Below are 270,771 nucleotides of genomic sequence, written 5' to 3' on the forward strand. Positions count from 1 at the left end.
GAGATGTACGTCACATCAGTCATTGGAACACAAGTGGATGTTTGATGGTTTGGTTTGATGGATGGTTTGAATTCCTTAAAACAATTAATGTCGCCATGGCTCACCTGCTTCTTGTGGTGATTAAGGATTACCATCCAAAACTCTGTTATGGTTGTCAAGTGGATCACCTGAGCCAGAAACATGAGTGTCTAGAGGAACCCTCCGAATACTTCTGCATGGGACACTTTGACCAGCTGATGAAAAACCTTTGGACTGCACGCTTCATTCCTGCTGTTTTGAAGTTGTTTGCAAACCGGTTTCTTCATCCTTCACCACTGAGAGTGGAGGGTGTTGCTGAAAGCATCCTCAGTGTGCTGAAATACTGTGATAATTTTGCTAAAAAGCTGAACGAAATCTACACCTGCTTCTCGGAGAATTTTGAAGCTCTCTCCTCCTACTCCTCCTCCTCCTACTCAAGCTGTTCAGCGATGCGTGCCTCTACTGGAGCTGAAATCTGCTTACGCGACTCGCTTTCTCCCTTTTGATCAGTCTTAAATTGTGCTGCAGCAAAGTCTAATACTTTTTTTTTTTTCATACGGGCTGTGAACATCTTCATCCAGCACGGTCCACATTTGTGAGTCTAAGCCGTTTGCAGCAGACTGTCTGATGTTATTACTGCCTGATGGCTGGTAGATGGATTGGCTGTGCTGCTGAAGCTGCTGCAGAGTCACTAGAAACATCTTTTGCACGGGTTTGAATGCCATTATCCTCCAGGCACTATAACGCTCATTATAGGAGCAGCTGCTAGCAAAGGCAGGAGAAAGCCTCCCGTCTGAATTAGAGCCCCGCATTTACATTTGAAGCTGGTTTTTCTGTCTGCAAGAAGACGTAAAACTCTCTATGTGCTGCTGCTGCTTTGCTCCGGCTTTGAGTAGAGTTTTAAGCGTGGGTGCGTTCCTTTTTAAAAGAAAGCTCATATCCGTTTGTTTTCTCAAATAAACCACATGCCACTCATGCGGAAGTAAGTGCGACCTCAGTCTGAACTGATTTGGACATCCCTGCATACAATCCAGTAATAAATACCCGTAAGGCGCTGTTGCATCATCCAGAGCCTCCAAAAAATATTGTTTTCTGGTGGGAAACATTTGCTGACCCACAGCATTCATCTGAAGCTTATCTCTGTTTTTTTTTAAACAGCACTATATAATTACAGTTCAAGCTGATGGTTCGACTGCATTTTCCTTTATGAAATACATTTTGTGTGATTATTATAACACTCATATTCTGATGACGTCTGTATTGGGTAAAAATTCTTACAACTTCAGGATGATCCACGCCTTGAAAGATGAGGTTGTCCAAAATAATCAGATGACTCTGGCCTTCAGGAAAAAGACTTTCATCTTCAAAGGAATCAGGCAAACCCTGTAAAATGTAATATTTTTATTCTTCACCCTCAGTTCAGAATACAGGGGTTGAAATGAGGTATAATAAATCCACACTATATTTTCAGGAACATATCTCATGACGTGATTACAATTTTTCAGTAATGTTTTCACAAACAGTTTTTCCTGAACTACTCGGTCCAACAATGAGGCAGGGAAAGGAGCTTGAAGTCTGGGGTCAAACTCAACTGAGGCGGAAGAGTGACACATGTTTTAATATCTGAAGGGCTCAGTTTCCCCATACTTTAAAAGGCGTAATTTTTCACACACCACTTTGAAAGTTTTTTGAAATGACTCATTTGTCAGAGTGAAACCACTTTTATGGCGTTTTATTCCCTGCTGCAGTGCTTTGATAGATGCACCGTGGGTGGGGTCTTTTATATAACCCTCGACCAGATCTTTGATGTTGTCAAAGTTTATTTTTTGACAGCTGTCATGTGCTTGAGTGATCCCCTTCACACACATTATGATTTTACCGCTCACGGTTTTATAGCCATAACTTTTGGGTCCCGCTGCGATGAATTCCACAGTGGTGTCACCATCTAACTCATCAGTGAGCTCACCCAAAGAATTACCGGTAGGCAGCGGGGTTTCATCTTCATCTACAGACGTAGATCAGACCGTCCATGTCATAATACAGAATCCTGTCTGGGGCCACCACCGCCTCCATAAAACCATACAAAGTCAGGCTGGGAGCTGGATACCTTTGCAGGAAGAATTTAAATAATCTCGTTTGATTATTCCATAAAATGAGTCATCCGATACTTAGGTTTTTCGGGGGTCTGCTTTGGAGGAAAGGTGACTCAGCCAATGTTTAACATACGTGTTGTGGTCGGGTCCTGTGGGCTGGTTTTTGGGACTTTGTTCTGAGGCTTTTCCTCTCGTTGTCTGTGGGTGCGTGTGTGAGAGAATGTGGATGTGTGTCAGCGTGCATGTGTTTCCTGGTGCCTGTCTCCCGTAGGTGCGTGTGGGAGAGAATGTGGATGTATGCATTTCCTGGTGCCTGGTTTTCGTAGGTGCGAGTGTGCATGAGTCTGCCGTCCCTCCGTTTGTACCCCTTTCTCTGTGCATGCTGGCGCAGGTGTGATGAACGCACGTGCCGTCTGTGTGGTGGAGGTATGAGTAAAAGTGTGTGTGTCGTCTCCGCCGTGACCTTCAGCCAGCCGATGAGCCATTCTCCGTTTGCAGTGATAGAACCTTGCCGGCTGAGGAGTAGCTCTCCTGCTTCACCGTGGAACTTCAACCGGTCCTCCCATCCTCCAGTGTTCCCCAGCCGCCGAGTACTGGCTCCCGGCTTGTGCAGAGATTGGCTTGTAGACCTTGGGCTTCTCCTGTATTGGTCCAGTCGGGTTTACGGGCATTTACACCCTGGTTGGGGGAGCATTTCCTCCTTGTTTCCAGCCCCCGCCTCTCGCCCGGTGGGCGTGTTTTTGTGTTTGGGCTTTGCTTTGTGTTCTTTGTTTGGTTCTCCCGTGGTTGTCCCTTGTCCCTGGTTTCTTTTGTTCTAGTCTGGTCATTTTGGGGGGGTTGTTTTTTGAGCTGTTGGGAGCCAGCTCTTGGTTGGGGGGGTTTTGTTGTGGTCAGGTCCTGTGGGCTGGTTTTTGGGACTTCGTTCTAAGGCTTTTCCTCTCGTTGTCTGTGGGTGCATGTGTGAGAGAATGTGGATGTGTGTGAGCTGTGCTTGTATCCGATGGGTATATGTGTGAGAGAATGTGGACATGTGTGAGCGTGCGTGTGTTTCCCGGTGCCTGTCTCCCATAGGTGCGTGTGTGAGAGAATGTGGATGCATGCGTTTCCTGGTGCCTGGCTTTCGTAGGTGCGAGTGTGCATGAGTCTGCCATCCCTCCATTTGTACCCCTTTCTTTGTGCATACTGGCGTAGGTGTGATGAACGCAGATCCCGTCTGTGTGGTGGAGGTATGAGTAAATGTGTGTGTGTGTGTGTATATGTTGCGCCACTCCTCCGGGAGCCCCTCCTTTCTTGTCTCTGCGTGTGTGCAAGTGAGTGGTGAGACTCCTGCCCTTCCGTCTCCTTTTCTCCCACTGTTTACGGTTGCCATGGTGTCCAGCCAGTTGTGCGCAACACCTGTCATGTTCTGATCTTTCTTATGTTCGTCTGTGATGTGGGTTGTTTGTTGGCTAAACTTTCTCTTGTTGCTTCTGGTGTAGCCACACTTGGTTATCTGCAGAGCGGTATTTAACAGCTGTCATGCGAGGGGCCCCGCCCCCTCCTTCATTTTGTGTTTAAGTCTTCCTGGGTTTTCATGTTGTTTATTTCTCCTTACAGTGATTGGATTTTGTTCTCTACCATGTTAGTTTATTCATGTTCAGGTTTTATTTTCCCAGACTGTGTCGATTGTTTCTTATGCACTCATTGGTTTCCTTCCACGTACGCCCTTGGTTCCAATCATTATTCTCAGCTGTGTGTAATTTGGTTTTGGCTTTATAAGCTACGCCCTTGTGTGTGTGTTAGTTGCCGGTCAATTAGATGTTTCATCCAGGTTCTCCTCCACACGTCCTGTTTCAGCTGTTAGTAAGTAATTCACACTGTCCTTTTTGACAGTTGATTCTAGTTATTTGGTTGTCACTTTGTTAGTCTTTTCAGCCACTTGCAGTTTGGCTTTCAGAAGAGTTTTGTTTTCATCCTCACTGTCTCCCTTTTTGACAGTAGTCTTGAGTTGCTTATTATCCTCCAGTTTGCTTTTTGATCTCAGTCACATTGGGTTTGAGATTTTTGGTGAACATTTTTGTCTTTTGAAGTCTGTCCTGTTTTTTCGAGTTTTTGGATGTTTCTTGGATTTGATGTTCACTATTATTCTGGAGTTCAATAAATAACTGTATATTTGCCATCATCTCTTGTGTCTTTTGGCTACCTGCATTTGGGGTCCAAACCTGCCTTCTTTGGGGACTCCATTAGTACGTTAGTACGTTAGTATCAGTACGTTGTTTTTTAATCCATTACAGAAATTAAAGATTCTCTTTTTTAAATAGACTTTGTTTTAAATAATCACATTTAATTATTCCATAAAAAGAGTCATCTGATGCTTGCGGTTTTTTTTAATTCAACATAATTCAGAAATTGTAAAACACTTTTTCTTTGATTACTTTGACTGACTTTATCTTAAAAAATCGCGTTTATTATTCCATAACAAAAATCATTCAATAATTGTTTTTTAATTTAACGTAATTCAGATATTATAAAACACTATTTTTTAATTACTCCATTTAAGAAATCACCCTATAATTACAATAAAGAGATGATTATTTTTTAATTATTCTTTAGTTCAAAAATTAAAATTATAAAAAGCTATTAATATTTAAACACATGTGGGAGGGGCTGGAGTAGGGGTGGGTCTGGGGGAGGAGTCTGGAAGCGGGGCTTGGGGTTTGGATGTGGGGCTTAGGGAGAGGGGGAGGGGGGTTGATGATTTATGACCTCTTTGACAGAAAGTGTCTTAGTTTTCTCTCTAGTGGCAACCCTACTATGGACTCAAAATTTGGCATTTCCGGTTTCAGCGTTGACTTTCCACTGAAGTCCCGTGAGATCTGCTCTATTGTTGATCCAGGAAGTGTTCAACATTTGACATCTCTTGTTTCACTGTGAACTCAAACTTTGGCATTTCCTGTTTGGGCCTTCTTGTACCATGGGCAAGCTTGCGTCTTGCTTCACTCATCTTATTGTTGCTTTTGTTGTTGTTGACACAATGGTGACACTCCCATTGTTTTCACATTGTGGGTTGGCTGAAAAGGTTTGCCTACACTGCAGTTATTTTCAGTTACAAGCAAGATGCTGTCTATGGCTATTCCTGTTTGGATATCAGTACAGTTGGGAGGTATGCAAGGAGTTTGAACAGAAAAAAATCCAACCACGAAGAGGCTGCATGACCAGACCCTTCGCATGTACCACAAAACAGCCAAAGATACACAACATCAAGTGCAAATATGATGGCATAGGCCTCACAGAACAACTCAGACTGATATGTGAGTACACTCTAAAATCGGAAATGCTGTTTCCATGAGAAAAAAATTATGTCACAATTTGCATAGATTTTTTAGTTATTTCCAATTTGTTATTTCAACTTTCAACTGAGTTAATGCCACAACGCTTCCCTAATAAAGAAGAAATAACTTTAAAAAATCTATGCGAATTATTACATCAGTTTTTCTCATTAAGACAGCGGCTTGTTTTTCAGAGTGTACTTTGAAAATGCTGCACGCACACATCCTGGTATTCTTCATCTTGACAATGCTTGTCCATGAGTCGAAAAACACAGGATGCATTGCAGCATCTCAAATGTTGCCACATCTGCTGTACTGTCTGGATCTCGCTACCTCCTACTTTTCCTTTTTTCCCAACCTGAAACAACATCTGAAGGGGCACATTACACTAATGATGCAGGATATGTGTATATATTACGGTTTTTACGCTTACAAGGTGGGTTTTAAAATAGCCATATATTGTACAACCCCAATTCCAATGAAGTTGTGTAAAATGTAAATAAAAACAGAATACAATGATTTGCAAATTCTCTTCAACCTATATTCAGTTGAATACACCACAAAGACAAGATATTTTACGTTCAAACTGATAGACTTTTTTGTTTTTATGCAAATATTTGCTTGTTTTGAAATGGATGCCTGCAACACGTTTCAAAAAAGTTGGGACAGGACAACAAAAGACCGGGAAAGTTGATGAATGCTCTAAGAACACATAACTGGAAACAAGTGAGTGTCATGATTGGGTATAAAAGGCTCAGCCATTCACAAGCAAAGATGGGGCGAGAATCACCACTTTGGAATAATTCTGTGAAAAAATAGTCCAACAGTTTAAGAACAATGTTTCTCAACGTTCAATTGCAAGGACTTTAGGGATTCCATCATCTACAGTCCATAATACAATCAGAAGATTCAGAGAATCTGGAGAAATTTCTACACATAAGTGGCAAGGCCGAAAACCAACATTGAATACCCGTGACCTTCAACCCCTCAGGCAGCACTGCATTAAAAACCGACATCATTGTGTAAAGATTCTTACCGCGTGGGCTCAACACTTCAGAAAACCATTGTCAGTTAACACAGTTTGTCGCTACATCTACAAGTGCAAGTTAAAACTCTACCATGCAAAGCGAAAGCCATACATCAACAACATCCAGAAACATAGCCGCCTTATCTGGGCCCAAGCTCATTTGAAATGGACAGACGCAAAGTGGAAAAGTGTGCTGTGGTCTGATGAGTCCACATTTCATATTGTTTCTGGAAATCATGGACATCGTGTCCTCCGGACAAAAGAGGAAAAAGACCATCCAGATTGTTACCAACGCAAAGTTCAAAAGCCAGCATCTGTAATGTATGGGAGTGTGTTAGTGCCCATGGCATGGGCAACTTACACATCTGTGATGGCACATCAATGCTGAAAGGTACATCCAGGTTTTGGAGCAACATATGCTGCCATCCAAGCAACGTCTTTTTCAGGGGCTTATTTCAGCAAGACAATGACAAGGCACATTCTGCACGTGTTACAACAGCGTGGCTTCATAGTAAAAGAGTTCGGGTACTAGACTGGCCTGCCTGCAGTCCAAACCTGTCGCCCATTGAAAATGTGTGGCACATTATGAAGCGCAAAATATGACAATGGACACCCCAGACTGTTTGAACAACTGAAGTTCAAACATCAAGCAAGAATGGGAAAGAATTTCACCTACAAAGCTTCAACAGTTAGTGTCCTCAGTTCCCAAACACTTATTGAGTGTTGTTAGAAGGAAAGGTGATGTAACATAACAGTAAACATACCACTGTCCCAGCTTTTTTGAAATGTGTTGTATTTATTGTATTCTGTTTTTATTTACATTTTACACAATGTCCCAACTTCATTGGAATTGAGGTTATATTTACACACAAACGAAAAGAGTTCCCACCTAGCTAGCAGCATGTGACATCACGACAGTAACGTCCATGAGATCTTTCCATTTACATTTTACACAATGTCCCAACTTCTTTGGAATTGGGGTTTTAAAACTTTTCCTGTTATTATAGTTCCACATTACATACAGAAACAGTCACAAGACATGGAGACAAGTAACAGATGGAGGTCTTGTTAAAAATTATAAAAGATGATTGCTACAGCATACTGGATTTGAAAAAACAACAAAATACAAATATTTAGCAGAACTTACTCTTCTGTCACTGTTGGAATTACAGCTCTCGTGAGAGCCTTGCTGGATTGACAGTTATCATGAGAGAACAAAACCCAGCACTCAACCCTACTTTCAGCTTCTTCACCCCCAAGTTCACCCCTGTTACCTTTCATTGGAATATGCTGGTATAGAAATTGAATGACTCAATTAATTATAATGGAAACCCATATAGTCCCTAAAAGTGAGTGCGAGGACTGATCTGCAAATATTTTACCCACTTTATAACAGTAGGACTGCATTTGTGACTGTGTTTTCTTGATACATTGTAGTGCATCTGATCAGTTCAAATGGAGCCTCCAGTTAATCAAGAGAGGATGGTCATCGAAGATGACACAAGTCAGAATCATCCAGCACCAAAGCTAAAGGAGAGAGGACAGTGGGCCACCAAAAGCGAATATTTTTTTTCAGTAGTTGGAGAAATTGTAGGTGTTGGCAATGTTTGGCGGTTTCCCTACCTGTGCTTCAAAAATGGAGGAGGTAAGAACAAGAAATACCTCACTGTACAACAAAATAAATACTCTAAGGGCCCCTTCACACATAACACAATTGAAGCTGACTAGCGCACAAAGGAGGAATTGCATGCCGTTCATGAAAAATCAGAGCCCCTCCAATGCCTCGTACACCTGTCGCTACAACTATTCCTGCAGAGCAGCGGCTGAAAGACAGAGAGTGCCCTGTGAGAGCCCATTCTATTCCTCTTGCGGCACGTGTTGGCCAAATTCCAGGTGTCACACAGGAATATCCAACACCACTCACTGGTCACTTAGAAAATGTGGTGCCTTTTACACTGTCAGCACTTTTGACCTGGTAGTGAAATTTGTCTAAGTGCCCCCACAAGTGTGGCAACACACGTGGCGTCCATGTATATCGCATGTGTACGCGTGTGTCATGGCTCCCTCACATGTGGCGTGTGTGTGTGTTTCACACACCCCGCACTCCCCCCAATGCATGCGTGAAGGGGGCAAGCACTGGTTCCTTTGTGTTTGATAACAATCTTCTCCTGTGACGTCTTATCCTTCATATGTCTTATTACTTATTATATTATATATACCTTTTTCTTGAGCTGCTTGGGTGGGTAGGGAGAGTTCCCATGGGATTAGAAAAGCTTTTTAACCTACCATCCCTGGTTCTCAAGACCAGGCACCTAAGTGGCTCTACTCTACTCTTTTCTACTCTCCTATTTTACTCTTGCTTTTTAGATATTTAGATATACCTTTGTATACTGACATAGTTCCACCTTAGAACTGGAATATAATATATAAGATATACCTTACTGAATTTTCATGCTGATATATATTTACAGACATGATTACATAGGGGCCGGACAGCCACATCTGAGCGCACACAGCTGGGCTGCAGTAGCTGCACACAGTGCACCTCTGCAGGCTGCTTCATGTGAAACAAACCGTCAGATCACGCAGCAGGCGCTCTGAATGTCACGCATGTCCGGCAGAACACATGCGCTGCAGGACTATGACAATATGACAAGCCAACAGTGCGAGAAATATGCCACTTTCAGTCATGTATCACCAAAAATATGCAGAAACAAATGCCGTTTTGTCAGTTATTATGGCGCTTTTTTCTCTTTTACAAAAAACAAACGTTTATCTCCTTGTTGATTTTAGGCATTTTACACTCCTGTTATAACACAGTGATTGTAGCGCAGTGGTAAATTTTCTGTCTGATATTCTGAGCTTTTGTAAATTGCAGGTTCGAATCCCATGAGTGGCATTCATTTTTTATTTAAAGAGTGTTATATAACCACAGGGTTCTGTATTGCCTCCACTTTTTTTTATTAATGATATCAACCCAGCGATTTTCACTAATTATACAGCTGGTTTTAATTTTGTTTTTCTCCACATCAGCGGCACGATGTGGTGCAACACATTCCAGCTGCTCGCAGTGTGTTCAAGCACGAGCATGCGTGAAACCGCCGCCGATGTGTCATGCATACCTGTGCAACCGTCTGTCCCTCACAACAGCAGGTGGTTGGTTCGTGGTTTCCCATTTCATGTTTGGTTCGTGGATTTTCTTCCGGTTTTTGCGTCTCATGTTATGTGTGAAGGGGCTCTAAGTATAGTCGTATGTTTATTATATTATATGTCATATGTATGTAACTGTAAATAGACTGAACGAGTTCTATTGTCGTTTTGATGGCCAGTTTAACAGCCCTCACACCTCCTCCAGTCCCAGCAACACATCCAGCATGGACATTCACTCTCCACCTCCCCCACCCACCACACTTTAGTGGAGCCTACCATATCAAGGACTTCCATACCAGAGCCCCCTTCCTCTCTCCCCACCCCCACAGCTCTGCATATTTATGAAGATGAGGTGCAAAAGCAGTTTAGGAACGTAAATGCTCCCACAGCTCCTGGGCCAGACTTTGTCTCACCTGCCACTCTGAGACACTGTGCTAATGAGCTTGCCCCAGTGTTTATAGACATATTCAACCCCTCACTGGAGGCTTGCCACATGCCTGACTGTTTCAAAACCTCCATCATTGTTCCTGTTCCCAAGAAACCGAGGATCACTGGACTCAATGACTACAGACCGGTGGCACTGACTTCTGTAGTCATGAAGTCATTTGAGCGTCTGGTTCTCTTCCACCTCATATCTCTCACGGCCTCCCTCTTGGACCCCTTGCAGTTTGCTTACAGAGCCAATAGGTCTGTGGATGACGCCATCAATCTGGCTTTGCACTTCGTTCTGCAGCATCTGGACTCCCCGGGAACCTATGCTGGGATCCTGTTTGTGGACTTCAGTTCTGCCTTCAATACCATCCTCCCAGTTCTTCTCCAAGATAAGTTTTCCCAGATGAATGTGCCTGATTCTACCTGCAGGTGAATTGCCAGCTTCCTGAAGGATAGGAAGCAGCACGTGAGGCTGGGGAAGAATGTCTCGGACTGCCGGACCACCAGTATCGGTACTCCTCAGGGCTGTGTCCTCTCTCTTCTGCTTTCTCCCTGTACACCAACTGCTGCACCTCTGATCACCAGTCTGTCAAGCTTATCAAGTTTGCAGATGACACCACCCTTATCTGACTCATCTCTGATGGGGATGACTCCGCCTATAGGCTGGAGGTCCAACGACTGGTGTCCTGATGCAGCTATAACAACTTGGTGCTGAACTCTGAGAAGACAGTGGAGATTATTGTGGACTTTAGGAAGAACACAGCCCTTCTCCCCTTAATTACCCTGGCAGACACCCCATCACCATAGTGGATACCTTCTGTTTCCTGGGAATCACTCTAACCTAGGACCTCAGGCGGGAGTCCACCATTACTTCTGTTGTCAAGAAGGCCCAGCAGAGGATGTACTTCCTGTGGCAGTTGAAGAAATTCAACCTGCCAGCAAGGATCATGGTGCAGTTTTACACTGCCATCATCGAGTCCATCTTCACCACCTCCATCACTGTGTGGTACGCTGGAGCCACCACCAGGGACATACAGAGACTACAGCGCATTGTACTGCATTGGCTGCAACTTTCCGTCTCTTAAGGACCTGTACATTTCCAGGACACTGGAGCGTTCAGATCGGATCAGAGCCGATCCTTCTCACCCTGGATATAGCCTTTTCGACATCCTCCCCTCAGGCAGGAGGCTACAGTCCCTTCGGACCACAACCTCCCGCCATAAGAACAGTTTTTTCCCCTCTGCTGTTAGCCTCCTCAACAAGAACCTTTAGAACTCTACATTGTTGCTATCACCACTAACGATCCTGTGTTATATATTCTGTCTGCACGGCTCACATATGGGTGTGTGTGTGTGTGTGTGTGTGTGTGTGTGTGTGTGTGTGTGTGTGTGTGTGTGTGTGTGTGTGTGTGTGTGTGTGTGTATATGTATATATATATATGTATATATATATATATATATATATATGAGGTCTGTTAGAAAAGTATCCGCCCTTTTTATTTTTTTCAAAAACCTGATGGATTTGAATCACGTGTGCTTGCATGAGCAAACCTTGAACCTTCGTGCGCATGCATGATTTTTTTCACGCCTGTTGGTTCCGTCATTTGCTTGTAAGCAGTCTTTGTGTGAGGATGGGTGTAGTCTCTCGTCGTTTTTTCTTTGCAAGGAAATGGCAGGACTGCATCAAATTTTGCCACAAACTGGGCAATAGCCAGGTGGAAACCACTCGGATTATTCAGACGGCTTTCGGTGATGATCCTATGGGCATCACACAGATTAAGGAGAGGTACAACCGGTTTAAAGATGGCCGCACAACGGTGGAGGTGTGCCGCGCTCCGATCGGCATCAACACGCTGAAACGACCGGATCATTTCCAAAGTGAATACTGTGATGATGTGGGACCGTCGTGTGATTATCCGAGAAATTGCGGAAGAGGTGGACATCAGCACTTTTTCGGCACATTCCACTGTGAAAGAAGATTTTGCCATGAAAAGAGTGGCGGCAAAATTCATCGGCACGAAGCTGATGGCGCAGCAACAGCGCCTCCGTGATGAAGCCTCACAGGACATGCCCTGACATGTCCAGCTTGTCCACAATTTCTCGGATAGTCACACGAATGAAAAGCCACCGAAAGCCATCTGAATCTTAGGAATGGTTGACGAGCTGGGCATGTTACAACATGTCCTGTGAGACTTCAACACGGAGGCGCTGTTGCTGCGCCATCAGCTTCGTGCCGATGAATTTCGCCGCCACTCTTTTCATGGCAAAATCTTCTTTCACAGTGGAATGAGCCAAAGGCTCAGCCATTGATCAGCTCCAGGATGATCAAAGACAGTCTGGAGTTACCTGTAAGTGCTGTGACAGTTAGAAGACGCTTGTGTGAAGCTAATTTATTTGCAAGAATCCCCCACAAAGTCCCTCTGTTAAATAAAAGACGTGCAGAAGAGGTTACAATTTGCCAAAGAACACATCAACTGGCCTAAAGAGAAATGGAGGAATATTTTGTGGACTGATGAGAGTAAAATTGTTCTTTTTGGGTCCAAGGGCCGCAGACAGTTTGTGAGATGACCCCCAAACTCTGAATTCAAGCCACAGTTCACAGTGAAGACAGTGAAGCATGGTGGTGCAAGCATCATGATATGGGCATGTTTCTCCTACTATGGTGTTGGGCCTATATATCGCATACCAGGTATCATGGATCAGTTTGGATATGGCAAAATGCTTGAAGAGGTCATGTTGCCTTATGCTGAAGAGGACATGCCCTTGAAATGGGCGTTTCAACAAGACAATGACCCCAAGCACACTAGTAAACAAGCAAATTCTTGGTTCCAAACCAACTAAATTAATGCCTCGCAGATGTGAAGAAAATATTAAAAACTGTGGTTATACAACTAAATACTAGATTAGCGATTCACAGGATTGCTAAAAAAGCAGTTTGAACATAATAGTTTTGAGTTTGTAGCATCAACAGCAGATGCTACTATTATTATGAACACCCCCTTTTCTACTTTTTTTTACTAATAGCCCAATTTCATAGCCTTAAGAGTGTGCATATCATGAATGCTTGGTCTTGTTGGATTTGTGAGAATCTACTGAATCTACTGGTACCTTGTTTCCCATGTAACAATAAGAAATATACTCAAAACCTGGATTAATCTTTTTAGTCACATAGCACTACTATTATTCTGAACAGTACTGTATATGTACACATATATACATCTTATATATTGTCTTAGCTCATACATTCTGTACATTTTGTAACATTGTATAGTGTAAAGGTTTATTATATATTACTTGTTTTATTGCTCTTTGTCTTTTATGTGAGCACCAAGTACCACAGCGAATTTCCTAATGTTGTGAACTTGTTCACTCATATGGCAAGAAACATTTTCTGATTCTTTTTCTGATGTTGCTTAATTTGATCTGTAACACTTTTGGTTTTCACACAATTCTTTCCATTAGGTGCTTTCTTGGTTCCATATGTTTTGTTCCTGTTTGCGTGTGGAATCCCGATGTTCTTTCTGGAATTGTCTCTGGGACAGTTAACTAGTCAAGGTGGAGTCAGAAGCTGGAGGAAAATATGTCCTCTAATGGAAGGTAATTCATTATATTGTTTTCTTTATCCATTATGGGTTTTTTTTCTAATGCAGGTGACTGACAATTTATACAGTTTACACATGCATGGACACACACTCACATACTGGTTTCCATGATTGAGGGGCCGCATGTTCTCATCATCACTTGCGGGTACCACCCTTTCTACAGGCTCTAGAGGAGTGAAAAAAATCAGGTGCACTAGCCAAAGCCTTGGTAGCTTCAGTGGTGTGCACAGCTAACCAAAAAGTTAGCTTCGATAACTGTTAATCCGCTAACTGAAAAGTTCATTTTAATTAGTTAATTGACGCTAAACCGATAAACCCCTAAAGTCAGGCTTCTCAATGTATTTTGATACAACTTGATATAAGTTAAATAAAAATACCAATGCAAAGATAATGAGTTGCACAAGTAATGGTCCCCTTTAGTATAACACACGCAAATCATTATTTTTGCTGCCAGTTTTCTTTAGACAAGTCAGGGATGGGTGCATGAACATTTCCAAGTCACTGAAAATGTCTTGGACTCCATCTACACAAATGATTAAGAATTACAAACAGTATGACACTCTGTGGTAAATCTGTGTGGAGTAGATAGTTCTCAAAAACTCAGTCACTATGCAAGGAGTGAGGAAAGCCACCTTGACACCACAGAAGACATTGTAGGCTTATGTGGCTGTGATTGGAGAAATTGTGCACAGTGCAAATTTTTCATCACTGCTCTTAGCTTCATAGTGGAGGAAAGTGGAAAAGGATTTTCTTTCACCAAAACATCAAATCTAGGCTTGCATGTCAGATGTACCTTCTGGCAAATTGTAGCTGAAGTTTTAGGTCTTCTTTTTAAGAAAATCCTCCTCTATGCCACTTCATCATGAAGCTGTATAACTGGGGATACATTTTTGGAGATTTTTACAGAGACACCTGAATTACTTTTTGCATTTGAAATGGCATAACCAAATTAAAATGTGTGAAATACCAAGGGGCTGAATACTTTTTCATCATTCATCATTTCATCAGAACTTTTGATATGTTGTTTAGGATGGGCTGGGGCACCATTAAGCTTTAGTTTGTATAGCATTATATAGCAGAAATTAGCAACATTTCAGTGCTATTGAGCTATTTTTAATTTTTTTTTCAATTTTCAATTTTATTTGCTAAGAGGGACAACCTACATTAATGAATATTTTCTTTTTAAAAGAAAAAAAATGTAAATGTACACAATTGCGGGGCAGCACGGTGGATTAGTGGTTAGCACTGTTGCCTCACAGCGAGAAGGTTGTGGGTTCAATTCCTGTGGCCTTTCTGTGTGGAGTTTGCATGTTCTCCCCGTGTTTGTATGGGTTTCCTCCGGGTGCTCCAGTTTCCTCCCACATCCAAAGACATGCGGGTTAGGTGGATTAGAATCTTTAAAAAAAAGAAAAAGAAATTGTGTGTGTGGGTGTGTCTGTGTTTGTTTGTCTATTTGTGGCCCTGCGACAGACTGGCGTCCTGTCCTGGGTGTACCCCACCTCGCGCTCTATGACTGCTGGGATAGGCTCCAGCCCCCCCGCGACCCTTAATTGGACTAAGCGGTAGAAGATGAATAAATGAATGTACACAATTGCAGCCATAGAGTGATTTCCATTGTCAGTCCCCCTGCCAGATGGTACAGGCAAATTCATAAAACAGTAAAACAAAAAACACATAATAAAATCATAAAAAAAAACACATAAAATCATATTAAACACAGTGTACTCAACAACGCTGCCACAACACAGATTGCATCACATTCCCAGCCCTTTACACAGTGTCCAAGTTTCTACTAACTGCGAGGGCAGATTTGGGTGGACATCAACCATCCCTTCAGATGTTTTTTAAAAATGATAAAAGCTACCTCTAAAAATTAATATATACAAAAAAATTTACACAGCATTTTTTTTTTTTCATCAAGTGGAACCTATTCAGGGGGTCAGAGTATTAACTTTCGAAACTTTGCAAAATAATGACTACCCTAATAGATGTTTTAAAGGCTTGAGAGGACTAAAAAAGATAAAGTGCATGAGCCAAAGCCTTGTCTGCTTATACATGACTTCAAACACCTGAACTGATGAAGTGATGTCCACATTCTTAGTGGGGACAAGTGAAAAAACAATGTGGTTGAAAGGAACTAAATTAGAATGTAAACCAAAAAAAAAATTCCCTACCAGAGAGATGTCATCTTTACACTATTGACACTGCACTTTCCTTTTGAAATCTGTAATGCGGTTATAAACGTAAAATTTCACGTTCTGTCAGTCTCGATTCTTCAGAGCTTCTGGTAGCCCTTAAACACTTCTCACAGTCGCTCTTGGCTGGTACAATACAGGATGTGATGAATCTGTTCAGGTGCCATTCAACCACCTGCACCTCTTTCTGTTGCCAGGGTGTTTTCTTCTTCCTCTTCTTCTGGGTAGTGTTACCTTGTAGTGGTCAGAAAATCAAATTTTTCTTTTTTTCTAAACCGATAAGTAAGTAAGTAAGTAAATTTTATTTATATAGCACCTTTCACAGACAAGAGCCACAAGGTGCTTCACAACATAAAAGCAGAGTACACCACACAAAACATCAGACAATGGCCGAGACATAAAAACATAAAACATAACACAGGATCACAGAGCAACCTAAAAGCTAAGCAAACGCTTGAGTAAAAAAGAAAGTCTTAAGTTGGCTTTTAAAAGTATCAACAGAGTCCAGTGAGCGCAGACCCTTACCAAAAAGTAGTATATGCAAGTATGTTTCAAGTATACTTCTAGTTTACTTTTTATATACTTATCAGTACTATTTTTTGGTAAGGGGAGAGAGCGGGAGACCATTCCAAAGCCTGGGAGCAACAGCCTGGAAGGATCGCTCTCCTCGATAAACCCCTAAAGTCAGGCTTCTCAAAGTAGTTTGATACAACTTGATATAAGTTAAATAAAAATACCAATGCAAAGATGATGGGTTGCATAAGTAATGGTCCCCTTTATTATAACACACACAAATCATTATTTTTGCTGCCATTTTTCTTTAGACAGGTCAGGGGATGGATGCATGAACATTTCCAGGTCACTGAAAATGTCTTGGACTTTATCTACACAAATTATTAAGAAATACAAACAGTATGACACTCTGTGGTAAGTCTGTGTGCAGTAGATACTTCTCAAAAACTCAGTCACTGTGCAAGTAGGAGTGAAGAAAGCCACCAAGACACTACAGAAGATGTTATAGGCTTATGTGGCTTTAGAAAGTAGCTGAAAGTGTGTTGTGGGGATATCGTAAGTGCCAGTGGTGGACACTGTTCAGCTAATCCAATAACCGATAATTGTCAAAGCTATTGATTTTGTTAGCCGATTAGCTTTTCAGATAAATTTTAAAGCCATCATCAGACGAATTATCTTCCGATAAATTTAGTTCTGATAACTTTCAGTCTGCTAACATTTTTTTGCTGGTAAAGTGAGCAAAGTTTAACAGTCAGAAACATTTGTAAACCCTAAAATCAAACATTTTAATCGGTGTTGTGTGTAGAATAGAATAGTGGTGTATGGCATGGAAATATAGACTGGAATGGACGTACGCGCCTCAATCTATTAGTGTCGCTCAGGACAGGAAGGCGCCATTACTAAGGGTGGAAATGTGCAGATCATCAATAATAAACTGACCGCTTTTTTTGCACTAGCGTCGCTATTTCTTAACGGATTTTAATAAATGTAGGCTTGTTTTAAAGCAATTTGAAAGCTCTTTCCAATGAACCTTTGCATGTGTGGGTGACAAAAAAAACTTTTATGTAAAATGCAGAAATTTGGGGAAATTATGACAAACTGTGCTGCTTTTCTCTCTCTATTGTTGCTATTTGTTAACAGATTTTAATAAAGGTAGGCTTGTTTTAAAGCCCTTTAATTACTTTTTCTAATGAACCATACATGTCTGGGTAGAAAAAAAATGTTTTATGTAAAGTGTGGAAATTTGGGGAAAATATGCCATTCTGTCCATTTACTGTGATGTTTTTTTCCTGTCATCATAATTCTCAATGGATTTTTATAAATGAAGCCTTGTAAGTTGTATTCAAGCTGATTAAAAGCTCTAATGAACCCATACATGTCTGGATAAACAATCCTTATGTATTAAAATATAAATCTGAAGTATGCCTTGCCATTGTGGTCATTTACCTTGCTGCTTTTTCCACTGTAATATTATTGCTAGTCACAACAACATATATATGATTTTTACTAGCATTTTATTACAAGTAGATATAAAGCCACTCAGAATTTATGACGTTTGACCCTCAGTCAGGGTAAAAAGTACCTCCTCCATCCCCTCCAACCACACTGTTAAAATTTAAATGCCGCCTGTGACCACCATGTACATATCATATTAAACAACATTGAAAATATATATACATAAATGTATTTAAACATTTTTGTTTCCATATTTGTATGCATAAACGCAGCTTAATGAAAATAACTTATGGCGTTGAGTTATAGTCTCAGTATATTGATATTAAATTGCGACATAACGACTTTAAAAAACACATTTGTTTTACATAATTACATTAAGGCTATTGTACAGTTCATTTTAGTATTGGAGAATTTGTTTTTGTCGTTGGTGCAGTTGATGGTGAAGCACTGGCTGCCTTTTCCCCTCATTTCACTTCTGTTTAACAGGCTCAAGGTGCTCTCTCCACCCTTAGGAATGGCCGCCGTGCAGCATGCCGCTAGTCACGTGACGTCCATTCCAGTCTATCCAGTTGTTAAGCGCTGACGTAACGCATCACGTGATAAAGCTAATAAACTAGTCTCTATTTCCATGGAAATACCATGGAGAGATATATATATATATATATATATATATATATATATATATATACACGAGGTCTGTTAGAAAAGTATCCGACCTTTTTATTTTGTCAAAAACCATGTGGATTTGAATCACGTGTGATTGCATCAGCCAAGCTTGAACCTTCGTGCGCATGCGTGATTTTTTCACGCCTGTCGGTTGCGTCATTCGCCTGTGAGCAGGCTTTGTGTGAGCAGTGGTCCACCCCTCTCATCGGATTTTTATTGTGAATAAATGAACAGTTTGGAGCTTTGCTGCATCAAATTTTTCCAGAAACTGTGAGAGACCTCCAGGTGGACACCATTCGGAAAATTCAGATGACTTTCAGGGATGATTTTATGGGGATTACACAGATTAAGGAGTGCTCCAGCTGGTTTAAAGACCGCCCACAGCGTCTGAGAGCGCGGCACACTCCGAGCGCCGATCGACAGGCTGAAACCCCGCTCAAACAACCAGATCATTTCCAAAGTGAAGGCTTTGTTGATCCGGGACGTCGTCTGACTTCCACAGAAATGGCAGAAGATGTGAACATCAGCACTTTTTCGGCACATTCCACTGTTACAGGAGTTTTTGTCATGGAAAGAGAAGTGGAGGGATGCGCCACGGAGCCGCTCATGGCCTGGGACAAAAGCATCTCCGTGTTGGTCTCACAGGACGGCTTTCAGATGGTTTTCAGACGGCTTTCGGTGGCTTTTCAGTCGTGTGACTATCCGAGAAATTGTGGATGAGCTGGACATGCCAGAACATGTCCTGTGAGGCTTCATCACGGCGTTGCTTTGCGCCATGCGGCTCCGTCCCGACGCGCAAATTTCTCCGCTCCTCTTTCCATGACAAAAACTCCTGTAACAGTGGAATGTGCCGTTCATTTCCAAACTGAACGCTGTGTTGATCCGGGACATCGTCTGACTACCACAGAAATTGCAGAAGACGTGGACATCAGCACTTTTTCGGCACATTGAGACAGACGGTATAGTTGGGGGGAAAAAATGTGTCCCTCTCTGTCATTAAACTTGCCCATCCCTGACCTAGATGTATGAAGAATTGTCAAGAATGGAAAATTTGAAGTAAATACTGAAAAATATATAGAAAATGTAGCTGAAAGTGTGTTGTGGGGACATCATAAGTACTTAGAATAAACTGATGATTGATTAATTAAGAAAAGCTCAGAGCAGGTTAAAATCTACTCTAAATATGCCCTGACCTCTGACCTCACAGATGCGTTACAGTTAACTGTTGAATGTATTGATTTAGAGAAAAGGTGTATGAAATTAAACATTTTACAAGAACTTTTAACTTGGTGCCTGGTTGGATGGCTTTTGCCTTTCAATATAAAGTGCCTTGGGGCAACTGTTGTGATTTGGCGCTATATAAATAAAATTGATTTGATTTGATTTGGAGACAGTGCACCTGCCGGTGAGTTTTTCTGCTGTGCTCATCCATCTGAACTTTAAACTGGAGGAACTGGCTCAAATGTTCCACATTTTAATACTTAGCTTGTTCTTCAGTCACCCATTAACATTTCCTATAAATAATTAGTCTTTTGATTGTTTTGTGGTTGAACTGACTTCATGTGGCTAGCATACTGGCATGGTCTGTTACTATTCTTTTTACTCTTTTTATTCATTTTTATTAGGAATTGTTTTTGTAATTTGTGTCAGTATTTTTGTTGGTAGCATCGCCCAAGCAGAGGGGCACCCCTTCAAGTCTGGTCTGCTTGAGGTTTCTTCCTCAGTGGGAGTTTTTCCTTACCACTGTGTCACCTGTGGGGGTTGGTAAGGTTAAATCAAATCAAATCAATTTTATTTATATTGTGCCAAATTACAACACACAGTTGCCCCAAGGCGCTTTATATTGTAAGGCAAAAGCCATACAATAATTACAGAAAAACCCCAATGGTCAAAACGACCCCCTATGAGCAAGCACTTGGCGACAGTGGGAAGGAAAAACTCCCTTTTAACAGGAAGAAACCTCCAGCAGAACCAGGCTCAGGGAGGGGCAGTCTTCTGCTGGGACTGGTTGGGGCTGAGGGGAGAGAATCAGGAAAAAGACATGCTGTGGAAGAGAGCAGAGATCAATCACTAATGATTAAATGCAGAGTGGTGCATACAGAGCAAAAAGAGGTGAATAAAAAGAAACACTCAGTGCATCATGGGAACCCCCCAGCAGTCTAAATCTATAGCAGCATAACTAAGGGATGGTTCAGGGTCACCTGATCCAGCCCTAACTATAAGCTTTAGCAAAAAGGAAAGTTTTAAGCTTAATCTTAAAATAGAGAGGGTGTCTGCCTGATCCGAATTGGGAGCTGGTTCCACAGGAGAGGAGCCTGAAAGCTGAAGGCTCTGCCTCCCATTCTACGCTTACAAACCCTAGGAACTACAAGTAAGCCTGTAGTCTGAGAGCGAAGGGCTCTATTGGGGTGAGATGGTACTATGAGGTCCCTAAGATAAGATGGGACCTGATTATTCAAAACCTTATAAGTAAGAAGAAGAATTTTAAATTATATTCTGGAATTAACAGGGAGCCAATGAAGAGAGGCTAATATGGGTGAAATATGCTCTCTCCTTCTAGTCCCTGTCAGTACTCTAGCTGCAGCATTTTGAATTAACTGAAGGCTTTTCAGGGAACTTTTAGGACAACCTGATAATAATGAATTACAATAGTCCAGCCTAGAGGAAATAAATGCATGAATTAGCTTTTCAGCATCACTCTGAGACAAGACCTTTCTAATTTTAGAGATATTGCGCAAATGCAAAAAAGCAGTCCTACATATTTGCTTAATATGCGCATTGAAGGACATATCCTGATCAAAAATGACTCCAAGATTTCTCACAGTATTACTGGAGGTCAGGGTAATGCCATCCAGAGTAAGGATCTGGTTAGACACCATGTTTCTAAGATTTGTGGGGCCAAGTACAATAACTTCAGTTTTATCTGAATTTAAAAGCAGGAAATTAGAGGTCATCCATGTCTTTATGTCTGAAAGACATTCCTGCAGTTTAACTAATTGGTGTGTGTCCTCTGGCTTCATGGATAGATAAAGCTGGGTATCATCTGCGTAACAATGAAAATTTAAGCAATGCTTTCTAATAATACTGCCTAAGGGAAGCATGTATAAAGTGAATAAAATCGGTCCTAGTCCATGAAGAAGACTCCCCATTTACATGAACAAATTGTAATCTATTAGATAAATATGATTCAAACCACTGCAGCGCAGTGCCTTTAATACCTATGGCATGCTCTAATCTCTAATAAAATTTTATAGTCAACAGTATCAAAAGCTGCACTGAGGTCTAACAGGACGAGCACAGAGATGAGTCCACTGTCTGAGGCCATAAGATCATTTGTAACCTTCACTAATGCTGTTTCTGTACTATGATGAATTCTGAAACCTGACTGAAACTCTTCAAATAGACCATTCCTCTGCAGATGATCAGTTAGCTGTTTTACAACTACCCTTTCAAGAATTTTTGAGAGAAAAGGAAGGTTGGAGATTGGCCTATAACTAGCTAAGATAGCTGGGTCAAGTGATGGATTTTTAAGTAATGCTTTAATTACTGCCACCTTAAAAGCCTATGGTACATAGCCAACTAATAAAGATAGATTGATCATATTTAAGATCGAAGCATTAATTAATGGTAGGGCTTCCTTGAGCAGCCTGGTTGGAATGGGGTCTAATACAACCCCTGGCAAAAATTATGGAATCACTGGCCTCGGAGGATGTCATCAATACATCATCAATACAATACATCATCAATAAATGCACAAGTTTACGTTGATATTTTGGACACTTTTCTTATCCCATCAATTGAAAGGATATTTGGGATGATGAAATCATTTTTCAAGATGATAATGCATCTTGCCATAGAGCAAAAACTGAAAACATTCCTTGCAAAAAGACACATAGGGTCAATGTCATGGCCTGCAAATAGTCCGGATCTTAATCCAATTGAAAATCTTTGGTGGAAGTTGAAGAAAATGGTCCATGACAAGGCTCCAACCTGCAAACCTGATCTGACTGTTGTGAAAGTGTAGTGACACGGACCCACAACAGGGGGCGCAAATGAACGGTCAATAGATGAGCCAAAAAGTAACAATTTAATGTTGTGAAATGTGCACAACGAATATACAGACAATCTCAGAATATGATTAAAGTCAAATTACAAAGGTGACGTGTGGGCAGGCTCGAGGATAGAAGACGTCTGTCCTGAGAAGGGCCGGAACCACACGATTTCTGCCACCACCGAACCTGGTGAATACTGGAGCCACCAAGTCCCGAATTCCCAGGTGATCACCGTCTCCGACTGTCGGATCTGGTACTGCTGGCGAGAACAAAGACAGTCAAGTGTGGGTGTGTGTACACCCAGTAACAACAACGGTGGGAATGCCACCTCCACCTCTCACTCAATATGTGATGAGTACCGCAGTGATTCCTCAGGGGAAAAGAGTGCCGTCCTGCACTCACTCAGCTTCCACAGATAGAGGAACCGGTACTCCTGCAAACACTCACAATATACAGATATATTGTAACACAAAACGGCTGAGGATATTACCTTCAATGAAGTACGATATCTCGGCGATGAGGTGGAGATGACGTCTGGGTTTTATGGAGTGAGGTGATGAAGAATGAGTGACAGCTGTCAGGAAGTAATGAGTAACAGCTGTCACTCCCGGCTGTGTCCGTGGCGGCAGCGCCCTCTCGTGCCTGAAGCCCGCACTTCAGGCAGGGCACCCTCTGCTGGTGGGCCAGCAGTACCTCCTCTTCTGGCGGCCCAGACAACACTGACAACAGCAATCAGAGAAAGTTGGAGCCAGATTGATGAAGAGTACTGTTTGTCACTCATTAAGTCCATGCCTCAGAGACTGCAAAAGCCAGAGGTGCTGCAACAAAATACTAGTGATGTGTTGGAGCATTCTTTTGTTTTTCATGATTCCATAATTTTTTCCTCAGAATTGAGTGAGTCCATATTTTTTTTCTCTCTGCTTGGTCTAAAAAAGTAACCGTTATTGACTGCCACAATTTTTTTTTCCTGATTTCTTATAGTGTTTCTTAAAGCAAGAAAGTTGCCATTTGAAGTGACTTTAGTTTTGTATCATGTCTGTGATCTGCTTTTTTTCTACAAAATTAACCAACTGAATGAACATCCTCTGAGGCCGGTGATTCCATAATTTTTGCCAGGGGTTGTAGACATGTTGATGGTTTGGAGGAAGTGACTAATGAAAATAACTCAGACAGAACAATCGGAGAGAAAGAGTCTAACCAAATACCAGCGTTACTGAAAGCAGTCGAACATAAAGATATGTCTTTGGGATGGTTATGAATAATTTTTTCTTTAATAGTTAAAATTTTATTTGCAAAGAAAATCATGAAGTCATTAATAGTTAAAGGAATACTCGGCTCAATAGAGCTCTGACTCTCAAGGTTAGACCTTGCTTGTGTGAAGCTCCTTGAGGCAACTTTGTTGTGATTTGGTGCTATATAAAATCAAATAAATTGAAAAAATCATATGTCTCACATGACATAAAAGATATCAATCTGAAGCTGTTTTTAGCCTACGGATTCAGATATATTCTGTAACATTAAGAGACATTGTGATTGCAACATACATGTGTTCTCCTTGGGCAGTCATTGCTTCCGTAATAATAGGTAATTTCTTCTCGTTCTGTAATGTCATTCAGCACAAACAAACAAAGGTGTGGCTTTCCATTCACCTCATTTTTTTTCATCTTACAGTTTGGATATCTCTGTTCATCACTGACTAGTCGACCAAATGATCCAGCTTCTCTCGATGCATCAATACTTTAAAAATGGAAAAATGAAACAAGGGACAAAGCAAATATCACAATATATCACCATAAAGTTAAAGCCTGACTTAGATAGTATGGTAAAGTATAGTGTAGGCTTAACACCATTTTTTCCCTCTCAACTTGAATGCGAACATAAATGCCCACATGATGGATGGTATAGTTTCCTTCTGTTCTGATATTGTGCATCAGTTATTAGATCTCTCCTATACTCAACTACAAAATCTCCTTTGGAAATTGGAGACTTTGCAAGTAAACCACGTCCTGACAAAGACAACAAAACAGAATCAACAGATTATCACCAAAACAGCAAAACCAGTGGTCATATTAGTTTAGACCTAAACACATAGAAGGTGATTTGAGATAAGCTGCAATCTGCAACTTCTTTAGTTTATCCTAACATTTTGCATTAGATGCTCATCAGATAATGAGTGTGTATATGCTAGAAATAAATAAATAAAACACATAGCCTTACCTTTCACTGCATTGTATTACTTTACTTCTAATTTGAATGTCTTGTCACATCCTGAGGCAACATGGTGACTGGCATCTTGAACTGGGCTGATCTGTCGTGGCATTTCAAACTGCAGGACAATTTGGAAATCTGCATTACATTCAATTTCACTTTGAGGTCTTTGAAGGTGATAACTCTATAACATGCACAGCAGCCATTTTTGAGATGAAGCTTACACACCACAGTTCAAATTTTAAATTTTGTTTTAGTTTTAATCGCTGACTGAAAATTTAGTTATAGTTGCATTTTAGTCTGAAGATAGTCACTTTTAATCTTTAATTTTTGCTCACAGTTTCTTGGTATTGTAAAGGAATTTGCTGAATGATAATTCTTCTGACTGTAAAAAAAAATCCAATGAAAAGTAAGCATACCTTGAACTATTATTAGTTATCAGACACTTATGTTTGAGTGATAAAACTAACTTTTTATGTATTACATTAAAGCTGACTTTTATTTATTTACACCACACACTAAAATATACAATATACAAAAAGTTTAAAAGAAGAAATATAAAATACATAGGTAGGATGTAAGGCTGTGGAGAAATAACTTAGAAGCTAATCTTGCTGGACAGCCAAGAATTGGTTATAAAATAAATAAATAAAATTTCCCTTTCCCGTGCCACATTGACCACCTCTGGGGGATCCCGAGGCATTCCCAGGCCAGTGTGGAGATATAATCTCTCCACCTAGTCCTGGGTCTTCCCCGTGTTCTCCTCCCAGATGGACATGCCTGGAACACCTCCCAAGGGAGGCACCCAGGAGGCATACCAGATACCCGAACCATCTCAGCTGGCTCCTTTCAATGCGAAGGAGCAGCGACTCTACTCCGAGCTCCCCACGTATGACCGAACTTCTCACCCTATGTCCAAGGGAGACACCAGCCACCCTCTTGAGGAAGCCCATTTCGGCGGCTTGTACCCGCGATCTAGGTCTTTCGGCCATGACCAAACCCTCATGACCATAGGTGAGAATAGGAACGAAGATGGAGAGCTTCGCCTTTTGGGTCAGCTCCCTTTTTGTCACAACAGTACAGTAGAGCGAATGCAATACAGCCCCTGCTGCGCCGATTCTCCGGCCAATCTTACGCTCCATTGTCCCCTCACTAATGAACAAGACCCCGAGGTACTTGAACTCCTTCACTTGGGGCAAGGCCATATTCACTACCTGGAGTAGGTAATCCATTGGTTTCCTGCTGAGAACCATGGCCTCAGATTTAGGGGTGCTGATCCTCATCCCAGCTGCTTCACACTCGGCTGTGAACCGATCCAGTGAGCATTGGAGGTCACCGACCGATGAAGCCAACATGACCACATCATCTGCAAAAACCAGTGATGAGACCCTGAGCCCGCCAAACCGGAAACCCTCCTCCTCCCGACTACACCTCGATATCCTGTCCATGAATATCACAAACAGGATTGGTGACAAGGCACAGCAAGGCCAACCTCCACCGGAAACGAGTCTGACTTACTGCTGAGCATCTGAATACAGCTCTCGCTTTGCGAGTACAGAGATTGGGTGGCCCTGAGAAGGAACCCCTCACTCCATACTCCCGCAGCACCTCCCACAGTATCACCCAGGGTACTCGATCATACGCCTTCTCCAAGTCCACAAAACACATGTAGACTGGCTATAGACTGGTGATAACCCCAATGGTCCATTTGTGAAATACAAAAAGGGGTTTTAAACTCATGTCATAAATATTCCCCCAAAACAAGTGCACAATATGTTAAATAAGGATAAATAAGCATCAAATAAAGCTGTATAAGTATTTTTCAAGTGACAAAGTGACTAAGCTTTGATGAAATCCTGAGGCAGCAGGAGAGTTTTTTGCAAAATTGGTTAATGTGTTCTTTCCAGTTAAGACAATGATCTATAACCACTCCAAGATATCTGATGTTATTTTTGTTTTGTTAGCTTATACTGTATTTTTATGTCAAGGGTTGTCATCAATCCCTTTTGAGGTGAATGGAAAAATCAATATTTAATTAGCCAATCAGAGTAGAGCTGTACCGTGATGTCAGTGGCTGGTTTCTTCAAAACCGCTTTGCTTTGTGTTTATATGCATGTCTCTCACATATGTAAAACCTAGCGAGAAATAAACACTTCTAAAACCGAAAACACAGTATTTACCCAAGGCTAGCATATGGCTATCGGGTATTGGGAAGACCTGGCATCCGTCTGTCTGTCTATCTGTCCATCTGTCTGTGTACAGCACAAGTCCAGTTCTATTACTGCCGCAGTGTTCAAATTCACAGGGAACATTCTTGGGACACAGACCTTGGACAAGTTCAAAGATGGCTAACCTTGACATATTTTAAGAGGTTAAAAGTCACATTCTGTACCTAATTTATGGAATTATCTCATGGATGTTACTGTCGTGATTTCACATGCTGCTAGCTAGGTGGGAACTCCGTTTCGTTTGTGTGTAAATATAACCTCTTTGTCATACAACCCCAATTCCAATGAAGTTGGGACATTGTGTAAAATGTAAATAAAAACAGAATACAATGACTTGCAAATCCTCTTCAACCTATATTCAATTGAATACACCACAAAGACAAGAAATTTAATGTTCAAACTGATAGACTTTATTGTTTTGTGCAAATATTTGCTCATTTTGAAATGGATGCCTGCAGCTCGTTTCAAAAAAGCTGTATGTTTACTACTGTGTTACATCACCTTTCCTTCTAACAACACTCTAAGCATTTGGGAACTGAGGACACTAATTGTTGAAGCTTTGTAGGTGGAATTCTTTCCCATTCTTTCTTGATGTACGATTCAGTTGTTCAACATTCCGGGGTCTCAGTTGTCGTATTTTTACACTTCATAATGTGCTACACATTTTCAATGGGCGACAGGTCTGGACTGCAGGCAGGCCAGTCTAGTACCCACACTCTTTTACTATGAAGCCATGCTGTTGTAACACGTGCAGAATGTGGCTTGGCATTGACTTGCTGAAATAAGCAGGGCCGTCCCTGAAAAAGACGTTGTTTCGATGGCAGCATGTGTTGCTCCAAAACCTGGATGTACCTTTCAGCATTGATGGTGCCATCACAGATGTGTAAGTTGCCCATGCCATGGGCACTGACACACCCCCATACCATCACAGATGCTGGCTTTTGAACTTTGCACTGGTAATAATCTGGATGGTCTTTTTCCTTTTTTGTCAGGAGGACACAAAGTCTATGATTTCCAAAAACAATTTGAAACATGGACTCATTAGACCACAGCACACTTTTCCACTTTGTGTCTGTCCATTTCAAATGAGCTCAGGCCCAGAGAAGGTGGTGGCGTTTCTGGATGTTGTTGATGTATGCCTTTCATTTTGCATGGTAGAGTTTTAAATTGCACTTGTAGATGTAGTGATTTCAATTTCAATTTATTTTCATTTATATAGCACCAAATCACAACAGAGTTGCCTCAAAGCACTTCACACAGGTAAGGTCTAACCTTACCAACCCCCAGAGCAACAGTGGTAAGGGAAAAACTCCCTCTGAGGAAGAAACCTCAAGCAGACCAGACTCAAAGGGGTGACCCTCAGCTTGGGCCATGCTACAAACATAAATTACAGAACAATTCACAGAACAATTCACGGATAATATACAAGAAATGCTATTGGCGCACAGGACAGGAGGATCGCCAACACGAATACAACTCCCATCTCTGGATGGAGCTGCACCTTAAACAGAGAGAAAAAACAGAATCAGGCATCAGAAAGACAAAAAAAATACTGTATAATTTGCCAGCATTAAACAACAAGAAAAACAGAAATACTAAGGTGATCGCCGGCCACTAGCCCTAAACTTCACTAAAAGACCCAGAATTTAGGTAAAGTTGAGGCCACGGCCCACTCCAATTACTAATAAATGAATTAAAAGAGTAAAAAGCGTAAAACAAAACTGTACCAGTATGCTAGCCATATGAAAGGGAAAATAAGTGTGTAGTGATGAACTGGGTTAACTGACAATGGTTTTCTGAAGTGTTCCTGAGCCCACGCGGTAAGATCCTTTACAGTGACATCATTGTGTAAAGTTTACACAATGATGTCAGTTTTTAATGCAGTGCTGCCTGAGGGATCAAAGGTCATGGGCATTCAATGTTGGTTTTCGGCCTTGCCGCTTACGTGTAGAAATTTCTCCAGATTCTCTGAATCTTCTGATTATATTATCAATCAATCAATCAATCAATCAATCAATTTTTTATATAGCGCCAAATCACAACAAACAGTTGCCCCAAGGCGCTTTATATTGTAAGGCAAGGCCATACAATAATTACACTCAACAAAAATATAAACGCAACACTTTTGGTTTTGCTCCCATTTTGTATGAGATGAATTCAAAGATCTAAAACTTCTTCCACATACACAATATCACCATTTCCCTCAAATATTGTTCACAAACCAGTCTAAATCTGTGATAGTGAGCACTTCTCCTTTGCTGAGATAATCCATCCCACCTCACAGGTGTGCCATATCAAGATGCTGATTAGACACCATGATTAGTGCACAGGTGTGCCTTAGACTGCCCACAATAAAAGGCCACTCTGAAAGGTGCAGTTTTATCACACAGCACAATGCCACAGATGTCGCAAGATTTGAGGGAGTGTGCAATTGGCATGCTGACAGCAGGAATGTCAACCAGAGCTGTTGCTCATGTATTGAATGTTCATTTCTCTACCATAAGCCGTCTCCAAAGGCGTTTCAGAGAATTTGGCAGTACATCCAACCAGCCTCACAACCGCAGACCACGTGTAACCACAGCAGCCCAGGACCTCCACATCCAGCATGTTCACCTCCAAGATCGTCTGAGACCAGCCACTTGGACAGCTGCTGAAACAATCGGTTTGCATAACCAAAGAATTTCTGCACAAACTGTCAGAAACTGTCTCAGGGAAGCTCATCTGCATGCTCGTCGTCCTCATCGGGGTCTCAACCTGACTCCAGTTCATCGTCGTAACCGACTTGAGTGGGCAAATGCTCACATTCACTGGCATTTGGCACGTTGGAGAGGTGTTCTCTTCACGGATGAATCCCGGTTCACACTGTTCAGGGCAGGTGGCAGACAGCATGTGTGGCATCATGTGGGTAAGCGGTTTTCTGATGTCAATGTTGAGGATCGAGTGGCCCATGGTGGCGGTGGGGTTATGGTATGGGCAGGCGTTTGTTATGGACGAAGAACACAGGTGCATTTTATTGATGGTATTTTGAATGCACAGAGATACCGTGACAAGATCCTGAGGCCCATTGTTGTGCCATACATCCAAGAACATCACCTCATGTTGCAGCAGGATAATGCACGGCCCCATGTTGCAAGGATCTGTACACAATTCTTGGAAGCTGAAAATGTCCCAGTTCTTGCATGGCCGGCATACTCACCGGACATGTCACCCATTGAGCATGTTTGGGATGCTCTGGACCGGCGTATACGACAGCGTGTACCAGTTCCTGCCAATATCCAGCAACTTTGCACAGCCATTGAAGAGGAGTGGACCAACATTCCACAGGCCACAATTGACAACCTGATCAACTCTATGCGAAGGAGATGTGTTGCACTGCATGAGGCAAATGGTGGTCACACCAGATACTGACTGGTATCCCCCCCCCCCCCCCCCCAATAAAACAAAACTGCACCTTTCAGAGTGGCCTTTTATTGTGGACAGTCTAAGGCACACCTGTACACTAATCATGGTGTCTAATCAGCATCTTGATATGGCACACCTGTGAGGTGGGATGGATTATCTCAGCAAAGGAAAAGTGCTCACTATCACAGATTTAGACTGGTTTGTGAACAATATTTGAGGGAAATGGTGATATTGTGTATGTGGAAAAAGCTTTAGATCTTTGAGTTCATCTCATACAAAATGGGAGCAAAACCAAAAGTGTTGCGTTTATATTTTTGTTGAGTATGTAAAACCCCAACGGTCAAAACGACCCCCTGTGAGCAAGCACTTGGCTACAGTGGGAAGGAAAAACTCCCTTTTAACAGGAAGAAACCTCCAGCAGAACCAGGCTCAGGGAGGGGCAGTCTTCTGCTGGGACTGGTTGGGGCTGAGGGAGAGAACCAGGAAAAAGACATGCTGTGGAGGGGAGCAGAGATCGATCACTAATGATTAAATGCAGAGTGGTGCATATAGAGCAAAAAGAGAAAGAAACAGTGCATCATGGGAACCCCCCAGCAGTCTACGTCTATAGCAGCATAGCTAAGGGATGGTTCAGGGTCACCTGATCCAGCCCTAACTATAAGCTTTAGCAAAAAGGAAAGTTTTAAGCCTAATCTTAAAAGTAGAGAGGGTGTCTGTCTCCCTGATCTGAATTGGGAGCTGGTTCCACAAGAGAGGAGCCTGAAAGCTGAAGGCTCTGCCTCCCATTCTACTCTTACAAACCCTAGGAACTACAAGTAAGCCTGCAGTCTGACAGCGAAGCGCTCTATTGGGGTGATATGGTACTACGAGGTCCCTAAGATAAGATGGGACCTGATTATTCAAAACCTTATAAGTAAGAAGAAGAATTTTAAATTCTATTCTAGAATTAACAGGAAGCCAATGAAGAGAGGCCTATATGGGTGAGATATGCTCTCTCCTTCTAGTCCCCGTCAGTACTCTAGCTGCAGCATTTTGAATTAACTGAAGGCTTTTCAGGGAACTTTTAGGACAACCTGATAATAATGAATTACAATAGTCCAGCCTAGAGGAAATAAATGCATGAATTAGTTTTTCAGCATCACTCTGAGACAAGACCTTTCTGATTTTAGAGATATTGCGTAAATGCAAAAAAGCAGTCCTACATATTTGTTTAATATGCGCTTTGAATGACATATCCTGATCAAAAATGACTCCAAGATTTCTCACAGTATTACTAGAGGTCAGGGTAATGCCATCCAGAGTAAGGATCTGGTTAGACACCATGTTTCTAAGACTTGTGGGGCCAAGTACAATAACTTCAGTTTTATCTGAGTTTAAAAGCAGGAAATTAGAGGTCATCCATGTCTTTATGTCTGTAAGACAATCCTGCAGTTTAGCTAATTGGTGTGTGTCCTCTGGCTTCATGGATAGATAAAGCTGGGTATCATCTGCGTAACAATGAAAATTTAAGCAATACCGTCTAATAATACTGCCTAAGGGAAGCATGTATAAAGTGAATAAAATTGGTCCTAGCACAGAACCTAGTGGAACTCCATAATTAACTTTAGTCTGTGAAGAAGATTCCCCATTTACATGAACAAATTGTAATCTATTAGACAAATATGATTCAAACCACCGCAGCGCAGGGCCTTTAATACCTATGGCATGCTCTAATCTCTGTAATAAAATTTTATGGTCAACAGTATCAAAAGCAGCACTGAGGTCTAACAGAACAAGCACAGAGATGAGTCCACTGTCCGAGGCCATAAGAAGATCATTTGTAACCTTCACTAATGCTGTTTCTGTACTATGATGAATTCTAAAACCTGACTGAAACTCTTCAAATAGACCATTCCTCTGCAGATGATCAGTTAGCTGTTTTACAACTACCCTTTCAAGAATTTTTGAGAGAAAAGGAAGGTTGGAGATTGGCCTATAATTAGCTAAGATAGCTGGGTCAAGTGATGGCTTTTTAAGTAATGGTTTAATTACTGCCACCTTAAAAGCCTGTGATACATAGCCAACTAACAAAGATAGATTGATCATATTTAAGATCGAAGCATTAAATAATGGTAGGGCTTCCTTGAGCAGCCTGGTAGGAATGGGGTCTAATAAACATGTTGATGGTTTGGATGAAGTAACTAATGAAAATAACTCAGACAGAACAATCGGAGAGAAAGAGTCTAACCAAATACCGGCATCACTGAAAGCAGCCAAAGATAACGATACGTCTTTGGGATGGTTATGAGTAATTTTTTCTCTAATAGTTAAAATTTTGTTAGCAAAGAAAGTCATGAAGTCATTACTAGTTAAAGTTAATGGAATACTCAGCTCAATAGAGCGCTGACTCTTTGTCAGCCTGGCTACAGTGCTGAAAAGAAACCTGGGGTTGTTCTTATTTTCTTCAATTAGTGATGAGTAGAAAGATGTCCTAGCTTTATGGAGGGCTTTTTTATAGAGCAACAGACTCTTTTTCCAGGCTAAGTGAAGATCTTCTAAATTAGTGAGACGCCATTTCCTCTCCAACTTACGGGTTATCTGCTTTAAGCTACGAGTTTGTGAGTTATACCACGGAGTCAGGCACTTCTGATTTAAAGCTCTCTTTTTTAGAGGAGCTACAGCATCCAAAGTTGTCTTCAATGAGGATGTAAAACTATTGACGAGATACTCTATCTCACTTACAGAGTTTAGGTAGCTACTCTGCACTGTGTTGGTATATGGCATTAGAGAACATAAAGAAGGAATCATATCCTTAAACCTAGTTATAGCGCTTTCTGAAAGACTTCTAGTGTAATGAAACTTATTCCCCACTGCTGGGTAGTCCATCAGAGTAAATGTAAATGTTATTAAGAAATGATCAGACAGAAGGGAGTTTTCAGGGAATACTGTTAAGTCTTCTATTTCTATACCATAAGTCAGAACAAGATCTAAGATATGATTAAAGTGGTGGGTGGACTCATTTACTTTTTGAGCAAAGCCAATAGAGTCTAATAATAGATTAAATGCAGTGTTGAGGCTGTCATTCTCAGCATCTGTGTGGATGTTAAAATCGCCCACTATAATTATCTTATCTGAGCTAAGCACTAAGTCAGACAAAAGGTCTGAAAATTCACAGAGAAACTCACAGTAACGACCAGGTGGACGATAGATAATAACAAATAAAACTGGTTTTTGGGACTTCCAATTTGGATGGACAAGACTAAGAGTCAAGCTTTCAAATGAATTAAAGCTCTGTCTGGGTTTTTGATTAATTAATAAGCTGGAATGGAAGATTGCTGCTAATCCTCCGCCCCAGCCCGTGCTACGAGCATTCTGACAGTTAGTGTGACTCGGGGGTGTTGACTCATTTAAACTAACATATTCATCCTGCTGTAACCAGGTTTCTGTAAGGCAGAATAAATCAATATGTTGATCAATTATTATATCATTTACCAACAGGGACTTAGAAGAGAGAGACCTAATGTTTAATAGACCACATTTAACTGTTTTAGTCTGTGGTGCAGTTGAAGGTGCTATATTATTTTTTCTTTTTGAATTTTTATGCTTAAATAGATTTTTGCTGGTTATTGATAGTCTGGGAGCAGGCACCATCTCTACGGGGATGGGGTAATGAGGGGATGGCAGGGGGAGAGAAGCTGCAGAGAGGTGTGTAAGACTACAACTCTGCTTCCTGGTCCCAACCCTGGATAGTCACGGTTTGGAGGATTTAAGAAAATTGGCCAGATTTCTAGAAATGAGAGCTGCTCCATCCAAAGTGGGATGGATGCCGTCTCTCCTAACAAGACCAGGTTTTCCCCAGAAGCTTTGCCAATTATCTATGAAGCCCACCTCATTTTTTGGACACCACTCAGACAGCCAGCAATTCAAGGAGAACATGCGGCTAAACATGTCACTCCCGGTCCGATTGGGGAGGGGCCCAGAGAAAACTACAGAGTCCGACATTGTGGACTGTAGATGATGGAATCCCTAAATGCCTTGCAATTGAACATTGAGAAACATTGTTCTTAAACTGTTGGACTATTTTTTCATGCAGTTCTTCACAAAGTGGTGATCCTCAACCAATCTTTGCTTGTGAAGGGCTGAGCCTTTTGGGGATGCTCCTTTTATACCCACTCATGACACTCACCTGTTTCCAAACAGGTGTTCTTTGAGCATTCATCAACTTTTCCAGTCTTTTGTTGCCAGTCCCAACTTTTTGAAACGTGTTGCAGGCATCCATTTCAAAATGAGCATATATTTGCACAAAAACAATAACGTTTATCAGTTTGAACATTAAATATCTTTGTGGTGTATTCAATTGAATATAGGTTGAAGAGGATTTGCAAATCATTGTATTCTCTTTTTATTTACATTTTACACAATGTCCCAACTTCATTGGAATTGGGGTTGTATATTATGTAAAAGCTAGCGAAAAATAAACACTTCTAAAACTGAAAGCGTTATTTTTAGAACCTAATAATACCTCTAAAGTGATTTAAAGACATTTGGCAGATGTTAGCATTCAGTTTAGTTTTTAAGTGGCAGGGGTGACAGCCAATCAGAGTAGAGCTGCACCGTGATGTCACAGTCTGGTTGCTAGCTGCAAACACAGTTTAGTTTGTAAATATATGCTCTTTGTCATATACAGTGGTGGGCACAGTTCCACTAATCTGCTAACCTCTAATTATTGAAGCGAAGCAGATTAGCTTTTCAGCTAACTTCAAAAACCATCAGCGGACCAATTAGCATCCGATAAATTTAGTTCGATAACTTTTAGACCACTAACGTTTTTTTTTTTGTTTTTTTTTTTACATAATTAGTAATGGTGAAAAACATTTATAAGCCCTGTTGGCTTCTGTCTGCTGTGTATTTTGCAGCAGTGAGGCAGGTAAGAGGAGCTGAGCTCAAGTCTACCCCAGCAGAAGGGGTCTGGCTGCCAGGCTGCCACACACACAAAAAAACTCAAGTCATTACCCTTTGCAGCACACAGTGGTGCAGCCGTGAGGCCGAAGTCCTCAAAAGGATAGCAGGTTTGACTTATGGTTTTGATTTATAAACCAAATCAATCCAGATAGTTTAACAACATTAATGTCAACTCTATCATTTGTACAAAGTGAAAATATAACACATATCTTTTAATTTTAAAATAATGCACTAATTCTGTCGTTTTGAACATATTAACACACTCACCGATGCCAAACTGCATTATGGGTAAACTGAACCTGCGATCACCAATTGGTTGATTCATTTAACCAACACAAAACTTAAAGTATGTGTTGGCTTTTACAAATAAATGTGTCTTTGTAAAATGTCTTTTTTTATTTGTTAACAAAAAGGCATTGGCAAAACTGAAAATTCTTTTCAAGTTGTGATTCAGCCAGGCAGCAACAATCATGTGATATAACCAGGCGTCATTTACACTGCCATCCTGTAGATGGCAGTGTTCTATGCATTTTGACTTATCTACTGGATGGTATATTATATACTGGCATATTATGTTTCTATGTTTTTTACGTTTTTACTCTTTTACTATGCTTTGTAATGTTTTAATTCATTTTATTTTGTTTTCTGAATTGTTTTGTGTGAAGCGCCTTGAGGCAACTCTGTTGTGATTTGGCGCTATATAAAGTGAATAAATTGAATTGAAACTGATGCTCAGTTTACCCATAATGCAGTTTGGCATCTGTTTTTGTTAATATATTGAACACCTCAGAATTAGTGCATTATTTTAAAATTAAAAGATATGTGTTATATTTTCACTTTGTACAAATGACAGACTTGACATTAATGCAGTTAAACTATCCGGATAAATTTGGTTTATAAATCAAAACCATAAGTCAAACCTACTTTCATTTTCAAGACATCTGCCTCACGGCTGGACCACTGTATGCTGTCAAGGTAAATGACGCTTCCCAACAGCAGTGTGCAGTGTGTAGTGTGTACAAAGACAGCAGTGCTGACTCATTGGCTGTGTTTGGGTTTGTGATAGCCTTTTATTCTATCAGAAGCATTGGCGGTGTTAAAACTCAAAATCAGCTTATTAGTAGCTGAGAGTGTACCGGAGACAATACTGAAAGCTATCGGTTAGCGGTTAGCTGTAGCTTCTGATAAATTTTTTTGTGGTTTATCGGTTAAGTGTTATAAAAGATAACTTTTCAGTTCGCTGATTAGCGGTTATTGAAACAAAAGTTTTGGTTCGCTGTGTCCACCACTGATCATCTATTATCAGCGAAGTGCTGCTGTGCGGCACGAAGCTCGCTCTTATGGTAGACAAAGGCACAAACTGGAAATGGCACAAAACGGAAATGGCACAAAAAAATCTGCCAAGTGGAGAAAAAGCCACAAACCGGACAACATTGTCACAAAAAAGGTAAAAAGCCACAAACTAATGGTAGACGAAGCCTCTAAACGGAAATGGCACAACAAATTTCGCCATGGGAGACGAAGCAACAAACCATACAACATTGTCGTTCAAAGCCACAAACCGATGGCAGGTTCTGCAACAATTATTCAGTTTTAAGTATTTATTATTGAATTATTTATTAATAATTTTTTGATGAAATATACACAGATAGTGAACAGCTTTGCACATTAATGTCAGCGACATCAAACATATAATGTGTGAAATGCCAAGTGTTCCAATACTTTTGGAGGGCACTGTATCTTAACCTTATGATGAGTGCAAAATGAGTGTGGTATTATTACTGTTTTGTCTAAGAATGTTTAATTTTCACTGTTGCTGCACTTTGTGTGAAATCATAGTCATATCGTATATCATATTGATATGACAATATTCCGATATGATATTTTGCCCTTATTTAGGCAAAAAAAAAGGGAAAAATGCTTAAAAAGGCAAGGGGGTCACTGAAAGGTTTTTGCCATGCTCATGCTCCACCGAAACATTTTCTCAAAAAAAAAAAAAAAGTCTGAAGGACCTAAATGACATGGTGCGATGCTGAAGAGCTTCACTTGTTCATGTCCGTGACATATACATATTATGTAAAAGCTAGCGAGAAATAAATCATTCTAAAACTGAAAATGCTGTTTTTAGAATACAGAATGTTTTTTGATAATACCTCTGAAGTCATTTAAAAGACATTTAGCAGACGTTAGCACTCAGTTTAGTTTTTGAGTGACGGGGGTGAAGGGCATTCAGAGAAGAGCTGTATCGTGACGTCACAATCTGGTTGCTAGCTGCAAACTCAGTTTTTGGAACCTAACAATTACTTAAACAACTGCAAATTATACAGAACACAATGCTCATACATCCGAGGATATTTTAGTATTGTGTTATTTTTGAAACCTAATAACGCCTGTGAACCTATTTCATGGATGTTAGCATGGTGACGTCACAGGCTGGTAGCTAGCTGCCAAACTCTGTTTCGTTTGTGTGTAAATATATCCTCTTTGTCATATATCATATGTCATATTTGATACAACAAAAGAGAAGAATTTTCTTTAAAAGATGATGTGAAATTTCAGCTACATTTTGCCAGAAGCTGCAGTTTGTCCCATGGCTGTCCCATGGGTGACAGTGAAAGTTGAGGGCCTCAGGAGACCAGACCTGGGTGGCAGGGGTTAGCTCTGGGGGTGTGGAACCTCGCTGTGGGGAAAGGAGCCAGAGCTTGTGCGGGAGGTGAAGTGATACCAGTTAGATCTGGTGGGCCTCACCTCCATGCACAGTCTCAGCTCCAGAACCACTCTCCTTTATAGGGGTTGGACCTTATTCTTCCTTGGAGTTGTCCAGGGTGTGAGATGCCAGGCGGGTGTGGGGATACTCACTAGTCCCCGGCTAAGCGCCGCTGTGATGGAGTTTACCCCGGTAGATGAGAGTCGCCTCCCTGCACCTTCGGGTAGTGGGGGAAACTCTGACTGTTGTTTGTGCGTATGCACCGAACAGCAGTTTGGTGTATTCGGCCTTCTTGGAGTCCCTGAATGGAGTCCTGTATGGGGCTCGGGTGGGGGCCTCCATTGTTCTGCTGGGGGACTTCAGTGCACACGTGGACCATGACATAGACACTTGGAAAGGCATGGCTGGGAAGAACGGCCTCCCCGATCTACAGTAAACCCGAATGGTCATTTGTTATTGCACTTCTGTGCTAGTCATGGACTGTCCATAATGAACACCATGCTCAAACATAAGGATGCTCATAAGTGTACATGGTACCAGAGTACCCTAGGCCGAAGATCGATGATCAATTTTGTGATTGTATCATCTGATCTGAGGCCTCATGTTTTGGATATTTGGGTGAAGAGAGGGGCAGAGCTGTCAACTGATCACCATCTAGTGGTAAGTTGGATCAGAGGGTGGGGAAGGACTTTGGACAGACCTGGTAAGCCCAAACAGATAGTGCACATGAACTGGGAACATATACAGGAGCCCACTGTCCAACAGATCTTCAACTCACACCTCCGGTGGAGCTTCTGTAGCATCCCTGTTGAGGTTGGGGGAATTGAGTAAAAATGGGCAATGTTCAAAGCTTCCGTTGCTGAAGCTGCAGCAGGGAGCTGTGCCCTGAAGGTCTTAGGTACCTCAAGAGGTGGCAACCCTTCAACATCGTGGTGGACACCGGTGGTCAGGGAAGCCGTCCAACTGAAGAAGGAGTCCTTCTGGGATATGTTATCTTGGACAACTCCGGAGGCAGTTGCAAGGTACTGACAGGGCCAAAGGGCAGTGGCCTCTGCTATGAGGGAGGCAAAGCGGCAGGTGTGGGAGGAGTTCGGAGCAACCATGGAGAAGGACTTTCGGTTGGCACCAAGTTGCTTCTGGCAGACCGTGAGACACCTCAGGAGGGGAAAACATGGAATCATCCAAACTATCTACAGTAAGGATGGGACTCCGTTGACCTCAACTGAGGATGTAATCCGGTGCTGGAAGGAAAACTTTTAGGAACTCCTGCATCAGACCAAATTGCCCTCTATAGCAGGGGCAGAGCTAGAAGTTGATGGAGGATTTTCATCAGTTTCCCTGGTGGAAGTCACTGAGATAGCCAAACAACTCCACAGTTGCAAGGCCCCGGGGGTTGATGCGATCCGTCCAGAAATGCTGAAAGCTCTAGGTGTCTCTAGGTGGCTCTGTCTTGGATGAGATGTCTCTTCAACATTACGTTGAGGTCTGGGACAGTGCCTAAGGAGTGGCAAACTGGGGTGGTGGTCCAAATATTTAAAAAGGGGGACCAGAGAGTGTGTGCCAGTTACAGGGGCATCACACTACTCAGCCTCCCTGGTAAAGTGTACTCCAGGGTGCTGGAAAGGAGGGCTTGGCCAATAGTCGAACCTCTGATTGAAGAGGAACAATGCGGGTTTCGTCCTGGTCGTAGTACAACCGACCAGCTCTTCACTCTCACAAGGATCCTGGAGGAGGCCTTGGAGTATGCCCATCCAGTCTACATATGTTTTGTGGACTTGGAGAAAGTGTATGATCGGGTACCCTGGGAAATACTGTGGGAGGTGCTGCGGGAGTATGGAGGGAGGGGTTCCTTCTCAGGGCCACCCAATCTCTGTACTCACAAAGCAAGAGCTGTGTTCGGGAGCTGAGCCAAAAGGTGAAGCTCTCGATCTACTGGTCGATCTTCGTTCCTACTCTCACCTATGGTCATGAGGGTTGGGTCATGGCCGAAAGAACTATATTGCGGGTACAAGCGGCCGAAATGGGCTTCCTTAGCTGGGTGGTTGGTGTCTCCCTTCGAGATAGGGTGAGAAGTTCAGTCATCCGTGAGGGTCTCGGAGTAGAGCCGCTGCTGCTTCGCATTGAAAGGAGCCAGCTGAGTTGGTTCAGGCATCTGATAAGGATGCCCCCTCTAGGCATCCCTAGGGAGGTGTTCCAGGTACAGCTAGCTGGGAGGAGACCCCGGGGAAGACTCAGGACTAGTTGGAGAGATTATATCTCCACACTGGCCTGGGTATGCCTCAGTGTCCCCCAGTCAGAGGTGGTCAATGTGGCTCAGGAAAGAGAAGTCTGGTGTCCCCTGCTGGAGCTGTTGCCACCGTGACCCAATCCCGGATAAGCGGTTGAAGATAAGTGAGTGATGATTTTGTCAGAAGGCACACAGAATAGAATGTGTCAGCACAGAGCTACAACTCCGTGAGGAAAAACTCACCTTGCAGCTGCTGTACTCAGCATCCAAACTACCTCCATTGTGCAGCATACCACATGCATACTGGCTGTAAAAATCACTCATGGTTGCCTCAGGGGGGACACTCACCCTGTACCATGGCTTCAACTTCTTGGCTTTATCGGCAGTCATCTTCTGTGTGGTTGTCAATGACAAGTTCCAGTGTCACAGACTGAATGGTTCCCCACTTCTGGTCGGTCCCCCTGCCTTCACTGTGCATGCGTCATTTTGGATCGTCAGCAGCAATTCACTGATGATCGCCTCGTTTCTGTTTAAAACTGCACTTCAGTCATCATCTATCTCAGTGGCAGATATCTAAAGCTTTTGTACAACAATCATTTCCACAGCAGCACATCTGAGATGGACTCTGTACCGATCAAAGAGAATAATGTTACATCAGATGACAAAGTAAAACCTCTTAAGTCATTTTAATGTCAGTTTTAAGCAGAAATGAGATGATAGTCTGTTAATCGCTGCTCACGCTCCGACATGACTCATTCCCAGTGAAGGCAGAGGGGCTGATCAGACTGTGACACCAGGTTTACGCATGCGCAGACTAGTGTTGAGGATCACTCAGCCTAGGGGAGTGCTGAGTCCTTGACACTATGTCCAGCTCAGTAAACTTCTCCCGTCTTTGGCTAAAGCATACTCGCCACCTAACGGACGTGCCGGGGCTTGCACCAGCTATATCGCCCTCAATGAAATTTGCCAAAATAAAAAAATTTTACAAATTGATACGGCCCAATTTTTGCATGCGGGTGGGGATGATAAACTAATAGTTTTTTATAGGGCCTAATAATATGAATAGAACATTGTTCTGGTAAACAATGACAAGACATACCTTCCTTGTAGTCCTTGCAGAGGGTTTAAGAGTTCTCTCTTGACATTTTCCATCAAATCATCAGCAGTATCTGCATCCATGCTTGGGGACCACGTTTTTACACCAGTATTTTTGCCAATCAAACCATCTGTCGGTTTCAGAGGGTTGGGTGTAACAATTCTGTCAACTCTCTGCCGTATGCTAATGCAATATGTCCATCTTTGCATTTCCCATGAACATGGAGACTGGGCACTTACAAAAAAATTTCAATTCATCAACTTTCCACCTTTTAAAGTCATCTAAACTGCACTGATTGCTCAAATTTATATTGCATTCTGTCATCTTTACCATGTTTTCACAGGTTTAGTTGGTAGTCCTTTCTTTTTTTTAAATCCCACAATACACTGAGCAGCCTGAGATGCGGCCAACTTGTTTCCTTAGGGCCCTGTCCCACTGGCGTTTAGGAGGATTTGTGCATGAAATGAGGAGACAAAAGCTGAGCGTCCGCAACAAAGGTGGGCGGAAATGACAAATGTCCCGGGGTGGATCAGCGAATACATGAGGAAGAAAAGCGGATATAACAGGGAACAGAAGTGAAGGCGACCATGGAGGCGCCCCCATGAGGGGCACAGCGGCCGTGATGCACTCGCTTCATCCGTGCCCACTCTGTCTGCATGCGCGACATACCATTTGCGACCGTGATGTGGCTGTGCTGAGCACGCGTCATATCTGTTTTGCACGCTGTCCCAGTCCACCGCCAAGCCGTGCCAACCCGTCGGTTGCGGATATCAGCGGATGACAGGGGATATGCGGCGCGTTGGTTGTGTATGTCCTGCGTATGTCTTCAGTATGTGTTCAGGCCGTGATGCGGATCTCAAATCCTCCTAAACGCCAGTGGGACGGGGCCCTTAGTGTTCGTGGATTAACTTGACCTAACATCCTGAAGCTACCAACACCTGCTAAAAATGTTAATGTTAAAATTGAATCATTTGATAACTTTACTCAACAGAAATACTGGAGCACAGACAACTTTGATGAACCATTGGAACAATTAACCACACAAAGACACATTATTGCAGATATCTGCAATAAAATGCTCAACAAATGAATGAACAAGAGCAGTCTGAGATTTCTGATGTCCGCCAATCCGGATAACCTTTTGGTGAGAATCCATGAAGTAGTTTTGCCATAATCCTTCAAAGCCTGTATAAAGTGAAATCTTGATTTAGAATCCTGATCGGGATCACCTCCAAAATTTAATGGAGTCTTCCATGGCCTAATATCTATCTGTGGTGAAAATTTCATCAAAATCAGTGTAGTAGTTTTGACATAATACTGCTGACAGACAAATAAATAAACGCCAGTGACTTTATTACATCCTTGGTGGACGTAAAGACGGGTCTTCACAGTAGTTCAGCCTCTGTCCGAAGGCAGTTTCAACATACAGGTGCCACTCAAAGCGGTCACACACCCAATGTGTTAGGATAACTGGGCTTTAGTGAATGTGATAATGAACATGATGACGATTATGATGTCTGAAAGACATCTACATGTTTGAGTTATATCACAGTTTTATCTCTGTGAGACTGGGGCTTAAGGAACATCTTGGGCTTTCTCATGTGCACCCCTGGCAAATAAGTGTAACACAGACCACTCAAGCAACAGTAACCAGTCTCCAGTATTATATAAAATGATTGCTTGTTCAAATTTAGACAGTTGAGCATTCTTCAACACTATAATAATCTAAGTTTTTCCTGCAGGTATAGGCTATGGTACTCAAATGATTGGGCTATACAAAGTAATTTATTACATCGTCATCCTGGCCTGGGCTTTTCTTTACCTCATATCTTCCTTCAGTGCTGAACTCCCCTGGGCTCACTGCAACAACACCTGGAACACAGGTACACACACATACTCTGTGTATTTGAATATACACAAATTATTAAGCTAGATATTATTTGCGCTTCATGAATTTTTTGAATTAATCATGAATTAGTTTGTCATTAAATACTCCCAAAACAGGTAAGTCTTGAAATCCCTCAAGAAACTCCATGCTTTGTCCAATCTAAAATTCTCTATGGGAAAGTTGAGGTATTCCTGATTGGACACAAAGTCCCCAATCCCGATGGTGGACGTAAAAACAGGCTGTGTAAATAGTGCAAATACATTTGGGGCATGTCCAGGTGCACATTGTGATGATATTTCCTCCCAGCTAAAATGGCAAATGAGGTTGTAAACTGCAAAAGGAGTGGTTTCATGGTCCGCATTTTCCAGGGGTGTTTAGATCATCATGTTGTCACCTGTTTTCCTCTTTACGGAAAGAGATGCACTGGACAAGGAAATGATTTCAGCACACAATGTGTGGACACATGGAATTAGTGGTCAGAAGAGACATGATGCTTTGCAGATCAACTCAGATCAGATGAAACATGAAGGCCGAAGATCTTGTGGCTGTCCACTTTCATTACTTCAATACCCTTGATGGTGAGGGGGTTCAGTTGAGGGACTTTCTTCTGAAGTCAGTGATGATTTCTGTTTTCTTTCCTACATTGAGGATGAGATCGTTTTCCTCTCCGTAGGCAAGTGTGCCGTTGACCACTGCCCTGTACCCAGTCTCATCCTCACCCTTGACGAAGTACGGGATGGTCGTGTTATCAGCGTATTTGATGATGATGACTCTGTTGTCCATGTTGGATACACAGTCGTGGGTGTATAGGGTGAAGAGTTTGGGGCTGAGGCAGCAGCCCTGAGGTCATCCGGTGCTGATTGTAAGCTCAGCGGAAACCTTCCCTCTCATCTGTACAACCTGCGGTCTGTCTGAGAGGAAATCCAGAACCCAGTTGCAGGTGGCGGTTGGGACCCCCAGGTCAGACAGTTTCCTAATCAGCTTTTTTGGATGGATGGTGTTGAAGGCAGAAGTGTAGTCAAGGAAGAGCATCCTGACCAGTGATGCCGGTAATGTATTACTTAGTAACTGATCGCACCATTAAAACCAGTGTCACTGGTCCGTGTGCAGGGGGAGGTTGGCGTTCAGTTGAACTGCCCACTTCGCCCACTATCAGTGAGCTGCGAGCTTTTCATCTGCGGTTTTGCACTGCAGATTTGAGTTGAAAAACAGTTGTCGTCTCTCAAAGCATGGCGACGGCTTACAAAGACATTTTTACACATTTTTTAAATTTTACTAAAACTCTATGTGACTGTCCTCGCTACAAACACCCATGACGCATTAACAACAAATTATATTAATGCTTTTTTCCCACCCAAATGCACCTATGTCTGTTTCTGAGGATGACATGATGTAAAGAATACTGATAAAACTTTCTTACCTGTCAGTATGGTCATGTTTCCTGCATAAATATGTCATGGAGAATTTAGGACCCTTCTCACCAGACAAGAATCTAAGTGTTTTAGCTGCTCATTGAGGCTTTTCAGCTTTCAAATCCCGCAAAACCTCAGAGAGGTCGCTGCACTGTGAGATCGCAGTAACATTGAGAACTACACTGAGACGCTCTGATCGGGCTGCACTTTAACCGCTGCACATGGATAACACCATTAACAACGCAACATAAAACTATTTTTATATTGTGCCTAAACCTCTCATGAATATATTCTCTGGGTTTTTAGACATCGTTATTGCATTTATTTTATGTAAACAAGCGAGAATCACAGGCTGTTTCTCCGTTATTTTCAATGGGAGCTGCTGTGAGCTACGCTCGCTTCCTGATCATGTTGTTCTGGGGGAAAGTGAAGTTTGCTCTTTAACGTCTTTATTATTGTTCTTTACAACACTGTTTGTTTGTCCTTTGTTCCAGACTAATATATATAATATGTCTGAAATTCGGTTTGCGCTTATTAAATTCCACGCAGATTAAACGTAGCAGGCACGGATTATTTGTTATAATTGTTTCAGGGTATCATGCATGCAGTCTCTTATTAACGTGATGAAAAGCTTAAAAACTTACATTTTTGTAGTATAATATTCATTTACAATTGTCATCATGTGGATTCTCTATGTTGTTTTGATTGCAGCGACTATCTGGCGCACAAGGGATTATGGGATACATGAAAACCCTGAATTCATAAAAAAAATTTCCTCAAAGGTGTCCAAAGAAGTCAGAGAGGAACAAAGTCTCAAAGCAACAGTTTTTATTTTTTCCAACAAAAAAAGGAAGCAAAATTCACAAAGTCTCCAAGAACACCAGAACAGCTTGAAAGAGACAAAGGCTAACAATGCATTTGTTGTCAGGGTTTGGATTTTGTTTTATTGTGTTTGCTCTGCTTAGTTAGGTTATGTTTTGTGATTTCTCTTGTGGGGTTTTTTCTGCTTGGCCTTGGTCTGTCCCTTTCTCTCTTATCTGTCTCTCCTGGTGGTGGGCAGGGCACACCTTTGGGCCACACCCCTATTCTGGTGGTTTCCACACACCTGCTTCTAATTGGTAGCTCATCACCAGGGTGTATATTAGCTTCACGGGTTGCATGGTTTACTCGCCAGTTTGTTGTGCTTTATGCCATTGCTTCATAGCCAGTCTCGTGTAAGTTTTTCTCGACCTGTTTTCTCGCTGTGTTTGGGACTGCCTGATTATTTATTGGACCATGCCCTAGCCTAATGTTTCTGACACTGTCGCTGATTTTTGACTGCCTTTCCATGTACCAGTCCCTGCTTATTGTTCCAGTAAAACCTTGTCACCAAATCCCATCTGAGTCTGAGCTCTGCATTTGTGTCCAGCCATCTGGTACCACTGGTTCTGACATTTGTACACACTTTAGGGGTCAGTAACTCCACCCAAAGTGGATGGCCTTTCTAAACTTAGCACTTCTTACACCAATAAAAACAGTTATTAATGACATCATTATACAAATGCAAATTAGTTCATTTCTTGGTGTCGTGGTTCGTGGTGGCTTGGCCCAGAAGGCTGTAGGAGGCATATGCAGACTCACAGACACAAGTGTAGGATTAAGAAAATGGCTTTATCTGGTAAGCTGGCAACAGGTTCGGTACACAGGATATGAGTCAATAGAGCAGAGGTAACAGGCAGGCAACAAGCTGAGGCGAAGTCCAAAAAAATAAGCAAGGTTCAAAATACATGGCGTCAGAGAGTTCACAGGGCTGAGGCAGAGGCAAAGTCAAAAACTGACCAGAGTTCAGGAATTAGAAGGGGCGGCAATCAGAACCCTCTGGGGTCAGCTCCGTTGTATACGATGGTGGAATACAAGTTTAATTTAATGATACACATCTTTTTAATGATATTAGATAGAAACTTACTTTTTTGCAGAAAAGTACACTCCACAGACTTTCAAACCAGCCCTCCTCCATGCTTTACGCATATGAATGGGGGGGGGGGGGGGGGGGGGGGGGGGGGGTTGGTGAGGAGAGTTTCAAAGTGTGAAGATAGGTTGTTTACAGTGCAAGAACACATTTCAAAAAGGACAGTCGACTCCATGGAAGTGCAAAGTTTGTGATGTGGCCCTTTGTATAATAGCAGACAGAAATTGCTTTGAGTTGTGGCATGAAGACCAACAAAACACACAGACCATTTTGTATATATTGTTCAAAATGTGCATTTGTGTTTATTGTTAGAACCTTTATTTTGTACAAGATTCCAAACTACCTTTATAAAGTGTCAAAATAGTTGTTTATTATAGTTTGGTGTGTGTTTTGAATAAATGTGTGTGAAAATTATTCCGCTTTATTTTTTCCTTTCTTATTTCTGATTGTAAATCTTTAGTACACTTATAAAACACCACTATAGCAATATATATTCTGAAAGTACAGGTTGTCCTGAAAAAAGGAGACATACTACTTGATTGCGGGATGCAAGGTGAGCTTTTAACAGCAATAATAAAACATTTATGCCAGGCGAGTGAACTGTCCAAAAAACGCCCTCGGACCCCAGAGGCAAGCAAGGTCAGAAATACAACAAGACAAAACAGGACTAAGGCGTGAGGCTGGAAGGTGAAAAAATTAAAGAATCTGTCAAGGGACTGTGAGTCTGTGAGGGCTTAAATACTAGTGGAATAATCAGGGTGTGAAATGAGGACCAGGTGTGCAGAAGGTGCTGGAAGGGGCATGACTGACGAACACAAAAGCAGGTGCAAGAGAATTAAGTGACACAAAAACCCAGTGTGGAAACTGAATGTGCCAAAAGGAAGGTGAGTCCCAAGACCAACTATTAAATGTGAACTAAACAAAAGGGGAAACTAGGCAATAAGGTGACAAATCTCAAAAGAAGACAACAAGAAAAATAAAAGTCTATAACCAAAACTGGAACGGAACAGACTATGGCTGAAGTATAAATGTACAAGGTCTGTTAAAAAAGTAACGGACCTTTTTATTTTTTGCAATAACCTTATGGATTTGAATCACGTGTGATTGCATCAGCCAAGCTTGAACCTTCGTGCGCATGCGTGAGTTTTTTCACACCTGTCGGTTGCGTCATTCGCCTGTGAGCAGGCTTTGAGTGACCACTGGTCCTTCCACCTTGTCACATTTTCATTATGAGGGAAATGTCTGAACGGCTGGAGCAGCGGTGCATCAAATTTTTCCAGAAACTGTGAGAGACAGCCAGGTGGACACCATTTGGAAAATTCAGATGACTTTCGGTGAAGATCTTATGGGGATCACACAGATTAAGGACCATTACAACCGGATTAAAGACGGCGCACAATGGCAGTGGTGCGCTGCGCTCCGAGCGGCGATCAACAGGCTGAAACGACCAGATCATTTCCAAACTGAATGCTGTGTTGATCCGGGACGTCATCTGACATGCAGAGAAATGGCAACAGAGGTGCACATACCACTTTTCCTGCACATTCCACTGTTAAAGGAGATTTTGTCGTGAAAACAGGAGCGGAGGAATTCGCCACGGAGCCACTAATGGCGCGGAATGAAAGCACCTCCGTGTTGGTCTCACAGGACATGCCCTGACATGCCCAGCTCTTCGACAATTTCTCGGATACTCACTCGACTGAAAAGCCACCCAAAGCCGTCTGAATATTCTGAATGGTGGAAGAGCTGGGCATGTCCCGTGAGACTTCCAACACGGAGGTGCTTTTGTTCCGTGCCATGAGCGGCTCCGTCCTGACGCGCGAATTCCGCCGCACGTCTTTCATTACAAAATCTCCTTTAATAGTGGAATGTGCAGGAAAAGTGCTATGTGCACCTCTCTTGCCATTTCTCTGCTAGTCAGACGACATCAACCCAGCATTCAGTTTGGAAATGATCTGGTCATTTCAACCTGTCGATCGCCGCTCGGAGCACGGCGCGCCATCCGCCATTGTGCGCCGTCTTTAATCCGGTTGTAATGGTCCTTAATCTGTGTGATCCCCATAAGATCTTCACCGAAAGCCATCTGAATTTTCCGAATCGTTTCCACCTGGCTGTCTCTCACAGTTTCTGAAAAAATTTTGATTTAGCAAAGCGGCAGTCGCTCCGCCATTTTCCTGACAATGAAAATCCGCCAAGGGTGCTGGACCACTTCTCCCATAAGGCGTGCTCACAGGCGAATGACGCAACCGACGCGTGAAAAAACTCACGCATGCGCACGAAGGTTCAAGCTTGGCTGATGCAACCGCACATGATTCAAATCCATAAGGTTATTGCAAAAAAAATAAAAAGGTCCGTTACTTTTCTAACAGACCTCGTAAATACAATAAACGATAACATGGCAACACAAACTCTTGACTGAATAGAAAATAAATGATCAACAGAAAACAAAACCAGGGACAACAGAATACAGGTAATGCAATGAATGACTAAACCACAAATAAATGATAAACAGAGAAATAAACCAGTAACCAGAGCATTGCATAAAGAAATAAAACAAGAACAGAACCAAACCAAACCAAAGACTTAAATGACAACGTATAATCATATGAAAAGTAAAACCATAAAATCCTCAACGGAAGCCTAGACATGAATAAGGGGTAAACCCAGACATGAACAACGGGCCGGGGCAGGACCTGACACTTGGAAATCCCCCAGCCAGTGAGTTCACTCTCAGTCAGCATACAGGTATTAAAAAAAACCTTTGTCATGGAAATTTACGAGGCTAGTGGGTTCATCTTTGGGTCAGCAGGCCCTGAGTCATGAAAATGTACTCCTCTTATAAACTCACATTTTTAATCCAATATTCATTTTCTTCACAGATTAAGTGTTTCACTCAAATTATACATTTAACTCCAAATTCTGGCCTTACAGTTTCCTTTGAAAGAAAACATACATTTTGCACGAAACAAATATTCTTTTAAACATCTGTTCACTGTCATCAGACATACACAACAAACCCCTTTTCTGGCAATAGATATTATCATGTTAAGTTTGTCATGAGCATATCATCTTTCTTTAACAAAAAATTACACTACAAACTCATGCTTCCTTCTCAGACAGCAAACCAGGGGTGAATCCAGACAGAAAGGGGGCATGGTGGAGCATTTTTCATGCTACTACTACTAATAATAATATTTTCAACAACTAAAATGTTTAGAAAGAATTTAAATGTTAGAAAAATGTTAGAAAGCATTTAATAGTTACATATTAGGCAGTCAAGAGAAACAACCAGCAAATAAAGGTTTGGTGCCTATATCTTATGTATTGGTCCACATTCATTCATAATCTGATCCCATACTAACATCCATCTATCAGTTTACTAAACCTACTCATTCCAATTAAAGGTCATGGGGTGGTTGGATAATCCAGAGATTCTGGAATCTTGAAAATTATGTCGTGCTCGGCCCTGGCCATTAACACAATGACCAAGCCATGCTACTGTTGTTAGAATTTGGATGGTGTGGTTGGTGTGGGTTGTCCACTCCAGTTTGCTGTCTAGCCACAGCCCAAGGTACTTGTAGGGATCTACAGCCTCCACCTCAGCTCTCACAATCAGAACTAGTCACGGACTTGGTCTGGATTTCCCAAAGTCAATGACTAGCTCCTTTGCCTTTGAGACTTGAGCTGTAGATAGTTTGTGTGGCACCAGGCAGCAAAGTCCTTCACTAGGCTCCTGTACTCCTCTCTGTCATCCCTGATGCATCCAACAATGGCTGTGTCATCTGCAAACATCTGGATGTGAAACAGCTAAGAGGTGTAGCAGAAGTCAGAGGTATATAGGGTGAAGAGAAGAGCAGCACTGTGCCCTGGGGTGCTCTGGTGCTGCTCCAGTGCTAGTGATCACAGTGTCAGATGTGGTGTCCCTCAGCCCAACATACCTGTAGGTGCCTGTCGGTGAGGTAGCTGGAGATCCAAGTGACCAGGCAGAGGTCCACTCACATCCTGTTCAGTTTGTCCTGGAGCACAAGGGGCTAGATGGTGTTCAAGGCACTCAAGAAGTCCAGGAAGAGAATATGCAGCTCTTGACCTCTGACCTCTGGATACAATTTATGAACTGTGAACAATTCCTGAACAGTAAAACATATTTCCTAAGAAGAGAACATTATTTCAAGACCTCCAAAGAATCCTGTGTTAAGTCTTCTATGAACTGTGACTGTTTGGAGGCTTCAGTGTTACGAGTGCATTCACTCACCCTGTGTGTCTTTATTCCTCATAGTTCCTGGTTTTGGAGGCGAGCGTTCCACCTGGTCCATGAACCTTTGTTATTAAGTCACCTTCAAGACTGGCTCGGGATACTGCAGCTCCCTATTTTCACCACCAGGAGGTGGGTCATCTCTCCATTCTGCAGGCACCCCCACCGCAGCACCTTTTCCTTTGTAATCCTTCCTCCATGTCCAGCTTCCTTTCATTTGGGTCCATTTCTTAACTAAAAGTAGAGCACTTGATGGTATGTCTTTGCAACACTGTATTGCAAATTTCTTGTTTGGTTATCGAAATATTCCACACGTGACAACTGGAAAAACACCAGCAGAACTCATTTTGAAAAGGCAGGTCAGCACCAGGTTATCTTTGCTGAAACCAAATTTTTCTCTATTTATCCAGGATTGACATGTTCAGAAACAGTCAAATGCGAAGGGAAGACTCAGGAGTTTCTCTGTGGGACAAGCAGTGCTTGTACAAAACTACAGGGGAGGAGATAAATGTGTGAATGTTGAAATTACACAAGTTCTGGGTCCTGTTACGTATTTGTTGTCAGTGAATGGAAATTGTATCAAACGGCATGTCACTCAATAATTGGAAGAAAAGAAAAAGAACGCAAGTCCTGACATTGTGGATGATGATCATTTTGCTTTTGACAATGAACTGAATGAGTCAAAGGACACTGCAGGTCAACAGATAACCACTTGTCCTCAAAACAAGGTTCCTCTGGTTTTGGTGGAAATGGACCAAGCTGTGGGAAATCCTGTGGGTACACAACATGTGGAGCGTCCAAGGAGAAATGTACATCCTCCACAATGCCTGGACTTGTAATGGAATGTTGCTAGAGAAGTGTAAATGATAATAATAATGTGTGTAAAATAAACTGCACATGTAATTGTGTCAAGAGAAATGAGACAGGTGCAGTTAAAGTCTATAGAAGAGGTCTGTGGTATCTGGAAAATTCTAAAGATGTAGTAACAAGGGTTACCTGCAGGGACGCTAAAGAGACACTAAGCACCAGTATATAAGGCTGTGACTACACACAGCCTGTCACAGAAGTAGGATGTGAAGAACAGTGGAGACCTGTTGGCTGTAAGCTTTGTAAATAATTGTTTGCTGTTCCTGTGCAAATCCGTCGGCTTCCTTGGCAAATATCCAAACAGCATCTGTGACACAACAACTGCCTTCTTCCAACAGCAGGATTCAAGTGTGGTATACCCCCACGCCATCAGTAAAGGGGACCAGCCCCAAAACATCTCATTTGTACAATTTTATTTATGTTCAAGTGGTTTTCCTCCTGGGTCTTAATGATAGAAATTAAGTGCAGGTTCTACCAGGAAGTCTCAGGTTTTAGCTGTCATCACATTCACTAATTAACATCACCTGCTAAGAAATCAAAAGCAGCTGTTCACAATTTTGGCATCAACAGCGACCTATCGGAAACACTTAAGCCAGTTATAGATGGTAATCCTGATTCACCTTTTGCCTTTTCTGGTTACTTCCAGATGTGCCTGTGTGTTCTGCTGCCTCTCACTGGTCCCTGTCTGCCTTATCTTAGTGTTGCCTTTCCTGGTTACTGCATCCTCCTTGGTCACCATCCTGCGATGTGCCCTCCTCCACCCCACCGCCACCAGTTGGTCCCCATCTGATGCCTGGGGGTAGACTCCGCCCCTGCCTTCTTCCGACAGCAGGATTCAAGTGTAATATACCCTACACCATCTCATTTGTACAATTTCATTTATGGAATAAATATTCAAGTAATTTTCCTCCTGGGTCTAAATGGTAGAACTGCTGCCTCTGGACAGATTTACTGTACTGTACCACACTATATTCATTATATATATTATTATATATTCACTTATAAATGTTCAGATATCCATCCCCTGACTTGTCTGAAGAAAACTGAAAGTAAAAGTGATGGTTTATATGTGTTATATTAAAGGGTGCACTTACTTGTGCACACCATCATTATGGCTTTTAGATTTTTATTTCTTTTAATTCATGATGTCAAGATTACTTTTCATTGAGTTTAAAGGGCATTGATTTTGAAATTTTCATATAAAAAGCCAGAATTTTTTTGTTTTGTTTTGTTTTTTGTTTGTTTGTTTGTTTTTTGATGTCCTAAAAAATTCAAACATGTCAACACTCAATGGTGGACTAACTTTTTTACATCACTGCACATACAAATGCTCCTGGATGGAAAATTTCCACAAGTCATTTGGGAAATTTCCATATGAATTTTCTGCCACTGCTGACGTGACTCATTGAGGGAATGCTGCCAACTCTCTTGAGCAGAGACAGACAAACGTCTCCTGACTTCTTGTGCACACAGATGCAGTCATTTTGTCTACCAGGTCTGTGAGTACTCCTGTCTTGGGTTTGAAAAACTTTTTTTCATTGAGTATTTGTGAGATTCTCAGTTATGTATTTTAATAGTAAGAATTTGATTACAATGATTTCAGTACTCATGTCTCTGTGAAGAATGGAAATTTGTTTCATTTGCAGACCTGTACAGAATAAACATATTATTTAATTGCACTAAGGCTTAAATAGAGTGGTACAAATATATGCATTTATGTATTTATATGTATTTACTGGCAGCAGCTACCCCAGAAAGGATGTTTTTGTTGAATGTGAATTTAAAATTGAGGTTGAGTGAGCTGTTGGTGCAGGCATCTTTGATCAACATATTTTTGCAATTAATGTGCACTGAGATTTTAAAGAAATTTACTTTGACTGTATTGGCATTTCTTCCTTGAGCTTCATCTGGACTGACAGTCCATAAAGTGCTGAAAATCCTTTTTCACTTTATTTATTTTTTTTATTTGGACAATTTGACCTAAATTTCTATAGGCATGAATTTTCTATATTTAGCAACCATGGCACTTAAAAAATGGTAGAGGGACAACTTTAGCTTGGACCATATTTACACAGAATAAACCTGTATTTGTATAATGCAAGCTTTGCTTTTTGTTACACAGCTTCATGATGACTTTTCCTTCTGGCACAGTCACTCAATTTTTGATACCTGTCTGCTCCACACAGATTTACGGTAGAGTTCCATACTCTTTGTATTTCTTCATAACCGATGTAAATAAAGTCCAAGACATATTCAGTGGCTTGGAAATGTTCATGTATCCATCCCAAAGCATTAGCAAGATCTGTGTGAAAAACAGACCAAGCAAGCGAGGTTAATAATTTGTTTATTATATGGCTATTATAAACACACAAACTTACAATATTGCTTGAATATGAAAGCTGCTGCTGGTGTTGGGCTCGTAGTCAGACCTGTTTGCCTCACTTCTGTGAATAACGTGCTAACAGATGGTCCGGTCGTTAGCTGGTAAGCTTTCAATCTGCTTTTTTTTTCCGATGCAGTTTAGATATTTATGGAGTATGTGTCATGGTCTGGCCCTTTTGGGGCCAGCTGTTATGATTTTTTGTTATGATTATTCTGTAGTCATCTGGTTTGTTTATTCTCTGTTTGTCAGTAGTTTATTTTTGCTCATCTCATTTGTGATTTCAATTATGCTTTAATGTCGGGTTTTGTTTTCAGTTCTCATGTTCATGTTCTGTTCCTGATCCTCGTTATAGTTGCATTTTATTCTGTCCATGGTTTCTGTTTTGACTGCCCCTGCACCAGCTCTTGTGTCTTTGTCTGTCACTATGACTCTTTTTGCTCTGTGTTTTCATCCACTTCCACTCTTGCACCTGCTCACGTGTCTTTGTCTCTTTCATCACACCACTCTGTGTTTTCCTGCCTTCACTTTCTTGCACTGTGCACAATCTTTGTCTTCCCCAGTCATGCCCCTTCCAGAACTTTCACTGACACCTGCATCCTGTTTCACTGATTACACCACCAGTTATTTAAGCCCTCACAGTCTCACAGCTCACTGCCAGATCATTGTCTTTGTACACTTTCCAGCCCAGTTCTTTGCTTTGTGTTTGCCTGCATGTGTTTTGACTCTGCCTCGTTTATTGACCTTGATTTTGCCTTGCCTCTGATAGCCCTTACACTGTGTTTTTTGACCTGTGCCTGTTTATTGTACCACGTCTCAGCCTCTCGCCCTTTGCTACCTTTGCCTCGCTGCTGGACCACCTGTGTACCGAATCCCTGCCTGTTTGACGATTAAATCTACTTCTAACAGTACCTGCAGTGACAGTTTGCATTTGTGTCCACCCAGTTTGTGCCACGCCCTGATAGTATGTTGATGAATGACTTGCTTTTTGTAATTGTGTTTTTAGCTTTCTGGATTGTAATGATTGTGATACACGTTCCGGACCGATTGTCATGGCAACTGGTGGGATATGGGAAAATATTGGACTGGAAATCAGCCAATCAGAGTGCATGTAGCGTTGCACCTATATAATAAAATTGATTATTTACAGGTATTATACCAAAGGGGCCCATTACTTATGCAACTCATCATCTTGGCTTTTATATTTTTAATTAATTTATAACAAACTGTAGTGCTTTCCTTTGAGTTTGAGTTTAAGGAAGATATTTTTCGAAATTTTTATATTGAGAAGCCTGACTGACTTTTTATATCTGAAATGCCATAAACAAATTAAAATGCGTGAAATACCAAGGGGCTGAGTACTTTTGCATGGCACTGTATAAATAATCATTATTATTAGAATCAAAGCTGTAGTCTCACATGAAATCTTCAAGATTAGCAGTTGCAACACTTACCTGAGTGGATCTGTGTGGTGACTCATTCCACATGTCGGGGGGCTCCCCACAGTCATTGAGGAGGCCATACACTGTATATAATACTCATCGAAAGTGTAGGAATTTTGTAACAGAGGCTTTGTATGGTCATGTGATCCCCTCTCCCTCCCCTTCACAAAGGTAAAAATGACACTGTGCAGGTGCATATAAAAACACATCATTGGAACAGTGCCATGGGAAAGTTATGGTTGTGTTTTTATTCATGTTTTTATTCGTGCCTGCTCTCACCTCTGTGGTAAAGACAAATAAACAGTTAGTAATCAAACATCAGGGACAAGCTGAAGAATGATTGCAGCAGAGGCCGGATTTATGACTCGTAAACATTCCTGACTATGCGAAGCCTCTATTTAAGTGGAATCACACACCCAATAGATCATTATGCTACCAAGTCAGCATGTCTTATCTTAGTATAAAGGTAAAATCTACAAGGTTAGGCTGAAAAGTTCTAAGGCTCACTATAAGTTCTAAGGCTCACTATAATGCAGTTAATGCATTACTCCTTCACTGGGAGCCTTAGAACTTTTCAGCCTACCCTCGTACACTGAAAAAATTCGGAGTGATATTTACTTGAAGAAAAAAAACAGTTTTTTTTTTTTTAACTCAGAAATTCCAAGTAAATTTTACAAGGAGAATTCTTAATTTAATTTTACTTGCATATATTAGTTTATCTAAAAGAATAACTCAAGTAACATTTACTAGCAATCATCAACTGAATATTTTCATTGAATTTTACTCTGTCTTTATTCACAAAAAGTAAAACTTTTCAGCTGTTCCCCTTGTTTTCACTCAAGGTTGTCACAACAGATCCATTTTGGATCTGCATGTTGATTTGGCACAAATTCTACACTGGATGCCCTTCCTGACACACCTCCACATTACATAGAGAAAAGTGGCAGGGGTGGGGTTTGAACCTGGAACCATCTGCACTGAAACCAAGTGCACTAACCACTTGGCCACCACCTCGCACAGAGTTTTAAGCGCCTTTGTCTGCCCTTGTTTTCACTCAGAATTGCCACAGCAGATCTTGGATCATTAGTTCATGAATGTGTTCATTATAAAACAACCACCTTGATGCATCTTTTTACTAAACAGAATTTCTTTTGTCTCACTGTCTGACAAATTTAAGTATTTTTAATAATCCATAGAAGGCAGAGGTGTCGCCAAGTGGTTAGTGGACTTGGTTTCAGTGCAAAAGGTTCCCAATTCAAGCCCCACCCCTGCAGCATTTCTCCATGTAATGTGGAGGCACATCAGAAAGGGGGTATAGTGTAGAATTTGTGCCAAATCAACATGCACATGCAAACTGGATCTGCTGTGAAAACAACAGGAACAGAATCGAATAAATAAAGAATAAAGAAAATTCATTCATTGAATAAAAAAATTCAATGAAAATATTCAGTTGATAATTGCTAGTAAATGTTACTTGAGTTATTTTTTTAGATAAACTAATATGTGCAAGTAAAATTTATTTAAGAATTCTCCTTGTAAAATTTATTTGGAATTTCTGAGTGAAAAAACTTGCATAGGTTTTTTTCAAGTAAATATCACTCCAACTTTTTTCAGTGTATATGGGTGTGTCCGCCTATGACTTGCCTGTTGCCTAGCAAAAGTAACTTGGCAACACATACACGTGCACACATTCACGCAGGTGCACGCGCTCACACACACAGTGTGGTGTTCCAAACACACAATATTGATCTGTGTATGTAGACAGATCAATGTGATTGATACTGATCAGGGTGGAGGCCGTCTACTGGTTGTTGTGAAAAGTACATAAGGCAGGATCACCACTAGAGCACTCTCTTGGTATGCCACTCTGCCCTGATCAGATATTCCTTGTAAGTACGGTGTGATAAGAATAAATACTCCAGTTTCTTTTCATAAGTCTGCTGCGTGTTGTTTCCAGTTGTCTGTCTAAACTATTTTTAAAAGTTTTTAGTAGTCAATACAAGACAGTTTTGGCAATGAGAATAAAGTTGGAAGGCACAGAGTTAGCATGTTAGAAGCTCCAGTGAAACAGCAGAAGAAGAGGAACCAGAGAGGCATATGGTGCATGAAAGGACCGTCAAACGACAGACGATGGTGATTGAAAGCCCGAAGATTTCCACTTATAGGACTATCTAAGATGACGGCGTGTGTAGACGTAACAATCCGGTGCGCTCTAGTTAGCACCTACACAGGGTTGCCAGTCTTGCTTTCAGCATCAGTCTCACACTGTCACACACCAGCAAGAAATGTCACGCCAAAATTAAAATATCTCCCGTTAAGTTTCTGTTGATGACTAGATTAGACCAGACCACAGCGCATTGTTTCTTAATGAAAGCAGAGGAGTTAAAGACACATACCTGAAACAGCTGTTAACATCTGCTGACAACATTCTCACTGCAGTATAGGTGGGTGATTCTTGGACTACGGGCACTTACGTCCTTTGATCATATTGTATGAAAAACAGAAAAAAGGGGAAATTTCACACTTTTATAGTTGTCTTTACAATGAAAGTGTGTTAAGAAATTTGTTCTAGTAGTCTATGATGACTTTTTCACCTTTTTTCAGCTTCATTATATGCAAATATTGCCGTTTTGTGCTTGTCCCACACCCAGACTTTTGATCTTCAATGATAAAAATGAATGGTAAAGATTTTTTTTTCTAATGTTTTAAAATATCTCTGAATAAAATATCAGTAAAATAATCAAAACATAATTGGGGTATTCAATGTCATACAACTGTTGTGATTTTTTTTTTTAAACAAAATGTAGTTGTCCCACACTATTGCCATAATTTCCACCACAACACTGTAATGTCCCTAAACAGTTTGTATGAAAGATTGTTTGGGTAGTTTCTATGGAGATAAACAGTGACATCAGAGCACATGTATATAGTGCCAAATCACAACAAACAGTTACCCCAAGGCGCTTTATATTGTAAGGCAATGGTGTGGTGGAAATTACATTTACAAGGCCAATAGTGCCCGTAGTTAAAGAATCACCCAGGTATGGTTGGACCTACGTCATGTCTGCTTAGGTCTGCACACAGAACACTGTTATAATAATGAATAAACACAGCAGAGAATATTACCTCTTCGGTAGTTGATTTCTCGGCGGGGAGGTGGAGTTGCAGTCCGGCTTATGTAGTGGTGTAAATGAGTGACAGCTGGTGTGATGAGTGACAGCTGTCACTTCTTCTGGGTCTGGCGCCCTCTCGTGCTTGGAGCCCGCACTCCAAGCAGGGCGCCCTCTGGTGGTGGTGGGCCAGCAGTACCTCCTCTTCAGCGGCCCACATAACAGAGCAGCTCTCATTTCTACAAATCTGGCCAATTTTCTTAAATCCTCCAAACCGTGACTATCCAGAGTTGGGACCAGGAAGCAGAGTTGTAGTCTTACACACCTCTCTGCAGCCTCTCTCCCCCTGCCATCCCCTCATTACCCCATCCCCGTAGAGACGGTGCCCGCTCCCAGACCACCAATAACCAGCATAAAAATTCAAAAAGAAAAAATAATATAGCACCTTCAACTGCACCACAGACTAAAACAGTTAAATGTGGTCTATTAAACATTAGGTCTCTCTCTTCTAAGTCCCTGTTAGTAAATGACATAAGAATTGATCAACATATTGATTTATTCTGCCTTACAGAAACCTGGTTACAGCAGGATGAATATGTTAGTTTAAATGAGTCAACACCCCCGAGTCACACTAACTGCCAGAATGCTCGTAGCATGGGCCGAGGCGGAGGATTAGCAGCAATCTTCCATTCCAGCTTATTAATTAATCAAAAACCCAGACAGAGCTTTAATTCATTTGAAAACTTGACTATTAGTCTTGTCCATCCAAATTGGAAGTCCCAAAAACCAGTTTTATTTGTTGTTATCTATCGTCCTCCTGGTCGTTACTGTGAGTTTCTCTGTGAATTTTCAGACCTTTTGTCTGACTTAGTACTTAGCTCAGATAAGATAATTATAGTGGGCGATTTTAACATCCACACAGATGCTGAGAATGACAGCCTCATCACTGCATTTAATCTATTATTAGACTCAATTGGCTTTGCTCAAAATGTAAATGAGTCCACCCACCACTTTAATCATATCTTAGATCTTGTTCTGACTTATGGTATGGAAATTGAAGACTTAACAGTATTCCCTGAAAACTCCCTTCTGTCTGATCATTTCTTAATAACATTTACATTTACTCTGATGGACTACCCAGCAGTGGGGAATAAGTTTCATTACACTAGAAGTCTTTCAGAAAGCGCTGTAACTAGGTTTAAGGATATGATTCCTTCTTTATGTTCTCTAATGCCATATACCAACACAGTGCAGAGTAGCTACCTAAACTCTGTAAGTGAGATAGAGTATCTCGTCAATAGTTTTACATCCTCATTGAAGACAACTTTGGATGCTGTAGCTCCTCTGAAAAACAGAGCTTTAAATCAGAAGTGCCTGACTCCGTGGTATAACTCACAAACTCGCAGCTTAAAGCAGATAACCCGTAAGTTGGAGAGGAAATGGCGTCTCACTAATTTAGAAGATCTTCACTTAGCCTGGAAAAAGAGTCTGTTGCTCTATAAAAAAGCCCTCCATAAAGCTAGGACATCTTACTACTCATCACTAATTGAAGAAAATAAGAACAACCCCAGGTTTCTTTTCAGCAGTGTAGCCAGGCTGACAAAGAGTCAGAGCTCTATTGAGCCGAGTATTCCTTTAACTTTAACTAGTAATGACTTCATGACTTTCTTTGCTAATAAAATTTTAACTATTAGAGAAAAAATTACTCATAACCATCCCAAAGACGTATCGTTATCTTTGGCTGCTTTCAGTGATGCCGGTATTTGGTTAGACCCTTTCTCTCAGATTGTTCTGTCTGAGTTATTTTCATTAGTTACTTCATCCAAACCATCAACATGTCTATTAGACCCCATTCCTACCAGGCTGCTCAAGGAAGCCCTACCATTATTTAATGCTTCGATCTTAAATATGATCAATCTATCTTTATTAGTTGGCTATGTACCACAGGCTTTTAAGGTGGCAGTAATTAAACCATTACTTAAAAAGCCATCACTTGACCCAGCTATCTTAGCTAATTATAGGCCAATCTCCAAACTTCCTTTTCTCTCAAAAATTCTTGAAGGATAGTTGTAAAACAGCTAACTGATCATCTGCAGAGGAATGGTCTATTTGAAGAGTCTCAGTCAGGTTTTAGAATTCATCATAGTACAGATACAGCATTAGTGAAGGTTACAAATGATCTTCTTATGGCCTCAGACAGTGGACTCATCTCTGTGCTTGTTCTGTTAGACCTCAGTGCTGCTTTTGATACTGTTGACCATAAAATTTTATTACAGAGATTAGAGCATGCCATAGGTATTAAAGGCACTGCACTGCGGTGGTTTGAATCATATTTATCTAATAGATTACAATTTGTTCATGTAAATGGGGAATCTTCTTCACAGACTAAGGTTAATTATGGAGTTCCACAAGGTTCTGTGCTAGGACCAATTTTATTCACTTTATACATGCTTCCCTTAGGCAGTATTATTATACGGCATTGCTTAAATTTTCATTGTTACGCAGATGATACCCAGCTTTATCTGTCCATGAAGCCAGAGGACACACACCAATTAGCTAAACTGCAGGATTGGCTTACAGACATAAAGACATGGATGACCTCTAATTTCCTGCTTTTAAACTCAGATAAAACTGAAGTTATTGTACTTGGCCCCACAAATCTTAGAAACATGGTGTCTAACCAGATCCTTACTCTGGATGGCATTACCCTGACCTCTAGTAATACTGTGAGAAATCTTGGAGTCATTTTTGATCAGGATATGTCATTCAAAGCGCATATTAAACTGCTTTTTTGCATTTACGCAATATCTCTAAAATTAGAAAGGTCTTGTCTCAGAGTGATGCTGAAAAACTAATTCATGCATTTATTTCCTCTAGGCTGGACTATTGTAATTCATTATTATCAGGTTGTCCTAAAAGTTCCCTGAAAAGCCTTCAGTTAATTCAAAATGCTGCAGCTAGAGTACTAACGGGGACTAGAAGGGGAGAGCATATCTCACCCATATTGGCCTCTCTTCATTGGTTTCCTGTTAATTCTAGAATAGAATTTAAAATTCTTCTTCTTACTTATAAGGTTTTGAATAATCAGGTCCCATCTTATCTTAGGGACCTCATAGTACCATATCACCCCAATAGAGTGCTTCGCTCTCAGACTGCAGGCTTACTTGTAGTTCCTAGGGTTTTTAAGAGTAGAATGGGAGGCAGAGCCTTCAGCTTTCAGGCTTCTCTCCTGTGGAACCAGCTCCCAATTTGGATCAGGGAGACAGACACCCTCTCTACTTTTAAGATTAGGCTTAAAACTTTCCTTTTTGCTAAAGCTTATAGTTAGGGATGGATAGGGATGGACAGGTGATCCTGAACCATCCTTTAGTTATGCTGCTATAGACTTAGACTGCTGGGGGGTTCCCATGATGCACTGAGTGTTTCTTTCTCTTTTTGCTCTGTATGCACCACTCTGCATTTAATCATTAGTGATTGATCTCTGCTCCCCTCCACAGCATGTCTTTTTCCTGGTTCTCTCCCTCAGCCCCAACCAGTCCCAGCAGAAGACTGCCCCTCCCTGAGCGTGGTTCTGCTGGAGGTTTCTTCCTGTTAAAAGGGAGTTTTTCCTTCCCACTGTCGCCAAGTGCTTGCTCACAGGGGGTCGTTTTGACCGTTGGGGTTTTTCCGTAATTATTGTATGGCCTTGCCTTACAATATAAAGCGCCTTGGGGCAACTGTTTGTTGTGATTTGGCGCTATATAAATAAAATTGATTGATTGATTGATTGATATTATGATTAACAGATAGGGCCAAAGATATCCAAACAAATGTCCAATCCAACCAGTCACCACTTCGAGACCTTCTTTAATGACTTCTCCGGTCTCTGCAGCGAAAGTGGTGATGATTCCTCCAGCTATTATTTGCGTTCTTTCCCACCAAGAACATTCATGCCGACCTCTTCCTTTTCCACAGCTCAACCAATGTTCTGCAGGCGATTCACATGTACCATTATTGTAAATCCGATTGGGTCCCAACCATTCGTAACCGACAATTTCTCATCCTTCGCATAGACTTTTCTTGAAGGCATATCCTTCCTCAAGCATTATCAAAGCATCACCAACAAATGGCACTATGTGGCCTAGGACCTGCTTCCTTTTCGACATTCCATGTCCCAGGACAGCCTTGGCACATCCAACGTTGGGTGGAAAAGCTCTTATCCATGCGCCAGCACTGTTCTTCTCCCAAACTGTTTGATGGCCGTAAGTGTCATACTCGCCATCATAGTAAGCGTCACAATATTCTTCCCAGCCAGGAACATTTCTACAATTTTGGCGGGCAAGGCTTATCGTGCATGTGGTATTACGTCTATTACAAATCATTTTCCAGGGCCATTGCGTAACATAAGGGTTTGGTCTCCAGAGTACACTGGACCAAGTAGCTCTGTCTCTGGAGTAGACCGTGGCGATGTATTGATATTTAACCCAATAATTATTACTTTGACAGGGGAATACCCAATCTTCAACTTCATATTTCTCCATTCCCCACCAGGTGACGTCCTTACTACGCCTAACTCCTTCCTGCCATGCTTGAAGGGTCCCCTTAATGGTTGGAATCTGTAACAACTGTGTACAGTTATATACCCATCTTAGCCAGTTCCCTGTCTTAATTTGGTCTATGGGCCATCGGGGGGATTTACCAGAACCTTCAGCCAAATTATTATGGTATTCTGTCTCATGTAAGCTTCCATAAATTCTATTCGCCACGCATTGATCAATTTTGCTAAAATCTTCCTGAGGTACTGACCTTAGCTCATGAGGCTTTGGTAGTTTTTGCACATAGAAGTTTGCTTTATGTGGACCCCGCAAACTATGCCCAGTCCACATGTATCCCTTTGGAAAATTCCCCTCAAAATGTATCAGTGGAACGCTCCAGACCCACGGAAAGGTGTCGTTAAGCCATTCATCATGTTTTGCCTCCTGTTTTTGTTTCCAAGTAATCCTGTTTATCAAATCGATGACTGGTGCAAGCACCATGTAATTTTGAGATTTACATCCAATAGGTCGATTCCAATAACATCTATCTAATTTTGCCACTTTTTCTTTTACACAATAATCATGAATCTTCTTCCATCTTTTTTTAGCCGCGTTATCAATACTTCTAACTTTTGGTTCTACTACTTGCTGAGTATCTTGTGTTGGCGATGTAGGGAGTGATTTGGTTTTTCCCTGTGTTGGTGATATCTTTGTGGATCCCACCAATGCTACTGGTGAGATGGCGGATGGTTTGGAATATGATATCCCTGCTACCATACCAGTAGTGTCGTTCAACGGAGGGACTATTGTAGATATTATATCCACTTTCGGCACTTTTCTGCGGGTGTTGTCACAGGTGAGGTTATAGTTACCCCAATGTTTCCAGGTAGGCATTATCATTCTGCAAACATCATGTCTTGGTAATGCTGGAAAAACAGCTTCTTTTTCCCAATATCCTGCTCGATAGCCCAGCAGTACTCTGCATCCCCATGAGCAATAGCAGGCTGGCTCGCCAGGTTCAGGTCTTATCCAAGTGCAACCTACTTCTCTTCGCTCTCTTTGTTTTAACCGTAAGATGGTTGCCACGATAATCTCTTGATCCCTCACTTGTAGGTTTTGAAGGATGTCTGCTCCGGTGGTCAGGTTGTAATTGGTTGTGACGGTTGGAAATTCCCCACTGTCTTTCAAGTATTGCAGCCACTTATTCTTTAGCATCTGCTGGGTTAGGTTCTTCATCTTTGCCCATTTCTCTGTAGAATTCTGGTCCCATATCATGTAGGTGTTTCTTGATTCAACTCCCCAACATGTCTGTTGGAAAGTTTTAGTTGTTGCGTACTGGACCCTGATATGGGTTAAGGTCCAGGGCGTACTACCATAGTGGTACAGGATAGCTAGAAGTACAGCAACGCCGACTAACAATGCTGTAATCCTGGCCATCCAACTCCAACATTGGAGGCACTTTTTCTTCCATGGCTGGCTTTGTTGCTGCTGCTTTCTTCCAACATTTTCATAGTAGAATTCACTTGGTACTGGTGGCAGCGGCTCCAGCTTTTGGGGTCGTTGCAGCAGTGGCATGTCTATGCCAAACTCCTCTTCTCTTGGTCTTTTGTTGATTCTTTGAGGTTGCGTGGTGATCACGCTGCCTTCCCGTGGTTCTTCCATCTCGGAGATAGATGATCTTAGGTGCTGTTGTTTGTCTCGTGCTCCCAACAGAGACGCTTGATGCTCGTTGCTGAAGAAGGGTGACTAACAAGGGAGATGGCCATGGGAGTCTAATATCTAGTCCTCGCCACGCCCATTTCCAAGTGACGAATGTCACCTCCTTCATTTCAGGCGGTGGTCCCTGGGGTGTGTAGAAACACTGTGAAGATGCAGGATTCAGTTCTCTACGTAGGTGCAAGATATCCTCATAGGCATCCCAATATGCCGTTCCACTGTAGACATACTGCACCATCACAGAGTACAGAGGAGTCGATCTCTGAAATAGTCCTCTTCCCAACTTTATGCTAAGTCGTATCAGTATAGCCCTTGGGGGTTGCCAAAGCCCCACTAGTACTCTGGTTCGCCATCCACTTCTAATAGGTGGGAGACTTCCGCCTCTCTCGATGTCAAGGTACTGTACTGTCGTGCATATTGGCAAAGTTTGGTTCTCAATCAAATAAAAAGTTGAACGGGCTTCTTGTAGTTGACGTCTTTTAAACATATAGGGACTGCTGGTCCAAATTTGGAAAGATCCAAGCCAAATATCCGCATACACTCCCTGTAATGGATCAACATAATTAGGTCCCCACCTTATTTTAAACCGGTAGCCCCTTTTCTGTACATGCACTACGTTCAAGATGCAGGGGTATGAGTCTGGACACCGGGGAATTGGGTAAAACTTCCATCCGACCCCAGGGCAACACCAGTGTTGTCCAACTTTGTTCACGATAGCTTCCAGAGGAGTGTATATTCCAGGCTCTGCAAGGTCAGCAGTTCTTTTATATGAATCATTATCTACAAAGTATCAGCAGGGGTGGTGGCTAAGTGGTTAATGCACTTGGTTTCAGTTCAGAAGGCTCCGGGTTCAAATCCCACCCCTGCCACATTTCTCCATGTAATGTGGAGTTGCATCAGGAAGGGCATCCGGCGTAAAACCTGTGCCAATTCAACATGCAGATCCAACTTGGATTTGCTGTGGCGACCCCGAGTGCAAAACAAGGGAGCAGCCGAAGGGACTTACTATTATCCACAAAGTATCCTCCTGTTCCCAGCAACCATCCTTTCTCTTTATAATCCTTTTGTGGCCAGTTTAAACATATTTTCTTGTAGGGTAATTCCAAGTATGGTGTAAGTCCTCCATGCCCGGATCGTAGACTATTTACATTATTTTCATCCAGTTTGAAGGTCCACTGCATGATTCAGAGTGAGTTGTCACTCCGCCATCGGTCTCCTTCTCTTTCTCCCAAGATGCACCACCATAGGGAATAGTCGTTGTCTCTTAAAGAGATGAGTGTAGATGGGAGATGGGTGCTTAAGTTCTGAATCCATTCCTTTCCACGCCCACTTCCACATCGTAACAATTATTCTGTCAGGTTTAGGGAGGGGTCCTTCAGGGATCCTCTGTACCTGATGTGGGGGTACATAGTTCCATAGATCCTGCCAATGCTGCCAAAACTGTCTTCCACAATACCTGGTCTGTGATAAGGCTAGATAAAGAGGAACTATAGGCTTCTCTTCTTGATCCTTGGGCTCAATTTGAAGCTGAATCTTCCTTGCTTGACAACAGTTCCAGACTCCTTTTTTGTACAGGTAGAAGAAGTCTTGATTTACAAAAATTGTTGGTATGGTTGGGGGTAGGCAGCTCATACAGGCCAGAGGTTGATCGATAACTCTCAAATTTAATGTTTGGTTATCTAAAACGTGATATCTTGGGTCTTGCTGTCGTCTGTACATTTGACGTTGCATGTTGGGGCTCGTTGTCCAGATCAAGCACTGGTTAAGGTATATTTCAACATAGACTCCTTGAAGTGGCTCAACGTAATTAATCCCCCATATCAATGTGAATCTCAGGCCGTTGAGTTGTAGGTAAACCACATTTAATATCCAGGGGTAGGTATCTGGACATCTTGGAACCGATTGGGGTATTCTTCGGCATCCTATTATGTACCAATGCCGCAGACTTTCCTCACTAAGCACTCGTTCAGCAAGTAATTTTTGTCCTGCTGTCTCTGTTAAGTCGGCATCTCTTTTATATTCATAATTTGAGACATAATATCCATTAGATGCTAGTTCCCAATCTTCTTCATCAAAATCTTTTTCTGGCCAATTTAAGTATAGTTTCTCAGCACCAAGGCCACATTGTATATAGGGTCCAAGTCTTCCTCGATTATTGATAATGGGTACTCTATTTACATCTGGTCCTTGCGACATTTTGCAAACAGCCGCTTCTTTTTACTTCTTCCTTATCCTGCGGAAAATGGAGGGAAACATCCAGCGACTCTGTGGCTTTCCTGATTTTTCCTCACCTTGAGTCGGTTGGTGTAACGACTGCTGCTGTTCCTCCAGGAGGTCAACATGTGCCCCGACAGAGTAAACCCCCACATAGGGGACCAACACCATCAGCACTGTGAGCCGCACCTTAATTGTTTGGTCCGGCCTACTGGGAGTGTCCGCTCTGCTAGCCACTCCCCCCATAGATTGTATCCTCCTCTTTCTCACCCATTCTTCAGGTGTCACGTGGTACTCGGCTGACTACTTCTTCGATTTTGCCGCTTTATTTCCCCAGGCGTCTAGTCCAGTGGTAAAATAATACATGAGGGTTTCTCTGCCCCCTTTTTCTTGTGGCACCTCTTCTGCATCTTCCAGTAGAACTTCTGGATTTTTTAGAACTTCTTCTATCAATTTGGCCCAAATTGTCAATCCCAAGGGCCGATCCATCCTTCTTCTTGGGCTTTTTGCTGTTGATCATCGGTCAGTCCTCCCATCATGTCTGTATATCCAGGTCGCTCCGGATCTCTATACACTCTGAACACCAGTGGAATTTGCACTGTGTCTATTGGAGGGTCATAAGTTTGCCCATACTCTGGACCATGGGACCAACTTTGATGTATAGCTTCATGCAACAAAGACGGCTTTCGCTCACCACCTCCTGCAGCTTGGTCACTTCCTCCTGCTCTAGTTGTTTCCAACATCAAATAGACACTTGGTGCCGTTGGACTCACGTCACCACTGCCTTGATTCCCTTCAGCTTGATCAAGTGCAACTGTTGCTGCAGGATTAGCCCAACAGGCTTCATCGGTGTGAAAGGTCCTCAGGGGGTCCAAAAACCTTCTCACTTGCCATCCTTCTGCTCTTGCCACATGCAGTAGTCTTCCCATATGAGTTCTTGCTTTACACACCAGGCAATACTCGATCGCATGTCCATTCCAATAGCATGAGCACACCTGCATATCCACATTGTCTCCACGCATGTCCCACTGGGTGTAAAAGACCATTCTTGGCAACTGGGTTAGTCGGCATAACCCACATACTAGTGCATCCAAAACCTTCACCGGCTTGTGAAGTATTTGCTTGAACTCATGTTTTGCCCCACTTGGAATTGGGGGTTTTCTAACCCCAGGTCCCGACCATTGGACCGTCAGCGGTACTTCTTCGCGGCAAATCACACAGTGATTCTCAACTTTTTTCCATTGTAATATCTCCTTTTCACAAGATAAAAATCCTTTCTTTGCATGATATAGTTTTCTCAGGGCTCTGCCTGCCCAGAGGTCAGTTCTTGTTCTTCTTAAGGCAACCACCCCATTGACAGTGGCCATTCTGACGAAGGGTGGAAGATCTTGGGTGTTTTTGGCCATGTTTAGCTCCTGGTTTCGTCTAGTTAGGAGTTGGCTTCAGCTGCTCTACTCCTTGGATTCCCTTCTTCTTCAACTCTACTGTGTTGCTGTCCAGTATCTTCACTACTGTATCTGTGGTCTCATACTTAGGTTTAACAGCAGTGTTGGTTAGGTGATCTCGAGCTCTCACCCACACCTTCTGCCCAACCTTAAATGGGATCTTTGGTTCTGGTTCTCCATCCTTTTTAGTCTGACTCCGCCCCACTTCCGGTGTCGAAAATGGGCGTTGGTTCAGTTCTTGCGAAGGGGTGGGCCTGCCGGCACGATGGCGGTCATTCAGGGCCTGTCCAATTTCCAGGGCCTTAGTACTCCATTCCCTCGTGTTAGCATTCTTCCCAATCCAGTTTTTCACCAGTCCAATTGCCCTTTCCACGACTCCATTTGCTTGAGGGGTGTATGGGGGTGAGTAAATTCTCATTACTCCATTTTTCTGGCACCACTGGTTGACCTGAGCATTACGGAAATGTGTCCCATTGTCCGTTCTCAGCTCCCTAGGTATCCCCAGATTTGTACACACTTGATCCAACATGCTGATCACACTGCTGCCGTTGGCTTTTCTCACAGGCTTAACAGTCACATAGCCCAACATAGAGTCCACAAGCACCAACAGATATTTTCTCCTTTCTTACCGGCAACATCCATGCATACTGATCCCCATGGAACAGTACTCTTTATGGTGAAACCATCCACCCTTTGTCCTCGTTGTCCTGCATTGTATCGACCACATACTTCACAGTCTTTGAGGACTCGGCAGACTTGGTTTCTCGGAATCCAAAGTTGCAGCTTCTCCAGCTCCTTCCGTGTGGGAATGGTGCCTACATGGCCAAGCGCTTCATGTACGGCCAGCACCACTTCTTTTACGGACTCTTTTGGAACTACCCTTCCCTTGGGTGTCTGTTCCCACTTCTCGATCCTGACAACGACGACTTTTCTCAGCTGCACATAGCGGTCCACTTCTTCGTTCCCGCTCCAATGTGCTCCTTCTTTTACATGGGCCTTCTGATGTACCACATCTAAGTCCATTGTTAGCCTCAACTCGGCTATTTTCTTCCACAAATCCATATGAGCTACAGGCTTCCCCTTAGCTCCCTCGAATCCATTTTCTTCCCAAATGGATAAGTCCTCTTTCAGGGCTTGTGCGCAGTAATGACTGTCTGTAACCACTTTAGCCCTTTTTACTCTCCTCTTGTTTAACTCCAAGAGTCCTTCCAGTATTGCTGTAACTTCTCCGGCTTGGGCACTCCCTGGCGTTTTACCTTTTTGACGATATTTCTCCTTATCTTGATACTTCAGAATATAGCCCCAATAAGCTATATTGTCTGTACCCTTCTTCGACCCATCAGTGTACATAGTCCAGTCGTATGGCTCCATAGGGAGTTGCCTCTCCTTCGGCAACTTCTTTGTCACCGACTGTTTTGGCCCAATTTCCAGCTCAGGGTCTAGCAGGATGTCCTCCCACCTTCCCCATCTGGCATTTGTGGCTTTAGTACTCTCAATAGTTCCTTTTCTTAGGAACCGGTGGACTTGGCTTTGAGTGATAACTTTTATTCCCTGACCTTGTGCAAGTTCTTTTAACGCACTCCAATATCTAGCCAGGACTGCCAGTTCTTTTTCTTCCGGTGGATATTTTCTCTCAATCGAAGACAGAGTATAGCTCCACAAAGTTACCATACCCCCTCCTTCGTTGCTCACTTTTACCACCGAATCCTCTTCTTCACAGCTTATTTCGGCTAGCAGACGAGTAGTCAGACTACGCGGCTCCAGCCTAACTGCGTCTTGAATTGCTTTCTTTAGCTTTTCCGAGCAATCCTGATCTGTAGCTGTCCAAATCCATTGCTTTTGCTCTTGTCCATTAGGTTTCTTCTTGAGACGAGCATAAAGGGGCTTTGCGTATCTCTGATAGTGTAGAACGTGATCTCTCACATAGTTACACAATCCCAATATTTTCTGTAGGTCATTCTCAGATTGCGGTGGTTTAATCTGACTCAATTTTTCTCGGTATACTTCTGAGAGTCCCAGGTCTGATGATACCTGGAATCCCAAATAGTTAACCTTGAATTGTCCAAACTGACATTTCTTCAGGTTGAGTTTTAATCCAGCTTCTGTGAGCTTCTGAATCACCTTTTGCAGCCGCATTAGGTGTTCATTTTCATCATCATCTGCAATAAACACATCATCGATGTAGACTGTTACTCCCAGATCTTTTAATATTTCCATTACTGCTGCTTGAAACACATTTGGTGAATTTCTGTATCCCTGCGGGAGTCGCTGCCACACATAACTTTTCCCTTTATGTGTGAATGCTGTTTTCCCTTGTGACTGTTTTGCTAATCGCAGGGAAAAGAATTCATTTGCCAGATCAATGCATGATTTGTATCTCTTAATTTGAAGAGTTTTCAGTGCTCCTTGGGGATTTATCAAACTCGCTCTATTGGCTATTGTTCGTCGATTGAGAGCCTTGAAGTTGATTACTGGTCTCCAGCCTCCTCCTGCCGACTCTGGCTTCTTAACTGCTTGGATGGGGCTGTTAGTGATCGGATTCAATTCCACTCGAATGATCCCCAAAGCTTCCAATTCTTTTACTATTTTATCCATTTCCTCAACCGCTCCAGGGTTCAAGGGATATTGTCGCACTGGTGGATGTAGTCCTCCTTCGATGACATGAATGTATTTAGCCCCCAAATCTCCACAATCATTTTTAAATTGTGCTACTTTAGCTTCGGAGATAATTTCCCTCAATTTTTCTTTCCCTGCTTCAGAGAAATTACTTTCTTCAATCTTTTCTTCTGTGACAGCTGGTACATCCACTTCTTTGTACCAGCTTACCGGACTCTTTCCAATTGGAGTCATATCCATTCGTACGACTTTTGCCTGTAATTTTTTCACTCGTCATCTTATTAGAGTTCGAAGCCTTTTGGGCCAATGCAATTCTCTCAAATCCTTGACTGTTATCAAATTAAAGGGGCCTTTTATCCAAACTACCCCTTTCCATATTCCAAATGGTCTTTTCTCTGTTGCCGCATTTGCATACTGGATCAGTAGGTATCCCTTGGTCTCGAGGCTTCTGTGGGTCATGGACACCTCTGCTCCCGTGTCCACCAGGTACGGTTCTCCATCCACATCAGTGTAGATATTGTCCCCCTCCCAGTAGGCATGGTCTAGCATGACTCGTGCCTTCAAAGCCATTACTTTTTCTGCCCTCCAGCCGCCACTGAGGCTTGGCGGACTTCCTGGAGGGCTTTCCTTTGTTCTGGAGTTAATTTGTTGTACTCCTCTTTAGGGAGATAGCCACCACTACAAGGTGCAGGTGTAGGTCGTGATTGTGGTGGTGGAGGTGGGGGACCTCTCGGCCGAGAGCTCCATTGTCCAGCTGGAGGCCTTTGATTATTCCTCTGTGGTGTTTGATGCGGCTGAGGAGGTGGTGGTTTAGGCTCTGAATTTCTTTTCTCCACTCCCACCGGTTTTTGTCCTGATCTCGGTGTGCTCTCCTTCTTTCTCTTTTCTTCATAGAACTGCTGCTCCAGATCCCAGCTCTTCACCACCGCGTCCATTTGTGGGACTGTAGTGCCATCTATGGGCATTTTCACAAAGGTTATCTCCCCTCTTCTTCCCTTAGTGACCTCTCTCAGTGCCCTAACATAGCGTTGTGGCAAAATCATCTGTTTTAGCCCATGCCACACTTGAACTAATGTTTGACCTTTGTCTAGTCCAGCTTTAGCATGAGCAATATGGGAATCTTCATCATTGGGATCTTCCATCACTAACCTGGCATAATGGTTTCGTGCTGGTTCACCCCGACTGATGGGTTGACTGGTAACTTGGGCCAGCCACATAGATTTACCCTCTTCGCTGTTAGAAGCTCTGTCAATAAGGGGCCACACTTCTTTCAAATAGTCCTTTAGGTCCTCATTTGGTTCTTTCTCTCTCACCAGCATCTTTAATTTCTTGAATTCCCGGAATTCCCTGCCGTCTGCTTGGATTTCAGCTTGAATTGCTGGCAGACTTTGCTCTCTAGATCCAGCAGGAAAGTCCTGATTTGGGAGGCTCGCTTGTAATCCTGACGATGGTGGAATTGTTTCTCCCTCATCATCCAGATTTTCTTCATTAGTTTCTCTCAACACTTGCCATGACCAGCGTAAAGCTGCTGTTTTTAGTTTTCTCAACATCACATCATGGACAACGCCTAAATAGGCGACTCTGAAGTTATTTGTTAACTCTTTACAGGCAGTCAGTGTAGGATAGAAGGGCCACATTAGTATATTAGCCCACTCTCCAACAGTAGCTGTTACCTCGAGAGTTTTCTTTTCATCTTGTTGCTCAATCCACTCTTCTGGGATGTCATACCCAGTTTGTCCAACTTCTGGAGCATAGGTTTGTCGCTTATCTCGGGTCTCCACTGGGTTGACCCTGACATCTCTTGCAATTCTCTCTGATGCTACACGCACATTATACACCCCAACTTCTTTCTTTCATCCTCTGTAGCGTCCAGTTCATAGTTCTGGGCATAAGACTTCTCTTTCCCCTACCACAGATAGCGGTTCGTCCTCTTCCGAGTCTTGTGGATTGATCTCCTCTTCAGACTCTCTTTCCTGGTCCTCATCCATATCAGATTCATGGGAAGGACGTGGGTCTTGTGGTTGTGGGTCCCTGTTTTGTTCTGACCTTCGGGGTGACCCGGTTGCTTCGGCATTTCCGACAGGTAGAGGAATGAATATAGGATCCTCTTCTCCATTATCCAGTGGAGGAGCCTGGAAAGGCTCTCTCATCCGAGATTGGGAGCTTGTGGGGTGTATGATAGTCTGGAGCCCACTTGTAACTCGCTTTAATGTTGGTTGTGGGGTTTTAATCCTTAATTGCTGCACTCCCACAGCATGAACTGATCTTTTATCACTTGTCGCCGTGGGGATGGACTGCATCACTAGCGGGGGACTAGTTGCCACTCCACTTGCTCCAACTGCACCCTTCCTTGGACCTGCTCTATTTGGTCCTAGGTTCACCGCTTCAAGTGCCCTTCTCACTCGATCTTGCTCCTGCTCATTGCTAGTGACCACCACAATTTCTCTCATTGATCCCCATGCTCCTGGGGTACGCATGTGTAGGTTCACGGCTGCCATGGCAACCTTTTCTGCCTCTTCCCATGTCATATGTCCAGATCGTAATCCATCCACACATATCACTACCGGCCGATGCTGGCGTTCTTTGGCCAAATCAATAGCTGAGTTTTCAGCATTTCCTCCATGTATTCGATCGAATTTTCTCTCCCTGTGTAGCTTTCAAAGGACACATGTATGAGTGCATGATAAGCCATTCGTGGTGCGCTTGTTATCACCATCGATCTTCCATCCAGATCTCTCCCCTTTATATTCTTAAGCTCTTCTTGGTATTCTCTGCCTGCCCGCTCCTTGAGCTTTGCTCGGAATTTTCGGTTGGCAATTTTCAGTCTGGGATTTGTGAAGACAATGAGACTATCTCCATCTATATCCCAAGGACTGCCAAAATAATGATATGCCCGTCTTCCGTCTTGGGCCACCATTTTTTTAGTTCCTTCGGGCATAGGGTCCAATTCCTCCATGTAGTCAGATTCAGTGTATACATGGTGGGTTTTTGTTTTAGATTTTCTAAAGATCTCCTGCGAACGCCCTTCCTCTTTAATATGGTAACTCGGTCCGGCAACACATTCTTCAGCTTTAAGCTGTCCCAAGCTTCTGGGCCCACATTCCGGCGATTGATGGAATATCTGAACAAACACTCCCTGAAGGCTTCTTCGTCTTTTATCTTGCTCAACCAGGCGTTCTGTCTGTTTTCTAACTGTTGAGGTTGTTCCTCTCACACTTCTTAGGGGCAATTTTGGCCACTCTGGGTCAAAGCTTGTGTGGACCTGGTCCGGGCTTTTATATTCTTGACCATTTCCCCCAGGATTAGGACCTCCCAGGGATATCGATTCATCTCCACTTCCCTCTGGCTTGTGTTCCTCATCACTTTGTTCGGATTCGGCCTAGGAGTCTATCTTGCCTTCGTCTTCATTATCGAGGATCTGACTTCCACTCATATCTTCCATTATAGGATATTGCTCCTTAAGCATTCTTCCTAACCCTTTTAGCCGTTCTGCCATGGACTTAAACTCAGCATATACGGACGCTGATTTTGCTTTAACATCAACCAGGACCGTCTCTACTTCCAACAACCCAGCTGTCATTTTTACTACGTAGTCATAACTTTTCTCAGGGCTTATTAAGGTAGTGATTTGTCCTCTTTTCCACTCTTCTCCGAGAAGTTTGCACCACCATTCAAGCCACTCTCTGGTCCCCATTTTGTCCTTTGGGACTGGTGGGCTCCCCAAAATGGCCAGGATCTGCCCCTCCTTATGCTTACCTGGATAATATATCCCTAATGTGTGTATAGTTCCTGCCATATCTTCTTTGAAACATTCTTCATCAGTTTTCACACTTTGATCTATGACATATTTTTGAACTGTTTCTGCCCAAGTATCATATCCTCGTCCATACAATACCACTCTGTGTGGCCGGAAATCCAATTCTTTTCCCCCTTCATGTTCGGATTCAGGGTTTGCTACGGGTCCTGGCTCTCCTTCAGCCATATTTTCACTGCTTGTTCTTAATACTAAACGTACTGTTTCGTAATGATTGTCCTCCCTTTATTCTCTCGGTTGCTGAGATTGTCGATTCCACCACTGTCGTCTCCTTGACTTCAGCTATGGTCCTTGTCGTCTCGAGTTGTCTGCCTCTCAAAGCCTCTCTTGGCGCCTTGAGTCAGGGATGAGTGACAGACTACTTGACTATTCAGCGCTAATTCCAGAGGTTAATTCCAAATCAGCTGCTCCTTTTCCCGCTTCTCCCCTCAGGAACCTCACGGGTTGATGATCCTATTCTCTCTTGTAGATCACCATTTTGCACGGTATACTCTCATACCTGCTTTCTTGACGATCCAATCCAGCAGGCTCCCTCACCTGCTTCCCTTCCTCGTCGTTTCGTGACGATCCAGCAGGCTATCCCCGTCTGCTTCTTGTCATTGATCCCAGCTCCCTGGGATAATTACTCCTGTTTCCTTTACTTCATCCTTCTGGTGGTCGCCTCCAAATTTTCACACCTCTGGAGGACAGATATGTTTCAAGCTGTTACTGGACCTATACAGGCCATCAGCCGACATTCTCCACAACACTGTCTCCTTTGGTGATCTACTCAGGGGCTTTCCACCTACCCAATGGCAAAGACTCTCCTTTGGCCAGGATTCTTCCTCGGAACCGACTACACTTCGTCAGGTCCCTGTTCGGGCGCCACGTGTCAGATCCCACTTTTTAGATACACGGCACACGCTCACCCTCCAATGAGTGTGTTTGTGTAAAACCAGCTCTCCGTCTCTGGAGTCCGACCTTCGTGCCTCCATGGGTATTACCCAGCGGGGCTGCACAAAGGCTGTGCAAGCTGGTGGTGAGGAGATTCATCTAGCTGCTCACTGCCTCCATCCGGACGTCCACCCCGCTGAAGCTGATCTCGCACCCCGGTCGAATAGCCTTCTCAGGAACCAGACTAACCTTTTAGAGCCTTTTGATGTTGTACACCCAATAAACTTTAACTTTTACACCTTAAGAAGCATCAATAATCCAATGTCCGAGCCTTAACACTTTAACTGCATGCTTGGAAATTTATTACAGGTTTTGCAAGTGCCAATAACATAATCAACATAGATTATATGGTGATAATTTCAACATAACCCCGTTTCCTGGTGTTTCAACAAGTTATATATGTTCTTGACTCCAGTCGTCCTCAGATGATCTTGGTTACCATGGGGACGCTGTTGACTCAAAACCTCCTCCCTTCTCCTTCTGCTTTACTGGAAATCTCCGCAGCCCCTACCAGTAACTTATTTCTCAAGTTCCTCTTTTCTGTTAACACTTCAGCTTTTCCGAGAATTCATTCTTTTAAATCATTTCTTCAAAATCACATCAATCATATTCAATCATTTCATTACAACTCTCTTTTACATAAAAACAATTCATATGATCATATACAAACATTCTCATTCCTTATTATTCATTTCATATTTTACCAACATCTTAATCATTTGATCAGTTGTTTAACATCAGCTTTTCTTGCCTCACTTGCGACATCTTCTTCACTTCCTCTTTTTCTCTGACTCTGCACTCTTTATGAAAAACAACTCATATAATCATTCATTTCACTTATTTGTAAAATACATCTTCTAATCGACTCTTAATTTTAACACATTAATACTTCATTTGATCATACTTGTCATGTTAGAATCATTCTTAGACATATTCCATCGTCTTCACCACCGAGTTCATTCCGTGGGCCTCCCCATTTACAATGGAAAAGTCCAGTATGACCTCACTTACTCCTGGAAGGTACCAAAAACTGTGCAGTTTAATCCAACAGCATGTATCAGGGGCGTAGGTTTGCATATGGACCATATGGACAAGTCACAACCAATATTTTGGGATGGCAAAATAGTCCCTACCAATATTTAGCATTTTTTTTATATATCAAAATCATTCACTATTTTTTTGCGAACTCGATACTATAATTTTAGTCGTCACGTTTTGTGTTTTCGATGTGCCAGAGTGACAGGGTTACCATGTTGCAATTTCATTAGCTCACGTTCTTCTCACATGGATGTAAACAAAGCGCATCTCGTGGCAGGCAGTGCTTAATTTGTAAAGTGGGAGGTCCCGGAGCGCAGAGGATGGGTGGCTCCGGTGCAGTGTTGCCAGATGTACGATAATTATCGTATTTGTAAGATAGTTTTGCCCTCTGTACGATCAATAATGGGAAAAAATCCAATGTGTACGATAATTTCAGTTGGTTGCCCAAACACGCATCTCTCTCTGACACCCAAGAATCATTTTGCAGGCGTTGCACTCAGGCGGCATAAAGACACACCACACACAGGGCTGCTGCTGGCTTTGGGCGACCGGGACAAAGTCATTTGAAAGCCCGCCCCCTCTCTATACAAGTTCCCATCCAATCTCTGCCGTGACAGGAAGATTCCCCAGCCAACATCTTTTTTTTTTTTCGAAACTTTATTTCAACACATGCAATAACAAACGAACAAAACACAAGAGCAAAGAGATATACAAGAAAAATAAAAAAAAAAAGGTTCAAGTTCCTTATGGAGGTGTCAACATTTTTTCTGTGTTCAACAAAATCTGCACAAGTGGCCATGGCATCGGATGACGACAGCGACCTCAAGGTTGAATTCGACTCTTTCTAGTCTGGTAATTAACACGTTTGTGTCCCTTCACAGAAAAAAAAATCTTTCTAGTCTGGTAGTGCATTTGCTTGTGCATTTGTGTTCTTTCTGTGCCATAGTTTCCCCATTACTATAATTACTGTTTAAAAATGTGACAAAATTCTTTGTAAATTAAAAAAAAAAAAAAAAACGCAAAATAGCTACGTTGTATGCGTTTTGTTTGTGTACGATAATTTCTCCCAAAATACGATAATTTTGCGGTTTTGGTACAATAGTTTCATATTTCATATCTGGCAACACTGCTCCGGTGCAGAAAAACAAGAAGGGCGGGGCTTGCGAACAATGCTGTGCGCCACACTTAAAATAAACTGCACACCCACACAAACACATCTTCACAAATGACACTAACACCCTGCCTTTTCCTCAAAAATTACTACATTTATGTTTGCTGTCTGTCTCTGTACTTTTCTGTCAGTTTTGTGCTCTTTTTCATACTTTTCCCTCGTTTCAAAAGTCACCGAACGCACTTTACCATAATATGTGCAACATATAGCATACTGTTGGAAAGCACGGGTTCTTGGCTTGCTGTCAGTGTTGAAATTTTTCAGAGTGAGGGCTTACATGAGAATTTACGGTAATGAGAATCAGCGGCGCACTAGTGTGAAACATCCGTGTTTTTCCTCTGCGTTATGACATCACAGGCTTACGTTTACCGTAATACACCATATATGTTATTGGAAATCCCTTTTTTTTTTTCTTTTTTTTTTTTTTTTGGCAAATTAGGTTGCCAGATACCTACAACTGCATTATTGATGAAGAGAATAGATTATACATCTTGGTTGCAAAAACTTTTTTTTTTTTTTTTTTTTAGCTCCACAAGTATATTTTTTGTTGTTGTCTTGTTCTCTCAGGTGTAGGCCTATAGAATAGATTCGTGATTTTGGGTGCAATTTTGTTATTTAAGCTATTTGTTTGTTTGCCTACACACTTAATATTGTAAATAAAGTGTTAAATTATTCAGCATTATGTCGTCATATGTTATGTATTATGCTGTACTTGTGCGTCTAATGGTATGAGTGGGTTAGGGGGTGGTGGTGGGCAGGGGGGCCGGGGGGGTGGGGGTGGTATTGTCCCTACCAAAGCTGAGACCAAACCTACGCCCTTGGCATGTATATTAATTCCATGACTTGTATTATATTCCAAGATGAAAACAAGCTGAAAGCAAGCTTAAAGTCATCTTTCCTGACAGAGCGGATCTGCTCACCAGGCCACCCCCGGGGGGGAGGGGCAGCTATCAGGGGCCAACCGAAAATCCACGGCGCTTCGGTATTGCTTCGTCTAGGCAGGATTCAGTCATAATCCCACAGATGGTAGCTTTGCACCACTGGCTCCTCAGCCAAGCACATACACCAAATGTCTGAATCTGTGGTTCCTCTCGTACTGAGCAGGATTACTATTGAAACAACACATCATCAGTAGGGTAAAACTAACCTGTCTCACGACGGTCTATGCGCACTCACAACCATTGTTGATAATTGTCTTTACCACTGTTTATTTGCAAAGGCCTGCCGATTTGGTCATGCCAAATGGTGTATGAGTATGTGGAGAGCTTTGATAGGTGTGCAAAAGTTGCTGCAGTTAAAGTTAAAGTTGCTGCAGTTAAAAAGCTCGTAGTTGGATCTCAGGTTCAAGCTGATGGTCCACCGCGAGGCGAGCTGCAGTTTGTCCCAGCCCCTGCCTGTTGGCGCCCCCTCGATGGTCTTCGCTGAGTGTCCTGTGGGGTCTGAAGCATTTAATATGAAAATATTACAGTGTTCAAAGCGGGCCCGGTCGCCTGAATACCCCAGCTAGGAATAATGGAATTGGATTCTGGTTCGATTTTGTGGGTTTTCTTTCTCTGAACTGGGGCCATGAATAAGAGGGACAGCCAGGGGCATTCGTATTGTGCTGCTAGAGGTGAAATTCTTGGATGGATGAAAGTGAAAGCATTTGTCAAGAATGTTTTCATTAATCAAGAACGAAAGTCGGAGGTTCAAAGACAATAGATATCGTCATAGTTGTGACCATAAACAATGCCAACTAGCGATCTAGCAGTGTTGTGCCCGTGACCATCCTCGTTTATTCGGTTGATGCCAGCCATTTATCCCTTCTGTCTGGACATTCATACATACATAAAACCCATAACAGTTAATAAAATAAAAATATACAGGATTTTATATTTTTTCTGAATATAAATAAATTCATGAATGTGTTTATCATACATGCGACACTGTATCAAGGCTGATGTGAGATGTTTTTGTATGCAAATCCAAATCTTTAGCCTGTCTGTATAAGAACTTTAATTTTGCATTTGACTTGCTGATCACTTTGACAGCTATAAAATTGCCAGATAAGGTCTGATCTCAGTCAAGATCAATATATTTTACACAGGATTTACTCATAATTTCATTACCAGCACGTTACATTTAATGTGTCATTCCCTAGGATGACACAATCAAGTGTTTAAAGACATTATTAATATACGAGGGCTGTCAATAAAGTAACGGTCCTTTTTATTTTTTTCAAAAACTATATGGATTTCATTCATATGTTTTTACGTCAGACACACTTGAACCCTCGTGCGCATGCGTGAGTTTTTCCACACCTGTCGGTGACGTCAAAAACACCTCTGTTGAAAGCCTTAAGGACAAGTTGGAACATGTCCTGCTGTTTAACAATTTCTCATATACTCACTCCACTGAAAGCCATCAAAAGCCACCTGGATTTTACAAATGGTTATCAACACGGAGGTGTTTTTCCTGTGTCCTGCGTCCCGACGCGCGGACCCGTCCGCACGTCTTTCATTAAAAAAATCTCCTTTAACAGTGGAATATCCGGATAAAATGCTGAAACCGACTTCTTCTGAAACTTCTCTGTTCTCTCACGATGTCCTGGATCAATAGAGCCTGAAATGTGGAGGTTTTCAGCTTGAAACAGGCTGACGACGGCGGCTGAGAGCGCTGAGCGACGTCTCGCACCGTGGGAAGTCCTTAAAGCGACAGAATCACCTCAAAATCTCTCATCAGCCGTTAAAATTTTCACTGAAAACCAGCTTAATTTTTCGAACCGTGTCCACTTCGATGTGTCTCACAGGTTTAGAAAAAATTTTGATCAAACAAAGCGCCTGTCTCTCAGCAACTTCTCAGACAAAGGAATTCCGACGAGGGGCTGGACGACTCCTCCCACAAGGAGTGCTCACAGGCGAATGACGTCACCGACAGGCGTGGAAAAACTCACACATGCGCACAAGGGTTCAAGCATGTCTGACGTAAAAACATATGAATGAAATCCATATAGTTTTTGAAAAAAATAAAAAGGACCGTTGCTTTATTGACAGACCTCGTACTTGTGTTATAATGTGATTGTGCCATCATAAAATACTGTATGTTTATAGAGATATAAATTGTGAAATGTTTGTTCAACTGGGGACTGTTATGACCATAATTGTACAAAATGAAGCGGATTTGGGGGCTTCAAAGGTTTTTACTTAAAAACAAGATCATTTCAGCGGAGTTAGGCTTGAGTCTGTTCCTCTTCTCACTATCAGGCTGGATGGTCAGGAATTGCAGGTCACAAATGCACAGTTCGTACAAACAGCTCTGGTTTTTAAAAGGCTTTACTGAGTTGGATAGCGGCGGTCAGTACACTTGTAAGCAGCCCAGAAAAAGCAGCAGTACAAAAAACATCAGACAAACGGCGTGGTCGAGGCAACAGGCTAGAGGTCAAGTACAAACTATGAGGAAGGCAGGAATATGAATGCAGGAACAGAGCTGTAGCCTAAATACTTGGCTAAGCATAGCTTCTGCTGTTTTATTGACTGAGGGAAGTTTAGGCAGGGGAATGAAATGTACCATCTTAGATAGTCTATCAACCACCATCAGAACAATTGTATTACCCTTAGAGGGCAGAAGACCTGTTACAAAATCCAGTGTTATATGGGACCAAGGATGTGTAGGTACAGGCAATGGCATTAACAACCCAGCAGGCAATTGGACGACTTATGCATTTCACACGTTTGACAGGCGCTAACATATTCAGAAACATTGTTCGATAACCCAGGCCACCAAAATTTCTGTTAAATTACAAAAATGGTTTTGTTTATACATGAGTGACAAGCGAAACGGCAGTCGTGTCTCCATCTGATTATGTCACCCCTGAGTGCGACTGGAACAAAAAGCTTGCAAGTAGGGCAACCGGGAGGCACCGGGACCCCATCAGCAGCAGACCGGACCTTGGATTTGATTTCTCAAGTCAGACCAGAGATGAAGCAGGATGCTGGCAGCATTGTTTCGGGATTGGATGGGGCATCGACCGATTCCCTCTGATGGGACAAAGCATCCAGTTTCCCATTTTTTGAACCTGGTCGGTATGACAGTACAAAGTTGAACTGACTGAAAAAGATTGCCCACCTCGCTTGTCAGGCATTAAGGCATTTTGCGGATCACAAATACTCTAAGTTCTTTTGATCGGTGTAAACCAAAAATGCCACTTGTGCCCCCTCCAACCAGTGGCGTCACTTCTCCAAGGCCACTTTCACCGCCAACAGGCAAATGGCACAGTCGTGGGAACAGGCTGCAGGTCAGGTACACACTATGACGCAGGCAGAAATACAAATGCAGGAATAGAGCTGGAATGAAGGCACAATGCACGACAAACTGGCAAGGGACAAACACACCCAGTGACCTTAAATAACCCCAGGTGGTAATCAGCAAATCAGGAACAGGTGTGCATGGAAAGCACTGGAACCAGGGCATGGCCAGAGAGAGAGAAAGAAACACTCATCACCAAGAACCAAGTCTGAGACAAGAGAAACAGAGACAGACACACCCAAGCAGAAAAACCCAGCAAGAGAATAAACAAACCAAAACCAATGAAATGCAAAAATAACTAACAGAAGAAAAGAACAGAAACTCAAACCCTGACATTCTCCAGTTTGGGAGAAGACTCACATGGGAACAGAAGTTGCTGGCATATCCTCCTGACTACCAGGACATATACATGTCCTGGTAGTCAGGAGGATATGAAGATAGATTTTGTCCAGCTTGTAAAGAGTTGGATAAACCGTTGCCTCCATCCTCTCTATCTTTCCTTGCAAATTCACTGCAGAAAATGGGTCTGGGGAACATTAGCATGGCTAAAACCCTTCAGCTTCTGGGGGCCTTTGCCCCTAAGCCCCCCAGTCACAGCCCTCTTCACCTCCAGCCATTTTAAGCATTTTTCTTTATTTACCTCTCACATGCCTGTTCATGAGTTTGCTGAAATATTTCTGAAAAAGGAAGGATCATGGACATGGAGAGAAGAAGAATCAAACACAGTTTCACTTCTATTATTATTTTTATTAGAAAATGAGGACTGTTTTTTTTTAATTAGGGTGAGGGTTACAAAAGATTTTTGGCCCCAAAGTTGGTAACCCTGGCTACACATTGAGAAGGACTTATACCTGGACTGAACTCATCAGCCAGAAACAACCAGCTGGACCCTGGAAGTGTTAGACTCGATCCCAGAGAGGATACACCGGGCAGAGAGGAGGTGACGGCGGCATTGCAAAAGATGCAAGAAAGTGGGGTAAACGAGCTGGCATCAGAGCTAGGCTAACTGCAACTTCGCATAAACCAGCAGTTCCAAGCATTTTTCTCACTGTCTGCTCCCTGGTTAACAAGATGGACGAGATTAAATTACAGGACATTAACAACCAGATAGACAGCTGTGTTGCAGTTCCCAGGAATGAAGGAACAGACAGATATTTTCCAAACAGGTGTAGCAATTTTTACTGTTGTCAGTAGCACCACAAAAGCACCAAACAATGCCATGTGACATCTGGTAACATCGTGAAAATGTGATAGATTGATTTTATTAAGAAACTGATAAATGATATTGATAATTTCGTAAGGCAGCAAAACAGTCATTAAAAGCAGTTTTAAAATACGTAATTAAAAATCAGTCAGTTAAAACAGTAAAACTGAGAGTTCATTTATGAACAAATGCCTGAAATGTAAACCTCTTTCATAATTAATAATTTTGAAATTCATTTTGAATTACATTAAAATTGTGAGAGGTTTTAAAATGTTAAGTGCTACGAAAGAGCTAAAAATGGTTTAAAACAAGGTTAAAACGGCCATAAATGTACCTCATGTACAGGCATTAACATTTTCTCACTTTTCTCTCTTTTTTTCTTCTGGGTGAGAAGGTTATAACAGACACACGCAGAACACAATGCGCGTGCTCTCCCTTCGCTCACTGCCTCCGGAGGTACGGATGCGGGACCCGCAAAGAATCCAAGTCATGGCCACAGAGCTCTGCGGCTGCGGTATACTGAGACCCTGCGGTGCTGTGGATTTTTTCCACAAGAAATCTATCCTTGTGGGCTGCCTCCACATCAAAACAGCGAGCGTAGTCTCTGGACTTGTTGCCAGAGTTGGTGCAGCTCCGCACAGCAGAGAGGGGGGTGGTGTGAGTGGCCCGCTGCGGCGTTTACTGAGCCCTCAGACTCAGTAAGCGCATTGGAGGCAGAGCAATTGCGGTGATGCCGACCGGTGCCGCGACCGGCCCGCCTGATAAGGATGCAGAACACAATGCACTGTTTAGATCCGCTTCTGTGGTGTCCGGTGGGTTGCGCGCGCCGCATACAAGTAGTTGCCGTACTCAAAAGACCAAGATTCCTTGCGGATAGGACATGCGCAGAACACAAAATAATGTTCCTTCCTATGGGGATATCCCGATGCGCATTTATATAACCTGATATTCGGGTTAGAAAAGGAGTAACCCAGGGGTCTTATTCGGATTTTTAAAAACTGGAATATGAGCATATTCAGGTTTTTGCAGGTGTTTACATGGCCGTGCGCAACTGGGTTATTGCTAATATTCTGGTTATGGAAGGGTTATGAAAGGGTTATTGGCTGCATGTAAACGTAGTCATTGTGTCTGAAAATCTTTATTGATATTTCCCCTTTTCAGGTATGTAAAGAGTGTTTATGCTCTCTGAGTCATTCTGTGTGTGTTTGTTGAAGATGTTGACCGCGTTTTGAGCATATTTTTATGTTTTAATCCTTAACTGGTGTACTATTGAGGCAGTTAGCTTAACTTTGTCCACTTAGTGGAGGACACGGAGCAGCACCTCCTTAAACACGTGACGCACATGGCGTGCATTTGGATTGTGTTTGTTTTATGGCATGCTGCTGTTAATGTGTGTGTGTGTGTGTGTGTGTGTGTGTGTGTGTGTGTGTGTGTGTGTGTGTGTGTGTGTGTGTGTGTGTGTGTGTGTGTGTGTGTGTGTGTGTGTGTGTGTGTGTGTGTGTGTGTGTTTTTATAGTTATGACAGCATTTGTTTTTTTTTTCACAGAGTGACTGTTTAAGGAATTTCATAAAGACACAAATGTTTAAAATATATTTTATTTATTTAGAACACATTTAATTTTGAATCCTTTAAGTTGATGTTTATTATTTTAAAGGACAATTTTATAGTTTTTTGGCAGGTTATATTTTGCCGGATACAGCAAACACACACCTAGCGATATTTTACCGGATCTCCTCGCTGATTGGCTAGTTCAAATGACATCATCATAGAGTTTATTTCAACATGATGGCGCCCTTGGCAAAGTTGAACTGGACGGTATTTCGCCATACGCTGCACCAGCAGAATGGCAGGTTGCGTTGTTTTGCCAACCGTCTAAATTTATTCACGACGGAACGGAACGGCCGCGGTCGGGGGGGAACTTAAAGGCGATTGGAGTTTAAGATCTCCTTATTTCATATTCATGATAGTAGCTCGATATTGGTGATTTTCATTATTGAAAATTGGCATATTTTACCATTCACTATTTTCAGGGGTGGACTGAGCGAAGGTTTTGCAGACATGACACTGACAGAGAAAAAACAGGATAAACACACGTGCTGACGTGGACTTCTGTATTTTCATTTTTATTCTGTCTTGAATTTGCAGGTTTTGTTTATCATCACCGCCCTATACAGAAAATTACCAAGACTGCAAAAATTATTTCCACTTTGCCCGAAATTATTTCCAATGCGTGGCGAAAAGCGCCAGTTGAAATAATTTTCGCCACACAGTGGAAATAATTTCGGGCACAGCTATGTCATGTTTTTGAGCTGCTTTTAGTGTCCTAGAATCCCTCGAGCTATTGCTATTTCCAACATGTGACAAAAAGCGCCGGTGGAAATAATTTTGGGTGTGGTGGTGGAAATAATTTCGGGCACAGTGGATATAATTTTCACCACACGGTGGAAATAATTTCGGGCATGTCTATGCCACGTTTGTGAGCTGCTTTTAGCATCCGAGAATCCCTCCGCCAGTAGGTGATTTTCTGTTCCAATTCAAACAACTTTATGGCACCCAAAACGGCATTTAAAGATGAAAAATTAGCACCAATACTTAATGCCGAGGGCGCCGCTACACTCAATGTGGAGGACTCTGCCATGTTGAAATACCCTCTAGGATGATGTCATTTGAACTAACCAATCAGCGAGGAGATCTGGTCAAATATCACTAGGTGCGTATTTGCCATATCCCGCAAAATATACACTTTGTAGTTTTTTCCTGTGGTATTTCAGTTAACCTGTTAAAAGGAAATTAGAAAACTTAAATTGCTTAACTGTTAAAGAAAAACACACTTACCTGTTAAAAGACAGAATGAATGTGGACATGAATAGGGAAATACATATTTTTGTATATTGCCATATTTGTGTTTAAAGGAACCTTTGCATATTTGTTAATATTGTTGAAACAAATGTTCATTCTCAAAGCTGCCAGAGAGGAAACATCATGTCCAAGTATCTTTATTGTTATTTATTTTATATCTTTATTTCCCATTTTCAGGGTGTAACAAAAACTACAAATAAACACAAAAATACAAATTAATTAAAACATATATAAAATACATTGGCTAATTTACCATGTGCTTACATGCACTTGACCTACATAAACAAATAAAATTGTAAAATATACAGAAATGTAATTTTAAATGTCCAGCAGCTACTTAAACAAAAAACACAAACTTCGCTCCGCTTTCCAGTAGACGAAAAGCGTCTACAAGCGCCGCATACAAGTAGCAACAGCAGCTGCTAGCTGAAATCTGTCCCATTCTCAACAAAAAGTCCAATGTAGGTGTTGCTCCTGCAGCCCGCCATATCCTAAAGACCGCATGTGCCGGAAATGAGTAAGAGCAAGGTGTAAAACACCCCCGGTTGACAACTAACATTTCTAAGCTGTACTGTGGTGATAAAGGAGACCTGGCTGCATGAGAACATTCCGGACCTACCTGTGGAGCTAGCAGAAGGTCAACAGTTGACAACATTTGATTTATCACAGGCTTATCAGCAAGTCCAATTAGAGGAAAACTCAACACGTTACCTCACTATCAACACACATAAAGGGTTGTATCACTACAGTAGGTTGCCCTATGGCATTGCTAGCACTCCTGTAATTTTCCAAAAGATTATGGATCAAATCCTTCAAGACATGGGTGGTGTCATATGCTATTTAGATGATATATTAATTACTGGAAGAGATACATAGAATCACCTGGTTAACTTGGAAGAGGTTCTTAAGAGACCAGAAACCTACAGTCTTGTGGTACAAATGTGAATTCATGAACAACAATGTGTCATACTTAGGACATGTCAGTGAAACTGTGGGCATACATCCAATGAAGGAAAAGACACTATACAGAGGGCTGCAGTTCCAAAAAACGGAACTGAACTCAGATCATTCTTGGAGCTGTTAAACTACGATGAGAAGTTCTGTCTATGTTGATTCAGCCAATGGCAGCCTGGTTACACAAACATGCCACCTTGTTATCCCTCATTTTACCATGTGATGTATCTCCTTATGGAGTAGGTGCTGTAATCAGCTATAAAATGAAAGATGGAAGTGAGAGAACCATCACATTTGCATCAAGAATGTTGACAAAAACAGAACTACTCTCAAATCAAAAAAAAGATTCACTGGGCCCTGTCCTTGGAGTTATGAAGGTGTCTTTTTTGTAGGAGATCCCTATTGTTGACAAACCATAAGCCATTGTTGAAACTTTTAGGGCTTAAGACAGGGGTGCCGACATTAGCCACTGCTAGATTACAGTATGTGAGGTCAGAGCAACATAGCAATGCTGATGCCTTATCCAGATTACCTGTGAAGCCTGAGGTAGATATGGTGTCAAAGCCAGTTTACAGAGCATCTTTCAGATTACAGATTCTGTGTTCAGAGTGGTTCAACAGTTCAACAACTGCTAGGGATGGGACCGATCTGATCCTGGATTGGTATCAGAACCCGATACTCAGTGGTGGGCACACTTCCAATAATCCGATAACAGATAATTATCGAAGATAATGTTTTCATTATCGGATGATCTTTTTAGATAAATTTAAAAACCATCATCGGACTAATTATCTTACGATGAATTACCGTCCGATAACTTTTAGACCGATAATGTACTAAACTAAGCTGACTAGTGAAAAACATTTTTAAAACTGTTAAAGCTGTTGAGACCTACCTGTTAAAAGTTTCCTACAACCCCTGGCAATAATTATGGAATCACCAGCCTCGGAGGATGTTCATTCAGTTGTTTAATTTTGTAGAAAAAAAGCAGATCACAGACATGACACAAAACTAAAGTCATTTCAAATGGCAACTTTCTGGCTTTAAGAAACACTATAAGAAATCAGGAAAAAAAATTGTGGCAGTCAGTAACGGTTACTTTTTTAGACCAAGCAGAGGGAAAAAAAAATATGGAATCACTCAATTCTGAGGAATAAATTATGGAATCACCCTGTAAATTTTCATCCCCAAAACTAACACCTGCATCAAATCAGATCTGCTCGTTAGTCTGCATCTAAAAAGGAGTGATCACACCTTGGAGAGCTGTTGCACCAAGTGGACTGACATGAATCATGGCTCCAACACGAGAGATGTCAGTTGAAACAAAGAAGAGGATTATCAAACTCTTAAGAGGGTAAATCATCACGCAATGTTGCAAAAGATGTTGGTTGTTCACAGTCAGCTGTGTCTAAACTCTGGACCAAATACAAACAACATGGGAAGGTTGTTAAAGGCAAACATACTGGTAGACCAAGGAAGACATCAAAGCATCAAGACATAAAACTTAAAGCAATATGTCTCAAAAATCGAAAATGCACAACAAATCAAATGAGGAACGAATGGGAGGAAACTGGAGTCAACGTATGTGAACGAACTGTAAGAAACCGCCTAAAGGAAATGGGATTTACATACAGAAAAGCTAAATGAAAGCCATCATTAACACCTAAACAGAAAAAAACAAGGTTACAATGGGCTAAGGAAAAGCAATCATGGACTGTGGATAACTGTATGAAAGTCATATTCAGTGATGAATCTCGAATCTGCATTGGGCAAGGTGATGATGCTGGAACTTTTGTTTGGTGCCGTTCCAATGAGATTTATAAAGATGACTGCCTGAAGAGAACATGTAAATTTCCACAGTCATTGATGATATGGGACTGCATGTCAGGTAAAGGCACTGGGGAGATGGCTGTCATTACATCATCAATAAATGCACAAGTTTACGTTGATATTTTGGACACTTTTCTTATTCCATCAATTGAAAGGATGTTTGGGGATGATGAAATCATTTTTCAAGATGATAATGCATCTTGCCATAGAGCAAAAACTGTGAAAACATTCCTTGCAAAAAGACACATAGGGTCAGTGTCATGGCCTGCAAATAGTCCGGATCTTAATCCAATTGAAAATCTTTGGTGGAAGTTGAAGAAAATGGTCCATGACAAGGCTCCAACCTGCAAAGCTGATCTGGCAACAGCAATCAGAGAAAGTTGGAGCCAGATTGATGAAGAGTACTGTTTGTCACTCATTAAGTCCAGACTGCAAGCTGTTATAAAAGCCAGAGATGGTGCAACAAAATACTAGTGATGTGTTGGAGCGTTCTTTTGTTTTTCATGATTCCATAATTTTTTCCTCAGAATTGAGTGATTCCATATTTTTTCTCTCTGCTTGGTCTAAAAAAGTAACCGTTACTGACTGCCACAATTAATTTTCCTGATTTCTTATAGTGTTTCTTACAGCCAGAAAGTTGCCATTTAAAATGACTTTAGTTTTGTGTCATGTCTGTGACCTGCTTTTTTTCTACAAAATTAAACAACTGAATGAACATTCTCAGAGACCTGTGATTCCATAATTTTTGCCAGGAGTTGTAATAAGTATGTTGTGCTACCCTCTGCAATCAGAAACCACTATATCTTCTGAAAGCAAAGGAGAATTGGCGACTAAAAGAAAAAAGGCATTTCCTTTCACACCATACTAATATAATCGCAATGTCACCAAGTCATCCAGAGGCATACATGTTTAACTTATGGTTCAAATTTTAACCACTCATTTTAGACAAGTTATTTAAAATTATTGTCATGTCTGAAGTTTATAAAGTGAAAATATCAGATATATGTTTTCGTTTTAAAGTAATGTGCTAATTTTTAAGGTTTTGTGAGCACATGCTGTGCCAGGCAGCAGTGCATTATGGGTAGCATAAGGTAATCTCAGACGTTCCCGACCGGACAAATGCATTTCAGACACTCTGTTCAGGGTACACAGATAACAGCATTAAACTCTAGTGCCTAAAACTCTCGTGAATATATTCTCTGGGTTTATAGACGTTAGTGTATTTGTGTTTGTTAAATTCCACGCATCTTAAATGTAGCAGACACGGTGCGATGACACTTCCAGGGCTCCGTAAAAATGCCTGTTTTTACAAATAAAAATGGAATATTTTACAAAAGCACATTTATCTTTAAACCAACACACGACACACGTCACATTAACGTGTTGGTTTACATAATGGATTACTGAACCGATCACTGTTTAGCACTTTTACCCAGAATGCTTTGCGGTCTGTGTTTGTTACAAAACCTCAGAATTAGTGCCTTATTCAACATTAAAAGATATATGTCATATTTTACCTTTGTACAAATGACAGAATTGACATTAATGGAGTTATTCTATCAGTATTTTCAAAAAACCATAAGTTAGTATGACTTTATTTTTCAAGACCCCCGCCTGACCAGAGTGTTGATACTGATGAGGAGCTGGCTTTATGGCTGCGCTTGTGGTGGAAGTGCTGTTGTAACAACAAGAGCTTCCAGCAGGAGTAGAATGTTAAAAGAAAATGATTATAATTAAAAAAGAATTAATTTCGTGGGTGCTCTCAGAATTTGCCTGTACTGCTTCCTGCAGGGGGCAGCATGCTCAAACATTCTTGCTTATTCTTTAGGTCTCTTACTGCTTTTGATGCTTTCAAAAGCGATCGTGTTAAAAATCAATTTCAGCTCTTTAGTAACTGCAAATGTTCTCTAGACAACACCGGAATTTATCAATTATCTGTAACTTCTGATACATTTTTGGGTGGTTTATCAGTTATCTTACTGCACCCCTGCCACATTTCTCCATGTAATGTGGAGTTGCGTCAGGAAGGGCATCCAGCGTAAAACCTGTGCCAAATCAACATGCAGATCCACCTTGGACAAGGGAGCAGCCGAAGGGACTTACTTACTTTATCAGTTATCTTATGTGTTATCGAAGTTAATTTTTTGGTTATCTGTGCCCACCACTGCCGATACTGACGTAATTCACAGGAGGACCACCTTACCACCCTGAACACTGGTATTAGTGCACTAGCTAAGCGACAAGACACCTTCATGGCCTCCGTGAGCTCTCTGATGGAGCAACTACTGTCAACCGTGAACCATCAGGCTATGACCGACACGGTTCCTGTCGCCTCACCATTTCTGGGACCGTCAGCAGCCCCGCCGGGTTCTGTACCCGTCTCTGATGTCTGTAATCAACTCTCCCGACCTGAGCGGTTCTCCAGAGAGTCAGGGGACGTAAAGCCCTTTATTACACAGTGTGAGTTACATTTCAAATTGATGTCACCAATGTTTCCGTCTGAAAGGGCGAAGATAGCATTTGTGATCACTCACCTGACCGGCCGGGCAGCAGCATGGGCTACGGCGGAGTGGAGCCGCAATTCACCATCTTGCTCCTCCCTCGCAGCCTTCACCAACTCTCTGCAGCAGGTATTCCAACACACCTCTCCGGGGCGCGAGGCGGCACGCTCGATGATGAAGCTAAAGCAAGGCAATCGCCGGGTGGCCGACTACGCCATAGACTTTCGTATTTTGGCCACAAAGAGTGAATGGAATCACGCAGCGCTCCACAATGTGTTTTTCCATGGTCTGAATGACAGCATCCAAAGTCTGCTCATAGAGGTGGATCTGCACGAAAATCTTTATGACCTCATCGCACTGGCGATCTGAACCGATCATCGCTTATTGGACCAACCTCACCGGGACTGCCATCATCCCGCTCCAAGGGCTGCCTCCATGGCCGACCGACCATCTACCTCCAGTTACACAGTAAGCCGCACCTCTTCCGGTGCTCCCCAAGAGCCCATGCAAGTGGGAAGAGCACGTCTTTCCATTGAAGAACAAGAGCAACGCCGTGTGGAGAGACTCTGTTATTACTGTGGTCAATCAGGTCATGTTCTCTCACTTTGTCCTGAAAGGGGTGCCCCCGTGCGGCCAAGATCAGTAGTGCGGGTGAGTCAGAGCCCGAGGAAAGTTGTTCTCTCTGTCTGCACCAGAGCGTCTAGCTATGAGCACCTATATTCAGGAGTCACTCGAGGCCGGGTTGATACATCCTTCGTCTTCACCCGCAGGGGCAGGATTCTTCTTCGTAGAGAAGAAAGATAAGACCCTCCGCCCTTGTTGTTGTGTGGGCCGCCAGAAGAGGAGGTACTGCTGGCCCACCACCAGAGGGCACCCTGCCTGAAGTGCGGGTTTCAGGCACGAGAGGGCGCTGCCGCCACGGACACAACCGGGAGTGACAGCTGTCACACATCAACTCATGATGGCTGTCACCCATCTTCATTTCATCACTCCATAAAAGCCGGATGTCATCTCCACCTCGCTGCCGGGATATCATCTACCTGTGAAGGTAATTCTCTGCTAAACTGAAAACACTGACTAATAGTCTGAACTTCTTTGCAGCCGTTTTCCTGTAAGTGTTTCCTTATCTGTGGGATTGGCGTTTGGTGTGATCAGCGACAGCTTCGCTTCACACCCCAACCAGATAAGTGGTTAGACAGGAGCTGCACGTGTGTGTGATTAGAGGTGGAGGTGACTTTCCACCTTCTGACTGTTTTTGTTACTGGGTGTGCACACACCCACATCTCACTGTTTGTGCTCCTCGCCAGCAGTACCAGATCCGACAGTCGGGAACGGTGATCACCTGGGAATTCGGGACTTGGCGGCTCCAGTATTCTCCGGGTTCTGTGGCGGTGGAAATCGTGTGGTTGCGGCTCTTCTCAGGACAGACGTCTTCTATCCTCGAGCCTGCCCACACGTCACCTTGGTGTATTGACTGCTGTCAGATTCTGTGATTGTCTGTATCATCGTTGTGCACATTCACAACATTAAATTGTTACCTTTTGGCTCATCTATTGACCGTTCATTTGCGCCCCCTGTTGTGGGTCTGTGTCACTACACTTTCCCCAACACTTGTATTGATTATCGAGGACTTAATGACATCACAATCAAAAAACGGTACCCTTTACCACTTATTTTCTCTGCTTTTGAACTGCTAGAAGGAGCCAAGGTTTTTACGAAGTTAGATTTATGGAACGCATATCACCTGGTACGCATCCGACTGGGGGATGAATGGAAGATCGCCTTTAATACAACCACAGGTCACTACGAATACCTTGTAAAGCCATTTGGTCTTACTAACGCTCCTGCTGTGTTCCAAAGTCTTGTAAATGATGAATGTTTATCTCAATGACATTCTCATTTACTCACCTGATCTGGAAACTCACACCCAGCAGGTCCGGACCATTCTTCAAACTCTTCTGCAAAAAGGTCTTTTTGTCAAAGCCGAAAAATGCGAATTCCACCATTCCACAGTATCATTCTTGGGATTTGTATTTTCTGAGGGGAAGATCCAGATGGATCCTGCTAAGGTTACAGCGGTTTGAGATTTGGTGGTTCCGAGTTGCCGTAAGGACGTCCAGAGGTTCCTTGGTTTCGCCATCTTCTATCGTAAGTTTATCCATAACTTCAGTACCATTGCAGCTCCTCTACATAATGCTACCTCCTTGCAACGGTCTTTTGTATGGACCCCAGAATGCGAGGAGGCACTCCAGAACCTAAAGCATCGTTTTACAACGGCTCCAGTGTTACTCCTTCCTGACCCTGCTCGGCAGTTCATGGTCGAAGTCGATGCATCTGACATTGGAATTGGGGCTGTTCTTGTTGTATGGCTGGGGGGGCCTGGCTGCCTTTTTGTTTCTGTCTTCTGTTTCTGTCTTTTGTTTTCCCTTCAGGTGGTACGCGTTTAGGACTGAGTGGCTGTGTGGCTGAGTTTTCAGGACCTCACCCTGATCACCTGAGGTTGATCAGGTGCAGCTCGTCAGGACTCACAGCTGTGGTGCATCTACACGGATTGGAACATGGTGGCATTTAAGTCTGGAGTACACAGTGTGTATTTGCCAGAGACTCGACCTTGTGACCAGACGGGTGAGATCGTCGTCTCGAGAGCCATCTCATCATCAGTGGATGCAGAGAACATCCAGGTTTGATGCATGGTCTGTGAAAGAGGAGAGGGTGAGGTCTCACGCTCGTCAGCACACTTCCTGAGGTACGTTAGGTTTTGTGACTAACATTTGTACAGTCAGTAAATGTGGTGTCCCTCACACCTTATTATATTGAGCTGTTATGTTAGTCGTTTTAATCAGCTTCCACTGCAGTGAGTTTGTGAACAGGATGTTCCATGCCTGCAGGGTGGGAAGCTGGTTAGTAATTAAGCCAGGAAGTGTTTGCTGTTTGTACACCTTTGAGCGGTCTCTCTGTGTGTTGAGTGTGGACTCATATGATGATTTCTTCATTCACAGACTCGGTTTGTCACGGCCACCTGGGGGGTGTCGGTGGGGTCCTTGGGTCCGAACTGGTTCTGGCTCCGGACCGTTAGCGCTGCTGGGAGCGCACCGCAATCCACCACGCCAGACCGCGCACTTTTATATTTATCACATCACTGTTATGTTTATTAAACTCTGTTATCCTTTGTACCGTGCTCTGCTTATTTCATACTGTGTCCTTCAAACGCTGGTCGGTTCTCCAGGCTGCGTCCGACTCATAACAGTTCTCTCTCAAACAAAGCCCAGTGACAATAAGTTGCATCCCTGTGCATTTCTGTCCAAAAAACTTACTGCTGCAGAAGGAAATTACAGCATCGGAGATTGCGAACTGCTGGCGGTCAAAGTGGCCTTGGAGGAGTGGCACCATTGGTTGGAGGGGGCACAGCTGCCTTTCCTAGTTTGGACCGACCATAAAAATTTAGCCTATCTCCGCACAGCAAAACGGCTTAACGCTCGACAGTCCAGGTGGGCCATATTCTTCAGCCGGTTCAATTTCGTGTTATCGTATCGTCCAGGGTCTATGAATGGGAAGCCAGATGCTCTTTCCTGTCATGGTGACTCTTCTGATGCCACGTCTAATCTGGAAACTATCCTTCCCGAAACCTGTTTTGTGTCAGCACTTACCTGGGATGCTGAAGCAAAAGTAAGGGCAGCGCTAGTTAATACTCCAGTTTCCTCGGACTGTCCCTCTGACAAATTATTTGTTCCAACCCCTCTTAGGGGTGAGGTAATCCGTTGGGGACATGATAGTGGATTCTCATGTCATCCAGGTATCCAGAGAACCATGTTTGTGTTAAAGCAGAGATTTTGGTGGCCACACATGTTAACTGATGTCCAAGAATATGTTAATGCCTGCTCTGTTTGTGGTATGCATAAATCCTCCACTCGCCCTCCTGCGGGTGCTCTGTTACCTCTGCCCATTCCTGTCCGACCAGGGACACATATCTCTGTTGACTTTGTGACTGGGTTGCTGGTTTCAAGAGGCAACTCAGTAATTATGACTGTTGTGGATCGTCTGTCCAAAATGGTGCATTTTGTACCTTTGCCAAGGCTCCCCTTGGCCAAGGAAACGGCTGAGGCTCTGTTAACTCATGTCTTTAGGCTTCACGGGTTGCCGCAGGATATTGTCTCTGATCAGGGTCCTCAGTTTGTTTCACAATTTTGGAGGGAGTTCTGCCGTCTTCTCGGGGTCACATCCAGCCTCACATCCGGTTACCATCCCCAAGCTAATAGTCAAACAGAACGCTTCAACCAGGAACTTGAAAAGGGTCTACGAATTCTAGCTTCAAAATGTCCTGCCTCTTGGTCCTCTCAGTTACCATGGATAGAACTAGCCCACAACAGCCTTCCTACATCTGCCTCTGGTTTTTCACCATTTCATGTGGTTTTTGGTCATCAACCATCCATGGTTAATTCCACAGATCTACGTTTGCCGGTACCTGCAGCTCTGGGACTCATCTTACGTTGACGACGAACCTGGGAGCGGGCTCAGAGAGCCCTGTTGCAGTCTTCACAAGCATACAAGGCCACAGCAGATCGCAAACGGTCGATCGCACCCTCCTACGCCCTGGAACAACGAGTTTGGCTTTCCACGCACCACCTGCCACTGCAAGGAGTGCCTCGGAAACTAGCTCCAAGGTTTGTTGGCCCATTCCCGATATCCAAATTCACTAACCCTGTCTCTGTCCGCCTCCGCCTTCCAAGGTCCATGAGGGTTCACCCTACTTTCCATGTCAGCCACCTGAAGCCTGTGCGGTCCAGCCCTTTGTGTCCGCTGGCCGATCCCCCACCACTCGCCCGCTTCGTGGATGGGGGGCCCGCTTTCACGGTGAGGTGCCTTCTGGATTCCCGACGGCGGGGTCGTGGTTTCCAGTATTTGGTGGATTGGGCGGGTTATGACCCTGAGGAGCGGTCCTGGATTCCCTCCCGGTTTGTGTTGGACCCCGCCCTTATTCATGAGTTTCATGGTTTTCACCCTTCTGCTCCTGGGCCTTCGGGGGTCGACTCTTGAGGGGGGGTACTGTCAGGTTCTTGGTTTTATGGATTGTGTTTGTGTTCTCTGTCTCTTGTTCTGTCTCTGTTCTGTCCTTCTGCTTGGATTTTCTCTGTCCTGTTGTTTCTTGCCTTTCTCTCCTGGCTCTTGGTGGTGGGTGAGCCTGGTTATGCTGGAGGTTTCTTCCTGTTAAAAGGGAGTTTTTCCTTCCCACTGTAGCCAAGTGCTTGCTCACAGGGGGTCGTTTTGACCGTTGGGGTTTTACATAATTATTGTATGGCCTTGCCTTACAATATAAAGCGCCTTGGGGCAACTGTTTGTTGTGATTTGGCGTTATATAAAAAAAAAATTGATTGATTGATTGATTGATTGGGTGTCTCCCTCTGCCTGGCCACACCCTGGTTCTGGGAGTTTCTCCACACACCTGTTCTGAGTTTGCAGTTAATCACCTGGGTGCTTTATAAGCCTCACAGTTTGTCTCTGTCCTTTGCCAGATCAATGTGCCTTGTGCCTCTTTCCAGCTCAGTTCCTTGTGTTTTTGCCTTGATTGCTTCATTGTGTTTTTTGATTACCTGCCTGTGTACCTCAACCACGCCTAAACCTGATGACTTTGTTACTGTTGCTTCTTTTGGACTGCTTATTTATGTACCAATGCCTGCTACCAAACCAAGTAAATGCTTTTACTCCACTGAGCTGTGTACTCCCATCCTGCATTTGTGTCCAGCCTGCTTCACCAGCCAACTCTGATATAAGTAAAACAGAAAAAAAACAAAACCGATGGCTACAGAGTAATGCAATAAATAAAACAAGATAACTGATAAACAGAGAATGCAATAAATAACTAAAGGAACATAACCAGATAAGAACACTGAAGATACATAATGACCAAAACCAGTCACTACAAACGACAACAGAAAATAAAACCCAAGAATAACAGAACAGAAGCTGACTGAAGATTAATAAAGCAAAACCAGAGTGTCACATTACTACAGAAATACATGATAGCCAGTGACAAAAGCATAACACAAAGAAAAGACATAAACAAAAGCAATCCGAGACTAAACTGACATGTTATAAACATAAGGGAAATAAAACCAGAAATCCGCAATGGAAATTAAACCAAGAATCCAGACCTAAACCCTGAGCCTGGGGAGAACCTGACAATAAAGCCTATGTGTCAGATTGTTTGGGTTGTCTGGTGCATACTATGGAATATAATCCTGGCAGCGCCCTCTTCTTCCCTTCTCCAATGCTACACGCTGCACGATCTCCACAAATAAATAAATAAATAAATAAATATAATGAGGAAAATAAGTATTTGAACACCCTGCGATTTTGCAAGTTCTCCCACTTAGAAATCATGGAGGGGTCTGAAATTTCCATCTTAGGTGCATGTCCACTGTGAGAGACATAATCTAAAAAAAAAAAAAAATCCGGAAATCACAATGTATGATTTATTTTTAATAATTTATTTGTATGTTACTGCTGCAAATAAGTATTTCAAACACCTGTGAAAATCAATGTTAATATTTGGTACAGTAGCCTTTGTTTGCAATTACAGAGGTCAAACAGTTCCTGTAGTTTTTTACCAGGTTTGCACACACTGCAGCAGGGATTTTGGTCCACTCCTCCATACAGATCTTCTCCAAATCTTTCAGGTTTGGAGTTTCAGCTCCCTCCAAAGATTTTCTATTGACTTCAGGTCTGGAGACTGGCCAGGCCACTCCAGGACCTTGAAATGCTTCTTATGAAGCCACTCCTTAGTTGCCCTGGCTGTGTGTTTGGGGGTCACATTCATGCTGGAAGACCCAGCCATGACCCATCTTCAATGCTCTTACTGAGGGAAGGAGGTTGTTTGCCAAAATCTCACAATACATGACCCCATCCATCCTCCCTTCAATACGGTGCAGTCGTCCTGTCCCCTTTGCAGAAGAGCACCCCCAGAGTATGATGTTTCCACCCCATGCTTCATGGTTGGGATGGTTTTCTTGGGGTTTTTCTCATCCTCTAAACATGGTAAGTGGAGTTGATTCCAAAAAGCTCTACTCTGGTCTCATCTGACCACATGACCTTCTTCCATGCCTCCTCTGGATCATCCAGATGGTCACTGGTGAACTTCAAACGGGCCTGGACATGTGCTGGCTTGAGCAGGGGGACCTTGCTGCCCTGCAGGATTTTTTTAAACCATGACAGCATCATGTGTTACTAATGTATCCTTTGTGACTGTGGTCCCAGCTCTCTTCAGGTCATTGACCAGGTCCTCCTGTGTAGTTCTGAGCTTTCTCAGAATCATCCTTACCCCACAAAGTGAGATCTGGCATGGAATCCCAGACCGAGGGAGATTGACAGTCATCTTGTGTTTCTTCCACTTTCTAATAAATAATCATAACAGTTGTTGTCTTCTACCAAGCTGCTTGCCTGTTGTCCTGTAGTCCATCCCAGCCTTGTGCAGATCGACAGTTTTGTCCCTGGTGTCCTTAGACAGCTCTTTGGTCTTGGCTATGGTGGACAGGTTGGAGTGTGATTGATTGAGTGTGTGAACAGGTGTCTTTTATACAGGTAACAAGTTCAAAGAGGTGCAATTAATACAGGTAAAGAATGCAGAATAAGAGGGCTTCTTAAAGAAAAATTAACAGGTCTGTGTGAGCCAGAATTCTTGCTGGTTGGTAGGGGGTCAAATACTTTGCAGCAGTAACATAAAAATAAATTATTAAAAATGATACATGTGATTTCCTGATTTTTATTTATTTATTTATTTTATTTTTTTAGATTATGTCTCTCACAGTGGACATGCACCTAAGATGAAAATTTCAGACCCCTCCATGATTTCAAAGTGGGAGAACTTGCAAAATAGCAGGGTGTTCAAATACTTATTTTCCTCACTATACATATATATATATATATATATATATATATATATATATATATATATATATATATATATATATATATATATATATATATATATATATATATATATATATACACACACACACACACACACACACATGGGAAACAAGGTACCTTTTCTACTTTTTTTACTAATAGCCCGATTTCATAGCCTTAAGAGTGTGCATATCATGAATGCTTAGTCTTGTTGGATTTGTGAGAATCTACTGAATTTACTGGTACCTTGTTTCCTATATAACAATAAGAAATAGACTCAAAACATGGATTAATCTTTTTAGTCACATAGCACTACTATTATTCTGAACACTACTGTACACAGATCACTGACTGGTGCTGAATAGGCTTGAGGCCCTCTATTGGTTGTTGTGAAAAGTATATAAGACAGAATCACCACTAGGGTGCTGCCTTGATGTGCTGCTCTGCCCTGATAAGATGCGCTCGGCGTGACCAGTTGTCTTCTGAAACAGCTTTCAGACTTTTATTAGTGTTCAATACAAGACACACAGCTCATTACACCTCATGGATGCACTGGGATGCATCATCAGTGATGTATCCTGGGGTCATCGGGTGTTTCGGGTCTTGCAACATCATACACCCTCACCCAGGCGACCCAGCCGGGGGTGATCAAGCCCCGACTTGCATCCCAGTAGCAGCCCACGGATCTGCCCTCTTCATTCAAAACCACCTGGTGGCCTTTTCGGCGGCTTCGCTTGCGGACTTGATAGCCCTCTTCTATATAAAGCTGTAGTAACAGACCTTATTCTCTGTGAAGCCCGTAAAATTTTCACTGAAAGCCAGATACATTTTTCGAATGGTTTCCAGGTGCCAGGCTCTAACAGCTTCTGAAAAAATTCTGATGGAAAAAAACCCCAAATCATTCCGCCATTCCCAGACAATGAAAATCCGACGACGGGGCGGGACCACTCCTTCCACAAGGCATGCTCACAGGCGAATGACGTCACCGACAGGCGTGGAAAAACTCACGCATGCGCACGAGGGTTCAAGCTTGGCTGACGTAAAAACATATGAATCAAATCCATATAGTTAAAAAAATAAATAAAAAGGTACGATACTTTATGGACAGACCTTGTATGTATATATATATATATATATATATATATATATATATATATATATATATATATATATATATATATATATATATATATATAATCAATTTTATTTATATAGCGCCAAATCACAACAAACAGTTGCCCCAAGACGCTTTATATTGTAAGGCAAAGCCATACAATAATTACGGAAAAACCCCAACGGTCAAAACGACCCCCTGTGAGCAAGCACTTGGTGACAGTGGGAAGGAAAAACTCCCTTTTAACAGGAAGAAACCTCCAGCAGAACCAGGCTCAGGGAGGGGCAGTCTTCTGCTGGGACTGGTTGGGGCTGAGGGAGAGAACCAGGAAAAAGACATGCTGTGGAGGGGAGCAGAGATCAATCACTAATGATTAAATGCAGAGTGGTGCATACAGAGCAAAAAGAGAAAGAAACACTCAGTGCATCATGGGAACCCCCCAGCAGTCTAAGTCTATAGCAGCATAACTAAGGGATGGTTCAGGGTCACCTGATCCAGCCCTAACTATAAGCTTTAGCAAAAAGGAAAGTTTTAAGCCTAATCTTAAAAGTAGAGAGGGTGTCTGTCTCCCTGATCTGAATTGGGAGCTGGTTCCACAGGAGAGGAGCCTGAAAGCTGAAGGCTCTGCCTCCCATTCTACTCTTACAAACCCTAGGAACTACAAGTAAGCCTGCAGTCTGAGAGCGAAGCGCTCTATTGGGGTGATATGGTACTATGAGGTCCCTAAGATAAGATGGGACCTGATTATTCAAAACCTTATAAGTAAGAAGAATTTTAAATTCTATTCTAGAATTAACAGGAAGCCAATGAAGAGAGGTCAATATGGGTGAGATATGCTCTCTCCTTCTAGTCCCTGTCAGTACTCTAGCTGCAGCATTTTGAATTAACTGAAGGCTTTTCAGGGAACTTTTAGGACAACCTGATAATAATGAATTACAATAGTCCAGCCTAGAGGAAATAAATGCATGAATTAGTTTTTCAGCATCACTCTGAGACAAGACCTTTCTAATTTTAGAGATATTGCACAAATGCAAAAAAGCAGTCCTACATATTTGTTTAATATGCGCATTGAATGACATATCCTGATCAAAAATGACTCCAAGATTTCTCACAGTATTACTAGAGGTCAGGGTAATGCCATCCAGAGTAAGGATCTGGTTAGACACCATGTTTCTAAGATTTGTGGGGCCAAGTACAATAACTTCAGTTTTATCTGAGTTTAAAAGCAGGAAATTAGAGGTCATCCATGTCTTTATGTCTGTAAGACAATCCTGCAGTTTAGCTAATTGGTGTGTGTCCTCTGGCTTCATGGACAGATAACGCTGGATATCATCTGCGTAACAATGAAAATTTAAGCAATGCTGTCTAATAATACTGCCTAAGGGAAACATACATATATATATATATATATACATATATATATATATATATATATATATATACATATATATATATATATATATATATATATATATATATATATATATATATATATACAGTTGTATGCAAAAGTTTGGGCACCCCTGATAATTTTTGTGATTTTCCTTTATAAATCATTGGTTGTCTGGATCATAAATTTCAGTTAAATATATCATATAGCAGACAAACACACTGATATTTGAGAAGTGAAAGGAAGTTTATAGGATTTACAGAAGGTGTGCAATAATTCTTTGGAATATTGAGGCAGTTGCATAAATGTGGGCACCCCAACAGAAAAAAAAAAAAAAAAAAAAAAAAAAATATATATATATATATATATATATATATATATATATATATATATATATATATATATATATATATATATATATATATATCTGAGTTATCTGACCATGGGTCCGAAGAAGGCACTGACGGCGGAGGAGGGAGACGATATCAAGAAGTCCCTGGACTTTTTGTCTGAGGAAATCTCTGTGGTTAAAATGCAGCAGAAATCCATTATGGAGCTGGTGGAAGAAGTGAAGGCTCTCCGGATCCAGAATGCCGAGAAAGACCGGCGTCTGGTGCACCTGGAGAACCGTGTTGCGGAGTTGGAACAGTACACAAGGATGAACGACGTTATTATTACAGGAATTCATATTAAACCTCGATCCTACGCACGGGCGGTGTCAAAAGACAGCGGAGGGGAGGCCAGTGAGCAGGAGGCCAGCTCAGTGGAACAACAGGTGGCTGACTTCCTGCAATCTAAAGGTATTCAAATGGACTGTAATAACATTGAAGTGTGCCACCCCCTGCCCAGGAGAGAGGATGGAGACAAGCGAGCAGTTATAATGAGGTTTGTCAACAGAAAACATAAAATGGCATTGTTAAAACAGGGACGGAAACTTAAAGGAACAAACGTATTCATCAATGAACATCTGACCAAAAGAAACGCAGACATCGCCAGGAAAGCTTGTTTCTTAAAAAAGCAGGGAAAAATTCAACAGACATGGACATCCAACTGCAAAACATTTATCAAATTGAATGGAACACCAGAACAAGCGAAGGTTATGGTAATCAGGAACATCGAGGAACTGGACAAATATGACCAATAAGGTATGAGGACACAAACACATCACAACACCATGACACAGACCAGAGGAACCTATTCATCTACTACCTATTCATCTACATCTGGAGACAAGAAGGATATAACTCAAAGGATTGCTGATCATGGAAAAGTAGAACTGAGAACATTTAAATACACAGACCACAATGTACTGGACTTGGAGCACGATATAGACCCGGACAATAATTTCTTCTCAAATATCAATGACAGTTGTTGCTATTATACAGATGAACAGTTTAATCGGATCATTAAAACGGATAACAAATTATCAATAATCCATTTCAACAGCAGAAGTCTATATGCAAACTTTAACAACATTAAAGAATATTTAAGTCAATTTAAAAAAATATTTAACATAATTGCTATATCAGAAACATGGATCAATGAAGATGAATGGATTTTGAACTGGATGGATATGAATTTAATTGTGTAAACAGAAAGAATAAGAGTGGAGGAGGAGTGGCTGTGTATGTGGATAAGAACATGGATTATAAAATAGTAGACAATATGACAACTGTGATTGATAATTTATTAGAATGTATAACTATTGAAATATGTGAAGAAAAAAGCAAAAATGTATTAGTCAGCTGTATATATAGAGCACCAGGATCTAGTATTGAAACATTCACTGACTGTATGGAAAAAACGTTCTCAAAAACTAATCAAAAAACTGTGTTCATTTGTGGTGACTTAAATATTGATCTGCTCAATCCAAATAAGCATAAAATAACAGATGAATTTATCAGTATAATGTACAATATGAGTTTATATCCAAAAATCACCAGGCCAAGCAGAATTACATCCCATAGTGCCACCTTAATTGATAATATATTCAGCAATGATATTGAGAATAACACTGTGAGTGGATTATTAATCAATGACATTAGTGATCATCTACCAGTTTTCATCGTTTATAATAGAAACCATCGGCGGAATCAGCCAGAGGAGAAAATAAAATACAGGCGAGTGCGGACAGAGGAAAACATGAACACACTAAAGAAGGATTTACAGGAGCAAAACTGGGAAAAGGTATACAGTGAAAGTGATGTTGATAGTGCATATGAAACTTTTTTTACAAATATTTACATCATTATATGATAAAAAATTGTCCAATTAAACAAGACTACAGAAAACAAAAAATCCAAGCTCGACCATGGATGACGAAGGGGTTACGAAATGCATGTAATAAGAAAAATACACTGTATAGAGAATTCATAAAACTAAAGACTAAAGAGGCAGAAAATAGATATAAGAAATACAAAAATAGATTAACTAATATTATACGGGTATGTAGGAAGGAATATTATAGTAACATATTATATAATAACAAAAACAATATTAAAGGAATATGGGATATATTAAATAGCATTATCAAAAATGGTAATAAAAAACAGAGTTACCCTCAGTATTTCATTGATAATAATATCAAGAAGGAAAATAAGGATGAGGTAGTCAACGGTTTTAATAATTTTTTTGTAAATATTGGACCAAGCTTGGCAGAAAAAATTCCTGATTCCCAACCTGAGGATTGGGATAATAATCTCATAGAAAGAAATCCCTGTTCAATGTTCCTCACAGCAGTGGATGGAAAAGAAATTATAGACATTGTGAATAATTGTAAATATAAAACATCTACCGATTTAAATGAAATTGATATGGTGGTGGTAAAACAGGTCATTGAATGGATTGTAGAACCATTAACATACATCTGTAACTTATCATTTCAAACCGGTAAATTTCACAATCAAATGAAAATAGCTAAGGTTGTGCCGCTGTATAAGACTGGGGATAGACACCACTTCACAAATTATAGACCTGTTTCTTTGCTTCCACAATTTTCCAAATTATTAGAAAAGTTATTCAATAATAGATTAGACAAATTTATAAATAAACATAAATTACTTACTGATAGTCAATATGGATTCAGAGCACATAGTTCAACATCACTTGCATTAATAGAATCAGTTGAGGAGATTACAAACGCCATAGACCACAAATTACATTCAGTTGGAATATTTATAGACCTTAAAAAGGCTTTTGATACAATCAATCATGACATATTAATGAGTAAACTTGAACAGTATGGGATTAGGGGGTTGGTGTTGCACTGGGTGAGAAGCTACTTAAGTAACAGAAAACAGTTTGTAAAGTTGGGGGAATATACATCATCATGCTTGGACAGTGCTTGTGGCGTCCCACAGGGGTCAGTATTGGGTCCAAAACTGTTTCTAATTTATATAAATGATATTGTCAATGTTTCCAAAATATTAAAATTAGTATTATTTGCAGATGACACAAGCATTTTTTGTTCAGGGGGGGATTTGCAGGAGTTACTGAGGAGGATCAGTATAGAAATGGGAAAATTGAAAATATGGTTTTACAGAAACAAATTATCATTAAACTTAAGTAAAACAAAATACATGTTATTTGGCTATTGTAATACAGACATACAGGTTCAGTTACAAGTCGAGGGGGTAGATATTGAAAGGGTACATGAAAATAAGTTTCTGGGGGTGATAATAGATGATAAGATAAACTGGAAGACTCATATAAAACATATACAAAGTAAACTGTCAAGAAGCATTTCAGTTCTAAACAAAGCGAAACATATTCTGGACCACAACTCACTCCGCATTCTTTACTGCTCACTGGTTTGACCATATTTACAGTACTGTGCAGAGGTATGGGGTAATACTTATAAAGGTACAACACAATCACTATCAGTAATGCAGAAAAGAGCTATAAGAATTATTCATAATACTGGCTATAGAGATCATACAAATCCACTATTTTTACAATCCAAATTCTTAAAATTCACAGACTTGGTTCATTTTCAAACAGTACAAATTGTGTATAAAGCAATAAACAATTTACTTCCAGCAAATATTAAAAATATGTTTTTTTAACAGATCAGGGGATTACAGTCTGAGGGGGAAATTTAATTTAAAGCATCAGTGGGCACGAACAACATTAAAAGGTTTCTGTATTTCTGTCTGTGGGGTGAGGATGTGGAACAGATTGGGAGTGGGGCTCAAGCAATGTCCAAGCATGAACCAGTTCAAACAGCGGTACAAAAATATGTTTTTTTCTAGGTATAGGGAGGAGGAAGGGTAATGAGGGTTAGGGTGTTTTTGTTTTTTTGCTTCGGCTTGTAAATATATAGTATTTTGTATGTAAGTAGGTATGTGTAGGTGTATATTTATGTTTGTGTATATGTATGTGTATATATATGTATATATGTATATGTGTATATGTGTATGTATGTTGATGTGTATATGTATGTATATATGTGTATGTATATATATGTATATATATATATATATATATATATATGTATGTATGTATATGTGTATGTGTATATATGTATGTGTGTGTGTATATATATATATATATATATATATATATATATATATATATATATATATATATATATATATATATATATATATATATATATCGGTTTAGGTGTGTAGGAATCTATGTGTATATGTGGCAAAGGGTATTACTGGTTGTGGGGAAGAAGGGGTAGGGATAAATAAGCTGATGCTTCACCCTACCCCTTTTCGGACATGTTGGGTACACAGTAGGAACTTTTTGTTGTTGTCTTTACTGATCTATCTTGTAATTGTTGTTGTATCAAATGTTCGAAATAAACAGTTTTCATTCATTCATTCATTCATTCATTCATTCATTCATATATATATATATATATATATATATATATATATATATATCAATATTTAGTTGATCCTCCTTTTGCAGAAATAACAGCCTCTAAATGCTTCCTATAGCTTCCAATGAGAGTCTGGATTCTGGTTGAAGGTATTTTGGACCACTCTTGTTTACAAAACATCTCAGGTTTGTTGGTTTCCGAGCATGGACAGCCCGCTTAAAATCACACCACAGATTTTCAATCATATTCAGGTCTGGGGACTGAGATGACCATTCCAGAATGTTGTACTTGTTCCTCTGCACGAATGCCTTAGTAGATTTTGAGCAGTGTTTAGAGTCGTTGTCTTGTTGAAAGATCCAACCCTGGCGCATCTTCAACTTTGTCACTGATTCATCAACAATGTTCTCAAGAATCTGCTGATATTTACTGGAATCCATGTGACCCTCAACTTTAACAAGATTCCCAGTACCTGCACTGGCCACACAGCCCTACAGCATGATGGAACCACCTTCAAATTTTACTGTATGTAGCAAGTGTTTTTCTTAGAATGCTGTGTTCTTTTTCAGCCATGGATACCGCCCCTTGTTATGTCCAAATAACTCAGTTTTAGTTTCATCAGTCTACAGCACCTTATTCCAAAATGAAGCTGGCTTGTCCAAATGTGCTTTAGCATACCTCAAGCAACTCTGTTTGTGGTGTGTATGCAGAAAAGGCTTCCACTGCATTGCAGCATCATACAGCATCTCCTTGTGCAAAGAGACACTATCTGCAGCAAGACCATGTTGTAGGTCTTTGGAGCAGGTCTGTGGGTTGACTATGACTGTTCTCACCATCCGTCCCTTCAGCTTATGAGATTTTTCTTGGCCTGCCACTTCGGGTCTTAACTAGTACTGTGCTTGCTGTCTTCCATTGTCTCTCTATGTTCCACACAGTGGAAACTGAAGGAAAAATTCTGCTTTAGAGCCTGAGTTGTTGCGGACTCTCTCCCCCTCCTCGTCCTGCTGTCTGCGGGTGCACGCGCCTATACCGGCAGGTGAGAACTCAACCACACAGGCTGAGTTAATACAGTCATTGCTTAATTATCCTCATGTCTCTCATTCAGGCACGGGGAACCACGGTGCGCGGAGCGCATGTTCGAGTCGCCACCCCCTATTAAAGGGCCATTGCTTTGTCCACATTTTCATTGGCCTTCAGCTGTGTGCATTGCTTCGCAGAGGGTGCCCTTTGCTGGTGCGGTTGATGCACTGCACTGGACTGACTTTATCTGATCTGATTAATATAGGTAAGGGTTTTATTCCCTTTTGACCGAGTTCCCTTGCCTTAATTTTATGCATGTTTTGCTTGTTCTTTTGTTGGTTTGTTGCTTATGTTGTTTGTGTTTTGGTTTGCAGTGTTTGTTTGTATTTAGTTTGTTTTTTTATTTGTGCCTGGGTTGGGCCCTTGCTCAGCCAACATTAATCAGGGTTAAAGGTGAACAATAGGGTGGTCCTCTACAGCATGCAAAAAAATTAAAATGTGAGTTTTTTAAGGTGCTTCCTGACAAAATTGTTCATCTTGGTAAGAAAATATTTTGTGCAAAATTTTACTTCAGTACAACAATTCTATCCACTGCCGCACGCGGGGTGAACATTAAGACTATTCTAGTATATTGTGCAAACAATAACAATGTGCCTCTTCAGATATGAAATACAAATTGAAAGAACAATCTTATTTTATTTAAATTAGCATACAGGATACATAAAAATACATGAAGTGTCAATGTTAACATATTTGATAGGAACAAACAGTCATTTGGTTACAGTTTTCTTTGCTTATGGGAACTGACGTCGATGCATCTCAACAACCTGCAGAAGGTATTGCCGCTGCTGCTCATCCTTTGTCAGGATTTGGTTGTAATCCTGAATAAGGGCCACTCCCCGCTCTGCAAAATCACTGACAGCAGCAATGCCATGCAGGACCTGCTGTGACGACTGGAATGATGGGTCATCCTCCCACTCTGCTGGGCCCTTGACGAGGAAGTCCATGTTAAGTTTGAAAGCCTCAAAAATGCGACTTGAGGCAGATCTAACAAAATCTGCCACAGTTTGGTAGCAATAGCTTCCTTTGCTTCTAGGTCCACTGTCGCACGTGGTTGAGGATCATCATCACCTTCCTCCCTGAGAGCAGCCACGATCTTACGCTTCACATCATGTGCAATGCTGCTGTCAAATACAGCAAGTCTGGCCAACTCTTCCCTCAGGTACCACAGATGTCTGGCAAACTTCTTGCTGGTGGCCTTGGCAATGGCAGAATCAGGATAGGGGACCATGCCCTTCAAGAATGACAGATCCCCAGCTGGAGCAGTGACTGCAGAGGGAGCACTGAACCAGGCCTTGACATACAGTGCTCCAGTGAAAGCTGTGAAGTGTTTCAGGCCAGAGAGTTCTTTAGCAGATAACTTAAACTGCTCTCGAAACAGAAAGATCTTGATCCCATAAATGACACGTGCCATCCACCTGGCACAATGAAGGGCACCTGGCTATTTTTGTGCGGTCCAGGGCTGCAGTCAGCTCCGATGTAACAATGTTCTGTGCACGCCAGCATGACCTTTTTGGAGGAGGTGGAGCCGCATTGTCCTCAGAATCCATGACATCAGTATTGCTCTCTGTTGAAGACATCAGTTCAACAGTCTCTTCTCGTGCAGCCTTCAGCGCCACTTCATGCTGCTCCCTTGCAGTTGACATCTCAGCCTGTTGAAGAGCCCGTTCTTCCCTTCCTTCCAGCACTTCGTCAACACCAACCATAAAGCCACGTCGCCCTGGCTCCCGTTGTGCTTTAAGGAATTTGCGATCCTCTGGTATCTTAATCAGCTGAAATGCTTGGACATGAGCAATGTCAAACAAGTCATTTAAATTTGCCTTGAACTCCTCCTCTTTCTTTATCTGAGATGCAGATTGCTTCGTCTTTCCCCTAGCTATTGATCGATACTGTTCCACTTTTCTCTCAAGCTTTTTAATAATGTTTCTTTCTTCAGCAGTTGGAATCCGTGCTTTCTCACAGATGCTTAACACCTCACTAACAACTTGAGTTGCCGCCCTCCTGATTTCTAGCTTCTCATCGCGGTGCAGCTTGAAGTATCTTTGAAGAACTTCAGCCCAAGATGGTAGCCGATATCCAGGTAGTTCATCTGAGGGGAAGCTAATCAGCCACACTACCTTCTTCTTTCTTGTAGCACATGCCATTTTAATTACATGAATACTGAATACGAGGTCTGTGAGAAAAGTATCAGACCTTTTTATTTTATGCAAAAAATATATGGATTTGATTCATATGTTTTTACGTCAGCCAAGCTTGAACCTTCGTGCGCATGCGTGAGTTTTCAACGCCTGTCGGTTGCGTCATTCACCTGTGGGCAGGCTTTGAGTGAGCACTGGTCCACCCCTCTCGTCGTTGTTTCATTGCGAGGAAATGGCGGAATGATTTGGGCTTTTTTTTCCATCAGAATTTTTTCAGAAACTGTTAGAGACAGGCAGCTGGAAACCATTCGAAAAATTTATCTGGCTTTCGGTGAAAATTTTATGGGCTTCACAGAGAATAAGGAGTGTTACTACAGCTTTAAGGACGGCCCACAATGGCGCGCCGCGCTCCGAGCCACCATCAAGAGGCAGAAACCACCACATAATTTCTAAACGGATGGCTGTGCGGAGCCGGGACCGTCGTGTGCAATTTCTCTGGTTATCACAAGAGCTGGACATCAGCCATTTTCCGGCAGACTTCACTTTTAACAAGAGATTTTGTCATGGAAAGCCGCGCGGACTCCGAAACGGAGGTGTTCTTTTGTCTCGCTTCATCAGTGAATTGGTCGTGACGCGCAAAGCCTCCGCGCAGCTTTCCATGACAAAATCTCTTGTTAAAAGTGAAATCTGCCGGAAAATGGCTGATGTCCAGCCAGACTCCACACAGCCATCCGTTTAGAAATGATGTGGTGGTTTCTAGACTCAAGTGCAGGACTAAATGGTGCTAACAATACTTATAATAACTGCTGAACTGTGTTTTGTCTTCCCATTGCTGTATCCATTCAAGAACTCAAAATTTTACTCGCCTGGTGCAAAAACAGGGGTCAAGCGGCAGTGGTTAATATTTTTCAATTCTTATGAAATTTCACTCAATATATTATTTCACCAAATGGAACAAAAAAATGAAGAAGCACCTTGAAAAAGTTGAAGTTTGTATTTTAGGACCACCCTAGTGAACAATTTAATTTTGTGCTAAGTGCAATATTAAAAACTGAATGATTTAAGTTTGTGCTAAGTGCAATATAAAAACTGAATAATTTTACTTTGTGCTAAGTGCAATATAAAAACTGAATAATTTTACTTTGTGCTAAGTGCAATATAAAAACTGAATAATTTTACTTTGTGCTAAGTGCAATATAAAAACTGAACAATTTAACTTTGTGCAAAGCGCCACAAAATGCCTGAAGGGAATGTGCATTATAAAGCTGTGAACAAGCAGTACAATGAAATGATAAATGTGTAATTTGTGATATGTTTTATATATTTTAAATCAATTGTGAAGAATAAATCTATGTTGTGATAAACACACCTCTCTGTTTCCCGTACCTAGCACAGCCTTTTTGATCAAATTGGGCTTTGAACCGTCCCAGGGCCATATCCCTGGGTGGCGTTGTCGATCCTTTCCTCTAAGATTAAAATTAAATTATAGTTCCTTTTTAATCAGAATAACAAACCCAAAATCAACTCCGCTTCGCCACACTTGGAATATGTGGGTATAGAAATTGAGTAATTCAATAAATGCAATGGAAGCCCAGCTAGTGCCTAAAAGTGAGTGCGACGACTGATCGGCAAATATTTTTCCCACTTTGTAATGAGCAGGAACACATTTGTGACCGTGTGTTTTCTTGATACTTTTTAGTGCATCTGATCAGTTCAAATGGAGCCTCCAATTAATCAAGAGAGGATGTTAATTGATGGTAAAACAACGGCACCAAAGCTGAAGGAGAGAGGACAGTGGTCTAGCAAGAGCGAATATTTTTTTGCAGTAGTTGGAGAAATCGTAGGTCTTGGCAATGTTTGGCGGTTTCCCTATCTGTGCTTTAAAAACGGAGGAGGTAAGAACAAGAAATATACAAAATACAACTAAATAAATACTCGAAGTAGAGACAGAATTGTCGTATGTTGCTTAATTTGACCTGTAACCATTTTGGTTTTTATAATTCTTTCCATTAGGTGCTTTCTTGGTTCCTTATGTTTTGTTCCTGTTTGCATGTGGAATCCCGATGTTCTTTCTGGAAGTGTCTCTGGGACAGTTAACTAGTCAAGGTGGAATCAGAAGTTGGAAGAAAATATGTCCTTTAATGGAAGGTAATTCATTATATTGATTTCTTCATATATTATGTATTTTTTTCTAATGCAGGTGACTGACAAGTTACACCATTTTGCACGTGCATGCGCACACACACACTATTATGGGGGTTTTGTTCTGGTTTGTTCCCCTTGTGGTCTGGTATTTTTTGTTATGTTGTTACTGTTTTTGGTCTCTGTTTATTTCTTATTTGTAGTCCACCTTCTTTATTGTTAGTTCTTCAGTTCTCTTGGTATTTGTTGTTCCACTTAGAGGTTTTCACATGTTCCAATCTGTTCTCTGCCACCACCTTGTGTGCTTTATTATTCTCATGTCCCAGTCACCCTGGATTGTGATATCTGTTCTCTGTTGCCTCCTTGCGTTCTCTTTTGGTTAATAATTGTGTTTGCTGTCTAATCAGTACACCGGCATCCAATTAACTCAGCTGGTTATTTAAGGTCACTTTCATGTAATGGCCCAGTCACATGGCACTTAACGAAGGGCAACGAAGCCCTGACGACACAAGAAATCTGGACTTTTGTTGACTTTCGTTGGCATTGTTTAACCTTCGCGCACCTTCGTTCCTGCAGCTGGCGCTTCGTCAGGATTTTTAAACTGTTGAAAATTTTGAACGAAGGGCAACGAAAACCTCAATTCATCCATGTTTCGCTTTGCTGCCGTACTTGAAGTTTTTTAATCGTTTGTTTAGTTTTTGTAACGTTATTGTTTAGTTTGACTTCGTTCGACCGGCTGAATGTTTTCACACAGTACAGAAGCCGGAAACAACAAAAAAGTTGTGTAATTTCCGACGGTACTTGAATGCAGTGGTAGTGAGAGCAGCAGCAGCTGCTGTGTGCGCTTATTATTTTTATTAAATATAACAATATGAGTGTAGGAATGACAATCCAGCTGTCATGTACATGTGGCAACAGCTAGATAATTCAAATGATTATATAAAGAGCTGTTCTGGAAGGCAGAATTCACGTTGTGGACCAGCCTGCAGCTGGTTGAAATAACCACACGAGTCAATGCCCGTTCACACGCACTGATCAATTTACTGCTCTGATATATTCAATCATCTTTACACTTATATTTATTCCCCCTTTTGACAGTTTTCTGTTATAAATCAATATATATGGCTTAGAACATAATACAGTGATACAGCAGTGACCACAGCACAGAGCGTTTTTTTTTTTTTTAATTGGAGCAAGATGGAGGATTTCAACGCCCACGTGGGCAGCGACAGTGAGACCTGGAGGGGGGTGATCGGGAAGCACGGCCTCCCTGATCTGAACCCGAGTGGTGTTCAGTTGTTGGACTTCTGTGCTAGTCACAGTATGTCCATCACGAACACCATGTTAGAGCACAAGAGTGTCCATAAGTGCACGTGGCACCAGGACACCCTGAGTCGGACTTTGTAGTCGTATCATCTGACCTTTGGCCACATGTCTCGGACACTCAAGTGAAGAGAGGGGCAGAGATGTCGACTGATCACCACCTGGTGGTGAGTTGGATCCGCTGGGAGGGTAGGAAGCCGGTAAGACCTGGCAGGCCCAAACGTATCATGAGGGTCTGCTGGGAACGACTGGCGGAACCCTCTGTCAGTGAGGTCTTCAACTCCCACCTTCGGGAGAGCTTCTCCCAGATCCCGGGGGAGGTTGGAGACATGGAGTCCGAGTGGACCATGTTCTCCACCTCCACTGTCGATGCGGCTGCTCTTAGCTGTGGTCGCAAGGTCTCTGGTGCCTGTCGCGGCGGCAATCCCCGAACCCGGTGGTGGACACCGGAAGTAAGGGATGCCATCAAGCTGAAGAAGGAGTCCTACTTATCTTTGTTGGTAGGTGGGACCCCACAGGCAGCTGACAGGTACCGGCAGGCCAAGCGTGCTGCAGCGGGTGCGGTCGCAGAGGCAAAAACACGGGTCTGGGAGGAGTTCGGGGAGGCTATGGAGGAGGACTATCGTCGGCCTCGAAGAGATTCTGGCAAACCGTCCGATGCCTCTCCACCAGCACTGTTTACGGTGCGGGTGGGAAGCTGTTGACCCTGACTGGGGATGTTGTCGGGCGGTGGAAGGAGTACTTCGAGGATCTCCTCAATCCCATCGTCACGTCTTCCGAAGAGGAAGCAGAGACTGGGGACTCAGAGGCGGACTCATCCATTACCCGGGCCGAAGTCACCGAGGTGGTTAGAAAGTTCCTTGGTGGCAAGGCTCCTGGGGTGGATGAAATCCGTCCTGAGTACCTTAAGTCTCTGGATGTTGTTGGGGCTGTCTTGGCTGACACGCCTCTGCAACATCGCGTGGCGATCGGGGACAGTGCCTCTGGATTGGCAGATGGGGGTGGTGGTCCCTCTGTTTAAGAAGGGGGACCGGAGGGTGTGTTCCAACTATAGGGGGATCACACTCCTCAGTCTCCCCAGTAAGGTCTATTCCAGAGTACTGGAGAGGAGACTTCGACCGATGGTCGAACCTCGGATTCAGGAGGAGCAGTGTGGTTTTCGTCCTGGTCGCGGCACACTGGACCAGCTCTACATGCTCCATCGGGTGCTCGAGGGTTCATGGGAGTTTGCCCAACCAGTCCACATGTGTTTTGTGGATCTGGAGAAGGCATTCGACCGTGTCCCTCGGCGCACCCTGTGGGGAGTGCTCCGGGAGTACAGGGTCCGGGGTCCTTTGCTAAGGGCTATCCGGTCCCTGTACAACCGCAGCAGGAGCTTGGTTCACATTGCCGGTAGTAAGTCAAACCTGTTTCCAGTGCACGTTGGCCTCCGCCAGGGCTGCCCTTTGTCACCGGTTCTGTTCATTATTTTTATGGACAGAATTTCTAGGCGCAGCTGGGGTGTAGAGGGGGTCTGGTTTGGGAACCACAGAATCTCGTCTCTGCCGTTTGCGGACGATGTGGTTCTGTTGGCTTCGTCAAATCAGGACCTTCAGCGTGCACTGGGGCGGTTTGCAGCCGAGTGTGAAGCGTCCCAGATGAAGATCAGCATCTCCAAATCCGAGGCCATGGTTCTCGACTGGAAAAAGGTGCTTTGCCCTCTTCAGGTCGGTGGAGTGTCCTTGCCTCAAGTGGAGGAGTTTAAGTATCTTGGGGTCTTGTTCACGAGTGAGGGACGGATGGAGCGTGAGATCGATAGAGGGATCGGTGCAGCATCTGCAGTGATGCGGTCACTGTATCGGACCGTCGTGGTGAAGAGAGAGCTGAGTAGGGGGGCAAAGCTCTCGATTTACCGATCGATCTACATTCCGATCCTCACCTATGGTCATGAGATTTGGCTCATGACCGAAAGAATGAGATCGCGAGTACAAGCGGCCGAGATGAGTTTCCTCCGCAGGGTGGCAGGGCGCTCCCTTAGAGATAGAGTGAGGAGCTCGGTCACTCAGGAAGAGCTCGGAGTCAAGCCGCTGCTCCTCCATGTCGAAAGGAGTCAGTTGAGGTGGCTTGGGCATCTTTTCCAGATGCCCCCTGGACGCCTTGCTGGAGAGGTGTTCCGAGCACGTCCCACTGGGAGGAGGCCCCGGGGAAGACCCAGGACACGCTGGAGGGACTACATCTCTCGGCTGGCTTGGGAACGCCTTGGGGTTCCCCCGGAGGAGCTGGAGGAGGTGTGTGTGGATCGGGAGGTCTGTGCAGCTTTGCTTGAGCTGCTGCCCCTGCGACCCGACTCCGGATAAAGCGGAAGAAAATGGATGGATGGATGGATGGATGGAAGATGGAGCGCGCAGCGTGTCATCAGACAGTGAGGATTCTGATGATGAAAGAGATGATCCCTCCTTTGTTCTGGACAAGGGACCAGAGCAGGTGGTCCACCGACGTGCACACAGATCTCCACAGCTTCTGTTTGCAGTTTCTCCAGGACTCAGGCACTATGAGCTCCATCCCAACACCGAGTCCTGGAACTCAGAGATGCAGACACACACTGCTCCAGCTGTGGCTCCAGGCACGTTTTGTTTAAGGTGTTGAGATCATTAGCTTTGGTTTTGTTAAGTTCCTCTTTTGTCCCTTTTGCGCTCTTGCTTTGCAGGCTGTTTGGTAATAAAGCTCTTTCGTCCACCTTTTCTCAACGAATTGTGACTTTTTTTACTTTTTCCCTTCGTTCAGGACTCGTCTGTGCCATGGGACTGGGCCATTATTTACTTTGGAGTCCATTATTTGTATCTTGTGTCATGCCTCATCAGTTTTCCAGTGTTCCAGTCGTAGGAAGTAGCCAGTGTGGCTTTCTTTTTATGCTGCGTTTACACGTGGGCAGGACGCGTTATGAATGTCATATTTGTATCATTCTTGGCACATTCCTGACATTCTTAACATGACTTAATGCATCTGAATAGGTTTCTTAATAGTGCGTGTTGGTTCATGATATTCATGATTTTCATGGAGCATGTTTTTGACTGTCAAAAAAAATCTTTCGCGAATCTCATGCACTACTCTCATTTCGCCTCATGTCGTGGAGGTTGCAACTGAGTGTGTTCATCTGTCTTGATTAGGTGTTGTTGGTCATTTGGCTGCTCCCAGTTTTGTTTTAGTTCGGGGTCATCACAGCAGACACAGCCAGATCCCCATTAGTAATTGGCACACGTTTTACGCCGGATGCCCTTCCTGACGCAACTCCAGTTTTTCCCTGGAGAAACACACATTGTCGCTGGTGTTCTAAAGAGGTCTCCCATCCAAGTACTAACCAGATCCTGCTCTGTTTAGCTTCTGAGATCTGACAGGATCAGGCTTACACAGAGCAGACCAGCTGCCATCCGTCTTGATTAGTGGTGATCCTTAATAGAGCGTGATAGCGTTCTTCTCTGACATGTCCACAATTAAACCCTGCTGCACCGCATTCAGTTTCATTGCTGCAGTATGCTGAAGAAGGACAGTGACAGCAAGTTGGCTAAAAGTTTCATTCCAATGCTCATCAACACGCTCCTGCAGGTGTTCCACCTGCTGCTGCTGCGCCTGATGTTTGGGAAAATGAGCGAGACGAGACCCGCGTGGAGCCACACATCTGGTTCTCTCCATCTCCTCCTCCTCTCTGCGCCACTCCATGGCACAGAGCCCAACTAAGCATGCAATCACAAAGTTCTTCTGCTGTAGATTTTGAGGAGCAAACTGGAGCGATCTGAATTGTTTAGCAGCTGATGGATGAATATGGGTGTGCGTGTGTGTGTGTGGAGACAATTCGCCTCATTCCCATTGACAGAACGTAATGATGTGCTGTTACGTGCAATAGCACGGAACAGTGTGGAACATTATTCTTGACTGTGCATAATGGTTCCTGATAATTCGCCAGCAACACGTGCCATTAATTAAAACGTGGTAACAGGTTGCAGCAGTTCCTGAGGACACCTGATGCCTCTGCCTCAGATCATCACATTCGTGATCAGCGGTCAAGAATGTATACTTAGAAACTTAGAAAATGTGTGGCCATTCGTACTATCGTCATGAAAACAGTCTGCAGACAATCACTGTCAAGCTGGATGTAAAATTTGTCTGAGTTCCCCATGAATGTGGCTTTGCAAACACACACAGTGACACGTTGGTGTGTGTGCTGAACTAACAGGTGTGTCCGCCAAAAGAAGCAGCTGTGGGGAGCTGTGGATCTGGATGTCCCAGCTGGACAATACGTACTGTTTGGACAGACATGAACTAACAACTGCCCACTGTGACATGCATGTCTGCTTGCTGTCCTTACGTGGACATAAATAAAAACATTTATCGCTGTGGCGACAGGCTGCAGAGAGCGAGCATACGCATAGCGCAGACACTGACAGGCTGCTCCCACGTTGAAACGGACCATCAGATCAGAACACGCAGCAGGCGATCTGACACTCACATCACCTACGTGAGCGCTTTTCCACATGACACTCTGTCAGTCCTGCGGCACGACGTCCACAAAACATGCATGTCTGGCAGAACATGCACACACGGCCGGCTGGACGCACAGGACCAGTAGATGTGGACATGAGAAGAGCGAACTGCTTCATCATTCATGTCATTTCATGACTGTTTGTCTGTAACCATGGGTCATCTACAGAGGAACAGATGGATCATATTTGTATTGATTGATAAGAGATAATCAATAAAATGCGGTGTTTTTATATGGTGTGGAATTTTTTTTTAATACGTCCAGGTCCTTCCTGATTTGAGGCAATTTCCTGCAGCTTTTACATTACAGTGATTACAGATTAGTAGTAACGTTTCTGACTAGCAATCAGAGCTTTTGGTGTGGGTGGCATGTAATTTCTTTTAATTTTATTTTCACAGCAGCTGCACAATGTGGTTACACATCACGCAGCTGCTGTGAAAAGCTGCTGTGTTCCTGCATGCACAAACCTGTCGCAGCATGATTTATTTTTTCTTCAACCATCACACCAGCATCGTGCACGCCTGCCCAACGGCGTGATGTTTCGTGGTTCGCTCATACGAGATGCCCCGATGGGTGTTGCTCTGACTTGTGTGATGAGGCCCTAAGCACATACTTAGATTCACACTTCTTGCAAAACATTACATGTAACAGTAACAGTTTTTGCCGATTGCTTACACACATTTTGCAAAAGTTGGTTTGCTGTGTCAAAACTCTACACATAACCAAGATAAGACACAATACGAGGTCTGTTAGAAAAGTATCGGACCTTTTTATTTTTTTCAAAAACCTGATGGATTTGAATCACGTGTGCTTGCATGAGCCAACCTTGAACCTTCGTGTGCATGTGTGAATTTTTTCACGCCTGTCGATTGCGTCATTTGCTTGTAAGCCTCCTTTGTGTGAGGATGGGTGTAGTCTTTTGTCGTTTTTTCATTCCAAGGAAAAAGACGGAACGACTGGAGCAGCGCCGCATCAAATTTTGCCAGAAACTGGGTGACAGCCAGGTGGAAACCATTCAGATTATTCAGACAGCTTTCGGTGACGATCCTATGGGCATCACACAGATTAAGGAGCGGTACAACCAGTTTAAAGACGTCCAGACAATGGTGGCGAGCGAGCCACGCTCTGGTCGGCCATCAACATGCTGAAATGACCGGATCATTTCCAAAAGCGCCTTCGTGTTGAAGTCTCACAGGACATGTTGTGACATGCCCACCTCTTCCACAATTTCTCAGATAGTTACACGACTGAAAAGCCACTGAAAGCCATCTGAATCGTCCGAATGGTGGAAGAGGTGGGCATGTCATAACATGTCCTGTGAGACTTCAACACAAAAGCACTTTTGCTCCGCCATCAGCTTCATGCCGAAGCCATCGGCATGAATTTCGCTGCAACTCTTTTCATAGCCAAATCTTCTTTCACAGTGGAATGTGCCGAAAAAGTGCTGATGTCCACCTCTTCCGCAATTTCTCGGGTAGTCACACGATGGTCCCACATCACCACAGCGTTCACTTTGGAAATGATCTGGTCATTTTAAAAGGTTGATGGCCGCCCGGAGCGCGGCGCGCTCTCCACCATTGTGCGGACGTCTTTAAACCGGTTGTACCGCTCCTTAATTTTTTTGATGCCCATAGGTTCGTCACCAAAAGCCGTCTGAATAATCCGAATGGTTTCCACCTGGCTGTCGCCCAGTTTCTGGCAAAATTTGATGCGGCGCTGCTCCACTCGTTCCGTCTTTTTCCTTGGAATGAAAAAAACGCAGAGCGCACGACACACACACATCACACAAAGGCTGCTTACAAGCAAATGATGCAATCGACAGGCGTGAAAAAATTCATGCATGCGCACGAAGGTTCAAGGTTTGCTCATGCAAGTACACGTGATTCAAATCCATCAGGTTTTTGAAAAAAATTAAAAGGTCCGATACTTTTCTAACAGACCTCGTACTTGTTGTAAAGCTTCTCACAGCTCTGTCAAAATGAAACCCTATAGTCAAAACGTAACAATTTCTTTTAAAAATGTCATCCTAGCAACAAAATGATACACACATGCACTATTTGGAAACACTTTCACATCAACAGCAACACACTGATGTGTTTTACGCAAAACACTGGAGGCAATATATTTTTATTCACTTTTTCTCAGGCAAGAGCTGAAAGCTCCAGTAGTTAGCAACAAAAATGTTATTTCTCTGTTTTGTTTTGTTTTTTTTTTTTTTTTACAAAGAAATATAAATTTCTTACAAATACCTAAAGAAAGACAGAGTATTGTACAGTTCAAATTCAAAACACAAAACAATGAAAACAAGTGTTTACAGTACTGTAGTTTACTTGGTACAGTAACATCAGAATGATACTGCACTTGACAGTAAAATCCACTGTGTAGTGGCTGAGGTTTGAGTTGACTCTTTGTCTAAAAATGAACCGCTGTCTCAATGAGAAAAAGTGATGTAACAAAGTTGCATAGATTTTCTTAAGTTATTTTACTGTAACTTCACTACTTAAAGTTATTTCAACTTACATAACTAGAGACGTCTTGTGGCATTATGAAATAACAAAAGAAAAAATATATGCAAATTGTTACATCAATTATTCTCATTGAGACAGCACCTTTCTTAGATTGCAGTTTCCCTCAGTGTGAAGCCGTGGTTGATCACATGGTCCACCAAAGTTGCTCGAATTTCATCTAAAACATTTCTCCTTCTTGGCCGTCTTTGTCTTTGTCCTTGTCCACATATCTCTCTTTGTCTTCCTTGTCTTCTTCCTCTTTCTCTGGGTCTTATCCCCTCCATGATTGCACATTTGGCTAAATGTCTTACCTGAGCTCTTTTTTTTAGTGCCAAATGTCAGACTGACTGGTGGTGAGTTTTCTGTGTGTTTTCATATGTATGAATAAGTATTTCCAATTGTCAGATGTGTTTTGCATTTTTATGAAGTGTTTTCCCAATGACAACAAGGTATTTTAGTAGTAGTATCTAATGCAGGAAACTGTGTGTAATGTACTGCAACAACAGTGTGGAAGAATTGCAAGCAAGCTCAAAGCAGAAAATGTGTTTAGGGTATTGTCACGTAGTGTTTTAGCTATTGTTCCAAGAAGTTTGGGATTTGACGTTTTAGTCTAAGCATTCGCTTTTTGGGTGTAAACAGTTGGCAAAAACTACAACCCCTGGCAATAATTATGGAATCGCCGGCCTCGGAGGATGTTCATTCAGTTGTTTAATTTTGTAGAAAAAAAGCAGATCACAGACATGACACAAAACTAAAGTTATTTCAAATGGTAACTTTCTGGCTTTAAGAAACACTATAAGAAATCAAGAAAAAAAGATTGTGGCAGTCAGTAACGGTTACTTTTTTAGACCAAGCAGAGGAAAAAAATATGGACTCACTCAATTCTGAGGAATAAATTATGGAATCACCCTGTAAATTTTCATCCCCAAAACTAACACCTGCATCAAATCACATCTGCTTGTTAGTCTGCCTCTAAAAAGGAGTGATCACACTTTGGAGAGCTATTGCACCAAGTGGACTGACATGAATCATGGCTCCAACACGAGAGATGTCAATTGAAACAAAGGAGAGGATTATCAAAGTCTTAAAAGAGGATAAATCATCACACAATGTTGCAAAAGATGTTGGTTGTTCACAGTCAGCTGTGTCTAAACTCTGGACCAAATACAAACAACATGGGAAGGTTGTTAAAGGCAAACATACTGGTAGACCAAGTAAGATGTCAAAGCGTCAAGACAGAAAACTTAAAGCAATATGTCTCAAAAATCGAAAATGCACAACAAAACAAATGAGGAACGAATGGGAGGAAACTGTAGTCAATGTCTGTGACCGAACTGTAAGAAACCGCCTAAAGGAAATGGGATTTACATACAGAAAAGCTAAACGAAAGCCATCATTAACACCTAAACAGAAAAAAACAAGGTTACAATGGGCTAAGGAAAAGCAATTGTGGACTGTGGATGACTGGATGAAAGTCATATTCAGTGATGAATCTCGAATCTGCATTGGGCAAGGTGATGATGTTGGAACTTTTGTTTGGTGCCGTTCCAATGAGATTTATAAAGATGACTGCCTGAAGAGAACATGTAAATTTCCACAGTCATTGATGATATGGGGCTGCATGTCAGGTAAAGGCACTGGGGAGATGGCTGTCATTACATCATCAATAAATGCACAAGTTTACGTTGATATTTTGGACACTTTTCTGATGTTTGGGGATGATGAAATCATTTTTCAAGATGATAATGTATCTTGCCATAGAGCAAAAACTGTGAAAACATTCCTTGCAAAAAGACACATAGGGTCAATTTCATGACATAGGGTCAATGTCAACGAGCAGATGTGATTTGATGCAGGTGTTAGTTTGGGGGATGGAAATTTACAGGGTGATTCCATAATTTATTCCTCAGAATTGAGTGAGTCCATATTTTTTTCCTCTGCTAGGTCTAAAAAAAGTAACCATTACTGACTGCCACAATCTTTTTTCTCGATTTCTTACAGTGTTTCTTAAAGCCAGAAAGTTGCCATTTGAAATGACTTTAGTTTTGTGTCATGTCTGTCATCTGCTTTTTTTCTACAAAATTAAACAACAGAATGAACATCCTCCGAGGCCAGTGATTCCATAATTATTGCCAGGGGTTGTATAATCACATCCACCAGGTGTGGAAGCACACATGCCTTTAGTTTTACATCAGAGTTGGTGTAAGTGTATCTACTTCATGTTGTAATTTTTATTTGTCTACACATTTTTATTTGTATAAACCTTACAGTAGTACAAAAAATTACTATTTTGTTCTGATTTTCATTGTTGATTGATGTGTTACTGTAACTGAGTATGGCAAGAAATTAATATTTTCAGTCTGTAGCTTCAGTGTTGTGCACTGCTTAGTAAGTTTATAGTATTTGTGTACTTTCTCATGAAGAATGTTGTCGGTTTGTCAGTATCATTTGTCATTTAAATGATCCCTTACATAAATATATCTGGCAAAAAAATCTAGCACATGCTATTGCCTAAATTAGGGGCAGTGGTGGGCACAGTTCCGATAATCCAATAACAGATAATTATCGAAGATAAAGTTTTCATTATCGGATTATTTTTTCAGTTAACTTTGAAAACCATTATCGGACTAGTTATCTTCCGATAAATGTTTGTCCAATAACTTTTAGACTGTTAACGGCATACATTTTTAACTTATGGTTCAAATTTTACCCAAACCTATTTCGAACAAGTTATTTAAATTAATGTCACTTCTGAAGTTTTATAAAGTGAAAATATCAGATATATGTTTTAGTTTTAAAGTAATGCACTAATTTTTAAGGTTTTAGTGTGGGGCATGCTGTGTCCTGATGCATTATGGGATAGGGTAATCTCAGTACGGTAATCTCAGTACGTTCATGACAGGAGAAATGCATTTCAGACACTCTGATCAGGACAACAGCATTAAAATCTAGTGTCTAAAACTCACATGAATATATTCTCTGGGTTTATAGACATTATTGTGTTTGTTTGCTTTTATTAAATTCCACACATCTAAACATAGCAAGTAGCAACACAGATTATCTGGAATTTTGTGTTTGCAAGTTGTTAAGGCCTCTACTACCATCTACTGGCCAGTAGTGTTCATGGCAGTATTCAAACTGAAGCTGGGCTGATATTTTCAAACCACACGTCAGACTCGTGTTTCCAGAAGCAAAACGTAAACAGAAGCTCTTTTTTTTCAAACTTAATTTACAAAAACTGCACTTTAACCACTGCACATGGACAACACAATTAACATCGCAACATAAAACTATTTTTATATTGTGCCTAAAACTCTCATGAATATATTCTCTGGGTTTATAGACGTTGTTATTGTGTTTGTTTTATGTAAACATGTGAGAATCTCTCTCTCCATCATTTTCAATGGGAGCTGCTGTGAGCTACGCTCGCTTCCTGATCATGTCGTTCTGGGGGAAAGTGAAGTTTGCTCTTTAACGTCTTGATTATTGTTCTTTACAAAACTGTTTGTCCTCTTTGTTCCAGACTAATATATATAAGATGTCTGAAATTCGGTTTGCGTTTATTAAATTCCAATCAGATTAAACGTAGCAGACACGGATTCTTTGTTATAATTGTTTTAGCAAGTTTTCAGGGTATCATGCATGCAGTTTCTTATTAACGTGATGAAAAGCATAAAAATACATTTTTGTAGTATAATATGAATTTACAATTGTCATCATGTGGATTCTCTATATGTTGTTTGACTGCAGCGACTCTCTGGAGCACAAGGGATTATGGGATACGTAAATAAGGCGAATGGCAGTGTTCTATTCACAACCCCTGGCAAAAATTATGGAATCACCGGCCTCAGAGGATGTTCATTCAGTTGTTTAATTTTGTAGAAAAAAAGCAGATCACAGACATGACACAAAACTAAAGACATTTCAAATGGCAACTTTCTGGCTTCAAGAAACACTATAAGAAATCAAGAAAAAAAGATTGTGGCAGTCAGTAACGGTTACTTTTTTAGACCAAGCAGAGGAAAAAAATATGGAATCACTCAATTCTGAGGAAAAAATTATGGAATCACCCTGTAAATTTTCATCCCCCAAATTAACACCTGCATCAAATCAGATCTGCTCATTGACACTGACCCTATGCCATGACATTGACCCTATGTGTCTTTTTGCAAGGAATGTTTTTGCAGTTTTTGCTCTATGGCAAGATGCATTATCATCTTGAAAAATGATTTCATCATCCCCAAACATCCTTTCAATTGTCCAAAATATCAACATAAACTTGTGCATTTATTGATGATGTAATGACAGCCATCTCCCCAGTGCCTTTACCTGACATGCAGCCCCATATCATCAATGACTATGGAAATTTACATGTTCTCTTCAGGAAGTCATCTTTATAAATCTCACTGGAACGGCACCAAACAAAAGTTCCAGCATCATTACCTTGCCCAATGCAGATTCGAGATTCATCACTGAATATGACTTTCATCCAGTCATCCACAGTCCACGATTGCTTTTCCTTAGCCCATTGTAACCTTGTTTTTTTTCTGTTTAGGTGTTAATGATGGCTTTCATTTAGCTTTTCTGTATGTAAATCCCATTTCCTTTAGGCGGTTTCTTACAGTTCGGTCACATACGTTGACTCCAGTTTCCTCCCATTCGTTCCTCATTTGTTTTGTTGTGCATTTTTGATTTTTGAGACATATTGCTTTAAGTTTTCTGTCTTGACGCTTTGATGTCTTCCTTGGTCTACCAGTATGTTTGCCTTTAACAACCTTCCCATGTTGTTTGTATTTGGTCCAGAGTTTAGACACAGCTGACTGTGAACAACCAACATCTTTTGCAACATTGCGTGATGATTTACTCTCTTTTAAGAGTTTGATAATCCTCTCCTTTGTTTCAATTGACATCTCTCGTGTTGGAGCCATGATTCATGTCAGTCCACTTGGTGCAACAGCTCTCCAAGGTGTGTTCAGACTAACGAGCAGATCTGATATGATGCAGGTGTTAATTTGGGGGATGAAAATTTACAGGGTGATTCCATAATTTTTTCCTCAGAATTGAGTGATTCCATATTTTTTTCCTCTGCTTGGTCTAAAAAAGTAACCGTTACTGACTGCCACAATCTTTTTTTCTTGATTTCTTATAGTGTTTCTTAAAGCCAGAAAGTTGCCATTTGAAATGACTTTAGTTTTGTGTCATGTCTGTGATCTGCTTTTTTTCTACAAAATTAAACAAATGAATGAACATCCTCTGAGGCCGGTGATTCCATAATTTTTGCCAGGGGTTGTATTTTGACACCGGTTATATCAGACAGTTATCTAATTACAACTTGGCTTTTTTTTTTTTTTTTTGAAAATGCCTTTTTTTACAAATAAAAAATGGCATATTTTACAAAAGCACATTTATCTGTAAACACCAGCACACGACACACCTCACATTAACGTGTTGGTTTACATAGAATGAATCATCCAATCAGTGTGAGCAGAGGCACATTTTATCCGGAATGCCATCTGTCTGTGTTTGTTACAAAACTTCAGAATTAGTGCATTATTCCACTTTAAAAGATATATGTTATATCTTAACTTTGCAGAAATGACAGAATTGACATTAGTGGAGTTATTCTATCAGTATTCATTTTATTTATACACCAAACCATAACTCAGCAGGGTTTTTATTTTCCAAGACCTTGACCTGATGGCAACACTATGATTGGATAGAGTTGAGCTTTCTTGCTCCTCTCAGTTATGTCTGTGCTGGAAGTCATGTAGTAAACCGAAGCTTCCAGCAGGGGGCAGGATGCTGAAAGACAAAAGTGCTGACTCATTGTTTGGGTCTGTTGTCATTTTTGATAATTCCAAAAGCGATTGCAGTGTTAAAACTCAAAATCAGCTTGTTAGTAGTTACAGCTATACTGGAGACAATGCTGGAAGTTATCGGTTATCTGTAACTTCCGATACATTTTTGGGTGGTTTATTGTTTTATCTTTATCGAAGATAACTTTTCAGTTATCTGATTATCTGTTATCGAAGTTAATTTTTTGGTTATCTGTGCCCACCACTGATTAGGGGCTTATATAAATGTCTTTTGTATTATCACAGCAGTGTGTAACTGACTGCAGTTGCGTCTGATCATGTGAAGACTGTGTTAGTGAGATGAAAACAAAACATTTTTATAAACATGTATGAGACATTCCAGAATTAGAGGACATTTGCTGTCCCCCACCTGATATTTAAAATACTTTAGTCCAAAATAACAAAATATATCACATAACCTGCCAATTACACTGTCATAAAGCAAAATATAATAATCTGCTGGAAAGAAATTGTGTCTTTACATAATTAAATATAGTGAATAGGTATCAAATACCTTTAAAAATGAGGTTTTTCTCTTGTCCCCACCTCCTGGTGACAAGCTTTTACATCATTTTTAATATCTAAAATAAGTCTTGAATTAATTGTCTTCTGTTGTATTTTCATTACATGAATCTATTGTACCTGTAAAAAACAACAACAACAAAAAATGAATAAAACATATTTTGAATACTATTTATTGTGCTATGAAGTTGTGTCCCTGAATATGCACACAACCCTGTTACCCATACCATTTTTGCCTGGCTGATGAAGGGTTAAAATATCATGTCATATTACAAACAGGAAATTACATCATCCAAACATTTTCAAAATCCATGGGTAGACCAAAGGTGAGTGCCCTCTTGCATCTTTGATAGATTTTCAAACTTTTCTGGGTTAACTGAATGCGTAAAGCTAAACCACTCAACCCTGTTACTCATAGTTTAAGACTAATGTTGAATAATTTCAATTTTTATTTTCTGTATTTGTAAAACTACATTGGTCCTTGACCTTGGTAAAATAGCTAAATTAAGCAGCTAGCTTTTGTTCATTAGGTAGATGCTGTATCAGCGTTGATTTGCAACCCTGTTACTAAAATTATATAACATGGTTATTATCATAGTTATCAGGGTGTTTATGGTTAAAGATGTTTAGTTAAATGATAAAAATGAATTTATTTGTGTACTTTAATGTATTTACATATGAATATCTTTCATATTATCAAAATATTTACATATTTTACATATTTAAAATAAATAGCCAGAATTTACACGTTTCTTCAGTTAGAACAGCGTCATTACTGCATAGTGTGCCACAATACATGTTAAGATCAAATAACATCTGAAAATAAATTAATTTTGATTAGATTGTTGTGATTATTTACAATTATTATTATTTGCAATAGATAGGCCTAATATGAGTATTTCTAATGGATTCCTACAGAGAATTGCACTGAGTGCTGCTGAGAAGCAGTGACTCTACCGTGCCAGACATGATGCAGATGAGAACAGGAGACAGGAATACCTACAAAAAGAGAGAAAAGTGGAGGAAAGATATAGAAACAGGAAAGAAGAAAAGGCAGAGAAATCACAGTGCAAAAGAGCAGCGTGCCCAAAGAAAAAAGTGGAGAGAGGCCCATAAGAGGAGCAAAGACAGGAAAAACACATCTTAGGGAATAAATACCTCTCAAGGATTAAACACCTTTCCACCTGGGACTTCTTCAAGGTCAGAGGAGATGTTAGGGTGCAATTTAGCGTAAGCATATAGTGAGGTCTTGAAGAATTGCAGTGAAGTAAACATAGACACAGCGTCTATTAAGCATGTGTTATATTTCATATGTACAATATCAACAGTCTTGCCTAAAATTATATGACTATTCAGGGTAAACGTACTTCCTTTATTGAATGAAATAGGTTTTACTGAAAAATATTTTAAAATATCCTTTTTCCAGGCCATATTGTATTTGTAACAGGGTTGCGCAGATACATACACAAAGCAAATAAAACATATGCGGTGGAAAAAGTACCGTTGATGGCTGAGCTTGACATATCACATAATTTAGTAGTTTATGACCCATATTTCTTAAATATACAACATAAGATGCTAAAACTGAAGATTTATTTTTAAGAAGTGTATATGCCAAAATGTCCTCTAATTATGGAATGTCCCGTATATGTTTTGCTTGAAGTGTGTCATTTTTCAAACAGTCTAGGAGCTATGCAAACTGAGTGCAGTGTTTGGATAATTGCGTGAATATTCTGAAAAAAGGAGCCCTGTTTTCAAAATTGTGTGTAAACAACTGAAAAAACCTGTCAGGCCCCGTTAAAAAATACATTAGTTTATCATCTTTGAGGGAGGACTGATGTTTTTTAGTGTTGTTTAGTTTTGTCTGATAGAACAAGAGAGAAGGATTTTCTTCAAAAGAAGTTGTGAAATTTCACTTAGTCTGTGTGCTAGAATGTGTCAGCACAGAGCTAGAACTCCGTGAGGAAAAACTCACCTTGCAGCCGTTGTACTCAGCATCTAAACTAGCATCTAAAGCATCCATTGTGCAGCATGCCACATGCATACTGGCTGTAAAAATCACTCATGGTCGCCTCAGGGGGGGACACCCACCCTGTACCATGGCGTCAGCTTCTTGGCTTTATTGACAATCATCTTCGTGTGTGTGGTTGTCAGTGACAACAAACAGCAGTCTGATTGGTTCCCCCTGCCTTCACTGCGCATGCGTCACTTTGGAGCGCAAGCAGCCATTCATTGATTATTGCCTTATTTCTACTTAAAACTGCACACCAGTCATCATCTATCTCAGCGACAGATATCTAAAGCTTTTGTACAACAATCATTTCCACATAAATTCAGCATGATTTCATGATAAAAGACGCTGATCAGAACATGATACCAGCGTGTCTGAGACTGACTCTGTGAGTCTGAGTCTCTGTCGATCAAAGGGAATAATGAAATACTGGAGCACAGACATCTTAGATGATCCATTAGGGAAAATAACCACACAAAGACACAGCGGGGGGCTTTGCTCCTGTAAAGCCCCCCCCCCCCCCCATATAATAACAATACAATAATATATAATAATAATTTATTCCAGATATTTGCAATAAAATGCTCAGGAAATAAATAAACAAGAGCAAGCTGAGATTTGTGATGCCCACCAATCCAGATCACCTCCAAAATTCAGTGGAGTCTTCCATGCCCTAATATCTATCTGTGGTGCAAATTTCGTTAAAATCAGTGTAGTAGTTTTGACATAATCCTTCAAAGCCTATATAAACAGTAGTTCAGACTCTGGCCAAAGGCAGTTTCAACATCAAATCACATCACAGTTTTATCTCTGTGAGACTGGGGCTTAAGGAACATCCTGTTGGGCTTCCTCATGTGCACCCCTGGCAAACAAGTGTACAGACCACTCAGACCACTCAGGCAACAGTAACCAGTCTCCAGTATTATATAAAATAATTGTTTGTTCAAATTTAGACAGTTTAGCATTCTTCAACACTTAAAGAAAAAATAATATGAGCAAGCAGCGCAAGGCTCGCTTATGGTACAGGGCGTCCTAAACAGGAAGTGCCAAATTTCAAATCCACAGTAAAGCAGGAAATGTTCAAATGTCAAACACTTCCTGGATTGACAGACGAGATCCCATGGAATCTCGTGCGAACTCAGTGGCAACCTCACACTCAAACAGGAAGTGTCAAATTTTCAGTCACAGTGAAACAGGAAATGTCAAATGTTGAACACTTCCTGGCATGGGTGGAGCTAGAGCAGATGCCAGGGTTTCACTGGACTCCCCTGAAATCTAATTAGACACAGATGATTGACATGTCACGGCACCACACGTCTGGGTGAAAGACCTGCATTTTGAAATTACTGAGTCACCTTGACTGCTAGGTTCCTCCTGTATAGTAGTTAGTGCTGTGTACCACAAAAAGTTCTAACCCACCTTAGTAGAAGAAAAAAAAATGTTTGCTTCAGATTTGAATTAAATTGGACTTCTAATCACACCAAACTTATATTTTTGAGTAAACGACTGTATTTTATGCCAGAAATGACGTCCAAGTTGTTAAAAGCAGCATTTCTCCTTTAATTCAGGTTGCCTTATATACACATGTTTAAGCTAACAGACAGCAGCTGGTTCATGCCCTCTTGGCTTATTAGTGCAGCAGATAACTGAAACAATCCTTCAAATGGTGATACAAGCATCAAACTCAGCACAAATACAGCTGGAGCAAAAATGGAGCAACTTTAACTTTTGACCTCTGTACAAACTGAAACTGACCTTTGTCACCATTCTTGCTGCTTTTACCTCATAACTCCATAACATTCAGTCACAGATTGTCCAAACTATACATAATAATAAAACTGATTATTATTTACAGGTTTTGGTTTTTGTTTTTTAAATTTTAGAGATTTGCTTTCAGTTTGAGTTTGAGGAAGATAATTTTATACATTTTTATTCTTTATTTTATTTTATTTGTTTGGGGATTTCTTGTATTTAAAATGACATAAACAAATTAAAACGTGTGAAATTCCAAGTGTTCCAATACTTTTGGAGGGCACCATATCCTAACCTTATGATGAGTGTAAAATGAGTGTGGTATTATTACTGTTTTGGTTAAGAATGTTTCATTTTCACTGTTGCTGCGCTTTGTGTCAAATCCTAGTAATATCATATATTGATATGAAAATTCAGTAAGGTATATCTTCTATTATACATTCCATATCTAAGGTGGATCTCTACTAGTGTTTACTAAGGTACACCTAAATATACAGTACATAAGATACATAAGATGGCGTCGCCCATACTGGCACCGGCTACTTTAGCTCCCGATAGCGATGTGCATTTTTTGTTAAATGTGTCGTCTGTTTCGTCTCAGTCTTGTACAAAAAGAGTCTACAACAGAAGCCTACTAAAAAAGAGAGAGAGTAGAGCCACTTAGGTACCTGGTCTTGAGAACCGGGGATGGTAGGTTTAAAAGCTTTTTTTAATCCCATGGGAACTCTCCCTACCCACCTAAGCAGCTCAAGAATATGGACAGCATGTATATAAGTGACATTTACATGACAATTTATATGACAATATTGAGATACAATAATTTTTCCATATTGTACAGCCCTACTGTCAACTCGCTGAAAACTTTGAATATTAATTTACATCTACATTTAAAAAATGCTTAAAGTGGCAGGGGGTTAAGAGAGCTGTAATTAGGGGGGGTCAGTTGAAAAGCAAAATAAGTAAAATGCTTAAAAAGGTGGGGGTATGGGAGGCAGTGCCCCCCAGAAGATGAAAGGCAAAATAAGGAAAATGCTTAAAAAGGTGGAGGGTCTGGGGGGCAGAGCCCCCCTGAAGCTGGAAGGTTTTTGCCATGCTAATGCTCCCCTGAAGCATTTACTCAAAATAAAGTCTGAAGGACCTAAATGACATGGTGAGATGCTGATGATTTTCGCTTGTTCATGTCCGCGACATATGCATATTAATCTAACTATGTTTTTCCACCAGGTTTAGGCTACGGCACTCAAATGATTGGGCTGTACCAAGTCATTTATTACATCGTCATCCTGGCCTGGGCTTTTCTTTACCTCATATCTTCCTTCAGTGCTGAACTCCCCTGGGCTCACTGCAACAACACCTGGAACACAGGTACACACATAGTCTGTGCATTTGAATATACACAGGTTATTAAGGTAGATATTATTTGCACTTCATAAATTTTTTTAATTAATCGTGAATTAGTTTGTCATTAAATACTCCCAAAACAGGTAAGTTTTGAAATCCCTCAAGAAACTCCATGCTTTGTCCAATCTAAAATTCTCTATGTGTAAGTTGAGGTATTCCTGATGAGACACAAAGTCCCCAATCCCGATGGTGGACGTAAAAACAGGCTGTGTAAATAGTGCAAATACATTTGGGGCATGTCCAGGTGCACATTGTGATGATATTTCCTCCCAGCTAAAGTGGCAAATGAGGATACAAGCTGCAAAGAGAGTGGTTTTATGGTCCACATTTTCCAAGGGTGTTTTGCATATAGATAATCATGTTGTCACTTGTTTATCTCTTTATTGAAAGAGATGCACTGGAACCTGGTGCATTGCTATTCAGAGAACAAATCCAGGAATGAGTGGTTTTACTGACAAGGAAATGATTTTAGCACACAATGTGTGGACACTAGAGGTGGGCGACACCGGGAATTTTGGTATTGATCCAATACCAAGTAAATGCAGGCCCAGTATCGCCTATAGCGATACCGATACCGATACTCTTTCATATTTAAGCTTCATAGATCCAAAGGATCCAAAAGACCTAGGATAGAATTTCGCCAAACATTGTACGTGACAACAAAATACTTTATCACAATCAACATTTTTGTTTAAAAAAAATATCACTCCACACAACTTAAAACAAAATCTCCTGAGTCAGAGGGCTGACAAACCACAATACAACAAAATTAACTCACCACAACAACATTGGCTGGCGCCGCTGAGCCACATGGCGGCACAACAACAAAAGACCAGAGGGGGGAGGGTGCGCTGCTCTGTGTTGTGTGACACAATGCAGTGCTGCTCTTACAGACAGAGAGTAGACTTTGATGAATCTGCGTGCGCAGCAGTCAGTGCATGCGGGAGAGAAAAAAAGCTTGAGTATCGATCTTTTTACACAAGGATCATTCAATATCAATACCAGCGTTGGTATCAATATTATCGATATTAGGATCGATCTGCCCACCTCTAGTGAACACATAGAATTAGCGGTCAGAAGGAACACAATGCTGGTGGTTATTGCCAGTGGCATCCACTGCTATAATACAACCTGGCTTTTGAACAGTTTCAGAACACATAAAAACATGTGTCTCCTTTGGGAATAATTATATGTTTCAAAGATGAATTGTGGGCATGTATTTGTGCAGTCTATTAGTGGTAAGCACTGTTGCCTCACAGCAAGAAGGTCATAGGATCAATTCCATCCTGTGGCCTTTCTGTGTGGAGTTTGCGTGTTCTCCCCGTGTTTGTGTGGGTTCTCTCCGGGTGCTCCGGCTTCCTCCCGCAACCAAAGGCATGCAAGTTAGGTGAAATGGAATGTTAAAGTTGCCCGTAGGTGTTCGTGCAGTTGTGAATGTGTTTGTCTGTATGTGGCCCTGCGACAGACTGGTGTCCTGTCCAGGGTGTACACTGGCTCACGCCCAGTAACTGTTGGGATGGGCTCCAGGCCCCCAGTGACCCTTAATTGGAGTAAGCGGTTGAAGATTAGTGAGTAAGATTGAGCATATTAACTATTTCTAAAATGTTGCAGTACTGTATACTACATATCATAAATCTCGCTTCATAGGTGAAATCTGTAACTTTTTAGCAAGACCTGGAACTTGGAAAGAGGATTTGCAGAGGTGATGTGGCATCCTTTCGTTCCTAACACATTACTCAGACCATATCAGGAAAGATATCAGCATGTTTGTTTGTTTTTTTACATTGAGATCTGATGTGTTTTCAAAGAGTTCCTTTAAATTTTTGAGCAGTGTGTATGTGTGTGTATACAACCCCTGGCAATAATTATGGAATCACCGGCCTCGGAGGATGTTCATTCAGTTGTTTAGTTTTGTAGAAAAAAAGCAGATCACAGATATGACACAAAACTAAAGTCATTTCAAATGGCAACTTTCTGGCTTTAAGAAACACTGTAAGAAATCAGGAAAAATAATTGTGGCAGTCAGTAACGGTTACTTTTTTTAGACCAAGCAGAGGGAAAAAAATATGGACTCACTCAATTCTGAGGAATAAATTATGGAATCACCCTGTAAATTTTCTTCCCCAAAACTAACACCTGCATCAAATCAGATCTGCTCGTTAGTCTGCATCTAAAAAGGAGTGATCACACCTTGGAGAGCTGTTGCACCAAGTGGACTGACATGAATCATGGCTCCAACATGAGAGATGTCAATTGAAACAAAGGAGAGGATTATCAAACTCTTAAAAGAAGGTAAATCATCACGCAATGTTTCAAAAGATGTTGGTTGTTCACAGTCAGCTGTGTCTAAACTCTGGACCAAATACAAACAACATGGGAAGGATGTTAAAGGCAAACATACTGGTAGACCAAGGAAGACATCAAAGCGTCAAGACAGAAAACTTAAAGCAATATGTCTCAAAAATCGAAAATGCACAACAAAACAAATGAGGAACGAATGGGAGGAAACTGGAGTCCACGTATGTGACCGAACTGTAAGAAACCGCCTAAAGGAAATGGGATTTACATACAGAAAAGCTAAATGAAAGCCATCATTAACACCTAAACAGAAAAAAAACAAGGTTACAATGGGCTAAGGAAAAGCAATCGTGGACTGTGGATGACTGGATGAAAGTCATATTCAGTGATGAATCTTGAATCTGCATTGGGCAAGGTAATGATGCTGGAACTTTTGTTTGGTGCCGTTCCAGTGAGATTTATAAAGATGACTTCCTGAAGAGAACATGTAAATTTCCACAGTCATTGATGATATGGGGCTGCATGTCAGGTAAAGGCACTGGGGAGATGGCTGTCATTACATCATCAATAAATGCACAAGTTTACATTGATATTTTGGACACTTTTCTTATCCCATCAATTGAAAGGATGTTTGGGGATGATGAAATCATTTTTCAAGATGATAATGCATCTTGCCATAGAGCAAAAACTGTGAAAACATTCCTTGCAAAAAGACACATAGGGTCAATGTCATGGCCTGCAATAGTCCGGATCTTAATCCAATTGAAAATCTTGGTGGAAGTTGAAGAAAATGATCCATGACAAGGCTCCAACCTGCAAAGCTGATCTGGCAACAGCAATCAGAGAAAGTTGGAGCCAGATTGATGAAGAGTACTGTTTGTCACTCATTAAGTCCATGCCTCAGAGACTGCAAGCTGTTATAAAAGCCAGAGGTGGTGCAACAAAATACTAGTGATGTGTTGGAGCGTTCTTTTGTTTTTCATGATTCCATCATTTTTTCCTCAGAATTGAGTGAGTCCATATTTTTTTCCCTCTGCTTGGTCTAAAAAAGTAACCATTACTGACTGCCACAATTTTTTTTCCTGATTTCTTATAGTGTTTCTTAAAGCCAGAAAGTTGCCATTTGAAATGACTTTAGTTTTGTGTCATGTCTGTGATCTGCTTTTTTTCTACAAAATTAAACAACTGAATGAACATCCTCTGAGGCCGGTGATTCCATAATTTTTGCCAGGAGTTGTATATACAAGGTCTGCGAGAAAAGAAACCGACAGTTTTATTTTTTAAAAAAACTATATGGATTTGAATCACGTGTGATTACATCAGCCAAGCTTGAACCCTCGTGCGCATGCGTGAGTTTTTTCACGCCTGTCGGTGACGTTGCCTGTGAGCACGCCTTGTGGAAGGAGTGGTCCAGCCCCCTCGTCGGAATTCCTTTGTCTGAGACGTTTTTGAGAGACTGGCGCTGTGCTTGATCAAAATTTTTTCAAAAACTGTGAGGCACATCCAAGTGGACACCATTCGAGAAATTCAGCTGGTTTTCGGTGAAAATTTTAACGGCTGATGAGAGATTTTGGATTGTTTCTATCGCTTTAAGGACTTCCCACGGAGCGGGACGTTGCGCAGCGCTCCGAGGCGACGTCGTCATCCTGTTTCAAGCTGAAAACCTCCAAATTTAAGCCTCTGTTGACCCAGGACGTCGTGAGAGAACAGAGAACTTTCAGAAGAGGTCGGAATCAACAGTTTATCTGGACATTCCACTGTTAAAGGAGATTTTTTTAATGAAAGACATGCGGACGCCCGCCACAGGAAAAACACCTCTGTGTTGATAACCATTTGTAAAATCCAGGTGGCTTTTGGTGGCTTTCAGTTGAGTGAGTATCTGAGAAATTGTTTAACAGCAGGGCATGTTCCAACTTGTCCTTAAGGCTTCCAACGGAGGTGCTTTTCCTGTGGCAGGCAAGCCGACGCACCAATCCGTCCGCACGTCTTTCATTAAAAAAATCTCCTTTAACAGTGGAATGTCCGGATAAACTGCTGATTCCGACCTCTTCTGAAAGTTCTCTGTTCTCTCACGACGTCCTGGGTCAACAGAGGCTTAAATTTGGAGGTTTTCAGCTTGAAACAGGATGACGACGTCGCCTCAGAGTGCTGCGCGACGTCCCACTCCGTGGGAAGTCCTTAAAGCGATAGAAACAATCCAAAATCTCTCATCAGCCATTAAAATTTTTACCGAAAACCAGCTGAATTTCTCGAATGGTGTCCACTCGGATGTGCCTCACAGTTTTTGAAAAAATTTTGATCAAGCACAGCGCCAGTCTCTCAGCAACTGCTCAGACAAAGGAATTCCGACAAGGGGGCTGGACCACTCCTTCCACAAGGCGTGCTCACAGGCGAATGACGTCACCGACAGGCGTGAAAAAACTCTTGCATGCCCACGAGGGTTCAAGCTTGGCTGATGTAATCACACGTGATTCAAATCCATATAGTTTTAAAAAAAATAATAAGGTAGGATACTTTTCTCACAGACCTCGTACATTCAATATCAAATTTGATCATGCAGTGTAATGTTAAGGTAACAGCATTGTTGATGTCACTGCAATGTTAATATTTGCTCATTTGCTATTGTGCTTAGCCTTTAAGGCAATACTGATGTCATTTCCACCATCCAGTGCCCACTGGCTAGACGGAAAGAGACTTTAAGACTTTATTTGCCATTTGTACTCACATGCAAGGTTGGGTACATTGGAATTCTTGTGCAGAGCTCATGTGAAAATAAAAGTATAACACTATACCAATATCAAATTGTTGTTTTTGGACACCACAAAAAGAATACTCGGTGCACCTAATATATAGAGAGAGAGAGAGAGAGAGAGAGAGAGAGAGAGAGAGAGAGAGAGAGAGAGAGAGAGAGAGAGAGAGAGAGAGAGAGAGAGAGAGAGAGAGAGAGAGAAAACAGCAGTTATTGCACACTTGTATTCCAACACAGTGGATATTGCACATGTAGATCAAACATATATTGCACCACTAACTCTTATTTCCAAAGGAATAAAATAAAATATTGCACATTAGGTTATAGTTGCGTGATAAATATTGCCCAGTGGATTTTGGTTGTGAACAGTCCTTTACTCTGAGTTCACGGATGGCATCAGTCTGACTGTGACCAAAAAAAAACACAACACAGGAATGGAGTGCTGGGTGTAATGATGCTGTTTGCTCTACTTTTCCTCAGGCTGTAAGCTGTGTTTTGGCCTGAGGAGAAAGTGGGCAGGGTGGTGAGGGTCCCTGATAATGTGCTGTGCCCTGTTTTTGTATCCTTGTCTGTAAATTGAGTCCATTGATGAAGTTCAGTCCTGATCATTTTTTCAGCTGTTTTTACAACTATCTGGAGAGCCTTCCTCTCTGCCTGAGTGCTGTTGCCATACCACACTGAGATGCCGTGGTGAGGATACCAGAGGTGTCAAATCCAACTTCAGAAAGTAAAAGTCCAGCCACATATTTGTTCCATCTTCCCAATAAACCAGCTGATTGTAATTGGTTCAGCTCTTCGGGCAGGTGGATGAGCTAATTATTGAGATCACCTGTTTTAGGTGCACAGGTAGAAGCAACACATGGGAGGGTTTTTACTTTCTGAAGCCGGATTTGACACCTCTGGAGGATATACCCTCCACCAGGCCTGTGTAGGCTCGTGTGAGGGGATGGCAGTTGAGCCCGGCCTTCCTGAGCAGTCTGATGAAATGCAGCCGCTTCTGAGCTTTTTCCACAGTGGCTGCAGTGTTTGCAGATCAGCTCAGATCAAATGACACATAAAGGCCGAAGATCTTGTGGCTGTCCACTTTCATTACTTCAGTACCCTTGATGCTGAGGGGGTTCAGTTGAGGGGCTTTCTTCCTGAAGTCAGTGATTTCTGTTTTCTTTCCAACATTGAGGATGAGATCGTTTTCCTCTCTGTAGTCAAGTGTGCTGTTGACCACCACCCTGTACCCAATCTCATCCCTACCCTTGATGAGGCCTGGGATGGTTGTGTCATCAGTGTATTTGATGAAGACTGTGTTGTCCATGTTGGATACACAGTTGTGGATGTATAGGGTGAAGAGTTTAGGGCTGAGGCAGCAGCCCTGAGGTGATCCGGTGCTGATTGTAAGCTCAGCGGAAACTTTCCCTCTCATCTATACAACCTACGGGTTGTCTGTGAGGAAATCCAGAACCCAGTTGCAGGTGGCGGTCGGAACCCCCAGGTCAGACAGTTTTCTAATCAGCTTTTTTGGGTGGATGATGTTGAAGGCAGAGGTGTAGTTGAGGAAGAGCATCCTGGCATATGTTCCACTGTGGTCCAGATGTTGGAGGGTGTGGTGGAGGGCTATGGTGTTGGGATGGTCCTTTTCACCAACTATCACACAAGTGTACACAATAAGACCTGAGACAACCAACCAGGAATATCACACAATTACCTATTAGATACCACCTCGCACGATCGTTGATGGAAGAAGGATGACCAGGACTCGCACCAGTTCTCAGCTGAAATCGCCTTTATTACAGAGAATGAGCCAAAGTAACAATAACAGAGAGTCTCTGGATTCACACTTAGTTTGCCCTAGCAATCAGACATCGTCTGAGGAGCTGTCAGGCGCTCTGAGCAGGAACCCCGTCTAACTAAACATGAACCCTTTCAGAATAAAAAATAAAACCCTACCCCAGACAATGCCAAAACTACTCTGTCTGTCTTCTTATTGGTCTACTTCCATTCCAAATGCAGTACAGTCTTGTTTTTTCTTGTGTCCAAATGCTGATCATGACCTAAAAAGGAAATATCATACACCGCCCCCACCATCCTGTCTATACTGCATGTGTCACCCCTGCCTCAATGAGAAAAACAACTTGACCTCGTCCCCTGATTGCCCACAAGAAAAACAACTTGGCCTCATCTCAGTTACATGAAACATCGGAAAAATCGAAAAACAGGTTTTCACATCCTGTCTCAATATTGGTTTATCAGCACTTTTTAGCACGCACAGGCACAGTGGTTATTTCAGGTCATAATTCAGGTCACACAGTAGGCAAATTCAGCAGACAACATTCAAACATAATCATATGAGCAGAAGAAAACCATCAGCCTTGTACCAGTCAATACAGAATGAGTACATTATTCATTAATTATGCTAACACTGGCAGTGCTGAAAATAAAATGTAGCTAAAAGACTATAAAGTAAACAATATTTCTACAATGGCTACCGCATCTTCCTCTGATCAGTTTGGACATTAGGCAAATTGAAGGGGGTCAATTGTTCCCATCACTATGGAGTTGAAATCATTAAGCACCAGCTTTTCCAGACTTTTCATGGAGACTGATGTGTGTGACACTGGCCTGAAGTCATTCAGGGTGGATGTCTCTGGTTTCTATGTGGGAATGATGGTGGAGGGACTGTTGACTGTTCAAGAGAGACAGTGACTATGTTTACATGCAGCCAATAACCCTTTCAGAACCGGAATATTAGCAATAACCCGGTTACACACAGGCATGTAAACACCCGCAAAACCCCGAATATGCTCATATTCCGGTTTTTAAAAAACCCGAATACGACCCCTGGGTTACTCCTTTTCTAACCCGAATATCAGGTCATATAAACGCACATCGGAATATCCCCATAGAAAGGAACATTATTTTGTGTTCTGCGCATGTTCTGTCCGCAAGGAATCTTGGTCTTTTGAGTACGGCAACTACTTGTATGCACCGTGTGCAACCCACCGGACACCACAGAAGCAGAGATAAACAAGCATGGGGAAATCCAGACGCGGCAGCACAGCACCACACTTTTGGAGCGAGGAAGAAACCGAGTACTTTATTAGTATCGTGAAAGACATGAATATAATGTCTTTTATTAACGGTAGAAAGTACTGAGATAGTAACATTTACAAGAAGGTGGCCGAAAAGTTATGCGAAGCAGGATTTGTACGAACGCCAGACCAAATCAGGCACCGGTGGAAGACGTGCATCGCTGTTTAGATGGAGATATTCCAAATGATACCAATGACCATGTATACAGGAGTAACTCTGGCTGCTTAAGCATGTAAGCGGGTTATTCCTAATGATTTAGAAACCGGAATATTGACCTTATCTCGAATATTAACGGCATGTAAATGTAGTGACTGAAGATGTCTGTGTACATACCTGCCATTTGTTCTACACAGGCCTTTAGAACTCTGAGACAACGTCTGGACCTGCTGCATTCCAGAGGTTCACCTGTTTCAAAGCCCTTAGAACTCGACTGTATAACACCTAAATGACAGTCGTCGGGGTTACGGGAGTTTGTGGGAGAGTCTGTGTTAAGTCTGTCAAATCTGGCATCATAAAAACTGTTGAGACAGTCTGGGAGGGTGTTGTCTCTGACCTCCGTGTCTGAGTTTCTCCTGTAGTTAGTGACTGATTGGATTCCCTGCCACATACTGTGCATGTTGTTGTCTAGACAGAAACCTTCAAGTTTTTGGGAATATGCCCTTTTAGCTGCTCTGAAGGTGTAACACAGCTCATAACAGGCCAACGTATTTATAGTATACACTGCTGCAAAAAGCACAGATAACATTTTTTAGAGCCAGACGTGTCTGTGTGTGTGCGCGCGCGCGTGCGTGCCTCCGCAAAAATAAAAAATAGACAGTATTAGATTGCAAAGAACAAATGATGACTTTGAGTTCCTATGCTCTGACATGTTTTTGTTTTCATACTACAAGAACATTGCATCGATCGTGGACAGAATCATTCATCAAAAGACCAAAATCTCATTTCTTCATCTGAAGAATTCTGGCAGTACGTATACACAAATCCTTTAATTTTGGTGCTTTTTTTTTTTTTTTTTTTTTTTTGCAAATGTAAAAGGAAACATTTTTAAACATTTATTATGTTCAGGAGAAGAATCTTGGGTTTGTCACGAGGAATTGAAGAGGTGGGTAGTCTCCGCTGGGACCTGGTAGGGTGTCTTCTGCTGAGCTGGATTGTTTGTTTCTTCTGTGTCTGGAAAGGAGTCAAGTCCTCAGGAAAGGTGAGTTCATTTTATGAATGAAACAGCATTGTCTGGACAATCCTGAATGACCTGCAAAATAAAATAAAATAATCAAAGATTACACCAAACCCTAATGAAATCTTGTGTGACAAAATCTCAGCAGGACTGTACTGTATATGATTTAGAACATAATGTTACTCGCATTGTGAGTGGACTTTATTGATTTTGTCATTGTGATTTTGTTTCTTCTGTCAGGTTGCCTACTTTACAGCAACCTTTCCTTATGTCATGATATTTGTCTTGCTGATCCGTGGTCTGACATTGCCCGGAGCTGTGGATGGTATTCGTTTTTATCTCTCTCCTGATCCAGCTCGACTGGCTGATTCTCAGGTGGGACACAAGTTTGCTGATTCAGTCACCATGGTACACTCAAAAACGAAATGGGTAAATCAGCCAGTATAGTGGTTGATATTAACGAACCCTATGTTAACCGTGTTGATTTGTGTCCAATCAAATTCATGTTCAAAACAGCTAATCCAGATGGTTCAGACTAAACTCAATGTGAAAGATACTGAGAAAAACATCATTTCCCAGAATCAGAAAAAAAAAATGTCCAACGTACTGGCGGAGTGTAGTGCAGCAGATAACTGAAACAATCGTGCAAATGGTGATACAAGCACCAAGGTTGGCACAAATACTCCATAGACATTGCTCTTTTGAACAAACCGACTGGCCACTTGAATTTTCAGTAGGTGGCCAGGTAGGGGTCAGTTGAAGAATTACACAGGGGTCAAAATTAAAAATGTTGAAATCATTTTGAAACTACACCACGTTATTTGTGTGATCGGAAAGATTCCAAAAAGGTATAGATTGGGCTATCTATGATTGAATGATTAGAAGTTATCGGGTAAAAACAGCAAAAATGGTGGCAAAGGTCAATTTCAGTTTGTACAGGGGTCAAAGTTAAAGTTGCTCCAATTTTGGTAAAAAAATGATGCAAATTATTAGTTGAGGTAACAGGGTTTTAAAAAGGAATAGTTTGCACCATGTATCATGCTTAATTATCATGTACAGGGTAACATATGTCACATGTCATAGAATCCAATGGACATTGACCTTGTTTGACCTTTACTTTGGAGACCAAACAGTCACACAATCAAAACTATTCCATTTATTAATCATATTAGCTCACCAATAATTTGTATCACTTTTTACCAAAATTGGAGCAGGCTTTAACTTTGACCCCTGTACAAACTGACACTGACCAGATCAGAATTTTATTGCATGGACAGGTGTTTTTAAAGATACTTTGACAATGTCTCCAGCATTTTCTATTGATGTGGATGATGTGGCAAATCTTTTAAGAAACTAAGGCTAAGAGCCCTGGACCTGATAATATCTGTGGTAAAGTATTAAAAAACGTGTGCGGATCAGCTGAGCAGCATTTTCCATTATATTTTTTCACGGTCTCTTGAGCTGCACAAAGTACCTAAGCTTTGGAAACATTCGGTTATTGTTCCAATAGCAAAGAGTGGCCCCCCAAAGTATTTAATGATTTCAGGCCTATAGCTTTGACTTCTTTAGTAATGAAGACTTTTGAGAAGATTATCAGATCAGAAATTTTGTTGCATGTTGAACAACAGCTTGACCCACTGCAGTTTGCATACCGAGCTGGCAGAGGTGTCGAGGATGCAGTGGTAACATTACTGCACTTTTTGTTTAGGCATTTGGAGGGGCAGAAGACACATGCCAGACTCTTATTTATAGACTTTTCCTCAGCATTCAATACCATCCAACCCTTTTTGCTTGCTGATAGGCTCTTCCATCATTTTAAACTTGATCCTCACCTGATTAGTTGGATAACTGACTTTTTAACTCATAGGTCACAGTGTGTGAGAGTCAATGGTGTTCTTTCTCGTGTGCTCCCCCTCTTCTACTGGCTCTCCTCAGGGTTGCTGCTTGTCACCCCTGCTCTTTATTTTGTACACTAATGAGTGCCGCAGCAGTGTCAGTAATAGACACATCTTAAAGTTTGCTGATGATACAGTTATTGTCAGTCTTCTTCAGGGAGATGAGCAGGACCACGGGCCTGCTGTTGATGACTTTGTCTCTTGGTGTGAGGAGTCTTTTCTGGAATTGAATGTGTCAAAAACTAAAGATATGATTATTGATTTTAGGAAGTCTACCTGTTTTCCATCACCAACTGTTCTTAAAAAATGTTGATGTTGAGATGGTGGAGAGCTATAAATATCTGGGTGTGGTCCTTGATAATAAACTTTGCTTTGAACCTCATGTTGATGTTATCTCTTAAAAAGGTTCAGCAAAGATTGTTCTTTTTGAGGAAGATGAGAACCTTCCAGGTTTCTTCTGAGATGATGACTCTTTTTTATAGAAGTTTTATTGAATCAGTTTTGACTTTTTGTATTGTTGCTTGGTTTGGAAATTTGAATTGTCCAAATAAGAGTCAATCAATCAATCAATCAATCAATTTATTTTTATATAGCGCCAAATCACAACAAACAGTTGCCCCAAGGCGCCTTATATTGTAAGGCAAGAGTCATCTTGGCAGTCTTGTCAAAACTGCTGGAAAAATCTCAGGCAGTCAGCAGGCCGGGGTAATGTCCATCTATAACAGACAGGTCCTGAGAAAGGCTAATGCTGTTTTGGATTGTTCTAATCATCCACTGAAAAAAGAGTTTGAGCTTCTGCCCTCAGGCCGTCGTTTTAGGGCTCCTATGAGGAGGACTAAAAGATTTCAGGTCTCGTTTATTCCTAGTGCAATTTTATTACTCAATGGCAATTAGCCTTTGATGTTCTTTATTTTGCACTACTATTGCTTATTTGCACATCCACATATTGCATTTTTGCAATACTTTTTGTTTTTGGCATGGACTCTGGATTGAATATTTGACATTGTATGGGTATTGTTTTTATTGTTTTTATTTATTTTATTATTATTATTATTATTAAGTTTTACTTTATTACTAAGTTTAGTGATAAAGGTTACTTAGTTAGTTATTATAATTAAGTTTATTCCTTTGTTTCCTTCCTTGTTTGATTTAGACTTTTAATTGGTCTTATTTTCACTGTTGATATTGTTATCTTTGTGTACCTTGTCCTTTGTGTGCTCCTGCTGCAACATTAATTTCCCTTTACGGGACAATAAAGCAATTCTGATTCTGATTCTGACCTTTTTTACCCCATAACTTCTGACCATTCAGGCATAGATAGTCAAAACTATACCTTTTTGCAATCTTTACGATCAGACAAATAATGTGGTGTAGTTTTCAAAATGATTTCAGCATTTTTAATTTCGGCCCCTGTGTAATTCTTCAATTGACCCCTACCTGGCCCCCTATTGAAAATTCAAGCGGCCAGTCGGTTTGTTCAAAAAAGTAATGTCTAAGGAGTATTTGTGCCAACTTTGGTGCTTGTATCACCATTTACACGATTTTGCTCTAAATATTCTCTTAGCCGCTGCACTAGTGGGTAATGGGCAAGACCAATGGACTTATCACAGGCTGACCCATTGTTTGAATTATGGGGAGATTGGGGGAGGGGGTCTTGAACCCTGTAATTAAGACTTGAAACCCCTCAATATATTCAAAAATAAAAGTTTGGTGGTGGGGGTGTTAAAATGTGTGTCTGTCCCTTTATACCAGCAATAACAACACATTTCCCATATTTATGCCTAGAAGAATCTCGTAATAAAGGATTATTAACTGACTGTGAGGTCTGTACAGGGAAATATCAGGCCGATATGTTGTCAGTACCAACTGAGCAACACAGAGGTCTACTTTTTAGCTTCTGGTTTGTAAAGAAAAGATGCGTTTCGGAGTGACTGTCATGGAAACCGGTCCGATATGGGAAAATATCCGACCGGTAATCAGCCAATCAGAGCACATGTAGTGTTGCAGCCATATAATAAAAGTGATTCTTACACACCTAACACGGATCGTTTCAATTTGTATACAAATCTTGCCTGCCTGCAATGATTCACGACACCCAGTGCCTGTGTCGCTCAAACCATTACAGAGTCACTTGGTAAATGTATCTGCCTACCTACGAGCTCGTAGTTAGCTTCAATATCAAGAATTGTATCCGACTTTTTATTGTCATTTTTTATTAGATTGTGAAATGCCTAGAGAGGACTTAGCTAGTATCTGCATTCATCCTTAAGTTAAGCTAATTTGTTTTAGCTAACACTAGCGAAGAGAAATGGCTGTGAGTTGTTTGTAAAACAGAAGTCGTCCCTGTAGTTTCCCCTTTTTGAGCCCACATTACGTTAAACATGCAAGACACTGTCGGCATTGTAAAGCTTCAGGTCACTGAATCATGCGTATGCAGCGGTTGTACTGAGTTCACTTTATGAGTAAAATTATGTATATGCAATATACAAATTTTGGTAAGTAACCAAGTCAAACATTCAAACATTCTGTCATTAAAATACATGATGAATTTGAAAAATAATGAATTTGTAAAAAGAATGCTGAATTATTAAAAAAAAAAAGACAAATAAGTAAAATAATCGTGAATTTGTAAAAGTGACTGAGAAGTGAAAAATACAGTTTTCTTTCTTGATTTCAAGGTGTGGTTGGATGCTGGCAGCCAGATATTTTACTCCAGTGCTATATGCATAACTTGTTTAATATCTCTGGGAAGCTACAACAAATACAACAACAACTGCTACAGGTAAAAGAAATTTTGCACATATCTACACTTCTGTTGAATGCATTGTTCAAATGTATATAAAATTTGTTGTTTAGGGTTTTTTTCTTTTCATTTGCAGAGATGCGTTCACCATGTGTATGTTAAACAGTTTAACCAGCTTCATTGCTGGTTTCACTGTATTCCCCGTTCTTGGGTTCATGGCACATGAGCTGGATGTTCACATCTCAGCAGTGGCTGAATCAGGTATGGAATGACTTATTTTGAATGCATATTTGAATTTTAGCTACAAATGTCAAAGAATAGTGGAATTACATATGATTTTTGGCTGCTCTCATGTGATTAGAATACAGGTATATCTGGAAAATATGGAAAAAGGAATGCGGCACACTTTCAGGTTTATTAATATAGCAATAAATAGAAATGTCATTCCCAGGATTTATAAATGACATGTACATAAGCCATGCAGCCCAGTCTGTTTTTTTTTTCGTCCTCCCTTCACAAGATGATTCAAATTTTTGTGACAGGGGTTTTTTTTAACTCACTATTACTAACCCTACTCCTAACCTTAACCACTCCCCACCCGCTGTACTTTTAATTATGTGCAGCCATCACGGAATGAATTAGAATGAATTTGTGCTCCCATGACGAAAAATTTGCAGTTTTTTGTGACAATATGACAAACCAATACATTAATGTATATTTTGTGCTGCTGAATCGTGACAGTCCATGATACTGGGTTGAAGCTATGTGTATACTTTCCTGTACTTGAATGGAATTTATAAAGGAACAACAGTGTCATGCTCCTGCCCCGAGGGGCTCCTGTTTGGTTGTGGGTTCTCATTGGCCTCCAGATTCTGAGTCATGTCTTCTTGGTCATGCTTTATTTATGATTAGTTCTGTTTCATTTATTGTCTGTGTCTCACCTTGGTTGCCATGTATTTAGTATTGTCCTCAGTTCTTGCCTTGCCTGTACTTTGATTTTCTTTGTTGCTTGTTGTATTATATTTGTATTCTTTCACTCGTGGTCCCTAAGTTACTTTAGTCTTAGTTTAGTTCTGTTTGTCACATTTATTCTATTATGCTTTAGTCACAGGTTTTGGTTGTTATTTATCTTCGGTGTTACTTATCTGATTATGTTTCGTTTGTTATTTATTGCATTCTCTGTTTATCATTTATTTTGTTTTATTTATTGCATTATTCTGTATTCTCTGGTTTTGTCATTCGGTTCATTTATTGTTGGTGTTGTTATAGTTTATGTTGTCATCTTATTATCGGTTATTGCATTTACTTTAATCGGTATCCATTCTGTTCTCATTTTGATTATAATCGATCTTGTTTCCTGCTTTTTAGATTATTCACGTTATTTCCTAGTTTTTCCCCTTTTGTCTTGTTCACGTTAATTTTTGTCTGTCGAGCAATTCACGTTTTGCACCATTGGTTTTTCCATCACTTATTCATCTTGCCCTAGTTCAGTTTGCTTTTGTGTCACTGCACTCTCTTGCACTTACCTTGGTCTTTCATGGTCACACCCCTTTCCAGAGCCTTCCACACACCAGCACCTCATTACACCTTGATTAACCCGCTCCCTATTTAAACCCTCACAGTTTTCACAGCTCACTGCCAGATGTTAATTTCATGTCACTCTCCAGCCTTTGTCCCAAGCTCTCCTTTGCACCATTTTTTTGCCTGCTGGATTTTTGACCTGCTTTGTCCTTGAGTTTGTCTTTGCCTCTGATTGCCTACTCGCTGTGTATTTTGACCTGTGCCTGTCTGTTGAACCTCACCTCAGCCTTATGCCTGTCTGTTACTGTTGCCTTGCTGCTGGACCACCTGTGTATCGACTCCCTAATGTGTTTTAGCAATTAAACCTTTCCTTACTCCGTCCCTGGTGAGAATTTGCATTTGTGTCCACCCATTTGACCAACTTACGCTATGCCTGACATACAGTGAGAGTGTGTGCACTGCATGCATTCTTCACAACAGGTGTACTCATTTTTAAATCAAGCCTGATTTCTGTTCTCACACACATATATACACATATGTAACTGAAATTACTGAATAACTGAAAATAACAAGAAGTTTCAATGCCTTGCTTCACCCTACGAAAAATCACGTGACTCCCCCAAATGAAGCTACTTTACGTCACACACATATTGGCGACGTCACACCGATTTGCATTCAGGAGTTATCAAACTCTCGTAGTGTCTTATAATGGCACAATTTGTCTGTACTTCATGTTTTGTTTGTTTTTTGTTTTTTTTGGTTTTTTGAGAGGAGGAGCGTTTTTGTCATGTGTTATTACTATAGGTTCATCAACTGACAACCAGAGAGAGCAAAATTTAGGTCAGATGAGCATTAGATTATATTGGCACATAGACATTCAGACACTATACGTACTGATATACACACTTACATGCTTATACCATTGGGCCTCATGTATCAATGTGCTCACTTGTAGCGTAATTTACGGTGTAACTTGAAATACACCAAAGTCGCCGTGACATGTATCAAGCAGTGCGCACCTGCCCATTTCTGGCGTACGCCTGACGTGATCTTGATAAATGCGGCGGGTGGAAATGATCGTAATTATAATAAACACGCCCATAAATTCAGACTCCGCTGCAGACACATCCTCATTTTATGACATGAAGCCAGGAAGATGGCAATGAAAAAGAACTTCACCAATCACGACGCATGCCAATAGAGCGTCAAAAGCGGCCGTCGTATCAATTGTTTTGTAGTATATAATCAATAAAGTGTTACAGTGGTCCTTCATTAATCGCTGGAGTTACGTTCTAAAAAATAGCCCGAATACGCGAAACCGCGACGTAGTCAGCTTATTTTTTACAATTATTATAGACGTTTCAAAGCTGTAAAACCCTCACTACACAGTTTATACACTTTCTCAATCAGGCATGAACATTTTCTCACTTTTCTCTCGTGTGTAAACACTCTCAAAGTTCAAACCTTAGTAGGAAAATAATACCAAACTGTTTCAGGCCCAAACATTTGTTTGAGAAATAAAAATAGAAGTTTTCCTATAAATATTATGATGGCATTTAGAAGTAACGAATTAATTTTAACGATCAACAAACGAGGTCGGACACATAAGAAATTATTAATAGTGACTGACCAGTATGTCACAGATCGGGCCTCTGCGTCCTGACGCCGTGCCTTTTCCACTCACACCTGGCTGTAGCAGGTGTTTGTTTCCGAGTAACAAACACATTTATGAGTAGTTGTTGGCGCTCTTTTTTCTTCTGGGAGACAAGATTCTTATAAACAGATACGCAGAACACAGAACACTGTAAAAAAAAAGGCATGCAAAATTGGACTAAATACTCCGCGAGACTCCGAGGCCACGACAGGTGAACGGCATTATAGCGAGGGACCACTGTATTCTCTTTTCACATGTCAATAATTCTTGACGTGGATATTTGCTCACTCAATTAATAAGACACGCCTAATCTGTCAGATTTCTTTATTTTTTAAATGTATTTCTGTATTTATTTTATTGTGACAACCGAATGGAGACGACAAAACCTGGTTGCAGCACGGGCGAATTAAGGGAATGACGAAACTACAGTTATTATCAATTTCATAGTCTAAAACGATCACACCACATGAAGTTAAGCTCAGCGCTGCTCTGGCTCCAGGCTCGAAGTCTGGAGAAAAAGGCGAGCAGCGCTTTCTTTGCAGTCAGCGCTGTAGCCACGGATCGTGCTCCATAACAATCCCGCAAAGGCGGGATTTGTATTGATTATTATGTAGTATAATCAGGAAAGTGTCATTTATGTAACATATACATTGATTTGTATAATGGCACTGTTTATCATGTTGCTCATCTTCATTTTTATGTGGATTCCAGCGCTGGTTCATTTTGGTGTATAATTTACGCCACCTCTCGACCTGGTGTATATTTTCAGCGCAGCGTACGCCAACGACCACATTGATAAATGCCAAGTAGCGCAGCCGTTTTGGCGTACACCCCATATACGCTCAAATATCGCCGTACGCAACGTTGATACATGAGGCCCATTAGGTGCACATACAGAGAAAGATTAAAAGGTTAGTTAGTAGATAAGTGTAAAGTGTGTGTGAGAACATTAGAAAGTGTTTGTGTGATAGTCTGTGTAGTAAGTGTTTGAGAGTGTGAGGAAAGGAGAGCTAGGGAGGATGGAGGCAGCTGTTTATCCACATCTGTACAAGCTGGACAAAATCTGTACTTCTGTGCTGTGTAAGAGGGTCATCTACAAAACTGGAGAGGTAGCAACAAAGAAGAGGAACAGACTCGAGCCTAACACCACTGAAATGATCTTGTTTTTAAATGAAAATCTTTGAACCCCCAAATCCCCATCATTTTTGTCATAACAGTCCCTAGTTTTAAAAGCATTTCCCAATATATCTCTCTGTTACATACAGTATTTTATGATGGCACAATCATATTATAACACAAGTATATTATTAATCTCTTTAAATGAAAATATAGTAAAAAATTTCAAGATGCACATCGAACCTTTATTATATTAGGATCATCATTACAGGACATGAAGAGGTTAGAAAACATCTTTGTCTTCTAATGTATTCATTAATCTAATGCTTGTTCTGCCTTCTGCTCTGGATTTCCCTCTTGTGTCAGGTCCTGGTCTGGTCTTCATTGTCTTTCCTCGAGCAGTAGCAATGATGCCTTTACCCCAACTCTGGGCTGCATTCTTCTTCATCATGATTGTCTTCCTTGGGTTGGACAGTGAGGTAATGTAAACCACATTTAACAAAAGACAATAAGATATGAAATCATAAATGTTTGGTGCTGAAGTTATTTGATTTATTTGAAGCAGCTGCTTAACCTCACCCTAACTTGAAATGTTCTTTTATACTTATATTCTTTCCTGACTGATCTGTGGTGTGGCCTTGTTTCTTTTTTCCCTCGTGTCTCCTTTGAAGAGGTTGTTTTTGAAGTGGTGCTGGGGGAGTGCTGGCATGGGCATCTCGAAATGGGGCCAGTGTGGCTTGTCTGCATCGCTGGGTTGCCATGCAGGTGTTTTTTTCTTTCTTCTTCAGGAACGTTGATTATTAATCAATTACCTGTTTCTTCACCATCTATCATTGCAGTCACCAGAATTATTGGGATTCCTGAATTTTCAGCACAGAATTTATAACACGTTAGTTATAAATTATAACAGTTATTGAATGAATGGACGAAGATCGCCAAGCCACTGAATGTTTTGAAATTTATTTACATCAGTCATTAAGAAATAGCACTGTTGCCTCACAGCAAGAAGGTCATGTGTTTGATTCCCACCTGTGGCCTTTCTGTGTGGAGTTTGTATATTCTCCCTGTGTTTGCGTGGGATTCCTCCGGTTGCTCTGTTTTCTTCCCACATTTAAAGACATGCAGGTTAGGTGAATTGGAAACTTTAGAATTGTCCAGGTCTCCCTTGCAAAACAGATCTTGATCTCAGTGGGACTAACCTGGGTAAATTAAATACTATAACCAGGCCTGGTATTTTTCCGGCCTGAGCCGGATTTCCGGCTTTTGGATCCGGATATATGCAGCGGAGGCGACAGGTTGCCATGTAATCCCTATGGAAGGACGCATTGTGGATATGTAGTGACATGGAGATGTTTGTCTGGAGTTTATACTTGATGTAGACATGTCCTGTCCCTGGCAATCAGCCTGTGAGCAGGACTTATGTCCCTTTTGTCTTTTATTTAACACAATTATGACAGAGTTTGGCATTTCGAAAACAAAATGCTTAGCTTAAGTTAATGTCAAGATTTCAAGATTTGGTTTATTGTCATTCCACCAAGTATACGCATACACTGAATGAAATGAAAAATCATTTCTCATCAGCTCCTTTCTTACAGTGTGTTAAAATAAAATAAATAAATAAAAGCTGCGCTTAAAAAAAGAAAAAACTTCTGATGTAAGTAATAAAATATTAGACAAAATAAGCAAGCATTCCAATCACACGTGCCGCGGTCACACGATCACTAACCACAATCACTGTTCAGTGTTATTTTTGTCCATAATAATCATAAAGTGCTTTAAGTGATTCTTAAGTGCTTTAAGTGATTTTTGACAGGTGAACAACTGTCAAACAGTGCTATGAGTTAGTTTGGTAAGTGGAAGGGGACACAATCTATTCACCAGCTGGACAGCTTGTGGAAAGAAGCTGTTTATCATTCTGCTGGTTTTGCAGCCAGTGCTCCTGTACCGCTTCCCAGATGGCAGGAGGGAGAACAGGCCATGAGAAGGATGATGAAGGTCCGTGATGATGGAGGTCGCCTTTCGAGCGCAGCGCTGCTCATAAAGCTCCATCAGGAATGGAAGAGGGGCATCAATGATCCTGCTGGCTGTCTTCACTATCCTGTTTAGCCGCTGTTGTTCATAGGCTCTGCAGCACCCGCACCAGGAAGTGAAGCTGTATGTTAGGATGCTTTCAATGGTGCCCCTGTAGAAGGTGATAAGATGAGGAGTCGGAAGACCCGCTTTTCTGAGTCTGCGGAGAGGGTGGAGCTGCTGTACTGCTCTCTTAGTGACTGCCGTGGTGTTGGTGGAGACAGACAGGTCATCAGATAGTTGGACTCCCAAGAACTTGATGCTGTTCACCCTCTCCACAGCAGCCCCATCAACATTCAGCGGCAAGTGATGTTTTTTTACAGACCTTCTGAAATCAATCACCATCTCCTTAGTTTAGTCCACATTTGAGAGCAAGGTTGTGAGTTCTGCACCATGTTGTCAGCTGCTCCACCTCCATCCTGTAAGCAGACGGATCATTATTATGGATGAGACCTGTTGTGTTGTCTGCAAATTTTATAATGTGGTTGGTGCTGAATCTAGCAGTGCAGTCATGGGTGAGCAGGCTGAACAACATGGGGCTCAGAACGCAGCCTTGAGGTGAGCCTGTGCTCACTGAGATGGATCTTGATATGGAGCTACCCACCCTGACTGTCTGTTGCCAATTTGTGAGGAAGTCCAGGATCCAGTTACAGGTTCCAGTGTCGACTTTCATCAGTCTCAGCTTTTCCACCAGCTGTTGTGGGATGATTGTGTTGAACGCCAAGCTGAAAAAGAGGATCCTGGCATAGCTGTTTTTCCTCTCCAGGTGTGACAACGTGAGGTGGAGTGTAGTCAACTTCAATCAATCAACTTTTTTCTTATATAGCGCCAAATCACAACAAACAGTTGCCCCAAGGCGCTCCATATTGTAAGGCAAGGCCATACAATAATTATGAAAAACCCCAACGGTCAAAACGACCCCCTATGAGCAAGCACTTGGCAACAGTGGGAAGGAAAAACTCCCTTTTAACAGGAAGAAACCTCCAGCAGAACCAGGCTCAGGGAGGGGCAGTCTTCTGCTGAGACTGGTTGGGGCTGAGGGAAAAAACCAGGAAAAAGACATGCCGTGAAGGGGGGCAGAGATCGATCACTAATGATTAAATGCAGAGTGATGCATACGGAGCAAAAGAGAAAGAAACAGTGCATCATGGGAACCCCCCCACAATCTACGTCTAAAGCAGCATAACCAAGGGATGGTCCAGGGTCACCCGATCCAGCCCTAACTATAAGCCTTAGCGAAAAGGAAAGTTTTAAGCCTAATCTTAAAAGTAGAGAGGGTATCTGTCTCCCTGATCTGAATTGGGAGCTGGTTCCACAGGAGAGGAGCCTGAAAGCTGAAGGCTCTGCCTCCCATTCTACTCTTACAAACCCTAGGAACTACAAGTAAGCCCGCAGTCTGAGAACGAAGCGCTCTAATGGGGTAATATGGTACTACGAGGTCCCTAAGATAAAATGGGACCTGATTATTCAAAACCTTATAAGTAAGAAGAAGAATTTTAAATTCTATTCTAGAATTAACAGGAAGCCAATGAAGAGAGGCCAACACGGGTGAGATATGCTCTCTCCTGCTAGTCCCCGTCAATACTCTAGCTGCAGCATTCTGAACCAACTGAAGGCTTTTTAGGGAACTTTTAGGACAACCTGATAATAATGAATTACAATAGTCCAGCCTAGAGGAAATAATGCATGAATTAGTTTTTCAGCATCACTCTGAGACAAGACCTTTCTGATTTTAGAGATATTGCGTAAATGCAAAAAGGCAGTCCTACATATTTGTTTGATATGCGCTTTGAATGACATATCCTGATCAAAAATGACTCCAAGATTTCTCACAGTATTACTAGAGATCAGGGAAATGCCATCCAGAGTAACGATCTGGTTAGACACCATGCTTCTAAGATTTGTGGGGCCAAGTACAATAACTTCAGTTTTATCTGAGTTTAAAAGCAGGAAATTAGAGGTCATCCATGTCTTTATGTCTGTAAGACAATCCTGCAGTTTAGCTAATTGGTGTGTATCCTCTGGCTTCATGGATAGATAAAGCTGGGTATCATCTGCGTAACAATGAAAATTTAAGCAATACCGTCTAATAATACTGCCTAAGGGAAGCATGTATAAAGTGAATAAAATTGGTCCTAGCACAGAACCTTGTGGAACTGCCATAATTAACTTTAGTCTGTGAAGAAGATTCCCCATTTACATGAACAAACTGTAATCTATTAGACAAATATGATTCAAACCACCGCAGCGCAGTGCCTTTAATACATATGACATGCTCTAATCTCTGTAATAAAATTTTATGGTCAACAGTATCAAAAGCAGCACTGAGGTCCAACAGAACAAGCACAGAGATAAGTCCACTGTCCGAAGCCATAAGAAGATCATTTGTAACCTTCACTAATGCTGTTTCTGTACTATGATGAATTCTAAAACCTGACTGAAACTCTTCAAATAGACCATTCCTCTGCAGGTGATCAGTTAACTGTTTTACAACTACCCTCTCAAGAATCTTTGAGAGAAAAGGAAGGTTGGAAATTGGCCTATAATTAGCTAAGATAGCTGGGTCAAGTGATGGCTTTTTAAGTAATGGTTTAATTACTGCCACCTTAAAGGCCTGTGGTACATAACCAACTAACAAAGATAGATTGATCATATTTAAGATTGAAGCATTAAATAATGGTAGGACTTCCTTGAGCAGCCTGGCAGGAATGGGGTCCAATAAACATGCCGATGGTTTGGACGAAGCAACCAATGAAAATAACTCAGACAGAACAACCGGAGAGAAAGAGTCTAACCAAATACCGGCATCACTGAAAGCAGCCAAAGATAACGATACATCTTTGGGATGGTTATGAGTAATTTTTTCTCTAATAGTCAAAATTTTGTTAGCAAAGAAAGTCATGAAGTCATTACTAGTTAAAGTTAATGGAATACTCAGCTCAATAGAGCTCTGACTCTTTGTCAGCCTAGCTACAGTGCTGAAAAGAAACCTGAGGTTATTCTTATTTTCTTCAATTAGTGATGAGTAGAAAGATGTCCTAGCTTTACGGAGGGCTTTTTTATAGAGCAACAAACTCTTTTCCAGGCTAAGTGAAGATCTTCTAATTAGTGAGACGCCATTTCCTCTCCAACTTACGGGTTATCTGCTTTAAGCTACGAGTTTGTGAGTTATACCACGGAGTCAGACACTTCTGATTTAAAGCTCTCTTTTTCAGAGGAGCTACAGCATCCAAAGTTGTCTTCAAAGAGGATGTAAAACTATTGACGAGATACTCTAACTCCCTTACAGAGTTTAGGTAGCTACTCTGCTCTGTGTTGGTATATGACATTAGAGAACATAACGAAGGAATCATATCCTTAAACCTAGTTACAGCGCTTTCTGAAAGACTTCTAGTGTAATGAAACTTATTCCCCACTGCAGGGTAGTCCATCAGGGTAAATGTAAATGTTATTAAAAAATTATCAGACAGAAGGGAGTTTTCAGGGAATACTGTTAAGTCTTCTATTTCCATACCATAAGTCAGAACAAGATCTAAGATATGATTAAAGTGGTGGGTGGACTCATTTACTTTTTGAGCAAAGCCGATAGAGTCTAATAATAGATTAAATGCAGTGTTGAGGCTGTCATTCTCAGCATCTGTGTGGATATTAAAATCGCCCACTATAATTATCTTATCTGAGCTAAGCACTAAGTCAGACAAAGGTCTGAAAATTCACAGAGAAACTCACAGTAACGACCAGGTGGACGATAGATAATAACAAATAAAACTGTTTTTTTGGGACTTCCAATTTGGATGGACAAGACTAAGAGACAAGCTTTCAAATGAATTAAAGCTCTGTCTAGGTTTTTGATTAATTAATAAACTGAAATGGAAGATTGCTGCTAATCCTCCGCCACGGCCCGTGCTACGAGCATTCTGACAGTTAGTGTGACTCGGGGGTGTTGACTCATTTAAACTAACATATTCATCCTGCTGTAACCAGGTTTCTGTTAGGCAGAATAAATCAATACGTTGATCAATTATTATATCATTTACCAACAGGGACTTAGAAGAGAGAGACCTAATGTTTAATAGACCACATTTAACTGTTTTGGTCTGTGGTGCAATTGAAGGTGCTATATTATTTTTTCTTTTTGAATTTTTATGCTTAAATAGATTTTTGCTGGTTATTGGTAGTCTGAGAGCAGGCACCGTCTCTACGGGGATGGGGTAATGAGGGGATGGCAGGGGGAGAGAAGCTGCAGAGAGGTGTGTAAGACCACAGCTCTGCCTCCTGGTCCCAACGCTGGACAGTCACAGTTTGGAGGATCCAAGAAAATTGGACAGATTTCTAGAAATGAGAGCTGCTCCATCTAAAGTGGGATGGATGCCGTCTCTCCTAACAAGACCAGGTTTTCCCCAGAAGCTTTGCCAATTATCAATGAAGCCCACCTCATTTTTTGGACACCACTCAGACAGCCAGCAATTCAAGGAGAACATGCGGCTAAACATGTCACTCCCGGTCTGATTGGGGAGGGGCCCAGAGAAAACTACAGAGTCCGACATTGTTTTGCAAAGTTACACAACCGATTTAATGTTAATTTTAGTGACCTCCGATTGGCGTAACCGAGTGTCATTACTGCCGACGTGAATTACAATCTTACCAAATTACGCTTAGCCTTAGCCAGCAATTTCAAATGTCCTTCGATGTCGCCTGCTCTGGCCCCCGGAAGACAATTGACAATGGTTGCTGGTGTCGCTAACTTCACATTTCTCAAAACAGAGTCGCCAATAACCAGAGTTTGATCCTTGGCGAGTGTATCGTCGAGTGGGGAAAAACGGTTAGAGATGTGAACGGGTTGACGGTGTACACGGGGCTTCTGTTTAGGGCTACGCTTCCTCCTCACAGTCACCCAGTCAGCCTGCTTTCCCGACTGCCCGGGATCTGCCAGGGGGGAACTAGCGGCGGCTAAGCTACCTTGGTCCGCACCGACTACAGGGGCCTGGCTAGCTGTAGAATTTCCACGGTGCGGAGCCGAGTCTCCAATTCGCCCAGCCTGGCCTCCAAAGCTACGAATAAGCTGCACTTATTACAAGTACCGTTACTGCTAAAGGAGGCCGAGGAATAACTAAACATTTCACACCCAGAGCAGAAAAGTACGGGAGAGACAGGAGAAGCCGCCATGCTAAATCGGCTAAGAGCTAGTAGCTACGCAACCTAGCGGATTCCTAAAAACACACAAAGTGAATAATGTGTAAATAATTTAAAGGTGATTCAGCAGAAGGAGTGCCCCAATCAAGGCACCAAACAGGCCATGAAGCAGCACAGTCAACGCACGACAACGGTGCTAAAATAAAATAAAAATCAACTAAACATGCTGTGGAGCAGCACAGATAATGCACGACAACAGTGCTAAAAGAGAAAAAAAAATAAATAAAAATAAAAATACAATAAAAAAAATAAATAAATAAAAAAAAAATAAAAAATAAAAAATAAATAAATAAAAACGAAAGCGTTAGCAAGCTAGTTAGCTTGCCAACGCTGATGAAAGTTAGCTGATAAAAGTGCTCCGTCGCGATGTTTTGACCGTTAGAGGTCTTCCTTAGGCGTTGGAGCACAGTAAAAAAGTAAAAAGGTAAAAAAGTAAAAAAGTCTTGAAAAAGACTGTTAATTCAAGTCCAAAGCAGCAGGTAGCAGTCTCTGTGTAAACAGTCCCAACAGAGAGCCAAAATTCTGATGCCAACACGTATCTGAACACGTATCAACTTCCTCTGTTCCTCTGTTGTAGTGGAAATAGCATCCTCTGTGGAGCGGTTGTGTCTGTATGCAAACTGTAGGTCCAGGTTTGTAGGGAGACAGGTCTTAATGTGCAGCATGACCAGCCGCTCCAGACATTTAATTAGGATAGATATGAGGGCCATAGGGCGGAACTCATTCAAGCAGACTGGGTTTGATTTCTTGAGAACAGGAATAATAATGGCACTTTTGAGGCAAGTGGGCACTCTGCCTTGCTGAGCGAGGTGTTAAAAATGTCTGTGAAAACATCTTGAGTTGCTCAGCAACTCCTTTTAGAACACAACCAGGGATGTTTTCCGGTTCTGCAGCTTTGCGTGGATTGACGATAGCGAAGACCTTTTTCACTTCAGCTGTAAAGACCTGAAGTACCTGTTCGCTGGGTGACTGCGGGAGCATCTGTGCATGAGTGGTGTTGTTAGCCTCAAAACGTGCGTAAAAATCATTCAGTTCATCTGGTAGAGAAGGATCATTGCGGCATGTTCACAGGGGAGGGGGCTTATAATCAGTGATGTTCTGGAAATCCCTGCCACAAGCGTTGTGAATCCCGGTCACTGGTGAAGTGACTGTTCAGTTTTTGTGCATATAGCCTCTTCGCCTCCCTGATCCCCTGGGACAAGTTTTTCCTTGCTACTCTGTATGCATCTGGATCTCTGGATTTAAATGCAGCATTACGAGCTCTCAACGATGTGCAAACCTCCCCAGTTAGCCACAGTTTCTGATTGGCGCGCCACTTAATGGTTCTGACCACTGTCACATCATCAATGCATTTGTTAATGTAACCAATGACAGACTCTGTGTATTCCGGCAGGTCAGTAACACTGTCATATGTTTCTGCCTCCCTAAAAATGTTCCACTGAGTGGTTTCAAAACAGTCCTGGAGTGCTGCAATAGAATCCTGAGGCCATATTCTAATATCTCTAACCAGTGGCTGATCCCGTTTCACCGTTGGTCTGTATGCTGGTGTAAGCATAACAGCCAGATGGTCTGAGTTTCCAACATGTGGGAGAGGGGCTGCTTTATATGAGTCTTTGATGTTTGTGTACACAAGGTCAAGTGTGTTCTCTCCTCTGGTTGCAATATTAAGATGTTAGTAGAATTTGGGCAATACAGATTTGAGACTTGCCTGGTTGAAATCTCCAGCTACAATGAAGAAGGCATCCGGATGGTCCCTCTGCTGCTCGCTGATGTTGCTGTAGAGTTCTGTCATGGCCTCCCTTACGTTGGCGCTTGGTGGTACATAGACAGCTGTTATAATGACTGCCGTCAGCTCTCTCGGGATGTACAATGGTCGGCACTTCACAGTCATTACCTCTACGTGTGATGAGCAGTGTGTAGAAACCACCACGGAATCGCGGCACCATGATCTGTTGATGTAAACAACCAGGCCACCTCCCCTTTGCTTGCCGGTTAGCAAGGCTACTCTATCCGCCCTGTGTAGCGTCAGCCCCTCCAGTTCCAACGCGACGTCCGTGATATTCTCATTTAACAAAGTTTCCGTGAAAACCGAGACACAGCAGTCCCTTACACTGTGTCGGGAAGCTCTCCACAGTCTGATGTAGTCCATCTTGTTGTCAAGGGAGCGTACATTTGCCAGCTTGAGTGTAGGTACTGCCGACTTGTGTGGATTAGCGGTTAGCCTAGCACGCACTCCTCCGTGCTTGCCCCGCTTCCGTGTCCTGTCACACCGCTTACGGTGTATCCTCCTCTGTGTCACTCCAGGCACAGCCGCAGATTTCCTCGGACCTATGTGGCGTAGAAGTCCAAGCTCGCCCAGTATGCGCAACAGATGTTCATCGCAACACTGAACCTTATTACGGACGTCCAACAAAAACTGTTGCTCATACACACACCTTACACTCACACAACTTCCACACACTCCATTAACACACGATTGCACTGCACTGTCTCTGAGAGAGGCTGCCGCAGACATGGGTCACGCCGCCACGTTCACCATACCGTCAGTAACCATTCATTTATTGAAATAATAATTATTTTTCACATATTTGAAACTCGGAGTGGATGCGAACCCAACCCTTTTTATTTCCTGCCATGCTTTTCTTTCCACACTGATGTTCGCTTGGACTGGTCTGTTGAATAAACTATAAAATAATTGCCCCGAAAATATGAGCCCAGCAGCAACAGTGTTCAGTGATGGTAGTACGTAGTCAAAACCTGCAGATGTTAGGGGAACCTATGCCCAATTTTTGTTTGTGGTTATTTTATTTTTGCTTTAGAAAACTGCATTGTAAACACAAACCACTTGACCTCAAAGGTGGTAATGATTGTTTAAAATCTTTAACATTGGGTGTTCCTGAGAGCTTTCCAAACAGGTTTGAAAATGCCTAAAATCGCAGCACCCAGCCTGGGGCTTTGCCCCTGGACCCCATTGGGGACCTAGGCAGCCCCCAAACCCCTCGACAAATTAGTTTCAGGCTTAACCATATTGCCTCAATGCCAGCCCTGTATAACACTCCAGATGAAGTGATGGCCCAGCCCAGAGGACAGATGGCTGAGTGAGATCAGATTTCTTTAATTACAACCATTTTGATGAAGAGTTCAAACAAAAGAGATGGGCTGTGGAACTGAGGCTGTGGACAGAACATCCAGGATATCAGCCCATGTGGCAACAGCATTCTGAAGGGATTAAGCAGAGTCAATGTTCAAAAGTCAAATATCTTATCTACTAATGATAAATCAAAATGGGAACAGTGTCCCAGTGGGTTAAGGTTGATTAAGGTTAAGCTCAGTCAGACTGGAAATGGTGTCCAGGGACAGAGGCAGTATCCAAAAAAACAGACCAGATCAATTCACAGAATTTGGCAGACAGACCACGTAAACACTTCATCAATGGCAGGTGAGAAAAACCAAGTCAACAGGACAAAACATGGCCGGCAACTAGGAATCACCAGGAGAATAATAGTAGCACTGGCAGGTTTGCCATTGGATGTACTGGCAATGGACAATGTGAGGGATGAACCTATATCCATGAGGGAATTAATCACCCAGATCGCCCACAGGTGAGCAGGAACATGGAAGAGAAACAGGCAGGGGGAAAACCTCCCACAGAAAGCAACTGTCAAAATAAAGCAGTAAGTGAGACACAGAGGTCAACTAAAGACTGAGACTGGTGGAATATGTCATATACAAACAGTGTGGTATTATATAGTGTCTCAAGTGCACAGTTTTGAAAAACTGAGTCACTGTGCAAGAAGGAGAAAAGTGAGGAAAGCCACCAAAAACACCCATAAACAACCTTGAAGGCTTCTGTGGAAAAGTTGAGCATAGTGCAACTTACATGCAGTTACTGAATTAGTGACAAATTCATGGTAGAATGGAACAGCGGAGTATTTACTTTATGGCCTCTTCACACATAGTGTGAAGTTTGGACGGCATTTGGAGGAAAACTTTTACATCCACTGAATGTAAAAGTCCAAAAAGAAGTTTGTCCCAATTAAAAGGGAACGGGGACTTCCAGTTATGGCGAGCAGCTGAACGGTCGTGTGGGCTTGAGCTCCGGCAAATTTGAAATAATTTTGAATACTATTCAGTACATATCGAGCGGTTTTTGACCAAAGACATCTATAAAGTCTATATGTCGTCAAGAAATCGCGGAAAAGGCCGACAACTTAAAGATAAAAAGGCAGACTTTGCAATGCCGCAGGAGGAACGCGAGGAGCTCACAGAGCCGGGAGAGATGCTAAGCTACGGTGAAGCTAGCAATGACGAAAACCAACTTTTATCAGCCATACAGTCGCTCAAGAATGACTTTTCCACACAACTAAGTGAAGTAGTCTCATCTAATTGTGAGATAAAAGAAGCTATAATGGCTTTCTCTGAAAGGCTCACAACAGCTGAAAATCGTCTTAGCGCAGCGGAGGACCAGATTACTTCATTAACGACAACGTCCAACACCACACAGAAGAAAGTCCAAAAGCTTATTTTACAGATGGAAGAGTTTGAAAATTGACAGCGCCGCTCCAACTTGAGACTGATTGGAGTCCCCGAGGGGGCAGAAAAAGGAGATGCGTGCACATTCCTAACAGCTTGGTTACCGAAAGCTCTCGATTTGTCTGCAGAGCAGCCCCTCATCATCGAGCAAGCCTACCGACTCGGTACCAACACGCAAAACCAGGCCCGAACGGGTGAGAAATGACCACGTATCCTTTTAGTGAAGTTCCTGACGTACCGAGACAGAGTGATGAAGGCAGCGCGCTTAAAGGAGAAGGTTTTCTTCGAGAACAGTCATGTTATGGTCTTCCCGGATCTGTCTGCAGAGACCCAAAAGCAGCGGAAACTTTTTGATGGCGTGAAACAAGATTACAACCTTTGCGTAAGGAGTATGGACTTGTGTTCCCAGCAAAACTGCGAATTCTCCACAAAGGCACTTGGCACTATTTTACCTCTCCTGGTAAGGTGGAGGAATTCGTTCGGAAGATGGAGAGCTCCACCCGTGAGGATAGCCTGGATCACCAAGGCAATGGAGAGTAAGCTGTAAACATTAAAGTCACCTTTAATCGAGGCATCGGAGTTGTAGCTTAAGTTTCAGCCGTGTAAAATGTCTGGCTATGTCCATTGAGCCAGGACATTGTGGACTCTGTTAATATTGAAAGTCAGAATTCATTAATTACTATGGTTAAGAACAAACCTTTTTTTTTTTTTTTTCCGAACTATTTTTGTTTACAAATGCTGGAAATTAAGCCCAAAAGCTTTTTTTTTTTTGAAGTGTTTGTTTTCTTTCTTTATTTAGTGGGGACTGTCAGCAACTCACTGCTCCTTTTAAAGGATCAGACTGGAGCCTAACTGAGGTCGTGGACATGGGGTGGAGGGGGGGAAGTGCACGTTCATTTGCACAGGGTTGACTTTTTGTCGTGTTTGGGAGAAGTTCCTGTTTGTTGCATTAGGTTTGTTAATGATGGTTAATTTTGGAGGCACTCTATTCAATATTTTATATGACATGGTTAAAAACTGGATGATAATATGTTTAGTAGTTTGCTTGTATCATGAGTGGTGATATGAGAATAAATATGATTTCTTGGAATGTTAGGGGTCTTAGGAAGATAGTGAAGCTAAAACAAGTAATATCCAGGCTGAAACAATTAAAAACACAGATTGCTTTTATTCAGGAAACTCATTTGCGCTCTGATGAATATATTTCGCTAAAAAGGAGATGGTCAGGTCAAATAATATCTGCTTCATATTCTTCACATTCAAGAGGCGTAGCAATACTGATACACTCCTCTGTTCCATTAAGAATTTATAACACCATACAAGACACACAGCAGATACGTCATTGTTCAGGGGTCATTACTGGATCAAGATATTATTCTGGTATGTATATATGGGCCTAATTATGATGATACACATTTCTTTGATAGCTTATTTCTGACTTTATCAACACTACATGGGTGCCTCTGTTTGGCAGGAGATTTTAATTGTACTCTTGATCCAACTCTGGATAAATCCTCAGGGGTAGACCCTTCACACATGCAGAGTAGGAAAATGATTCAACACTATATGTGGGAGCTAAATCTTTGTGATGTTTGGAGGTATAAGAACCCGACTAGACGGGAATATTCTTGCCACCCCGCTGTGCATAACTCATATTCCCGTATAGATTACTTTCTTATTTCTAAAAGCATGATAGATAGTGTGAATGATTTGGAATATAAAAGTATTGTTATATCAGATCATGCTCTGATTTTTCTTAGTTATACTATTAAAGCAGCTCCTAAGGGGTATTCGGTGTGGCGGTTAAGCCCACGATGGCTGCATGATAATACATTTTTGGAATTTCTGGGAACAAATATTGATATATATTTTAAAGTCAATACAGATCAAACATCAGCATCTATAAGGTGGGAGGCATTCAAAGCCTATATACGAGGGCAAATGATCAGTTATACATGTAGTATTTCCAATAAACACCTTAAACGTCTAGAGCTAGAAAGGGATATTAAAGAACTTGAAACTGAAATTAATATATTAGAGACAGTCGAGACCAAACAGAAACTAGCTACTCTTAGAGCACAGTATAATGAGTTATCTACGGACAAAGCTGTATCCAGTTTAATGAAACTAAAACAAACATTTTATGACCAAGGAGAGAAAGCGGGGAAGCTATTGGCGTGGCGTATAAAAACAGAACAAAATGAAAGAGCTGTTTTAGAACTTGAGTCAGAGGAAGGAACAACTATCACTAATTTGCAAGTTATTAATAATACCTTTCAGTCATTCTATTCTAAGTTGTACACATCAGAAAATTCTACAGTGTGTCGCTCAATGCATGATTTCCTAGATGGAATTGAAATACCTGCCCTAGGGAATGAAGCCAAGAAAGAACTCAACTCTCCAATTTTACTGAGTGAATTATCAGCAGCTATCGTCAGTATGAAGGGAGGTAAAGCACCAGGGCCTGATGGTATTCCTATTGATATTTATCAAAAGTTTAAGGGTATGCTGCTTGTTTCCTTTATTGAATATGTGTGAGGAATCATTAGAGAGTTGCCCTTATCACTTAGGAATGCACTTCTAACTTTAATTTTGAAGCCAGGAAAACTTTCTACAAAGTGTGAATCAAACCGCCCTATTTCCTTAATCAACAATGATGTTAAAATAATAGCAAAAGTTCTGGCCCGGAGGCTGGATAAACATCTGCCATCAATTATTGCTTCAGATCAAAATGGTTTTATAAAGGGAAGACAGGGTTTCCATAATGTCCGTAGATTGCTGAATATTATACATGCAAAGAATGAATCTTCTGATATGGCTGTAATAGGACTTGATGCAGAAAAGGCCTTTGACAGGGTTGAACACCCATATCTGTTTGAAGTGCTTAACCATTTTGGAATAGGCAGCTACTTCCTTAGATGGATAAAGGTCTTGTATCATGACTCTAAGGCTTCAGTTTTGACTAATTATATGGTATTGGGGCAATTTTCTCTACATAGAGGCACAAGACAGGGGTGCCCTCTGTCCCCTCTCCTTTTTGTATTGGCTATTGAGCCCTTAGCTATTGCAATTAGAAATAATAAAGAGACTGTCTGCATCAATATAACTAATATTGAGAATAAGATTGGACTATACGCTGATGACGACGTTCTCTTTTTGAGTAATCTTAAAAGATCTATACCCAACTTATTACAGGTAATAGGGACATTCGGCAGCTTTTCAGGATATAAAATCAATGCAACTAAATCTAACATTATGTTTTTGAAAAATTCAGAAAGATTAGTCCCACCTCTCTACACACCTTTCCAGAATGTTGTGGAAAGTTTTACATATCTGGGGTTTAAAATTACAACTACAATAGATGCTATGGTACCAGCTAATTATAACCCTGTGGTAAACTCTGAAGTAGAATCTATCAACAGATGGAAGTCACTACCATTATCCATGATTGGATGACTTAATATTTTGAAAATGAATATTCTTCCTAAGTTCCTTTACCTGTTTCAAACCATTCCACTCCTCCCCCCACCCCCCCTACTGATTTTTTCAGCAGAATGAAACAGATCTTTAGTCACTTTATTTGGAACAACAGACGCCCCAGACTGCGCCTGACCTTGTTGTATTTACCCTATGACGGGGGGGATTAGGATTGCCTTTCCTCCAGGGATACTATTGGGCAGCACAATTAAGAGCAGCCTCATATTGGTTTGGACCTAAAACAGCATTACAGTGGGTGAAGATAGAAGAAATCACAACCTCTAAAGTTCCCTTAAGTTTATATCTCTACTCAGCAAATGTCTCCATATTGAAAAACAATACTCAAAATCCCTTCGTTAGGAATACTGTAATAATTTGGCATGAGGTGTTAAACTACCTTATAGAAAATGCTCCTTTGTCCCAATTTACCCCTGTTTGGGGGAATAGGAATTTTACTCCAGGCACCAATGATCTTGGTTTTAAGTCATGGGTGGATAAAGGGATCAGTAAAGTATCAGATCTATATGACAATGATATCCTTTTAAGTTTTAATGAAATCAAGGACAAGTTTAATATCAACTCAAAACACTTTCAAACTCCTTCAGATAAGAAACTATATATCAAAGACTCAAAATTCCCTAGCTCTTCCCACTCAGAATTCGTTGGAATTGACTGCGGTGAACCATTATGGAGCAGCAAGGCTCATCTCCAGATTTTACCAAATCATTATAGCTGGAAGTAAAGAATCCTCAGAGGATAAAAGGCTTGCATGGTGTGCAGATCTTAACAAGGAAATTACGGTAGAAGAATGGAAGGAGATATGTTTACAGTGTCAGGTTCAAACAATAAATACACGGTTCAAGTTATTACAGTATAAATGGTTGATGAGAATGTATATTACCCCGGAGGTACTACATCGTATTCACCCAAATACACCTGACACATGTGTCAAATGTGGTACATATAAAGGTAGTTTATATCATTGTATTTGGGAATATTCCACCATTCTGTTATGTGGGCCGCTGAAGAGGAGGTACTGCTGGCCCACCACCACCAGAGGGCGCCCTGCTTGGAGTGCGGGCTCCAAGCACAAGAGGGCGCCAGACCCAGAAGAAGTGACAGCTGTCACTCATCGCACCAGCTGTCACTCATCTACACCACTACATAAGCCGGACTGTAACTCCACCTCCCCAACGAGAAATCGACTACCAAGAGGTAATTTCTCTGCTGACTGACACGTTGTGTAACAATCTAATCTCATTTGCAGCCGTTGTCCTGTGGTTGTTCCCTTATCTGGGATTTTGGCGTTTGGTGTGACTGCGACGACTGCGCCTCACACTCCAAACAGATAAGTGGTTAATCAGGAGCTGCACGAGTGTGTGATTTGGAGGTGGAGGTTCTCCCTCCTAACTGTGTACAGATCGTGGACCACTGAGTGTGCGGACTTACACTCATTCATCTTGTCTCTGCTTTCTGCCAGCAGTACCAGGGTCGACAGCCGAAGACAGAGGCCACCTGGGGATACGGGACTTGGCGGCTCCGGTGTTCTTCAGACAGTTGGTGGTGGAAGCCGTGTGGGACGCGGCTTCTCTCTCGTCGGGGGTCTTCTATCTTCGAGCCTGCCCACACGTCACCTGGTGTTAATTGACTTTACAAATTTTGTGTGTTTAGTTGTGTGTTGTCACAACATTAAATTGTTACCTTTTGGCTTACTCATTGTCCGTTCATTTGCGCCCCCTGTTGTGGGTCCGTGCTACGACACCTTCCCAACACATTCAAGAGTTTTGGAAAGAGATTATAACAGTCCTATCAAAAGTAGCTAATGAACCTCTTCCTCTGTGTCCTAAACTGTGTATATTTGGACTTTTTCCTGAAAACTGTGCACTTAGGAAGTTTCAGAAAAAGATGGTCATAATGTGTCTTCTTGAAGCCAAATATAAAATTGCACTGTCATGGAAATCAGTTCATAGGCCAAGTACGCAAAATTGGGTTGAGGGGCTATTGCAGAGTATTGCTATGGAAAAACTGACATATAGTTAAGGGGAAATATAAGACTTTTGTGAAGATTTGGAGATCATTTATGGAATTTCTGGAAGGGGATGATTTTACTGCAGCCCTGTAGTCTGCTATTTTTGTGAATACACATTATATGCCTGTCTGCCGCTTCTCTTCCAGCGTGTTTTTTTTTTTCTTTTTCTTCTTCTTCCAGTTTGGAATATTGTGTGCTTTAGAGTATCAATGGATGTACCTTCATGTTCTATTGTAAGTGTTGTTTCTGTTTGTAGTAATTGGAAAAGTTAATAAATATATTTGTCAAAAAAAAAAAAAAAGGGAACTTCAGACCCAGAATTTTTTCCATTTCAGAATGAATACAAATCCAAAAGCTACTGACCAGTGGACATGACCAAAACAAGTGGAAGTGTTTTGCACTTTGGGCTCCGCAGTTTCTCCAACAATTGGAGGAGCTTGAATAATATTTGGTTTGTGCTGGAGTGATAAAATATCTACACAAGCTTTTCCAACCAAAACATCTCCAAACATTAGAGCTGGATATTTTCCATTGAAATGCACAATATTTAGACCAAGTAACATCAGAAATCACCACCTTTGATTCCCTTTCCCATTTTTGTTTAATATATGATGTATTTAAATCCTTGGCTGCCTGTATGTCCTTGTATAATTTCGAGATTAGTTTAAAATTTGAGTCTGTGCGATATGCCTTAATAAAATTCTAAGTATCGGAGTTTCAAAAATATCTTTATTTCTAGGCAAAATTTTTTGTAGATGATGATGCATTTGGAGGAACCTGTAAAAATCTGAATTACTTAGTTGATATTGCTCCCTTATTGATTGAAATTCCCTCAGAATTTCCTTATCATACATCATACAATAAGCTCCTAAGCCTAGACCGGCCCAACTTTTATATGTTGCATCTAGTTTACTCGTATTAGGAGTGAAGTCCAAGTCATAAGCACACCATCTTCAAATCCTAGCTTTCTCATGCCAACCATTCTTATTAAGACAATTTAGCCAAAGTTTCAGCGGAAGATTAATCCATTGATTACCTTGTTCTATCTGCTCTTTTATCAGTCTTTCGTCACCTAACTTTGCCTGAATTGGATAGTTTTCGGACTCAGCCATCTCTAGCTCTTTCCATCTTGCTTTATAGTCTGGATTACACCAACACACTAACGTCCGGAGTTGTGCTGATAAATAATAGTCCCTCATGCACAGTAGAGCTAATCCCCCTTTGTCCTTTGCCAGCTGTAAATATTTGTATTTTAATCTTGGTCTTTTCCCCTGCCAGATAAATCTAGAGATTAATTTGTCCCATTCATTAAACTGTTTATCAGATATTCAATTGGGAGAGTTTGGAAACAGATAAAGCAGTCTGGGCAGAAAATTCATCTTAACTACATCAATACGTGACCTCAAAACTTAAAATTGGTAGCATGTTCCATCTTTAATATCTTCATTCATTTTTATGACTCAATGGCTTATAGTTCACATCATGTAAATTTATAAGTTTTTTAGGTATGTTCACGCCCAGGTACTTCATCTGCTCCAAATCCCATTTCAATTTAACACTTGTTCCTATTTCTTGACTGGGCTCGTAATTAAAGGTTAATATCTGTGTTTTTGGAATGTTAAGTTTATAGCCAGATATTGAACTGAAGTCCTCCAGGAAACATAGCAGTTTGGGGAAAGACAAGTTTGAATTTGTTAAGTAGATCAAAACGTCGTCTGTGAACAGGGAAATTTTGTGTTCTTGGCCCGCCACTTTGACTCCAGAAATACCATTGTCCTGCTTGATGCCTCGACTCAGGGCCTCAATGAAGAGAATGAAGAGTACTGGACTCAGCGGGCACCCCTGACGTGTCCCTCTTCTCAGGTCAAAAGATTTGAGAGTGCTCCGTTAATTTTAATTCTTGCTTTCGGACACCTGTATAATGCTTGGATGACTACAATAAACGACCGATGAAAACCAAATTGTCCCAAAATTTTATATAAAAATTCCCAGTTTACCCGATCAAAGGCTTTTTCAGCATCAAGACCAATGAGGATCATTTCAATATTTTCTTCCGTTACGTGATCAATTATATGTAGTGTTCATGGGATATTGTCCTTTGTCTGTCTCTGCTTAATAAAGCCCGTCTGGTGCAGGCTAATTATCTCAGTGAGAATATTCTCCATTCTTTTGGCAAGAATGTGTGTGAATATCTTGTAATCTTGATTAAGTACACTAATTGGACGATAATTTCCACAATCAAGCTTGTCCTTTCCCTCTTTGGCTATTAAGGAGATAGTAGCCTCGTTCCATGATGAGGGAGTTAAACCTGTCTGTAAAATAAAATTAAATGTGGTTTTCATTAAAGGCACCAAGAGGTCTTTCACCTCTTTGTACCACTCTGAGGGGAAACCATCTGGTCCCGGAGCTTTATTTGATTTCAAATTGGAAATGACCTTCTTAATTTCAAGTTCAGTTATTTCAGTCATCAAGTTTTTATTTTGATTTTCGCTCACTTTCAGTAGAATTAGTGTATTCAGGAAAGACGTTTTTTTTTTCATCTGTTTTTGATTGTGTGTATAGTTCTTTATAGAAAGTTTAAAAAGTATGTTGAATATCTTCCCATTTATAAATTAACTCGTTTGTTTGAGGATCTTTAATTTTATGAATTGTATTTTCTAATTGTTGTTTTTTCAATTTATAGGCTAACAGTTTTGCTGATTTACCCCCTACCTCGTAATATCTTTGTTGTAAAAATACCATATTTTTCTTTATTTCACTTGAGAGAATGTCATTAATTTCGTTTTTCTTTTTTTTTTTGTATTTCTAAGGATAAATTTTTATTCATAGTAATTTTATGGTCATTTTCCATTATTTTTAATTGTGATTGGAGTTTTTTCGATGTCTCATTTCTTGTCTTTTTTAGATTGGAGCTATAGCCTATAGGTTTCCCCTCAGGACAGCTTTTAAAGCATCCCATAAAATAACTGGTGAAACTTCCTCATTATCATTCTTCCCTGATCTGTTCTCTAAATGGGGGTAGAATACCTGTGTTTAATCTCCAAAGTGTGTCTCTTTTTCTATTCCCAAATGTTACTTCCAAATACACTGGGGTGTGGTCCGATAAGTCCATCACTCCCATCTCACAACTAACCACTCTATTAAAATCTTTTTGGAACATTAAGAAATAGTCCAGCCTAGAGTAGAAAGAGTGTAGGAGGGAGTAAAAAGTGTAATCTTTTCTAGTTGGGTTCAACTCCCTCCACACGTCCAGAAGGCCAATTCTTTAAGAATTAATTTAATAGACTTAGTTATTTTATTTGGCTCCGAGCAGTGAGGGTTAGACAAATCCAGCACTGGATTGAGTCGAATGTTTAAGTCCCCTCCCAAAATCAGAGTGCCCTGTACCTCTACTGTAATTAATTCAAAAATATTTTTATAAAATTTCTTTTAGAGCCCTGAGAACAAGCAGATGAGAACTGGTTAAATTTCCATTTTATGAGTTTTTCATGTTCTGGCTGTGACAAATGAGTTTCCTGCAAGAGAGCCACTTCTATTTCTTCTTTTTTCAACTTAGACATAATCTTACCCCTCTTAATAGGATTACCAAACCCGTTTACATTATAAGATACAATCTTAGTAGTTTTATTACTCTGCATCATATAGGCATTTAAATTTGAACCTCAATATCTTTGATAAAATAAAACGTACACCCCTGGTAAACAACAACCAAAAAAAAGAAGGTAGTATTTGATAGAAGTGGTTAAGGTGTTGGGCTTGAGTCCAGAAGATCATGGGTTCAAATCCCCGCCTGACTGGAAAATCACTAAGGGCCCTTGGGCAAGGCCTTTAATCCCCTATTGCTCCTGGTGTGTAGTGAGCGCCTTGTATGGCAGCACCCTGACATCGGGGTGAATGTGAGGCATAATTGTAAAGTGCTTTGAGCGTCTGATGCAGATGGAAAAGCGTTATATAAATGCAGTCCATTTTACTGAATTTTAATTTAATTTTTAATTCCCCCCCCCGAAAAAAAAATTCTACACACTGTACCCCATAATGACTATGTGAAAAAGCTTTCTTTTAGATTTTTGCTCATTTAAAAAAAATAAAAACTAAGAAATCACACATTCCTAAGTATTCACAGCGTTTACCATGAAGCTCAAAATTGAGCTCAGGTGCATCTGTTTCCACTGGTCATCCTTGAGATGTTTCAACAGCTTAACTGGAGTCTACCTAAGGTAACGTCAGTTGATTGGACATGATTTACAAAGGCACACACCTGTCCACATAAAAGGTCCTACAGTTGACTGACATCCTGTCCAGGTTGTATCCTGCCTCTTAACTGCTGCAATAGGCTCCACCCCCCCCAACTCTTAATTGGAGATAGAAATGGGATGGATGGATAGATAGAAGTTCACAATGATTTGTTTGTAGTTGAGGATATACGCTTGCCACAGAACAACTTGTTGCCAGCATAGAGGGAGGCCTCCACCACTTTTGTGTCATTGGAGATGGTGAGTGAACCCAGCTGCACAATGCAAAGACTGGGAACAAAACGTGGTTCATTTTTGTCTTGAGGTTCAGCCGACCTGTGTTGGGGAAGATGCTGTGTCATTAAAGTGATGCGTACATGGCATGCCATCCCATGGGCTCTTTAGAGTTGTGTCCATGGGTGCGGTTCAATGAAAAATCTCATTATATGAGGAAAAGACAACTAACAGGAAAATTATCTGCTGCTAACAGAGCCGTGGTTTGTATAAGAAGCTTGTAACCCAAACAGTCTGCCAAAGAGTAGCTGAAAAACCTGGGTTCAAATACAACAGACAGGTAAGCAGGTGTACAGCTGAAACGTAGCACAGATTGGAGGGAACACTGGATCCCACGCACACGTCACATACATACAAGCACACTGGAGTTCAACAATATCATCTGTAAAAAAACAGGTTTGGCCCTCAGGTACAGGTTGAGCTACTGTAAGATGAAGAAGAAAAAAAAAATCAGTCTATGAAAAGATTAAACAGGCCTCAAATATGTTTTAAGCTTTCTGCTGGGGATACAGCTGCAACTGTCATTTCTCTGTTCCCACTATTTGTTGTGGCTGGGGTGCCTGGCGTGCCTGGCTGGCTTTTGTTTCTGTCTTCTGTTTTCTGTCTTCTGTTTTTCCTTCCAGGTGGCATGCGTTCAGGACTGAGTGGCTGTGTGGCTGAGTTATTAGGACCTCACCCTGATCACCTGAGGCTGGTCATGTGCAGCTCGTCAGGACTCACAGCTGTGGTGCACCTATATGGATTGGGGCATGGTTGCATTTAAGTCTGGAGTACACAGTGTGTATTTGCCAGAGACTCGACCTTGTGACCAGACAGGTGAGATCGACGTTTAGAGAACCATCTCATCATCATGGACGCAGAGACCGTACCAGGTTTGATGCCATGGTCTGTGAAAGAGGAGGGGGTGAGGTCTCACGCTCGTCAGCACACTTCCTGAGGTACTTTAGGTTTTGTGACTAACATGAGTGCAGTCAGTAAATGTGGTGTCCCTCACACCTTATTATATTGAGCTGTTATGTTAGTCGTTTAATCAGCTTCCACTGCAGTGGAGAATTGAACCGGGTGTTCCATGCCTGCAGGGTGGGAAGCTGATTGGTGATTAAGCCAGGAAGTGTTTGCTGTTTATGTACACCTTTGAGTGGTCTCTCTGTGTGTGGAGTGGTGGACTCACATGATGGTTTCTTCTTTCACAGACTCGGTTGGTTGCGGCCACCTGGGGGGTGTCGGCGGGGTCCTTGGGTCCGAACTGTTCTGGCTCCGGACCGTTTGTGCTGCTGGGAGTGCACCGTTCTTCCACCTTGCCAGACCGCGCACTTATTTGTTATTAATTAAGCACTCACTGTTATGTTATTAAATTCTGTTATCCTTTGAACCGTGCTCTGTTTCCTTTATGCTGGGTCCTACTTCAAACGCTGGTCGGTACTCCGACTGCGTCCGACACATAACAGTAGTCTCTGGCCAGTACATCACGGACCCAGCGGTAGCAGAGGCGGTACTGTGCCGGGAAGGCAGCAGCAGACGTCAGAGGTTATCCGGATCAGTTGCGGGTGCTCTCCGCCCGGATGGTGCGTGTCGGAGAACCGATTATTGAATAGTGATTTGAGCTCTCTTGCAGCCGTGTTCCTGTGGTGTTGCCTTATCCGTGGGTTGTTGTGGAGTGTGAATAGCGACGGCTTCGCGTCACACTTCGACCGGATAAGAGGTAAAACGGGAGCTGCATGAGTGTGTCTTTAATGGGTGAACGCGCACGGTGGAGTTCTGTGGCACGGGTCGCTGTGCTTCCTGTTGTTACAGCTGTAGCCCCGTCTCCCCGGGTGAAGATAGCTACTGCGTCTGTTGTGTCAGCTTCGGTGTAATTTAGTTGAAGCACATTTTGGTTGTGTGTTTACACGTAGCTGCGCACAGGGAAAGCAGCGTGATTTGTTTTCTCGGTTACCAAAGGGGTTTTTTATTTTTAGCACTTTGGCTCCCCCTGTTGGTGACTGAGTCACATTACCGTTATAGCTCTTAAGGTGGAACAGGTGTGTTCCATTTGTTTGAGCTTAATGGTATAAGTCACTTATTAGTTTTGTGTTGGTTCATTTTTTGAGTTGGTTTTTGTGTGGGATTTTCTGCACTATTAGTGTTCTGGGGTCGTGACCGTGCAGGCTGTCTGGAGCATAGAAAGGACCCAGGTAACTTTATGTTAGTCTGTTAGTCTTTCTTTTTATTTCTTTTGGTTTCACCTCCCAGGGTTTGATGGGACGGTCCTCTGGGGGGTGATGGGGGGGGGGGGGTAATTGGTTTTTTTTCTTTTTTCTTTGTTTTTTTTTTGTTTTTGTTGTGCCCTCTCTTCTCCTCTGGCGCCAGGCGTGTGAGCCGTAGGTTGTCGGCGTTGCTGGAGTAGTGCAGTTTGGTTATGCTGGCCGTTTCCCAGGTAACCTCTGCACCCGGGAGGGGGGGGGGGGTTCGGGGTGTTGTTTTTTTTTGTTGATTCCCTGTTCCACCTCTGGCTTCAGCGCGCCTTTGAGCCGTATGCCATCGGCGTAGCTGAGGTTTGGGGCAGTGGAATATACCCGCAGCTGGCGGCTGGTTTGGAAGTCGGAGGGGTGGTGCCGTTTTGTGCCGTCTGCCATTACCGCTGTTCCACTCCTCCCGGTTGACTTCTGGGGTATAGTCGTGGTTGGTGACACTGGACGTACTTCCAGTTTCCACTGCGCCGAGGGGGTGGGGTTGGGGTTGTTTTGTTTGTATGTTTTTTTTTTCTTTTGTTTTTCCCCCCAGTTTCCGCCCTCAGGGTGTGACTGTGGTGTCCTCTGGGGGGGAAAGGGCTGTGGGTCCATCTAGCCATAGACGGCCGGGGCTGGGTCTGTTAGTCATGAGGGGGGGCGTCTCCTGGGGTTTGATGGAACGGTCCTCTGGGAGGCGCTGGGAGTCCCCGTGGGGGACTTTGGATCCCAGAGGGACCTCGGCTGTGGTTATTACTCCTGGAGCTGGCGGGATGTCCTCGGGGGGGTGTTGGTCCCTACATGTCGTCCGGGGGGGGGGGGTGTTAGCATTTTTCTTTTGTTTGCAAGCTTAAGTTTGGGTTGTGTTTTTCTTTTCTCCTCTTCCCGGGGTTTGATGGGACGGTCCTCTGGGGAGGGGGGGTGGTTTGGTTGTTTGTGTTTGTCTTTTTTGTTTTATGACTAAACAGACTTTAAACATGGTCGGACAAAGGCTGACCGCACAGGTTCAAGAACTCCTGACCACACCTGTGCAATTTGAAAGACAGAAACAAAGGCAAAGATGCAGTCAGAGGTGAAGATGTCAACAGTTCTGTTAAATGAAGATTCAGTTGGAAGATGAATGCAGATACTGTTTCCAGCCATGGTCCCTGGAGGGGGGTGTTTTTCCTGGGCCAGGTTTGTGTGGTCGCCGGGAGGCTTCCCATGAGGGTGGGGTGCTGTTGTGGCTGGGGTGCCTGGCTGGCTTTTGTTTCTGTCTTCTGTTTCTGTCTTCTGTTTTTCCTTCCAGGTGGCATGCGTTCAGGACTGAGTGGCTGTGTGGCTGAGTTATTAGGACCCCACCCTGATCACCTGAGGCTGGTCATGTGCAGCTCGTCAGGACTCACAGCTGTGGTGCATCTATATGGATTGGGGCATGGTTGCATTTAAGTCTGGAGTACATAGTGTGTATTTGCCAGAGACTCGACCTTGTGACCAGACGGGTGAGATCGACGTTTAGAGAACCATCTCATCATCATGGACGCAGAGACTGTACCAGGTTTGATGCCATGGTCTGTGAAAGAGGAGGGGGTGAGGTCTCACGCTCATCAGCACACTTCCTGAGGTACTTTAGGTTTTGTGACTAACATGAGTACAGTCAGTAAATGTGGTGTCCCTCACACCTTATTATATTGAGCTGTTATGTTAGTCGTTTAATCAGCTTCCACTGCAGTGGACAATTGAACCGGGTGTTCCATGCCTGCAGGGTGGGAAGCTGATTGGTGATTAAGCCAGGAAGTGTTTGCTGTTTATGTACACCTTTGAGTGGTCTCTCTGTGTGTGGAGTGGTGGACTCACATGATGGTTTCTTCTTTCACAGACTCGGTTGGTCGCGGCCACCTGGGGGGTGTCGGCGGGGTCCTTGGGTCCGAACTGTTCTGGCTCCGGACCGTTTGTGCTGCTGGGAGCGCACCATTCTTCCACCTCGCCAGACCGCGCACTTATTTGTTATTAATTAAGCACTCACTGTTATGTTATTAAATTCTGTTATCCTTTGAACCGTGCTCTGTTTCCTTTATGCTGGGTCCTACTTCAAACGCTGGTCGGTACTCCGACTGCGTCCGACACATAACACTATTATTCTATTCTATATGAAATAACTGGTGTCCTCTATTAAGTCATTTATCTTTCGGGTTGTCTTGCATCATGCCTTTGCTACTGAGGGGATTGTCTGGAGTACACAGTGTGTATTTGCCAGAGACTCGACCTTGTGACCAGACGGGTGAGATCGACGTTTAGAGAACCATCTCATCATCATGGACGCAGAGACTGTACCAGGTTTGATGCCATGGTCTGTGAAAGAGGAGGGGGTGAGGTCTCACGCTCGTCAGCACACTTCCTGAGGTACTTTAGGTTTTGTGACTAACATGAGTACAGTCAGTAAATGTGGTGTCCCTCACACCTTATTATATTGAGCTGTTATGTTAGTCGTTTAATCAGCTTCCACTGCAGTGGACAATTGAACCGGGTGTTCCATGCCTGCAGGGTGGGAAGCTGATTGGTGATTAAGCCAGGAAGTGTTTGCTGTTTATGTACACCTTTGAGTGGTCTCTCTGTGTGTGGAGTGGTGGACTCACATGATGGTTTCTTCTTTCACAGACTCGGTTGGTCGCGGCCACCTGGGGGGTGTCGGGCGGGGTCCTTGGGTCCGAACTGTTCTGGCTCCGGACCGTTTGTGCTGCTGGGAGCGCACCATTCTTCCACCTCACCAGACCGCGCACTTATTTGTTATAATTAAGCACTCACTGTTATGTTATTAAATTCTGTTATCCTTTGAACCGTGCTCTGTTTCCTTTATGCTGGGTCCTACTTCAAACGCTGGTCGGTACTCCGACTGCGTCCGACACATAACACTATTATTCTATTCTATATGAAATAAACTGGTGTCCTCTATTAAGTCATTTATCTTTCGGGTTGTCTTGCATCATGCCTTTGCTACTGAGAGGATTAATTTTTCATTTTCTGTTAAAATCAGTGAAGCATTAAATGTTGCTTTTCTTTCATCCACAGTTTGTACTTCTGGAGGGCGTGATCACAAGCATCTCAGATATGTTTCAGTCCTTCTTTTTAATTGGACATCGACGTAAACTGCTCCTGCTGGCCATCAGTGTTTTCTCCTTCCTTGTTGCTCTGTTTATGGTCACTGAGGTGAGAGTCTGTTTTTGTGCAAGTTCAACTGAAAATGAATCATTTCTTTTTGTCAAGGGTCTCTGTCAATCTTCTTCTTCTTCTTCTTCTTCTTATTATTATTATTATTATTATTATTGTTATTGTGTGAAAAATCATACAATGTGATTTTCTGGGGAAAAAAATGATTCTGTTTCTCACAGTTGAAGTGTACCTACAATAAAAATTACACACCTCTCCACTCTTTGTAGGTGGAAAACTTTGATCAAAATCGACAGTATATTAAATACATATTTGCCTCACTGTGTGTACGGTTTAAGCACAAATCTGTGTATACAAACATTGATAAATGAGGGCCCTGGACTATAACCAGTGAAGTAGATGATGCCTAGATGACTTTGAATCCTTGGATACCACTGGAATTACTTATCACTCAGCACTCATCTTCAACCCCTTATCTGGGATCAGGTCGTAGGGGAAAGAGCTCCATCTGGGGACCCCAACTTCTCTTCCCAGCCCACATTAATCACCTCTGACTAGGGGATACTGAGGCCTTCCCACGCTAGTGTGAAGATATAATCTCTCCACCTAGTCCTAGGTCTTCCCTGGGGTCTCCTAACACCCCCTTAGGGAGGTGATGGTCTAGTGATTAAGCGTTGAGCTTGAGACCACAGGATCCTTGGTACAAATTCCAGTCTAACCGGAAAATCACTAAGGGCCCTTGGGCAAGGTCCCTTAATCCCTTAGTTGCTCCCGGTGTGTAGTGTGCTTCTTGTATGGCAGCCCCTGACATCGGGGTGAATGTGAGGCATTATTATAAAGCACTTTGAGCATCTGATGCAGATGGAAACGCACTATATAAATGCAGTCATTCACCATTAGGGAGGCACCTAGAGGGCACCCTTACCAGATGCCCAAACCACCTCAGCTGGCTCCTTTCAATGTGAAGGAGCAGCAGCTCTACTCCAAGCTCCTCACGATGAATGAGCTTCTCACCCTATCTCTAAGGGAGATACCAGCCACCCTCCTAAGGAAGCCCATTTCGGCCCCTTGTACAGCGGCCGAAATGGGCTCTCAGTTCTTCAGTCATGTCTCAACCCTCATGACCATAGATGAGAGTTGGAATGAAGATTGACCAGTAGATCGAGAGTTTCCACTTTTCGCTCAGCTCCCTTTTCGTCACAACAGTACAGCAAAGTGAATGCGATACCGCCCCTGCCATGCACCAATTCTCTGGCCAATCTCACACTTCCATTGTCCCCTCACTCATGAACAGAACCAAGAAGTACTTGAAATCCTTCACTTGGGGCAAGACCTCATTCCCCACCCGCTGAGAACCTGCTGAGAACCATGGCCTCAGATTTAGAGGTGCTGATCCCAGTGGTGGGCACAGCTAACCAAAAAGTTAGCTTTGATAACCACTAATCTGCTAACTGAAAAGTTAACTTTTATAATGCTAAATTCCTAAAAAAAAAAAGTAGCAGAAGTTACAGCTCCTGCTACCTTTCAGTATTGACTTGGCACACTGTCAGCAACTTTTAGCAGTGCAGAGGCTTCTGAGTAAATTCAATGTAGCACTTCTGTCTTGCAGCACCCTGTCAGCTGCTGCAAAGATGTCTCACTTACCTTTCACTGGTGGCAGTGTAGATCAAACGCAAGGCAACTTTCACTCATGGTTTCATTTATAAACAGACTAATTATGGATTATCACACATTAACAGCAACTCTGTCATTTTTACGAAGTGAAAATATCGCGCTGTTAAAGTGATGAAGAAGAAAAAATAAAGAAGGTTTGAGCGTTAAACCAACACAAGCACCAAAAAGCATTATGGGAAATCAGACTCGTCTTATCACTCCCCCCCCCGCCACCTCTCCATCAAAATGCATAGAACACTGCCATCAACTGGATGGGAGTGTGAAAAGCAGCCAACATGCTGAGTCACACAACAGAATTTTCAATTTTGCAAATGCTTTTTTGTTTGTTTTTTACAAATGGAAAAAATTACATATTTACGAAATACACATATATTTGTAAAAAACCAACACACAAGTTACAAATCGGAATTTGTGTTTGTGGATCACAAAACACGTGAGCAAATCAAGGACTATTTGTAGATCACCCTCTGTGTATTTGCAGGTATTAATGAGACAAACTTTACTACATACGTAAGTGTCATTACACTTAAAAAAAAAAAGTAAATGGTAAATGGACTGCATTTATATAGCGATTTTTCCATCTGCGTCAGATGCTCAAAGCACTTTACGATGCCTCACATTTCCCCATTCACACAGACACACACACCAGTGTCAGGGTGCTGCCATGCAAGGTGCTCACTACACACCGGGAGCAACGTGGGGATTAAGAACCTTGCCTAAGGGCCCTTAGTGGTTTTCTGGTCAGGCTGGGGTTTGAACCAAGGATCCTCTGGTCTCATGCCCAACTCTTAATCACTAGATCATCACCTCCCATTTCCCCTTCCGCTTGGTTACACTACTGATGAGCACAACATCCGGCTTTCCTCAGCCCCAAACCTTGGCACATGGCCTGTAAAGAGCAGTGGATGAATATAGATGAACAAATGAGTCCAGTTCATCAGCATAATACAGTAAACCCGCATATAATGGATTCAGGTGGACCAACGAATTTTGTCTGTTATCATCTAAATCTGTTGTATGTATGTAACTGATTAATTACAGTCAGGAGGCACCAAACAATCTACGGGGAATCCCCAGCACCAATTTGATTAAAAGCCTGACCTGGAATCTGGACCTGCCTTTTAATGACCGGGGTCAAAACTTCCTCTGTAAAAAATAATCGCCTGCCTTTAAATAAGCAGGGGGCATTATGCGCATTAAAAAGATTACATTTGGTCAAGTCACTCTTTTTTCTAAGTCCGCTGCGGTAGTGGTACCTTAAAATCCTAAAGCTTGATTTATGCTTCTCCAGCTCCGTAACTCTGTAGCCGTACAATGGACATTTCAAACACTATTGTAAAGTTGGTCATATTTGCTGACTTTTCTGCCAAACGTATGTGATCCATGATTGAAATGTAATCGCTGTGCACACTGCAAAAAGTTTATAATATGACGGGACAGGAAGGAGTGAAACCGGGAAAAAGTGACAAATCACAGCCCTTTTGCGGTCTCCATTGTTAGGAGATGCGCCATCAAGGGGAGTTTTCACAGCCCCGCAGAGGCCTCTGATCTAAAGCTGATCTAAAGTAAAGGTTTGCATGTACATGCTGTCTTTTAAAGCGCACACACACTGTCAATCATTATGCATTGCAGCAATGCATTATGGGTTTTTATTATTATTATTGTAGTACATATTACTTTAAGGAGTGTTGTTAGTGTTATAGATTTGTTGTGTTTTTATAGTTCAAGTAATGTAGTTAGTTTGGTGAAGAGTTAGGTTGTGACCATGAGTGAAAACGACGTTCTGATTTACCTATTCTGTCACTGTCTGAGCTGCTGCTGCATGTTGACAGTAAATGGTGTTTTTTTTTCCCCAGCAGCAGTGATAGCCAGTCTGCGCCCTTCTGCTGGGGGCGGGCAGAGGGCTGAGTTTCTTACGGCAGCCTGGCAGTTGTGAAACACCCAACAGACAGGAATTAATGTTTGGTTTTAGGGTTTGCAAACATTTTTGACCATTCGGACTTACTCACTATGCCAACATAGAAATGTTAGTGGACTAAAAGTTAGCAGAAGCTAATTAATCCGCTGATGGTTTTCAAAATTAGCTGAAAAGATAATCTGCTAACGAAAAACTTAGCTTCGCTAATTAGTGGTTAGCAGAACTACTATCACTAGCTGATCCTCATCCCAGCTGCTTCACACTCGGCTGCGACCCGATCCAGTGAGTGTTGGAGGTCACAGGCCGATGAAGCCAACAGGACCACATCATATGCAAAAAGTAGTGATGAGACCCTGAGCCCACCAAACTAAAGACCCTTCTCCCCCCGACTACGCCTCAAATCCTGTCTATGAATATCACAAAAAGGATTAGTGACAAGGCGAAGCCTTGTCAGCAGCCGGCCCCCACTGGAAACGAGTCCAACTTACTGCCAAGAACCCGAACACAGTTCTTGCTTTGTGAGCACAGAGATTGGATAGCCCTGAGAAGGGACCCCCTCACTCCATATTCCCACAGCACCTCCCACAGTGTCTCCCGGGGTACCCGATCATGTTAGATTTTCACGACCAGGGCGGAACCACATTGTTCCTCTTCAATCAGAGGTTCGATTATCGGCCGAACCCTCCTTTCCAGCACCCTGGAGTAGACTTTACCAGGAGGCTGAGTAATGTGATGCCCCTGTAATTGGCACACACTCTCTGGACCCTTTTTTAAATATGTGCCCACCACCCCAGTTTGCCACTCCTTAGACCTCAACACAATTTGTTGAAAGACATCTCATCCAAGACAGTCCCTCCACGCCGAGTCTCAGCATTTCTGGACGGATCTCATCAACCCCCGGGCCTTGCCACTGCGGACATTGTTTGACTACCTCAGTGACTTCCACCAGGGAAATTGATGATGATGATGATCCCCCATCAGCTTCCAGCTCTACAGAGGGCGCTCTAGTCTGATGCAGGAGTTCCTCAAAGTGTTCCTTCTTTCAACCACTGGAATTGCTGTTGGTTAAGTGAGCCATTAAAAAGAGAAGCCTTGATGAAGCACAACATAATGATCTTCACACGTCATTTCATACAATTTGTTTGTTTTCGACTATCTACTTGTCCAAGTGGCTTTCCTGGAGGAACATGATCTGTGGTTGATACCACATACATATATTACATACTCTGAAATTGACCATGTTTCTTAGTTATCATTACTAGAATTATGTTATTTCCTGAGGTGTGTACTCTTGTATAGATGAGAAATGTTTTACACAGTTCCATCTGTCTTCATTTCATAATTTTCTTTCTCACTTTCTTGCAAAATATAGGGAGGCCTTTATGTATTTCTTCTGTTTGACTATTACGCTTGCAGTGGAATTCCAATAATCACTTTGGGCATTTTGGAGGCCGTCACTATGGGTGGATTATGGTGAGTTTTTGTTATTCCTTGTTCTAGTTTCAGCATTAATATTTGAAGCAGATTTAAATGTCTATTTTGCAATCTAAATATCTTCTGCAAGAATTTCATGTGCATTAGTAGTATATGAGAATTTAATTGGTCAAGTCTTCACTGTAAGCTTTTGTTCCTTGTCAGAAATCATTCTCAGTTCTAATCAGCATCCTTTCTTTGCAAAGATTGTGTCAGTATTGTTTAATATTGATGTAAAAAATATGAATATCTCTCCCAGGTGCTGATCGATATTACAGTAACGTGGTGGATATGATTGGTTTCCGCCATGGCCTTATATGAAATATTGTTGGCAGTACATAACACCATGTTTGTGCACAGTAAGTAAATCAGGTGTATTATTATTTCTCTTAGCCTGTAGTGCGAGAAAGTAATTATATATAATACTGTGGAAAGGTTTATACATACACTCAACAAAATATAAACGCAACACTTTTGGTTTTGCTCCCATTTTGTATGAGATGAACTCAAAGATCTAAAACTTTTTCCACATATACAATATCACCATTTCTCTCAAATACTGTGCACAAACCAGTCTAAATCTGTGATAGTGAGCACTTCTTTGCTAAGATAATCCATCCCACCTCACAGGTGTGCCATATCAAGATGCTGATTAGACACCATGATTAGTGCACAGGTGTGCCTTAGACTGCCCACAATAAAAGGCCACTCTGAAAGGTGCAGTTTTATCACACAGCACAATGCCACAGATGTCGCAAGATTTGAGGGAGCGTGCAATGGCATGCTGACAGCAGGGAATGTCAACCAGAACTGTTGCTCGTGTATTGAATGTTCATTTCTCTACCATAAGCCGTCTCCAAAGGCGTTTCAGAGAATTTGGCAGTACATCCAACCAGCCTCACAACCGCAGACCACGTGTAACCACACCAGCCCAGGACCTCCACATCCAGCATGTTTCACCTCCAGATCGTCTGAGACCAGCCACTCGGACAGCTGCTGGAACAATCGGTTTGCATAACCAAAGAATTTCTGCACAAACTGTCAGAAACTGTCTCAGGGAAGCTCATCTGCAATGCTCGTCGTCCTCATCGGGGTCTCGACCTGACTCCGAGTTCGTCATCGTAACCGATTTGAGTGGGCAAATGCTCACATTCGCTGCTGTTTGGCACTTTGGAGAGGTTTTCTCGTCACGGATGATGCGAAGGAGATGTTTTGCACTGCATGAGGCAAATGGTGGTCACACCAGATACTGACTGGTATCCCCCCCCAATAAAACAAAACTGCCACCTTTCAGAGTGGCTTTTATTGTGGGCAGTCTAAGGCACACCTGTGCACTAATCATGGTGTCTAATCAGCATCTTGATATGGCACACCTGTGAGGTGGGATGGATTATCTCAGCAAAGGAGAAGTTGCTCACTATACACAGATTTAGACTGGTTTGTGCACAGTATTTGAGGGAAATGGGTGATATTGTGTAGGTGGAAAAAGTTTTAGAGTGTTGAGTTAATCTCATACAAAATGGGAGCAAAACCAAAGTGGTTGCGTTTATATTTTTGTGAGTATATTTAATGTGCAGAAGTTAAAAATAATTTAAAAAAAATTGTGGCTAACTGAGGAACCCAAATGAAGGACAGACTCAAAGTGAATAAGGTTGTTTTTCTTGGGGGGTTTATAGCTCTTGGTGAGGTGAGTAGAGTTAAGGTAAGCACCAGGGTTTTGTAAAGAAGAGAGAAGTAAAACGTATTCCCAGTAGGGTTCGGGCGACTCATTGTAATAGTCAACTATGACTAGCTAGTACCTAACTGTTCAATTAATTTTTTAACTAGCCTAACAAAAAATAAAATCTGTTTCCAATAACTGTTTAAGTAATGTATTTTTAAGCCTTCAGTGTTCTTTTCCTGCACACTTTTCAAAAACATCACTTGCATTGTGAGGGAGTGCCAGCTTTGTCATTTTGGTCATGTGGTGAATTTCTCTGTACATAGTCGCAGTGACTGGAAAAGGCCAAGAGGACAGAATACAATGATATACAAATCCTCTTCAACCTATATTGAATTGAATAGACCACAAAGACAAGATGTTTAATGTTCAAACTGATAAACTTTATTGTTTTTGTGCAAATATTTGCTCATTTTGAAATGGATGCCTGCAACACGTTTCAAAAACGCTGGGACAGTGGTATGTTTACTACTGTGTTACATCACCTTTCCTGCTAACAACACTCAATAAGCGTTTGGGAACTGAGGACACTAATTGTTGAAGCTTTGTAGGTGGAATTCTTTCCCATTTTTGCTTAATGTATGACTTCAGTTGTTCAACAGTCCGGGAACTCCGTTGTCGTATTTTGTGCTTCATAATGCGCCACACATTTTTATTGGGCGACAGGTCTGGACTGCAGGCAGGTCAGTCTAGTACCCGCACTCTTCTACTACGAAGCCACGCTGTTGTAACACGTGCAGAATGTGGCTTGGTTTTGTCTTGATGAAATAAGCAGGGACATCCCTGAAAAAGACGTTGCTTGGATGCCAGCATGTGTTGCTCCAAAACCTGGATGTAGCTTTCAGCATTGATGGTGCCATCACACATGTGTAAGTTGCCCATGCCATGGCCACTAACACACTCCCATACCATCACAGATGCTGGTTGTGAACTTTGCGCTGGTAACAATCTGGATGGTGTTTTTCCTCTTTTGTCCAGGGGTCACGACATCCATGATTTCCAAAAACAATTTGAAATGTGGACTCATCAGACCACAGCACACTTTTTCACTTTGCGTCTGTCCATTTCAAATGAGCTCAGGCCCAGAGAAGGTGGCGGCGTTTCTGGATGTTGTTGAAGTATGGCTTTCGCTTTGCATGATAGAGTTTTAACTTGCACTTGTAGATGTAGTGACAAACTGTGTTAACTGACAATGGTTTTCTGACGTGTTCCTGAGCCCACACAGCAAGATCCTTTACACAATGATGTCGGTTTTTAATGAGGTGCCGCCTGAGGGATCAAAGGTCACGCGCATTCAGTGTTGGTTTTCGGCATTGTCACTTACGTGTGGAAAGTTTTCCAGATTCTCTGAATCTTCTATCAGGCTGGATGGTCTGGAATTGCAGGACACAAATGCATGACTCAGACAAACAGCTCTGGTTTTTAGAAGGTTTTACTATTGAGGATAGCGGTGGTCGGTACACGAGTAAGCAGTCCAGAAAAAATAGCAGTACAAAAAATAGCAGTACAAAAAACATCAGGCAAAGAGGCATGGTCGAAGCAACAGGCTGGAGGTCAGGTACACACAAAGAGGCAGGCAGGACTATGGAATGCAGGAACAGAGCTGGAATGAGGGCACAAGGCACGACAAACTGGCGGGGAACAAACACACCCAGTGAGCTTAAATAACCACAGGTGATAATCAGCAAATCAGGAACAGGTGTGCATGGAAAGCACCAGAACTAGGGCGTGGCCAGAGAGAGAGAGAAACACCCATCACCAAGATCCAAGGAGAGAGACAAGAGAAAGAAAGACAGGCAGACCCAAGCAGAAAAACCCCAGCAAGAGAAGAAACCAACCAAACCCAACGAAATGCAGAAATAATGGGCTGGAACGAACAGGCTTGATGTGGCTAACATGAAAGGTCGGGTGGATACGCATAGTCCTCGGGAGGCAGAGGCGAACAGAAACTGGATTAATGACTTTGGAAACCGAGAATGGACCAACGAACCTGGGAGCCAGTTTTCTGGGCAGTCCTTCAAGAGGAAGATGACGTGTCGAGAGCCAAACTTTCTGTCCAGGTTTGTATGCAGGCGCAGAAGATCTTTTTCGATCAGCTGCCATCTTATAGGCCACTGAGGACCATGGGAAGGCCCTACGTGCCCGCTCCCAGGTTTGTCGGCAGCGGAGGATGAGTCCTAGGGCAGAGGGAACAGAAGAATCAAGTATTGTGGACGGAAACAATGGAGGTTGATGACAGTACACTACATGAAATGGAGAAAAAACAGAGGATGCAGAAGGGAGAATATTATGTGCCAGTTCTATCTAGGACAGTTGTGCAGACCATGAGGCAGGATGCTGGGAGGCGAGAATCCGGAGTCCCTTTTCTAACTCCTGATTGACACAGTCTGTCTGCCTGTTGGCCTGGGGGTGGTAATCCGAGGTTAAGCTGGCAGTGACCCCAAGGAGACGGCAGAATTCCCTCCAGAAATTAGACACAAATTGTGCTCCTCTATCTGACACAGTATCCTGTGGAAATCCATGCAACTTGAACACATGTGTGAGCATTATTTCAGCAGTTTCTTTTGCTGAGAGAGGTTTAGGTAGAGGGATGAAGTGAGCCATCTTGGATAGTCTATCCACCACAATTAAAACAGCAGTATTTCCTCTTGAAGGTGGCAGACCAGTTACAAAGTCCAACGTGATATGTGACCAGGGACAAGTACGGCAGTGGCATTAAAGAGCCCACAGGCGGGCGGTTACAGGACTTGTGAATTGCACATGTTGCGCAAGCATTAACATAATCCATAATATCTTTTAACATCCCAGGCCACCAAAACCTCTGCTGAATAACAAACTCTGTCTTTCTGATTCCCGGATGACAAAAGAACCGACTGCCGTGTCCCCACCTGATCACGTCCCCCTGAGAATGGCCGGAACGAATGGTCTACCCTGGGGACAACCTGGAGGAACCGGAGTATTGCCTAAGGCAGACTGGACCCTAGATTCTATGTCCCAAGTTAATGCTGACACAAAGCAGGAAGCTGGTAAGATAGTACCCGGATCAGTTGACTGGGTTGCCCAGCTGCGATAAAGTGTCAGGCTTGCCATTCTTGGAGCCAGGTTGTTGGGTATTTTCTCCTCCAAACATTCTTAAAACCTTTGATAAGACAAACAGAGTCAAGAACCACCAGTGAGACAGAAAGTCAAATTTTACGCGCGGAGTGCAGTCAGGCTATACACCAAAGCTACACTAAAGTCTGGCCTGCGCTTCGCTCTTTTTATTAGTGATCCCTCATCACATAAACAAAAACTTGTCCTAAGGGTGGGGGGAATGACGCAAGACAAGTTTCTTCCCGTAACATAAACACACACGTCAATAAGTGCAGCTGTAAGGAAGAACACTTTCTTTTACTCTTATCGTCGAAGGTCAGCACATCTCGTTCGCAGTTATCAGCTGTTCTGCATCTGCCTGGAACACTAAGCATCACATCACAATCAGAATAATAATAAGTACATCCAGCTTCTCATTCCCAGTTCAGATTGACCCCAGCATGCTAAAACAAGGTTGAATAACACATACATTCTCGGGGTTAGGTGCAAACAGCACAACACCGTTCTCATCAGAAAGAAGACAAAAGGTACAAATGTTTAACAGTGATAACATATAATATATATATAAATCCTTAACATTTCCCACCTGTTTATCACCTGTAAACATACAGTAGGCATCACCCAGCTTAGTTAGTTAGTTTATTAACTTAATCTATTCTGTCCACGTTTTTATTAATTGAACACCACCAACAGATGGAAGATTCGAATCCAGCTGCTATTTGATCAACCAGTTTATACTCGTCAGGCACTCCTCTGGGGACTCCTATTGCGTCAATATATGTTGGATTTCCTACTCCTTTCCAATCTCTTTTTACTCTATGTCTGGCTATGCCTTTCTGCCAATCCTCAGGAATAAGAGAGGCTGCATATGTCGTAACGTCTTCAGGGGTCATGGGTAACAATAATGATATTGCACAATAACCTGACACATTTCGTGGCAGTCTGTCAAAGATTCTGTTATCACCACACCACCACCATACACCACTCCTACCGACTGGTATAAATGAACCGTTTTTCTGTATTATTCGACTACACCACTTTCTTATTACTTTTTCAGCTAAAGCTTCATAGGCTAAGAGTGTGAACTCATCACGTCAACAGTTCAAGCTTGAACTGGAGTTGTGAGCTTTTCAATATCATTATAATTCTCAGTACAGTCATTACAGTTTTCTCCACTAAGGTCTGACTGTTTCAATGCTTGATATTTTGGCATAGTTTGTTGGAAGGCCAGATTACACTGTACAAATGTATTTGACACCATTTTCAATAGTAACTGCCAACATGGTCCTGAAGTCAACCAGGACCAGGGATTCCACCGGTTCACGGCTAGGGTGTCTTTATGCATTGCATCACGAAGTTTATTCAGCTCTTCCAATGCGTCCTGCATATCCACTGAATGAATGGAGTCTGGGATGAAAGTACAGCATGTTGTGTTCAGCAGAACACAAACTCCTCCCTGTGAACCAGTAAGCAAGTCTAAAACCATACGATTTTGCATCACCATGGTACGTAAAGCATCTATTTCAGTGTTTTGAGCTGCTACTATTTTTTTTTAGTTACATTCATGAACAGACCCAATCGATAATTCAGAGTTTCAATCATTAATGAATTTTTTCCCACTCCTATCCAGGGGAACAATGAATGTGCTATTTTATCTCCTACAGACCACAATTTTTTTGGTCCTTTAGTACATCCGAGCCCCACATGTGATTATGTGGTAACACATCTGGGTATATCAATCTCCTCCGTCTGGTGCTGCCATTCTTCTCTGTGGAGGTCTTACCACATATGTATGGTCAGTCACCTGGGTAGGTGCACACACACCACCCCAATTTGGTGGGACTCATGTACAGTCTGGAACCATAAAGCCAATAGATGTCATCATACACCGGAGTACCATTTACAGGTGGTAGCAAAAACTTACTAACATAAGCACATGATTCATCCGTTCCCCATGGACAGGAGCCTGTATAATTACATCCCCGTCCAATGTGATGAAGATAAGTACCATCCACATATTATGTTTTGGTTAGGCTTAAATTATTTGATAAAACATACGTTTGGGTACACAGATGTTTCTTAATTTTACCTACATTTTATTCCCTGTCCCGTAAAAGCAAATTGGGAATGGCCGTTGTGATGACAATTTAACGTGATGATATTTTTGCGTTTCCCTTCAGTCTAGTCAATGGAGCAGCACTTGGGCACGCTTGTACGTCCTCTGTTGAAATCCCTATCATATAAGTGGTTGCACTGAGGCAAGTGGTGTTACATCTTATCAGATTTGCTGAGAACTGCTGCCCCCGAAATACAGTTTGATTATGCATCCGTATGATAAGACATTCTGTCACCCTAGCAGGGTACGGTTTAGCCGTCAGAGCTGGGTGTGTTGAGGATATAGGTATTTGCGAACAAACATAACAATTAGTAACGTAATTCCATAGCCAATAAATGAATATATCTGTACAGATATTAGTATGGTATATATGAGGGTGTCCATCTGTCTCATTCACATTATGAATAAACCTCTTCTGACGTTGCTTGCGTTGTTCTCTGGCTTGGTCCACAGTGAGCTGCAATTCTTGGGTCAACCACCAGGCCAGGAATCCGAGGAGCACGAAACACACTAAGATCACAACGCAACCGGCTGCCCTACCAACAGTCCGGCAGCGGCGGCGCTGAGCACGCCGCTCCGGGGTCTGCTGTAGTTCAGTCATGATTGCTAGGATACAGTGTTGTTAACCACCTCACCTAATAGTGCAAGGATCTCCCTGCTTCACTGGCATTGAGACAATCTATTGCTAATTAAATAGACTCCCTTTGTAGCCAGACTTCCCCTTACACTGTGGAGGCCGCCAACACACGCTGTATCTTACAGTGATGTATCCACGTTGATCTCTCCGCTATCTTTACTGCAGTTGGTGTTGTTAACAGCACTTGGTATAGACCTTCCCAACGAGGACTGGACTCTGATGAACACCCAGTCTCCTGGCTAGACTACTGGAAGGCCGTCCTGTGGAAGATCAAAATTATTCGGCAGTAAATGTGTTTAAGTTATCTCTTTCTGTGTTAATGTTTTCATAAAATTTGCTAATGTTTGTTCTCATCTGCTGTTTTAGTATCCATGTCAAATTGGTAGACGATATGGTCGTCCATAAAGTATCTCAAATGGTGTTAACCCTGATGGTGTTGGTGTTATTCTCATATACAATTTTACTAGGTCCAACATTCAATCCAGGTTCGTTTGTCTCTTCTATACATTTCCTTAATCTTATTTTTATTGTGCCCTTTGTCCTTTCCACTAATCCGCACTGTGTGGTTGATAAGCACAATGATTTTTGAGATTGACCTGTAGCGCTTCTCCTACGTATTGCACTATTGTATTAACAAAATGCGCTCCATTATCTGAATAGACTGTTTCTGGTATTCCAAATCATGGAATGATGTCTTTGCACAATGCCTTAGCCACTGTAAGTGCATCTGCATGTTTTGTAAGGAACAATTCTACCCATTTTGAGAAGGCATCAATTATGACTAAACAAAATTCCTTCCCTTCATGTTTACTCAGCTGTATATAATCCATGAATCACTTGAAAGGGATATTGTGGTGTTGGAAATTTGCCTCTTTGGGGTCTCAAATTGCCTTGTGAGTTGTGTTTTGCACATGTCATGCATGCTCTACAATGCTGTTTTGCATATGCATCAAACCCATAAAGACAAAAAATAGATTGCAATTGCGATATCATACCCCTGATGAGACATGCGTCACGCCATGGCTCATAATAGCTGCCCATTTAAACATTTTTTGGCAATATGGGTTTCTTTTGTGGTCATATCCGGAGGGGTGTCATATAGGAGAAAATAGAAAGAGCTGTTGCCGCCTTTGCGGTTTTGTCAGCAACGTCATTTCCTTTTGAAACACTGTCAGAGCCTTTGGTGTGAGCCGCACATTTGCATATAGCAATTTGTTTAGGCAATTTCACGCCTTCAGTAATGCAGTTAGGAGAGTGGCATGAGTCACTGGCTTTCCAGATGATGTCACCATTCCACGCTCTTCCCACAGTTTTGCAAACACATGCACTGTGCTAAAAGCGTACTGGCTGTCTGTATAAATTGTTACAGCCGTACCTTTAAACAGATAGCAAGCTGCAGTTAAAGCAACTAATTCAGCTGCTTGTGTGCTGAAAATGAGGATGGGAATGAAGCAGAATCTAATACTTCTGAATTTGTGACAACAGCATATCCAGATTGTGTTTGTCCATAAGCGTTTTTAGTGGAAGAACCATCCACATACACAATTGTACTGTTTGGGATGGGTGTGTCCTGGAGGTCTGGGCGTGCTTTCGTACAGACCGTAGCTACATCAAGACAATTGTGCGGCTCACCATCCTCAGGTAAGGGTATCAATGTGGATGGATTCAATGTTGTACAGCGCTCTACCGTAAGATGTGGTTGTGATAATAGCAAGGACATACACGAAAGATGTCTTGCTGGGGACAAAAGGCTCATGTTTGTCTGCACAGAAGTGCAGAGACTGCCTGTGGAACTTTCAGTGTCAACTGATGGAATAGAACAACATTACTGCTACTTTGAACAGCCATAGAGGCTGCAACAACAGCCTGTACACATGGTGGTAAAGCACTTGCTACTGCATCCAATTTAGATGAGTAGTAGGCAACTGGCCTTAATTTTGAGCCATACACTTGAACCAAAACACTAGTCATGAACTTATTCTTACAATCAACTGTTTGAATGAATGGTTTACTATAATCTGGTAGTGCCAAAACTGTGGATGACACTAATTTGTTTTACTTTTACAAAAGCTTCCTCAGCTTCTTTGTTCCATTCCAACACGGTTGACATTGAAAATATCCTTGTACATCAAATCAGAAAGTGGACTAGTCAATTCTGCATAGCAGGGAATCCATGCCCTGCAGTAATTAGTCAGTCCAAGAAATGACATCATCTGCTTTTGGTTTGTGGTTTTGGAGCGTGTAAAATTGCTTCCTTCCTGTCAGACAGGATCGTGCGCCCTGTGGCTGATAATTCATGTCCTAATATTTTACTTTATCCCTACACAACTGAACTTTGTTTTACTCACTTTGTGGCCATTATCAAATAAGAACATAATAATGCTACTGTGTCAGTTATGCAGTTTCTCGTGTGTCAGAGGCAATCAAAATGTCATCAACATACACTAATAGTTGGCTATCTGCCGGTGGAACAAAATTGGCTAAACATGCTGACATGACTTGAGAATAATAGTTGGGCTCTCTGCGTAACCCTGCGGTAATCTGGTGATGTATATCGTTGTCCTTTAAAGGTAAAAGCAACCAGAATTGACTATCTGGTGTACTGGTACAGAAAAAAAAAAAAAATGCATTACTGATATCTATTACAGAAAAACAACTAGAATTTAATCTCAATGAGCTTAACAGTGTGTGCGGATCTGGTACACATGGAGCTCTTTTACTACAGCAGCATTTACTGCCTGCAGATCTTGAATCATTCTCCATCCCACTGAGGGCGGAGCCTTTTTTTACAGGAAATATGGGTGTCCTACATGGTGAATCTGGACATGGCACTATTACCTGCTGTTAACAAATCCTCTATTACTGGCCTGATTCCTTCAATTGCATCAGGTTTCAATGGATACTGTCTTACACATGGTCTGTATTCTGTTTTTGGTCTTATAACTACAGGTTGTGCATTTTTATCAGTCCTACGTCTGAAGGACCTGTTGTCCACAATCCTGATGGTACAGAAGAGAGAGATCATCCTCTTCAGGACTCAACTGAAACACTCAGGATTGTGAAGTGGACACATCAATGTGTGTTCCAGCTGTCAGCACCAATGAGACATTAACTGGCACTTTATACAATTTAGTTGATGGACTGAACTCCGTTCGTGGTCCAACTCTGCTCCAATCAGTGGCTGACAAAGCTGTTATGACTGTCAGTCCCAATTCTTGCCATTCTGTCAAATATGGTTTACAAAGTGACACATGTAATGGCATACCTGTGAATCTCAATTTTAAAACATCTTCAGTGGCACCTGTTACTGTTATGACAGCTGTTGAGTTGCCATCATGAATCAAATCGGTCATTGTCAGCTTCACAGGTGAAATATTTTCAATTTGTTTTCATACACAGGTGTTCCTGGCAATATGCCACTATGGACTCTAAATACACTCTCAAATCTGCATCTAAACTCTGTCCATGGCTCTCCTTCTTTCTGAGCTGTCCTGGTAATTTCAGTGTAATTTATTTTTGGCCCTAACACACCTTTTGCCCGTGTAATCATAGCTTCCACTCTTGTTTCTAAGACTAGATCATCATGTGTCAGTGGTACGCCTTGTTGGTCTGCAGGATTCCAGTCTCCGCGTACCTGACTCCATTTAGGGCCACATGCTTTCATCCACACCTGTTGGACTTCAGGTCCACTAAGGTGGTAAGAACTTCTAATGTTTCCTATATCCTGCATAAATCCCTCAATATCGACATGTGGCGATGGTATCATGTGGACTGCTGCTTTGATATCATCAGCATTCCATGTTCGATATACGAGCATGGTTGATCGCTGTCCTGCTGTTCCTGCACGAGGATTTGGTACTTCTATCATAGGATAGGCACCTCCCTGGTCACTGTGTTCCACCTTGGGAGGGGCTGTGGGCACTTTCGCTTGACTGCGTGTTTGTGGTTTTTCTGGTTTTTCTGGTTTTTCACTTTTTACCTTAGGTTTTACTGCTAAATCATACTGTGGTGGCGGTACATCGTCATCCTCTGGTAGAGGAGATAAAGGTGTTGTTGTCACCGACGATCCAGCCGGCGGTGGTTGCTGAGGTTGTTCTGGTTCTCTGTGCTGAATTATCACATCTTCTTCTGCCTTACCTACAACTTTCTTTTTCCTTGCTTTCTCTAATCGTCACTTCTCTGCTCCCTTCTGTCTGTTCTCTGCTTCCTCCTCCCAAAATGCCACTAAATCTGCCCCTACTTTCTGCATCTTTTTCTCATCACCTTTATGTTTCTGTTCTAACTCCTTCTTCAGCTTCTGTATACTGATCAGGTTCAGTCGTCCGTCAAAGTCATGTTTATTTATCCAGGTCTCCAATTTCTTTGTTGCTTTTGGATTTTTTGCTTCCATAAATTTCCAGTCGTCAGTTGATAAATTTCCCTTATTTATAGACGTCTTACCCCCCATTTTTATTATCCCTTGTTATAATTTGGACTTCAGACGGGGGCACACCTAGGGTGTTCTAAATCTGAAGTTTTCACACTTTCTTTGGACGTGACAATTAATTTGCCGTCGTGTGGTTGATTCCTTTCACCTCCCCGTAGGAAGCGGAATCACTTGCCTGCTGCTTCCACACGCACGGTTATCACTAACGTTGTCCAAAGTATTACACTTTCACACAGTTATTTACACTTACACAAAACACTATTTACACATAGAAACACTTTTAATAATCGTACGCGTATTCTTAGCCCAGGGGAGCTCGCCCTCCCGTGAAATTTAACTAATGTCCTGCATTAGGGGACTCCGCCGTCCCTGCCAAATTTAACTGCTTTTTTACAGTGCACGTATTTCTACCCGGGATTTCCTTTACGTATTAAAACAGAGGAGTCCGTATCCTCCTTCCGGAATTTAACTACGTGCGTCCCTCGCAACCGTAGAGGAGTCCGCCCTCCTTACAGAGTTTAACTGCTTTGCATTAACAGACGATTCTGTATCATCGCTTACGGAGTTTAACTGTTTTATGTGATCACTTTTATCCCCTACCGGTACGCGTATATAAACAGAGGAGTCCGCACCCTCCTTACAGAGTTTAACTGCTTTGCATTAACAGACGAGTCTGTATCATCGCTTGCGGAATTTAACTGTTTATGTGATCTGATCACCACTCACTCAGTACTATTTACAAAGAAATTCTACTCACTGACTCGACTTCCTGTCTGTCTTCTTCGGGAAAATCTCGTCAACCAGATGATGCCAACGGTGGTCGACAATTGCAGACACGATCAATCGATCGGACCTTGGCCAAGGATTTACGTCTGGACTTGACGACCTCCGCTGGACACCTCCGGTATTGTTGAGATCCCGGACGTAGCCCCCAGTCAATGTTGGGTATTTTCTCCTCCAAACATTCTTAAAACCTTTGATAAGACAAACAGAGTCAAGAACCACCAGTGAGACAGAAAGTCAAATTTTACGCGCGGAGTGCAGTCAGGCTATACACCAAAGCTACACTAAAGTCTGGCCTGCGCTTCGCTCTTTTTATTAGTGAATCCCTCATCACATAAACAAAAACTTGTCCTAAGGGTGGGGGGAATGACGCAAGACAAGTTTCTTCCCGTAACATAAACACACACGTCAATAAGTGCAGCTGTAAGGAAGAACACTTTCTTTTACTCTTATCGTCGAAGGTCAGCACATCTCGTTCGCAGTTATCAGCTGTTCTGCATCTGCCTGGAACACTAAGCATCACATCACAATCAGAATAATAATAAGTACATCCAGCTTCTCATTCCCAGTTCAGATTGACCCCAGCATGCTAAAACAAGGTTGAATAACACATACATTCTCGGGGTTAGGTGCAAACAGCACAACACCGTTCTCATCAGAAAGAAGACAAAAGGTACAAATGTTTAACAGTGATAACATATATATATATATATATATATAAAATCCTTAACACAGGTCACAAAGTTAAAATGGCTGAAGAAAATGGCCCACCTGGCCTGACAAGCATTAAGCCACTTAGCGGTTCATAGGTAGGCTAGGTTCTTATAATGGGTATAAACCAAAAAGGGAATCTGTGCCCCCTCCAACTAGTGGCACCACTCCTCCAAGGCCACTTTAACTGCCAACAGCTCACAGTCGTCGATGCAGTAGTTTTGTTCTGCCGCAGCCAACTTCTTCTACAAAAAGGCGCACGGGTGCAACCTGTTGTCTGAAGTTTTAACTTGCGACAGAACAGCTCCAACACCAGTGTCTGAAGCATCTACCTCAACCATGAACTGTCGAGCAGGGTCAGGGCAGAGTAGCATGGGGGCCATGGTGAAGCGATGTTAGAACCCTAAAAACCTCATCGCACCCTGGTGCCCATACGAACAGCCGGAGGGACGACATGACCTCGTGAAGTGGAGCTGCAACTGTGCTGAAATTACGGATGAACTTGCGGTAGAAATTGGCAAAACCCAGGAACCTTTGGACTTCCTTGCGGGTGGTAGGAACCAGGGATGCCCCAAAATAGCGGGGTGAGTCATCTTATCAAAAACGTGAAAACTGATTGATTCAGAGTGGTTTTCAGAAATTATCATCTGAACTGATTGACTGCGATGGGTAATGCACCCCATCTTATGGCCATCCACAGCGCGCACCACCAGAGGGCATGAGAGCTCATACAGTTTAAGGTATAGAGACCTGGCCAGGGAGGACAAAATCAAGTTTGCATCAGAACCAGAATCAACAAATGCAGGCACAGATACGGATGAATGGTCAGATATTAATATAGCCAAAATCACATTTTGTGCTGAGGAAGGAGAAATTGTCTTTTGACTCACCCGAATCTCAGCTTGTGGCCACATGGTGGCACCCCTGGCTTGACAATAAGTTATTATGTGACCGGAACACCCACAGTAAAAACAAAGTCCGCCTTCATGGCATCGCCGCCTCTCGGCAGAGGAGAGTCAAGTGCGACCCAATTGCATTGTCTTCTCAGTGCTGTGGAGTGGAGATTCCGTGCTGACATGACTGGAGGAGGACGAGTTGGTGGGAGATTATGCGGCACGTCAAGCATGAAGCTGGATGGATGGCATGGTGAGGAAGGTCCTGTAAACGTCGGTCGGTCTGTATGGCGAGTGCGATGAGCTGGTCAAGGTCCTCAGGCAATTCGACGGCCACCAACTGGTCCTGAATGTTTTCGGCAAGCCCATGAAGAAAAACATCATGGAGTGCCGCAGGATTCTAGTCGCTCTTGGCTGCCAGAATGCGGACGTCCACGTCATAGTCGGCGACTCGGCATCCGCCCTGCCTCAGCCTCATGAGGGCACAGGCTGCTTCTTGCCCCGAGAGGTGTGCTGAAAAACTGATCGCAGTGCCGCTGTAAAAGCCGGAAGAGACGCACAGGTTTCAGATCGGCGACCCCACTCCGCTGTTGCCCACGCCAAAGCATGATGATGAGGTAAGTGGTCACGTAAGCTATCTTCGCCTTGTCGGACGGGAACTTACATGACATGAGCTCGAAGTTTAATTCACACTGAGTAATGAAAGTTGTGACGTCACCGGACTCGCCTGAAAAGCGTTCAGGCGGCAACAGCAGATTGCAGCATTCAGGTTCAGGTACCGAAGCCGGTGAAGCCGTTGATGGTCCTGAGGTGGCTGGAACAGTAGAAGCCTGATGATCTAACACAGACAGCAATTGTCCCCTCAGGGTGCTCACCGACTCCATGAACGAGTTCTGGCGTTTAGCGAGGTTGCAAAACCGGGAAGAGAGTTTGATGAGATGACCCTGTTGCTGTGCGAGCCTGCTTACTGTGGTAACGTACCGCCAGCTGAAATGGGTTAGAGACGGCTGTGTCCATCGTTGGCCAGTTTGTACTATCAGGCTGGATGGTCTGGAATTGCAGGAGACAAATGCATGGCTCAGACAAACAGTTCTGGTTTTAGAAGGTTTTACTATTGAGGATAGTGGCGGTCAGTACACGAGTAAGCAGTCCAGAAAAAACAGCAGTACAAAAAAATCAGGCAAACAGACGTGCTCGAAGCAACAGGCTGGAGGTCAGGTACACACAAAGAGGCAGGAGGACTATGGAAGTAGGAACAGAGCTGGAATGAGGGCACAAGGCACGACAAACTGGCGGGGAAACAAACACACCCAGTGAGCTTAAATAACCACAGGTGGTAATCAGCAAATCAGGAACAGGTGTGCATGGAAAGCACCAGAACTAGGCGTGGCCAGAGAGAGAGAAACACCCATCACCAAGATCCAAGGGAGAGAGACAAGAGAAAGAAACAGGCAGACCCAAGCAGAAAAACCCCAGCAAGAGAAGAAACCAACCAAACCCAACAAATGCAAAAATAACAAACAGAACAAAAGAACAAAATAAAACAGAACACCTAGCAAAACTCAAACCTTGACATCTTCTGATTATATTATGGACTGTAGATGATGGAATCCCTAAATTCCTTGCAATTGAACATTAAAAACATTGTTCTGAAACTGTTGGACTATTTTTTTTCATGCAATTGTTCACAAAGTGGTGATCCTCACCCTGTCTTTGCTTGTGAATGGCTGAGCCTTTTGGGGATGCTCCTTTTATACCCAATCATGACACTCACCATTAGGTGCTCTTTGAGCATTCATCAACTTTCCCAGTCTTTTGTTGCCCTGTCCCAACTTTTTTGAAACGTGTTGCACAAAAACAACAAAGTTTATCAGTTTGAACATTAAATATCTTGTCTTTGTGGTGTATTCAACTGAATATAGGTTGAAGAGGATTTGCAAATCATTGTATTCTGTTTTTATTTACTTTTTACACAATGTCCCAACTTCATTGGAATAGACGAGTTCAGCATCACCAGTACACAAGTGATTTGAGCTCTCTTGCAGCCGTGTTCCTGTGGTGTTGCCTTATCCGTGGGTTGTTGTGGAGTGTGAATAGCGACGGCTTCGCGTCACACTTCGACCGGATAAGAGGTAAAACGGGAGCTGCATGAGTGTGGTCTTTAATGGGTGAACGCGCACGGTGGAGTTCTGTGGCACGGGTCGCTGTGCTTCCTGTTGTTACAGCTGTAGCCCCGTCTCCCCGGGTGAAGATAGCTACTGCGTCTGTTGTGTCAGCTTCGGTGTAATTTAGTTGAAGCACATTTTGGTTGTGTGTTTACACGTAGCTGCGCACAGGGAAAGCAGCGTGATTTGTTTTCTCGGTTACCAAAGGGGTTTTTTATTTTAGCACTTTGGCTCCCCTGTTGGTGACTGAGTCACATTACCGTTATAGTCTTAAGGTGGAACAGGTGTGTTCCATTTGTTTGAGCTTAATGGTATAAGTCACTTATTAGTTTTGTGTTGGTTCATTTTTTGAGTTGGTTTTTGTGTGGGATTTTCTGCACTATTAGTGTTCTGGGGTCGTGACCGTGCAGGCTGTCTGGAGCATAGAAAGGACCCAGGTAACTTTATGTTAGTCTGTTAGTCTTTCTTTTTATTTCTTTTGGTTTCACCTCCCAGGGTTTGATGGGACGGTCCTCTGGGGGGTGATGGGGGGGGGGGGGTAATTGGTTTTTTTTTTTTTTCTTTGTTTTTTTTTGTTTTTGTTGTGCCCTCTCTTCTCCTCTGGCGCCAGGCGTGTGAGCCGTAGGTTGTCGGCGTTGCTGGAGTAGTGCAGTTTGGTTATGCTGGCCGTTTCCCAGGTAACCTCTGCACCCGGGAGGGGGGGGGTTCGGGGTTGTTTTTTTTTTGTTGATTCCCTGTTCCACCTCTGGCTTCAGCGCGCCTTTGAGCCGTATGCCATCGGCGTAGCTGAGGTTTGGGGCAGTGGAATATACCCGCAGCTGGCGGCTGGTTTGGAAGTCGAGGGGTGGTGCCGTTTTGTGCCGTCTGCCATTACCGCTGTTCCACTCCTCCCGGTTGACTTCTGGGGTATAGTCGTGGTTGGTGACACTGGACGTACTTCCAGTTTCCACTGCGCCGAGGGGGTGGGGTTGGGGTTGTTTTGTTTGTATGTTTTTTTTCTTTTGTTTTTCCCCCAGTTTCCGCCCTCAGGGTGTGACTGTGGTGTCCTCTGGGGGGAAAGGGCTGTGGGTCCATCTAGCCATAGACGGCCGGGGCTGGGTCTGTTAGTCATGAGGGGGGCGTCTCCTGGGGTTTGATGGAACGGTCCTCTGGGAGGCGCTGGGAGTCCCCGGGGGACTTTGGATCCCAGAGGGACCTCGGCTGTGGTTATTACTCCTGGAGCTGGCGGGATGTCCTCGGGGGGGTGTTGGTCCCTACATGTCGGCCGGGGGGGGGGTGTTAGCATTTCTTTTGTTTGCAAGCTTAAGTTTGGGTTGTGTTTTTCTTTTCTCCTCTTCCCGGGGTTTGATGGGACGGTCCTCTGGGGAGGGGGGGTGGTTTGGTTGTTTGTGTTTGTCTTTTTTGTTTTATGACTAAACAGACTTTAAACATGGTCGGACAAAGGCTGACCGCACAGGTTCAAGAACTCCTGACCACACCTGTGCAATTTGAAAGACAGAAACAAAGGCAAAGATGCAGTCAGAGGTGAAGATGTCAACAGTTCTGTTAAATGAAGATTCAGTTGGAAGATGAATGCAGATACTGTTTCCAGCCATGGTCCCTGGAGGGGGTGTTTTTCCTGGGCCAGGTTTGTGTGGTCGCCGGGAGGCTTCCATGAGGGTGGGGTGCTGTTGTGGCTGGGGTGCCTGGCTGGCTTTTGTTTCTGTCTTCTGTTTCTGTCTTCTGTTTTTCCTTCCAGGTGGCATGCGTTCAGGACTGAGTGGCTGTGTGGCTGAGTTATTAGGACCCCACCCTGATCACCTGAGGCTGGTCATGTGCAGCTCGTCAGGACTCACAGCTGTGGTGCATCTATATGGATTGGGGCATGGTTGCATTTAAGTCTGGAGTACATAGTGTGTATTTGCCAGAGACTCGACCTTGTGACCAGACGGGTGAGATCGACGTTTAGAGAACCATCTCATCATCATGGACGCAGAGACTGTACCAGGTTTGATGCCATGGTCTGTGAAAGAGGAGGGGGTGAGGTCTCACGCTCATCAGCACACTTCCTGAGGTACTTTAGGTTTTGTGACTAACATGAGTACAGTCAGTAAATGGTGTCCCTCACACCTTATTATATTGAGCTGTTATGTTAGTCGTTTAATCAGCTTCCACTGCAGTGGACAATTGAACCGGTGTTCCATGCCTGCAGGGTGGGAAGCTGATTGGTGATTAAGCCAGGAAGTGTTTGCTGTTTATGTACACCTTTGAGTGGTCTCTCTGTGTGTGGAGTGGTGGACTCACATGATGGTTTCTTCTTTCACAGACTCGGTTGGTCGCGGCCACCTGGGGGGTGTCGGCGGGTCCTTGGGTCCGAACTGTTCTGGCTCCGGACCGTTTGTGCTGCTGGGAGCGCACCATTCTTCCACCTCGCCAGACCGCGCACTTATTTGTTATTAATTAAGCACTCACTGTTATGTTATTAAATTCTGTTATCCTTTGAACCGTGCTCTGTTTCCTTTATGCTGGGTCCTACTTCAAACGCTGGTCGGTACTCCGACTGCGTCCGACACATAACACTATATCTATTCTATATGAAATAACTGGTGTCCTCTATTAAGTCATTTATCTTTCGGGTTGTCTTGCATCATGCCTTTGCTACTGAGGGGATTGTCTGGAGTACACAGTGTGTATTTGCCAGAGACTCGACCTTGTGACCAGACGGGTGAGATCGACGTTTAGAGAACCATCTCATCATCATGGACGCAGAGACTGTACCAGGTTTGATGCCATGGTCTGTGAAAGAGGAGGGGGTGAGGTCTCACGCTCGTCAGCACACTTCCTGAGGTACTTTAGGTTTTGTGACTAACATGAGTACAGTCAGTAAATGTGGTGTCCCTCACACCTTATTATATTGAGCTGTTATGTTAGTCGTTTAATCAGCTTCCACTGCAGTGGACAATTGAACCGGGTGTTCCATGCCTGCAGGGTGGGAAGCTGATTGGTGATTAAGCCAGGAAGTGTTTGCTGTTTATGTACACCTTTGAGTGGTCTCTCTGTGTGTGGAGTGGTGGACTCACATGATGGTTTCTTCTTTCACAGGCTCGGTTGGTCGCGGCCACCTGGGGGGTGTCGGCGGGGTCCTTGGGTCCGAACTGTTCTGGCTCCGGACCGTTTGTGCTGCTGGGAGCGCACCATTCTTCCACCTCACCAGACCGCGCACTTATTTGTTATTAATTAAGCACTCACTGTTATGTTATTAAATTCTGTTATCCTTTGAACCGTGCTCTGTTTCCTTTATGCTGGGTCCTACTTCAAACGCTGGTCGGTACTCCGACTGCGTCCGACACATAACACTATTATTCTATTCTATATGAAATAACTGGTGTCCTCTATTAAGTCATTTATCTTTCGGGTTGTCTTGCATCATGCCTTTGCTACTGAGAGGATTAATTTTTCATTTTCTGTTAAAATCAGTGAAGCATTAAATGTTGCTTTTCTTTCATCCACAGTTTGTACTTCTGGAGGGCATGATCACGAGCATCTCAGATATGTTTCAGTCCTTCTTTTTAATTGGACATCGACGTAAACTGCTCCTGCTGGCCATCAGTGTTTTCTCCTTCCTTGTTGCTCTGTTTATGGTCACTGAGGTGAGAGTCTGTTTTTGTGCAAGTTCAACTGAAAATGAATCATTTCTTTTTGTCAAGGGTCTCTGTCAATCTTCTTCTTCTTCTTCTTCTTCTTATTATTATTATTATTTTGTATTGTGTGAAAAATCATACAATGTGATTTTCTGGGGAAAAAAATGATTCTGTTTCTCACAGTTGAAGTGTACCTACAATAAAAATTACACACCTCTCCACTCTTTGTAGGTGGAAAACTTTGATCAAAATCGACAGTATATTAAATACATATTTGCCTCACTGTGTGTACGGTTTAAGCACAAATCTGTGTATACAAACATTGATAAATGAGGGCCCTGGACTATAACCAGTGAAGTAGATGATGCCTAGATGACTTTGAATCCTTGGATACCACTGGAATTACTTATCACTCAGCACTCATCTTCAACCCCTTATCTGGGATCAGGTCGTAGGGGAAAGAGCTCCATCTGGGGACCCCAAACTTCTCTTCCCAGCCCACATTAATCACCTCTGACTAGGGGATACTGAGGCCTTCCCACGCTAGTGTGAGATATAATCTCTCCACCTAGTCCTAGGTCTTCCCTGGGGTCTCCTAACACCCCCTTAGGGAGGTGATGGTCTAGTGATTAAGCGTTGAGCTTGAGACCACAGGATCCTTGGTACAAATTCCAGTCTAACCGGAAAATCACTAAGGGCCCTTGGGCAAGGTCCTTAATCCCTTAGTTGCTCCCGGTGTGTAGTGTGCTTCTTGTATGGCAGCACCCTGACATCGGGGTGAATGTGAGGCATTATAAAGCACTTTGAGCATCTGATGCAGATGGAAACGCACTATATAAATGCAGTCATTCACCATTTAGGGAGGCACCTAGAGGGCACCCTTACCAGATGCCCAAACCACCTCAGCTGGCTCCTTTCAATGTGAAGGAGCAGCAGCTCTACTCCAAGCTCCTCACGAATGACTGAGCTTCTCACCCTATCTCTAAGGGAGATACCAGCCACCCTCCTAAGGAAGCCCATTTCGGCCCCTTGTACCAGCGGCCGAAATGGGCTCTCAGTTCTTCAGTCATGTCTCAACCCTCATGACCATAGATGAGAGTTGGAATGAAGATTGACCAGTAGATCGAGAGTTTCACTTTTCGCTCAGCTCCCTTTTCGTCACAACAGTACAGCAAAGTGAATGCGATACCGCCCCTGCTGCACCAATTCTCTGGCCAATCTCACACTCCATTGTCCCCTCACTCATGAACAAGAACCAGAAGTACTTGAACTCCTTCACTTGGGGCAAGACCTCATTCCCTACCCGCTGAGAACCTGCTGAGAACCATGGCCTCAGATTTAGAGGTGCTGATCCCAGTGGTGGGCACAGCTAACCAAAAAGTTAGCTTTGATAACCACTAATCTGCTAACTGAAAAGTTAACTTTTATAATGCTAAATTCCTAAAAAAAAAAAAGTAGCAGAAGTTACAGCTCCTGCTACCTTTCAGTATTGACTTGGCACACTGTCAGCAACTTTTAGCAGTGCAGAGGCTTCTGAGTAAATTCAATGTAGCACTTCTGTCTTGCAGCACCCTGTCAGCTGCTGCAAAGATGTCTCACTTACCTTTCACGGTGGCAGTGTAGATCAAACGCAAGGCACTTTCACTCATGGTTTCATTTATAAACAGACTAATTATGGATTATCAACACATTAACAGCAACTCTGTCATTTTTACGAAGTGAAAATATCGCGCTGTTAAAGTGATGAAGAAGAAAAAATAAAGAAGGTTTGAGCGTTAAACCAACACAAGCACCAAAAAGCATTATGGGAAATCAGACTCGTCTTATCACCCCCCCCGCCACCTCTCCATCAAAATGCATAGAACACTGCCATCAACTGGATGGGAGTGTGAAAAGCAGCCAACATGCTGAGTCACACAACAGAATTTTCAATTTTGCAAATGCTTTTTTGTTTGTTTTTTACAAATGGAAAAAATTACATATTTACGAAATACACATATATTTGTAAAAACCAACACACAAGTTACAAATCGGAATTTGTGTTTGTGGATCACAAAACACGTGAGCAAATCAAGGACTATTTGTAGATCACCCTCTGTGTATTTGCAGGTATTAATGAGACAAACTTTACTACATACGTAAGTGTCATTACACTTAAAAAAAAAAGTAAATGGTAATGGACTGCATTTATATAGCGATTTTTCCATCTGCGTCAGATGCTCAAAGCACTTTACGATGCCTCACATTTCCCCATTCACACAGACACACACACCAGTGTCAGGGTGCTGCCATGCAAGGTGCTCACTACACACCGGGAGCAACGTGGGGATTAAGAACCTTGCCTAAGGGCCCTTAGTGGTTTTCTGGTCAGGCTGGGGTTTGAACCAAGGATCCTCTGGTCTCATGCCCAACTCTTAATCACTAGATCATCACCTCCCATTTCCCCTTCCGCTTGGTTACACTACTGATGAGCACAACATCCGGCTTTCCTCAGCCCCAAAACCTTGGCACCATGGCCTGTAAAGAGCAGTGGATGAATATAGATGAACAAATGAGTCCAGTTCATCAGCATAATACAGTAAAACCCGCATATAATGGATTCAGGTGGACCAACGAATTTGTCTGTTATCATCTAAATCTGTTGTATGTATGTAACTGATTAATTACAGTCAGGAGGCACCAAACAATCTACGGGGAATCCCCAGCACCAATTTGATTAAAAGCCTGACCTGGAATCTGGACCTGCCTTTTAATGACCGGGTCAAAACTTCCTCTGTAAAAAATATCGCCTGCTTTAAATAAGCAGGGGGCATTATGCGCATTAAAAAGATTACATTTGGTCAAGTCACTCTTTTTTCTAAGTCCGCTGCGGAGTGGTACCTTAAAATCCTAAAGCTTGATTTATGCTTCTCCAGCTCCGTAACTCTGTAGCCCGTACAATGACATTTCAACACTATTGTAAAGTGGGTCATATTTGCTGACTTTTCTGCCCAAACGTATGTGATCCATGATTGAAATGTAATCGCTGTGCACCACTGCAAAAAAGTTTATAATATGACGGGACAGGAAGGAGTGAAACCGGAAAAGTGCAAATCACAGCCCTTTGCGGTCTCCATTGTTAGGAGATGCGCATTCAAGGGGAGTTTTCACAGCCCCGCAGAGGCCTCTGATCTAAAGCTGATCTAAAGTAAAGGTTTGCATGTACATGCTGTCTTTTAAAGCGCACACACACTGTCATCATTATGCATTGCAGCAATGCATTATGGTTTTTATTATTATTATTGTAGTACATATTATACTTTAAGGAGTGTTGTTAGTGTTATAGATTTGTTGGTTTTTATAGTTCAAGTAATGTAGTTAGTTTGGTGAAGAGTTAGGTTGTGACCATGGAGTGAAAACGACGTTTCTGATTACCTATTCTGTCACTGTCTGAGCTGCTGCTGCATGTTGACAGTAAATGGTGTTTTTTTTTTTTCCCCAGCAGCATTGATAGCCAGTCTGCGCCCTTCTGCTGGGGGCGGGCAGAGGGCTGAGTTTCTTACGGCAGCCTGGCAGTTGTGAAACCACCCAACAGACAGGAATTAATGTTTGGTTTTAGGGTTTGCAAACATTTTTGACCATTCGGACTTACTCACTATGCCAACATAGAAATGTTAGTGGACTAAAAGTTAGCAGAAGCTAATTAATCCGCTGATGGTTTTCAAAATTAGCTGAAAAGATAATCTGCTAACGAAAACTTAGCTTCGCTAATTAGTGGTTAGCAGAACTACTATCACTAGCTGATCCTCATCCCAGCTGCTTCACACTCGGCTGGCGACCCGATCCAGTGAGTGTTGGAGGTCACAGGCCGATGAAGCCAACAGGACCACATCATATGCAAAAAGTAGTGATGAGACCCTGAGCCCACCAAACTAAAGACCCTTCTCCCCCCGACTACGCCTCAATATCCTGTCTATGAATATCACAAAAAGGATTAGTGACAAGGCGAAGCCTTGTCAGCAGCCGGCCCCCACTGGAAACGCGTCCAACTACTGCCAAGAACCCGAACACAGTTCTTGCGTTGTGAGCACAGAGATTGGGATAGCCCTGAGAAGGGACCCCCTCACTCCATATTCCCACAGCACCTCCCACAGTGTCTCCCGGGTACCCGATCATGTTAGATTTTCACGACCAGGGCGGAACCACATTGTCCTCTTCAATCAGAGGTTCGATTATCGGCCGAACCCTCCTTTCCAGCACCCTGGAGTAGACTTTACCAGGGAGGCTGAGTAATGTGATGCCCCGTATTGGCACACACCTCTGGACCCTTTTTTAAATATGTGGCCACACCACCCCAGTTGCCACTCCTTAGACCTCAACACAATTTGGTGAAAAGACATCTCATCCAAGACAGTCCCTCAAGCCGAGTCTTCAGCATTTCTGGACGGATCTCATCAACCCCGGGGCCTTGCCACTGCGGACTTGTTGACTACCTCAGTGACTTCCACCAGGGAAATTGATGATGATGATGATCCCCCATCAGCTTCCAGCTCTACAGAGGGCGCTCTAGTCTGATGCAGGAGTTCCTCAAAGTGTTCCTTCTTTCACCACTGGAATTGCTGTTGGTTAAGTGAGCCATTAAAAAGAGAAGCCTTGATGAAGCACAACATAATGATCTTCCACACGTCATTTCATACAATTTGTTTGTTTTCGACTATCTACTTGTCCAAGTGGCTTTCCTGGAGGAACATGATCTGTGGTTGATACCACATACATATATTACATACTCTGAAATTGACCATGTTTCTTAGTTATCATTACTAGAATTATGTTATTTCCTGAGGTGTGTACTCTTGTATAGTGAGAAATGTTTTACACAGTTCCATCTGTCTTCATTTTCATAATTTTCTTTCTCACTTTCTTGCAAAATATAGGGAGGCCTTTAGGTATTTCTTCTGTTTGACTATTACGCTTTGCAGTGGAAATTCCAATAATCACTTTGGCATTTTGGAGGCCGTCACTATTGGGTGGATTATGGTGAGTTTTTGTCTATTCATTGTTCTAGTTTCAGCATTAATATTTGAAGCAGATTTAAATGTCTATTTGCAATCTAAATATCTTCTGCAAGAATTTCATGTGCATAGTAGTATATGAGAATTTAATTGGTCAAGTCTCACTGTAAGCTTTTGTTCCTTGTCAGAATCATTCTCAGTTCTAATCAGCATCCTTTCTTTGCAAGATTGTGTTCAGTATTGTTTAATATGATGTAAAAAAATATGAATATCTCTCCCATGTGCTGATCGATATTACAGTAACGTGGTGGATATGATTGGTTTCCGCCCATGGCCTTATATGAACTATTGTTGGCCAGTACATAACACCATGTTTGTGCACAGTAAGTAAATCAGGTGTATTATTATTTCTCTTAGCCTGTAGTGCGAGAAAGTAATTATATATAATACTGTGGAAAGGTTTTATACATACACTCAACAAAAATATAAACGAAACACTTTTGGTTTTGCCTCCCATTTTGTATGAGATGAACTCAAAGATCTAAAACTTTTCCACATATACAATATCACCATTTCTCTCAAATACTGTGCACAAACCAGTCTAATCTGTGATAGTGAGCACTTCTTTGCTAAGATAATCCATCCCACCTCACAGGTGTGCCATATCAAGATGCTGATTAGACACCATGATTAGTGCACAGGTGTGCCTAGACTGCCCACAATAAAAGGCCACTCTGAAAGGTGCCGTTTTATCACACAGCACAATGCCACAGATGTCGCAAGATTTGAGGGAGCGTGCAATTGGCATGCTGACAGAGGAATGTCAACCAGAACTGTTGCTCGTGTATTGAATGTTATTTCTCTTACCATAAGCCGTCTCCAAAGGCGTTTCAGAGAATTTGGCAGTACATCCAACCAGCCTCACAACGCAGAACCACGTGTAACCACACCAGCCCAGGACCTCCACATCCAGCATGTTCACCTCCAAGATCGTCTGAGACCAGCCACTCGGACAGCTGCTGGAACAATCGGTTTGCATAACCAAAGAATTTCTGCACAAACTGTCAGAAACTGTCTCAGGGAAGCTCATATGCATGCTCGTCGTCTCATCGGGGTCTCGACCTGACTCCAGTTCGTCATCGTAACCGATTTGAGTGGGCAAATGCTCACATTCGCTGCTGTTTGGCACTTTGGAGAGGTGTTCTCGTCACGGATGATGCGAAGGAGATGTGTTGCACTGCATGAGGCAAATGGTGGTCACACCAGATACTGACTGGTATCCCCCCCCCCAATAAAACAAAACTGCACCTTTCAGAGTGGCCTTTTATTGTGGGCAGTCTAAGGCCACCTGTGCACTAATCATGGTGTCTAATCAGCATCTGATATGGCACACCTGTGAGGTGGGATGGATTATCTCAGCAAAGGAGAAGTGCTCAATATCACAGATTTAGACTGGTTTGTGCACAGTATTTGAGGGAAATGGTGATATTGTGTATGTGGAAAAAGTTTTAGATTGTTGAGTTAATCTCATACAAAATGGGAGCAAAACCAAAAGTGTTGCGTTTATATTTTTGTTGAGTATATTTAATGTGCAGAAGTTAAAAATAATTTAAAAAAAATTGTGGCTAACTGAGGAACCCAAATGAAGGACAGACTCAAAGTGAATAAGGTTGTTTTTCTTGGGGGGTTTATAGCTCTTGGTGAGGTGAGTAGAGTTAAGGTAAGCACCAGGGTTTTGTAAAGAAGAGAGAAGTAAAACGTATTCCCAGTAGGGTTCGGGCGACTCATTGTAATAGTCAACTATGACTAGCTAGTACCTAACTGTTCAATTAATTTTTAACTAGCCTAACAAAAAATAAAATCTGTTTCCAATAACTGTTTAAGTAATGTATTTTTAAGCCTTCAGTGTTCTTTTCCTGCACACTTTTCAAAAACATCACTTGCATTGTGAGGGAGTGCCAGCTTTGTCATTTTGGTCATGTGGTGAATTCTCTGTACATAGTCGCAGTGACGGGAAAAGGCCAAGAGGACAGAATACAATGATATACAAATCCTCTTCAAACCTATATTGAATTGAATAGACCACAAAGACAAGATGTTTAATGTTCAAACTGATAAACTTTATTGTTTTTGTGCAAATATTTGCTCATTTTGAAATGGATGCCTGCAACACGTTTCAAAAACGCTGGGACAGTGGTATGTTTACTACTGTGTTACATCACCTTTCCTGCTAACAACACTCCATAAGCGTTTGGGAACTGAGGACACTAATTGTTGAAGCTTTGTAGGTGGAATTCTTTCCCATTTTGCTTAATGTATGACTTCAGTTGTTCAACAGTCCGGGAACTCCGTTGTCGTATTTTGTGCTTCATAATGCGCCACACATTTTTATTGGGCGACAGGTCTGGACCTGCAGGCAGGTCAGTCTAGTACCGCACTCTTTACTACGAAGCCACGCTGTTGTAACACGTGCAGAATGTGGCTTGGTTTTGTCTTGATGAAATAAGCAGGGACATCCCTGAAAAAGACGTTGCTTGGATGCCAGCATGTGTTGCTCCAAACCTGGATGTAGCTTTCAGCATTGATGGTGCCATCACACATGTGTAAGTTGCCCATGCCATGGCCACTAACACACTCCCATACCATCACAGATGCTGGTTGTGAACTTTGCGCTGGTAACAATCTGGATGGTGTTTTTCCTCTTTTGTCCAGGGGTCACGACATCCATGATTTCCAAAAACAATTTGAAATGTGGACTCATCAGACCACAGCACACTTTTTCACTTTGCGTCTGTCCATTTCAAATGAGCTCAGGCCCAGAGAAGGTGGCGGCGTTTCTGGATGTTGTTGAAGTATGGCTTTCGCTTTGCATGATAGAGTTTTAACTTGCACTTGTAGATGTAGTGACAAACTGTGTTAACTGACAATGGTTTTCTGACGTGTTCCTGAGCCCACACAGCAAGATCCTTTACACAATGATGTCGGTTTTTAATGAGGTGCCGCCTGAGGGATCAAAGGTCACGCGCATTCAGTGTTGGTTTTCGGCATTGTCACTTACGTGTGGAAAGTTTTCCAGATTCTCTGAATCTTCTATCAGGCTGGATGGTCTGGAATTGCAGGACACAAATGCATGACTCAGACAAACAGCTCTGGTTTTTAGAAGGTTTTACTATTGAGGATAGCGGTGGTCGGTACACGAGTAAGCAGTCCAGAAAAAATAGCAGTACAAAAAATAGCAGTACAAAAAACATCAGGCAAAGAGGCATGGTCGAAGCAACAGGCTGGAGGTCAGGTACACACAAAGAGGCAGGCAGGACTATGGAATGCAGGAACAGAGCTGGAATGAGGGCACAAGGCACGACAAACTGGCGGGGAACAAACACACCCAGTGAGCTTAAATAACCACAGGTGATAATCAGCAAATCAGGAACAGGTGTGCATGGAAAGCACCAGAACTAGGGCGTGGCCAGAGAGAGAGAGAAACACCCATCACCAAGATCCAAGGGAGAGAGACAAGAGAAAGAAAGACAGGCAGACCCAAGCAGAAAAACCCCAGCAAGAGAAGAAACCAACCAAACCCAACGAAATGCAGAAATAATGGGCTGGAACGAACAGGCTTGATGTGGCTAACATGAAAGGTCGGGTGGATACGCATAGTCCTCGGGAGGCAGAGGCGAACAGAAACTGGATTAATGACTTTGGAAACCGAGAATGGACCAACGAACCTGGGAGCCAGTTTTCTGGGCAGTCCTTCAAGAGGAAGATGACGTGTCGAGAGCCAAACTTTCTGTCCAGGTTTGTATGCAGGCGCAGAAGATCTTTTCGATCAGCTGCCATCTTATAGGCCACTGGGACCATGGGAAGGCCCTACGTGCCCGCTCCCAGGTTTGTCGGCAGCGGAGGATGAGTCCTAGGGCAGAGGGAACAGAAGAATCAAGTATTGTGGACGGAAACAATGGAGGTTGATGACAGTACACTACATGAAATGGAGAAAAAACAGAGGATGCAGAAGGGAGAATATTATGTGCCAGTTCTATCTAGGACAGTTGTGCAGACCATGAGGCAGGATGCTGGGAGGCGAGAATCCGGAGTCCCTTTTCTAACTCCTGATTGACACAGTCTGTCTGCCTGTTGGCCTGGGGGTGGTAATCCGAGGTTAAGCTGGCAGTGACCCCAAGGAGACGGCAGAATTCCCTCCAGAAATTAGACACAAATTGTGCTCCTCTATCTGACACAGTATCCTGTGGAAATCCATGCAACTTGAACACATGTGTGAGCATTATTTCAGCAGTTTCTTTTGCTGAGAGAGGTTTAGGTAGAGGGATGAAGTGAGCCATCTTGGATAGTCTATCCACCACAATTAAAACAGCAGTATTTCCTCTTGAAGGTGGCAGACCAGTTACAAAGTCCAACGTGATATGTGACCAGGGACAAGTACGGACAGGCAGTGGCATTAAAGAGCCCACAGGCGGGCGGTTACAGGACTTGTGAATTGCACATGTTGCGCAAGCATTAACATAATCCATAATATCTTTTAACATCCCAGGCCACCAAAACCTCTGCTGAATAACAAACTCTGTCTTTCTGATTCCCGGATGACAAAAGAACCGACTGCCGTGTCCCCACCTGATCACGTCCCCCCTGAGAATGGCCGGAACGAATGGTCTACCCTGGGGACAACCTGGAGGAACCGGAGTATTGCCTAAGGCAGACTGGACCCTAGATTCTATGTCCCAAGTTAATGCTGACACAAAGCAGGAAGCTGGTAAGATAGTACCCGGATCAGTTGACTGGGTTGCCCAGCTGCGATAAAGTGTCAGGCTTGCCATTCTTGGAGCCAGGTTGTTGGGTATTTTCTCCTCCAAACATTCTTAAAACCTTTGATAAGACAAACAGAGTCAAGAACCACCAGTGAGACAGAAAGTCAAATTTTACGCGCGGAGTGCAGTCAGGCTATACACCAAAGCTACACTAAAGTCTGGCCTGCGCTTCGCTCTTTTTATTAGTGAATCCCTCATCACATAAACAAAAACTTGTCCTAAGGGTGGGGGGAATGACGCAAGACAAGTTTCTTCCCGTAACATAAACACACACGTCAATAAGTGCAGCTGTAAGGAAGAACACTTTCTTTTACTCTTATCGTCGAAGGTCAGCACATCTCGTTCGCAGTTATCAGCTGTTCTGCATCTGCCTGGAACACTAAGCATCACATCACAATCAGAATAATAATAAGTACATCCAGCTTCTCATTCCCAGTTCAGATTGACCCCAGCATGCTAAAACAAGGTTGAATAACACATACATTCTCGGGGTTAGGTGCAAACAGCACAACACCGTTCTCATCAGAAAGAAGACAAAAGGTACAAATGTTTAACAGTGATAACATATATATATATATATAAAATCCTTAACATTTCCCACCTGTTTATCACCTGTTAAACATACAGTAGGCATCACCCAGCTTAGTTAGTTAGTTTATTAACTTAATCTATTCTGTCCACGTTTTTATTAATTGAACACCACCAACAGATGGAAGATTCGAATCCAGCTGCTATTTGATCAACCAGTTTATACTCGTCAGGCACTCCTCTGGGGACTCCTATTGCGTCAATATATGTTGGATTTCCTACTCCTTTCCAATCTCTTTTTACTCTATGTCTGGCTATGCCTTTCTGCCAATCCTCAGGAATAAGAGAGGCTGCATATGTCGTAACGTCTTCAGGGGTCATGGGTAACAATAATGATATTAATGCACAATAACCTGACACATTTCGTGGCAGTCTGTCAAAGATTCTGTTATCACCACACCACCACCATACATCACTCCTACCGACTGGTATAAATGAACCGTTTTTCTGTATTATTCGACTACACCACTTGTCTTATTACTTTTTCAGCTAAAGCTTCATAGGCTAAGAGTGTGTTAACTCATCACGTCAACAGTTCAAGCTTGAACTGGAGTTGTGAGCTTTTCAATATCATCATAATTCTCAGTACAGTCATTACAGTTTTCTCCACTAAGGTCTGACTGTTTCAATGCTTGATATTTTGGCATAGTTTGTTGGAAGGCCAGATTACACTGTACAAATGTATTTGACACCATTTTCAATAGTAACTGCCAACATGGTCCTGAAGTCAACCAGGACCAGGGATTCCACCGGTTCACGGCTAGGGTGTCTTTATGCATTGCATCACGAAGTTTATTCAGCTCTTCCAATGCGTCCTGCATATCCACTGAATGAATGGAGTCTGGGATGAAAGTACAGCATGTTGTGTTCAGCAGAACACAAACTCCTCCCTGTGAACCAGTAAGCAAGTCTAAAACCATACGATTTTGCATCACCATGGTACGTAAAGCATCTATTTCAGTGTTTTGAGCTGCTACTATTTTTTTTTTAGTTACATTCATGAACAGACCCAATCGATAATTCAGAGTTTCAATCATTAATGAATTTTTTCCCACTCCTATCCAGGGGAACAATGAATGTGCTATTTTATCTCCTACAGACCACAATTTTTTTTGGTCCTTTAGTACATCCGAGCCCCACATGTGATTATGTGGTAACACATCTGGGTATATCAATCTCCTCCGTCTGGTGCTGCCATTCTTCTCTGTGGAGGTCTTACCACATATGTATGGTCAGTCACCTGGGTAGGTGCACACACACCACCCGAATTTGGTGGGAGACTCATGTACAGTCTGGAACCATAAAGCCAATAGATGTCATCATACACCGGAGTACCATTTACAGGTGGTAGCAAAAACTTACTAACATAAGCACATGATTCATCCGTTCCCCATGGACAGGAGCCTGTATAATTACATCCCCGTCCAATGTGATGAAGATAAGTACCATCCACATATTATGTTTTGGTTAGGCTTAAATTATTTGATAAAACATACGTTTGGGTACACAGATGTTTCTTAATTTTACCTACATTTTTATTCCCTGTCCCGTAAAAGCAAATTGGGAATGGCCGTTGTGATGACAATTTAACGTGATGATATTTTTGCGTTTCCCTTCAGTCTAGTCAATGGAGCAGCACTTGGGCACGCTTGTACGTCCTCTGTTGAAATCCCTATCATATAAGTGGTTGCACTGAGGCAAGTGGTGTTACATCTTATCAGATTTGCTGAGAACTGCTGCCCCCGAAATACAGTTTGATTATGCATCCGTATGATAAGACATTCTGTCACCCTAGCAGGGTACGGTTTAGCCGTCAGAGCTGGGTGTGTTGAGGATATAGGTATTTGCGAACAAACATAACAATTAGTAACGTAATTCCATAGCCAATAAATGAATATATCTGTACCACATATTAGTATGGTATATATGAGGGTGTCCATCTGTCTCATTCACATTATGAATAAACCTCTTCTGACGTTGCTTGCGTTGTTCTCTGGCTTGGTCCACAGTGAGCTGCAATTCTTGGGTCAACCACCAGGCCAGGAATCCGAGGAGCACGAAACACACTAAGATCACAACGCAACCGGCTGCCCTACCAACAGTCCGGCAGCGGCGGCGCTGAGCACGCCGCTCCGGGGTCTGCTGTAGTTCAGTCATGATTGCTAGGATACAGTGTTGTTAACCACCTCACCTAATAGTGCAAGGATCTCCCTGCTTCACTGGCATTGAGACAATCTATTGCTAATTAAATAGACTCCCTTTGTAGCCAGACTTCCCCTTACACTGTGGAGGCCGCCAACACACGCTGTATCTTACAGTGATGTATCCACGTTGATCTCTCCGCTATCTTTACTGCAGTTGGTGTTGTTAACAGCACTTGGTATAGACCTTCCCAACGAGGACTGGACTCTGATGAACACCCAGTCTCCTGGCTAGACTACTGGAAGGCCGTCCTGTGGAAGATCAAAATTATTCGGCAGTAAATGTGTTTAAGTTATCTCTTTCTGTGTTAATGTCTTTTTCATAAAATTTGCTAATGTTTGTTCCTCATCTGCTGTTTTAGTATCCATGTCAAAATTGGTAGACGATATGGTCGTCCATAAAGTATCTCAAATGGTGTTAACCCTGATGGTGTTGGTGTTATTCTCATATACAATTTTACTAGGTCCAACATTCAATCCAGGTTCGTTTTGTCTCTTCTATACATTTCCTTAATCTTATTTTTATTGTGCCCTTTGTCCTTTCCACTAATCCGGCACTGTGTGGTTGATAAGCACAATGATTTTTGAGATTGACCTGTAGCGCTTCTCCTACGTATTGCACTATTGTATTAACAAAATGCGCTCCATTATCTGAATAGACTGTTTCTGGTATTCCAAATCATGGAATGATGTCTTTGCACAATGCCTTAGCCACTGTAAGTGCATCTGCATGTTTTGTAAGGAACAATTCTACCCATTTTGAGAAGGCATCAATTATGACTAAACAAAATTCCTTCCCTTCATGTTTACTCAGCTGTATATAATCCATATGAATCACTTGAAAGGGATATTGTGGTGTTGGAAATTTGCCTCTTTGGGGTCTGAAATTGCCTTGTGAGTTGTGTTTTGCACATGTCATGCATGCTCTACAATGCTGTTTTGCATATGCATCAAACCCATAAAGACAAAAAATAGATTGCAATTGCGATATCATACCCCCTGATGAGACATGCGTCACGCCATGGCTCATAATAGCTGCCCATTTAAACATATTTTTTGGCAATATGGGTTTCTTTTGTGGTCATATCCGGAGGGGTGTCATATAGGAGAAAAATAGAAAGAGCTGTTGCCGCCTTTGCGGTTTTGTCAGCAACGTCATTTCCTTTTGAAACACTGTCAGAGCCTTTGGTGTGAGCCGCACATTTGCATATAGCAATTTGTTTAGGCAATTTCACAGCCTTCAGTAATGCAGTTAGGAGAGTGGCATGAGTCACTGGCTTTCCAGATGATGTCACCATTCCACGCTCTTCCCACAGTTTTGCAAACACATGCACTGTGCTAAAAGCGTACTGGCTGTCTGTATAAATTGTTACAGCCGTACCTTTAAACAGATAGCAAGCTGCAGTTAAAGCAACTAATTCAGCTGCTTGTGCTGAAAATGAGGATGGCAATGAAGCAGAATCCAATACTTCTGAATTTGTGACAACAGCATATCCAGATTGTGTTTGTCCATAAGCGTTTTTAGTGGAAGAACCATCCACATACACAATTGTACTGTTTGGGATGGGTGTGTCCTGGAGGTCTGGGCGTGCTTTCGTACAGACCGTAGCTACATCAAGACAATTGTGCGGCTCACCATCCTCAGGTAAGGGTATCAATGTGGATGGATTCAATGTTGTACAGCGCTCTACCGTAAGATGTGGTTGTGATAATAGCAAGGACATACACGAAAGATGTCTTGCTGGGGACAAAAGGCTCATGTTTGTCTGCAACAGAAGTGCAGAGACTGCCTGTGGAACTTTCAGTGTCAACTGATGGAATAGAACAACATTACTGCTACTTTGAACAGCCATAGAGGCTGCAACAACAGCCTGTACACATGGTGGTAAAGCACTTGCTACTGCATCCAATTTAGATGAGTAGTAGGCAACTGGCCTTAATTTTGAGCCATACACTTGAACCAAAACACTAGTCATGAACTTATTCTTACAATCAACTGTTTGAATGAATGGTTTACTATAATCTGGTAGTGCCAAAACTGTGGATGACACTAATGTTTGTTTTACTTTTACAAAAGCTTCCTCAGCTTCTTTGTTCCATTCCAACACGGTTGACATTGAAATATCATCCTTGTACATCAAATCAGAAAGTGGACTAGTCAATTCTGCATAGCAGGGAATCCATGCCCTGCAGTAATTAGTCAGTCCAAGAAATGACATCATCTGCTTTTTGGTTTGTGGTTTTGGAGCGTGTAAAATTGCTTCCTTCCTGTCAGACAGGATCGTGCGCCCTGTGGCTGATAATTCATGTCCTAAATATTTTACTTTATCCCTACACAACTGAACTTTGTTTTTACTCACTTTGTGGCCATTATCAAATAAGAAACATAATAATGCTACTGTGTCAGTTATGCAGTTTTCTCGTGTGTCAGAGGCAATCAAAATGTCATCAACATACACTAATAGTTGGCTATCTGCCGGTGGAACAAAATTGGCTAAACATGCTGACATGACTTGAGAATAAATAGTTGGGCTCTCTGCGTAACCCTGCGGTAATCTGGTGAATGTATATCGTTGTCCTTTAAAGGTAAAAGCAAACCAGAATTGACTATCTGGGTGTACTGGTACAGAAAAAAAAAAAAAAATGCATTACTGATATCTATTACAGAAAAACAACTAGAATTTAATCTCAATGAGCTTAACAGTGTGTGCGGATCTGGTACACATGGAGCTCTTTTTACTACAGCAGCATTTACTGCCTGCAGATCTTGAATCATTCTCCATCCCACTGAGGGCGGAGCCTTTTTTTACAGGAAATATGGGTGTCCTACATGGTGAATCTGGACATGGCACTATTACTCCTGCTGTTAACAAATCCTCTATTACTGGCCTGATTCCTTCAATTGCATCAGGTTTCAATGGATACTGTCTTACACATGGTCTGTATTCTGTTTTTGGTCTTATAACTACAGGTTGTGCATTTTTTATCAGTCCTACGTCTGAAGGACCTGTTGTCCACAATCCTGATGGTACAGAAGAGAGAGATCATCCTCTTCAGGACTCAACTGAAACACTCAGGATTGTGAAGTGGACACATCAATGTGTGTTCCAGCTGTCAGCACCAATGAGACATTAACTGGCACTTTATACAATTTAGTTGATGGACTGAACTCCGTTCGTGGTCCAACTCTGCTCCAATCAGTGGCTGACAAAGCTGTTATGACTGTCAGTCCCAATTCTTGCCATTCTGTCAAATATGGTTTACAAAGTGACACATGTAATGGCATACCTGTGAATCTCAATTTTAAAACATCTTCAGTGGCACCTGTTACTGTTATGACAGCTGTTGAGTTGCCATCATGAATCAAATCGGTCATTGTCAGCTTCACAGGTGAAATATTTTTCAATTTGTTTTCATACACAGGTGTTCCTGGCAATATGCCACTATGGACTCTAAATACACTCTCAAATCTGCATCTAAACTCTGTCCATGGCTCTCCTTCTTTCTGAGCTGTCCTGGTAATTTCAGTGTAATTTATTTTTGGCCCTAACACACCTTTTGCCCGTGTAATCATAGCTTCCACTCTTGTTTCTAAGACTAGATCATCATGTGTCAGTGGTACGCCTTGTTGGTCTGCAGGATTCCAGTCTCCGCGTACCTGACTCCATTTAGGGCCACATGCTTTCATCCACACCTGTTGGACTTCAGGTCCACTAAGGTGGTAAGAACTTCTAATGTTTCCTATATCCTGCATAAATCCCTCAATATCGACATGTGGCGATGGTATCATGTCGGACTGCTGCTTTGATATCATCAGCATTCCATGTTCGATATACGAGCATGGTTGATCGCTGTCCTGCTGTTCCTGCACGAGGATTTGGTACTTCTATCATAGGATAGGCACCTCCCTGGTCACTGTGTTCCACCTTGGGAGGGGCTGTGGGCACTTTCGCTTGACTGCGTGTTTGTGGTTTTTCTGGTTTTTCTGGTTTTTCACTTTTTACCTTAGGTTTTACTGCTAAATCATACTGTGGTGGCGGTACATCGTCATCCTCTGGTAGAGGAGATAAAGGTGTTGTTGTCACCGACGATCCAGCCGGCGGTGGTTGCTGAGGTTGTTCTGGTTCTCTGTGCTGAATTATCACATCTTCTTCTGCCTTACCTACAACTTTCTTTTTCCTTGCTTTCTCTAATCGTCAGCTTCTCTGCTCCCTTCTGTCTGTTCTCTGCTTCCTCCTCCCAAAATGCCACTAAATCTGCCCCTACTTTCTGCATCTTTTTCTCATCACCTTTATGTTTCTGTTCTAACTCCTTCTTCAGCTTCTGTATACTGATCAGGTTCAGTCGTCCGTCAAAGTCATGTTTATTTATCCAGGTCTCCAATTTCTTTGTTGCTTTTGGATTTTTTGCTTCCATAAATTTCCAGTCGTCAGTTGATAAATTTCCCTTATTTATAGACGTCTTACCCCCCATTTTTATTATCCCTTGTTATAATTTGGACTTCAGACGGGGGCACACCTAGGGTGTTCTAAATCTGAAGTTTTCACACTTTCTTTGGACGTGACAATTAATTTGCCGTCGTGTGGTTGATTCCTTTCACCTCCCCGTAGGAAGCGGAATCACTTGCCTGCTGCTTCCACACGCACGGTTATCACTAACGTTGTCCAAAGTATTACACTTTCACACAGTTATTTACACTTACACAAAACACTATTTACACATAGAAACACTTTTAATAATCGTACGCGTATTCTTAGCCCAGGGGAGCTCGCCCTCCCGTGAAATTTAACTAATGTCCTGCATTAGGGGACTCCGCCGTCCCTGCCAAATTTAACTGCTTTTTTACAGTGCACGTATTTCTACCCGGGATTTCCTTTACGTATTAAAACAGAGGAGTCCGTCTCCTCCTTCCGGAATTTAACTACGTGCGTCCCTCGCAACCGTAGAGGAGTCCGCCCTCCTTACAGAGTTTAACTGCTTTGCATTAACAGACGATTCTGTATCATCGCTTACGGAGTTTAACTGTTTTATGTGATCACTTTTATCCCCTACCGGTACGCGTATATAAACAGAGGAGTCCGCACCCTCCTTACAGAGTTTAACTGCTTTGCATTAACAGACGAGTCTGTATCATCGCTTGCGGAATTTAACTGTTTATGTGATCTGATCACCACTCACTCAGTACTATTTACAAAGAAATTCTACTCACTGACTCGACTTCCTGTCTGTCTTCTTCGGGAAAATCTCGTCAACCAGATGATGCCAACGGTGGTCGACAATTGCAGACACGATCAATCGATCGGACCTTGGCCAAGGATTTACGTCTGGACTTGACGACCTCCGCTGGACACCTCCGGTATTGTTGAGATCCCGGACGTAGCCCCCAGTCAATGTTGGGTATTTTCTCCTCCAAACATTCTTAAAACCTTTGATAAGACAAACAGAGTCAAGAACCACCAGTGAGACAGAAAGTCAAATTTTACGCGCGGAGTGCAGTCAGGCTATACACCAAAGCTACACTAAAGTCTGGCCTGCGCTTCGCTCTTTTTATTAGTGAATCCCTCATCACATAAACAAAAACTTGTCCTAAGGGTGGGGGGAATGACGCAAGACAAGTTTCTTCCCGTAACATAAACACACACGTCAATAAGTGCAGCTGTAAGGAAGAACACTTTCTTTTACTCTTATCGTCGAAGGTCAGCACATCTCGTTCGCAGTTATCAGCTGTTCTGCATCTGCCTGGAACACTAAGCATCACATCACAATCAGAATAATAATAAGTACATCCAGCTTCTCATTCCCAGTTCAGATTGACCCCAGCATGCTAAAACAAGGTTGAATAACACATACATTCTCGGGGTTAGGTGCAAACAGCACAACACCGTTCTCATCAGAAAGAAGACAAAAGGTACAAATGTTTAACAGTGATAACATATATATATATATATATAAAATCCTTAACACAGGTCACAAAGTTAAAATGGCTGAAGAAAATGGCCCACCTGGCCTGACAAGCATTAAGCCACTTAGCGGTTCATAGGTAGGCTAGGTTCTTATAATGGGTATAAACCAAAAAGGGAATCTGTGCCCCCTCCAACTAGTGGCACCACTCCTCCAAGGCCACTTTAACTGCCAACAGCTCACAGTCGTCGATGCAGTAGTTTTGTTCTGCCGCAGCCAACTTCTTCTACAAAAAGGCGCACGGGTGCAACCTGTTGTCTGAAGTTTTAACTTGCGACAGAACAGCTCCAACACCAGTGTCTGAAGCATCTACCTCAACCATGAACTGTCGAGCAGGGTCAGGGCAGAGTAGCATGGGGGCCATGGTGAAGCGATGCTTTAGAACCCTAAAAACCTCATCGCACCCTGGTGCCCATACGAACAGCCGGAGGGACGACATGACCTCGTGAAGTGGAGCTGCAACTGTGCTGAAATTACGGATGAACTTGCGGTAGAAATTGGCAAAACCCAGGAACCTTTGGACTTCCTTGCGGGTGGTAGGAACCAGGGATGCCCCAAAATAGCGGGGTGAGTCATCTTATCAAAAACGTGAAAACTGATTGATTCAGAGTGGTTTTCAGAAATTATCATCTGAACTGATTGACTGCGATGGGTAATGCACCCCATCTTATGGCCATCCACAGCGCGCACCACCAGAGGGCATGAGAGCTCATACAGTTTAAGGTATAGAGACCTGGCCAGGGAGGACAAAATCAAGTTTGCATCAGAACCAGAATCAACAAATGCAGGCACAGATACGGATGAATGGTCAGATATTAATATAGCCAAAATCACATTTTGTGCTGAGGAAGGAGAAATTGTCTTTTGACTCACCCGAATCTCAGCTTGTGGCCACATGGTGGCACCCCTGGCTTGACAATAAGTTATTATGTGACCGGAACACCCACAGTAAAAACAAAGTCCGCCTTCATGGCATCGCCGCCTCTCGGCAGAGGAGAGTCAAGTGCGACCCAATTGCATTGTCTTCTCAGTGCTGTGGAGTGGAGATTCCGTGCTGACATGACTGGAGGAGGACGAGTTGGTGGGAGATTATGCGGCACGTCAAGCATGAAGCTGGATGGCATGGTGAGGAAGGTCCTGTAAACGTCGGTCGGTCTGTATGGCGAGTGCGATGAGCTGGTCAAGGTCCTCAGGCAATTCGACGGCCACCAACTGGTCCTGAATGTTTTCGGCAAGCCCATGAAGAAAAACATCATGGAGTGCCGCAGGATTCTAGTCGCTCTTGGCTGCCAGAATGCGGACGTCCACGTCATAGTCGGCGACTCGGCATCCGCCCTGCCTCAGCCTCATGAGGGCACAGGCTGCTTCTTGCCCCGGAGAGGTGTGCTGAAAAACTGATCGCAGTGCCGCTGTAAAAGCCGGAAGAGACGCACAGGTTTCAGATCGGCGACCCCACTCCGCTGTTGCCCACGCCAAAGCATGACTGATGAGGTAAGTGGTCACGTAAGCTATCTTCGCCTTGTCGGACGGGAACTTACATGACATGAGCTCGAAGTTTAATTCACACTGAGTAATGAAAGTTGTGACGTCACCGGACTCGCCTGAAAAGCGTTCAGGCGGCAACAGCAGATTGCAGCATTCAGGTTCAGGTACCGAAGCCGGTGAAGCCGTTGATGGTCCTGAAGGTGGCTGGAACAGTAGAAGCCTGATGATCTAACACAGACAGCAATTGTCCCCTCAGGGTGCTCACCGACTCCATGAACGAGTTCTGGCGTTTAGCGAGGTTGCAAAACCGGGAAGAGAGTTTGATGAGATGACCCTGTTGCTGTGCGAGCCTGCTTACTGTGGTAACGTACCGCCAGCTGAAATGGGTTAGAGACGGCTGTGTCCATCGTTGGCCAGTTTGTACTATCAGGCTGGATGGTCTGGAATTGCAGGAGACAAATGCATGGCTCAGACAAACAGTTCTGGTTTTTAGAAGGTTTTACTATTGAGGATAGTGGCGGTCAGTACACGAGTAAGCAGTCCAGAAAAAACAGCAGTACAAAAAAATCAGGCAAACAGACGTGCTCGAAGCAACAGGCTGGAGGTCAGGTACACACAAAGAGGCAGGCAGGACTATGGAATGTAGGAACAGAGCTGGAATGAGGGCACAAGGCACGACAAACTGGCGGGGAACAAACACACCCAGTGAGCTTAAATAACCACAGGTGGTAATCAGCAAATCAGGAACAGGTGTGCATGGAAAGCACCAGAACTAGGGCGTGGCCAGAGAGAGAGAAACACCCATCACCAAGATCCAAGGGAGAGAGACAAGAGAAAGAAACACAGGCAGACCCAAGCAGAAAAACCCCAGCAAGAGAAGAAACCAACCAAACCCAACAAAATGCAAAAATAACAAACAGAACAAAAGAACAAAATAAAACAGAACACCTAGCAAAACTCAAACCTTGACATCTTCTGATTATATTATGGACTGTAGATGATGGAATCCCTAAATTCCTTGCAATTGAACATTAAGAAACATTGTTCTGAAACTGTTGGACTATTTTTTTTCATGCAATTGTTCACAAAGTGGTGATCCTCACCCTGTCTTTGCTTGTGAATGGCTGAGCCTTTTGGGGATGCTCCTTTTATACCCAATCATGACACTCACCATTAGGTGCTCTTTGAGCATTCATCAACTTTCCCAGTCTTTTGTTGCCCTGTCCCAACTTTTTTGAAACGTGTTGCACAAAAACAACAAAGTTTATCAGTTTGAACATTAAATATCTTGTCTTTGTGGTGTATTCAACTGAATATAGGTTGAAGAGGATTTGCAAATCATTGTATTCTGTTTTTATTTACTTTTTACACAATGTCCCAACTTCATTGGAATAGACGAGTTCAGCATCACCAGTACACATGCGCAGTGCGCGCTTCTGGTCAGCGGCTATCGGGACAAACAAAGCCATGTGCGCAGCTGTCAGTGCTTGGGAAACATTTATTATGCTTACTTTTGATAAGAAATGCCATTTACCACACGCAGTAGTGAGCGATATTACATTGATTACGCATCCGCCATCAAGCATGTGCATTTGTTTGTCTCATTGCCTTCCCATCAGCCCCCGCGCACCCAAGATGCTGAAATGCTTATTGAGATTGTACATGGTTATCTTAGAGGTATGGAAAATGACTGGATGTCGACCTGGCTGGTTGCCATCCAGGATCCAAGGCAGTTCTCTGGTGTTGTGGAACCGGTGAAGTGCGGCACCAGCGCATGCTCTCAGACTTCACAACTTTGAAAAACAGAGACAGGGTCTAGTTCAGTGTGTTAATACAGTGTTTTCAGCTTATAGTTCTATAGCTGTGCTTTGTTTTATTAAACAAAACACAGCTCAACCTTCAGCCTTATTAGTATGTTGTCAGGATTAGTCATCAAATAGATAATGACTAATGGGCATCGGACTAGTCAACTAATGACTTTCATTTGTTGGTCCAATTCTAACACTCAGGCAGTCTAAGAATGGAGGACCATGTGGCCAATTTGGGAGATGGCTGGTGAAGCAGAATGGAGTTGGGATGCAGGTAGGGTTGTGAACATGGATGCATGCTGATTGCACGTCAAGGAGATGAGCAGACAAGGGTTGAGAGAAGTAGGAGACTAGCAAAACAGGATTGAATGGAGGCTGAATGTAGAGTTGTGAGTGCATGTCTAAAGCCCCTGTCACACATGGCAAGAAGGTGTAGGAACCAGGCCGACAATGCATATATGGTCATAATCCAGACGCAGTTGGGAGGGAAAGAGGCATGGCCAGCCATGTCAGAACGCAGCCAGACTGCCTCGTGCACACCTGCAGGATGCAGCCCAAACATATTTCAGACAATAGTCAGATAACACAGAGTGCTGTCAGATGCCACCAACATTGGAGCTGTCACTCACTCACCCAATCACTCAGCCATGCAATCAAATCTACACTTGTCCTCACATTCTCAGCGCAAACTGACCTCTCAGGAGGAGGGTGTGCTGACAGGAGTGTGTGTGCCTCACATGACGGAGTGCGTGCATGTACGTGCATAGAACAAGTGATCCACACTCCGTGCAATTGTGTTGCCAGGTGAAATGTACACTCAGCTGCGTGCATGTGTTCATAATGGTTGAATGAGGCGCGAGGCACACAGCGTGCTTGTGCCACGTGCGTAAAACAGCTGATCAAAGCAGTGTGCGAGTGTGTGACCAAAATGTTCGCTCCACCGCGTGTATATGTGTTCATAAACACTGTACCAGCCACTCCACATGCACACGTGGGGCGCACGTCCACAAGCGTGCGAGCACAGGGGCTTTCCATCCAGAGAGCGCACAAAAGGCTGACAACTGTCAGCGATCGCCTGCTGTTGTACAGTCTACTGCAAAATCCCTTTAGGTGTTTGATCAGTATATACTTGCATTGCTAGATTTGATTCATCCGGCTGGACTCCATAACTGCTGCTGAACTGCTGCACAATGTTCTTCAGATGCAGCCAGTGGAATTTCTCTTCTCTCTTTATTTAAACTCTTTTTTTTTGTGGTCATTTCACTTGATACGCATCTTAACACAACTGTAGTTGGATTATCAGCGTGGGATGGTGCTTCACATGGGATTAATTTATGTCAGCGGTGGATTATGCATTTGTGACCCGATGGATGTAGCCAGCACACAGTGCAGCCAGGTGAAAGGGACGTCAGCAGCTGTCTGCGCTGCGCTGTGGAACACGGGGTACTGGAGGTGAGTTGCAGTTGAGGTTTAAATGCCGGTGGGCTAATCAGGATGTGAGATGAGAAACAGGTGGCGTTAATGAGGTGCACGTGAGGAAAGATCTAGGAAGGGGCATGGCTAGTGAACAAAGATAATACACAGGCAAGATTATGAGGAGGGAGTGCACAAAGTGGAGTGATGTAATAGACAAAGACACATGAGCTGGTGCCAAGAGTGTGAGTGAAAGGAATGAGGCAGGTGCAGTGAACACAATCAAATATGAATGAGGGACGAAGACATGATGGGAGGTGCAGGGGTTTGGAGTGGAAACAAATGGTAATGAGGAAAAAAACTGAACAAAGCTACAACAGAAATAGAGGGCAGAATATAATACAACAAACCGGGCATAAACATGAGAACTGAAAGAAAATAAACACCAAGACAAAACTAAACTGGAACTGACTAAGAAAACAAAGTGGCTAAATAAACTAAAAATAAAACAGACTGTGATTAACAAAACCTGACACTAAAGCACTATAGATAATATAACAAATGAGAAGAACAAAACAAACTGGCTAAACAAAACAAGAACACAACTGGACAATGGCTAAAGCATAAAAGTAGCAAAGAAACAAAGTAATACAGCAAAACGAGAACAGAGAATAAACGGGGATGAAAACAAACAACTAATAACTCAAAGCTGAGGCAGAAAGAGAACAGAAAGGGGAAAAATGGGTTCAACACCCAGATCAGGCCAAAATCATGACAGTACCCCTCCCCCATGCGAGCGCCACCGGGCACCCACACAAAAACAAACCAATGCTGGGAGGGCGGCGAGGGGACCCAGGACGGGCGGCAAAAAGAGGCCGAATACACACAAAAAGGCCCCAAAAAACTGGAGATTCCAAGGATGACCCATTCCATGACCAAAAACTGAGAAAGGAAGTAACGGGCGGAAAACAGGAGGAGGAGTAACCTGGTCCATCAAGAAGTCAGGGCACTGGCTGAACGCCGGATCTGGAGGCCAGCCAGGAGGCTCTTCAAAACCCCCGACTGAATCAGGGGAATGACAATCAGGGACACAGGCGTTTATGGTGGAATCAGAGGAACCTCAAGGAATAAATTCAGAACCGAAACACCTGGAACCACAAAAGGCAAAAACCAACCACTTTAGGGTGGTGACCATCCAACAGAGAACCCATTGCAGCCAAAAAAGAACCAGAACCCAGAAAACAACACATACCCAAAGAGTGGGAGAAACACAAAGTGTCCCGAAATCCCACTGCCAGCAACTAACCCATTGGTCTAGGAACCAGAAATTAAATGAACTCGGTGGATGCTTTAAAGCAGGGGTGGCCAAGTTCGGTCCTCGAGAGCCACCTTCCTGACACTCTTAGTTGTCTCCCTGCTCCAACACACCTGAATCCAATGAAAGGCTCATTAAAAGTCTGCTAACGAGTATTTCATTGGATTCAGGTGTGTTGGAGCAGGGAGACAACTAAGAGTGTCAGGAAGGTGGCTCTCGAGGACCGAACTTGGCCACCCCTGCTTTAAAGAATCAATTACCCATATGAATACAAGGGAAGAGCTTAACTGAAGTAGTCAGGTGCGTGATCCAAAAAAACTACTTCCCTCCAAAATTGCGAAAACCAACAAATTTCCCAAGAAAAATCCAAAACAGAACTAGTCAAGAACCAATGAGAGGACTCTGCAACCATATGAGAAGAGTTCCTTTCCACCACGTGACAATGTTTCCCCAAACAGGATCCAAAGAAAGGAATAATGTAGCTCCACATTAAGCACAAGGTAATCATTAATTTCTTGAGAAGTGTACATGGAGCACTTAAATGCTTAATCCAGAAACACAATAAGTAAAGCATCCAATAGCATAACTTGTTAACCAGCTTCAGAAAAGAGATCCCATCAGCTAACAAATTAATCTTGGAAACAGTTTCTCTCAAAAAATAGAGGATCCACCCAGAAAAATTCAAAACAATGTTAGAACAGAAAAGCGTTGTAGGGAACCAAAGCAGGAACTCAGTCACTGCTTGTATTGAGATAATTCCCACATGCAGACCATCATTCCCCAGAGAGGACCTGAAGACAGAATTAAGTCTGCAGCTCCTCATAAGATACATGGCAAATTATAAATTTGAAAGGAGCATACATGAAAAACATCTCAGGTTCAGACATGGTGCTTTCAACAGATTCCCAACAATGTCAGAGGCATGGAAACAGATCAGCATTAACCAGATTAAAAACGAAAAGTCACTAACCATCCTACAGTCACAGTTCCCTGAGGTTGTCTTCAGGACAGATGCTGGAGCAGGCTGCAGAAGCTCTGGAACAGCTGCACTGTCTGTGTGCATGCAGGTGCCCCCTCTGGTGCCGCCTCTGGCCAAGACACAGGATGCGGGGAGACTCCCTCAGCAGCCACCGAGAGTGAATCTGAGGCAGAGCACAGTAAATCTAAGATAACTGCAGGCGAGGGTGAGGCAGCAGATGGGCGTGACATCACCAGCGAGGTGGCCGCGGTGCAGGCGGAAGCAGAGTCTGAGCGGGCTGCAGGTGGCAGAAAAGCTGGGCCGGCTGTGGGTATATCAATAGGTGGATGAGACGACGCGGTGCGCTGAGACGTCATCGACAACAGGCGGCGGGCCACGCCCCGAGACGACATCAATTCATGTGGTGGCCCGCGCAGCAAGACGACATTAACTTCAGGCGGCAGGCTGCGTGCCGAGACGACATCAACTTAAGGCGCTGGCTGCGCACCGAGACAAAACCAACTTCAGGAGGCGGGCCGCACGCAGAGACAAAACCAACTTCAGATAGCGGGCCGTGTGCCAAGATGAAACCAACTTTGGGTGGCAGGCCGCGCACCGTGACTGGGCTCCAGGGTGATGTGACTTCTCCCGATGGCTCTATTTGCGATCTCGGAGGCGTGTGATCACCTGATCTTGAAAGAGTGATCGTAGTAGAGGTGTCGGGGAACACAGGAACAGAGGTGATCATCGGCAGAGGGATCTCTGAGGCTGGAACCTGTGGAGCTAGCGACCGGGATGAGCAGTTCCGCGGGTTCTGGGTGCATAATTCTAGACACCACTGGGTTTCTCCATGGAGCAGGCTTTGGAGGTGACATCTACATGATACACAATACAGGAGGCAAGTGGGCGGGGCCCTTCAGAGCTGACAAGACGGTCGGTGATGAGGGTCACATTCTTTTGCTATCTTCTGATTCAGGAAAAGAAATTCAGTTCAATTCAAAACAAACCAAAAAAGGTTCATGCGAGGTTCATGTTCTGGCCAGATTGTTCTGTCAGGACGGGTGGCTGCCCCGCACCCGGAGTGGCTGGACCCGCAATGCAAACTCCCAGACTAGGCTTTAGTGGAAGAGAAATCATGGTCTTTATTCCAGGCTTTGTTTCGATACACATGTGGTCAGTCAGCGCAGCAGAAGTACTAGCAGGATTTGGCAGAGACACAGTCATGAATGAGCAGGGTTCAGAGGCACGAGCAAACACCAACATCTGGGATGAGGCAAGAGGCATGGACAAAGCAGGATACAGAGCAGGATTCAGAACACGGCAGAACAAAACTCAGGACTGTGAAGGGCGATGGAAAGTGTACGAAGACAACAACCTGACAGGGAAGTGAAGGACTGTGAGGTTTAAATGCCGGTGGGCTAATCAGGATGTAAGATAAGGAACAGGTGGCGTTAATGAGGTGCACGTGAGGAAAGATCTAGGAAGGGGCGTGGCTAGTGAACAAAGATAATACACAGGCAAGATTGTGAGGAGGGGAGTGCACAAAGTGGAGTGATGTAATAGACAAAGGCTGAATCTCAATTCTACCCCTCAGCCCTTCCCCTTACCCCTTCCCCTCTGTTTTGCGCAGGCACGAGAGACAGAGGGGTGTCTTAATTCTCTTTTTGGAGCGAGGCTGAGGGGTAGGCAGAGGGCTACAAACCCCTTCAAACGGAGTGAATCTGGATGCACACTCCATTTGGAGGGGTAGGAGGAGCTTACCGCTGTCTCCAAAGAAACAAACATGGCGCCGAAAGAGACGCACAAATGAAACGGCTCTTACGCTTACAAATAATGCTGTTTAGAAAGTTATAACTTGCCAAAAAACTTTACAGGCAATTGCCTATGACAGCAACGTGTATGCCGCTGGATGCATGTTGCGTATATTGTCGTTCTGAAGAATATCGTAACTTCGCTCGTGCGCTGAGGCGTTATAATGCATATACACATGGATGCTACGATAAGACACTTTTATATCTCACAATGGAGAAAATCGTGATAAAAGACAAGCACGTTAATTTGTATGTTCATAAATCTTTGGATAATATCGATACCTGCTGTTGGATTTCAAGGTCTGTAACACGTGTGTATTTAGTAAACAAAGTGGGAGCCCTGAGCGCACTCGTCTCCTAATAAGCTTTCAGGCAGAAAATGGGGAGAAGTTTCATCAATGGGAATAAGTTGGAAAATATATACACACACATGTATAAAGGAAATGGAGCTGGATGCAAAAAATGGGAGAATTTGAAAAACAAATATAAGGTTAACAGAGCGCAGAACAGAATGCAGCCCATAACACACATACAAGTGCTGGTCATACTATAATTAGAATATCATGAAAAAGTTGTTTTATTTCAGTAATTCCATTCGAAAAGTAAAACCCTGTATAATGTACACACTCATTCCACACAGACTGATATACACTCAACAAAAATATAAACGCAACACTTTTGGTTTTGCTCCCATTTTGTATGAGATGAACTCAAAGACCTAAAACGTTTTCCACATACACAATATCACCATTTCCCTCAAATATTGTTCACAAACCAGTCTAAATCTGTGATAGTGAGCACTTCTTTGCTGAGATAATCCATCCCACCTCACAGGTGTGCCATATCAAGATGCTGATTAGACACCATGATTAGTGCACAGGTGTGCCTTAGACTGCCCACAATAAAAGGCCACTCTGAAAGGTGCAGTTTTATCACACAGCACAATGCCACAGATGTCGCAAGATTTGAGGGAGCGTGCAATTGGCATGCTGACAGCAGGAATGTCAACCAGAGCTGTTGCTCGTGTATTGAATGTTCATTTCTCTACCATAAGCCGTCTCCAAAGGCATTTCAGAGAATTTGGCAGTACATCCAACCAGCTTCACAACCACAGACCACGTGTAACCACACCAGCCCAGGACCTCCACATCCAGCATGTTCACCTCCAAGATCGTCTAAGACCAGCCACTCGGACAGCTGCTGAAACAATCGGTTTGCATAACCGAAGAATTTCTGCACAAACTGTCAGAAACCGTCTCAGGGAAGCTCATCTGCATGCTCGTCGTCCTCATCGGGGTCTCGACCTGACTCCAGTTCGTCGTCGTAACTGACTTGAGTGGGCAAATGCTCACATTCGCTGGAGTTTGGCATGTTGGAGAGGTGTTCTCTTCACGGATGAATCCCGGTTCACACTGTCCAGGGCAGATGGCAGACAGCGTGTGTGGCGTCGTGTGGGTGAGCGGTTTTCTGATGTCAATGTTGTGGATCGAGTGGCCCATGGTGGCGGTGGGGTTATGGTATGGGCAGGCGTCTGTTATGGACGAAGAACACAGGTGCATTTTATTGATGGCATTTTGAATGCACAGAGATACCGTGACGAGATCCTGAGGCCCATTATTGTGCCATACATCCAAGAACATCACCTCGTGTTGCAGCAGGATAATGCACGGCCCCATGTTGCAAGGATCTGTACACAATTCTTGGAAGCTGAAAATGTCCCAGTTCTTGCATGGCCGGCATACTCACCGGACATGTCACCCATTGGGCATGTTTGGGATGCTCTGGACCGGCGTATACGACAGCGTGTACCAGTTCCTGCCAATATCCAGCAACTTCGCACAGCCATTGAAGAGGAGTGGACCAACATTCCACAGGCCACAATTGACAACCTGATCAACTCTATGCGAAGGAGATGTGTTGCACTGCATGAGGCAAATGGTGGTCACACCAGATACTGACTGGTATCCCTCCCAATAAAACAAAACTGCACCTTTCAGAGTGGCCTTTTATTGTGGACAGTCTAAGGCACACCTGTGCACTAATCATGGTGTCTAATCAGCATCTTGTTATGGCACACCTGTGAGGTGGGATGGATTATCTCAGCAAAGGAGAAGTGCTCACTATCACAGATTTAGACTGGTTTGTGAACAATATTTGAGGGCAATGGTGATATTGTGTATGTGGAAAAAGTTTTAGATCTTTGAGTTCATCTCATACAAAATGGGAGCAAAACCAAAAGTGTTGCGTTTATATTTTTGTTGAGTGTATTTCAAGTGTTTATTTATTTTAATTAATTAATTAATTCATTCATTACTAATGATTAATCAATTAACAATATTAATTATTACTATTATTAATTAGTAATTATTAGTAGTTCTATTAACATTGATTAATTACTAATTAATTATTAATACTATTAATTATTATTATAAATTACAAATTAATTAAATTTATTATTAATACCACAAAATTCTCCGACATGATTGCGATGCGTCAAAGAAATCTGCGAATTCTTCTATTTCTTTGCATTTACACAGAAAGGCAAGAAAATAAAAAGAGCAACAGTTGCACTTCAGTTGCCATGTTGACAAACAGTGAAGACGGCAGTTTGAGACGGGTAGTTTTTTCCACCCTAAGGCGGAGGGGTGTCTCAATTCATAGGGCTAGAGGCATACCCCTTCGCCTTACCCCTTGTTTTAAAGGGGTAGGCGTAGGGGTAGGGCCAAGGGGAAGGGGTACAAAAGTAAGACAGAACTAACCTGGAACTGACTAAGAAAACAAAGTGGCTAAACAAACTATAAATAAAACAGAGACTGTGAGTAACAAAACCTGACATTAAAGCACAACAGATAATATAACAGATGAGAAGAACAAAATAAACAAGTGGTAAACAATGAAAACACTAACTGGCTGAACAAAACAAGAACAGAACTGGACAATGGCTAAAGTATAAAAGTAGCAAAGAAACAAAGTAATACAGCAAAATTAGAACAGAGAATAAACCAGGATGAAAATAAACAAATAACTCAAAGCTGGGGCAGAAAGAGAACAGAAAGGGGAAAAAATGGGCTCAACGCCCAGATCAGGCCATAATCATGACAATAGTTGTCAGAGTTGAACCTGAAAAGGAGAACAACTCAGTTAACACAGAAAATAATCACGCAGGAGACACTGAATTTCTTTTCCGGAATCAGGAGATAGCAAACGAATGTGACCGTCATCACCGACCGTCTCGTGAGCTCTGAAGGGCCCCGCCCACTTGCTTCCTGTATTTATTAAAATAAAGTTGCATACAGACATATGGAAGAGACAATATACAAAACAAAGTGGCGACTCGAAGTCTGTTCTCACATCGATATGAAAATTGTTATGGCTTTAAGCCTCCAGTCTCACGGGTCTTCTCATAACATGAAGAAAACAGCGTCAACCCTGAGCTGGTGTGCACGTCACATCGCTCTGCTCAAGGCTGGACTGTTAATTAAAATGTACATCTGTGCTTAGCAAAAACATAGTCTACAATCTTACACTTTCCATGTGAGCAAAAGTTCATCTTCCCGTGTGAGCAGTTTAATGATTACTTAAACAGTTCAGTACATAATTACTTTAGCAATTCAGTGATTAACTAAGAGAGTAATATTAAGTGAAATCACACACGTATATGTGTATATGAAGAACGGGATCAAAGACAACAAATCAAAGTAAAGACATTAATAATTGATAATATATTGAAAATTCACCATCAATAGTCCAGAAATTAGAGTAGATATAATTTCATTTGCCCTCCCTGGCCGGGGCCAGTGGAGGTGGACATACATGGCACAACATGCCGGCAGGCTTTGCTGCAAACAGATAGTTTCAGATGCTGTTTTGATGTCGTCAGAATATGTAGACTGTGATCAGATGATCCAAAAAATGCATATAAACCGCCATCAGATGTGCATCGCATCTCGATGGTGCCATATTTTGAACATGTGCAATACACTTGGGCCAGCTGAGCGAATGGGACCAAATATGTACAACCCCAATTCCAATGAAGTTGGGACATTGTGTAAAATGTAAATAAAAATAGAATACAATGATTTGCAAATCCTCTTCAACCTATATTGAATTGAATAGACCACAAAGACAAGATGTTTAATGTTCAGACTGATAAACTTTATTGTTTTTGTGCAAATATTTGCTCTTTTTGAAATGGATGCCTGCAACACGCTTCAAAAAAACTTGGACAGTGGTATGTGTATGTGTTACATCACCTTTCCTTCTAACAACACTCAATAAGCGTTTGGGATTTGAGGACACTAATTGTTGAAGCTTTGTAGGTGGAATTCTTTTCCATTCTTGCTTGATGTACGACTTCAGTTGTTCAACAGTCCGGGGTCTCCGTTGTAGTATTTTGTGCTTCATAATGCGCCACAAATTTTCAATGGGCGACAGGTCTGGACTGCCAAATCAGGCAGGCCAGTCTAGTACCTGCACTCTTTTACTATGAAGCCATGCTGTTGTAACACGTACAGAATGTGGCTTGACATTGTCTTGCTGAAATAAGCAAGGACATCCCTGAAAAAGACTTTGCTTGGATGGCAGCATGTGTTGCTCCAAAACCTGCATGTACCCTTCAGCATTGATGGTGGCATCACAGATGTGTAAGTTGCCCATGTCATGGGCACTAACACACCCCCATAACATCACAGATGCTGGTGTTTGAACTTTGCACTGGTAACAATCTGGATGGTCTTTGTGGACTCATCAGACCACAGCACACTTTTCCACTTTGCATGTCCATTTCAAATGAGCTCGGGCCCAGAGAAGGTGGTGGCATTTCTGGGTGTTGTTGATTTATGGCTTTTGCTTTGCATAGTAGAGTTTTAACTTGCACTTGTAGATGTAGCGACAAACTGTGTTAACTGACAATGGTTTTCTGAAGTGTTCCTGAGCCCACTCGGTAAGATCTTTTATGCAGTGCTGCCTGGTGGATCGAAGGTCATGGGCATTCAGTGTTGGTTTTCGGACTTGCCGCTTATGTGTAGAAAGTTCTCCATATTCTCTGAATCTTCTGATTATATTATGGACTGTAGATGATGGAATCCCTAAATTCCTTGCAATTGAACATTGAGAAACATTGTTCTTAAACTGTTGGACTATTTTTTCAAGCACTTGTTCACAAAGTAGTGATCCTCGCCCCATCTTTGCTTGTGAATGGCTGAGCCTTTTGGGGATGCTCCTTTTATACTCAATCATGACACTCACCTGTTTCCAATTAACCTGTTCTCCTGTGGAATGTTCCAAAGAGGTATTCTTTGAGCATTCATCAACTTTCCCAGTCTTTTGTTGCCCTGTCCCAGCTTTTTTGAAATGTGTTGCAGGCATCCATTTCAAAATGAGCAAATACGAGGTCTGTTAGAAAAGTAACAGACTTTTTTTTTTTCAAAAACTATATGGATTTGAGTCATATGTTTTTACTTCAGCCAAGCTTGAACCTTCGTGCGCATGCGTGAGTTTTTCCACGCCTGTCGGTTGCGTCATTCGCCTGTGGGCAGGCTTTGAGTGAGCACTGGTCCACCCCTCTCGTCGTTGTTTCATTGCGAGGAAATGGTGGAATGATTTGGGCTTTTTTTTCCATCAGAATTTTTTCAGAAACTTTTAGAGACAGGCAGCTGGAAACCATTCGAAAAATGTATCTGGCTTTCGGTGAAAATTTTACGGGCTTCACAGAGAATAAGGAGTGTTACTACAGCTTTAAGGATGGCCCACAATGGCGCACGGCGCGCCGCGCTCCGAGCCACCATTGAGAGGCAGAAACCACCACATCATTTTTAAAAGGATGGCTGTGTGGAGCCGGGACCATCGTGTGCAATTTCTCTGGTTATCACAAGAGCTGGACATCAGCCATTTTCCAGCAGATTTCACTTTTAACAAGAGATTTTGTCATGGAAAGCCGCGCGGAGGCTTCGAGTGTCACGACCGATTCGCTGATGAAGCGAGACAAAGGAACACCTCCGTTTCGGAGTGTCAGAGGACAAGTTGAGACGTGCCCAGCTCTCCACAATTTCTCTTATACTCACTCGACTGGTAAGCACTGAAATCCGAGATAGGCATGTCCCAACTTGTTCAGAATGCAGTCAGACTGCGGTCTGACAGCAGTTTGACTGCCATTCAACATTTTCCCACTGCGCTCCAAATGTTTTGTACACGAGCAAAACATTCAGGGTGGCCACACGACTGTGCCCAACTGACTGCGCTCAGATTGCTGTCTGATGGCCAGGAATGCACGCTGACACCTCGCAAATGTGGGTCGAATTTACATTCGGCCTCTAGTGTGACGGGGGTATTAGTGATCAGCAAGCAGGAAGATGAGCAGGAAATCAGGCATGGCATGACCTTGTGGTCACATGGCTCATTTGTTGGCCTCCAACTAGCATGAACTGCTTGTCTTCAAATGCTGAGGACTGTAATACCTGCCTGCAACTATTTGAGAAAGTAGTGCCCACAGGTTGTCCGGTTCAACATCCATCAAGTAGTGGATTCGCCAATGTGCAGGTTCATCTACCTGAGAAATGGCTCAACTACTGATGAAAAAAAACTAAACTTCAAGAACTACATTCTTATCAAAGTCCTATGATATCGAAGATGCCAAAAAAAAGATTGAATTTCTTTCATATTGGAGAGTGTTATATAAGATGGTATCCTTTTATCGACTGACAAAGTTTGATCCAGATCTGATCCGGATTACAGATTTTGTGACCATTTAACATTGAAAACCCCTTTTAATGTATATTTTATATTATATCTTAAATAAACATGCCCTAATTGCTTTCATATTTGAAAGTGGGGTGCAGATGGGCACTCACTATCATTTGACAAAGATTGATGCGAATCTGATCCGTATTGTGGATTTTGTGCACATTTGAATTTAATATTGAAAAGCCCAGTTGGTGTACATTTTGCATTATATCTCAATCAAAAGTGACAGTGAGGTGAAAACTGGCACTCTCAATCAATAGACTAAGTGTTTTTAGCTTATGAAAAGCCACTTCTAATTTTTCCCAAGGTAAAAATTTGTGTAATTGGAAACTAGTGTTGGTTGAGGTTTGCGCTCCAGTATTGTTGTGTTTATTGAGTGGCACTTCCTTTGATTCAGTAATTGCTCTAATGTTTTTCTTTTAATACTGTAGGTTGTGCTGCTTCTTTCTCTGATCACCTTCACCCCACTGACGTACAACAACACGTACCAGTACCCCTGGTGGGGCTATGCCCTTGGTCTACTTTTCTCTATCTCGTCAGTTGTAATGGTTCCGCTGTGGATTCTATACAGTGTGGCTGTGACTCCAGGAACACTGAGACAGGTACTCCACATACTGTTTGGTCTCTTTGTGCCGTACATTGTGAATGTATGTTGTCATTTCTTTCTTCCTTCCAGAGACTGAAAGTCCTGACCACTCCATCAGATGACCTGCTCAGATCATCAGTGAAGAGGAGTTTCCACTCTGAAACAAGTCCACCCCACCCAACGCTTGAGATGTGCATTGAGGGAAACTGAGTGGGTTTGATCACTGTGGGCATATGTCTTACAGGTGTTTGAGTTTTAAGGAATGACAACTGTACAGTATGAAACTTTATGCTTGGTTTAGATTTGAAATCATCAGTGAAGCAGATCACCTAAAAAATAAATAAAATCACAATAGGTGCTTTTTGTATATGTATACATTTACAAATATAACAATGCTAAAATACCCTCGGCTGTATGAGCATTGTGTTCTTTATAATTTGCAGTTGTTTAACTAAATATTAAGATCCCGTTTTCTTACGAACAATTTGTACATGTTCAATGAAGCCCCTCAATCAATCGGTCAATCAAAAACAATATTTACAGTTAGGTTCTTTTAGCATAGTGAGATCTCCAAAAAGAATCGGACAGGAAACGGACTTCAAAGTTTAGATGTATTGTAAAGAGTTGTTACACCGATACAGAGTTATCTCAGCGCTGGGATCTTGAACCATGCAAACACCTGGAACAAAGAACCTCAACTTCCTTTGTTCTCTAACTTTTATTACTTCAGCCTAAGCCACCCCCATATGGGCGGTCCTTAACCTGGCTTGAATCAGCGTCTATGTGAGATGACTGCAAAGTGTAGTGAAAATAGGCAGTTGTCTGTTCACGGTGCATTCATGGTTGTTATGTAAAAATCCTAAACTGTGTTTATGTATGTAGTGTCCAGTGTTGCCACAGTTACTTTGAAAAAGTAATCCAATTACTGATTACTCCTTGAAAAAGTAACTTAGTTACTTTACTGATTACTCAATTGTAAAAGTAACTAAGTTAGATTACTAGTTACTTTTTAGTTACTTTCACCAGCTGTAGACAACAACCCTCTGCCACCTCAACATGACAGTGATACTTGTTTTGCCAAAACTCACTTTATAGTCACCCTTTCTTGACTTCAATGAAAATAAATGCTTGTTTTATAAAAAGTAAAAGACTTCTTTCTTGACCTCATATTTAACTGTTGACAGCACTGTAACAGTAAAACTTGCAGTTTCTAACCTACATTGTTTATAAATGTAACTATTACATTTTTTCTAACATTTAAATTCTCTCTAAACATTTTACTTGTCGAAATTATTATTATAAGTAGTATTAGTAGTGTTAAGAATAAATGAAAATATATGCTATTTTACTTATAATTAGCTTTGCATGCTAACAATGCTAAAAGTTACCAAACTGAATAAAAGGTTTTGTGTTCATTATTTACAAAAAGTAACAAATGTTCAGAAGTATGTACACCATGCAGATTTAAATGAACTAGATATTGTGTTGAATGAATGAAGTTGAATAGAGTGTATACTTGTGCCATAATGTGTTTTAAGGGTTTTATGATGTCAAATGAATGAAAATGTGTATGCCTATGCTTTGATAGGTGTTCAACTGATTTATGATGGTTTTCAAATGATACAATATTATACGGTTTGATTAATGATTGAAATATGTGCTTATGATGAATTGTATTGAACATGTTAAACTGCTGACAGGTGTGTTGACTCTCAAATCAGTAAAGTGTTTTGGTTTAAGGTTTTCATAAATAACATATGCTTAAGTAGGTTGTAACATGTTGGTTTAAAACATGTCAGACATTGACCATTTTAATAAAGTCATGACTAATGCCTAACATGATGTTTCATGATATGTTCAAGGGTCATGAGGTCAAGATGCGTACTGCAAATAATATTGTTGTTGCCTCTGTTTGTAATCAAATGGTTTGCACATTTATGTTTGAACTATGCTGATCAATAATGAACAGTTGAATGACTATTGTTCAAAATTAATTGCTGCTTCTGCATTCTGTAAAATGTGAGTGATTTCATATTTTGACTGTGAAAGAACTTTGTTTCCACAGGGAAAAACAATGACTGGATTATTTGTTATCGGGGAGGCAACCTTGAAAGTGTCTGTAGAGACATTAACACCACTAAAACTGAACACATGGACCTGTTCTCATACGGAGCTGAAAACAAGAAAACAGTGATTCTTTAATTAATTAGTTACACTTTGCCGCAAAAGGCAGAAACTGGGGGTGTATGTACTGGTAAACCTCGGCACCCAGGGCACTTATCAAATCAGTTCTCATCACAATGTTGGACATTAAGAATTAACAACAATGCCTGCTTTATGGACTTCATGGAGTTACATATTTACATGAGGCCGAGGACATGTGGGACTGAGCGCCCTGCACGGACAGATTGACGTGTGGGACTGGGAGCCCCGCCCGGACAGATTTCTGATCTGCAAGCTTAAAAACTCTGTTTTTGAAAAGAAGTGTGTTCTTTTTGCTGCACATGCTGTGGGTAAAGGTTTTTGTGGCATTAAAGATGTGTATGCATTCTGAACCTATTTTTGCGCAAAGATTAATGATTTTTGATGACTGATCTGCTCTGCTGTTTTAATACAACCCCTGGCAAAAATTATGGAATCACCGGCCTCGGAGGATGTTCATTCAGTTGTTTAATTTTGTAGAAAAAAAAAGCAGATCACAGACATGACACAAAACTAAAGTCATTTCAAATGGCAACTTTCTGGCTTTAAGAAACACTATAAGAAATTAGGAAAAAAAATTGTGGCAGTCAGTAACGGTTACTTTTTTAGACCAAGCAGAGGGAACAAAATATGGAATCACTCAATTCTGAGGAAAAAATTATGGAATCATGAAAAACAAAAGAACGCTCCAACACATCACTAGTATTTTGTTGCACCACCTCTGGCTTTTATAACAGCTTGCAGTCTCTGAGGCATGGACTTAATGAGTGATAAACAGTACTCTTCATCAATCTGGCTCCAACTTTCTCTGATTGCTGTTGCCAGATCAGCTTTGCAGGTTGGAGCCTTGTCATGGACAATTTTCTTCAACTTCCACCAAAGATTTTCAATTGGATTAAGATCCGGACTATTTGCAGGCCATGACATTGACCCTATGTGTCTTTTTGCAAGGAATGTTTTCACAGTTTTTGCTCTATGGCAAGATGCATTATCATCTTGAAAAATGATTTCATCATCCCCAAACATCCTTTCAATTGATGGGATAAGAAAAGTGTCCAAAATATCAATGTAAACTTGTGCATTTATTGATGATGTAATGACAGCCATCTCCCCAGTGCCTTTACCTGACATGCAGCCCTATATCATCAATGACTGTGGAAATTTACATGTTCTCTTCAGGCAGTCATCTTTATAAATCTCATTGGAATGGCACCAAACAAAAGTTCCAGCATCATTACCTTGCCCAATGCAGATTCGAGATTCATCACTGAATATGACTTTCATCCAGTCATCCACAGTCCACGAGTGCTTTTCCTTAGCCCATTGTAACCTTGTTAATTTCTGTTTAGGTGTTAATGATGGCTTTCGTTTAGCTTTTCTGTATGTAAATCCCATTTCCTTTAGGCGGTTTCTTACAGTTCGGTCACAGACACTGACTCCAGTTTCCTCCTATTCGTTCCTCATTTGTTTTGTTGTGCATTTTTGATTTTTGAGACATATTGCTTTAAGTTTTCTGTCTTGACGCTTTGATGTCTTCCTTGGTCTACCAGTATGTTTCCCTTTAACAACCTTCACATGTTGTTTGTATTTGGTCCAGAGTTTAGACACAGCTGACTGTGAACAACCAACATCTTTTGCAACATTGCGTGATGATTTACCCTCTTTTAAGAGTTTGATAATCCTCTCCTTTGTTTCAATTGACATCTCTCATGTTGGAGCCATGATTCATGTCAGTCCACTTGGTGCAACAGCTCTCCAAGGTGTGATCACTCCTTTTTAGATGCAGACTAATGAGCAGATCTGATTTGATGCAGGTGTTAGTTTTGGGGATGAAAATTTACAGGGTGATTCCATAATTTATTCCTCAGAATTGAGTGAGTCCATATTTTTTTCCCTCTGCTTGGTCTAAAAAAGTAACCGTTACTGACTGCCACAATTTTTTTTTCTTGATTTCTTATAGTGTTTCTTAAAGTCAGAAAGTTGCCATTTGAAATGACTTTAGTTTTGTGTCACGTCTGTGATCTGCTTTTTTTCTACAAAATTAAACAACTGAATGAACATCCTCCGAGGCCAGTGGTTCCATAATTATTGCCAGGGGTTGTAAGTGTTTGATCTGTCACTTGAGCAAGCATTGCCAGAACATGTCCCGTGAGGCTTCATCACGGCGTTGCTGTGCGCCATGCAGCACCGCCACGACGCGCGAAGCCTCTGCTCCTCTTTCCATGACAAAAACTCCTGTAACAGTGGAATGTGCCGTTCATTTCCAAACTGGACGCTGTGTTTTATCCGGGACGTCGTCTGACTAGCACAGGAATTGTGAAAAGACGTGGACATCAGCACTTTTTTGGCACATTGAGACAGACGTGCGGAGGAATTCCGCATGTTGCGGCGGTGCTACATGGCGCAAAGCAACGCCGTGATGAAGCCTCACGGGACATGTTCTGGCATGTCCAGGCACAGCCACAATTTCTCGGATAATCACTCGATGGAAAAACCACCGACAGCTGTCTGAACGCCATCTCAAAGCCGTCCTGTGAGACCAAAACGGAGGTGTTCCTTTGTCTCGCTCCATCAGCAAATCGGTTGTGATGCGCGAAGCCTCCGCTCGGCTTTCCATGACAAAATCTCTTGTTAAAAGTGAAATCTGCCAGAAAATGGTTGATGTCCAGCTCTTGTGATAACCAGAGAAAGTGCACACGACGGTCCGGCTCCACAGAGCCATCCGTTTAGAAATGATCCAGTGGTTTGTGGCTCTCGATGGCGGCACGGAGCGCGGTGCGTCGAGCGTCCTTAAAGCTGTAGTAACAGTCCTCACCGAAAGCCAGATAAATTTTTCTAATGGTTTCCAGGTGCCAGTCTCTAACAGTTTCTGAAAAAATTCTGATGGAAAAAAAGCCCAAATCATTCCGCCATTTCCTGAAAATCCGCCGAGGGGGTGGACCACTCCTCACTCAAAGCCTGCTCACAGGCGAATGACGCAACCGACAGGCGTGGAAAAACTCACGCATGCGCACGAGAATTCAAGCTTGTCTGACGCAATCACACGTGATTCAAATCCATATGGTTTTTGAAAAAAATAATAAGGTTGGATACTTTTCTAATAGATATTAGAAAATATTTATGCAGAAAAACATGACCAGATTTACAGGTAAGAAAGTTTTATTGGGTTTTCACATCATGTGGTCCTCAGAAAGAGAGTTTGGGTGCATTTGAGTGGAAAATAATGTTAGTTGTTGACTCGCGGAGGATCAGCTGTTTTTAACAAACAGATATGGAGCGGCTCAGCTCAGAATTCTAAATAAAGGAGGAAAAAAAAAAAGCATAAAAATGTCTTTGTAAAGGTCAGTGCAGGTGTGCTGTTGTCACCATGCTTTAAAAGGTGAGGACGAGTCGTAGCTGCAGAAAACCACAGATGAAAAGCTCACACCTCGCTTAAAGTGGGCAGTTCAGCCGAACCCCTACCTCCTGCCCACGGACCAAGTTTAATGCTGCTATTGACCCACAATGCAAAAATAATAGTAATGCACAGTGACTTGGAGAAGTAACTTTAATCTGATTACTGATTTGGAAAGATTAACGCATTAGATTACTCGTTACTAAAAAAAAAGTGGTTAGATAAGAGTAACGCGTTAGTAACGCATTACTCTAATGTGTCACACATTAAAAAGGAGTGTTCCATCATGCGGATTGGTTTTATCAATTAAACATCTATAAAAAGATCAGATGGTTTTATCAATTAGACAGTTGTAAAAAGATCAGATAGTGTTACCAATTACAAGGACATTTGTGCGTCAGCCCTTTGAAAAGCAGTTACGTTAAGATCAGATAGTTACAAGGACAATTTGGATGTGCGTCAGCCATTTTGTGTTATGCATCATGGAATACTCTTACATTACGTTTTAAGAGCAGAAGTTGTTCAAATCAAGGAATATTTGTAGATCACCCTCTGTGCACTTGCAGGTATTAATGAGACCATTTTAACTCTATAGGAGGTTAGCTTTGAGTTAGCACAAGTTAACCTGCATGCTAACATCCATTCAATGTCTTGTAAATAAGTTCAGAGGTGTTATTAGGCTCCAAAAACAGCGTGTTGAGTTTTAGAAGTGTTTATTTCTCACTAACTTTTACATAATATATGAAAAATATATTATGTCAATAAATGAAACTATTTTAGACAGACCTGCCACTGCCGTCACTGATTGGCTGTTACGCCCGCCGCTCATAAAACAAAACTGAACAGATTGAAGCAGAATGTGACATTTAATCTCTTAAAATACTTCTTAAAATAGGTCAAGGTTAGACGTCTTTAAAGTTGTTCAAAGTCTGTGTCCCAAGAATGTTCCCTGTGAATTTGAAGACTCTGGCGGCAATAGGACTGGGTTTATGCTGAGTCCAGACAGACGGATGTCAGATGGCCATGTTTGATGACCATCGGGTAAAAATGAGCAACACGTGCAGTAACAACGAACGCTCATTTAACTGATCTTATTCCCATGTCCCAGGAGTCTTTATATTGTTGATGTTTTCCTAGTGGGAGACTGACAAAGTTTGATCCAGATCTGATCCGGATTACAGATTTTGTGACCATTCAGATCAAGACAGAGTTAAATACTTTGATAAACTGCAGATGTAAAGGAGTTAAAGATTCCACTTGCCACCTCTTGGTATAAAAATACCCTTTATTTTACTTTGTAAATTGTTGAAATGCTTTTTGTTGAATTTTAAATATCCATGGAGACTTGGTGTATTAGGAGCGCCCTCTGCTGGCGCCCGTGCAGACTTGAGCGGTGCAACCTGTACACTTTCTGCCAGAAAACACCAGGCTTCTGTGTGGTAAGTGTATGTGTTGATAAGCTCAACTAAAATAGTTTATAAACGTCCATTTTTCTTTATAAATGTAATACCTTTCCATCTGACATGGTTGAGAGAGTCTCTGAGACTTCTGTAAAACTTTTCTGTGATTATAATTGTTTTTGAGTCATTTGGGCTGAACGTGTGGTATATTTTGCTAGCTAAAATCTTCTGTTCTCCATGGTGTAGCATCCTGGACTTTTAGCTCAATTTTTATTTTTTTCATGTTTAGCAATGCTGGAGCTTATTTTTCAAAGAGTGGCTGTGAGGGACATTTTCTGCTTCTGTTCTTATCAGAATAAACGTCATGTTGGTGCCAAAAGCTAAAGAGCCAGGTGGATTTCGCCCTGGTGTATTTTTAGATATTTATTTGGTTTTGACCCTAACCTCCGCTATTTTTACTAGACACTTTAAGAATATTCAATTTGATGGTGGACTGCAGACACCAATCCTTGTATTTTATTTTTCCATTGTAATTAAATAGCTACATTTAAACTTTTTATTCTCTTGGTTTTAATTCACTGCTTACCCCTGTTTTATGGAACCTGTGTTTTAATTTGGGTCCTAGCCCCTCGCTAGGTGGTGTTGTCGGCAACATTTTTATTATGATTTAAGTTTTAGAACATTCTAATCCCCACTCGGCTACACTAGTTCTGGTCTGGAAGAAGAATGGCGATTTGCGGCTGCTCATCCCCTGCCTCACCAGGCTGATGCTTTGGCTGCTCTTGGAGGGAATGCTTTCTTTTCGACTATGGATCTGACCTCTGGATACTACAATGTGGAAGTCCATGAGGAGGACAAGAAGTTCACTGCATTCACCTCTTCCTTTGGGTTGTACAAGTACAACAGGCTTCCACAGGGACTCTGTAACAGCCCTGCCACGTTCATGAGGATGATGATGCCCATTTTTGGTGACCAAAACTTCTTAAGCCTCCTGTGTTACATGGATGACATCCTTGTCTTTTCTCCCAATGAACAGCTTGCCTTTGAAAGACTTGAGATGGTGTTTGAGAGGTTATGGGCACACAACTTGAAGTTGGCGCCTAAGAAGTGCCATTTCATGAGGTCTTCTGTTAGGTTTCTTGTGCACATTGTGACCAAAGATGGCATCTCCACTGACCCAGAGAAGGTCAAAGCCATTACTGATCTGACTGAGAAGGATTTAATGGATGAGAGCAGCAACAGCCCCTCTCCCACCAAAGTACGATCATTTCTTGGAATGGTTGGATTCTACCAACAGTTCTTTCAGGGCTTCTCCAACATCAGCAAGCCTCTCTTTGCCCTGACATCAGGCATGAGAAAGCCATGGCATGCCAAAGATAAAAAGAGCTCAACTGTGAAGAACAAGAAGTTGACTTCTGATGATTGGACGCCAGAGTAGTGAAGCGGAACTTTCGGGTCACTGGAGCAGGCTTTGTTGGAGAGTGCCACGCTGGCTCATCCAGACTTCAGTAAGCCTTTTCTGCTGTCGGTTGATGCTTCATCCAATGGCCTTGGTGCTGTTTTGTTGCAACTGGCAGATGGTGATGATGTTGCTCGACCAATAGCCTTTGCCAGCAAATCTCTGAACTACACCCAGTCACATTATCCAGCACACAGGCTTGAGTTTCTGGCACTCAAATGGGCCATTACTGATAAGTTCAGTCACTGGTTGAGAGGTCATCCGTTCACTGTATGGACTGATAACAACCCTTTGACCTACATTCTCAGTAAACCAAAGCTTGATTCCGCTGGTCCTGTGAGCTTCCGGATGTGTTACGCACACATCACTTGAATGTGACCTGTAGAGCAGCTGTTTCTGCTGTTTTGGAAAAGTCTTTGGACCAAGATGAGCTGCCCCCTCAGGCCTTCTCTTGCCTCAACTCGTTCAGTCTGTTGAACCACCTGAGCTGTTGGGAGTCCGTCCTCTGCCAAGAGACAAGCTGATGGATGTACAACGTGCTGACCCTTGCTTGAGTCATGTTCTCCTGTTTGTGGAATGTCAGAGATGCCCATCAAGATGAGAGCACTCACCTGAGCCTGTTGAAGCTCTCAGACTTCTCAGACATTGAGATAAGCTGACAGTCAAGGCAGGTGTTCTCTACCGTGTCTTGAAGGACCCTGTTACTATGAAAAAGACCTACCATTATGTTGTGCCCCCTGCACTGAGAGGTGAACTCCTTAAGGGTGTTCATGACGAGGCAGGTCATTAGGGTCAGAGACGGACACTATATCTGACAAGACAAAGATTCTTCTGGCATGGGATGGAGAGAGATGTGAGAGACTATGTGAAGTGCTGTCGCCGTTGTGTGTGTGGCAAGTCCCCTGAGCCTGAGGCCAGAACACAGTTTGAAAGTGTGGCCACATCCAGACCTCTTGAGCTAGTCTGCATAGACTTTTGGTCTGCTGAAGACTCCTCCAACAAGTCACTTGATGTGCTCATGGTTACTGACCATTTTACTAAACTGGCACAGGCCTACCTGTGTCCGAACCAGTCAGCCAAGGTTGTTGCGTAACAGCTCTGGGACAACTTTTTCTGTGTTTACGGCTTTCCCAAGCGGATGCACTCAGATCAAGGTGCTAATTTCGAAAGCGGCCTGATTGCGGTGATGTATGTATGTTGATGTGTGTATGTATATATGTATGTGTATATATATGTATATATATATATATTGATATCGGTTTAGGTGTGTAGGAATCTATGTGTATATGTGGCAAAGGGTATTACTGGTTGTGGGGAAGAAGGGGTAGGGATAAATAAGCTGATGCTTCACCCTACCCCTTTTCGGACATGTTGGGTACACAGTAGGAACTTTTTTGTTGTTGTCTTTACTGATCTATCTTGTAATTGTTGTTGTATCAAATGTTCGAAATAAACAGTTTTCATTCATTCATTCATTCATGCTCAAAGTTGCTGATGTTCAAAAGTCACATACAACGCCTTACCACCCGATGGGCAATGGTGCTGTAGAGAGATTCAGGTGAGATCTCTCACCTTCTCCAACAACGCTACAGTGCATGAGACCACTGGTTTTGCCCCGTTTCAACTGATGTTTGGCAGAACTCCCAGGTTGCCAGGTTGATGTGATGTTTGGGTCTGTTCTCATGGTTGATCAGGCGGTGGACGATTGTGACCGCAGGACCTTTGTGGCCGTGACGGCGGTGGGATCGAACCCGTGCGGCTCGCACTAAAGACCATTCCTCTACCAGGTCAGCCAAAGGGGAATTCCCCGTTAGCCAAGCTAGCAGGAATGTCTTTTCAATCAGGACCCGGGACCTTCATCCCGCTACATATCTCCCCATCATTTTTGACTTTGTCCCGAAGTCACAGGTGCATTTAAGCATGTTCTGTGACTACCCACATCCTGTTCGTGACCGCAGGACCTTTGTGGCCATTACGGCAGTGGGATCGAACCCGTGCGGCTCGCACTAAAGACCATTCCTCTACCAGGTCAGCCAAAGGGGAATTCCCCGTTAGCCAAGCTAGCGGGAACGTCTTTTCAATCAGGACACGGGACCTTCATCCCGCTACACTATGATGACTATGTGCTGAGTTTCAGACGTGACGTAGAAGAGGCTGTGGAGAGCTGCTCAGGCCTCCGCCACAAAAACAGCAGCAGAAACAGACAGATTATTACAACAAGAGGTTCAAAGGTGCTGTGGTTCAGGTCAGAGACAGAGTCTTGTTGGCCAATAAAGGGTGAAGAGGTAAAAGGAAACTGGCTGATCGCTGGGGAGAATCACATTTACACTGTTGTGGAGAAACATGACAACACGCACACCTTCAGTATCAAGAACAGTGCTGCGGATCAGGAGAAAGTGGTCCACAGGAACCTCATAATGCCTGTTAATTTCTGCCAGTTCAGACTATGTCTGAGGATGATGATGGTTGTTGTTGAGTTTGAGTGATCTTACCACTGGAGCTACGGATGGCCCATTACAGGTCTGTGATGTTCCATGCTCTGTTACACTGCCTGACGGTGAACCTGTGGACAGGACTGTTTCATGGATCTCTCAACTGCCTGGGGATGACCAACCCAATTTACTTGATGTTCCTTTGACTGCTGACTTACCTGACATGACTGTTTGATGTGCCTGTTGACACTGGCTGTCCTGCTGACCAGTCTGACCTTATGCCTGTGACCTCTGAACATGGACTTGAGTCACAGTCCTTAGATACAGGTACTGAGGTCTTATCTGAGGTGGGGCAGTCTCAACACAAGGGTTCCTGCTCTGACAGGGCAGTAAGTTTTCATACCAGATATGGGAGAGTCATTAGACCTGTTGTGAGGCTTATTCTGGAAATGCAACAAAGGTTTTTGTTGGACACTCGTGTTATGTCCTGGGATTTTGAGGAGAGTGGTGGTATTTTATTTTGGTTTATTTTTGTAATGAGACCATCTCTCTTACTTGGGAGACTATGTGAGTGCACAAGTATTTTTAGTGCTGTGTAATATTTGATACCTAGTTGCTTAACATGTAAAAAGGCATGTTTTTCCTGTGGGTGTTGGAAGGATTAGCTCCCCTTTCTCATTCTAATTCTTTGGGAATAGTCAATGACTGGATTTCTGGGTATCAGGTGTCACATACAGTCTTACGTAAAAAAAATTTTATTATTTTTTTTTTTTTCCTCTTTCACTCTCTTTACGATGGCTGTGTGTGTATAAAGTATTTGTTGGTACCCTGATATGTTTTTGGTTTAAGGTGTTCTCACAGTACTTGCATATTATTTGGGGGGGGTGGTTTGTTGTGTTGGGATGGGAAAGTGGAGATCAGTAGGGGGGAGTGTAAAGGAGTTAAAGATTCCACTGCCACCTCTTGGTATAAAAATACCCTTATTTTACTTTGTAAATTGTTGAAATGCTTTTGTTGAATTTTAAATATCCATTGAAGACTTGGTGTATAGGCGCCCTCTGCTGTCGCCTGTGCAGACTTGAGTGGTGCCACCTGTACATTTTCTGCCACGAACACGAGGCTTCTCTGTGGTAAGTGTATGTGTTGATAAGCTCAGCTGAAATACTTTACAAAAGTCTGTTTTTTCTTTATAAATGTAATACCTTTCCATCTGACATGGTTGAGGTACACATTTCAATTCATTACTGTACATTTTCTGCCAGAAAACACCAGGCTTCTCTGTGCAAAGCTGGAGCTTATATTTGAAAGAGTGGCTGTGAGAGACATTTTCTGCTTCTGTTCTTATCAGAATAAACGGCGTGTTGGTGCCAAAAGCTAAAGATCTTTGCCTAGTTCATCACACAATGCAAGAGAGAGTACATATACACTACACAAACATAAACGTGACAACAATGGAGAAGGTATAAGAGTCTTTATAGTCTAGAGTAGTGGTTTTCAAACTGTGGGGAGCGCAAGGGATGGGTATCGAGATTGGTTCTTTTCGAGAATCATTAAGAATGATCATTCCACCGACATCAATTGCCTTTTTTGCTTAATGTTCCCTTATCGGTCCTTCAGAGCGGCCGTTGTTTTTGAGGGTGTATTATCGGGAAAATCATTTCTTTATGTTGATTGCAGACCCTCCAGCGGGTCTGTAATCAACCACTTTTGTAACAGCTCCGCTTTGAAGCTTGAAACAACGAAGCAGTGCTCCGATCCGCTGCTTGGTTGTTCAGTTCGCTGCTTTTTTGGAAGTGACAAGTCCACTTCTTAACCCCTCTCAAAGCCATTTAAAGATGTCAATCGTGAGTCACTTATGTGCGGACTAAGTCACTAACTGGGACTCTTGTCTTGTTGCAGGCAAGAAATGACAATCATCAATCAATCAATCAATCAATTTTTTTATATAGCGCCAAATCATAAACAGTTGCCCCAAGGCGCTTCACATTGCAAGGCAAGGCCATACAATAATTATGTAAAACCCCAACGGTCAAAAACGACCCCCTGTGAGCAAGCACTTGGCTACAGTGGGAAGGAAAAACTCCCTTTTAACAGGAAGAAGACACCTCCCGCAGAACCAGGCTCAGGGAGGGCAGTCTTCTGCTGGGACTGGGTTGGGGCTGAGGGATGAGAACCAGGAAAAAGACATGCTGTGGAGGGGAGCAGAGATCAGTCACTAATGATTAAATGCAGAGTTGGTGCATACAGAGCAAAAGAGAAAGAAACAGGCATCATGGGAACCCCCCAGCAGTCTACGTCTATAGCAGCATAACTAAGGGTGATGTTCAGGGTCACCTGATCCAAGCCCTAACTATAAGCTTTAGCAAAAGGAAAAGTTTTTAAGCCTAATTCTTAAAAGTAGAGAGGGTGTCTGTCTCCCTGATCTGAATTGGGAGCTGGTTCCACAGGAGAGGAGCCTGAAAGCTGAAGGCTCTGCCTCCCATTCTACTCTTACAAACCCTAGGAACTACAAGGTAAGCCTGCAGTCTGAGAGCGAAGCGCTCTATTAGGGTGATATGGTACTACGAGGTCCCTAAGATAAGATGGGACCCTGATTATTCAAAACCTTATAAGTAAGAAGAAGAATTTTAAATTCTTATTCTAGAACTAACAGGAAGCCAATGAAGAGAGGCCAATATGGGTGAGATATGCTCTCTCCTTCTAGTCCCCGTCAGTACTCTAGCTGCAGCATTTTGAATTAACTGAAGGCTTTTTAGGGAACTTTTAGGACAACCTGATAATAATGAATTACAATAGTCCAGCCTAGAGGAAATAAATGCATGAATAGTTTTTCAGCATCACTCTGAGACAAGACCTTTCTGATTTTAGAGATATTGCGTAAATGCAAAAAAGCAGTCCTACATATTTGTTTAATATGCGCTTTGAATGACATATCCTGATCAAAATGACTCCAAGATTTCTCACAGTATTACTAGAGGTCAGGGTAATGCCATCCACAGTAAGGATCTGGTTTTAGACACCATGTTTCTAAGATTTGTGGGGCCAAGTACAATAACTTCAGTTTTATCTGAGTTTAAAAGCAGGAAATTAGAGGTCATCCATGTCTTTATGTCTGTAAGACAATCCTGCAGTTTAGCTAATTGGTGTGTGTCCTCTGGCTTCATGGATAGATTAAAGCTGGGTATCATCTGCGTAACAATGAAAATTTAGCAATACCGTCTAATAATAATAGCATGTATAAAGTGAATAAAATTGGTCCTAGCACAGAACCTTGTGGAACTCCATAATTAACTTTAGTCTGTGAAGAAGATTCCCCATTTACATGAACAAATTGTAATCTATTAGACAAATATGATTCAAACCACCGCAGCGCAGTGCCTTTAATACTATGATACCTCCGTTACGTTCGCAACAGCTACCAAACACTGCGCCGAGCCGAGTCAAGTTAGAGTTCCGGTCGGAAGTAGTAATTCAAAGCGAATCACTGTGTTAAATCAAATGACACCTCTTTGCAAACGCTTGGAACACAGACAACAAACTACAACAGACTAAAACGTTTTTTCCTGCCCCAAAAGGAGACCTCCTGCGTTCTTATGAATTACATTGATGTTGACTTGCAGCGCAGCCGGCTGCAAGGAGCTCAGCTCAGAGGTATGGAGTGACATTCATGCCATTAATGTCTGAAAGGAAATGCTTTTGAGAAAAACTATAGATTTGTTATTTTATTTATGCGCAGAAATCAAGAAAAGAAGACCCGAAAGTTCAGCTACAATTTACCAAAAGTACATCTGAGATGCAAGCCTAGATTTGAGTTTTGGTGAAAAGAAACTTTGTATTTCTTCATAATTGATTGATTCGCCCCAATTAAATAAAATACTGTCTCTAAACAACCTGAGTTTTCAACTGGAGACAGACTGTGCTTTCCACTCTCAGTTGAGAAATTCCTAAGTCATCTGGAGATCTTCAGATAAGTTTTGGAGACATCCCTCGATGGTCCAACACTGCTTCGCAGAGGAAAAACAAAGCAGTAATTCAAAGTTCTTCAAAGGGAAGCCCTTGCCTTTTCTCGGTTAAATTTCGGTCATTGTGAATTACATGACATTATAATGGCTTCATATCAGAATCTGAGCTTCTCCAGGCCAGGAGAACCCAAACTTTTATGATCAAGCTAAGACAAAACCTTTGTCTTAGCCTCTCCTCTCCTCATCCGGGGGGGGCTCCTCCATGATAACACATGGTCATAAACTTTGTCTTGACAATCAGCTTTTATCTTGAGGTTTAAAGCAAAAGGAAAAGACCTTTGGTTTGAAATAAAATTTTAGATCAGTACTTTTTCATTTATATCTAAAGACTTATGTTTGTTTGCAGTGCTTATTCAAACAAAATGCTTTGCATGTAGTCATTCCATTTATTGATGTGTTCTTGTCACTGATGTTTAAGTGTGATTCTGCCTTCATCATCAAATGTTCATGAAGTATTCTGTTTTAACCCAGAAGATGTGTTTAAGTGACGATGAATAATGTGTCCATTTGAGTATCTTAGAATAATAGTATACCGCAAATTAATTTTGTTTAAATAGTTGAATAGTTCATTTCTGTCTGCCCTCTGAGGATATGAAGTTTTCTGTAAAGTTACACACCCTAAATGGGTGGAGTTTGGTGACGTCAGTCCCCCTTTAAGAAGTTAGGACAGAGCCTCGCTCTGCCCCTTCTTTTACTGCCTTCTGCTGCCTTCCCCCTTCTACTCCACCGGCAGCTCCTCCTCTTGGAGCGCTTTGCAACATTTTCTTTCTTACTAAACGCTTCATTTTTATTTTTGGGCCCAGGCCCCGTTGCTAAGCTAAGCTAAGCTACCACGTGACATTCATTCATTCTTTACTTTTGACAGACTTTAAAGTTTACTTGATGCTTAAGGTGGTCAGGTCTTTTGATTCTTAGAGAACCTGTCCGGACTGAGCTTTTCAAATTAAGCTGCGAATTTACAAGGAAAAACAAACTTCTCCTTTTCATAATCTTTCAACTCTCTTAAAGTTTTACGTTTTTCTAAATTCACAAAGACTTTAAATTTGGCTCCAACAATTTTTTCCAGCTACCGAGACACCAGTTTCACAAACACCTCCTCTACCTTCTGGATTCCTGCAAGGGCTGACACACGGAGTAGGGCTGCAGCTATCGAATTATTTTGGACATTGAATATTCTATTGATTATTTTATCGATTCAATCGAGTAATCGTGATCAAAAGTACCATTTTGTGTCCTTATAACAATATCAGTAGGTGGCGGGGGCTCTCCCTAAGCAGTGTCACAAATGGTGCTGTGCCATCATGCAGATTTTAAGTTTAGGGTGTTCCTCTCTCTGTTTTGCCGGGTTATATTTATTTTCTTCATATTAAGAGTTTTAGAGCTTTGCAAAACCATAAGCCCAGGCAGTCCGAAATCTTCAGTCTGCAGACAGTGCATTATTTTTTTTCTTCTTATTGCATATTTCATTTTTACTTTTATTACTGTGATTTATCAGTGTTTAGTGTATATTTATACATGCCGTGCAGAGTGTAGCTCAAACCAAAGTCAAATTCTTTGTTTTCTGTGGTACTTGGCGAATAACACAGCCTTTGAAAAATGGCTGTGGATTGCAGCGTTTCCACAAAGCTGCTTGTTGATAAAACTCTTTAAAAAAATCTGAATTAAAGCATTTTTAACATTAAACATGACTCATTAAAGTGTGCATCCTTTCGCTTCATCTGAGATGGAGAATGGCTAGGGAGCAAAACGTGTTTTTTTTTTAAATTATCGAGGTCGTTAGAAAAGTATCCGACCTTATTTTTTTTAAAAACCATATGGATTTGAATCCGTGTGATTGCGTCAGGACAAGCTTGAACCCTCGTGCGCATGCGTGAGTTTTTCATGCCTGTCGGTTGCGTCATTCGCTGTGAGCAGGCTTTTGAGTGTGGTGTGGTCCACCCCTCTCATCTATTTTTTATTGCGAATAAATGTCTGAAGGATTTGGAGCTTTGCTGCAATCAATTTTTTTCCAGAAACTGTGAGAGACCTCCAGGTGGACATTGTTCGAAAATTAATATGGCTTTCAGGACGATTTATGGGGATTAAACAGATTACGGGGTGTTACTGCCGCTTTAAGGATGGCTCACAACTGTGAGAGCACGGTGCGCTCCCAGCCCCCATCGACAGGCTGACACCCGCTGCGAACACCAGATCATTCCCAACGTGAAAGCTTTGTTGATCTGGGACCTTCATCTGACTTTCACAAAATATGCAGAAGATGTGGACATTAGCACTTTTTCCGGCACATTTCCACCGTTACAGGAGTTTTTTCATGGAAGACAAAGCGGAGGGACGCGCCACGGCTCCATTCATTACGCGGGACAAACCACCTCGGTGTTGGTCTCTCAGGACAGATTTCAGGTGGATTTCAGACGGCTTCCAGTTGCTTTCCAGTTGTGTGAATATCCGATTGTGATGTGCATGAGCTGGGACATGCCAGAACATGTCCCGTGAGGCTTCATCACGGCGTTGCTTTGCGCCGAGCGGCTGCACCGCGACGCACGGTGGAGCAGCTTCTCTTTCCATGACAAAACTCTTGTAACAGTGAATGTGCCGTTCATTTTAAACTGGACGCTGTCTTGATCCGGTATGTCATCGGACTAGCACAGGAATTGTGAAAAGACGTGGACATCAGCACTTTTCCGGCACATTAAGACAGACGTGCGGAGGAGTCCCGCGAGTCGCGGTGCAGCCGCTCGGCGCAAAGCAACGCCGTGATGAAGCCTCATGGGAAACCTGAAAGCTGTCCTGAAAGACCAACACCGAGGTGGTTTTGTCCCGCGTAATGAACGGCTCCGTGGCGCGTCCTCTGCTTTTCTTTCCATGAAAAAAACTCCTGTAACGGTGGAAATGTGTCGGAAAAAGTGCTGATGTCCACGTCTTTTCACAGTTCCTGTGCTAGTCAGATGACATACCGGATCAAGACAGCATCCAGTTTAAAAATGAACGGCACATTTCACTGTTACAGGAGTTTTTGTCATGGAAAGAGAAGCTGCTCCACCGCGCGTTGCAGTGCAGCCGCTCGGCACAAAGCAACGCCGTGATGAAGCCTCACGGGACATGTTCTGGCATGTCCAGCTCATGCACAATCACAATCGGATATTTACACGACTGGAAAGCAACCGGAATCCGTCTGAATCCACCTGAAAGCTGTCCTGAGAGACCAACACCGAGGTGTTTTGTCCCGCGTAATGAACGGAGCCGTGGCGCGTCCCTCGATTTTCTTTACATGAAAAAATCTCCTGTAACGGTGGAATGTGCCGGAAAAAGTGCTGATGTCCACATCTTCTGCCTTTTGTGAAAGTCAGACGAGGTCCCGGATCAACAAAGCTTTCACGTTGGAAATGATCTGGTTGTTCCAGCGGGGTGTCAGCCTGTCGATGGGGGCTGGGAGCGCGCCGCGCTCTCAGCAGTTGTGGGCCGTCCTTAAAGCGGCAGTAACACCCCGTAATCTGTTAATCCCCATAAAATCGTCCCTGAAAGCCATATTAATTTTTCGACGGTATCCACCTGGAGGTCTCTCACAGTTTTTGGAAAAAAAATTGATGCAGCAAAGCTCCAAATTGTTCAGACATTTATTTGCAATAAAAAATAGACGAGAGGGGTGGACCACACCTCACTCAAAGCCTGCTCACAGGCGAATGACGCAACCGACAGGCATGAAAAAACTCACGCATGCGCACGAGGGTTCAAGCTTGTCTGACGCAATCACACGTGATTCAAATCCATATGTTTTTTAAAAAAATAATAAGGTCGGATACTTTTCTAACAGGATTGGGCTTTGCTGTGCTTCTTGCCTTGCTTTGTTGGTTCTGCGATGTTTAGTCTCTTGTTGGGGTTTTTCTGTTGGGTCTGTCCCTTTCTCTCTTATCTGTCTCTGCTTACTCTTGGTGGTGGGCGTTTCTCCCTCTCTCTGGCCATGCACTCCTTCTGGTTCGTTCCACGCACACCTGTTCCTCATCAGCACCTCATCACCAGGGTGTATTTAAGCCCCTCTGATCCTCTTGTCATTTGCCAGATTGATACGCCTAGTGCCTTCTCTCCAGCTCTGTTTGTATCCTCGACTTGCTTGTCTCTTGTGTTTTCCGACTACCTGCCTGTATCCTTGACCACGCCTAGCTTGATGTTTTTGGTTTTATTATTCTTGTTGGACTGCTTTACTGTGTACCGGACCCCGTTTACTGTTTCAGTAAACTGCTTTTTCTTACAGAGCTTGTTGTCTGAGTCCCGCATTTGCGTACAACCGTTCCTGCTATCCAGATCTGATAGATCAATCTGGCCAACAATGGACGCAGCGGACTCGACACCGTTCCAGCTTGCAGTACGCCACCACAGTAAGCAGCTTGCCCAGCAAGAGGATCGGCTCGCCGCTCTCAGCACTGGCCTCGGTGAGCTAGCTCAGTGACAGGATGCCTTCATGTCCTCTGTAAGTTCTCAGTTAGAACAACTCCTGTCGAAGGTTTCTATTCAGGCCAGCCCGGACCCGGCAAAGGGCAAGCCCAGCTCTTCGTCACCACTTCCGCTTGCTGCCTCCTCGGCTTCCGTACAGGAGGCCACCATCTGCACCCAACTTTCCTGTCCGGAGCACTTCACCGGAGAGACGGGGGACGTCATGCCTTTTATCACGCAATGTGAGCTGCATTATGAACTAATGTCCAGTATGTTTCTGTCTGACAAGACGAAGATAGCATACATGATCTCCCACCTGTCCAGCTGGGCTGTGGTGTGGGCTACCGCAGAGTGGAGCCATCACTCGCCATCTTGCTCCTCCGTCTGAGTATTCACCGCAGCACTTCAGCAGGTATTCCAGCATACGTCACCGGGACGCGAGGCAGCGCGCTCCCTATTGAGGCTAAAGCAGGGCACTCGCCGTGTGGCTGAGTACGCAATGGACTTCTGCATTCTTGCCACCAAGAGCGAGTGCACTGTAGCCGCACTTCAGGACGTTTTCTTTCAGGGACTGGCCGCAGAAATTCAAGATCAGCTTATCGCCATTGAGCTACCCGAAGACCTGGACGAGCTGATCGCCCTGGCTATCCGGATCGACCAACGTCTGGCAGAACGTCCGCGACGTGAGCCTCGTCATCTGCCCCGGAGCACCTCCTCGTCTCACCCGAATCGTGCTTCGGTCCACCATTCTGACGTCAACGTCGCATCTCCTGGAACCGAAGAACCGATGCAGCTCGGCCGCACGCATCTGTCACAAGACGAATGTCAACGCAGATGGGACGACTGTCTTTGTTTTTACTGTGGACAGTCGGGTCATGTGATTTCTTGTTGTCCAGTCAAGGGTGCCTCTGCAAGGTCCCGAGCCTCCATGCGGTGAGTCACAGTTCAATTTCTCTCTCGGGCTCTCAGAATGCTATTCCAGCCAAATTGGAATCTGATCAGGACATTAAAATGGTGCATGCATTTGTGGACTCTGACTCTGATGCTAATTTAATGCTATCCTCTCTCGCCAGGTCCCTGCACCTTAGATTGTTTCACCTCTCACGACCTCTGGTGGTCAGGGCAGTGGATGGCCACGAACCCGGCCTAATCACACACAGAACCCAATCAGTCCGTCTCACTATAAATGAGAACCATGTGGAGTCAATCAGTTTCTTAGTTCTCGATAATATGACTCACTCAGTAATTCTGGGGCATCCCTGGCTGCAACAGCACAGTCCGAATTTCGATTGGGTAAATGGTACTATTACGGAGTGGAGCACTTCATGTTCTGAGAAATGTCTAACCAGCTCCTCGCCTCGGTCGTCATCCGTATCTTCTGATTTGGCGGGGGCTCCAGATCGTTATCATGAGTTAGCTGCCGTGTTTAGCAAGGCTAAAGCTAAGTCACTCCCACCTCATCGGGCTTAGGATTGTGCAATTGATTTGTTACCAGGAACCAGTCCCCCGCGGGGAAAGTTATATTCGCTCTCTGCGCCTGAACGCACCGCCATGCAGGAATACAATTCAAGAATCGCTTGACGCTGGTTTAATTCGACCCTCTTTGTCTCCCGCAGGTGCAGGCTTTTTCTTTCTGGAGAAAAACATAAGACGCGTCGGCCCTGTATCGATTATCAGGGGTTAAATGACATAACAGTTAAAAACCATTACCAGTTACCCTTGATGTCTTCAGCCTTTGAGTCTCCAGAGGGTGCCAAAATATTTACTAAATTGGATCTACGGAACGCTTATCATTTGGTCAGAGTCAAACAAGGGGATGAATGGAAGATGGCGTTTAACACTCCTACTGGTCACTACGAATATTTGGTAATGCCATTTGGGCTTACTAATACACCAGCTAGAAACACACACTGAGCATGTGCGGACTGTGTTGCAAACTCTCTTATGGAAGGACTTGTATGTCAAGGCCGAGAAATGTGAATTTCACAAATCCACAGTGTCGTTTTTGGGGTTTGCTATTGCTGAGGGGAAGATCCAAATGGACCCCGACAAGGTTGCAGCGGTACGTGATTGTGCGGTACGTAGTAGTCGCAAGGACGTTCAGAAATTTTTGGGCTTTGCCAACTTCTATCGGAAGTTCATCCGAAACTTTAGCTCCGTGGCCGCACCACTCTACAATGTGACCTCGTCATTACGGATGTTCAAGTGAACTCCGGAGTGTGACAAGGTCCTAAAGCAACGGTTTACCGAAGCCCCCGTGCTACTCCTTCCTGACCCCGCACGGCAGTTCGTGGTAGAAGTCGATGCTTCAGATGTGGGTTTGGGAGCCATCCTGTCCCAGATGTGCCCCACAGACAGACGATTACATCCGCGTGCCTTCCTCTCTCGCAAATTGTCATCTGCTGAGCGCAATTATAGCATCGGCGACCGGGAACTGTTAGAGGTTAAGGTGACCTTGGAGGAGTGGCGACACTGGCTCGAAGGGGCACAAGTGCCGTTTTTGGTTTACACGGATCATAAAAATCTGGGTTAATTACGGACAGCCAAATGTCTGAACGCTCTTCAGGCACGGGCCATCTTTTTCAGTCGATTTGATTTTGTCATTACTTACCAGCCTGGGTCGAAGAACGGAAAGCCTGATGCATTATCTAGGAAGTACGATAACTCCGACGTGCCGGTAGATCCGGGTAACATTCTGCCTTCTTCCTGTTTTGTTTCTACCATTACGTGGGAGATTGAATCTCGTGTTAGAGCCGCTCTGGAGACTGCATCCATTCCTGCCGATTGTCCAACCGGGAAGTTGTTTGTTCCAGATTCTCTTAGGGGGGAGGTCATCGAATGGGGTCACAGTAATCGGTTTTCTTGCCACCTGGGTATTAAGAAGACTATGTTTGTGCTTCAACAACGGTTTTGGTGGCCACATATGTTAGATGATACTGAGTTTGTGAATGCCTGTCTGTGCCATGCATAAGTCCTCAACTCGCCCTCCTGCTGGTTCACTATTACCAATGTCTATTCCCAGACAACCATGGACACATATTTCATTGGATTTTGTCACTGGACTCCCTTCTTCCAAAGGACATACAGTAATATTGACTGTTGTTGATCGTCTTTCCAAGATATGTCATTTGTGCCTTTGCCAAATCTGCCTTCTGCCAAGGAACTGGCTGAGATCATGCTCACTTATGTATTTCGTCTCCATGGTTTTCCTCGGGACATCGTCTCAGAGCGGGGTCCACAGTTCATTTCTGGGTTCTGGAGGGAATTCTGCCGTCTCCTCGGAGCCACCTCCAGTCTAACGTCCGGCTACCATCCACAGGCTAATGGTCAGACCAAATGTATGAACCAAGAGTTAGAAAAGGGTCTTCGTATTCTCTGTTCTCACCACCCGTCCACTTGGTCCACTCAGTTATCATGGATTGAATTAGCACACAACAGTCTTCCATCTGCGTTCTCTGGGTTTTCACCATTTCATGTTGTCTTTGGTCACCAGCCTTCTTTGTTTCCACTAACTGTTCTACAATCCCCAGTTCTGTCAGCTCTCAGTCTGGTTGCTAGATGCCAACGAACCTGGGAGCGGGCTCAGAGAGCCCTTGGTCATTCCACGACTCTCTACAAAAGGGCGGCTGACCGTAAACGTTCAGCAGCTCCTGTTTACTCTGTTGGTCAGAAGGTTTGGTTGTCCACCCGCAATTTGCCTCTCCGTGGGACTCCACGTAAGCTGTCTCCCGGGTTTGTTGGTCCATTCCCCATCACTAAGGTTGTCAATCCTGTTTTGGTTCGGCTCCGGTTACTCAACTCCATGCGCATTCACCCCACTTTTCACATCAGTCACATTAAGCCGTTTAGGTCCAGTCCGTTGTCCCGTCCGGCCATTCCCCTGCCTACCGCCCAGTGGATGGACGGGGGGTCCGTGTTTTCTGTCTGCCGGCTGCTTGCCTCACGCCATCGGGGCCGAGGGGTGCAATACTTGGTTGACTGGGAGGGTTACGGTCCCGAGGTGCGGTCGTGGGTTCCCTCCCGTTTTATATTGGACCCCGGTCTCATTCGTGATTTTCATTCGGCCTCTCCTGTTGCTCCTGGACCATCTGGAGTCAGCCCTTGGGGGGGTACTGTCAAGATTGGACAGTGTTTGCTGTGCTTCTTGTCTGGGTTTGTTGGTTCTGCGATGTTTAGTCTCGTTAGGGTTTTTCTGTTGGGTCTGTTGGTCCCTTTCTCTCATCTGTCTCTGCTTACTCTTGGTGGTGGGCGTTTCTCCCTCTCTCTGGCCGCGACCTCCTTCTGGTTCATTCCACGCACACCTGTTCCTCATCAGCACCTCATCACTGGGGTGTATTTAAGCCCCTCTGATCCTCTTGTCATTTGCCAGATTGATGCGCCTAGTGCCTTCTCTTCAGCTCTGTTTGTATCCTCGACCTGCTTGTCTCGTGTTTTCCACTGCTTCACTTTAAATGCGCAATAAGTCCGTTTCAGACAATCTGCGCGAACCCTTTCTCTTAAAAGGCTTTATTTTACTCAGCGTGTGACTTTGCAAACTTATAGCATCACCTGCTACATTGATTAGCACTATGGTCTTCTTCTGTGTTGTTTGTGGGAGCGTTACAGCGCCACATACAGGCCTGGTGTATGTACTACAGCTTTAAACAAAGCCTCGAGGCAAAACATTTTTTGTAATCAAATGATTCGAATTACTCGATGAATCGTTTCAGCCCTACAACGGAGCTGATTTCAAACCTGACTGCAAGCAGCTAACTGTCGGAAAGCCAGCCAACACAAGCCCTGGGATCACTCGGAGACACCTCTGAGTTAACCCCTCCGACCTAGGTCAGCTCACACTGCCCAGAGGATGAATATCCACGACGGACGAAACAACTCTTCAACAGCAGCTAAGTGATCCAGGAAAAGGGTTTGTTGTCTATGGATACAAAGTGGCTAATTTTAGTCCTTTGGCTCCTTTTTAAACAAATTCATACTTGTTTAATATTTTTCTTCATAACTGACTTCAAAATTCATCCCTAAATTCCAATCAGATTTATTTACTTAAAGTTTTAAGCTTTATCTTTCTTCCAACATCTCATGAGTGAGCAAGAAAATTGTTTCCATGAATGAACTTAATTTTATCATTGTCCATAAAATGCCAGTAAAATGTTCATTTCTTGTATAAATTGTAAATATTTCTGCTGTGGCTTATTTTGTGTACAGAAGGAAACTCTTGGTCAACTGTATCGTGAGAATTCAGACTCCAGATCAGAGATTGATTAAATTAAATCGAGACGGATTAATTCATTTGAGACTGATAAATTAATGTTTAAGTTATAGTACCTATGCTATAAAAAAGAATAATAGGTGGTGCCCCGAGTAATAATTAAATAATAAACATTAAACCCTAAACTAATTATTTTGGTGACCCGTTACATTGGGCCTTGTCCAATCTAATTCAATTTGGGAGTTTAACTACTCATTCACTATAAATTGCTACATATTAATGGTTCCCCGTGTGTGGGCAATTCAGTAATAAATTATTTTATTAAATAAATGTTACGTTATGGGTCCCCGTTGCGAGGACTGAATATCTGTAAAGCAAAGTGTCTCCAATAAATAAATAAATACATTACATTTAATGCTGTCCCGTGGGGAGGGATAAAGATTATTCCATACATAAATGTTACATGATGTAAATAAAGTCATATTCAGTGACTTTGAAATGTTCATGTTTCCATCCCCTGACTTGTCTGAAGAAAACTGGCAATAAAACTGATTATTATTTACAAGTATTATCAGGTTTTAGAGATTTGCTTTCAGTTTGAGTTTGAGGAAGATAATTTTAGAAATTTTTATTCTTTATATATATATATATATATATATATATATACACACACACACACACACACTTTTGAACGGCACAGTATCCTAACCTTATGAGGAGTGTAAAATGAGTGTGGTATTATTACTGTTTTAAGAATGTTTCATTTCCACTGTTGCTGCACTTTATGTCACATCATAGTTGTATATCATATTAATATGACAATATTGAGATATGATAATTTGGCCATACTATGCAGCCCTACTGTCAACTACCTTAAAAGTTTGAATATTAATATTCATCTACATTTTTTTTTAAATGCTTAAAGTGGCAGGGGGTTAAGAGGGCTGTAATTAGGGGAGTCGGGGTGGTGAAGCCCCCCAGAAGCTGAAGGTTTTTAGTCATGCTAATGCTCCTCAGAAGCATTTACTGAAAATAAAGTCAGGGGTGGTGGCCAAGTGGTTAATGCGCTTGGTTTCAGTTCAGAAGGCTCCAGGTTCAAATCCCACCCCTGCCACATTTCTCCATGTAATGTGGAGTTGCGTCAGGAAGGGCATCCGGCGTAAAACCTGTGCCAATTCAACATGCAGATCCAACTTGGATTTGCTGTGGCGACCCTGAGTGCAAACAAGGGAGCAGCCGAAGGGACTTACAAAGTCTGAAGGACCAAAATGACATGGTTAGATACTGAAGAGCTTCGCTCGGTCATGTCCGTGACATATACATATTAGACGCAATCAGAACCCACTAAATTCCATTTTGCTCTTGGTAAATCATGTTGCATGTGCAAACCTCACCTATTTGCATGCTCAACACCCAGAATTTTGCACAATTGGACACATATTCATATTCATGAAGGCAAAAGTGTTAAATGGACAATACATGCTCCTTTGTGCATTTGAAAGACCTGTGTGCACCGTTAGCAAATCAGCGTGGACTGTTTTCCGCCCTTTTTGCTACAGCTATGCAGTTTACACATTTTTGCACACACAAATCTTCAGTATATCATCAGGCCCCACAATTCTTTTATTTATTTATTTATTTTTTATTTTTTTTACAAAATGGTCATTTTGAACTTTGGGACATTGGTTCAAATTGTAAATACAACACACAAGATCAGCTGAGTGATGAGATTAAAATCTGTGATGTTGTACATATTTTGTATTTTAACCTCACTTCACAGATAAACAAAAATGGACACCATGTTACTTTTGTGTCAAAACAGACACATGAATGTTGCCCAATTCTTGAAACATTTTTTAGCTTGTTCAATAATTACACATCTTTATGCAGTTAGTTTACACATAGGCGACGTTACAAAAATTAAGAGAAGCTGTGTATCTGTGAACCTGTAATACGCTTTTGAAAAAAAAATATTTTCTGAAATAAAATTCCGTGCTCACTTATATTTTTGTGTTTTTATCATCATTGTTGAACCTGAGAAAGTGTTGTTTTGACATTATTACTGCTTGTCCTCGCACAACATTAAACTCAATCCTGGAATGAAGGTGGACCTCCAGGGTACACCTAACTTTGGAGGAGTTGCTGGCTCCAAACCTGGTACTCCAGTGACCACAAAACACCTCACAAAATTCAACACATACACACAAGGAATGAAGTAGAAAAGGAGAAGTAGTTCTAATTTGTAAATCTGTATTTAGCTTCAGGGGAGCAGTATTGCTCCAAGGAGAGGAGTTACAGTATCTCGGGGTCTTGTTGACAAGTTTGGGCAAGATGGAGCTTGAGTTCAAAAAATAGATTGGGCTGGATCCAGATCACCTCCAAAATTCAGTGAAGCTGTCCATGCCCTAATATCGACCTGTGGTGCAAGTTTGTTGAAAATCCCTGAAGTAGTTTTGACATAATCCTTCAAAGCCTATGTAAAGTGAAACTTGATCCAGAATTCAGATCCAGATCACCTCCAAAATTTAATGGAATGAAATTTAATGGATGAATCTTCCATGGCCTAATATGTATCTGTGTTGAAAATTTCATCAAAATCCGCCCAGTAGTTTTGACGTAATTCTGCTGACAGACAGAAAATAAATAAACACAGATGATTTTATTACATCCTTGGCGGACGTTAACAAGCCTTCTGATCCCCATTGCAAATCATTTATGGACATTACAGATGTACCAGGATTCCAGCAATGCATTCAGGGTTTGACACACAGTGGAAATACCCTGGATTTGGTCCTTGTGCACGGTACCGACATCATGCCTCTTGCGCCGGTGGTCTCTGATCACCCACTTAAGTTTATAGTCTCTGTGCCATGTTTACTGGAACAAGAACCTTATTTATCATTGCGGTGACACATCAACTCTTCAACTACAGCTGAATTTGGAGCCAGACTGCCTGATATCTTAGCGTCAGTTTTGGAAAATGACCATTCAGTGGACAGTCTTGTGGACAGTTTAAATTCAGTGCTCACAGCCACACTCGATGTGATCATTCCACCTATATTAAGGTTCAGTGATTACTTACATGGCCTCAAGCATAAGGCTAGCGGTCTAGAACAAGAATGCCGTTGTTCAAAAAGTAGAAGTAGTCCACCTTGCATAGTGTGATGCTATTCTAGACTATAAGCATGCGCTAATGGCTACAAAGCAGGCTTACTTCTCTGATTTGATCAACAAAAACAAGCATAATTCAAAGCTCCTGTTTGACACAGTGGTAGGGTGATTCTTATACTACGGGCACTTATTATGTCCTTTGATCATATTGTATGAAAAACAGAAAAAAGGGGAAATTTCACACTTTTATAGTTATCTTTACAATGAAAGTGTGTTAAGAAATTTGTTCTAGTAGTCTATGATGACTTTTTCACCTTTTTTCAGCATCATTATATGCAAATATTGCCGTTTTGTGCTTGTCCCACACCCAGACTTTTGATCTTCAATGATAAAAATGAATGGTAAAGAAATGTTTTTTCTAATGTTTTAAAATATCTCTGAGTAAAATATCAGTAAAATAATCAAAACATAATTGGGGTATTCAATGTCATTCAACTGTTGTGATTTTTTTTAAACAAAATGTAGTTGTCCCACACTATTGCCGTAATTTCCACCACAACACTGTAATATCCCTTTAAACAGTTTGTATGAAAGATTGTTTGGGTAGTTTCTATGGAGATAAACAGTGACATCAGAGCACATGTATATAGCGCCAAATCACAACAAACAGTTGCCCCAAGGCGCTTTATATTGTAAGGCAATGGTGTGGTTGAAATTACATTTACAAGGCCAACAGTGCCCGTAGTTAAAGAATCACCCGGTAACACTTATTCATGTACAACCACCTCGTGACCTCCCCAGAAAGATGTGTCGGCATCAATTAATAGTCTCTGGTCGTCCCCCCCCGAGTAATGATAAGGCATTTATCAGGCTGACAGCATTAAACAGGTGGCTGGCACAATTATGTAGACAGCAAGGCTTTAGTTTTATTAGTACCTGGCCTTCATTTTGGGGCCACCATGGCTTGCTGATGCTGAGCGGCCTTCACCCTATCAGGCAAGGCGCCGCCATCTTTCCTGTGAACATAGATAGAGCTCTACAGGGAGGGTAACATTAGGACTTTACAGCAGGCCATGGAGCATATGATTAGAGACGCTGCAGGGCTTATGATGAATGTGGCTGGGGAATACATTAGCTTAGCGGGGAAGTTAGTGCAGAAAATCCACAATGGTGATCGCGCAGTTCATGTGGCAGGGAGGGAAATTCCACAAGTTGAGACTGTAGCCTGTTTTTGCAGATGTGTCCATAAAAAGCATAGAGGGATATGCCTTTATATATTTACACCCATTATTTGATGATGTTGAAATTGAGGACGGCCTGCTGGCTGTTCCAGCAATTCAGTATTTTAATGTTTCCCATAATCCCCCTGTGCTTCTCAGAATGCACTGTGGTGCCAGCAGAGTTCCAGCATGTCACAGCTCATGTACAATGGCTAGCGAGGATGTGGATGGCGCTAATTCAGTGAGTTCACGAGCGATTATGATGATTACATGTTCTCGCAAGTTGAGAGGGTTATCTAGAGGAGGTGTAGCACCTGTGAGGGACTTCTGCTGTGCCCCAATGTTGTCTTTTTGTCCATACTTCATGAGATTTGTTTACACTGTGCCCTGAACCGTAACTCTGCTGAAACCGAGCTCTTGCGTGAGTCACGGACCACCAGACGGCACGAGATTCACAACTGTGAAACAGTGAATATCAAATATTTTGTGTCTGCAACCCGCGTGGAATGTGTCAAACATAAACCAATTTCTAGGCGTCTTATATATGCTACTGTGGAACCACCCCTAAATCTAAACAGTCCAATTGTCAACCCCACTGAGGTCCTTGGTCTGAGTTTCATTAACATAAGTTCACTCTCTTCAAAATCACTGTTGATTAATGATCTAATTATGGATCACCACTTAGATATGATTGGGTTATGTAAAACCTGGCTTAAACCTACTGCTGCTGACTTTATCTCTAACTTGTCAATGTGTGCAGATAGCATTCTGATTATTGGTGACTTCAACATTCATATAAATAAGCCTTCTGATCCCCTCTGCTAATCATTTATGGAAATTGTGGATGTATTAAGATTCTAGCAATGCATTCAGGGTTAGACACACATTAGTGGAAATACCCTGGATTTGGTTCTTCCACGCCGTATTACTGTCACAAATATTGACATCATGCCTCTTGTGTCAGTGGTCTCTGATCACCCACTAAGTTTATAATTTCGCTGCCGTGTTTAGTGGAACAACAATCTTATTTATTGTGGCAACACATCTCCTCAACTACGACTGAACTTGGAGCGAGACTGCCTGATAGCTTAGCATCATGTTTGAAAAATGCCCATTCAGTGGAGTCTTGTGGACAGTTTAAACTCAGCACTCAAAACTACACCTGACATGATTGCTATGACCTATGTTAAAACATCCCCCAAAACACAGTTGCCTTGGTTCAATGATTACTTGTGTGACCTCAAGCATAAGGCAGGAGGTCTAGAAGGAAAATGGCGTAGCTCAAAATTAGAAGTATTCTACCTCACGTGGCATGATGCTATCTCAAGACAGTAAGCATGCACTACTGGCTACAAAGTGGCCCTATTACTCTGATTTGATCAATAAAAACAAGCGTAACTCAAAGCTCTTGTTCGACATGATAGCAACACTTATTCATGGACAACCACTTGTAAGTCACTCTCCTTTAACAGCCCAAGATTTCTTAGATTACTTCGAGAAGAAAATAGATGACATTAGGTTAAACATATCCCAGCATGCCTTAACCCAGTCACTTCACCCTGCTATTGAGGTGGGTGCCATCACTGAGGTATTACCTAGATTTACAGAATTTGATAGTACCTCACTAGGTGTGCGGATGAAACTTGTAATGTCTGCTAAAAGCACAACCTGCTTATTTGATCTTACTTCTGGATCTGTTCCTAAATGCTTCAAATCTGCAATGAATCTAATCTTGATCCTAGTATATTGAAAAATTATAGGGTAATATAAAATCTATTATTTTGCTCTAAAATTCTGGAAAAAGTGGTTTCACAGCAGCCTGTGGACCACCTTACTGAGAATAATCTCTGAGCCACTGCAGTCTGCATTTAGAAAATATCATTCCACAGAGACGGCTCTCACTAAAGTGGTAAATGATATTGGCTGGGGGACTGGTTTACCAGTGTGGACCTGAAAGATGCCTATTTCAACATTCTCGTGTCAGTACAGGCAGTAGCACAGTTCCACTACAGGCAGTTCCTCTGGTTTGCCATCGAGGGACGGGTGTACCAGTTCAGACCCCCCCCCCCCCCCCGGGCTCTCACTCGCTTCCTGTATATTCTCCAGGTGTGTGGCAGCAGTGCTCTCTCCCTTGCAGGCTCGTGGGATATGGATTCTTCCGTATCTAGACGACTTGCTTGTGTGAGCTCCGAGCCAGCAGCAAGCACTTGACGACACTTGGGCCCTACTGCACCACGTGTCGCAGCTAGGACTCACTGTGAATTTCACAAAGAGCTCTTTGACCCCACACCAACAGCTGGTTTTTATTAGCATTGCGATTGACTCACTGGCGATGACAGCTCGTCCATCCCCACGAAGGGTGGATGACATTCACACTCTGGTCTGCTGTGTTCGCAGGAATACCAGACTAACTTAAGGTCTACTCCTCCAGCTAATGAGGAAACTAACTGCCGTGGCATGAGTCGTACCCCTGGGACTCCTGTGTTTGCGCCCTTTACAAATCTGGTTCAACAGCCTGGGCCTCAACCCCATGCTGCATCAACACAGGACTGTGCATCTTTCAGCTCAGTCCCTCAGACATCTTCGCTCCTGGTAAGACAGGGGGTTCATAACACGTGGTGTTCCTTTGGCCTCTCTACCCTCACCCCGGGAGGTCGTTCTATCAGATGCATCACTTTCTGGCTGAGGTGCAGTGTGGAACCACAGAATGATCAGGGGTGTCTGGAGCCCTCAGGAGAGGCTCCAGCACATCAGTGTGCTAGAGCTGCAGGCTGTATGCCTAGCTCTGAGGCATTTCTCCCCTGCTCTAGAGGGGAAACACGCTTGTTCGGTCAGACAACACAGACAGTGTACCATATAAACCATCAAGGAGGCACCAGGTCTGTTCATTCCCTGAGAGAAGCCCAGAAGCTTATCCAGTGGGCTTTGCCTTGCATGCTGTCTCAGGGCTGTGCATCTGCTGGGCATGCAGAACTATGCTGCAGATTTCCTTTCACGACAGAAACTGCCACTGGACAAGTGGCAACTCAACTTCAGGGCTGTGAAATGAAAATTGTGAAATCCGAGGAAAATTCGCAGGGGGTAGATTGTAGAATATTTTTAAAAAAAAAATCAGGGTAAAATATCAATAACATACCTAATAAAAAGCCACACATTCTAGTGTAAATTCCTGTAAATCCACTCAAAGCCAGGTCTTTTTTCCCATGAAAAAAGTCTACATTAATAAAAACTAATTTACATTGTTGTGTAAATTCATGTAGCTAAATTCATTCAAAGCCACAATGTCTTTTTTTCAATCAAAGAAAGTCTAGATTAATGAAAGAAAAAAAAGGCACATCATCTTTTCTGAAATCCTGTTTGAACAGCACAATGTTTATTTTCCAGAGAGAGAAAAAAATTCTTACCAGTTCGCTTTTCCCGTTTATCTTTCAGGTGTGTTGATGAAGCCAGCAACAATTCCACGGATTCTTGTCCTTATCACACTTTTTCAAAACGTCTTTCTCGCCATCTTCGCTCTGTCTGATGTTGCTCCGTGACACAGACATGCTGCAAAATTCTTCTTTTAAAAACTTGAAAGTTCTAAAAGTTTGCGACGTCCACATGCTACGTTCAGCTAGCTTCGCACAGGAGCCACACAGTGTCACCACAGCAACCAACCAGTCCCACTTTACGACAACTGTCGTAACAGCCAGGCATTGAGTGGCATTTATTTTCCTCAAAACTCCGCGGATCCGAGGAAACTGATTTGTATCCCCTTACCAAAAAATAGTACTGATAAGTATATAAAAAGTAAACTGGAAGTATACTTGAAACATACTTGCATGTACTACTTTTTGGTAAGGGTCTGTAACACACAGATCAGTGTCCACGGACTTATAAAACTTGCATGATGTCGTAAAAAAAGAGAATGCTTTGCGATAAACATTTTAAAAACTCAGTAACAATCACAATTAAAGAGTACAACACTGACACTCCCGCACCCCTCCCCATGATGAAATCCGCGGAATTCCGCGGATCCGCAGAGTTTTCACAGCTCTAATGGCTCTAATGATCTGGGTCAGGCTTGGCAAGGCAGAAGTCAATATGTTTGGCTCCAATGCCACAACACACTTTCGCCTGTGGTTCTCCTACTGGAGCAGGATGCGCTGGCTCACCCTTGGCTAGCCCGTGTACTGTATGCATTTCCTCCTCTTCTGTTGATCACGCTGATACTACACAGACTACTACAACCCCTGGCAAAAATTATGGAATCACCGGCCTCGGAGGATGTTCATTCAGTTGTTTAATTTTGTAGAAAAAAAAGCAGATCACAGACATGACAAAACTAAAGTCATTTCAAATGGCAACTTTCTGGCTTTAAGAAACACTATAAGAAATCAGG

The 270,771-nt window shown here is 42.4% G+C and overlaps 2 protein-coding genes across 2 annotated transcripts; both read left to right on the forward strand.

Annotated features, from left to right (window-relative positions):
* The first annotated feature begins 7,900 nt into the window (after window positions 1-7,900).
* LOC117521186 (sodium- and chloride-dependent betaine transporter-like) lies at window positions 7,901-44,017 on the forward strand. Its single transcript, XM_034182536.1, has 4 exons — window positions 7,901-8,091; window positions 13,490-13,624; window positions 43,062-43,202; window positions 43,881-44,017. Exons 1-4 carry the CDS (start codon window positions 7,902-7,904, stop codon window positions 44,015-44,017), a joined length of 603 nt encoding a protein of 200 aa, XP_034038427.1. The 5' UTR covers window position 7,901.
* A 67,891-nt stretch (window positions 44,018-111,908) lies between these two features.
* LOC117521187 (sodium- and chloride-dependent GABA transporter 2-like) lies at window positions 111,909-237,851 on the forward strand. Its single transcript, XM_034182537.1, is given in 15 exon segments — window positions 111,909-112,059; window positions 112,178-112,312; window positions 132,017-132,157; window positions 141,215-141,290; window positions 141,390-141,522; window positions 141,739-141,873; window positions 146,072-146,175; window positions 146,273-146,397; window positions 150,794-150,906; window positions 177,511-177,648; window positions 182,574-182,664; window positions 182,934-182,975; window positions 182,978-183,033; window positions 237,362-237,532; window positions 237,607-237,851. Coding segments are annotated over 15 exon segments (1,731 nt in total). The 3' UTR covers window positions 237,727-237,851.
* The last annotated feature ends 32,920 nt before the right edge of the window (window positions 237,852-270,771 follow it).

This window comes from Thalassophryne amazonica, chromosome 12 (assembly GCF_902500255.1).
Source record: "Thalassophryne amazonica chromosome 12, fThaAma1.1, whole genome shotgun sequence".
NCBI classification, from domain to species: Eukaryota; Metazoa; Chordata; class Actinopteri; order Batrachoidiformes; family Batrachoididae; genus Thalassophryne; species Thalassophryne amazonica.

Coding starts and splice junctions, on each gene's coding strand:
- LOC117521186 (XM_034182536.1), top strand. CDS start 7,902: ATGGAGCCTCCAGTTAATCAAGAGAGGATGGTCATCGAAGATGACACA. Junction 8,092..13,489: donor GTGCTTCAAAAATGGAGGAG/GTAAGAACAAGA, acceptor TCTTTCCATTAG/GTGCTTTCTTGGTTCCATAT. Junction 13,625..43,061: donor AATATGTCCTCTAATGGAAG/GTAATTCATTAT, acceptor TTTTTCCTGCAG/GTATAGGCTATGGTACTCAA.